The sequence below is a fragment of the Podarcis bocagei genome, assembly GCF_964188305.1.
Source record: "Podarcis bocagei genome assembly, chromosome: 13".
NCBI lineage: Eukaryota > Metazoa > Chordata > Lepidosauria > Squamata > Lacertidae > Podarcis > Podarcis bocagei.
Window position 1 is genome coordinate 51,272,673 of NC_138138.1, and position 281,700 is coordinate 51,554,372.

The 281,700-nt window shown below is 49.7% G+C and overlaps 7 protein-coding genes across 19 annotated transcripts; 3 read left to right on the forward strand and 4 right to left on the reverse strand.

Moving 5' to 3' along the window:
* Window positions 1-7,015: 7,015 nt before the first annotated feature.
* Window positions 7,016-20,503, forward strand: NGDN (neuroguidin). The gene is made up of 11 exons (XM_081168107.1): window positions 7,016-7,159; window positions 8,856-8,915; window positions 9,020-9,091; window positions 10,808-10,945; window positions 12,606-12,690; window positions 12,800-12,852; window positions 14,638-14,761; window positions 14,931-15,099; window positions 16,601-16,757; window positions 19,680-19,743; window positions 20,346-20,503. Exons 1-11 carry the CDS (start codon window positions 7,109-7,111, stop codon window positions 20,363-20,365), a joined length of 993 nt encoding a protein of 330 aa, XP_081024233.1. The 5' UTR covers window positions 7,016-7,108; the 3' UTR covers window positions 20,366-20,503.
* An 11,373-nt stretch (window positions 20,504-31,876) lies between these two features.
* On the forward strand, window positions 31,877-86,810 carry THTPA (thiamine triphosphatase). 2 transcript variants are annotated; one of them, XM_081168105.1, is made up of 5 exons: window positions 31,877-31,908; window positions 33,319-33,417; window positions 83,143-83,252; window positions 84,742-85,374; window positions 86,545-86,810. In XM_081168105.1, the coding sequence occupies exons 1-5, from the start codon at window positions 31,892-31,894 to the stop codon at window positions 86,679-86,681; spliced, it is 996 nt and encodes a 331-aa protein (XP_081024231.1). In that variant the 5' UTR covers window positions 31,877-31,891; the 3' UTR covers window positions 86,682-86,810. The 2 variants fall into 2 exon arrangements, with proteins under 2 accessions (XP_081024231.1, XP_081024232.1); XM_081168106.1 differs by lacking the exons at window positions 31,877-31,908; window positions 33,319-33,417 and adding an exon at window positions 82,923-82,998.
* On the reverse strand, window positions 44,932-77,439 carry ZFHX2 (zinc finger homeobox 2). 3 transcript variants are annotated; one of them, XM_081167653.1, is made up of 10 exons: window positions 77,376-77,439; window positions 60,951-63,442; window positions 59,518-60,017; window positions 58,902-59,202; window positions 57,275-57,340; window positions 56,444-56,490; window positions 55,065-55,265; window positions 53,596-53,728; window positions 48,673-52,140; window positions 44,932-47,394 (listed from the first exon to the last, which is right to left on the reverse strand). In XM_081167653.1, exons 2-10 carry the CDS (start codon window positions 63,385-63,387, stop codon window positions 46,556-46,558), a joined length of 7,992 nt encoding a protein of 2,663 aa, XP_081023779.1. In that variant the 5' UTR covers window positions 63,388-63,442; window positions 77,376-77,439; the 3' UTR covers window positions 44,932-46,555. The 3 variants fall into 3 exon arrangements, with proteins under 3 accessions (XP_081023779.1, XP_081023780.1, XP_081023781.1); XM_081167654.1 differs by lacking the exon at window positions 77,376-77,439 and having other exon boundaries at window positions 59,518-59,987; window positions 60,951-68,068; XM_081167655.1 differs by lacking the exon at window positions 77,376-77,439 and having other exon boundaries at window positions 58,971-59,202; window positions 60,951-68,068.
* A 162-nt stretch (window positions 86,811-86,972) lies between the features above and the next one.
* On the reverse strand, window positions 86,973-116,730 carry AP1G2 (adaptor related protein complex 1 subunit gamma 2). Of its 4 annotated transcripts, none has more exons than XM_081167838.1 (22): window positions 116,418-116,730; window positions 112,449-112,653; window positions 111,230-111,354; window positions 108,062-108,203; window positions 107,212-107,308; window positions 105,434-105,510; window positions 102,327-102,422; window positions 100,630-100,710; window positions 100,191-100,289; window positions 98,791-98,846; window positions 97,351-97,464; window positions 96,436-96,576; window positions 95,736-95,790; window positions 95,109-95,231; window positions 94,464-94,553; window positions 94,189-94,319; window positions 93,044-93,151; window positions 92,085-92,241; window positions 91,147-91,264; window positions 89,790-89,956; window positions 88,569-88,667; window positions 86,973-87,967 (listed from the first exon to the last, which is right to left on the reverse strand). In XM_081167838.1, exons 2-22 carry the CDS (start codon window positions 112,650-112,652, stop codon window positions 87,863-87,865), a joined length of 2,385 nt encoding a protein of 794 aa, XP_081023964.1. In that variant the 5' UTR covers window position 112,653; window positions 116,418-116,730; the 3' UTR covers window positions 86,973-87,862. The 4 variants fall into 4 exon arrangements, with proteins under 4 accessions (XP_081023964.1, XP_081023963.1, XP_081023965.1 ...); XM_081167837.1 differs by lacking the exon at window positions 116,418-116,730 and adding an exon at window positions 113,469-113,641; XM_081167839.1 differs by lacking the exon at window positions 116,418-116,730 and adding an exon at window positions 113,469-113,640 and having other exon boundaries at window positions 93,044-93,148.
* A 1,625-nt stretch (window positions 116,731-118,355) lies between these two features.
* Window positions 118,356-143,322, reverse strand: JPH4 (junctophilin 4). Of its 2 annotated transcripts, none has more exons than XM_081167885.1 (6): window positions 143,177-143,322; window positions 139,382-141,145; window positions 137,828-138,617; window positions 130,709-130,827; window positions 126,573-127,198; window positions 118,356-120,428 (listed from the first exon to the last, which is right to left on the reverse strand). In XM_081167885.1, the coding sequence occupies exons 2-6, from the start codon at window positions 139,758-139,760 to the stop codon at window positions 120,348-120,350; spliced, it is 1,995 nt and encodes a 664-aa protein (XP_081024011.1). In that variant the 5' UTR covers window positions 139,761-141,145; window positions 143,177-143,322; the 3' UTR covers window positions 118,356-120,347. The 2 variants fall into 2 exon arrangements, with proteins under 2 accessions (XP_081024011.1, XP_081024010.1); XM_081167884.1 differs by lacking the exon at window positions 143,177-143,322 and adding an exon at window positions 142,152-143,168.
* Window positions 143,323-143,356: 34 nt separating this feature from the next.
* On the reverse strand, window positions 143,357-166,331 carry LOC308572203 (dehydrogenase/reductase SDR family member 4-like). The gene is made up of 9 exons (XM_081168176.1): window positions 166,199-166,331; window positions 165,796-165,970; window positions 162,864-163,041; window positions 160,442-160,543; window positions 159,369-159,439; window positions 158,169-158,220; window positions 153,945-154,079; window positions 152,748-152,803; window positions 143,357-144,724 (listed from the first exon to the last, which is right to left on the reverse strand). Exons 2-9 carry the CDS (start codon window positions 165,927-165,929, stop codon window positions 144,610-144,612), a joined length of 843 nt encoding a protein of 280 aa, XP_081024302.1. The 5' UTR covers window positions 165,930-165,970; window positions 166,199-166,331; the 3' UTR covers window positions 143,357-144,609.
* Window positions 166,332-177,288: 10,957 nt separating this feature from the next.
* CARMIL3 (capping protein regulator and myosin 1 linker 3) lies at window positions 177,289-270,986 on the forward strand. 6 transcript variants are annotated; one of them, XM_081167673.1, is made up of 41 exons: window positions 177,293-177,582; window positions 197,077-197,171; window positions 201,571-201,621; window positions 204,116-204,175; window positions 205,094-205,215; window positions 209,224-209,321; window positions 213,874-213,944; window positions 214,623-214,696; window positions 216,121-216,196; window positions 217,774-217,862; window positions 220,298-220,392; window positions 220,498-220,584; window positions 223,351-223,460; window positions 224,205-224,282; window positions 225,318-225,394; window positions 225,913-226,017; window positions 228,609-228,678; window positions 228,900-228,981; window positions 229,750-229,846; window positions 231,409-231,463; window positions 233,466-233,638; window positions 234,830-234,898; window positions 235,332-235,425; window positions 236,227-236,325; window positions 236,515-236,643; window positions 238,193-238,306; window positions 241,149-241,324; window positions 242,851-242,938; window positions 243,880-244,008; window positions 244,094-244,157; window positions 245,348-245,562; window positions 247,922-248,034; window positions 250,535-250,862; window positions 250,980-251,114; window positions 251,986-252,052; window positions 253,997-254,086; window positions 256,041-256,174; window positions 265,342-265,543; window positions 268,204-268,314; window positions 270,033-270,149; window positions 270,272-270,986. In XM_081167673.1, the coding sequence occupies exons 1-41, from the start codon at window positions 177,543-177,545 to the stop codon at window positions 270,397-270,399; spliced, it is 4,407 nt and encodes a 1,468-aa protein (XP_081023799.1). In that variant the 5' UTR covers window positions 177,293-177,542; the 3' UTR covers window positions 270,400-270,986. The 6 variants fall into 6 exon arrangements, with proteins under 6 accessions (XP_081023803.1, XP_081023799.1, XP_081023801.1 ...); XM_081167675.1 differs by having other exon boundaries at window positions 177,294-177,582; window positions 270,288-270,986; XM_081167674.1 differs by having other exon boundaries at window positions 177,294-177,582; window positions 265,342-265,486.
* Window positions 270,987-281,700: the final 10,714 nt, after the last annotated feature.

The following is a 281,700-nucleotide window of genomic DNA, read 5'->3' on the forward strand; positions in this document are numbered from 1 at the left end:
GGAGGGATAAACGCCGGGCGCCTCTGAAGAACTGGCCCTGCTTCTTCCGTTTCTGGAAATTGTGTTTTTGCGCTGAGTTGCCTTTCCTCCTCTAACCACTACACCCGGCTACCCTCTCGCCCTGGCTCCTAACCGGGAAGAGGGCTCCATCTCCGTGCGCCCTGAACACCAGCGACGCATGAGCATCGCTCAGCTGACCATAAAGACGCAATTAGGAGTCATTTGGGGCCTAGCAATTCAGTTGCCACGACAGGCAGGAATACAGTGGTACCTCGGGTTAAGTACTTAATTTGTTCCGGAGGTCCGTTCTTAACCTGAAACTGTTCTTAACCTGAAGCACCACTTTAGCTAATGGGGCCTCCTGATGCCACCGTAGCACAATTTCTGTTCTCATCATGAAGCAAAGTTCTTAACCTGAAGCACTATTTCTGGGTTAGCGGAGTCTGTAACCTGAAGCTTATGTAACCTGAGGTACCACTGTATGTCATTGTCAATTGACGCACGGAGGGCAGGAGAGCTTGAGAGGCACAGCCCCGAACCACAAAATTTATCTCAGGAATTCGCATTGCCATCCCTAAAAAAGCAGACATCTCTGCAAGCTTGCTCTAACCACAAGGCCTGCTGCCCAACGCTTCGCCTCCTGAACCTGCTCTTCGGGCTTTGCTGTTTCCGTCAGAAAGGGGAGAGGAAAAGACCCAGGAGTCCTGGCTCCTGACCCCCGTCCTTTACCCTGAGGCACCCCAGTTTTCTTCCGACAGACCCCTGAAGTCCTAGCCTTCAGCGCTCCTCGCACACCCTGCTCAGACCACTAGGCCTCACGCGGCCCCCATTTTGAAATCTGAGCGCAGGACTCGGCGGTCTGTAACGCACGCTCACACTTCCGACAAGCCAATTTCCCCAGCTTCCCCCCAAATGAGCCATTTCTCTCCCCTGCCTGATGGGCACTGATGACTTTTTGGAGCCAGAATTCCAGCTGCGAGGATAATAGGAAAGGTCGTTCCAGGAGCCCAGCTGGGAATGTAATTGGCACGAAAACCATGCAAAAAAAAAAAAAAAAAAAAAAAAAAAAAAAAAAACCCACACCAAACAGAAGCAGCTTAAGGGAGTCCCCAGCTAACGAGAGGGATGGGGAAGAGGGGGGGCAGCCCTGGCAAGATGCCCCCCATTGCCTTCGAAAACAATAGGCAGGTGAAAGAAAGGCCAAACGTGGGCTGGAGAGACGACAATAGGAGGGGGCACACCCTAGCGCTATGCGCCTGGCTATTGTTCCTGCAGCCCTGGCAAGATGCCCCCCTCTGGCTTCAAAAACAATAGGCAGGTGAAACAAAGGCCAAACGTGGGCTGGAGAGACGACAATGGGATTCCTGGCGTGCCCTGGCACTATGCGCCTGGCTATTGTTCCCGAGCCAGGATAGAGCAGAGGCCTCGACAGGACAGGAAAAGATCGAGAGGTCAGCGCGAGGGAGCGTTGCACCACCGCACAACTGCGCCACCCGCGTGGCATGGTGGCCAAGGCAAGGCTAGAACTCGGGGCAGGTGTGGATGTCAACAGAGCCAGCACAGACCACCGCTAAAATGCACCTGGGTCACGTTCGCGGGCAAGAAGCAACTTAAGTACCCGCCAATGAATCCGCCTGCAAAGCGAAACAGGAAGGGGCTCGTAAAGTTTATGCACATCGTAGGAACATAAGAGGCGCTGGCTGGATCAAGCCAATGTCCCCTCTAGTTTCCTTTTTTTTTTTAAAGATATTTATTAAGATTTTCCAAATATTACAAAATAAAAATAGAAAAAAGAAAAGTACAAAATAAAAATAATTAAAAACAACTCAATCTTTCCATTACTTATTTTTCATTAGCTTGTTTCCCGGACCTCCTCACGCCTCCCTTTTTCGTATTCCAATTCAATTTGTTGGTTCAGCAAATCCTTCCCCTCTTTGTTTATCCTAATATTTAATCTTAAAATATTGTAACATTAAATCTTTACCTATTAGTAATCCATTTTTCATATTCCCTTATAGTATTGCAGCTAAAAACCACTTAGTTTCTATCCAACATCATTCTAACATTCATTAATTTTACAATATTTCTGTAGATAGTCTTTAAATTTCTTCCAATCTTCTTCCACCGACTCTTCTCCCTGGTCTCGGATTCTGCCAGTCATTTCTGCCAGTTCCATATAGTCAATCACCTTCATCTGCCATTCTTCCAGAGTGGGTAGATCTTATGTCTTCCAATACTTAGCAATGAGTATTCTTGCTGCTGTTGTGGCATACATAAAAAAAGTTCTATCCTTCTTTGGCACCAATTGGCCGACTATGCCCAGGCAGGTATGCCCAGCTTCCTGTTTCCACAGTGGGCAGGCAGTTGCTTTAGTGGAAAACCTGCAAGCAGGATTTGAACGCAAGAGTGCTTCCCCCTCTTGCAAACACCAGCAACTGTTGGTGCTTTCTGCTCAACGAAGTCCCAAAGTGATTTGCAACCAATGGTTTTTTTTTAACCATGAAATAAAGATAATGTAAAAGTTATTACATGCTGTGATAAGAATTTTAAAATCTTAGATATATAATAAATGTTCATAAATGTACCAACCAAACACATACAGGAAGACTGACCTGAAACCATTTTTGATTCCCAAACTGACCAAATGTTTTCTCTGCAAGGTCAAAGGAAAATGGAAAAGCCTCCCCATTGTCTTTTCCTTCACAAATACGGTCTTAAGGGTATGTCTGTCTGTGTTTGAGTAGGGCGAGCCTGTGACCTGGCTCAGGAACTAAGTATTTATTATTACAAAAGACTGGCCAGGCTTCCCAGGGTATCCAATCAAGTGAGCATTAACAGGTAACCTGTCAGACAAGATAAACAACGCACTCAGATTTCTGCTGTAGACCGCCTTTTCTGTGATGTATGTATGATGTATGGAGGGGTGGTCTGAAGCAATCTCTCTCTCTCTCTCTGGCCTTGCCTTATATACCCAGAGCAACCTCCTGAGATGGGTAATGGCTCTGGGGGAGAACAGCTGCTTTGCCTGCAGAAGGGCCCAGCAGAAAGGACCAGGAGGGTGCTTCCCAGGGTTCTTTTGGGGAGAAGCCAGATGACTGTCTAAACTGGTATAAGGCGTATACGACCGTCATTTTCCTCTTTTAGCCCCGGCATGCTTGTTTCGAAAATATCAAGCAGATAAAGCATGCCGGAGTTGCAAACAGCAGTAATGTCATCTTATGGTTGGCCAAAGGGATGTTATTTGCTGGGAGGGGGCCAAGTTATGGGGGAGTTCAGCGGGGAGGAAAGAATGGGGGGAAAGAAACGGCCAGAGGGAAGGAGGAATATTGGGGGTGGCGGACGTGGTCGAGAGAGAATGAAATATTGTGAGGACCCTAAATGGGGGTGGCTGTGATACCCTCTGCATTTTTGCCCTTACTGAGAAATACTTAAATACTTGCAGCTTCCACCCAGCTATCAGCGGTTTATTAAGGTTCTCAATCATTGACATTGCGTCGTCGTTGCATATTATAGGAGAGCTGAAACAGCGACAAGGCTAACCCTCTGTGAATGCTCTGATCCACCTCTCTCAAACTTTCCTTCCACTTTGGAAACCCCTCTCCCTCTTTTAATGCACGCTCACAATTATTATTTTTCACGTAGGAGGCTAAACCCATGAAAGCGGGAAACAGCCAAACGGAAGGTGGGGACATTTATTTATTTTTAAATCAAGCCTGCTGCTGTTTTATTGGATTTGGCCTCTAAGGTTAGTTTCCCCCACCCCGGATTTTAGGTTATGCTTAAAGCTCTTAACATTTTGCAAGGCGCTTGGAGACGTCGTATGCAGGTAGCAACTGAACAACTGACTTATTATTGATAATGATAAATCCATCAAAGAATGAGCCAAAACTTGGGGGGGGGGTGTTTCTAGGGCGAGGACTGCGCTCTGCACACACACCGTACATTTAAAGGACATGTTGTTGTTGTTTAGTCGTTTAGTCATGTCCGACTCTTCGTGACCCCCTGGACCAGAGCACGCCAGGCACTCCTGTCTTCCACTGCCTCCCGCAGTTTGGTCAAACTCATGCTGGTAGCTTCGAGAACACTGTCCCACCATCTCGTCCTCTGGCGTCCCCTTCTCCTTGTGCCCTCCATCTTTCCCAGGGAGTCTTCTCTCCTCATGAGGTGGCCAAAGTATTGGAGCCTCAGCTTCAGGATCTGTCCTTCCAGTGAGCACTCAGGGCTGATGTCCTTAAGAATTGTTATGTACTGAGCTGAATAGGATCCAAACTGCAGCAGTCTGATTGGTCCTAGAACAATAGGATCCAAAATGCAGCAGTCTGATTGGTCCTAGAACAATAGGATTCAGAATGCAGCAGTCTGATTGGTCCTAGAACAATGCAGCAGTACGATTGGTTGGCAGGAACCACCCAATCCTGCTCCAGATAGAAGTGAATCCACAACCTGATTGGCTTACAGTAGAATTCCGGAATTAGCCAATCATGTGCAGCCCATTGTGTAAATATATAAAGCAGATACTGTGAGGGGACTTTCATTCATTCCTCCTCACCACTATGAGCTGAATAAAGAGCATGAAATCACTTTGCAACTCTGAGTATATTTCAAGAATGGATGCGTTTGATCTTCTTGCTGTCCATGGGACTCTCAAGAGTCTCCTCCAGCACCAGAATTCAAAAGCATCAATTCTTCGGCGATCAGCCTTCTTTAAAGGACATACGTAGCTTTAAATCATGGGAAGTGCATTTTGGGAGTTGTAGTTCTGTGAGGGGGGAAACTACAGTTCCAGTTATTGTATTTTTGGGGTGTGTGCTTTAAATGTAGAGTGTGCAAGCAACCTCTGGAAAGGCGCAAGAAGGGGACATTATGAACAGCCAAGAAGAGAGAGAGGGGATTGGGGTTCTTGGCAGCAAATTTAGCATTTGGACAATAGCAATGCAGATTCCTGGAAGCAGGAGGTGAGGGGAAGGAATGCCTGGCATCCCATTGTCTCTCTCTCTGACTTTTTACTAGCTGCCATGACATCACTCGCTCGTTGCTTCAGAGGAGACTCTGCCAGAGATGGGGGTCTCCACACCCTCAGCCCTTGCCAGGCACATTCTCAGCTGGGCCTTCGGGTGGTACCTGCCCATTGTCCTCGCGGCTGCAGGCTTGGCACCGAGAACCACTTGCGCTGCCAGCTTGGCCCTAGATTTAAACATCGTGCTAAACATACAACAGACCAGGGTCAAGCTATGCTGTAATTATCCCAGACTTTCTAAACGCAAAAAATGGTTGTTCGCTTGCTCCAGTCAAGGGTTTCTTAATGGCGGCTGTACACGTGACAAGAGAGGTCTGTGGGTGGTACGTTTTTCCAGACCGAGATAAAACGAAGAACAGAATAGCTGTGTTTGTTCTTGTCGGGCCTACTGCGCAGGGTGGTTGTGAAGTCAAATGGGGCGCAGAAGGCACGCATCACAGATGCCATCTCCTTTGAAGGGCGGAATAAAAATGTCTCACCAGTAATAAATGGTGAGTGAAGACTTGCAAAATAACAGTAGTTGGCAATGGATTAAACCCTTCATGGTGTTCTTTGCTGTAAGGTTGCAGTTGGGTGAAATGAGCTCCGGTCCACGAAAGCTCGTGCCGCAATCAGTGTCACTCCTTAAAAAGTAATTTCAATGACCTTAAAGTGGAAGAAAAAGAAATTTCTAGTAATTTCTAAGGGACACAGGTGGCGCTGTGGGTTAAACTACAGAGCCTAGGACTTGCCGATCAGAAGGTCAGCGGTTCGAATCCCCGCAACGGGGTGAGCTCCCGTGGCTCGGTTCCTGCTCCTGCCAACCTAGCAGTTTGAAAGCAAGTAGATAAATAGGTATCGCTCCAGCGGGAAGGTAAACGGCGTTTCCGTGCGCTGCTCTGGTTTTCCAGAAGCGGCTTAGTCATGCTGGCCACATGACCTGGAAGCTGTACGCCGGCTCCCTCGGCCAATAAAGCGAGATGAGCGCCGCAACCCCAGACTCGGTCACAACTGGACCTAATGGTCAGGGGTCCCTTTACCTTTATGACCTTTGCTGTTAACGAATGATCGGCCACATCTTCACCTGACATATGCAACAAACTGTGTGACTGTACTGATCGCGGTTCTGTATCAACAAAGAGGGGCAGACGGGGCCCTTCCACCTGGGAAGGCAGCCCACCTAGGAGAAGGGAAGCTCTGGTGCTAAACCTCTGCTGCCTTCTTCGATTTACTTCAAGAAAGTTGCATGGTTGCATGGTTCCTGGTTGCATGGTTCCTGGTATACCTCGTTCCAGCATCTCCTGCAGCCAAGCTGGTGCCAAACGTATTCTTCTGATTTCTTTGGACCACATCAGCCAGGCCAAGGTATTAAACAGTATTAAAATACAGCATTAAAAAAAAATAATCCTTAGGCTAGAGTTTTGGCGGACCTCCAGAGGACTGCACGACCCTCGTGGAATTGTAGACTTGGAAGAGACCCCCAAAGCGCATCTAGCCCAACCCCCGGCAACGCACGTGAATTCCAACCACTCCGATTCTCAACGCAAAACTCTTTTATGAATTGGAGTTGTAAATCGTAGAAGGTCCCGCTGATTGGGCTACGTGTTTCCCGCGGGGCGGGTTTCAAGCTCCAATTGGCTGCTGCGGTCAGAATCCCCGCCTCCTACTCCTCCCCCGCCCCTCTTCAATTGAATCCTGCTCGCACCTCTTTTCTCTGTTTCGCTTCGCAACCGCCTCTCCGTGCCTCTGATTGGCCAGCGTTGCCAGAGCGGCCCAAACCTTGTCGCCTCATTGGCCAAACGTTCCCCGCAGGAGGCGGCCTTTCGGGCGCTATTGGTCATTTCTATAGCAACGGGGCGTTCCTCTTTGCAAAGAGGCGGAAGTCGACGAGGCCCCTTCGCACACGGACATTCGCGGCTCCGCCTTGGACCTCGTCCTCCGCGCGATTGGCTGGAAGGGGCTCCCGCGGGGCCGAAGCCTTCCGACCATTGGCCCGAACTCTCACGAAGGGGGGGGAGGCTACGTTTTGATTGGTCCGCGCCCTCAAAGAAGGCGGGGTGTTCCACCCCAGATGATTGGAGGCTCCTTCCTTTCCACGTGGGAGTAGGAGCGATGGCCATGGCGGAGAGTCAGCCTGGGCCGCCTGCCTCTCTGGACCTGGGGGTAAGAAGGGGAAGGCGCGAGGGAGGGGCGGGGATCGAGGCAAGGGTGCCCCTGAGCATGTGCAGAGGGCCTTGCTTTGATCTCTCAGTTCTTGCAGGCACGTTCCTGAATTTACACCAGCCCAGTTGCTTCATGATGCCAGTATGTAACTCCCCACCCTTCTTGTCCAGCCCCATAAGATTATTGAACTCTGTTGTTTATTGTATGCGCATTTGTTTGTTTGTTTATTAAGTTTGTATACCGGATGTCTCGGGTTGGCTAACAGCATAAAAATGCAAAAATACGCAGTAAGAACAAGAACAGAACAAACCATTTACCGACACACACCCCTCCCACAAAAAAAAACCCATTTAAAATGTTATTTCCTTTTTTTACAACGCTCTTCTTGTCGGTCTTCAGGTCGTAGCTCTTGATTTTACGGTGGTTTTATTTTTCAGTGTTGTACCTTGGTAACTCCTCTTAGAGATTTTTAATATTAAAAGAATGATGCTTTTGATGAAAGAGTGCCATGCGGGGTTTAAGCCATTCCCAACTGCTGATCCCAACAAATGGGGTTCTGGCTGGCTTCAGGATGGAGGATATTAGGATATCCTGTAGGCTAGAATGAGTCCAGTTTTGTCTTCTTTATTTCTTCTGTCCTGCCTTTTGAAAACCCTTTTCATTTGGGTTCTCATTTGATTTATCTCTCCGTTATCTCTACTTAAGTAGAAATGGTGTTCCTTATTTTATATAGGTGTGATAATAATCTCTCATACCTAGAAGAACCTGCTTAAAGCTAATTTTGTTGGTTAGTAACTAAATAGCAAAGGTAATTTTAAAAAACCAAAAAATTCTGTACCTCACACTTTAGAAATGAGCAGTGCAACTCTGTGCATGTTTTACTGGGGCTTGTAGAATTTCAGCTTCCCAAAATCAGGGGTGCCCTCGGAATTCAAAATATAGTTTGGTTGAATTGATATAATTAAGCTTTGCTCAGTAGGTAAATCGTGTGTAAAATTGATTAGCAATCATTTAAATGATTGCCAAGTGTTTACAGCTATATATTATTTTTAGACCCATTTCAGAATGTTTTCAGAACCATTTTTTAAGGCATGGAATGCGTTGCGCTAATCTAGGCCATGTTTGCACCAAACATTTAAAGCACAATGACGCCGCTTTAAGCAGCCGTTCACGGTTTTCCCTGAAATAACTCTGGGAATTGTAGCTCCAAGAGGGGAATTGGAAGTCCCCTAACCCCTCGCAGCACCCTTAACAAACTACAGTTAGCGATTTAAAAGCATTGTGTGGATGGGGCCCTTGTCTGGATGGGACCATGGCGTGGGTGACGGTGGCCGGATATGCTTTACCAAGGGATTTTGGGGTGAGGTTCTAACAGAGAGGCCTTTTATATGAGGAAATTGTGCATTTTGGTATTGGGAGCAGTGAGGCAGGTGAGAGGATGATGGGGGAGAGAAGCCCGACCTTCTGCTCTCCAGAGATTTTGGACCAAAACCTCCATCATTCCTGGCGGCTGACTGTTCCTGGTGGGGTTTTTCTTCCATATCTGGAGCGCTTTCTGGTTCGTTAAAAGCTGTGGCAGTGCGTTCTGGGGTTGTTCACCATATTATGGCCAGTTTGCTTTCCCCGCTTGCTTTGGGAGGGGAGAGGTGCATATTTTGAAAATTTCCCCTCCTTTCTGTTTTCCTCCTTGCTCTAGGAGAGAGTGGAAGCAGATCTGCCGGCAGCCCTCGGCCTCTTGAAATCCCTCCAGGACCAGGTGAGGGACACCTTCTTCCTTTTCCCTTTCCCGGCAGACGTCCCATCTCCCATCCCTCTTTAAGCTTCACAATCTTTCTTATTTTGCCTCTTGCTGGGGTACAGGTGGTTGCAGTGACCCATCATGTACAGACTCTGGCGCAGAAGGTTCGGGCAGGAGCCTACCCCACCGAGAAGGTGAGTTGTTCTTGGAGGAATTTGGGGTGGGGAGCCTAATTCGCACCTGGCCCTGGCTTCTCTGTGACTGCTCCATTTCTTGGTATGGTAATGTGAACCCCCCCCCAAAAAAGGCAGGTGCCTCTGAGCACGTGAAGAGTGCCCTTCCCGTTACTGTGCTCCAGCTTTGGGGCAGGCCTCAGTCCCCAGAGCATTCAGCTAAGGCAGCCCTCCCCCAAGTTTTATAATTCTGAAGTTTGAATGATTTTATGATGCACTGCTTTGATATATACTGTATTTTTCACTCCATAAGACGCAGCTAGTTTTTGGAGGAGGAAAACAAGAAAAAAAATATTCCGAATGCCAGAAGCCAGAACAGTGAGAGGGATCGCTGTTCTGGCTTCTGGGATAGCTGCGCAGCCTGCATTTGCTCCATAAGGCGCACACACATTTCCCCTTACTTTTTAGGAGGGAAAAGGTGTGTCTTGTGGAGCAAAAAATACAGTAAATAACAAGCTGCCTGTTTATATGGACAAACTTTTCTACTTAATTTTGTTTCAAAAACAATCATATACCACTTGATTTTTTATTTTTTATTTTTGCAAATACCTCAAAGCCTTTTTCAAAAAGAATAAAAATGAAAATTTCAGTTTAAATAAATGTTAAAGGTGATAAAACATTCAAGAAATAATCAGAATCAATTTTAAATGGAAAGGCAGATTAAAATACGCATCAACATTCTGCATGTCTCGATAGCCTTGCCTAAAAAATGTTTTTAGCAAGTGCTGAAAACAGTACAGGAAAGGCCCCTGCCTGGAATCAATAGGCAGGGAGTTCCAAAGGTTAGTACGAACTGAGTATTGTGGGACTCGCAACTCCCACCTGTCCCAGGCATCATGGTCTCTCATGAGGGATGATGGGAGTTGTAGTCCAAAACTAGGGGAGGGGCACCTGCATGGGAGAAGGCTATCGTAAAGAAAATACCATTGAATTCCCAAGGTACTGGCCACTGATCTCTGACTTCAAGTCTTTCTTTTTTAAAAAAAAAATATTTATTGAGATTTTACAGAAAAGAAAAACAGTATAATAAAAAATACAGAAAAAACAGACATTTAAACAAGTAGAAAAAGAAGAAAAAAGAAGAAGAAATAATCCATTTTTCAATATCTTTAGGCTCATTTGCTTATTTCCTTGACCTCCTCACACCTCCCCTTTTTGTATTCCCGTTTATTAAATCCTTTCAGCAAATCCTTACCCTCTTTCATTTATCTTTACTCTATATTCTTAACCTATTATAACTATAAATTTTCATCCATATAACTATCTATATTTACATATTCTTATTAGCCTTAATACCAAAACCACTTATTTTCAGTCCAACATCATTTTAACATTCATTAATTTTACAGTATTTCTGCAGATAGTCTTTAAATTTCTTCCAGTCTTCTTCCACCATTTCTTCTCCCTGATCTCGGATTCTGCCAGTCATTTCTGCCAACTTTCTTTCCAGTTAAAAATGTCCCATAATTTCTCTTGTTGGCGTATTGGGGGAGAGGGCTCTGCTCCCCCATTTATATATTTAACCAAGTCAAACCAGATTGAATAACATGTGTCTTTCCTTGATACCTCTGTGTGAATGAACTTTATGCATTAGCTTTTCTGTCATGGCCAGAATCCGTGCCACACCAGAGTTCCCATGCGCTTCCAAAACCACCCCTTACTCTTTCTCACTCCCAGGGCCTCAGTTTCTTGGAAGTGAAAGACCAGCTGCTGCTCCTCTATCTCCAAGACCTCTCTCACCTGATCCTGGAAAAAACTTCGGGGAACTCCCTGGCTGACAACCCTGCCTTGATGCGCTTGGTGGAAACCAGAACGGTAGGCGGGGGGAGGAGGCCTGGAATAGGGGAAACCTTTGCAGTGATGATTCCTTACTGAATTGGTTAGTTGCTTTGTTTTGCCCTGGGCGACCCAGAGCATCTTGAAGCCAACCAGCCAGACAGATAAGAAAAAAGCTCACATAGATAACACAGGAAAAAAGAAATACGTTAGAAACATCCCACACATTTCTAAAGGTCACAGATCGTTAAAGGCCTCCGGGAAGAGGAATGTAACGAAGGTGCCTGGGGAGAGTATTCCACAAATGGGGAGCCACCACAGTAAAGGCCCTTTCTCGTGTTGCCGCCCTCCAAACCTCTCATGGATGAGGCACATGACAAAGGGCCTCAGATGTTGATTGCAGGGCCTGGTTTGGTTCCTATGAGGAGAGGTGGTCCTTGAGGCAGGCATTGTGGTGCTGAGCCAACGAAGGCTTTATCGGTCAAAACCAGCACTTTGAATTGGGCTTGGAAACTAATTGGTAGCCAGGATTGGCTTTATATCCTCAAACCGTGAGCAACCTGGTTGCGGAATTCTGCACTGCTTGGAAGATTCCAGGCAGAGGGCCTTCTGGGTAGTAGCGCCCGCCCTGTGGAACACCCTCCCATCAGATGTCAAGGAAATAAACAACTATCCAACTTGTCGAAGATATCTGAAGGCAGCCCTGTTTAGGGAAGTTTTTAACGTTTGAAGTTTTATTCTGTTTTTAATGTTCTGTTGAAAGCCGCCCAGGGTGGCTAGGGAAATCATAAATTATTATTATTTCCGAGAGGGACACAGGTGGCGCTGTGGTCTAAACCACAGAGTTTAGGGCTTACCGATCAGAAGGTTGGCGGTTTGAATCCCTGTGACGGGGTGAGCTCCCGTTGCTCGGTCCCTGCTCCTGCCAACCTAGCAGTTCAAAAGCACCTCAAAGTGCAAGTAGATAAATAGGTATCGCTCTGGTGGGAAGGTAAACGGCGTTTCCATGCGCTGCTCTGGTTCGCCAGAAGCGGCTTAGTCATGCAGGCCACATGACCCGGAAGCTGTACGCTGGCTCCTTCGGCCAATAAAGCGAGATGACCGCCACAACCCCAGAGTCGTCCGCAACTGGACCTAAAGGTCAGGGGTCCCTTTACCTTTACCTATTATTTCTGAACCATATACAGAGGCAGCCCTATGTATAACACACTGCAGTAATCTAGCCTGGAGGTTACCAGAGCATAGACGGCAGAAGTTAGTCTATCCTTGCCCAAAGGACGGGCACAGCTGGGTCCCCAGCCAAAGCTGATGGAAGGCACTTTGACCACCTGAGTCTCAAGGGACAGCAGTGGACCCAGAAGTACCCATTCCTTCAGAGGGAGCAGAACCCCATCAAGAGCAGGCAATCACCCACCTTCCAGTCTAGTTTCCCTCTCGCTAATGGTGCCTCGATCTTACCTGCATGCGGGATACCTGTTGGTCTTTCCACCTGCATGGCCGAGTTGTAGGGTCTGCAGCGCAGTGTTAAGACCCTTGTTCTGCGTGGAACATCTCTGCTTCAGTCACCAGCACCTCCAGATTAAGGGTGACTCTTTGTATATTTGACACTCGCTGTTCCCGCTGCCGAGCTGGACGAATTGTGGGTCTGTCTCTGGTCAGGCTGCAGGCTGACCCCTCCCTGTCCTTGACATCTTGGCAGGTCTTGGAGAAGATGCGTCCCATTGACCAGAAGTTGAAGTACCAGGTGGACAAACTTGTGAAGGCGGCCGTCACAGGGGCGCTGGGTGAGACATGCGGACATTTGCAGCTTCAGAGTGGGGAGGAGGGAGGCAATCCGAGGGCTCTTCCGAGAGTGCAGCCTAATTTGCAATCCCGGGACACTTTTCTTTCCAGGCGAAAACGACCCACTGCGGTTCAAGCCGAATCCTGGCAACCTGATGAGCAAGGTATGACAAACAGGTGCTGGGGGCGGCTTTGGTTCAGGAGCAAGGCCTTCTGGGTTTGCCAGAAGTAGCGGTGGGCTGGCATTGGTCTGGAGTGGCATGTCCTTGCTCATTTTAGAGACACAAAATAGAAGGGCCTGTTCAGGGCCTATTGTTTGGCGGGGCCTTATCGGTGGTGGCACCAGTTCTCTGGAGTTTCCTTTTCGGGGAGCATGAGAGCTTATATTTTCTGATGTCAACCAAATGCAATACTTTTACCAGAAGCCTTTGTCTACCGTGGGACTTTACATCTGAGTAAGGTTCTGTAATTCAGCAGCTTTTTTTGTTCTTAGTTTAGAATTAAGAAATTTTTTAAAAATGCAATTCTTACATCATTACTGCTTTTGATGTGTGCGTTTCTGCATCACTTTTAAATGAGCCCTTATGAAAATGTGACAAACTTCAAGATTTCCAAGTGGTTAAGGTGTGCCTCGTCTCGATTCATAGAATCATAGCTGTAGAGTTGAGAGGGACCACGAAGTTCAACCTTCTGCAATGCAGGAATCTTTTGCCTATTGTGGGACTTGAACCCACCACCCTGCGATTAAGTCCCATGCTCTACCGACTGAGCTTCACTTTTAAGAAACTACTTAATAATAATAATAATTTATTATTTATACCCCGCCCATCTGGCTGGGCTTCCCCAGCCACTCTGGGCGGCTTCCAAAAGAATATTAAAATACTATAATACATCAAACATTAAAAGCTTCCCAAAACAGGGCTGCCTTCAGATCTCTTCTAAAAGCCTGGTAGTTGTTGTTCTCTTTGACATCTGGTGGGAGGGTGTTCCACAGGGTGGGCGCCACTACCGAGAAGGCCCTCTGCCTGGTTCCCTGTAACTTGGCTTCTCACAGTGAGGGAACCACCAGAAGGCCCTCGGTGCTGGACCTCAGTGTCCGGGTAGAACGATGGGGTTGGAGACGCTCCTTCAGGTATACTTAAAAGCTTCATTATTTGTTTGTTTCTTTGGTCTTTCCTGTTCCTACATTAATTCTTGTATTTGTTGGCACTCTTCCCCTTTCTTACTCTCCGGCCCGTGAAGAAGTTTCCCACTTCCTTCAAGCTCCATTTTGTGGGGGTTTGATGTATTTTACGATCCGCCCTCCCCACCTTGGGTTCTGTATGTTGTTGAACAGCAGCCTCCCATCACCCCTGGCCATTGGCCATGCTGGCTTAGAATGAAGAGGGTTGTATCATTTTCAGATTGTGAAACACTGGGCATTGAATGATTGTATTCTGCCCTCCTTGTTACACCTGTACAGTGCCTCCCCACCAGATGCTAGATTCGCACCATATAAATAAGGATTTTATAACGCCTCGGTGGAGCAGGCCAAGGCTTGTGTGTTCAAGAATCCCAGCAACCAAACGTTTATTTTAAAAAGGGAAGAATCATGGCAAACAAATGTTGATGTGGCTGGTTGGGGCCTTGCCTGTTCTTGAACCAATTGAGGTCCTGTCAGAAGGCATTTACAATGGTACCTCGGGTTAAGTACTTAATTCGTTCCGGAGGTCCGTACTTAACCTGAAACTGTTCTTAACCTGAAGCACCACTTTCGCTAATGGGGCCTCCTGCTGCCGCCGCGCCGCCAGAGCACGATTTCTGTTCTCATCCTGAAGCAAAGTTCTTAACCTGAAGCACTGTTTCTGGGTTAGCGGAGCTGTAACCTGAAGCGTATGTAACCTGAGGTACCAGTGTAATAACTAAAAAAAATGCTTGATCCCCGTGTCTTTTTCCTCTCTTAATTGCAGCTTGACGACTCGGAGGAGAGCGAACATGAAGAAGCCGCTGGTGGCGCAAAGAATTCTGGGAAGGGGGCGTCCAAAGGAGGGAGCAGGAAATACGTCCCGCCCCGCCTGGTTCCTGTACATTATGGTATGCAATTTGGGTGGCGGTAGAGGAAGGTTGGTGTGGCATTGCTAACCAGAGCTGGGACGCGGTGCTGGCAAATTTGCCCTTGCCCCACCCCAGAAGTGGCTGCAATCGAGCGGCTGGTAGTTGGCTGCGCCAGGCCGTGTCAGACTGTTGCATCTCTTTGCCTCAGATGAAACGGAAGCTGAGAGGGAGAAGAAGCTTCTGGAGCAGGCCAAAAAGCGAGCGCTCAGCAGCTCCATCATCCGGGAGCTGAAGGAGCAGTACTCGGATGCCCCGGAAGAGGTCCGCGAAGGGCGCTACGCTCACGCCAGCCGGCAGAGCCGAGAGGATGAGCACCGGTTAGTTTGGAGGGGTGGGGAGCCCTGGGGAAGAGAGGGGCAGAAGTCCAGTGTGTCTTGGCAAGTGGAAGGGCAGTGAGAAGCCAGGAAGAGCTCGGGGGCTGGATGAAGCCCAGGATGAAGCTGGATTAAGTCTCCTCCAGCAGCCTGTTCTCACTGTGGTCCAGCAAACGGGAAACCCCGCGAACGTGCTGTCCTCACTTGTGAATCCCAAGAACTATTCTTTTGAGGCACAGGTGTGGTAGGAAATACAGTGTTACCGTGGTTGTCACGCGCTTTGGTACTCAAACAACTTGGAAACCAAACACTGCAAACCCGGAAGTGTTCCGGTTTGTGAACTTTTTTCGGAAGCTGAACGTGCTCCGTTTTGAGTGCCACACTTCCATTTGGAGTGTTACGCTGAGGTCTGCCTGTTTTTGCTACTTATTTTGCGTTTTTGCTTCTGCGGCTCCTTTTTGTTTTGTTTTTGTGACTGTGTGGACTGACGGATTGATGGTGTGACTGCAGTACATTGTTTATTGCTTTCATTTTATGGTTCAATGGTCTCGTTAGATAGTAACATCCATGTTAAATTGCTGTTTTAGGGGTTGCTTTTAAAAGTCCAGAACGGATTAATCTATTCTGAGTTGCTTTCTATGGGAAAGTGTGCCTTGGTTTTGGAACGCTTTGGTTTTGTAATGGACTTCTGGAACGAATTAAGTTTGAGAACCAAGGTACCACTGTAGCCGGTTTGGACTCCGCTACATCTTGTGGTGAATTCCATAGTTTAGCCATCACCCATGGATTCTGGTATGAAAAGAGAGGGAAGAGAATCTTCCCTCCACACAATGCCTAATTTTCTGCGCTTCTTCTGGTCTGAGGGTTTTGGGTTTTCTCAGAGCGGAGCGTGGGTGTTGCAAGGGATTCTGGGGGCTGTTTTCAGGAAGAGGGTGGAGCATGCTGGGAGATCAAGCTTCCGGGCTCCACGCCAGAGCTGCAAAAGCCACAGGCCCTGTGGGAAGGTTGGAGAGACTGCCTTTCAAAGCGCAGTCCAGCCCCTGTTGAGTGCAGGGATTCTGGAGTTTGAGCCTCGGTAGCTGCTGGCTGCTTTAAGAAAAAACCCCACATTTTGAAGCAGTTTTCAGAAGACATCTGAACGTAGGCAAGGTTGATTCCTGCCAAACCCCCTAGTGGCAGGGAGTTCCACAGGGCACTAAAAGCGCAATCCCTAGTGAAGGCCAACCGGACCTCAGGGGTGCTGGGAACTTCCAGAAGTGCCCCCTCAGAGGGTCTCTGGATATCTCCACGGCAACTAGTCCCGCCTCTGAGCTGCTCTTCCTGCCAGGAAGATGATCTCCATGTTCAAATGAGCGGCAGGATGTGTGTGTCCAAGAGAGATCTTTCTATTGGTCCACAGCGGCTGGTGGAGCAGCCACATTCAGAGGCAGCGTACCTGCTAAAGCCGGTCGCCTTGAGTTTTGGTAACAATTCTCCCTGCCTTCCCCGTGGCTTCATTCTGCAGGACAAACTACGAGGAGAGCATGATGGTCCGTCTCAACGTGACCCGGAAGGAGAAGGCGCGCCGTCGACGAGTGGGGGACCTGGGCTCGCAGCTCAGCTCCCTCACCCACTTCGGGGACATCACCGCGTTGACCGGGGCAGCAGCCCCATTGGGAGAGGTGAGCCGTGGGTGGGTGGGCGGCTCTTGCCTGAATCACACAAAGTAGAAATTTGGAAGGTATTCATGCAAGTCCCGCTTTCTGAACTCAGTGCGTTCGCTGGAAATTGTTCGTGATGCGAGTGTTTGCATAGTGGATTGACGGTTTCCCACAGGGAAATTTCTAGTGCGTTTCCGACTGTGGGAACTCTGGGAATTATAGCTCAGAGGTGAATAGGGGCCTCCTAACAGTGTTCTCAAAGCTACCAGCATGAGTTTGACCAAACTGCGGGAGGCAGTGGAAGACAGGAGTGCCTGGCGTGCTCTGGTCCATGGGGTCACGAAGAGTAGGACACGACTAAACAGCAACAACAACTTAATAATAATAATAATTAGTAATAATATTTAAACCACAGCCACTCTGGGCGGCTTCCAGCAAAATATAAAAAATGCAATCAAACAGGGCTGCCTTCAGATGTCTTCTAAAAGTCAGATAGTTGCTTATTTCCTTGACATCTGATGGGAGGGCATTCCACAGGGCAGGCACCACCACCAAGAAGGCCCTCTGCCTGGTTCCCTGTAACTTGGGGGTGATGGGGGTGGAGAGGCTCGGGGCCAAGGCCGTTTAGGGCTTTAAAGCACCAACGCTTTGAATTGTGCTCGGAAACATACTGGGAGCCAATGTAGGTCTTTCAGGACCAGTGTTATGTGGTCTTGGCGGCCGCTCCCAGTCACCAGTCTAGCAGCCGCATTCTGGATTAGTTGTAAATAACAAAGCAGTGTCGTGCTGCTTTGCCTGCGTCCCGGAAATGGAACCAGTGTCCTGTCCCACTTGGTTGCTGGAGAGGTGGCGCCATAAAATGTTCCCGCCATTCACTTTTCGAATGACATTTGGCTAGGCCTGCTTTGTGTAGGTGAACCACAAAGCTAAGGGTCGCTTGACGGTCTGCTTAAGCAGCTAACAGTCAGTTCAAAAATCTCTGGCTGCGCGTCAAAAGATGCGATTTAAAATGCCGTTTGATGGCAGCCTGCAGTTCCGTGTAAGGTTTTCATTTTTTTTTTTTTTTAAAAATATTTTTATTGGGTTTTCACATTTTATATAAACACAAACAACACACCAAAACAAACATAAAAAACAACGAACAAAAATAGTTCCCGAAAATCTTATTTTCTAACCCTAGTCCTTGACTTCCCCCCACCCCCTCCCCTGCATCCCTATTCCCAAACTTATGTCAGCAAGTTGGCATTTCTTCCATCTTAATATTAATCCTTTTATAAAAAACAAAAAAAAAAATAAATTTTCCCTAAGTTGGACCCCAATTCTCTTCCCTCGATTTCTCATTTTTTCTTACATAATTTTCTTAATACTAAACCCCCTGGTCTTGAGTGTTGTTTAAATTTGATACTTCCCTCCCTCCCCTCCCCGCTTTGCGTCCTTTCCCGAGACATGTCCAAATTAACAGTTTTTAGCCTGGATTCCGGATATCCGAGGCTCTCAATTCTCTTTTAGTCCCTCTCCGCCGGTTTTGTTGGTAGTCCTTTTTGTCTATCATCGAGTCTCGAAAGATTTCCTTAACAATCAATCCAATCAGTCCATAGTCTCTTCCCATATTTAAAGGCAACTGCTGAGGAATTTCCACAAGGCCTAAGTCTTGCTGATAGTCAAAATCAAAGTCTATGTGGAGGCCCCAATTGTACTTCTTTATTTCGAGCTCCTGAATTCCATAAAGTCCCAGGGCCTCCACTTTCATCTTCTGTATCTTTCGTAGGCTTAGAGTGGATTTAATCCAATAGTCTCCTTGCTTGTGTTCTCCAGATGTCGGCTTCTGGTTAGTACTTTCCCAGATCACTTGTTCTCTTTCTTGTTTTGTCTTCTCCTCTTCTTTGTTTATTGTTTCAAATTCAGCTGTGGGTTCTTTCTCACTCAGGCCCTCATTACTTTCAGCAGAACTACTTGTTTCCAAATCCAAGGTCGTCAATTGTTTACTCATAGCTGTAGTCTGCTCCTGTAGGGTTCCCACCAGTGAGAACATTCTTTCGATTTCTCTCAGTATCTTTCCACCCACAGCCATTGTAATTCCACAGAATTCCCCCTAGAGGGAATCTGGTTACTGAGTAACCTTTTCTCCAACAATCCTCTGTCCTATTATTGTTTCTTTGTTTCTCAAAATTTTAGTTCAATTGTAACTCCTTTTAATCCGGAGAGGTCTTAAACAGCAATTTTTTTCACTATTAATAGTCCATTTGACAGCTTTTGACAGCTGTCAAATTCTGCTCCTCTATACAGGCTCCAAAGCAGGTCGCTCCCGGGCCCGGGAGGGAGGGTTGTTTACCACAAAACAAAGACTCTTCCAACACTCCACTCTCCTGCTCAAATTTGCCTTTCTAAATCTTGGAAGTTACTGTCTTTTTAAAACTCACCCTTTACAGGGTAGGCACTCCAGCTTAGTTCTTATTTCGTTGCTCTGGATCGTCTGCAAGGGGGGGGGGTGGGGACTTCCTTTTAGCACACCCCCCGGTCGTCTCAAATTCCAAAGGTAAAAGTTTTAAAGTTCAGTTCCAAATTACTCACGGGTTCTTTTTTCAGTCCGAATTTCAAGGAAGGAAGTCAGCGCTCTCCAGTTATGGCTCGCGGCTTCGCTCAGCGGCGGTAGCGGTCGACTCTCAGTGCCACGCCGTCCCCTGTATCCCCTCCGTAGCCTTTAAAAAGGCTCATTGCGAATCAGGGGGGGCGCTTAAGGCACCCGCCGAGTCTTCAGTCCGCAGGCTTCCGCGCCTGCGGTTTTTAAGGGTCCCCGTGTCGCCGGCACGGCAAAGACCCATCCACCGCTGAGCCGATTCCCTCCGGAGCTCGGAGGGAATCCGCCATTTCCCGATCGCGCCAACCCGGAAGTCCCCCGTGTAAGGTTTTCATGGTTTCTTTCCTCGCATTCCCGCCTTTCAGGATTCGGGCCCCCAGAGGAAGAAGAAGAAAAAGGTCGGCATGAAACGAGGAAAACAGAAAAGAGGCAAGTGCCATTGAAAGATTCTGGTTTTCTTGGCGAGGCGAAGCTCACCCTCGTCCGCACAGAGGCCCTGTCGAACCCTACACTTAAAGCTCTATGATACCACTCTTGGGAAGCCAGGAATTTCCTTGAAGGACTCCTGGGAAATGTTGTTTGTCAAGCGTGCTGAGAATTATTCCTTTCCCAGAACTACAATTCCCAGTGTGCTTTAACATTCAGTCCCTCTTTCCAGGGAACTCTGGGAATTGTAGCTCTTTGGGGCAACCCTCAGCGCCCTTAAACTACAGTTCCCAGGAGTCTCTGGGGGAAGCTGTAACTGTTTATAAAGTTCTGGGGGTACTGCTTTAAACGCATGCTGCTTGATGTGGCCAGTGAAAAGCAGGTTGGCAAAATTTGTACCTGGAGGGTAAGGGGAAAAAACTTTGCCGGAAGCTGTTCTGTAGCACCCGAGTCTTCCCCCTCACCCCATGTCCCCCTTCTTGATGCCAGTTCCTCACAGAGGTCTAGCTGCATGAGATAACCCATGTACACGTCCTGTCCTCTCCTCTATACTAACTCACTCTTTTTTTCTCTCTCTTTCTCTTTCTCGTTCTACCCCACCCCAGGTTTCCGCAAGAGGCGATAACCCCCTCACAGTACTTGGGACCGATCTCTGCAACCCCCAATATCTCAGGATTTTTCACATCCATTAGATTTGGTAACAATAAAGCTCAAGCGCTCATTTCTCTTTTCCCTGTCAAAAAAAAAAGAAAAAAGATTTGTTGTGTTTTTCTTTCTATCTTGTGAAGGGAGGGTGGGAGAGACCCACCTGCAGGAGATCTTCATGGGGCGGAAGCATCAGAAAGAAAGCTGGGAGCAGGCTGGTTTGTCTCGCACAAAACAGAAGAAGAAGCAGGGAGGCAGTATGGTGCATTGGTTAGCGTGTCACACTACTAGAGTCTTGGGAGAGCCAAGGTTCAGCCATGAAGCTTCGCTGGGTGGGCCTTGGGGCCAGTCACTGCCTCTCAGCCGAGCCCCACCTCACAGGGTTGTTGGGATTAAATGAGGGGGAGAAGAAAGATGTATACAGTGGTGCCTCGCAAGACGGAAAACTCGCTAGACGAAAGAGTTCCGTTTTGGAGGTGCTTCGCAAAACGAATTTCCTATGGGCTTGCTTCGCAAGACGACAATGTTTTGCGAGTTCCTGCTGTTTTTTTTTCCTTCCCCCCCTTTTTCTAAGCCGCTAATCCGCTAATCCGTCAATGGGCTTGCTTCGCAAGACGAAAAAACCGCTAGACGAAGAGAATCACAGAACGGATTCTTTTCGTCTTGCGAAGCACCACTGTACTCCTTGGAGAAAAATAGGTGGGGTATAGTAAAGGTAAAGGGACCCCTGACCCTTAGGTCCAGTCACGGACGACTCTGGGATTGTGGCGCTCATCTCGCTTTATTGGCCGAGGGAGCCGGCGTCCAGCTTCCGGGTCATGTGGCCAGCATGACTAAGCCGCTTCTGACGAACCAGAGCAGCGCACGAAAACGCCGTTTACCTTCCCGCCGGAGCGGTACCTATTTATCTACTTGCACTTTGACGTGCTTTCGAACTGCTAGGTGGGCAGGAGCAGGGACCGAGCAACGGGAGCTCACCCCATCACGGGGATTTGAACCGCTGGCCTTCTGATCTGCAAGTCCTAGGCTCTGTGGTTTAACCCACAGCGCCGCCTGCGTGCCTAGGTGGGGTATAGATGCAATAAATAAGAATAGTGTTTTCATTTCTCCTCATAGTCTAGAAACTTGGTCTGTTTTTTCCCTTTGAAAATGAAGACTGGGAACCTGGGGCGGGGAGGTCTCCCCAACCCCCAGATACCCATGGGGGACACCATTGATTTGGAATGGAAATCAACACAGTTAAATAATATATTTTTCAGTCGGGTCCGTAACCACTCGATCCCTCCTAAAACCTGCTCCCCATGTTGATCCCCATGCCCCCCCCCAAAATGTGTGCCTTGCTCCCCTCCCTCTCTGCTCGCTGTCAAAAGAGGCGTGTAAATTCGCAACTCCTTTCTTTTTTTTATCTCTTTTTCTTTTTTTCCCTCCCCTTGAGCAAGGAAACCCCTTTTTAATTCGGGAATCCCCACGTCTCTTTCTCTTTCTCTCTCTCTCTCTCTCCCCCCGCCCCCCTGCTTGTCTGGTTTAGAGCTACTGGCAGAATCAATGCCATCGACCTGGTTTTGGGGGGCCGGAGCGGGAAGGGGAATCCTCCGCTGCTTTAAACCCTGATCGGGCTAAGTGGAATCCGATAAACACAGGGAGGAAATCAATCGCCTGACACACTCGAGGAATTGGGGGGGGGCGCTGCTGGAGACAGAAGAAGGGAGGGCTGGCTTTCCGGCGAGCTTAGAGAGGGATTTCCACAGGATTGAGGAGCCAGGCCTGTTTGCAAGGGGTTGGGGGGTTGAATTGCAAGGGCATCTTAATTGTTCTGTCTCCCCTACATGCATAATTTCCCTCCTCAGCTCAGAGGCCATTTTCTCCTGCGCCCCCCCCCCAAAAACCCACAATATCTCGAATCCTACCCCACCCCCAGGCATGGGTTTCCTGAGTCAGCATCGGCCGCCACGACCTTTACCAGAGTGCAAAGGAGAAATAGATTAATTCATTAGCACGGTTTTTATCGGGAGGGGATTATGATGGGGGTAAGGGGCGAGGAGAGGCGTGAATGTGGGGGGGGGAGTGGGGTTTTAAGAGCAAGAGAGTGGGGGGGGCTCGCAGGCGTGACTACGACTGGATAAAGGGGGGCTTTTGTGGTTTGAATATCGGGGGTCGGGTGCGAAGGGGGAAATGAGCAGGTTTTTGGGGCGGAACAAACTTAAGAATGAAATATTTGGGATAAAGCAGGGAGAGGTTTTTTGGGGGGGTCAGGCTGCAGTCACAAGGGGAGCATTGGTAGATCTCAAGGGGAAATGCGGCCGTAAAAGCTTTGGAATAGGAACTTGGGAGATCAAGGTTCGAATCCCCACAGGGCCCGTGAAACTCCTTGGCCAGTTGCTAACCTCCCTCACAAGGCGGTCATTCGCATTAAATGGGCACTTTGAGCCCCTCAGAGGAATAAGGTGGGGCTGTGAATGCAATAAGATAAAATACTAAATATGTGAGGAGGCCCCGCTCTGTGGCCTGGTCCACCCGAGGCCTTTTTATACTCAAGAGAGCAAGAACCACCTTCGAATAAACTGCTTTTTTTCCTGGGAGATCGCTCCCTGCCCTCAACCCACTGCCACCATTTCTGTAATCCCAGTGCACTTACTGGTTTTTCCTCCAGGTGGTGCTGCAGGGACCTCTCCCCCCCCCCCAGTATCCCAACTCCTTTCCTCTTTGCCCCCCCCCAACCCGCCTCATTTTCATTCCATCCACGCATCCTCCGGCTCCCGTCCTCAAATTAATTTGGTGCCATGTATTGCTGCAGTTTCTTTCTCGCTGCATCCCCCTCCCCAGCCTCATCGCTCTCTGTCTTTCTTCCTTCTTCCTGCTGTCCGTCCGTTGTTATTTTTCCCCTCCCCTCCCCGGTTTTCCCTCTTCGCTCCCTCTCTTTTTCTTCATAAATTCTCTTGCCTTGCAGGTTTTTTTTTCCTGCCCCCTTCCCTTCTCCCCCACCCTGCCCCTCGCAAGCCCAATCCCGCGTCTGTACGTTAAATTCCCCAAGTGCAAAAGCATTGGGAAAGCGGGGGGGGGGGGCATGCAATGAAAAGCCCGCATGACAAAGTCATTTTATAATTTATCCACAGGGCCAGTGTGAGGCCATGCGTGATATCATTAAACACATAAGGGTTTTCCATTTGAAATAAAATACATCTGGGTCGCTGGGTTCCCCCCCCACCCACAATATCCAGGTTTTCACCCCTCCACCCTCTGATTGTTCCTTACTGCTTTTTGACATCTGTGGAATTGCTCTTCGTTTCTGAAGGGATGCTGCCTTTGTATTTAAGGCTGCAATCCCGTATTAATAATAATAAATTTCAGGAGGCATCCTAGGAAGCACCTCTTGCAATGCAAGGTCTATAAAGCAATTGCACTTGCTAAAAACACTTTTTGCGTTTTACCCGCCCTGGCAGTCATATTCAGCGGGCTTTACTTCCGAGTTGATGTGCGTCGCGTCGTGCTGTAAAGACGTTTTTATTCCGCCCTTCCTCCCCATGGGGCTCACGGCACGTCAAGCGCCGTTCTCCCCCATCCGCAAACCCCCGTTACCCTCACAACAACCCTGCGGTGTAGACTAGGCTGAGGAGATTGTGACTAGGCCGGGCTGAGCGTGACCGAGGCGAGATTTGAACTTGGCGTTTCTTTGTCTGGTCCATGCATGGGGGAGTCTCAGGATCGTGGACTCTTTGACTCAGAGCAGGGGCCAGCAAACCTTGTTTCAGCAGGGGGCCGGTCCACTGTCCCTCAGACCTTGTGGGGGCCCGGAATATATATTTTTGGGTGGGAAATGAACGAATTCCTATGCCCCACAAATAACCCAGAGATGCATTTTAAATAAAAGGACACATTCTACTCATGTAAAAACACGCTCATTCCCGTACCGTTTGCGGGCCGGATTTAGAAGGCGACGGGGCCGGATCTGGCCCCCGGGCCTTAGTTTGCCTACCCATGACTCAGAGAATAAGACTGTGTACAGCCTCCTCCTTTGGAGGCTTCGTGTCTCTTGCCTGCTGGTTTTTGGGAATCGCAAGTCTGGGAGATGGGGGTTCAACAGCAAGTTGGAAGGCCACAGGTTTCTCCCCCAGACCAGCACCCTAAACTCCACACTGCTATTCACCCACCAAAAACACCTTCCTTGGGACAACGGCTTCAGCCATCCCTTTAATGCCATAGTTTGCACACTACAAAAAAGAGAATCTTCGAGCTGGAAGGGCCCCAGGGTCATCTAGTCCAACCCCCGGCAATTCAGGGATCTTGGCTAAAGCGACCCTGGCAGATGGCCACCCAACCTCTACTTAAAAACCTCCAGTGAGGGAAAGTCCACCGACTCTTGTGAGGGTCTGTTCCCACGAGGAACAGTCGATATTTGGAGTGGCAAAACTTGAGGGTCTGAGTTTGTGAGAGAGAGACTTTCTGCTGCTTCCCCTCAGCCCCTCGCTGATACCAGCTGCTATATTGGTTATCTTAGGAAGCCCCATGCGATATTCTGCAATGGTGGAGGGTGTTCTAGGAAAACAAGATGGAGTCCAGGAGCAGCGAGGGGCCTGGGGAAGCGACTGCGTCCCTAAAATTCAGAGGGGGAAAACAGTTTTGCAGATGTCCTTTTTGCAGAAAGACAATCCTCTTGTGTTTACTTCTCTTCCCCCTGTTTAACTCAGTAAAGAATTATTGGTTTATTTTCTCTCTGGGCTTGGTCTGCTTTGTTCCTGTCGCTCGGCTGCCATGACATGCCCGCAGTGGTAAGTTAATAGCACCATAAGCCTGCCCCAAAGGCCATGGCTCTTAGCTCAGCAGCCACATTTAACTTGTCTCTGGGCAATTGGCCATGATGAGCCCTCCCGGCCTGTCCGCAGCCGTGTTGGGGGGAGATCAGATATATCACTCGGTGTGCTTGCACTGGGTCGTCCTCCGAGCTTGAACTTAAAAACGCAAAATTCTGAATGATGGGGAAGATACGGAAATTAGGTAAATTGGCCAGACGTTTTATTTTGCGGTTTGATTCTGCAATGGATGCTATTCTATAGGACAGAAATGGGGGGATATTTGGTGGGTGGGGCCAGAGGTGGAGCAGCAATTGCCATTCCCCTCCCCCCCCTTTGTATGGGAAGTGGTTTTTTTACACAAATTCAACGTGTGCCTCCATTCTCTATCTTGGCAAGAGGGGCACAGAGTTCATATTCCATCAGGGGAAGGCTAGTTAGTAGAGGGTTTGGCTTGGCATGGTTTGATAGAATTTTGTAGAGTTGTAAGAGGACCCTGAGGATCATCTAATCCCCTGAAATGCAGGAATCGCAACTAAAGCATCTATGAGCATCCAACCTCTGCTTAAAAACCTCCAAGGAAGGAGAGTCCACAATCTTCCAAGGGAGGCCGCTCCACTGCCAGAAAGTTCTTCCTGAAGTCAGAATTGCCTTTCTTGTAACTTGAAGGCGTTGGTTCAGGCCCTACCATCCAGAGCAGGAGAAAACAAGCTTGTTCCGTCCTCCATGTGATATCCCCTGAGTTATCTGAAGATGGCTATCATATCTCCTCTCAGTCTTCTTTTTACCAGGCTAAACCTACGCCATTCCCTCAACCATTCCTCATCAGGCTCGGTTTCCAGGCCTTTGATCATCTGGGTCGCCCTCCTCTGCACATTATTCCAGCTTGTCAACATCCTCCTTAAATTGTGCTGCCCAGAACTGGACACAGTACTCCCAGTCTGAACCAGACAGAATAAAATAAAAGGGTGCTATGACTTCCTTTCTATACTTCTGTTGATGCAGCCTAGAATAGCATTTGCTGTTTTGCCGCAGCATCACACGGTTGGCTCGTGTGAAGTTTGTGGTTCACTAAGACTCCTAGATCCTTTGCACATGCACTATTGGCCAGCCAGGTGTCCCCCATCTTATATTTATGCAGCGGATTCTCCCTGCCCAAGTGCAGAACCTTACATGTGTCCCTATTGAAATTCATTTCTGTTAGCTTGGGCCCAGTTCTCCAACCTGTTACGGTCATCTTGAATCCCGATTCTATCTTCTGCGGCATTAGCTACCCCTCCCCAGTTTGGTGCCTCTGCAAATTTGATGTGAGCATCCCCTCAATTCCTTTATCCAAGTCGCTTATAAAGACGTTGAATAACAACAGGCAACGTAGAGAACATGCCTGGAGGCTTTTATATTTCGTTTTCTATTTTGTTTCTATATTATATTACATTTCCGAGCACAATGCAAAGTGTTGGTGTTGATCTTTAAAGCCCTAAACGGCCTCGGTCCAGTATATTGTACCTGAAGGAGCATCTCCACCCTCATCGTTCAGCCCGGACCCTGAGGTCCAGTGCCGAGGGCCTTCTGGCAGTTCCCTCACTGCAAGAAATGAGGTTACAGGGAACCAGGCAGAGGGCCTTCTTGATGGTGGCGCCCGCCCTGTGGAACATCCTCCCGTCAGATGTCAAGGAAATAAGCAACTATCCTACATTTAAAAGACATCTGAAGGCAGCCCTGTTTAGGGAGGTTTTTAGTGTTTTATGCTGTATCATGTTTTTAATATTCAATTGGGAGCCACCCAGAGTGGCTGGGGAAACCCAGCCAGATGGGCAGGGTATTATTATTATTATTATTATTATTATTATTATTATTATTATTAATTTTATTTAAAACCATGGTATAATCATGGGCAGGGACGCGGGTGGTGCTGTGAGTTAAACCACAGAGCCTAGGACTTGCCGATCAGAAGGTCGGTGGTTTGAATCCCCGTGACAGGGTGAGCTCCCGTTGCTCAGTCCCTGCTCCTGCCAACCTAGCAGTTTGAAAGCAAATCAAAGTGCAAGTAGATAAATAGGTACCGCTCCGACGGGAAGGTAAACAGCGTTTCCGTGCGCTGCTCTGGTTCGCCAGAAGCGGCTTAGTCATGCTGGCCACATGACCCAGAAGCTGTACGCCGGCTCCCTCAGCCAATAAAGCGAGATGAGCGCCGCAACCCCAGAGTCGGTCACGACTGGACCTAATGGTCAGGGGTCCCTTTACCTTTACCTATAATCATGGGTTGCCATCGTGGCACCCTTGAAATCTTAGCCTGGTGCCAATGAAACCTCTGAGCCAAGCCCCTCACTGACTCCTTGGGCATGAATTTCTGGGAATGGTTACTTTCTCCCCGCCTTGACCTGAAGGAGGAAGTTGGAAAAGTGACACTCTTTCTCCACTTCCTATTACATCTCTCTGTGCTTTTTGAGGCTCTGGCTAACTCTTACCCAGATCCCTTGAGAAAGCGAAGTGCGTAATACAGTACAATCCGGAGAAGAAAAGAGACCCAACGGGGTCGGTGCCCGCAGCCCTTGCTCAAAAATCCCAGATGTGTCTACGGTGCGACCCCTGCTTTTTATATGGAAGCACGTATTGTCGCAATACTTAAAGTAGCATCAGTGTGAAAAATAAAACAACTCTGGCATCCATCTCCGCTGCGAGAGATTTATTACAATGCGACTCGGGGATAAATAGGGGAAGTCGGAATGGTGGTAGAAGAACAATTTTTCATACTGTGAGACTCTCCATATTGTGCCATCTTGCCTTGTTTAAGTAATAAAAATGGTGCTTTTTGTGCTGCTAGGATGCATAAATAGACTCCCCCCTTTTTTTGGCCTAACGTTGGTAATGGATCTAATGCCTCAGGTTGCTTGTGGCTCCTGGTGATTTTGTGGGATTTGGTGTTTAAGGAGGGGTAAACAGGACACAGGTGGCGCTGTGGGTTAAACCACAGAGCCTAGGGTCGGTGGTTTGAATCCCCGTGACGGGGTGAGCTCCCGTTGCTTGGTCCCAGCTCCTGCCAACCTAGCAGTTCGAAAGCATGTCAAAGTGCAAGTAGATAAATAGGTACCGCTCCGGCGGGAAGGTAAACGGAGTTTCCGTGCGCTGCTCTGGTTCGCCAGAAGCGGCTTAGTCATGCTGGTCACATGACCCGGAAGCTGGACGCCGGCTCTCTCGGCCAATAAAGCAAGATGAGCGCCGCAACCCCAGAGTCAGCCACGACTGGACCTAATGGTCAGGGGTCCCTTTACCTTTACCTTTAAACTGAACCCGTGTCCTGTAATGGTCCAGCATAGTGCATCCTGGCTGAATTTCCTTAGCTCTGGACCACACAGAAATGTTAAGTAGTATCCATGGAGAGGGCTGCTTAGGATAGAGGCGCCCTGTAAAATGTACTCTTAAGATGAACGCTATGATTCCTCCATCGCATGGGGGTGGGCTGGATGACCCCTGGAACCCTTTCCAACTGTACAATTCTATAATGCCACCGACTAGAGGAACTCCTACTTGGGTGCGGGGCTTTCTCGAATGGCAGAATCCCTGCTGCGTGATAAGCAGCTTTGCCAACCTAGCCCACTGTGGACATAACACTAAACCGTAGTTTAGTGCAATCTTCCCCAAGCTGGTGCCCTCCGGATGGTTGGGAGTAGGACTCCCATATGTCCCAACTACCGGGGCTGATGGGAATGGTACTCCAAAACATCTAGAGGTTGGAGGAAGGTGTTTTGACGTTCGGAGAAACCTCAGACTACCCCATGTCATCCGAACAATGGTTAATCTTAACTGTGGTTTGTTTGAATCGTGGCTTATAGAGAAGCTGCGTCTCCTCTACAAAGTAAACCATAGTGAATAATAATTGTTAAAAGCAAATTTGGACCCTACCTTTCCATCCAAAGACCCGACTGGCTGTATAAAATCCAAACACTTGTTATTTGAAGCGCTTTTAACTCTGTTCTGTGTCCCCAAAATGGCTCCCAGGTTGATTTATAAAGATCAGTAATACGACAGCCCCTGCCCTCAGGCTTGCGAACTTTAAAAGACATTGCATAAAAGGGGAAGGGAAGAAGAACAGGAAAAAAGCAAACCGAGACTAATTCTTAGTTACAAATTTCTTCTTACTGGAAATGTGGCAGCAGGGACCATTCGGTTTGTAACGTAAGGCTTCATTTTGTTATCAGCAAGTCAGCTGGCGAAGAGGGGGTGCGTAGCAAGCAGGCAGTGTGGCACGATCTCTAGTAAGTGGCACGTGCTCTGATTGGCTGTGTAGTTCTGAGGGAGCGCTACCTCTGTATGTTTAGCTGAATGTCTCTCTGCTGTGTACAAGGCCTGAAGTCAGAAAAACGAAAGTTCTTTTGTTTCTTCTCAAATTATGCAGTTTTCCTCCGGAAAGCATTATCAGGATTTCATTTCTCTCTGGATACCGCCTGCGTTATTTAAGTGGCTTGGCTCACACTTCTAACAACCAGCTGGAGAGGAGAACCCAACATCACTGATCTCAGAGGATAGAGCAGCTCTGCTTCCCATCTCGGAATGATGGAAAACAATCGCGGGTAACGTTACAGAAAGAAAAGAAACGGAAGAAATCTAAAAGCAAGACAGAACAGCAGATAAAACCCAGAACCCAGTGAATCAAATGTATTGAACAGCTGCTCCAACAACTAAGTCTTCAAAAGGCATTGGAGTACCAACAAGAAAGTTCTTTCTGGGCAGGCAAGTTCTCGCAGTGTTTCAACTGAAATCTGGGGCTGTTTCCAGCATTTGCGATCCTTTGGAATGAATGGGTATGACTCAGTTACCGTATTTTTCATTCTATAACACGCACCCGACCATAACATGCACGTAGTTTTTAGAGGAGGAAAACAAGAACAAAAAAATTCTAAACGAAACAGTGGATGTATGATTTTTGTGGTTCATGCTGCGGCCACAGACATGTGATCTGACAGTGAGTTTGGAGTAGCCGAATGCAAAAATCCTGAGGATCCATGTGGATCCGTGCTTTGTAACCACGTTTTAAGTGGGGAGGGAAGGGAAAGCACTCAAGGGACAAGGAGAAGGATGCTGCTAATAATGCAGAAGAGGGGTTTAAGGGGAGAAGAAGCATGCGTGGGGTGGGTGGAGAAGGATGCTGCTAATAATGAAGAAGAGGGGTATAAGGGGAGAAGGCTCCTCTCCTCTCCCGCTTTGCTCCTTTAAAGCAAGCAGGCTCTCTGTCCCTCTGTCCTCCCCACTCAGCAGCTCTTCTCCCGCTTTGCTGTTTCAAAGCGAGCCACGGAGGAGGGAAGGAAGGGGAACCATGGATCCTCTGCTCACGACTGCAGTAGATTCCCCCCCCCCCCCCGGCCACCCATAGGCATTCGCTCCATAACACGCACAGACTTTTCCCCTTACTTTCTAGGAGGAAAAAAGTGAGTGTTATGGTGCAAAAAATACGGTAATTACAGGGAGTCTACTCTTGAGTCCAGTTAAGTTGGATATAGCCCAAACATTCCCATCTCATAGAACTGGCCCACAAGAGTTTGATCAAATTTCTGGAGTCCAGTGGTTTTTTTTTTTAAAAGGGGAGGGTTCTATCCCTGATGAAGGAAAATTGACCTTCGAATCCCCATCGAAAGCAGTTGTGGCCCTGCGGCAGATAGAGAGCCACAGACTCAAGGTGAGGTTCAGTCTAAAGGAAGCCCATTAAGGTCCCATTGATATTAGTTGGCGATAATATGAAATGTGATGAACTCCACTGGCGAAATCAGCAGAGCAGGCAAGCGATTGACTTTAGCTTATGGGAAGTTTGCCCTCAGCTCCACCATTTAAAAACAAAGGGTACCAAACCAATTTTTGGGATGTAAATTTGGAGTTTTGGGATTTTTTTTTTTTTGCAATTGTGATTGGTTTCAGTGGGGAGCAAGTGTGTTTCAGCACTTTTGATTCTCTTTTAGTGTAACATTTCCCTCCTTGCCATTTCAGATATCTCTCGTTATTTAATTCGTAACGTTCATATTTTGCCAGTTGGCCAATAATCTTGCCCTTGCCTCACACCCCACACCCCCAAAAAAACACTTTCCCTAAGAGGAATATTGGTTACATTAAAATCTTTGGACACTAAACCCCAAGTTGTTGTTTTTTTTAATGTTTGCATCACAATTTATAATTACTTCTGATTATTGGCTTCCCTCCTTCTCAAGGTCCTATCCTTGCTCCCTCCTAACACTCTACTTTCCTCCCAGGTTTTTTTTGGGGGGGAAGGCAAAACACTTCCTGCCCCCCATTAAATGGCACCCCCAAATCCTTGACTTTCCTTGCCCACTTTTCTCCCTGCCTCGATGCCCGCCGGAGATCCCTCTTCCGAACCCCTCCTCTTCCTCCCCCACCATTGCACCGTCGGAATGTTAATTAGCATCCAGGATTTAATTAATTCAGCTGCCAATTAGTGCGGTGGCGGGGGGGAGGGGTGCTGCAGACGGGGGGCACAGATGGTTGTTCCTGGGTTGGCACCGTGCCACTTTCAACGGCGGATAGGGTGGGCGCGACGAAAGCCCAAGGAGTCGGGTGTTTTGTGTGTGTGTGTGTGTTTCGTCTCTTCTCCGGAAGGGACGCCAGGCTTGGTCATGCAAACACACACATACACACAAACCCTTGTATCGCTCTCTCTCCCCCACGTGGTTGGCATAACGGGCTGGCACCTGCACCACAGGACATAACTGGAAATGGGTGCTGGAACAAGGTTGGCACCGCATGAAGGAGAGAGAGAGAGAGAGAGAAAGAAAAAAAGAGGGGAGGAAGAGAAAGGGTGATAGGAAAAGAGGGGGGAAAGGATGAGAGTGTGGAGGACGAGGGTTTCGAAGGAGAGCGAGCGACGAGGGGAAGGGGGCAGAGAAGCAAGGGATGGATAGAACGAAAAAGCGAACGATAAGCGCAGGGATGGAGGGGGGAGGCAGAAGGATGGAGGTTGTGGGGGGGTGTGGAGAGGAAGGAGAGGAGGTGGTATATGCCAGCCCGATACCCGAAGTGATTCTGCACGGGGGAGGGGCGATGACAGCTGGCACAGAGCAGCCGCCCGCCCTGCCACCCTCCCTTCCCTCTGCGGCATTCGCTCCGCTCGCCAGCTTTAATGCCAACCGGGCAGGGGTGCTGGTGTGTAGGGCGGGTGGGGGGGGGGAGGCTGAGTATGAGATGCCAGGTTGGTGCATGATGACAGCGAAAGGGAGTGGGGGGGGGAAGGAGCAGGCAAGGCAGCAAGCAGCAGCTGGCAAGGCTGTGCCCGCAGGGAGATGGGAGGCAAGAGAGAGGGCCAGAGCGAACGGATTGGCACCAGGGTGGAGGCTGGCGCGCCGCGTGCAAATCTCTCTCTTTCTCTCTGAGATGTGTGCGAGGGTGTGCGGCGCTTTTCGCGTGCTTGGCACCGTGCCCCCCGGCTCCGCTCTCTCCGTTTGGCAGCAGCTGGCAGGTGGCGAGGTGTTGGGAGGCATGGAAGAGGCAGGAGGAAGGCGAAGGAAGGGAGAGGAGATGGAGCCGGGTGGGTGCTTTGGTGACGGGCATCTGAGGTTGCACCCGGGCGGAGCTGCGGGCATTTGGGATGAGAGACCGGGATTGACACTAGAATAGGATCAGAGAGAGAGAAAAAGAGAGGCAGACGTGGAAATAAAAGCCTGGGCAAGTGTGGGGGCGGGTGCAACTTGAGGGGTGCCATTTGGGGGAGAGGAAGGGCATCTGCCAGATCGTGCCGCGGGCATTATTGGCACCCAGATCAGTTCTGTATTAAACGTCTCTTCCTCCTTCTCTCTCTCTGTCTCTCCCTACCCAGCCCCACTCCCTCTTTTCACACTGGCACACCTGTGCCCATCTGAAGTTGGCACTGAGTCAAAGCCAGTTGGGGCTGGCATCACCCGCACTGGCACGTGAACAGAGTCGCTGATCTTGGCACTGCGGCAAACGGCAGAGAAGCAGAGGAGAATGATAAGTCGCTGCCATCCCTGCTGCCTGGGCACAGCCTCGTCGCGGCAGGCGGAGACCCTTGCGGGCACGAGAGGACATGGCGCACGGGGAACGGGGCAGACCGAGCGGCGTTCGGTCGGGTAGACATCTTCCTTTCTCCTGCTCCTTTCCATCTATCTGTCTGTTTTCTCTTTCTCAGCCGTATCGATCTGCCACCATTGAACGGATGTCTGCAGGTCAAGACCAGGAGCTCGGAAGATCTTCAGTCTTCATCCAACCTCCTTCGTGGACCAACAAGGTATAGACTTGAAATTTCTTTTCCTGCACCTCCAGGAATAGGAGTTGTGGGTTCTCTGGCAGCAGTTTTGGGAGAGGAGGGTTGCTGACGTGATAAATGTTTGCATTTTATGTTGGGTGGGGCATATCGTAGGATGGGTATGGTGGTTATTCAACTACCCATAGCGAGAAGCCGAGCGAACGGTTTGTTCAGATTGGTGGAATGGGAGGCCGATGGAAGCCACCTTGGCTGTTCAACATAGTTTTGATGTTTTTGGTTATTGGGTTGTCGTTTCGCTACAAATGGTTCCATAGAAACGGTCAGCCCTTATCGGCGGAAGGAATGAAGTGTTAAAAAAACCGGAATTATGAACCTTAATTTTTGAAGAAATTTGTTGAGGCTTTCAGGGTTTGCCTTCTTAAAGATCCGTATAAAAACATTTTTGTTTTCCGGATGCTCCTGTTTCAATTTTTGCCCCCCCCCCTTCTAGTGGGGCTCAGGGGGGAAACGGTTTACTTTTACCCCTCTGTAACGCTAGCACAAATTAAAATGTATATTAGGGGCGAGGGGAGAAAGAGAGAACTTCCAAGACCTTTGTGGCTCAAAAAGAAAAAAAATCTCTTAAAAGGTTCCTCCTCATTTTAAATATTTTTAATTAACATTTTTTAAAAAGTGAGCTGACAACCCATAATTTTCCAGGTGGTTTAGAGGGAGGGGAACATCCAAACCAATTAAGAACTTTTTTGATGAAGATAATGGCCTTGCACTAATCATTAATATGATCAGTGCACAGTCAAATGTGTCCCATTAAAATCAACTAGAAACCAGCATCCCAAGAACTGGGTGGTTAATTCATATCAATTTGTGAAATTCAGCCCTTCTCCCTGTTTCTTGTTAGCTCCTTCTTTGTTCCCTATTTTCTCTTCCGTTTTGCTGAAGCTTCTTTCTCTTCCCCCAACTTCTCGCTGTGTTTCTGTTCTGTTTTGTTTGGTTTTGGTTTTTGGTTTTTTACCTGTTTCTTCATCCACCTTACCTCTGGGCTTCTGGGCTTCTTTACTTTCCATAATATCTTCCTTATCCTCAGACCAAAGGTCGTTGTGAGGCTTAAATTCCAGCCAAACTCCTAGTTTTCCCTTTCCTCACAGAAACCGGACCTACAAACATTCCAATAGCTTTGTCCCCATAGAACCTGGAGCACCTGAAAGCATTCCGTGTCATCACAGAAGCTCAGCCAATCACTGCTGGAGGCTTCAGCAGCACACCTACTGTGCAATATAGATACAAGCCAATTTATCGGTGGATCCTTATTGGTTCGGAGTTTATCTAAGATGTGTTGCTTGAGTCGAGGGGTAGTCATAGATGACTTACAAACCAAAGATGCCTGCCCAGACAGCTCTGATTAAAATCTGATTAAAACCCCACGTTTTAATCTGTGATTAATAAATTACTTGATTAATCATGTCTATCAAGTCTTCAGCCCTAATAAACTCTAAGAGACAATTTTCATCAAGGAGAATTATTTTCAATTTCCAAAAGCTTTAAAGCGAAACACATTATAATTGTCCAGACAAAGAGAGTGCGTGGAGAGGACCCCTTTTCCGGTCTGATCCTGTGCCCTTTTAGAATTTCAGTTTTCCCCCTGCCCCTTTCCTGCTTCCTAATCACTCACTTCATCAGAGTGCCAGGTGGAAAATGCTACCCCACGCCAATTCCGGGGGTTTCGTGTGTGTAAAAAGAATTATTTTAACTCAGTTTAAATTACAAAATAAAATCCCTCAAGCCCCAATATTCATTTTGACGTATGAAGTCTTTAATCATTAGGATCCTACGTACCCCAAAGACTGCCTCCTCTGTTTTGCCCCAATGCCAGATTCAGCCATCTTGGACGCAGAGCAGGGTGGGGAATGTGAACTCCAACTCCCATCAGCCCCAGCAAGCATGGCCAATGGGCAAGGCTGATGGGTGTTGTAGTCCGACCACATCTGGCGGGCCAATGGTTGATTATCCCAAATACAGACAGAGGTGTTTTGGGCAGGTGAGTTGCCTTGAAGGGCAATCATTTTTACCCAGAAGTAAGTCCCATTGACCTCAGCAGGGCTCATTTCTGTAATAAATTTGCTTAGGGTCTCCGCCTTACAGATCCATTAAAGTCTGACCCGGAATGTCTTCCAGGAATATCATCCAGAAGAAATAATGCCTATTTATTTTATCTGAAGCATTTTTAGCCTTCTCGTTGGCTGGAAAAGGATTCCAGAGCAGTTTACAAAGATCAGTGAATTTCATATTTTTTTATATATATATATCTGGCTTTTCACTTGAATGTTTCCCAAGGCGTCTTGCAGCGTACAAATGAGACGTTAACGCCAAATGTAATAACAAGAATAAAAATAAAGTCTAAAATGCTTGTATGTATTAGGACAGGTCCACTCCATTGACAAATAATTATAAAGAGAAGCCACCGACATACCCAGGAACCCTTCAAATTAAGGACCAAAGATCTGGTTTTGCCTGGCACCTAAAAGCAAGCCATGATTTTTTTTAGTTACAAAATTCTTATAATGACCTGATGGACTGGAAACAGCCGAACTCTGGCTTGTTTTCTGTAACTATGGTTAAGTGTCATGTCTGAATGCCCAGCTAGACCATCGCTTAAAAGGATTGTGAAACTGTGGTTTGCAGTGGGCTTCCAAAGTATGGTTTGCATGGTTGAGCATTCCAGCAAACCACAGTACATACGGCGATAAGCCGGTCTCTTGCTGATATCTCCATATGCCCGTCATCGAGGGCTGGTGCTTAGTTTAGTAGCCTGTGCTGTAGTTTTGCTGTGCAATTGAGATAGCAGCGAGCGTTTAAGGCCACAAACCATAGTTAGCACGAACCGTAATCGTCGTGCCTGCCTTGGTTCCTTGTTTGGTAGCTAGAGTTAAGAACTGTGCATGTTTTTAAGCTTTTTGTATGATGGGCGTGAGGCTGGCTGGTTCACAAATCTGCCTGGCTCGAACGCCTCAACACATTGGGCTTTTTCTTTGCGGTTGTGATTCAGTGATGGCTGTTTTCGTGGCATTTTGGTTTCCTTTTGGGTAGAATTAACCTTCCCCGAGTCCTTTGGAAAGGCTGGACTGGAAAGGCAACTTGCCAGCCAACTGAACAAATAGTGCCAAATTAGTACAGAAAGAGATCTTGTCATGCTTTGAGCCTATGTAAATGGGACTGAGGAAGTTCCCCTCTTAATCTGGGCTGGAGTTCTTTTTTCCTTTCTTTCCTGAGCATCGGAACTGTATGGTAGTAGGTTTTCGACAGCCGAAGTAAATTCTTTGCGAATCTCAGGACCGGCACAGAGCTGCTTTGCATGTGCTGCTAAACTGAACTGTAGCTTAGCATTAAGGAGGATATTGACAAGCTGGAACATGTGCCAGAAGACAGAGACCAAGATTATAAAGGTCTTTAGGAGGAACGGTTGAGGTAGTTGGGTGCCTGTAGAAGAGAAGACAGAGCCGCTATGAGAGCCATCTTCAAATATCTGAGAGAGCCAGTGTGGTGTAGTGGTTAAGAGCGGTGGACTCGTAATCTGGTGAACCGGGTTCGCGTCTCCGCTCCTCCACCTGCAGCTGCTGGGTGACCTTGGACCAGTCACATTTCTCTGAAGTCTCTCAGCCTCACTCACCTCACAGAGTGTTTGTTGTGGGGGAGGAAGGGGAAGGAGAATGTTGGCCGCTTTGAGACTCCTTAAAGGGAGTGAAAGGCGGGATATCAAATCCAAACTCTTCTTCTTCTTGAGGGGCTGCCCCATGGAAGATGGGGGCAAGCTTGTCTCCTGCTGCTGCAGAGGGTAGGAGTTCAGCCAGTTTGATTCAAATCACAAGAAAGGAGATTCCCACCAAATTTAGGAAGAACTTTTTGACCAGAAGAGCAATTCATGGTGGAACATGCGACCTCGGAAGGTGGCAGAGGTTGGATGGTCAGGGATTGTTTAGTTGTGGTTCCTGCTTTGTGGGGGTTCAAAATAAACCACGAGCCTGGGTTCAGGTGGCACGTTGAGCCAAACCATGGTTTAGCTCTCAGCAGCAGCACAGCGGCTGCAATTTCCACTTTTAACATTTATAGCTTAAACAGAATTTCATGTTGGGAATGGGGGAGCTCCTTTTGAGAGAAGGTGGCAAGTAGAAGTCTGGTTATGGTGCTTTCTCTTAAGAGACATTTTGCTTTCTTCATATTTATATACCTACTTAATTTATGCAGTCATACCTCGTGTTGCATTTGCTTCAGGTTGAGCGTTTTCAGGTTGCGTCCTGCGGCGACCTGCAAGTACCGGACAGGGTTACTTCCGGGTTTCACCGCTCGCGCATGCGCAGACGCTCAAAATGACGTTAGGCACATGTGCAGAAGCGGCAAATCGCAACCCGCGCATGCACAGACGCGGGTTGCATTCTGCTCATGTTGCGAACGGGGCTCCAGAGTGGATCCCTTTTGCAACCAGAGGTACCACTGTATAGTGTTCCCATAGCAGAAGTACTCTAGGAAGCCAGTGTGGTGTAGTGGTTAGAGTGTCTGACCAGGACCTGGGAGATCAGGGTTCAAATCCCCACTCAGTCATGACGTTCACTGGGTGACCTTGGGCCACTCCCAGTCCCTTAACCTACCTCACAGGGTCGTTGTAGGGATTAACTGAGGATGGGGGTGAACCATGTACCGCTTGGAGGAAAACATGGGATATAAACACAATAAATAAGCTTTTCTGCTTTCCTGCTTAAGAAAGTTGGACGTGCCAGCCAGGTGGAGAGGTCGGTTGCCAACCTGCCCGCCATAGATCACCATGTGGTCGCAATTCGACCTGGACCAGTCGCAAAACATGCTTGGCGCCTGGGGGATTTCTGATTGGTTAATGTTTGCAGATGTTAGACCAGTTTCAGACCTAATAGCTGTGCCGAGCAACTAAAAGTTGATGGACATAGGCTAGGGAAGAATTTTCAGCCTCCCCAGAAGACTACAGTTCCCACAATTCTTTGGTGGTGGAGAAACACTCAAGAGTTGAGCAGGCTTCAAAATGTTGCAGGTCTATAGCACGGGTGTAGTTTTTGGGGTTACCAGTATGATATTTCAATGCAGAGCATGTCATACATTTGGGGCAGAGAGCCGATGGGTGTCACTCGCCTTGTTCTCATCCATGGTGTTTGTGTGTATACAGATCTAGGTAGGTGTACAGTGGTGCCTTGCAAGACGAAAATAATCCGTTCCGCGAGTCTCTTCGTCTAGCGGTTTTTTCGTCTTGCGAAGCAACCCTATTAGCGGCTTAGCGCTATTAGCGGTTTAGCGGCTATTAAAGGCTTAGCGGCTTAGCGGCTAAAAGGCTATTAGTGGCTTAGCGGCTTAGAAAAAGGGGGGAGCGAAAAAAATCGCAAGACTCGCAAGACGTTTTCGTCTTGCGAAGCAAGCCCATAGGGAAATTCGCCTTGCGAAGCGCATCGAAAAACGGAAAACCCTTTCGTCTAGCGGGCTTTTCGTCTTGCGAGGCATTCGTCTTGCGGGGCACCACTGTATATATTTTGCAGCAAAAGAGCACTGATGAGTCTGTTGATTTGGTGATGCTGAATTTAATCAGCCCACGGTAAGTAGCAAAATATTTTTGCTCATCAATGCAGATAATGGTCTTTGAATATCCTCGTAAGGTGAGATGATTCAAGAGAGGAGCCATTGTTCAGGAACCTGAGAGAAATTAGCGGAATATTTTTGCTAATCAATGCAGATGATGGTTTTCAAATATTGTCATGATGCAAGATGCTTCAGGAGAGGAGAGGCTCGATATGAGCCAGAGTTTAGCCCCAGAACCTGTTTATTGTGTCAGAGATTGAGCACACTGAAACAAACAGCAGTGTCAATGTCACCAAGCCCATTGCAGAAATATCCGTGGTGGACTGTACCACTCGGACTACAGATGGGGGAATCATCTGTTTGAATGCTTTCCCCATTGTGGGGGGAAATATTGCAAGCAAAAGAGAGGGTTAGATTAGAATGCTTCCCCCGGATGTGCTCATTTTTTAAGAACAGGGAGGTGTGAGGGGGTGTTCTTGGGACTTTCCAAGCTTGCAGTCTGAAATGGTGCAGTCCAGAAAGGACTGTACTCTGTGTTGTATCAGCTTGGAGTCGTGTTTTCGTTGACAGAGAAGCAGAGAGCCACATTCCTCTTCTCATTTGCCTTTCCCGATCCTTAGGGAAGACGTCAGAAGAAAAGTACCGTGAGTCCAGCGAGGTCTTAGAGTCAGCTCTCGCTCCTCTGCCCAGACCGCAAACAGATGCATTCTTATCATTTGTTTCTTTAGCTTTTTGATTCCAGCAGAAAGAAACCCGTTTCTAAGCTTCACACCCCCAACGCCCCACTACAGTCATGAGGGCTAGAAACGTCTTTTAAAAATCAAGCATTGATTGATCCTCTGAAACCAAAACATTTATGTTAGAGGCCAATCTTTGCCACAAACCCCAAACAGTATTTTTGCGGGGGTCAGTTCTGCTTTATTAATATGTCTCTGTGTGTGTATTTTCATTTATTATGTGCGGGTCTGTTTTCAGCCCTGTTTGAACTCAATAAATACCGCATTTTTCGCTCTATAAGACGCACCAGAGCACAAGACGCACCTAGTTTCTGGAGGAGGAAAACAAGAAAAAAAATATTCTGAATCTCAGAAGCCAGAACAGCAAGGGGGATCGCTGCGCAGCGAAAGCAGCAATCCCTCTTGCTGTTCTGGCTTCTGGGATAGCTTCGCAGCCTGCATTCGCTCCATAAGACGCACACACATTTCCCCTTACTATTTAGGAGGGAAAAAGTGAGTCTTATAGAGCAAAAAAAACGGTAATTGGCGTGTGATAGTGAAAGGCAGGCATTGGATCAGGCCTAGCAGACATAGGGAGATTGTGGAGAGATCTTGAAGCTGAGATTCTAGCGCTGGTTGGGACTGTGCACAGGATCACTTGGCAGAGTCTGATTCTATTTCCCACTATCAGAAGTAATTATTATTATTATTATTATTATTATTATTATTATTATTATTATTTTCACCCTCCACCCTAAGGTCCCAGGGTGAGTTACAATTAAAAAGCAATATGAAAAACAGTTTGAAACAACCCACCATTACAGAAATAAGGTGGGTCAAGAATTACGCACTTTTGAGTGCCGAAAGCCAGGATAAAGGGGGTGCATCTTCAGCATTTGCCAAAAGCCATACAATGAGGGTGCCAGGTACACCTCTCTGAGGGAGTCCCACAACTTAGGGGCTGCCACAGAGAAGGCCCTGTCCTGGGCTCCCACCCCCCAGAGCTTCTGAGGGCACTGGAACAAGAAAGAGGGCTGCCCCTCTTTGCCGATCTAAACACCTGAGAGAATCTGTAGCGAAGGAGACAGTCTTTCAGGTATTCAGGGCCCGTGTGTCGTTTACGGCTTTAAACACCAACGTGAGCACGGTGAATTGGGCCCAGGGGCTTTTGAGATCTACAGGGAAGCCCAGCCGCTAATGCGGCCGCTGCAGTTTGCACCAGTTGAAGTTGCCATGTTGTCTTCCAAGGGCAGCCCCACATAAGGAACAGTGGGGCTGGTGGCAGCGCAAGAGCCTCTTGCACAAAGCCAATGGGGAGCTGTGTGGGGCAGGCAGGCAATGAGTTTTGAGTTTTGTAGGCTGGTCCAAGAGATGGGGAGGGCATAGGGGGTGAGTTTTACCAGCTAGGCAGGAGCAAAGTAGGAGCTGGCCGGGGCTGAATTGATCGGTTAAATCTGAGCTCTTATTACACCAAGGGTGATGTTGACCCAACAATATAGCATTATCCCAAGACCCCTGAAGGTAGAAATTAATCTTAACGTGTCTTCTGTTGAGGGCTGTCTGCTTTCTATCTTTTGTACTCACAACCACCCTGTGAGGTAGGTGCGGCTGAGGAAGTGTGAATTGCCCAACATCGCCCAGTGAACTTCATGTTTGAAAAGGGATTCGAACCCAAATCTCCCTGAGCTGGCCTTTTGTGGGCCTAGATGGGGTATGGCGTATGTGGGTCTGCCCTATGGAATTTGGGGTGGTGAGTCAGGTTCTGTATAGCTTGAATAGGAGATACAGTGGGGATGGGGAATTTTTTTTTCCAGCCAGAGGGCCACATTCTGATCTGAGCAATCTTTTGGGGGCCGCATGCCAGTGACTTGGCAGGGCCAGAGGGAAAAGTGAGGGGGGCAATAATTTTTAATTTTACGGTAGGCTGGTTTCTACATACTTTGCCCCCCCCCCCGCCATTGGGAAAATTCCCATGGTCTTTGCCCCCTTCCCTGAGCCCACTCCAGGGCCCTTTGCTCTTGCCCTTATGTCAAAAGACTGCAAATAGTCTTCTATCAATGTCTTCAAGATGGCGCCCGTTGCCGTGGCAACAGAAACAGGGAACCAGGCCCCGGTTCCCCCGGCTTGAGAAACACAGGCCAAAGATGGCAGGCTACCTTCTCCCCGCACCCCACCTCTCAGACGTTTTAGGGTTTGGCAGAGAAGAGGGCGGGGTGGAGACGGAGCGGGAAATGCGTGCGAATTCTGCCGCCATTACAAAACAACAGATGGGGAGTTGATTGATCAAGGACACGGCCCCAAAAAGATGTCAGAGAAGTCGTGCGCTTGCACCTCATATCCCCAGCCTTTAAAAATGGGTCAGCCAACATTGTATGCTGGTATTTATGCTCTGTTGCACATAAAATATTCCCTTTGCCCTTGACAAAGACTTTCCAACATGCAGCCTGTTAGCAGGTGATAACGCTCCTCTCCCATGCTGTGAAAATCTTTCCCCTCCCTGATTCCCAGATACCAAACACCAACATGGTGGAGCATCTTCGCCACGTGCCGAAGGTCCCGGGTTCAATTTCTGTCACTTCCAGGCAGGGCTGGGAGAGACCCATGGGCTTCCTCCATGGGGTGGCACCCAGCTTCCTGAAATCGTTGTCTTATTATCTCATTTTATTTTCTAACCATCCTGGGCACCGTTCACTCTATGAGAGAAAACAGAACGGATCCCCCTTGAGGAATGTTTTTTTTTGGGGGGGGCACCTAAATCTGCTCCTAGTTGATCTCAACCACTGAGAATCTCCTCTGCTATCTTGCACAGCCTCTTCCTGACTTCCGTTCCTTGGTCACACTCTAGTGTGACCGAATTTTGGAAAAACCATGGTGTTTAGGAGGACAGCATAGCTAGGAGAGGGCAGCCGTCTTGCCTGATGCCAGAGACCTTGTTTAATTTTCGAAAGTCTGCCCTGCTTTTCTCCCAGGAGAAAACTCTCAAGAGCACCTGACGGTATGGAAATGAAAAAAGAATCAGAATAATACCTTACTGGTGAACTTAGTTTAAACCAGTAGCTGGTTTGGATTTCTTTGTAGGGTTTCCCCCTCCAAATCAACCTTACAAATTTCAGAATATTTGGATCGCCTGCTAAGAAACTGGCGCCGGTTGAAAAACAATATTGTTTTTCTTTCCACGCACATTTCTTGCTAAGCAAAATTGTTTTAGAACATTTTTGCATTAAATCACAGGGTTTGAGATTTTATTGGGGTTTGCACCCATTATTAGCAGCGTTATGGAGAGGCAGGTAACAGTCAGTGCTAAAGTCTCTAGCCCATCTAGAAAGTTATGAAGCAAATCTGCAATTGTTCTTATAAGCATTTTCTATTAGATGAGCCAGCCTGGCTGCTCCCGCCTTTTGGTTTTTAGCCAATGAGTGAAGTCATAGCTGTGATTGACAAGGGAGCTGTTTGGACACCCGGCCAGAGAAATCCCCAGAGTCTCAAAGAGCTGCCGATTCCCTTCTTCTGTCTCAATTTTCTCATCCTTGGGATCTCCATAATTTCCCCTTTCCCTGCAGTCTTTCCTCTGGTGGGTTTCTATGAGCTGTTTCCTGCAAATACTCTATACACAGTGAGTCCAGGCGGATGTTAAAGGAATTCCCCCCACCTTCAGATGGCAATGCAATAATAATAATAATAATAATAATAATAATAATAATAATAATAATAATAATAATAATAATCTGCAAAGAAAGAGGCTTCGGCATAAACAACAAGCAATAAGAATTCACTGTATAGGCAATTTGCAGTATAGTGGTATACGTAAGAAGGGATTACCTATGTGCTTAATAGGTCTTACTCCCAGGTAACTGGGTACAGGACTAGGTTTGGGCTTAGGGTTGGCATTGAAAGCCAGCCTTCAACATCTGTGTGGCAGGCAGAAATTAAGCAGGTTCAGCTCTTTCTAGTTTGGAAATACAATTTGGGGGCGGAAGAGTGGTGCGTTCGAATTCTGCCGGTCGGGAATGACACAAAGCAGACGCAAACGTCATGCAAATCCGTGCCCTCTTTTTCAAGTGTGTTGGAGGACCCAGGGGAAAAAACAGAAAACCCTTTTGTGGCCCTCCTGTACCACAGGATTTCAAATCTTTAATGCGCCCGTTTTGTGGCACTGCTTTCTCAAGGTATATGGATGATCAATTACCGACTAAAACAGAAGCAAGCTAAGTCCCCCTTGTTAATAAGGGAGGGAGGGTGATACTGCTTTGGTTTTAATTATCTACTTGTGTTTTTATCTTGTATTTTATTCGGTGAACCTGCCCTGAGACCTTGTGACGAAGGTCGCTATATAGATTTAATAAATAATAAGAACAACAACCCACATTCATTGGCACTGTGCAAATAAACCCCTAGATCAAAGAATTCACATTTTTAAAAAAAGTCGTTTTGGGTGCACATGAAAGATACTTTCCCTGCTTCACAGGAAAAAGCGAGACCTTAGATCAGTATCCAATATTTGTCTATTCTTCGGTGCTTTTACTCTCTTCCCTCTCCCTGCACAAATATATTCACCCAACCACCACCCTGCCAAAAGCATGTTCCCCCCGCAGACCATCTCTTTAATATAATTTTTATTTCTTTTTAATTTTTTTATTGTACCCCATCCCCCCCTTTAAATACACAACAGAAAGACATTTCCCCTCGCCCCATTCTGGGGTGCAGAGTTGTGGGGAGAAGGGGGGCAGTCTGAGGAAAACAGGGTGGTCTCGGAGGGTGAGCAGCTTTAGGAGCCCACCCCCTTTGGACGCCCCGAATGTAGTTCGTTTGGTTATTTTTGTGGGGGATTCTTTCTTTTTTTTGTAATCCCCCCTTCTCTACCCCACAGGTTTCCACTTCCATCAACTTCTTAAAATTCTTGTCCATCTTTGTTTTAAGTGGGTGAGGGCCTAAAAAACACTTGGCAGGTCGGAAGGGGGGGGGGACAGGGCTGGGGAAAGAAAAGAAACTCCAAAAGAACGGACACAAAGGAGGAAGAAAAACGTGAGGGCGTAACTTTTCTTCTTCTTCTTCGTCATCGTCGTCATATGTCTTTTTCTTTTAAAAAAAGATTATTTCCAGTTTGCTTTTTATTATTCCTTTTTGTTGGTGGGTAGTCTCTCTCTCAAACTGTTGGTTTTCTTTTTGGTTATTGTATAGAAGTTTTTTTTTTTTTTAAAGAGCTTTGGATTCATAAAGAGGGGTTTTTGTGTTCTTTTTTTTCCCTTTTTTTCTTTTTTGCAAGGACGTCGGCACACCAGCACGTGGCAGGTAACTGTGTGTGTGTAGACGGAAGGATCCTTCTGGTTTTATTTTATTATTATTATTTTCTTCTTTCTTTTTTTAAAGCCATCGGAGTAGGGTTTTTTTTTTGTGTGTCGTTTCCCGCGCGGAGACGGAAGTCACGTCTATCAGGAGGAAAAAGACAGCGAGGTTGTTAGTTTTATTTGGTTCCTCAGTGCGGGCAGAGACCCAACTGGGGACGAGGAGGAGGAGGAGGAGGAGGAGGAGGAGAGAGAGAGAGAGAGAGGAGGGAAAAAATGGTGGGAAAGAAGAGGCCTTTCTTCCCCAGTTTGGTTGCTGTTCAAGTCGTTCAAAATCCATCAACAAGTTCGGGAGTCTGTCCATCCGTCCAGGACGGGAATTATTATACACAATGGGCAGCACATGCTCTAGGAGGGAGTGGGGGGTGTGGGGTTAGGGACTCAGTTTCTCATCTTTGCCCCCCTCCCCCCCTTAAGTTTTGTTTCCTTGGGTTAATAACTTTTCTTTCTTTCCGTCCATTATTTTTGTTTGCTTTTTTTTTTGGCCTTTCTCAAGTCGGTAATAACACAGTAAAAGGGTGGAAGGTGAGAGAGAGTGAGAGAAGGATCTCTAAGCAGGTGTGTGTGAGAGAGCGAGAGAGGGAGGGAGAGAGAGGAGACCAGGTTCGCACGAGGGCGTGCGGCAGCGGTCACAAGCGTGTGTGGAGATGGGCGGGATGGGCAGGAGTGTGGTTCTCGCACACATGAGGGGTAGGACTTTGGGCAAAGGATTCTGGGAAGCTCCCGTTGACACGAGGAGACGGTGCGGCGGCCTTTGTGGGCGAGGGAAGACCCCCTCTCCACTGAGGTCGGCATCCCAAGGAACACCTGTTGAGATGCCTGGGGACCCTTGAGGGAAAACATGGAGGACACCGAGACCTGAACCATAGACAGTGAGAGCCTCTCGTGCCTCTCTCATGTGAGGTACATGTGTATGCCACAGGAGGTGGAAGACTCTGGAATACACAGGCATGTGTGAAGGGACTGCGGGAAGGCGATGGGTTGGGCACCCATGTCGGATCCAGGATCCAGGATCCCTTTCAGGGAGGAGAGACCCTGGGAACTGGCGTCGGCCGGTGCACGGGGCCGTGAGGGCGAGGGGCACGGTGGGTGGCAGAGGAGAACAGCTTCTGCACTCCATGCAGAGTGCAAGGCATTTCTGAGGTGGGCACTGTTGGGGGGCTCCTCAGGCGGCAGGCGGCATTTCTGTTCCGCACCAGGTCAACTGGTCTTCCCTCAAGATGGCGGTGGGGTTGGGGGAGTGGGGTGGGACGGCTGAACATCTGGGTCCAGCTTTGCCCACATGGCTACCCAAGGGTCTGGGAAGAGCGTGGCCTTCGGGCAACTGGGTGTCGCCTTGGGCGGGGGCCGTTTCTTGAGTTTACTGGTGGCGGGGGCTGCGTGATGGGCGTTTGGTATGGGCAGAGGGCACAGGGCACGCCAGGCGGGCGCCCTTCCCTCCGCCGGCTGGTTGGCTAGTTGGTTGGTTGCTTAGTCCTTCTCTCTCGCTCGGTGGCAGTGTAGCATCCGTCTCTATAAAGCTAGTAGTGTCGTAGAGGTAGCGTTACTTTTTGGGCTGGAGTCCGAGTGAGGTAATTTGGATTCCTCTTTGGCAAACACCGATGCGGTTGCTGCGTTGGATCCGGCCTTGCGCCGGTGAGCGCTGGAGCGAAGGTGGGCCCCCAGGGCCTCGCGCCCGCTCACAAGCACCTCGCAGGCCAGGCAGTGGTAGGTGCACACGGGCACCCGCAGGGGGGGCGGGGCCGCGGGGGGCTGGCGCCCAAAGTAGCAGAAAGTGGCCTGGTGGGCGGCGGCGGCCCCCTCGCTCTCAAAGGCCGCCTTGCACTGGCGGCAGAGGTACTGGTGAGTCACGTCAACCGTGGAGATGCCGGGGGCCTCGGGCACCTCGACGGGCGGCTCGGGCATGGGCGTCGGGAGCAGGGGGCTGGGCAGCAGCCCCATAAGCGTCTGAGGTATGACGGGGTTCATGGGGAACAGCCCCTTCTTCATGCCGTAGAGCTGCTGGAAGTAGGCCCCGGGCAGCTGCGCCCCAAAGAGCGAGGGGGCAGCTGCCGTGGCTGCCGCCGGCAACGGGAAGGGCAGGAACTGGCCTCCCAGCAAGGCCGGCACGGCGGCCTTCAACGTCTTGAGGTTCTTCACCGCGGCAGTGGAGGGCACGGAGGGTTCCTGGGCTGAGCTGGAGGCGGGGTCTGCCTGGCCGTCGCCCGGGGAAGTCTCTGGAGCAGGTGCCGGCGGCTCTGTGGAGGGGCCAAGCTGGGCCGGTTCCGGAGTGAGGTGCTGAGGTAAGGGGGGCCCCGGCTGCGTGGAGGCCAAAGGGGTGCTCAGGGCCCCGGAGGAGGAAGAGGAAGGGCCTGTTGGGAGAGAAAAGAGAGGTGAGTTGTGTGCTGCCTCCACCTGTTTCCTCAATGTTGCCTTTCTCCACTGGCTCCCTGCTTCAAAGCCTTAGGGACAGAGTCTTTGCAGGACGACCGGAGAGCCCAGCCCTCCTGGGATAGCTAAGGCTGAAGAGCATGAAACTCTTAATCTCTTGAAAGACTTACATTGGCTCTCAGTACATTTCCAAGGACAATTCAAAGTGTTGGTGCTGACCTTTAAAGCTCTAAATGGCCTCGGCCCAGTATACCTGAATGAGCGTCTCCACCATAGCTGTCAACTTTTCCCTTTTTTAAAGGGAAATCCTATTAGGAATAGGGGAATTTCCCTTAATAAAAGGGAAACGTTGACAGCTGTGGTCTCCACCCCCATTGTTCAGTCCAGACACTGAGGTCCAGCTCTGAGGGCCTTCTGGTGGTTCCCCTCCCTGCGAGAAGTGAGGTTGCAGGGAACCAGGCAGAGGGCCTTCTCAGTAGTGGAACGCCCTCCCATCAGATGTCAAGGAAATTAACAACTATCTGACTTTTAGAAGACATCTGAAGGCAGCCCTGTTTTAGGGAAGTTTTTAATGACTGATGTTTTAATGTATTTTAAATATTTTGTTGGAAGCCACCCAGAGTGGCTGGGGAAACCCAGCCAGATGGGCAGGGTATAAATAATAAATTTTTTATTATTATTATTTATTAGGGGTTTGAGTCCCACGTTGGGTCTTGCAGGGGGTTGGACTAGATGATCCTCTACAATTCTACAATTCCACAACCCAACATCTGCTTCCTCTGGTTGCTGAGATGGACGCCCTCTCATTCTGGTAACAAGACACCAACTACCACTCTCAATGAACCACCACAGATGCAAGGGGAAGAGGAGGAGATTCCAGTGCCATTTTCACCCCAACCTACTCCCGACGCGCACAATGGAAGCCTCGGGGACGGGACAGGGGGAAGGAAAGGCTACGCTAGTGGGAAGAAGAAAAAGTTGGGAGAAGAGAAAGATTGTGTGGAGAACCAGAATGCCACACAGAGCGACTGCTTGGGATGAAAATGACGCCTGGGAACTTCCACGCAAAATGGCAGAAGTGGGGATTAGGGTCAGAGCAGCATGTGGAGCCCTAGCAATACTTTTGGAGAGAAGCGAAGCAGATATGGGTTTGGAAAGATCCCATAGTGAGTGGCGAACCTGTAACATGGCTTAATGATAAGGCCCTATCCCCAACCTCCTTGAATGTAACTTACCTCTCCTTCCCACCTCTCACTCACCTGGCACAAAGGGAGCCATGCTTCCAAGAGAAGATGGCACTGTGGCGGGAGGCATGGAGGCACCCAGCCTGGTCGGGGATGGCGTCCCTTTGTCCGGCACGAGCTCATAGCACTTGCTCTCGCTCTTGAGCTGGGCCTTGATGGCCTCCTTGAGTCGGGCGAGGTGCCCGCGGGAGAAGAGGTGCCCACGGCAGGACACGTAGAAATCGTACTTGACTTCACAGTAGGGGCACTCGGCCTGTGATGGAGTGCTGGGATGCCCCTCCTCGCCACCGCTGGCAGCCTTGGCCTTCTTCTCCTTGGCCCTGGCGTTCTGGAACCACACTTGGATCACCCGCTTGGGCAGCCCTATCTCCTCGCCCAGCACCTCGCACTCTTGCATGGTGGGCGTCCGGTAGGCCTCGTAGCAAACCTTCATGATCTTCAGCTGCAGGCTGGACATCTGCGTGCGATACCGGCGCTGGCCCAAAGCGTCGTGCATGCCTCCAAAGCCGCCGTCCGCCCCTCGGCTCCGCCGGCTGCCGGAGAAATCCAGATCGGCCAGCGACGAGGAGGAGGAGGAAGACGAGTCGCTCATCTCCCCTCCCGACAGGCTCCGGTCTTCGTTCTCTTTTGGCAATTCTTCTTCGGCTGCTTCTTCCTGCGCTTGTGGCTCCGCAGGAATCTCTGGCTTTGCTGGAGGTAGCTGTAAACTCACCGCAGAGAGGCTGGGCGCGAAGGCCGCTCCATAGTGGATGGTCGGGTCTCGCGGCAGAGGACTGAACTTTGGGAAGGCGGAGGGGAGCACCGGTGAGGGCTTGCCGGTTGCGTTGGCCGTGCTGGCGTTGCACCGAAACTGACCCTTCCTCTCGCGGGCTCTCGTGTTCTGGAACCACACTTGAACCACCCTCTTCTTGAGCCCAACCTCTTCGGAGATGCAGTCGAGCATCTTGCGGGTCGGATTGGAGTCCTGCATGTACCAGCGGTACAGGATCTCCAGCTGCTCCGGCAAAATGGTGGTGCGCAGGCGCTTGTCCCGGGGGGGCTCGCTGTCCCCTCCCGCCACGCTGGCGCACTCGCTGCCGGTGGGCGACAAGCTCCCATCCTCGTGCTTCCGCTTCTGTGCCCGGGAGGGATCTGGGTGGGCGGCGCGGTCGCCAAACACCAGCGGGGCCAAATCCAGGGGAGGCTGGGGGGCAACCGGGGCTGGCGGAGGGCCGGTTGCTGGCATGTGAGAAACACGGTGGATATTGAGGAGGTCGGCGCTTGAGAATTTGGCTGTGCAATGGTCACAGGGATGGGTGCTTGCACTTTCAGGAGGGGCTGTGGGTTGCTCCTCCTCCTGAGGTTTGTCTCCAGTGCCGTCAACCTTAGCTTCTCCGTCAGCCCCTGAAGGCTCCGGCGGCTGCTGTTGCTGCGGCTGCTGCTGCTCTTCTTCTTCCTCCTCCTCCTGCTCCTCTTCCTCGGGGCCCTCGTTCTCCTCCTCGGCCCCCTCTCCCTCCGCATCCACCGGCTGGTCGTTGTAGCACTTTTTAAGGTGTCGCATGAGCTCAAAGATACAGCGGAAGGACGCCCGGCATTTCTTGCAGGAGGGCTGCACCGCAGCACCTCCACCCCCCACGCTGGCCTCGCTCCCACCACATTTCCGTGCTTTCTGACGGGCGTTTTGGAACCAAACCACGATGACTCTGTTGGGCAAACCCAGCATTGCAGACAGCCGCTCCACCTCGCCGTCTTTGGGGTAGGCGCTGCACTCAAAGAAAGACTGTAGGGCTTGAGACTGGAACTCTGTGAACTTGGTGCGGGAGAAGCGCCGGGTGGATGGGAAGCCCCCGCGAAGAGGCTCGGGAACCCCGGGCCCACCGCCGCCTTCCTCTTCCTCCCCCCGGAACCACAAGGATTTCAAGCGCTCGGGAGGCACGTGGGGGGTCTCGCTCTCTAGCGGCGGCACCACCACTGGCATGGGCTGCATTAAAAACGGAGGGCAGAGCGGGGGGATCTCCAGGGGCAGGGCGGCTGGCACAGTCACTGTGGTGGTGTCTGTGGCAGCGGCAGTGGTTGGAGCAGTCGTCGTGGCAGTGGCCGTCTCGATGGGCAGTGCCGGCGGCGGAGGGGGATACATGCTGTCATAGCTCTTCCGGAACTGGGCGGCGTAGCGGTTGAGTGCCTCAAAGGGCAGGAACCGCCGGTGCACATGCTCCTCGTGCGTCTTCAGGATGAGCATGTTGGAGAACTGCTTCCCACATGCGCCGCACAAGAGCTTGCCCGCCGGTGGGCGCGGAGGTGCGGCCGGGGCAGGGGCGGCAGGCTGCTTCCCCTCGTTGTACTGGATCACCAGCTCAAACCCAAAGTTCTCCAGGAGGGCTTTGGCAGCCGTGCGGGATGCCTCGCTCCCTTGCTGGCCCCCCTCGGCCTCCTCAGCTTCGGCCTCTTCTGGTGCCTCCGGTTTGGAGCCGGCAGCGGCTGCTGGCGCCTGCTCTTCCTTGGCTGGCAGAGGTGGCAGCAGCACGGGTGGCGTGGCCGGGAGGGTCAGTGCCGGGGTGGCCAAAGCCAGCTTGGGAGCTACCTTGAGGTCGTGCAGGTAGAAGGGGAGCAGCAGCTGCTGTTGCTGCTGCTGGAGTTTCAGGAGCGACTCTGGGACTAGTGGGAAGGGCGGCAGCAGCGGCGGAGTGAACAATGGTGCAGGGAAGCGCTGCAGCTCTGCTGTGGACGGCGCCAGGAACGGGAGCGTGGGCACCTGCACGCAGCCCGCCTCCAGGAGCTTGGGGGCTTCCGCTTCCAGCGGCGCTTCACACGGGGGATCCGGCTCGGCGGCCGGCAGCTCCGCTTTGCCGGCGGCTTCCATCTTGGCGACGCGGGAGCGGGTCTGGTGCAGGACAGAGCGCATGTGGATCTCCAGCGTGGAGCTCTGGTTGTAGGAGACCCGGCAGGTGGTGCACTTGTAGGGCTTGTCCGAGGAGGGCTGGAGAACGCCGGCGGCGCCGGGCTCGCCCCGGGACGGCGCGGAGGGGTCGGCTGAGGCCTTCTTCATCTTGTGCAGGTGGGAGACGGAGTTGTAGTGCACCAAGAGGATGTTTTTCTGCGTGAAGGACTCCTTGCACACCGTGCACTTGTAGGGCCGGGCCGGGTCGAGGAACTTATCCAAGGCGAAATTGGTTGCCTTGCGGTAGGACAGCGGGTGCCGGGGGTCTTGGCTGGGCAGGGCGAGCGGAGAGGCCTCTGGAGCCTCGGCTGAAGCCGGTGGCAGCGGCGGCGGCGGCTCCTCCAATGGGGCGTTCAGATGAGGAGCATCTTCGTCTTCAAACTCCAGAGGAGCAACTGAAGGAGGAGGTGGTGGTGGCGGCGGCGGTGGCAGTGGAGGAGGAGGTGGAGAAGAGGTTGGGGGTGGCTTTTCTGGGGGGTCAGCAGGTGGAGCAGGGGAGGCTGGAGGAGGAGGAGTTTCAGGGCCAAGCACAGGAGCCGGAGAGGATTTCTCCCCTGTGAGCGGTGCTGATGTAGGAGAGAGAAAGAAAAAGGAGAGAGAGAAGCTACCATCAGTTTTCTCTGCAGCCTGTTTTGTCGCTCCTTAGCCAGGATGTAACAGGGACACGGGTGGCGTTGTGGGTTAAACCACAGAGCCTAGGACTTGCCGATCAGAAGGTCAGCAGTTCGAATCCCTGCGACAGGGTGAGCTCCCATTGCTCAGTCCCTGCTCCTGCCAACCTAGCAGTTTGAAAGCATATCAAAGTGCAAGTAGATAAATAGGTACCGCTCTGGCGGGAAGGTAAACGGCGTTTCCATGCGCTGCTCTGGTTCACCAGAAGTGGCTTAGTCATGCTGGCCACATGACCCGGAAGCTGTACGCCAGCTCCCTCGGCCAATAAAGCGAGATGAGCGCTGCAACCCCAGAGTCGGTCACAACTGGACCTAATGGTCAGGGGTCCCTTTACCTTTACTAGCCAGGATGTATTTGTGTGTGTGCATGGAGGTTCTGGGTGCAGAAGCATAGCTTGCCACAGTTGATCGCAAATAGTACAGCAACTAGCACGAGACTCTTAATTTCAGGGTCTTGGGTTCGAGCCCCATGTTGGGCAAAAGACTCCTGCATTGCAGAGTTGGACTAGGTAATCGTTGTGGTCCCTTTCCTCGTCCTCCCCCCGGAACCACAGGCATCTCCAGGGGCAGGGAGGCTGGCATCACAGTCACTGTGGCCCTGTCTGTTGAAGAGACCCAACTCTACAGTCCCTCGATTCTATGGTGCTTGGTCTGTCTTTCCCAACCCCACAATTCTAGGTGTTTGCTAGAGGGTTTGTCCAAAAACGGCTGGGAATCCCCAGGGGCACCTGCTAAGAGCAGGTGTGTTTCCTGGCAAAATGCAGGCCTCACTGCCTGGGGGGGAATTCTTTTTATCCATGACGCTTTCCATACCTTGACGCTTCCTGCCTCATCTGTAAATGTAGATCTGTGTACATTAGCTGCTTGAATTTTTGTAGGGGGTGTGTGCGTTCAAATGGAGCAGGACAAGTTCTGCCTTGACCTCATTCCCAATTTCTGATATCTAGGAGGGCTAAATATTTGGGGAGTTTACAGCCCCTGCCCTGCAAGAGGGACTTGTGTTACTTAATATGCTTTGCTTCTGTCAGTGCACCATTGGATTGCGTTTGTACTGCTTCTCAAACCAGTACAATCGTTTGTGGCATCCTAAGAAGCCTTATGAGTTTCCCAGGAAGCAGGTTTCTAGTCCTCATGCCCTCCAGAGAGAGAAGCTTGAGAATAGGCACGGCAAAGCCGTTGATTAGTCCTGCCAGTAGCTGCTTCTTCCTGCTTTTTTTTTTTTTTGGCAAGGGTTGCCGGGAAGGGGAGGTTAGGGTCAAGCAGGCTGCCACGAAATCCCTGGCATCTTGATGCTACCCTTAGCGGGTGAAAGGTGAAAGCTCCTCTCTTTGCAGCCCACACACTACTTACCAGCAAGAGGGCTTTCAGGTTCGTTCCCAGCCCCCTGCTCTGAGCTGGGCGTCCCGCCGGGCTTTAGTGGGTCAGGAGGGAGGTTGAGGCCGGGGATAACTTTGGTGGCAAAGGTCATTTCCACAGTAGTGGCCTGGAGAGAAGGGCAAGAAGAAGAAAAGGCAGAATTATATGAGCCAAAGGCGGGCTGGGGAAGGGAGGACCCAGTTATTAGTGATTTCCATAGGAAATTCGTTTTGCGAAGCACCTCCAAAACGGAAAACTCTTTCGTCTAGCGAGTTTTCCGTCTTGCGAGGCATTCGTCTTGTGGGGCACCACTGTATTTACAAAATGCTGCTGCGGCCATTTCACGAATGGTGGAAACAGGCTAAAGCTCACCAGTCAGTGGAGCCACAAACATCTCCCTCCTAATGACGCCCCCACTTGGCTCTCTGGATGTTGATGATGATGATTTATATACCACCCTATACCCGGAGGTCTCAGGTTGGCTCACAGAACAAAATCAAAATATAAAACCTCAAGATACATACAGTGGCACCTTGATTCTCAAACGCATTGATACTCAAATGCCGAAAACCCGGAAGTGTTCCGCTTTTCAAATGTTTTTCGGAAGCCAAACGTCCAATGCGGCTGTCAGCTGTTGTTGCTGGGGCGCCTGCACTAATCAGAAGCCGCGCCTTGGTTTTTGAACATTTCGGAAGTCAAACGGACTTCAAGAACGGATTAAGTTTGGCGCTTTTGTTTTTGCTATTTATTTTGTGGTTTTTGTTTCTGAGGCTTTTTCGGTTAATTTGTTTTTGTGACAGTTCAGCTACTGATGGATTGATTGTGTGCCTGCGGAAATGGATAAAAGCCCCCCCCATCCAAACAATGACTATCATCAGTGGAGGTAAGAAAAAAAAGTATTTTTTATCATCTACAATACTGTCTTATTTATTTTATAGTTCAGTACATTGATTATTGCTTTCATTTTATGGCTCAGTGGTCTCGTTAGATAGTAAAATTCATGTTAAATGGCTGTTTCAGGGGTTGTTTTTAAAAGTCTGGAACGGAATAATCCGTTTTCCATTACTTTCTATGAGAAAGTACGCCTTGGTTTGGAAAGCTTTGGTTTTGGAACAGGCTTCCGGAACGGATAAAGTTTGAGAACCAAGGTACCACTGTAATCGAAATAAAAAGAAGAACCCAGTAACCCCCTGTTGTCCTCACCACTGGGTCCCCACATCTTCCCAAGCCCCTTTTGTCAAGCAGTCCCCATCTCTTTGACAGCAGCGTGACGGGCACAGACCCAACAGGTCAAGCTTTCCAGAGAAGGGAAAGCTTCACCTGCTGAATTACCTGCAAAGGGTTAGTGGCACATGAAAAAGCATTTTCTGCGATTGTATCCCCTCCACCCTTAATATGCTTCCAACATTAAGCGGGGCAGGGGAGAGGGGCAGGGAGAGCTGCCCACTGAGCTAGCAACTCACCACCAGAAGCAGCTTCTCCACGCATTCAGGCACCACGTTGTGAATGTGGCTGAGGTGGAAGTGGAGGTTGGTGCGCCCGACCAGCTGCTCCTGGCAGAGCGGGCATCGGAATTTGGGCTGCACGGCATGCTGGGAGACGGTGTGAGCCCGGACGGCTTCGGCTGATTGGTCGGTGTAATTGCAGTAGGGGCAGCAGAACACCTGCTTGGCCGGAAGAAGGTGAAGGGGGGGGGAGAGATGGAGGTCCGAGAAAAGAAAACGTTAGCTCCAGGAAGCAGGAGTCTGTCTCTTCCTGGCACCTGGGGGGAAAGGGGGATTTGCATATATATCTTATTGAGGATTTGAGGGAGGAGGCGTGTCGGTGTAGGCAGAACGAAAGAAAACAAAAAGTTTTTAATAGGGAAATCACAAAGGGCGATTAGTAATCATTAAAAAGATGGAGCTGACACATGCTTGCTCCCACCTGCTCATCTTGGTTCTGTGCCATCTTCGGAATAAAATAAATAAACTCTCTCCCCTCCCCACCCCCCAAAATACTGCCTTTTCTTACACGCAAACAAGCTAGCGCTCTAAGCTGCAGACCGGGGAATGTGTGTGGCTTAAAGGCCTTAGGCTGAATGATCAAAGAGAGACATGAAAGTGTCTGTGTCAGGATTTCACCTAAGGGCTGATTGGTATCTGCAGAAAGGACAAGGCGGGTCAAGGGTTGAGCTGAGCGAAAATGAGAGGTTCTTTTCCTTTCCTGGACCGCCAGGTCCGCGCCCGTGTGCTCAGTGGGGGGCAGCTGTAAAACGGGCATAATAAACCCAACGCTAGTTAACATCGAAGGGCTTGTTGCAAGGACCGATCTGATCACGTCTGCACAGCCTTGGCAGCGTTTTCATCTTGAGAATCACGGGCCTTTCTGGGCTGGGCAAGGGTGGCGTCGGAACAGACAGAGAAGTGGGTTTTCCAAACCCCTGGATGCATGGCAATGCAATGTTAACAGGATGGGACCAGTATAAGCAGACAATCCCATTCAAGAAACGGGCTTTGAAGATGCAGTGGTACGGTTAACATTGTGTATTTCACAGCTGGTCATGCCCAATTTGGTTCATCAGGGTGGATCTCATTCCCCTCTCCACCCCCCACCCCGCTAGGCAGAGATGCTGAATTTCTGTTTTTAATTCAACCATTTGGCCCCCCCACCAGGAACAAGCAAGCAAGCAAGAAAAAAAATCTAATCTGCCAAGTGAAGTTTCGCTGGGATGTTTGAGGCTGCCGCCGTTGAATCGTGTAGAGAGAGGGTTAAAATGGAGGAGACGGGGGCTTCAGAGACACTGTGTGATTCCCCCACCTCTGCCCACCCCCCGCAAAGCCCCCCAATAAGCGCCACTCACTGTAGTGTCTCCCACACCTCCAGCTTTCGTTTCAGTCTCGTCAGAACCTGCAGGAAGGAAAGAAAGCAGGGGGAAACGTTATGGTGTTTTCCTGCAGCCACTTTCAAAATGGCGGTTAAAAGCTCCAAGGGGCTTTGAGGCCTGATGGAGGGATGTGATGAGGGAGGGGTTCTTGAGGGTGGTACCAGGCAAGGACACCCCCCTCCCACTGCAGTAGGGACAGCTGAATTGGGGGGGGCATTGAATCAGGCACCCTTAAAAGGATGCCTTGGCGGCCCCCCGCTCAATGTAACCATCCCTATTCCTTGCAAGCGCAAGATATTTGAAATGCTGATTTTTTTGAAAATCGCCATAACCCGCCCTGGGACCAGCTGGAGAAGGGCAGGTAATAAATTTAATAAGGATAATAAAAACAGCCAGCCTCACGGAAGCGAGGAGCGAGACTTGCTGGGACTCGCCCACAAATACCCCTGGTATTATTCCTTTTGCAGAAGCCGCGGTGGCAAAATGGGTCTCTGCACTTAGACAACACTCAAAACCGAGGGAAGACATTGCAGGGTCTTTTCCTCATATTCCTGGTACTACAACCCCCCTGGTTGGGGATCGCTGTACCTTTCAACAGGACACCGCCTCCTTAAGCGAGGGTGGCGCTGGGGGAATCAAGAGGGGCACAAACATTTGGGGTGTTTGGCACCCCTGAATGGGAGGAGCCTTTCGCATGGGCTGCCGCCACGAGGGAGGGGTTAGGGGCGTGGCCAGCAATGTAGGCTTCAAGGAGCAGCAACCTCGCCAGTGGGCGTGGCTTTGCACAAGAGGGGAGGAGTCACTCACCAGCCGCCTGGGGTTTACTCTGCGTTTCCTTTTCGGGGGGCAAGGTCTCCAGCACTGTTTCTTTCCCTAGAGATGGGGAGAGAACCACACGTGGGTGCGGGGAGAAGTCAAATGGGGGGTGGGCTTTCCAGACGCTGTTGGACTCCACCAGCCCACAGCCAGCATGGCCTACAGTCAGGAATGATGGGAGCTGTGGCCCAACTTCCAGAGACCTCCACCACCCAGATAGCCTGGCCGATATTCCTGCTCCTCCTCTTTCACCTGGGAGTTTGGAAGGTGGGGAATCTGGGGGTGGGGTGGGGGGAGAGGGAGACGAGAGAGGAGGGAATTCCGCCTCCGACGCTGCGAGAGCCGGCGTGACGCACGATCCAGGACTTTATCCTCGTCAGAGACTAATTAAACTCTCAACCCAAGTGGGATCGTTAATATCGAACGGACTTGCCTTCCCGCCCGGCAGTAGCAACCTCACTGCCATTGGCAACTCAATTAACACTATTCAATACACCCGCCAAGATGTTAAGACCTCCATTTCTCACAACGCAGGGTGTTCTCATCCGGCAAACCCACCCCCCCTTTCCCGGTGCACACTTTTCCTATTGCCTTGTCCTAACTGCTTCAGATATCCCCATATGCCTTCCCCACATAAGCAGCCAGCCACCCCGGAAACCCGCATCCTATGCTCTCGCTTCCACTAAGGTCTCTGCTCAAAAAAATTAAAAATGATCCCTTATCCAGGACTGCTTTACCCACCCAGCCAAAGCCACCCATTCCCATCTTTTGGCTTGGAATCTGCCCTCAGGACTGGACCCCTCACTAGCCTCCCCACGACCCACACAGCTCCCCTTCCCACATTTTAAATGCATTTTATGCAGCTGATCCTTGTTGACACTTCTGCACACTCTCAGGTGTGCGTTAGGGGGAGGCGGAACATTTGCAGGGTCAACAATGTTTTGAAAGATAAATTTGAAGCTGGGAACGAGGCCAACTCGCATCACGTGGGGGGGGGTGCCCGCCCTGGGCACCTGACGGGAGGTGGATGAGGGCAGCTACCAGCTAGGAGAAGGGGAGGAAGGAAGGAAAGGCGATCTCTATCCTTCCTCCCTATTTCTTTCTCTCTTCCCTTTTTCCTCTCTTCCTCTCCCTCCCCCCGCCCGGCTGCGGTCCCTACATCTCTCTTTCTCATTTCTCCTCTCCTTCATTCTTCCTGCGGGTTGCTAGGCAACCACCCCAGTATCTGTCATAATCCATTATGAAGCTGGGGGGGGAGGGGGAGGGAGAGAAGGAGAGGGAGGTTGGCGGCGGTGGAAGAAGAGGAGGATGGAGCGTTCAGCAGCTTCTCGCTTGAATATCTGCGGACACAGGCATGCATTAAACGCAGACCAAAAGGGGAAGACGTGGCGAAGCAAAGGGGGTGTGAAAGAGAGGGGGGGGGAGAAGGCGGGCAGACAATGGAGGAATGAAAGAGTATTCGGTATCCGACCTTCAGTTCTCCCCCCCCCCCAAAAAAAAACACTCCCATAGCCTTGCCACTTTGAACATTTGCAAGAATTGCTGTTTCTTTTCTCTCCCAACTGTCAACCCTCAACATTTCAGCCCCTTCATTCAGTGCAAATCTGCAGCCTGGCACCTTCTGCGGGTTTGCCACCCTCTCCGGCAGCACGGGTTGCCCGCCATGGCCAACCTGTAGGGCCGTTACCAGCGGGGTTGGCGGGAGCAAAGCAGATGTATCTCTCGAGGCCCGGGGTGCCTTCTCCGTTCTGGAGGAGCTGCAGGCGCCACTGGCCATGGGAGTCACGGTGCTGGGGAGACCGGAGGTGCTGGATCATGGCCAGGCGGTTCGGCGCGTCCGTGTTGCAAAGGAGGCAGCGGAACGGGGCAGATTCGGGGCCTGGCGGCGCTGCCGATGTGACCTCCATTTCCAGGAGGAACTAGCGGGAGAGAAGGAAAGAATTGCAGATAGCAAGGACATAGGATCCGTTCAATGTTCCAGGTGGCTCCCTCTGAGAAATGGATCCCACCTGCCCCTTCTCGCTCCTACCCTTTTCCTTATGGCATGCCTCCATTCCTCTAAAGCCCCTCCCATTCCAGTGGCTCCACCCCCTTTCTGCTTGGCTCCACCCACTTCCTGTTAGAAACACCCTGAAAGGGACAGCTTAGCTCCTCCCCCATTTTGGCGGGAGTTGGAGGAAGGCCACTCCCTATGTCACCCACAAGCCCCGCCCACTCCCCTCAGACCCCGGCACCTTGTAGCCTTGCAGCGCCTCCTGGTGGCCAGCCCCCGCCACGTGCAGCCTCATCTTCTCCTTGCTGTTGGTCTCGTACTCGCAGAGATTGCAGTGCAGGTGGAGGGGCGGGCCGAGTGGAAGCTCCGCCCCCATGTGGGCCCCGAGGCTGCCCCCTTCGCGCAGGTGGGCCGCCAGCTGGTACTTGAGGGCGTGCTTGTCGGTCTTGAGGTGCAGCTGGAAGTTGGCCTTCAGCTGGGTGCCGTAGGCGCAGAGCCGGCAGCGGTGCAAGTCGCCCGACACCTCCTTCCACTCGGCTTCGGGCAGCGAGCGGGGGGCCGACGCATGCCTCAGGAGCGCTTCCAGGCTGTCCGTGTTGAAGGCTTGGCACACCAGGCACCCAAACAGCCTCTGGGGAGCCCCCAGGTCTGGTGCAGAGTGGGGCGGCAGCGGGGAAGGTGGGGCGGGCTCTGGAGAGAGCGATGCAGGAGCTGTGGGGAGAAGGGCGGCAGAATGACTGCCTATGGACGGAGAGGGGACACACTTCAAAACATTATTATTATTATTAGTAGTAGTAGTAGTAGTAGTTTTTACACAAAGGTAAAGGGACCCTTGACCATTAGGTCCAGTCGTGACCGACTCTGGGGTTGTGGCGCTCATCTCGCTTTATTGGCCGAGGGAGCTGGCGTACAGCTTCCGGGTCATGTGGCCAGCATGACTAAGCTGCTTCTGGCAAACCAGAGCAGCGCACGGAAACACCGTTTACCTTCCCGCCGGAGCGGTACCTATTTATCTACTTGCACTTTGACGTGCTTTCAAACTGCTAGGTGGGCAGGAGTTGCGACCGAGCAACGGGAGCTCACCCCGTCACAGGGATTTGAACTGCCGACCTTCTGATCAGCAAGCCCTAGGCCCTCTGGTTTAACCTACAGTGCCACCTGCATCTCTTATTATTAATTATTATTATTATTGATTAGATTCGCATGCCGCCCTCCATCCGTAGATCTCAAGGCAGTTCGCAACACCAAAATGCAATATGAAAAACACAAACTACATAATGGCAATATGCACAAAGCTGGGGAGGCAGCGAGTGAGAGGAGCAAAACAGAAAGGAGCGGAAAGAAAAACTGCACAGACCACAAAACAACAAAATGGGTGTAGAGACTGTGGTCACATTCACACAGCACATTTAAAGCTCTTTGATACCCCTTCAAACAGTCACAGCTGCCCCAACGTGCCCTTGGAAGTGTAGCTCTGCGGAAGGAATAAGGGGTCTCTTAACAGCTCTCAGAACCCTTAACAAACTACAGCTCCCAGGATTCTTTGTGGGAAGCCGTTCGAACGGCACAAGAGGCCTGTTCATTATTAATTGAGGCTCCCACCCAGCCTTTAGATCCCATGTGGACAGAAGCAGCAGTGGCCATGATTGGGGAGGGGAGGCGACCATCGCTTACCTGAGCCCAAGGCAGCCATCTTCCTGCCGGCGGCAGCGTTGAGATGTGGGAAGCCTCCGTTGAGCAAGATCGGGCTTTGCTCCATGGGCTTGTCCCCCCGCAGGGCTGAGCTGCCCGCGGCGTGAGCATGGTGGGGGTGTGCATGGTGCGAGTGGCCCAGGGCCTGGGCGCCATAGAACTGGAAGAGCTCCGGCTGCCCCTTGCCCCCTGGCGCGGCTTGGGCCTGCCCCAGGAGCCCGGGCAGTGCCAGGGGCAGCCCCTGGTGGAGAAGGAGCATGTTCTGCATGTGCTTCTCGGAGGTCATGTGGATGCGCAAGTTGCGGGAGATGTTGGTTTCGTAGCTGCACACTTTGCACTGCCAGGAGGATTTGCCTTTCGACTCCTTCTCCTCGGGCGACGACGGGGTGGGCGCCACCGGGGCCGCCACCGAGGGGGCCCCGCCGCCTCCCCCCGTGGCCTGGTAGCCCTGCAGGTTGGCCAGGTGTTTGTCGGACTGCATGTGGATGCTGAGGTTACCCTTGGTGGTGGTGGAGTAGTTGCAGGCCTCGCAGCGGTAGGGCTTGTAGCCGCAGTTGTAGCTCTCGCCCCGGGCCAGGCGAGGGTGCGGCCCGCCGGTGCTGCAGTAAGCGCAGTGGCTGTTGTTCTCGGGGTGCTTCTCCTTCATGTGGACGTCTAAAGTCTGCTGGTACTTGTAATGCCAGTTGCACTTGGGGCATTTGAGGGTCTTGCAGGAGTTGCGTGAGTGGAGCAAGGACATGTGGCCGGACAAAGTCAACCCCGAGTAGGCCATGGCGGTGAAGTCTTCCCCAAAGGAAAGCGAGTGCCCTCCGTTGTGGCTGCTGCTACCGCTCAGCCCGTTGTTGACCTCAAACGTGGCGCTCACCATCTCGCTGGCCATCCCAACACTGACGGTTCCATGCGTCAAGTCGGCTGCGCCAGCATCGTGGGTCAACCCAACCCGACCGGTGTCCGGGTTGGCGTTGGCTGGGCTGTTGTTGTTCACTTTGGTGCCCAGCCCGGAGCTGTTCGTCCCACCGGCTGACTCGGCGCGAGCGGTGTCTCTGGCCAGTTCTGCACTGGAGGCTTCGTTGGCCAACTCTGCATTGGCATCTTCCTTGGGCAACCCTACGTCAGCTGCAGCGTCGTTGCTGTTGGCCTTCAGCGGTGTCTCTGAGAGGGGGGTGCTGGCACCCGTGGGTGGGCTTTGGCCATGTGAGCTTTGGTCTGGGAGAAGCCTCCCTTCCTCTTTCTGATTTTCGGCCGCCACTGCTGCTGCCTCCTCCTCTTCCTCCTCCTTTTCTTCTTCTGGTTTCTCCTCTGCGCCTCTCTTTGCCCAGGGCTCGCCGCCGACCCTTGACTCTTTGGCATCTGGTGGCTTGCATGGTTTTCCTGGGCTCCCCTTCTTCTTTTTCTTCTTCTCTTCCTCCTCCTCCTCCTCCTCCGTTACATTCACCCATCTGCTACACATTCGGACATTGAGGTCTGCCTTGGTGGTGGGCTTATTTGGTTCAAGGAAGCCAAGCGCGGTGCCTTGGAACACGGCAGAAGCCCCTCCAGACAGGGCCTGGCATTCGTCGGGGCTCAGCTGCGCCCCGTGGGCTACGCGGGCATGAGCCGCCAAGGGGCGCCCCCGGCAGAAGGAGAGGCGGCAGATCAGGCAAAGCCAGATGGGTGGGGACGGCAGCTCCCCTTCTCGGCCAAGGTCGGCTTCCCCTTTGAGGTTCTCCTCATCCTCCACCAGGGCGGCGGCAGGGGCATCTTTGGGTTTGGTGGGAGCGTTTTTGGCAGACATGGTTCGAGGGGGGGCCCTGGCCAGTCGGAAACTGTAGAAGGCGCCGTGAGGGGTCCACTCGCCTGGCGCTGAGGTATTCTGGGACATTTGGTCAGTAGACGTAAAGCCTTGGTTTGAGCCTCCACCGCGCTGGACGTGGAGGACGGACACCTGGGGAGATGTGGTGCTTAGGGAGCCCTTTGGTAAGAGAACGTGGCCGCCGCTGAGGAGATAGGCCGAGCCCTCGGCGGAGAAGAAGAGCGGGGCCTTGCGCCCGCCGTCCTCTTCCCCCTCTCCGCCGCCTTCTGCTTCTTGCTTCTTCCCATCTTCTCCGGGTGGCGCTGCTTGCGGGGAAGGCGGTGGGTCTGGCGTCACGAGGCCGCAGTCGGCTTGGAGGAGAGGCCCGGGCAAGATGGCAGCCGGGAGCTTCGTAGAGCTGAGCGCCACTTGGGAACCGGAGCAGGGCCTCATGGTGTCGTTGGGAGAGGGGGCATCAGAGGAGGAAGAGGAGGAAGGGTCCGAGAGGGGGGGTTCTTTGGTGGCTGGAGAGGCAGGAGAGTCCTGAGCGGGCCGAGGCGCGGCCCTGTCATCCTGCCCGTCGGCCGGGGGGGCAGCAGCGGAGCAGGAGGAGGAGGAGGAGGAGGCAGAGTTAGAGGGGGCGTCCATGGCGGTGCGGGCGCGAGGGGTGCGGAGGGGTCATCTCAGCACGGGAGCCGAGACCCTGAAGGGGAAACAGAAAAAAAGGCAGCCAGGTGTGAAATCTTGTTTCTCGTTCTGAATTCCCCGTGTTGGACTGTTTGGTGTGCAAAGCAGCTGGAGGCCACATTTATGCCACACGTTTAAACGCAGTATGATAACCACACACAGCTTCTCTCAAAGAACCCTGGGAGCTGTAGTTTAAGGGTGCCCCAAGAGCTACAGTTCCCAGAGTTCCTTGTGAAGAAGGATTGACAGTTGAACCGCTCTGAAAATTGTAGCTCTGGGAGGAGAATCGGAGTCTCCAAACAACTATCTGCACCCTTAACGGACTACAGCTCCCAGAATTCTTTGGGGGAAGCCATGGCTGCCTAAATGATACTGCTTTAAATATATGGTGTGGAAGGTTGCTTCATCTAAAGTGACTTTAGCATAATTGAGTAGGAACATACGAAGCTTCCTTATACAGTCGTACCTTAGAAGTTGAACGGAATCCGTTCCAGAAGTCCGTTCGACTTCCAAAACAATTGAAAACCAAAGTGTGGCTTTGGATTGGCTGCAGGAAGGTCCTGCAGCAATTCGGAAGCTGCGGAACACCCAGATGTTTGGCTTCCAAAAGAACGTTCGAAAACCGGAACACTTACTTCCGGGTTTCAATTGTTTGGGAGCCGATTTATTCAGTAGCCAAGGCGTTCAAGATCCAAGGTACAACTGTACAGAGTCAGACCAGTGATCTGTTTAGCTCTGTGTTGTCTGCACTGGCCGGCAGTTGCTCTCCAGGATTTCAGGCAGGGTTCTCTCCTAGCTCTACGTGGATCTTTCTCCATGCCATCCAGATACTCTACCATGGAGATACATCCCTTTCCTAGACAGGCCTTGCTTACACCCGCCACCAACCTCTTCCTCATCTCCATCCTATCCCGCTTCTGGATGGGCAAAGTGATTGTGCAAACACCTGAAACAGCTTCCACCACTCTTGCCCCCAAATTATACTCTGGAGGAGCATTCTCATATCCTGCTCTCTCACTGATGACTGTAATATCCTGGGATGTCTTGGGGTCCCTGCCAATCAAACTCTACGGGAGGGGACCTCAGCTCGGCGGTGGAGCGCATGCTATGCTTGCAGAAGGTCCAGGATCAATTCCAGGGCCCCTCAAGTTTGGAAGTACCAGCAGAGGACAAGAAATACTCCTTTTGTGGAGAGTCGTGCAGGCCAGGGATAGGCTTATTGAGATATAAGGTAGTTCTTATACTCCTAGCTCAGGGATATAGTGCCTTCTTTTATGTGCAAAAGGTCCCAGCTTCGAGAATGGGAACTTATTCAAGCTGCATGTTGTCTAGCTATGCCAGTTCTCGTGTTAAATCAGCTCCCAATATGGGGAGAGGAGATCTGGTTATGGCAGGGTGGAGGTGGGTGGGTCAGGGACTCCTGGAAGGGCAATTGCAAAAACATGAGGACTCTGGGCAAACAGCCCGGCTACTGGAAAGGGGGGAAAGGCAAAAGGCACCTCTTCTCGATCTGGGCTGGGGAAGGATTTGCAATGCAAATTAATAGCTTAGCATGCCAGCAGCTGATAAAGGTGGGGGAGGAGGCAAGGAAAAACAGGAATCCTTCCATTCTGCAGCGTACAAGTACTAGGCAAATGCACCCATCCCCACATTCTCTGCTCAACCCGTCAGAGGCAGGAATAGGTTCTCCTGGCAACTGCCCAGCCCCACTTGCAGTTTCCATTTCCTCCCACATTCAGACGGCCACCTCATCCTCCCACCTTCCTGACACTCAATTCACCCCTTACGTAGACATCGCTTGAAACTCCCGTTGTTCTAGGCGCATTTTGCGACGGGGAATCTCATTAGCTTCTGAGCTCTGGGCGCAGCGCTGCGCCTAAGATTTCAGATTAAAACTGCAGAGTGGAAGGACAGGAGGAGCTTTTTCTGCCTCCCCACTTCCAGCCACTCTCGGAAGACTGCAGAAGCGACCCTCTTAAGAATATTAGGGGGGTCAGTTTCGCCGTCCGCCCGCCACCCAGGAGAATATTAGGGGGGTAGGCAGGAGAAGGACGAGATGACACATATTTTAGTTGCAGTTCATTCATTTTCAGCGTTGTATTCTTGTTGTAAAAAAGCACGCCTAGACATCCCGTTGTTGCGCCCATAACCTAGTTTTAAGGTGCCATTTAGCTCCTCCCGTCCGTATCTCAGTTTCTAACACTGTATATGCAGAGCACTGCGTCTGAGCATCTGCAAGATGCCCGGTTCCTCACTGCTGAGAAGCCAAAGCTAATTCCCCAGACATCCAGGATTAGAGGACGGGCTTTTAAGAAAAGCTTTAAGTTTGAAATTAAGGCCACACGTACGCACACCTATCTACAGATCTCCCCAGGCCACACGGCGGCACGCGAAGGTGTGGGCCCACAGCCTGTTAGGAAGGGCAAACCGCAGCACTCCAACTCCACCCTCACCCCAAGTCCATCCGCAGGTCTACTCACTTAACACAAGTGTGTTTGCTGTACATTTTAAGCACCTTCCTCCATCACACAGCGCCAATATCCTCATTATCCTCATTTCAGTTTCTCCCCCAAAAAGCAATTTGACGTGACATTCTAATAGATCCCGGGCAGCAGTCAAAACCAGAGGCATAAAAACTTCTTCAGCAAAAAAGCCGAAACGAACAAACAAATACTGTTTTCTGAATGCAGGGTCTTGGGAGAGAGATCCAGAAAGCTTCGGAGCCACCACCAAAAAGGCCCTATAAAACTCCTCATTTTTGTTTCCGTTTCCTTCAGTCACAACACATCAAGGCTACATATCACCCACTTGTCTACTTGTCAATCCACTTATCTCTTTCTCTCCACCCACTCCCCACCTTATAGAATAAAGCAAGCTGGTCTTCCTTAAAAATTGTTAATAAACCGAAACGCAGATTACACAGAACGCTCTGATTTGTACTGTTATTTCATCAAATATCCCTGCCCAGGAAGGTTGTACTAGCTCAAATGTCCGCCACCCTTCCAAACTGTGAGTCTACAGCTCAGAGGGACGAGGGCAGAGGCTCTTCCAGGAGTTAGGACTAGCAGGTGTCAAAAGCCGACCCGTCCTTCACAGATCTGCCATTCGTTTGGCGGAGGCAGAGAACAGCAGCGGCAACCGCGATATCCTGCGGCATGGCGTTCCACAGATCGGCGGTGCTTTCTGCGTGAAAGCCATTTCCGTTTGCCGTGAACCTCAACCCTGCCAACTCCTGTGAACTTGACATACCTGTCCTGCCAACCCTTTGCCCCCCAAAACCACATGACTCATCCATTTATCCAGCTCCAAATCCTCTCTTAAGCTAACGTTCTGCCACACTGCTAACGCAACCGTGACAAGGCAAGAGTGTTTCCACGCAAGAGTTTCTCAGCTCCCCTGCCAATAGTGAATCCAAGCGAACCAAGATCAGAGGTGGGGGGACATGTGCGCCTCTGAGTTATGTTGCACACCCAACTTTAGCACGCCCCGGCCAGCATGACCAATGGTTAGGGATGATTTGAGTTCTGGCTGAAACTCTGAAGGGCCAGTGATGCTCTATCCCAGAACTAGACTACTGGACGATCCCAACATTTGCCATGGTGTTTTGGTTGTTGTTGCTTTTAATTTTTTTTATGTTTGCTATATACCCCCCTGAATTTTGCTGAGAGGCTGGTATATGAATGCTTTTATAAATAATTGTCGGTCGCTGTAAATTTGTGAGGAGGGGGGGGGTGTGCCCCTCAGGGAAACTTGGGGTATTCCTTCTTGAAAATCCCTAAACCCCCCCCCCTTGTTTGACTTTTCACGGGGCGGCAGCCCCCGCCAAATTAAGTGTGGGCTGGCATGACCTTCCATCCCCCCCCCCCCCCGAGGATGCTGGGAGTTGAAGATAATTGGGGGGGGCAAGGAGAGGAGATATTCCTTCGCCCCCGCCCGCCACAAATAACACCCTCTGTATCAGTAGTGGGAGCCATGGCAACCAAACAGGCTTCAAGCCGGTTTCAACGGGGAGTGGAGACGGAGTTGGGGTGGCAAAGATACCAGCCGCACAACCCAACACACGCGCACCCCCAAAATCCCTTCGCGTGGGAACACTCCTAGTCCAGCAAGCTCAATATTGTCCACTCTGGCTGGCAACAGCTTGGCAAGGTTTTGGGCCAGAGCCATGTTTTGCCCTACCTGAACCCGAGGCCTTCTCATGTGCCCACATCTGCCCCCCCCCCCCCCGGTTTCCACACAACCAGCTTCTCCTCCCTCCTGTATGTCCTCCACACACAACCCCCCCCCCTCGGTCGTCCGCCCACCTCAGCCCTTTAACATTATTATCTTTGCGTCCCAGGAGGAAAGACACCCTGTTAACTTTTTAATATTTTCTGTTCATTCCTCTGCTTGTAATGGAGGAAGGAAGAATTGGTGGCGAGGGAGGTGGGGTTAGAAAGAGAGGAAATGTGCTTTCTTGCATCCTTCCTCTCCCCCCCCCCATGCCTTTTCTCTTCCCCTCCCCCTTCAGAGGGTGGTTAGTCAATGCAAATTGTCTCATTAAGGAGAAAAGGAGGCGGGAGACATAATTAGGCGGCTGCTGCATATTTATTATGAGGGAGCCAGAGACACAAAGGCGTTTGGTGGGGAGGGGGGGTGAGTTGGTTGGGGATTGCATGGGGGGGGAGAACAGAGAGAGAGAAAAGGAGGGATGAAAGAGAGAGAGAGAGAGAGAGAGAGAGAGAGAGAGAGAGAGAACGAACGGGAAGAAAGGAAGAAAAAAAAGGAGGAAGAAAAATGAGATATGAGATTGCAGGAGGCGTGATGTAGAGAATGGAATAGGAATGAGAAAGGGAGAGAGAGAATGGGAGTGAAAGGGGGGGGGTGAATTGGAGGAGGCAGAAAGGAGAAGGAAAAGACATATAGCATAAAGAGATGCAGGCCCCAATCCTAAGAAGGAATGTATTTCCTTGGGTCAGTGGGTCTTACTTCCAGGTAACAGAGGCCACGGCCAAAGTGGAATTGGGGGGTGGGGGGAGGCAGATAGTGGAAGGATGTTGTGGGGGGGGGAAGAAGAAATAGGGGGGGCAACCCCAGCATGATGAAGTGGAGGGAATGCAAAGGACAAAGCGTGACAGATGAGGGAGGGAGAGGAGAGAAGAAGGCAGCAGAGAGAGAAATGGAGGAGATGAAAAGGGCGAGGGAGGGGATGGGGAAGGATTTGGCTTGGGGGGGTGGGATAGAGAGAGAGAAAGTGCAGAGATGGAGAGGGAAAGAGGGGTGAAAACCCAATGAGGAATAAATTCATGGAGGAGAAAGGGGGTATTGGGGGGGTGATGATGTTTGCATCCTCTTTGGATATATATTAAGAGAAGGCAAAGGCAGGCCATGGAAGAAAAGAAAGGGGGAAGAAGAGGAGGCGGAGGAGAGGTTGTTGGGGGGGGGGTCCTCTCTCTCTCCCCATAGAGGAGGCGGGGGGGGGGTCCTGCAGGCGCAGAGGGGGAGGGGCTCCGCGCAGGGCGATTAACGGGGAGATTAATGTCTAGGGGTGACAGGGGAGGCAGCCAGAGTCAATAAAACGAGAAGCACAGTGACAGGCAGCGCTTTAAATTACCCTGCGCAGCGGGGAGGGGAGGCGCTGGCGGATCTCCTCTCCTCTCCCTCCCTCTCCCCCCCCAACCCATCCACCCACCCAAGCTTGGGCTAATGCCCTTCAAGCCCCAATCTGTAAACCGTCCCCCCCCCAATAATTTTTCCCCTCAGCGCCTTCCTCTTATCAAATCTGCCTCGCCCCCCCTTTCCTCTTCTCTTCTCCAGCTCCCCATCATCAAATATTTGCTAAACTGGTTGATGAGAGTCCTGTTAACATCCAGGAGACGAAAGGAAGAAAAGGAGGGGGGGCGGGTGAAGAGAAGGTTAAGGTTGGTTTTGACAACAGATTTCCAGCGTGGTCTGGAGGGGAGCTGCTTTTGTAAAAAAAAAAGGTGTGGGGGGGAGGCCTGATCCCCCCCCCGACTCTCTTTCCTCTAAAGGGCAAAAGGGGAGACAAGGGGGGTGAATATACAGACTAATGCGCCTCCTCTCCCTGCTTTTGTTTAATCCTGCAACGCACTTAGGGCTTCATTTGTATGTGATTTGCATACAATATTTAGCAAGAGGCACCCTGGGTTGTTTTGTGTGTGTGTTTTCTTTTTTGGCACTCTCCAATCTGTGAAAGGGGGGGGACGGGGGAGGAGGAGGGGGCAGCTGAAAGGCGCTCGCACACACACACACCCCTTCTAAATTGGTGTATGCAAATATATGCTTTTCTGCAAGGACTGGTGCATAAATTAATCCGAGAGTCAGGATGACAGAATTAGGTTAGCTGTCCCGTCAAAACCCCAACCTGCACGAATGTGCATTAGACCTGGGGGCCAAATGGTGTGTCTCAAAAAGTTTCACAATGTGGGTTTCTTTCCATCCCAAAACCCAAATGAGATTCTTTCTGATTAGGGATCCGGTTGGGCGGAGGGAAGGTGGCGGGCAGAGAGAAAAGTCAAAAGTGTAAATACGATCAAGATGAGCACGGCTGCCTCAAGAATTCATCAATAAGATGTAAAGGTTTAGGGGTTGGCTTTTAGAGGTTGTAGGTTTGTTTGTTTGTTTGTTTGTTTTCAAATAAAAGTATTAAAGTTGAACTTCTGCCCCTTGAAAAATGTTCCGAGTTGTTGTTTTTTAATTGGGTGCATTTGAACTGTGAGCTTTTGCTGAGTTTTTACATGTTTGTGAAATCTCATTTGAGTGCGAGAGGTGGGAAAATGCGCTTGTGAGCACATTCACGTAGTGTTGCAAAATATGAGGTAAGTGTCCTCTCTCTCCAAGGGCATCCGGGTCTTAAAAGACAATTGCACAACATCACAAGGAAATTATGGCGGTGGGGAGGCAGCGTGGGGCTGGGATCCCAGCATCTGCAGAAAAAGGGGAGAAAGAGAGACGTGGGGGGGGCCTAATCTAGCTTCATGCTCTACCTATCCTGAAGCACTTCCTGGAGGAGAAGTTTTTAAAAATGCACATCTTCATGCTTTGTAAGCTCCTCCCGGGCAGGGACCCATCCCTTCCCTCTGCTTCTCTTCCCCTGCAAACATGAACATCAGACCTGGGAAACTGTTTTTCGCCTGAGGGCCAAATTCCCTTCTGGGGACTACCTTCTCTGGGGGCCAAATGCCAGCGGTGGGCGGGGCCAGGGCAAAAGTAGGTGGAGCAACAAATGGAATACATTCTTTTCAGTTTGGAGGGCCACATTCGGGACCCAGGGCCAGAGGTTTCGCACCCCTCATGTGTCTCAGTGGCACCATGCAAGAAATAAATAGCACTCGGAATAAAAGAGTTGCCTGCAAGCTTTTACGTGTCTGCTTTGGGAGGACTGAGCTATCCCAGCATCCCCCGGGGCAGTGGCCAGGTGTGGGCAGACTTCCCTTTCTGCTCCCTCCCCCAGAACACATCCTCAAAACCGCATTATGCAGAAACCCCTTTAAAATAGCAGTGTAATCGGAGAGAGCTTTCCCCCTACACATTGCAGAGGCCTGCCCTGGGGCTGTGCAGGTGTGGACAGGCTAGAACCAGCGCACAGGTAAGACGAGGCAGGCCGCTAGGGCGGCATGATGTCAAGGGACTTCTTGCACCAAGAGTCACGAGTGCGAGTCCACGTTCCCCGCAGCTTCCAGCATGGATGGCCGGATCCCTGCAGAAGCAAGAGTCCCAGAGTGCTTCGCTGCATCCCAGAGGATTGTGGGACATGCAGGGACACCGCTTCCTCACATCGTGAGCACCTGCCTGGAAATCAACACCTGACCTTCAGCCCAGTGACAGCAGGTACCCGAGGCTAGATCTGTACAGGGTAGGCAAAATATCAGACTTCCACCACTGTTTAAAGCAAACCTTAATGTGGCGCTAAAAAGGAACCTTTTCTGAGCTCCACATAAGTCCACACACATGTGCATATATTTGCATAGCTTATTCCTGCCAGCAAAGCAAAGGGCCCAAGGGTGACGCTGGACACCCCACACTAGAAAGCCATTTCAGGCAGGCCTCCCCTTCTAACTTCTGAAAAAAATCTTTAAAGAAGCTGGGTTTTCGATCAATAAGGGCTAGCAACTTGGCTTGCGATTTTTGAAAGAGAGTCACACATTGCGCTACAACTTATATATATGATGAACTAGCCGCAAGACTGTCTTGGTACAACGTTTGCCTCAACGCAGGGCTGGGGGAATCAAGGTTGTGTTAAGCTGGGCGCTGGAGAAGCTGTCTGGGACCTTGAGGCTTGTGGTTCGAGTCGAGATGTCCTACTAAGAATTGAGTGGCCCTGACAAGATTGTACAGCTGAGGGGAAAAGTGTGCATTACCGGAATCGTATCCTAAGGGTGAGGGAAACTGTTCTGAAGGATGAGTGACTTGACTTAGGCCACAGAGCCATGGTAATTCAAGTCTCTATGACCAGGGGACTACACTTGACTTCTCCCACCTACAGCTCATCTATGCTACTGCAACCATGGGTGGAGTTGCAAATGTTTTTTTCACGGTGAAACAATCTCACAAGACAAACTCTGAGCATGTACATGGTGCACCGATGCGGCTCCCATGTGCACTAATGCAGCATACATGATCCAAGGCATGGCATACCCAACATTTGTTTTAAGCAGGCCAGATGTTTTGGGACTACAACTCCCATCATCCCTGACCACTGGTCCTGTTAGCTGGGGATTATGGGAGTTGTAGTCCCAAAACATCTGGAGGACCGAGTTTGCCTATGCCTGGTTTAAAGCACACGACTTCTTGCAAAGAATCCTGGGAACTGTAGTTTTCCTCTCCCAGAACTACAATTCCCAGCACCCTGAACAAAGCACAGTTCCCAGGATTCTCTGAGGGAGAGAGAGATTGCAGAGATTACCGAAATCTAGATGCATGCCCACGATGCGTCCTTGATTAACTCCTACTTTTGGTCACCTCTTCCACATCCTCCTCACAGGTGTCTAAAGGCGCCAAAGGCATCTTTACAAAGAATAACATGTATTGTGTGCTTTTGAACTATCTGATCCTGTTGGCTCTTGAGGGCTAGTGACATGACCCCACTTTCTCCAGCTCCAGATTTCACCCAGCAGGCAACGGCCTGGGCAATTAGCTCTACCACCAGATCTTTAATGGCAGAACCGAGCTCTGCCTGTTCCATTTAGCCGGAGGCTCGATGCGCTGCCATTTTGTGGGGTGAGGCGCATGCTGGCTGCGCACAAACCTGGCGCAGCTATTTGGTTCTACTTTCCGTGTGCCCCTGTACTGGTGCTCGAGGTGTCATTCCCTGGAACCAAACAGCCATGTAACCTGAGTGGCCAGGTAACGGGATTCCCAGGCATGACAGCACCAACCTTCTCGCGTTGTTTGACCCCAGATTCTGGTAATTCCTAGGTAAAGGGTAAAGGGACCCCTGACCGTTAGGTCCAGTCATGGACAACTCTGGGGTTGCGGTGCTCATCTCGCTTTATTGGCCGAGGGATCTGGCGTACAGCTTCCGGGTCATGTGGCCAGCATGACTAAGCCGCTTCTGGCGAACCAGAGCAGCGCACGGAAACGCCGTTTACCTTCCCACCGGAGTGGTACCTATTTATCTACTTGCACTTTGATGTGCTTTTGAACTGCTAGATCGGCAGAAGCTGGGACCGAGCAACGGGAGCTCACCCCGTCACGGGGATTCGAACCACTAACCTTCTGATCAGCAAGCCCTAGGCTCTGTGGTTTAACCCACAGCGCCACCCGCATCCCAATTCCTAGGTAGGCTGCCTCTATATATGGAGGTTCAATTCAGCTGGGACGGCAAGAAGAAACCGCACACCCTCTCCCCTGCGAATTAGTCTAATCCCCTTTTCAAGGAATCGGAGCCTGCGACCATGCGCTGCACCGCAAGCAACGAGCTTCCGTAAGTTAATTATGCACTGTGTGACAGAGTCGGCCTCGCTGGTAGTTTGTGAGATGTCTGCATGGGATTGATTTATTGACTAGTGTGGGATTTTAACCGTTCCTGGGGCTTCATCCGAGTCAGCCTCGGAACAAATCCTTCAATGGAGCATGTAATGATTCATTTATTTTTTACAAGAGAGAGAGAGAGCGCCTCTGGCCACATGCAGAGTGCCTCGTTTTGTTTATTAGCTTGCCGAAATGTAGGCCAAACCCTCTGGGAAATCTTCCGGGGCGAGAGATCAGGGAAGACCAGGGTGTGGAGAACCAACATTCTGCCTTCAACCTTGAGCCAGCCCACAAGCTTTTTAGGAACTGAGATGGGGCTTTGAGAAGCTTTGGAGAGCCAAGGTAGTGGAGGGTCTGAGGGGGAAGCGAGAGGCCAGGAGACCTCCAGAAAGTCTGTGCTTCTCAAATGAAAAGCAAGAATGTGAGGGGCCCGCCTTGCAGGCTTGTTGTTTTTTCCCCAAGTCCATTGTAAACGCAAAACAGAAGTCCGCTATCAATTACAAATGAGCAACACACTTTGAACTCTGACACATCTAGCGTTAGAAGCAAACCGTTTCTGACACAGGCCAGCTTTTGCACAACCCGTTCACTGTTTTCTTGGGGGGGGGGGGAGACTCACATGTTTGGTGCTGTTTCACACACTTTGCCAGACCGAAGTGTCTCTTGGCTGCGTTTTCAATTTTTTTGCGGGCTGGGAGGAAGGGAATGGTTTTTTCCTTGGGTTGTGGCTTTGAAAGGGCTTGGCAGCGCGAGCCGGACAGCTTTATTTTGTTTTATCTTTTTTTAATTTTGCGGTGTGCGTCGCCTGCCATTCCCCGGCAGTCGTGGTCACCTCTAACCTCGCCCTGGCATGGCACTGTGGAACGTATGCAAACTGTGCTCTTGCAAATGAAAGGAAGAAATAAAACTCAGAACGGCTTTTTCAGCCTGCGTGGGCAGGTGATGATCCTGAAGGAGTCATGTTTCAAACACAAAACCTGAGACTCGAAAGTGGGAGGAGGGATCTACAGGGCATGAAGATGCCAGGACCCCTGCCCCGTGGGGCTTGGTGTGTATTAATATAATATACACACACAAACACACACACCTCAACACGGATTTCTTTCCCAAAGCACAACCCCACTGAGTCCTGTCTATCTGTCCAACATGCCAGTATCACAGCTGAAATCCCTGGAATGACTTTCAGAAATCAGGGAGCATTCAAAAAACATAGCCCGAGGTGGTGGTGGGGAGGCATGAATCGAGAGCGGAAATGAAATTTCACACCGTTTAGAAAACTTGGCAAACGTTTCAAAACCCTTTTTGGATTCCAAACATGTGCAAATGTCACTTACAAAATTCAACTCTGGAAAATACTTGTCAATAAAAGCGGCAAGATCCACCTAATCTCAACAAAACCAATACACACAAACACACGCATATATATTTACACATCTTGCTCCCGTCCCGAGACTTAACTAGAATTTAAAATTTGCCTGGGGCATTCAAATCAAGAGACTTGGTTTTAAAATCACACTGGAACACAAAAGGCGCACCGCAAATTAATTTCTGGTGAACTTGGACCTTGGGGAACATAAGAAGCAGTCTCTCGGCTCATGTTACTCTGAGCAAGTCACCCCCTCTCTCAAGCCTCAGTCTCCCCATCTACAAAATGGGAATAGCAGCGACCCATCACACAGGGATGTCATAAGGGCAAACAGGACTGACGAACCATAAAGCGCTTTTGTGCATTTTTTAAAAAGCGCTCAACAAAACAGCCACGAAAACATAGGATACACACCCACGAGGACAACCCTGACATATGTCTTGCAAAGTAAGTCCTACTGAACTGAAGGGTGCTTATTCCCAGGTAAGTGGGGGCTAGGACTGCAACCAAACGCCAGGACCAGCATATATGCTGAAAGCAAAGACCAGGGTGCCTCTGAACATGGGCAAAGTGCATTTTGCTCGCCACTGAGTGCCCCCCTATTTATGGGATGGAGAGGGGGAGGGAACCAGATTAGAGGGCACAGCATTAAGTCTTGAACTCAAATGCACATATACAGAACAGAAACACACCAAATATATGTTGGAAGTGGTAGGTGGGGCGGACGGGTGCAGGGAAATGTTTTGGTTCCTTCCAGACATTTTAATCCAGGAGAACCCCTTTAGAGAAATCACCCATTCTTGCTCTTTGTCAATCCCGCTCCCCCACTTCTGGAGAACCCAGGAGTTCTGGTCCAGCAATTGGCAGCCCAACCCTGCTATTAACTTTCTGTTCCAGTTTCAAATGCCCATCGCATAAAAGACCAAATTCAGTGACAGTTGCGGGAGAGAGAGAGATACGGGCAAGCGAGGTAATAGCACTAAGCGCCACAGAGCGAGCGAAGGCAGAAGGCGAGGGAGGCAGGGAAGGAAGAAAGATTGTAAAATCAATTAAATGAGTTGCTAACGGAGCGTCGTGTCGACAATCTGTCGCTGACTGGAAAATATGAGCTGCCCAAATACACTCCCGGCTTGCACACCTCTGCCAGGCGGCCTTGGCGGGTCCTTCCATCACTCCTGTCAGAGGTCTGAGCCAGTGACACGGGGAGAAGGGTCGGATCCGAAGCGAGGGGTCAGAAGGCCAAGCCAGGGGGAGAAGGAGGAGAGAGGGGGGATTACGGGGTGGGTGGGGGTCGCTGCGCACCCAAGGGTGTTTTATGGCGCTGGATGGGACAGGTGGAAGGAGCCGGGAGATGGCAGAGAAAGGAGGGTGGGAGAAGGGAAGGGGATGGAGGGAGGCTGGCGAAGGAGGGAAGGAGGGAGAGGAAGACAATAATTGGAGAAAGGGATGTGTGATGAATGAAAGGCTCAGGGGAGGGAGGGGAGATGCAATTGCCTCCTCTGAGAGGGAGAGGAAAGGGTAGGAGGGGAAGAAAGAGTGTGGCAAGGAAGAAGGGAAGAGAGAGACAGAGAGAGAGAGAGAGAGAGAGAGGGAAAGGTGGTCTGGAGGAAAAGGAAGGTGGATGGGGGAATGGAAAGAAGTGCTGGCCGGGGGGGGGGTGTCCCAAAAGAGGACTCTTAACAACTCCCCCGCCCTGAGATGGTGGCGATTTGGGGACGCTGGTGGGAGACCCAACACACACACCTGCTTTTTTTTGGCGGCGGGGGGGGGGGAGAAAATACACCGTCCCTTTCTTCCCACCCCCACTCCAAAAAACCACTTCTTCCTCACTGCCCCCCTCCAAAACCGCTTCAGTTTTGGGGAGGGAGCCCTCCTCGCTCCATCCTTTCTTGGGGAGGAGGCAGGATTAAGACTCCGAACAAGAAGGGGACGCGGGAGCGCGCCCAGCCTCCTCCTCTCTCTCTCTCTCTCTCTCTCCCCCCCCCCGCCTCTTCTGCTGTCACATTCAGAAGCGGCCCCCCTCGCCTCTCCGCTTTGCCCGGCTTGTCATTCCTCCATGAGGCTCCCTCTCCATCCCGGGAACCCCCGGCGCCCAACTCTCCTCCCCAGCCCGGCTCCCCTTCCTGCTTGGCCCGCCCGGCTCTCCCTTCCGCCGCCGCCGCCCGCACATTGTTCCGCCGTCCGTCCGTCCCTGCTCGCCATCCATCCTCCCTCCTGCCCGCCTCGCCCTGCGCCTCCTCCGCCGCCGCCTTCCGCGCTCCCCTGCCCGGCCCTGCGCCCTTCCTTCCTTCCTTCCTCCCTTCCCTCCTTCCTCCGGCCGGCCAGCCCGGCGCGCTCCAGCCCGGCAGCCCCTCTCCATCCCCGCCTCCAGGCGGCTGCCTCTGCCTCTGCTGCTGCCCCCTTTGGCGCTCCGGCGCGCCGCGCTGCTTGCTCCTTTCCTTCTCCTCCCTCTTCCTCCTCCTGCCGCCGCTGCTCCTCTTCTCCTCCTCCTCCTCCTCCTCCTTCTCCTTCTCCCCTTCCCCGATCCTCCTCCCGCCTTCTCGGCTCGCCTCTCTCCCCGCTTACGCGCTCGCTGGCTCGGAGCGAGGGATAGGAAATCGATGCCACTTACACCTCCGCGGGAAGAGAGAGGGGGACCAGCAGGCGCCGCTGACGCTCTCGGCCGCCGGGCGGGGTGGGGTGGCGGGCGGGCAGGCGGGGAGGGGGCGGCCCGGCTGGATCGGGGAAGGGGCGCGCAGGCGAGGCAGGGCTCTCCCTCGGCGCAGTTGTCAGCGCGGCTCCGTCTGGCTGCTGCCTGGCCGGCCGGCTTGGCTGCTGGCTGGCTGGCTCTCTCCTCCTCGGCGCCTCTCTCCTCCTCGCTCCGGCTCAGGCAGGCAAAAATCGATGGGGTTCGCCGCGCCGGGGCTTCCCCATTGATTTACACTCGTCCGCCTCCCCGCCTGCCTCGTTCCCTCGCTCCGCGGACCTGGCGGCTGCCTTCCAACACAATGGAATAATCAATTCAGCCCCGCGCTCGCCCCCCGCCTCCCCGCAGCCACACACACACACACACAGAGCTACACGCAGGCACACACACACACACATACACACAGCCACGCACCGGAGGGAGGAGCCAGCCGGCAGGTGCAGCCGAGCATCATGGGAAATGTAGTCCCTCCCCCGCCTCCGGAGCCGGCAAGGTCAAGGCTTCAGCAGCCGCCGCCGGCGTCAGCATCGTCCTCTCACTGGCTGCTCGGATTTGCCTTTGTGCCTTTCCAATGCAAGGCTACTTCTTCGCGGCTTTGTTGCGCTCCGCACAACAACCCTGCGAGGTAGGTCAGGCAGGCAGGTGTAGGGCAGAGTGAGAAGGGAAGAGGTCAGATCAGGCCGCAAGGACCCAGCCTAGTGCAGCAGCCTGGTCTCCAGTGGCCGGCTTGGCGAACACCAGCAAGTGGGATCTGGACACAAGGGCCCGTTCCCCTTCGGAGGTTTCCAAGGACTGGTATTGCTGCCAGAGCACAGCCTTTGTGGCTAGTAGCCATCGACTGCCCTCTCCTCCTCCACGAATTTGTCCAAGCCTCTTTTAAAGCCATTCAAGTCAGTGGCCTCCTGTGGCAGGGAGTTCCACCGGCTAACCATCTGCTGTGTGAAGAAGGAGTTTGTTTTACCTGTCCCGAATCTTCAGCTTCCTGGCATGACCACGACATCTAGTGAGAAAGGGAGAGAAACCTTTCTCCATGCAAAGCATAATTTTATAAACTTCTATCACCCCTGACATGCCTTTTTCTGCAAACTCCAAAGTCGCAGGCAGGGGAGTCGCGCCAACCCCCTTGATCAGAGCGCTGTGGCGCTCGGTTTCCTGCTTCCAGGCTTCATCGGGTTGGCCTCTGCAAGAAGAGGAAACCTTATCAGGAAGAGCCTTTGCTGTGGTCCAGAGTCTTCTGCTGTCCTGATGTCTTATACCAGGCACAATGAGTCATCCACTTCGCCTAGTGTCTCTGGGACCGAGAAGAGCTTTCAGCATCACCCGATCCTTTTGGCTGGTAATGCAGGAACAGAATCTCGGACGTCACATCGTGAATAATAAGTGGTTCATCACTGAGCTACGGCCCACCCCATCATCATTACTATAGATGAGATACACCCCAATAAATAATTGCATTTATTTCTCAGCAAGGCGATTGCTTTACAGCATCTCTGCAAGTCCGGTCAATAATCTTCTCATTCTGCAAAGGGCAATGATTTTGCATGGCCTGCCATCCCCAGGGTGGTCTCTTCCCTTGGGGGTCTTCTGTCCACCCATAGCACTGAGCAGGGGTTCCCGCCCTCTTCAGGGGTCTCCAGGGCAAAAGAGGAGAGGGATTTCTCCACTTTAAACTGTGCGTAGAAGAATGCCAAGAGCCATAGTGTCATCTACCCAAACTCACACACACACACACACACAAGGATTTGAGAGCCCAGACCTCTTTTGCGTCCAGCCAGGTCCTGTGATCCAGTGACAGACATTGCTGGTAGGGCAGAAGGCAGGGAGGCCAACATTAGGTGGCGCCAGAGAGCCGACAAATTAGTTTTGCGGTGTACGAGGACAAAGGTGATAGCCAGAGCCACCTGCAAGACTGCTTGTAGGAAGGCAGGAAGATGGAGGCTGCCTTCAGTGAGGGGGGGGACAATGACTGCCCCCCCATTCATCTTACTGGACTGGCTTTGCTGCTGAGCTCCGTTTAACCCCGGGGTGGCTGCGTCCCTGACCATTGGTCATGCTGGCTGGGACTGATGGGTTCTGGAGTCTGAGAACATCTGAAAGGCCAAAGTGCCCCCCCCCCCGCAATTTCTATCTAGAGCTGTCAGGGTTCTGGGTTTAGAAATTCTTAGCTTTCCTAGCAAGTTTATGGCATGGGAAATTCGGATCAGGGAATGTCTAGGCTCTTAGACAAGGGTCAGCAAACCTTTTCAGCAGGGGGCCGGTCCACTGTCCCTCAGACCTTCTGGGGGGCCGGACTATATTTTGGAGGGGGGGGGGAGAACCAATTTCTATGCCCCATAAATAACCCAGAGATGTATTTTAAATAAAAGCACACATTCTACTTTTGTAAAAACACCAGGCAAGCCCCACAAAGAACCCAGAGATGCATTCTAAATAAAAGGGCACATTCTACTCATGTAAAAACAAACTGATTCCAGGACCGTCCGTGGGCCGGATTTAGAAGGCGATTGGGCCGGATCCGGCCCCCAGGCCTTAGTCTGCCTACCCATGCTCTTAGGACATTCCCCACTCAGAGCACTCTTGTGTGATCTTCCCAACTCCTCAAGAAAGCATTAGAAGTTGGTGTCGTATAAGCTCAGGGCTTTGTTCCTGCCATCCATCATTATTTAAGGCTGCAACCCAATTAGAGGCATTCTTAATTGCTTAATCATATGAGCTGGAGCCGATTAATCAAATAAGTTGTCGATTAAATTAGCATACATTTGCATCTGGGCGTTTCTGAAAACCCTGAACTTGATTTCCTTTGTTTTCATCATCTTTACAACAAGAGGGGTCATCCCAGCTGAAGAGAAAACACAGAATGCCTCCTTTAAGGTAATCTCCAAAGGAATAGCTGGTTAAAGTCACACCCACCTCATATCTTTAGTGTACATTCCCACCCCAAAGAATTCTGGGAACTGTAGTTCACCCCTCCCAGAGCTATGGTTCCCAGCACCCTTAACAAACCACAATTCCTAGGATTCTTCGGTTGGGGGAGGCAGCAGCCATGTGCCTTCACTGGATTGCTGTGTTCAAGAAAGAGTCTCCTCACAGCTTAGAAGCTAAGAAATTCATTTTTAAATAAATTATTAATATTCTGAACTAGACTTGTTGGTCGCTTATAACACATTGTTGACTTACAACCCTTTTAAAAACATTATGCCATTTTTTTTTAAAAAAAGAATTATACAAATCTTGCAAATTTCATAAAGATTGCAACATGCAAAAATTGGCTGGCTCTGGTTTGTTCCCAGGTGATCAGGCTAATAGCAAAAGCCCTTTAATAAATGAGATATTATAGTGACCGCTAGCTGGACCAATCTTACAGGAAAAATAAAAAATAAAAAAATTCCTTCCAGTAGCACCTTAAAGACCAACTAAGTTAGTTCTTGGTATGAGCTTTCGTGTGCATGCACACTTCTTCAGATACACTGAAACAGAAGTTGCCAGACCCTTCTATATAGTGAGAAGGTGGGGAGGGGTATTACTCAGAGGGGTGGTGGGAATGGGAGATTGGCAGATAGCTGAGATGACTTAGCCATTTTTCACCTTCTCACCCCTTGCCTTTCCCTGTAAGACCTATTGCAGTCGTTATCAACAGGCTTATCTCAGCTATCTGCCAATCTCCCATTCCCACCACCCCTCTGGCAACTTCTGTTTCAGTGTATCTGAAGAAGGGTGCATGCACATGAAAGCTCATACCAAGAACTAACTTAGTTGGTCTTTAAGGTGCTACTGGAAGGAATTTTTTTATTTTGACTATGACAGACCAACACGGCTACCTATCTGTAACAGGAAAAAGAAAGGTAGCTTGATGTCACAGGTGCTGGTTTCAATACTTTTCACAGCCAGGGAGCCACCCCTGACTCTTAATTACGCGTAAAAGTCTTAAAACAATTAATTGCCTCTACTTACAAAGGAACATACCTTAGGACATTCTCGAATTAATTCAGAAACAGGTCTGGCCATCTAGTCTGGAAAGGCAGTCTTGGGAGACACTTTTATTTACAAAAGGAATGTTTGAACAGCATTTGAATTTCCTTGTATTTTGAAAGGGTGGGAAATACAGGCTTTCCTGGGCCTGTTCGGTTCCATCTCCTGTCAATTTCACATAATCCTTCCTGTTCGTTATGGGATGTCAGCGCTTGATATGATTTCAACATAATCCACCTTGCTAGTCTACTTTTGCCAAAGAAGCCATTGAACTGCACATGAGTTTCCTGGAAAACCTAAAGGAGAGCAAAATCTGGTTTTTATTATTTAGTTTTTTGAAAATTGTATTGTGTTATTAAAAACCTTAACAAAATTGGGGAGGGGGGATAAATAAAACCTAAAGGCCAGAGCTATGGGATGACCTTGGGCCGTTCTTCTGAATGATGTTATGATCTTTTCCTGCCATTGTGAAATTTTAGCACCCCATTCTATCTCTGCTGTTTCCCCAACAGAAGTTGGGGTCCCTGGCAGATCTCCCAGACAGCTTAGCTTCTGCAAAGCTATTCTGTCTCTTTGACTAGTTTCAATGAAGTGAAGAGGAAATAAAACCATCCATATTGTGTAGTGATTCTTGGACTACCTTCGGTCTGTGTGGCACACCTGCCTGCCTGGGATTCCTTGGGATATTTGGGGAAAATGGGGTTTGGGTGAGGAAGCCTTTTTACAACGCACAGACATGTCCTTTATAGGAAAGGTGTACAAATGCTGGGAAATATTTCAGTGCAGGTAGATTTGCTTCTCAGTTTCCGGTCCAAGGTGTCAGGATTCATCTCCTGAAGTTTACCTCCTAATCAGCACTACCTGCTTCCATGTCAACTCCTCCTTGCCAGGAGAAAATACAAATATTTTTTTATTAAAAGCCCATCACCCCAATGAGACACGAATCTTTTCAAATCTGCAGTTGGCAACACCTTTTTTTCCTAGCCGAGCAAATATTGTTCAATCCATTCATCTAACGGAGCAATTAAAAAAAAAAAACAACCCACCGAAACTTGCTTTTTTGAATTAATTATTATTAGTCACTTTGAAGAGTTCCGTTTCAGAGTGGGCAGGACGCAATATATAGTAGAAATTAAAGGGAGAGAAACGAAGAAGAAGAAAAGGAATTTCTTCCAGGGCTGCAGACAGAACCCAACGTTGCCTCTCTTCCCCATCATCCTTCCTGGGGAACCCAGGCGTCCCGGGCCCTGCCTGGAAGGGGTTAAGCGCGCGCCCCCTTCCTCTTTGGCAATGCACTCCCCCCCCCCCGCTGTTCTTAATTGCAGCTTTCCTGTTGCCGTGGCAACCGTGGTCGAGGGAGCGAGACAGGCGCAGGGGGAGAGGAATAAAAAAACAGAGCGCGGAGAGAGAGAGAGAGAGAAAGGGAAAAAGCGACGGAAGGAGGGAGCAGCCGAGCGGCGAAAGCACCTGCTCGCCGGCCTGGAGGAAGGGGCGGGGAAACTACAACTCCCAGGCGCCTTTGCGCCACCCACCAGCAGCCGGCTTCGGCATCCTTGCCACTCTTCCTCTTCCTCCATTTGTGATTTACTTTTATTTTATTATTATTATTATTTTGCATGCTTTAAACTAAAAATTTAAATTAAAAAAAGATGCATCGCTCGGTCTCCCTTTAAGCCCCGGTTTGCAAAGTGCATTGATTCGTTTCTTTGCGTTATTTTTGCAGCGCATTCTTCTCGCTTTCTGTGCTATCCTCTCTGCCCGGCGTCGACATGGCGTCGGGCTCCGATGGCGGCGACGAGGCGGCGGAGTCTCCGGACTCCCCGGCCGATAAAGGTCAGTCGGAGGCGCCGAGGGGAAACCCCCGACGCCAGGGGGCGCTGCTGCGTGGCGTGCAGGCGGCTGGCAGTGGAGGGCGTCGGTAGGGGGCGGTGTGGGGCAAAGGCAGAGGCCATTGGGGAGGGAGAATGCGGGGTGCAAGGTGGGTATTGTTTTTCGGGGGGGATAATCTGACAGCCACCCCAAGCGGGGCCAGATTAAGGCATGCTGCAGGACCAGTGCCATAGAAGCTAAACAAACTACAGTGGTACCTCGGATTAAGTACTTAATTCATTCGGGAGGTTCGTACTTAACCTGAAACTGTTCTTAACCTGAAGCACCACTTTAGCTAATGGGGCCTCCCGCTGCCGTCACACGATTTCTGTTCTCATCCTTAAGCAAAGTTCTTAACCTGAGGTACTATTTATGGGTTAGCGGAGTCTGTAACCTGAAGCGTATGTAACCCGAGGTACCACTGTATATATTAGGGCCCCACTCTCTTGGGGAACCTTGAAAAATTTAAAGGAAAAAACAACTGGATGTACATTTCCAAAATATAAGTTAAAAAACAAATAAAACAAAACCTACATACAGCAACAGTGTTTTGTGGCTTTAGATACCTATGAGGTCCATAAATTACCATATAGCATATATTCAACACAAAAAACAGTGACAATTTGTTGCTGACAAAGGACAGCTGGACATACAAAGGGCCCCATTACCTTCAGTGGCTGAGGGCCTCATCAAACCTAAATTCAGCCCTGTGCAGGACCCTAACCTAACCTATGTCACATTCATTAGGACCCCATAGTTATGGCTCTGTGCAATTGTTGAGAAATATAAACGAGAGCCCCAGAGCATTGCCAGGAAAAAGTGCATAGAATGTAAAGAGTCCTACTTGAGGCTACTTGGGGAGGAGGAGTAGCATAGGGATTACCTTGTTGTAACCCGCCCTAGGAACTTCAGGTGAAAGGCAGACAATAAATTGAACAAAATATAGCATTAAAAGATGCTTAAAACTAATTATGGTACTGGCACAAGAATGGGGAGGAGGAGATCCTAAAATTTCTGTTCTGTGTCAAAGGCCAGGGTAAAGAGCAGTCGGCTAATTTCTACTCAATGGGGTTATAAATGTAATAATGCAGTTTTTGACCAGCCCACCGTTGTTTAGAAAATTAATGAATTAAAAATCAGGGCTTAGGGTGGCCATTAAGTGGATGGCTGTCCAAGTGCCTTTGCTTGGCAAGCGATGACTTCCCCCTCTTCCCCAAAACCTCCGGGGTGGAAAAAAAATTTCAAGTCAAGGGAGTAGGTAAGACTTGAGCCTGGAGTTTATTTTCTGTCTCCTACTTTAGAAAAGCATTTCAAAAATTAAGCGTTCCGATCAGGATGGGGCCGATGCAGAATTGTGTCAGGGAATGTGTGGGGTGGGGAAATCGGATTTTTATATTTATGTACATATATATAGGCTGCATCAGAATTAATTCGCTCCTGCTCCCTTGTACAGATTCCGCCTCGGGCTCCATTGAGGTGGAGCAGAAGTTCCTTTTCGGGCCTGATGCCGTGCAGAAGCTGGAGGCGCTGGGGGCGCTGCCGGAAGCCAGTGTCTCCTTCCGCGACCGGTACTACGACGTTCCTGATTGGCGCCTCACGCTGGCAGATCATTGGCTCCGGCAGCGCGAAGGGGCTGGCTGGGAGCTGAAATCCCCCCTGCGGCCACTAGAGGGCGCCACCACTAGCCGGGGGCAGCAGAACCTTCCGGAACCGCGAGCCGGGAGCCACAAGCCGCAGAACCCTCCTCAGCCACTAGGGGGAGCTGGCAGGACGCACCTGGCTACGCAATACCAGGAAGTGACCTGCCCCCGAGACATCGTGGCCCGCGTCTGTGGCCTGCTGGGCGTGGACCCGGCCGCGGGTTGGCAGAGCGACGTGGCCAGAGCCGTGGAGGAGCTGGGCCTGCAGGAGTTTGCCAGCTTCGTCACCCGGCGGTGCAAATATCGCCTGGCCAGCCTCCGCCTGACGGTGGATCTTGACGAGATGGACTTTGGCTATGCCGTGGGAGAGGTAGAGGCAATGGTTTTGCAGGAGCAGGAAGTTCCAGAGGCTCTGGAGAGGATACAGGAGCTGGGAAGTCGGCTGGGTGAGGAGTTTGGCTATTTTGACCCAGGAAGTGCCCTCTTAAGCCCAGGAAGTACCCTCTAGCCCAGCTTCCTGTTCTCAGTGGCCCATCAAATGCCACCCATTGGTGCCCGCAGATAAGCCAACATCAGTGCCCTCCCCACTCACAACTCCCAGCAGAGCCATTGTGGCTCCACGAATTTGTCCGATCCTCTTCCAAAAGCACCTAAGGGTCTTGCAAATACCGTATTTTTTGCTCTATAAGACTCACTTTTTCCCTCCTAAAAAGTAAGGGGAAATGTGTGTGCGTCTTATGGAGCGAATGCAGGCTGCGCAGCTATCCCAGAAGCCAGAACAGCAAGAGGGATTGCTGCTTTCACTGCACAGCGATCCCTCTTGTTGTTCTGGCTTCTGAGATTGAGAATATTTATTTTCTTGTTTTCCTCCTCCAAAAACTAGGTGCGTCTTGTGGTCTGGTGCGTCTTATAGAGTGAAAAATACGGTAGTTTAGTGACAGATTCAGAAATGCAGGGTCCCCTCTGTGAAAGTCACAGCTTCTAAGATCATACCATAATCTTGTAATTATAATCGGGGGGTGCATCGCAACAGTGGGTGCAGATCTCCGCATGTTGCCTTCTAAGCTAGATCTACTGTTTTCTGGGCCCGGGTGGACCATTTGGAGTGCTCCAGAACTTTCTTCCAGGGTGGCTCGAGTGGCGTTTTTCATGAGGTTCCCTTGTACGTAACAGAATCAGCCTGGATAGCTCAGTCTGTTGGAGCGTGGTGTTCAGAACGCCAAGGTTTCAGGTTCAATCCCCGTATGGGACAGCTGCAAATTCGGGTTGGACTAGATGATCCTTAGGGTCTCTTCCAAGTCTGTGATTCTATAAACTTGCACACAGGATACAGAACAGCTCCTTGTGCGCCTTCTGCAGAGTGACCCCAGGAGCCTATCCTCGGGGGCTAAAAAACTCTGTTTTCATGCTTCTTGCGTGGCTGCAGGACACTGGAGATGGGGCTCCTCACTTTGGGGGGGGGGGCTGATTAACGAGTCTTTTCTCCCTCTTCTTAAGCACCCCTCAAAATATTTTTTTAAAGTACAAAATACAAACGAGAACTGCTTGACGCTTAGTTCCGGGTCTCTCCCTGTTGCCAAACTAACGTTCTCCTCTCTTTCTGGTCTCCCCGGCAGGCCTGGATATGAAATCACCGATTCCTGGCAAGATGTCTGTCTACCTGCATAAATTCAGACCATCGCACTACGAGGCCCTCATGAGAGCTGGGTCGCTGAGGAAAGTGAGAGCTGCAGCGGATGAGGAGGGGAACTGACTGGGGCTGGAAAAACGGGGCTGGGGGCTACGCTTCGGGCAAGAGAGAAAGTCCGCTACCTGAACCGAGAGGACAATTCGGACCACGTTCCTCCCACCCACCCCTCCTTTCTTCCCCCTCTGCCAAACCATCCAACTCCACCCAACATCTGGAATGGCTTTCGACACCCCACGGCAGTCGGGAGCCTTACGTGACATCACAGCAGGTCAGCCAATAGCAGCCGGACCTGGGCAGAGGGGCTCCCTGCTGCGAAACAGCCAGGCGTTTGCCCTGTTACACAAGAACATAGAATGCATTGAGAATATATTTATTCACGCTGAAAGCTCAAAGGCCGTTCGATGGAGAGCGGCAGGGGGCAGGTTTGAGAGATGGGGGTGCTGGGAGAGAGAAAGGAAGTGTGAGGGGTACGCAGTGTGGCCTCGCCCAAGCTAGAACACACCCACAACCCAGGGGCTTGGGGCTGCCAATTCCAGCAGCCCCATCTGGAGGGTGCCGCATATTGTGGATCTGCGGAACTCACCGCCCTTGCATAGTGTAACAGCGCCCGACAGAATGCTAAGACAGGGCTTCCCCGGAGTGGTTCTTGCACTACTCTCAGTGTGCATCAACCGCAGCGTCGCTATCGCTGGGGCCAGCCAGCGTCTGGAAGGGAGGTTGGTTGGACCTACCAGCAGCATGGCCAGAGGTGAAAAAACCAAATCCGGCAATGAAGAGGGATAGCTGGTGTTTGTGTTTGTTAAAGAGGGCTTTCCCCCTCCACCCCCCAACCCACTCTTTATCTCCATCGATTTCCATTTAGTCTCGCTCAGTTGTTGTGGAGTTTCCCCCATCTGGCTGATCAATTGAATTGATCTGCCAGCAGCTGGGAGTGAGGAGGGAGAAAGGGGGCTGGCTGAGACGGGGATTCCCCTTCTCCCTCCCGCCTCCCTCTTTCGGAAATCCCTCTTTGGATCCGGCGAGAGAGGCGCCCTCTGCCCTTCCGCCTGTGCAAAAGGGGAGCACCCATGGGTGTTGGGGCACCCACCTGGAGCAAAGGCGCCACCTGGTGGTGAGATGGTGTCATTGCAAGGGTTTTACCATTGCAAGGGTTTTTCTCCACCCCACCCCATCCCTTCCCTCGGAGTGGAGTGCATTTTAGGGGGACCGTCAAGGAGGGAGGGGTACAGTGGGCCACTCGCTCTTCATTTCCAGGCAGCCTCGGGGAATGAGTTGATTTCCTTGATCTGTTGCACCAGCGCTCCAGAGGGCAGAGTGTAGGCAAGTCGTAACCTCATGCGGAGCGGGAGCTGGAATCAGAAAGGGGTAAGACTTACTTGACGCTGGGTGTATAATCTCTGCTTGCAAACATTAAAAGCTGCGTTTTGCAAAACAGAAAGCTCTGGATTCGATGCTGCGGAAACCGCAGCGTTCATTCCTTTTTTACGAGAGCTAAGCCGCTAGTCCTTAGTGTTGCTGGAAGAGTGAGGGCGACGTGTGTTGTGTTAAATGGGGAAAGAGAGTGAATTCGGGCGGCTGAGACTGCTGGAGAGTACCCTCCTTGGAGGAACAGGAAGTGACATCACCCTGGTGCCTGTTACGCTAACCAAGGTGAAGCCAACCGGCGACGGCAGAGGAGGAAGTGACATCACTGCTGTCTTTGTGATGTGGGAGTGTGACGGTGCCACTTCCTGTTTTCAGCGGGAAACATCCTTTGGATGCTGCCAACAGAAGTGTCCCGCAGGAAGCTTAAGCAATAGAGTCTCTGCACGCCGCTTCACATGAGTAGAGGAAGTGATGTCACCACCTTGCTTTAAGCGATGGCCAGGCAGGAAATGACATCGCTGCTCAGATCACAGGTTAATTCCCACTCCCTGGCCGCACGTATATCTCTCCTCTCACTCTTCTTACCTTTTGGGGGTTCAATACTCGGATGAGCTGGGTGATGGGGGCCCCACCCTGGCCTGGGACTGTAGAGCCACTCGGGGCCAGCAGCTCCACTTGGAAGGACTGCCAGAAGAGGAGCAGGCGAAAGTCCAAACAATGCGTATCATTGAAAAAAGAAAAGAAATAAGTTGTTGACCCCTGCAAAGCCCAGGGCTGTTTCCCTTCCTGCTTTCTCCCCTCCCTGCCCTGCAAAAGGATTTCATTTGCAATTTAAAACATTATGGTTGACAGCATTATCCCTTTGTATGATCCTCTTTTAAACCCTCCTTCAAGATGGCCATTACTTCCTCCTGTGGCAGTAAGTTCCATAGTTCGTGTAAAGAATTACCGTACTTTTTGCTCTATAAGACTCACTTTTTCCCTCCTAAAAAGTAAGGGGAAATGTGTGTGCGTCTTATGGAGCGAATGCAGGCTGCGCAGCTATCCCAGAAGCCAGAACAGTAAGAGGGGTTGCTGCTTTCGCTGCGCAGCAATCCCTCTTGTTGTTCTGGCTTCTGAGATTCAGAATATTTTTGTCCTTGTTTTCCTCCTCCAAAAACTAGGTGCTTCTTATGGTCTGGTGCGTCTTATGGAGCGAAAAATACGGCGCTTCCTTTTGCCTGCCCAGAAACCCTTAGCTGGGTGACCCCGTTGGCCTCTGGCACTAGGAGGAGCATAAAGGAGGCTGCCCCACTTCTTAAGAACATCAGTAGATTTTCTTGGCTGCTGGGTGAGGCCAAAGGGGGTCCCCATCTATCCCAGCATCCTCTTCTCCCGGGGGCCCAGCGGATGCCCCACTGAGGAAGCCCACAAGCAAGACCCCACGGCCGCAGCGGTCCTCCTCAGTTGTGATTCTCAGCAACTCATATTCAGAAGCATCGCGGCCGCTGTGGCTTGTGGCCTCCTCTGCGACCTCACCCAAGAAGAAGAAGAAGAGTTTGGATTTGATATCCCGCTTTATCACTACCCTAGGGAGTCTCAAAGCAGCTAACATTCTCCTTTCCCTTCCTCCCCCACAACACACACTCTGTGAGGTGAGTGGGGCTGAGAGACTTCAAAGAAGTGTGACTGGCCCAAGATCACCCAGCAGCTGCATGTGGAGGAGTGGGGACGCGAACCCAGTTCCCCAGATTATGATACTACCGCTCTTAACCACTACACCACACTGGCTCTCCAACACTCTTCTAAAGCCACCCGGGGCCTCACCTTGGGGACGGCCACTTGCAGACAAAACCCGACCACGTCGTGGGGGGTCCTGTTGGAGACGGTGGCCGTGATGAGCAGCAACGTGGGCTCCAGCGGCAGCCGCTCCATGGAAAATTCGACCAGCAGGCCGTCTTGTTCGTATGCAACCATGCGGGCGATGGCGGAGGCTGCGGGGAGGGAAGGATGGCCAGCTAAGTCTAGCTCCCCTCCAGCCAACCACTCCATGCGGTACAGAAAGTCCCCAGAGCCATGCCAAGCCAAGGCACACCTGAGCATGTGCAAAGGGCCTTGCCCTCGCCTGAGTAACCCCAGGCAGCGTACACAGGACTGGCACTGTGACCTTCCAGCTCAGAGGCTGTGGCTTTTGGGTCCCCCTGGAGGAAGAGGCCTCTTTTGACCATTCACAATAATATGTGGCCCACATGGCTAAGCAGGGAGCAGCCTGGTCTCTTCTGTATTTTTCTCTGGAAATGCTGTGAGTGCCATTCATAGACGGGGTTTCATTGGACCCTGTAGCTTTCCCTTTGTTGCATTACTCAAAACAGAGCAGCTTTCAATAATAATAATAATAATAATAATAATAATAATAATAATAATAATAATAAGTGCTATTTTTCTAGGAAAAAAGGAGGCGAACTCACCACAAACACCTCCCTCCTTCTCTTAGAATAGCAATGATGCCCACCTGGAAATGCCGGAACTTGAGTTCCAGCTGAAAAAAGCCCTAATAATATTCATTATTATTATTTCTTATTCCCTGCCCACCTGACTGGGTTACCTCAGCCACTCTGGGCGGCTCCCAACTGAATATTAAAACAGGATAAAACATCAAACATTTAAAGCTTCCATAAACAGGGCTGCCTTCAGATGTCTTCTAAAAGTCAGGTAGCTGCTTATTTCCTTGACATCTGATGGGAGGGCATTCCACAGGGCGGGCGCCACCGCCGAGAAGGCCCTCTGCCTGGTTCCCTGCAAGCCCACTTCTCGCAGGGAGGGGACCGCCAGAAGGCCCTCGGAGCTGGACCTCAGTGTCCGGGCTGAACGATGGGGGTGGAGACGCTCCTTCAGGTATACAGGCATATTTTAGTGCTCATTGTTAAAACACAACAAGAGTGCTATAGCTGTTGTTAAAGGGGGGGCAGTGCTTTTGCTCAGAAACACCCATGTGAGATGGAGCTCTCCTCACTTTATTTCTTCTGTCCTGAAGACCCCCAGGGGGCAGTGATAAAATGAAAGAATATTGGGGTGGGGGGGAGTTGTCCTTTGCAGACTCGCCTGAAAGGGTCTTGTCAAGAATCGAGCCGCAAAAAGCAAGCAGCTCCCTCCCCACCAGCAAAGAGCTCTTAGGTCAACATACCTGGGGCTTTCAGATCGCCAAGGAAATCGAGGAAGGATTCCACTGCCGGGGTGCCAGTGCTGGGCTGGGCTGGAGGTGGATCTGCAGGGCCTCCGAGGAGATCCAAAAGATCAGAGACCTACAGGGAAAGCAAGGGAGTGTTGAAGAGGAGATGGCGAGGGTGGGGGGGATTCCCATTGCAGGGCACCAGTGCAGAGAGCTCTGGCAAAGGCATGCAGTGATAATCTCGGAAAGGAGAGGCAGCAGAAACAGCACAGCCACTGCCGGGGGGGGGGGCACGTTAAAATAGGGCTGTGGGTGTTCAGACCACTTTAAAATTGTTGAAAATCTTGGTGGGTCACTTAGTGGTTTTTCCGCCAGTGGTTTAGCCATTTTTATGTTCTGTGCTAGATGTGGAAGCAAGCCAGTCAGCTGGGAGGCATATAAACAATAAAACCATTTTTAAAAATTGATTAATTAAATATTTCTGCCACGGACTGCATGGATAAAGCTCACGAGCCACAGGTGGTTCACAAGCTGCACTTTCGAAACGCCTCCTTTAAAAATCAAGGCTTGAGTTCAGGTTTCACCCCCACCAACCCGGTTCGGTTCCAGTTCAGTTCAGCCTTTCTGTGGCGCAGCAACAAGCTGTCCGCCCAACTGATTCGTGTAAGGAAAGAGTCAAGATGATACAGGATTCCGGTTTTATAAAAGGAGGTGGGCCAAATTAACAGCTGGGCTCTTCAAAATACAGCATTATGTTTGGGTTCTGCTGTGGTGCTGCCAGTCTAGGGGAAGCACAGATTGGCCATCTCTGAAAACCAAATCCTTATTTGGAATTGGTAATCCTGGATTATGGCTGCTCCCCGCTCCAAAATGTCACCTTGCCGTCAAGTTTGGGGTTTGCCCTGCTCCCAAGTGCCCCCTGGTGCCAACCGCTTGGCAAAGTAATTCCCCACCTGGCCAGAGTCTTGTTGCTGGACGTCGCTGGGCGCTGGCGCCACCTCCAGGATTTGAGGAGCAACAGCGCCCTCTCTTCCATTCTGCTCTTTTTCGCTTCCTTCCTCGGCGTAGCCAGTTTTGTCGACTAAGGGCATCTTCTCCAGGACGGATGCTCTGGCAGGAAGAAAGGAAGAAAATGGAGAGATACGGGCCTTTTGTGGGGATTTATTTGGCAAGAGATGGGACGCGGGTGGCGCTATGGGTTAAACCACAGAGCCTAAGACTTGCCGATCAGAAGGTCGGCAGTTCGAATCCCCACGACGGGGTGAGCTCCTGTTGCTCAGTCCCTGCTCCTGCCAACCTAGCAGTTCGAAAGCACCTCAAAGTGCAAGTAGATAAATAGGTACCACTCCGGTGGGAAGGTAAACAGTGTTTCTGTGCGCTGCTCTGGTTCGCCAGAAGCGGCTTAGTCATGCTGGCCACATGACCCGGAAGCTGTACACTGGCTTCCTCAGCCAATAAAATGAGATGAGCACTGCAACCCCAGAGTCGGCCACGACTGGACCTAATGGTCAGGGGTCCCTTTACCTTTACTTGGCAAGAGAGTGGGGAAGCAGGGTAGGAGAGAGATTTTATCTGCCAGTGACTTGGCTCCACTGTTCCCGCCGTCAACCCTCCTCACCCATCCTATGACCTGCGTGTCAGGAATAAAGGTTTCCAAACCAGATTTTGGTACTGGTCTTCCTCTGTGGAGGTTTAGCCGCTGAAGGCTTCCTGTGAGCACCCACAAAGACTGTCAAGGCGGAAGGCCATTCGGAGCAAAGTTTTCAGCGCTCGAAGTTGGACGGGGTGAAATGGGGAAGCTAGCTAAAAAAATGGGTGTTGTGTGAATGGAAGCGCCCACACAGAAGGTCAGAATATGCAGAGCACCCGAGAACGAGAGCAGTTTCAGGCTCCCATCTTTTGCCCGGAGTACCTGAGATGGTCGTACTTCCGGAAGAGGGCATTGTACTCGACCGCCCGCTGCTGGAGCTCCACGTCATGGCAGCTGCAGTAAATGGAAACCAGGCTCCGGATCCGACTTCTCAGGGTTGGCAGGGCAGGAAAAAAGAATTGAGTGGAAGAGGTTATGAGCAGCCTCTGCTTCGGGCAGAGAAGCAGGACACAGAATGAGGCGGGAAATATTACAGAGGCAAATCAATTCAAAAGGCCTCACAGGGTGGTCCAACGCTTGCCACTGCTACAGCCTGCCAGTCGTAGAGTCGTAGGATTGTAGAGTTGGAAGGGAAGCCAGGGGTCATCTAGCCCAACCCGCCTGCAGTGCAGGAATCGCGGAATCCCTGACAGATGGCCCATCCAACCTCCGTTTCCAAAACCTGCAATGAAGGAGAGCCCACCGCCTTCTGGGCGAGTCCTTTCCCCTGTCAAACAGCTCTTGCCACCAGAACACTCATCCTTATGTATTAAGTCAGAATCTCCTTGGTATTTGAATTCCGTGGGCTCCCAAGGATCACCAGTGGTTTTAATGTTTAATAGACTACAGTGATACCTTGGGTTAAATACGCTTCAGGTTACATACACTTCAGACTCCGCTAACCCAGAAATAGTACCTCGGGTTAAGAACTTTGCTTCAGGATGAGAACAGAAATCGTGCTCCAGCAGCGTGGCGGCAGCAGGAGACCCCATTAGCTAAAGTGGTGCTTCAGGTTAAGAACACTTTCAGGTTAAGAACGGACCTCCGGAACGAATTAAGTACTTAACCCGAGGTACCACTGTATTGTATTTTAATATTTTGTTGGAAGCTGCCCGGAGTGACTGGGGAAACCCAGCCAGATGGGCGGGGTATAAATATTATATTAGTATTATTATTGTTGTTGTTGTTGTTATTACGTCCACCCCTGCCCCTGAGGCCTGGCTTAGGAAGAGGGGAAGCTGAGGCTGCGAGCCTAAACCAAGCACACAATTCCCCACCCCTCCCAAAGAATCCTGGGAACCTTTGTTTGCTAAGGGTGCTGGGAGCTGTAGCTCAAACTACAACTCCCAGGGTTGCAGGTTATGGTGTGTCCGCAGCCTTAACCCGTGGCAGACCTGCAAGGGTGGGAATGTCGGTGGTGAGCTCACTTGATGTCGCTGCCCTGCAGACGGGTCCCGAGCTTCATGAGGGCGGTGAGGGCGTAGGCCCTGGTGCCCGGCAGCGAGAGGTGCGACTGCAGCACTCGCTCCAACATGGAGACCATTTCCTCTGGGTCCACCTGCCGCAGTGGGAGAGAAGGGGGAGAAAGGAGGAGGAGGGAAACCATAATGAAATCGGGTGTTTTATCCCCAGGGGGCGTGAGCAAACTTCCCCCACTCAATGTTCCCCGCAAAATGCCCACCCTCAATTTCTCACTCCTCACCTGAGTGGGCTCCACCTCTTCACAGCTGCCGTCCAATAAGAGGTTGCCGTATTCACCGATGCACCAGGTAGCCACCTGGACCAAGGGTTGCTGGGAGGGGAAAAAGAGAGAGGGAGAGCTCCAGCTGAAAAGGCTTTTCGGTTAAGCAAGCCTACAAACCTGTACGTTTGACGTGCATTTTAATATGCAATTCTGAAGGGTGGGTTTCTTTTAGGGGGACTTTTTAATATATAATTTTATGGGTAATTTGAATGTCTTCTGCTGGGATCTGCTGCCTCTGCTCGCCAACCTTTCACATCCTCTTAAAAAAAAAACCTCCCACGTTATTTTATTATTATTTATTACATTTATATTTTCTCCCAAGGAGCTCAAGGTAGTGCAGGTGGTTCTCCTCCCCCACAACAATCCTGTGAAGTAGGCTAGCTAAGAGACAACAACTGGCCCAATGCTGATAAGTGCAGCGTGACGACAGCCTTACATTTCTATTTGTATAGGAAGAACAGCTTAGAGGTTTTGGTGCAAAGCATTATAGAAATTCTGTTCAGTTAATAAAAAACTCACTTGCAAGTAAGTGGGCACAGGATACATAGCCTCACTCTTCCTCTATGCCCCGCTCCCCCATCACCCCCCTCCCCAATCTCATACCTGAGAGATATCTTGGATCAGGGCCTTGTATAGCTGTTGAACCGCATAGCCGTGAAGCTCCTTTGCACCTCCGATGAGGTGGATGAGGTTGGGCACCGCGTCGTCACGTACGTAGGAGCCAGCCTGCAGAGATTAAGGAGAGGAACCGTGGGTGTGAGCTACGCTCATTCTCCGAGATATGTCTCTGCTTGGCCCTTCCTTCCCTTAAAAAGAGTTCAACAGATTCCTCCTCCTCCACACAAGCCCACACTACCAAGGACTTGGCTCTGAAGGCACTCTGAGGAATCTGGGCTGCTATTGGTGGGCTCTATGTGAAGGGGGGGAGGGCCTTGAAACTCACTTTTTCAACACACCTAGAATGGCAGTTTCAATGGGTGCTGGAAACAGGGAGAGGAAAATAAATATTAAAGCCTGAAAAATGTTCATAGTAGGGGGTGTTTTGGGTGCCTGAGAATGTCAGCTTTCTGTTTCTTGCCTCTCCCAAAAGAAAAGAAGAAAGTTTCTAGTCCAGATGGTGGAGAAGCTTCTTCAAACACAACCCCTTGCGAGAGGAAGGCCTTTCCTTGAGCCACACAGCTTTCCGCGGCTCCCCAAGGATCCTAGCCCCCACCCCAGCCTCCATCTTACCATGGTCAGAACCTGGAGGATGGTGTCGATGTGCCAACGCTTGCTGGGCGCAAACCTGAAGTAGGTGGGGGAAGAAAACGAGAAGAGCAGGAATGTCTTTAGACCTATTGCTCTGCCTGAAAGTGCCCCTCACGCTGTCAGAGCATGTCAATTTAAGGGGTGGAACTTAATTTTTGCTAATTTCTTCAGGAAGGGAGGGCCTTAAAAATACGTTTTTGGGTGTGAGGAATTCAAATCTGCTATTATTTTTGTGGTGGGACAACATTCAGCTTGGCGAATCTACGTTTGATTAGAAAGCACATAAACTGCTTTCTCAGAAAACCAAAGACTTTAATTTCGCCTTCTGAAAATGTCAGGTGATGCTGAATAATAATAAAAATGAACAATAATTTTTTTAATGTGCTGTATAATATAACTGCAAGCGCTCGTTTTTAATTATTTCTGTGCAATTTTACATGCGTTTCACTTACCAAGGAGAACCAAATCTTATTAATTTAACCAAGACATCTTTTGAATTCCCAAGTCTTAGGTCACAAAATTGGAGAGTGGCAGGAATCTTTTGCCCAACGACCCTAAGATTAAGAGTCTCTTGCTCTGGCATGAGCGCAAAAGTTGCAAAATTCAACCCCCTCCCCCCAAACAAACCTGCCCTGGATTGCTCTACAATGCCCCCTACGGGCAACGGCCGGACCCGACTCACTTCTCAGCGGCCAGGAATATTCCGGAAGCGCAGTCCGACTTCAGCTCCGGAGCGCAGGTGTCCAGGAAAACCAGCAACTCTTTTGTGGTCGTCCTCACGTTGCTGCCGCTCACCAGGGCGAGGCTCAGCTGCAGGGCTCGCCTGAGGAAGGAGGGAGAAGCGAGCAATTCTCCCGACTCAGAGACATCGTCTCCCGGAGCCTCGGCCCTGTCTTTCCCCCTTGTCTTGTTGTAAACAAAAATTGCCCTTTTCCCTTATGGGGTATCCAAGAGCCCATATAGAGTCCTTACATAGGTTCCCTATTGGTAGGAGAGAATAACAGAGGCCAACCAGAGAATATTGAGAAGCAAAGCAGCTAGTAAGCCTGATCTTTATTGATCTGTTGCAACAGGGTGCTCCCCTCACCTGCAGGAGAGAGGAGGGACCCAGAAAAATTGCGTGCAAGGCCTTATAAAGACTTTTGAAATTGACACCCTGTAGATCAAGACCACCCCCAGAAACATCATACATACGTCACAGAAGGGGTGTAACCTAAGACCACCCCTCAGATACATCGCACCTACATCACAGAAAAGGCGGTCTAAAACAGAAATTTGAATGTTGTTTTTCTCCTGTCTGGCAGGTTACTTGATTGGATCGCCAGGGGAGCCTGGCCAGTCTTTTGTAATGATAAATACTTATTTCCTGGGCCAGGTCACAAGCTCACACCCTATTCAAACACAGACATACCCTTAAGACAGGATTTGTGAAGGAAAAGACAATGGGAGGTTTCCCACTTTGACCTTGCAGAGAAAACATTTGCTCAGTTTAGGAATCAAAATGACTTCAGGTCGGTCTTCCTGTGCTGATCTATGTACGTGCGGTTATGAACATTACCAGATATCGAAGACTTTGAAATTCCTATCGCAGTCTCACCTCTTCACCGTGGGATCCGGGTCGGCCAGGCATTCAAGGACTGTGGCCCGGTGCCTCTGAACGGCACTGTTCTCTTCTTGCAGCAATTTCTGTAGAGATGTTAGAGCCACGTATCTAAAGGGAAGATTCCCCCCGACAAGAGAAAAATAAATAAATCACATCTTGAGAGGGAGAGGAGGAGAGCTTAATCCATCACATTTACATCCCGTGTTTCCTTCCAGGCGCTCGGGGCTATCCTTCGCCCTCGCTGTTTTATCCGCACAACAGCCCTGCGAGGTGGGATAGGCTGAGAGAAGGGTGACTGGGGCCCAAGGCCACCTAGAATGCTTCATGGCCGAGCGGGAATTCGAACCCTGGTCTCCCAGGCCCTTTAACCAGGGAAGCGGCACAAAGAAGACCGTCCGCAGCCAATGAAGTCGGAAGCATTTCTCCTTGATTCGCTTCAAGATGGAAAGGGGACGCTGCCGGGTGGGAGGCAAGGGGGGTAACAGGCGGCTGTGGCATGGGCAGCCAAAATGGCGGCCGGCGAGGCCCTAAAACAACCTCTGTCAGGGCGGCCGGGACATCCGAGCAAATCTGAATTAAGCGTGTGGCAAATTAATTTCACGCACTGTTTCACCGGGGAAGAAAAGAAGCGTCGCGCCCCTGAGGATGCATTTTAATAGGCCGAGTTATCACGCGGCTGCTTCTCATGCGCTGTGGAAAAGGGGTGGCTGCCTTGTCTTGGGGGTGAGGGAGATATTTGAGAAATAGCCTCCGTCCCTCATTTTCCCTCAGCCGTGAGGCCATTGGCGGCGGCTCATGAGGGAACCTGAGGGTCTCTGGGCACGCTCCCTCTCCCAGACCGGTGTCTACAGAACGGGCCTCAAAGAATTAGGAGAAGGGGGCAGATCATGAAGGGGAAATAAGGGATCTGCAATGCCGGTGAGGAAGGCGAGTCGAGGGTTGAGACAACACAGCCTGTGTGCTGTGCGCTGTGTGCCCATGTGGGTCAAGGGCCAGAGAACTGGACCAGGAACCGGGAGACTAGGGTTCAAAAATTCGCTCGAGGCCCCGATTGCAGACGCCATCTTCCAACATCCCACCCTCTTCTTGAATTTCAGTGGTCCCAAGTTGGAGAAGAAGATGTCAGGCCGCAGAATCAAAGAATCATAAAGGGCTCCAAGGGTCATCTAGTCCAATCCCCCAGAATCGTGCAGGAATCGTGACTAGATCCTGCACGGCAGATGTCCTTCCAATCTCTGCTTAAAAACCTCTGCAGGAACCAAGCGCCGCGTTTTAAAAGGAGCCAGGGCGAAATGTGTTATAAGGAGACTCGGCCCCAAAATATATTTTCAAAATTCCGACAGGAAAATTTCAGGTGATTGTTGGGACGGCGTTTCCTCACAGCTCTATCTGGGTCATTCCAGTGCTTTGTTTGTTTCGTGGGGGTTTTTGTACCTGATATTCCGGTCCTTGTTAAGGAGAAATCGCCCGAGGATATTTATAGCGAGAACCTAGGTGTGGAAAAGAGAGGTGTCCTTAATTCCCAAAATGTACCATTTGTATGAGCTGAGGGGGCAGAGGAAGAACGGGAAAGCTTCAGAACAAGCAGATTCTAGCTTGGGATAGCTGGATGTGGAAGACTTTGGGGCTTGGGGGCCGCACTCCCTCAAAAGCAACCTTTCAGGGGCCGCAGACCAGAGGCAGCAAGTGGGCGAAAGTGGCTAGAACAACAGATACAGGTCTTATCCTTGTACAGGTTGCACCCGAGCCACACAAATCTCAAAGGTTTATGGAAACAGACGCACAGATCCCAAAGACCTCTCCATCCTCTTTCCAGGAAAGCGAGATTTATCATTGCAGTTCTCCAGCAAGGCAGAACTACCGTATTTTTCGCCCTATAGGACGCACTTTTTCCCCTCCAAAAATGAAGGGGAAATCTGGGTGCGTCCTATGGGGCGAATGCAGGCTTTTGCTGAAGCTTGGAGAGCGAGAGGGGTCGGTGCGCACCGACCCCTCTCGCTCTCCAGGCTTCGGGAACACATCCGCAGCCTAGGCAGCCCTGCGGGAGGTCCCGCAAGGATGTCTAGGCTGCGGATAGCAGCCTGCCGCCCAGCACGAGGGGCGCCCTGAAGCAGAGCGCCCCCCGCGCCGGGCAGACATCCGCAGCGTGGGGAGCCTTGTAGGAGTTCCCCGCAAGGCTCCCCATGCCGCGGATAGCAGCCTGCCGCCCAGCGTGAGGGGTGCCCTGAAGCAGAGCGTCCCCCGCGCCGGGCAGACATCCGCAGCGTGGGGAGCCTTGCAGGAGTTCCCCGCAAGGCTCCCCACGGTGCGGATAGCAGCCTGCCGCCTGGCGGGCGGGGCGCCCTGATGCAGAGCGCCCCTCGCGCCGGGCAGACATCGGCCAGCCCCACAAGCTCGGGTGACAGCAGGGAGGCGCAGCGCCGCCATCCCGCTGTTCCTCGACCTGGTTCGGTTTCCCCGACCTGCTTTTGGAGGGGAAATAAAGGGGGAAAAAATTCCCTTTATTTCCCTCCAAAAAAACTAGGTGCGTCCTATGGGACGGAGCGTCCTATGGGACGAAAAATACGGTACCTGAGGATGGTGTGGCTTTGGGAGAGGACTTCTGGGGCCAAACAGAGAGGTCTGGAGGGCCGTTTTGATATCAGGGGCCTGAAGTTCCACACGATCAGTTTTGATCGTATGTGGGGTCTAGAAATGGGAAGAGCCATCATCGCCCCAGGAGGCGCCCAGAATATTCCATTTGCACCCAAACAACCCAACATCCTCCCAAAAGATCTGAACGCAAGAGGTGCAGGATCAGCCCAGTCCACCTGGCCCGTACGAATCCCCCATACCCGTAGGCCGCTGGTCGAGCGGATGCCCATGATGGTCAGCACCGTCTCGTACAAGATGGCGTTGCCCACGTTCCGCGTTGTCTCCGTGTTGGTGGCCACCTGGGAAGAAGCGGAGGGGTTGGCAGCCTTGCTGGCTTTTGGTGTGGGACGTTCCCCCGCCCCGCTCTCCCCCCGCAGGCCTTCACCTTGGTCTCTTCCTCCCTCTTCACTGACGGCAGCCACCACCCCCCAAATGGTACAGCCCTTGCTAACGAAGGGTTCTAGGTCATACAATCTAGACCAGGCCTAGCAAAGTTTTAATCGAAACGTGGAGGCTAAATGGACCCCCCGTTTTGTTCATGGTGAAGTGAACGCTGTTCTCCAGAGTCCTCTAAATGTCTCTCTTCCCTCCCTCACCCAGGGCACCCTTTCCAGCACCAGCAACAACCATTGGGCTCACCTGAGCCAAGGAATCGTTCATGGCGTCGCTGGCGTCTTCGTTGTCCTTTCCCAGAATCCTTAGCAGCCGCAGGATCTGTACCTGGGTGGAGAGATGTTATCAGGGAGGTGAGGATGGAGTAAAGCTCTGTTTAGGGAAGCTTTTAATGTTTAATAGACTATTATATTTTAATATTCTGTTGGAAGCCGCCCGGAGTGGCTGGGGAAACCCAGCCAGATGGGCGGGGTATAAATAATAAATTATTATTATTATTATTATTATTATTATTATTATTATTATTATTATGAAAAGGAGGTGACTTTAAAAGGAGGCAAAGAGAGGGAAAGCTCCACTCTCTCCCTCAGCTCAGTCACTGAGCAGTCAAACTCGCCACCCTTCTGGTCACGGAGGCATGCTAAGCCCAGCCACGTTTTATTGTCTCACCCTATTTGTATCCCACAAGCTCGATGCCCCCTTCCCTCCCTCCCCATTTTATCCTCACAACCACCCTGTGAGGTAGGCTAGGCTGAGGCGCTGTGATGGGTCAAGGCCACCTGGTGAGTCACGGTTTGAACTCTGGTCTCCCAGCATCTGAACCACTAATCCACACTGACTCAGGGCTACAGCGCCTGGTATTCCCAGGTGGTCTCCCATCCAGGTATTCACCAGGCCTGACCCTGCTTAGCTTCCAAGATCAGTCGAGATAGGGGTGTCCGGGCTAATACAGACGTCTCCCCACTTACGGGAGAGGGGTTCATAGCTGTCAACCGTCCCTTATTTGGCGGGAAATCCCAGCGCTGTGTCCCGCTGCCGTCCCTTATTGATGATGTCCCTTAAATTTCCCGGGTTTCAAAGGAAGCAGCTCCTCTCCCTCCCTCCCTGCCGGCCAGGGAGGAGGGAGGCTCCAACTGTGTTGCTTGGCTGCGTTGCTCACCCAATAAGGAGTCTAAGAACGACTGGGGGGTGGAGCTTGCATGCCTTGTGCCAATCAAATCGGCTGTGTTGCCTGGGGAATCACCTTTGCTCAGCGCTTCCCAGCGGAGAGGTGACGGTGGTTTCCCTTGCTGCATCCCCTTTGCTGGGTTGCTGCGCTGTGGGAACCACCGCTTGAGGCTTTGTTTGGCTGCTGGCTGGGCTTTCTGCCTTTGGCTTGGAGGGGCTCAGAAGTTGAACCTACCTGTGCTCTGAAAATCCCTTATTTTGGCTGCTGATCCCTTATTTTCAAGGCTGCTGGCCCCTTATTTTCAAATCTGTAAGTTGACAGCTATGGGGGGGGTACATTCCTGCGTACCACGTGAAACGGCATCTAAAAAGCCTGTAAACCTCTGCCATAAACCCACCACAATTGCTCCCTCCAAACCTCCTTTCTCAAACCCCAACAGACCTCCGAGGTCAGTGCAAAGGCTGACGGGATTGCAGTTGCAAAGGCTTCTGGGATTGCTAGCTGTTTCCCTGCTCCTTTGCCGAAGACCTTCCTTTTCCAACCAACTTTTAAGTGGAGTTAAAAAGATAAAAAAGGGTCCCAGCCTGTACCTGTAAATTGGATTTGAAATTGTTTTTATACCTGTTGTTTTTTAATCGCTCAGTGTTTGTGCCCTTGAAACTCTCTGCGGGAAGCAATTCTTAAATGCACTCCAGGTTCTCTTGAATTGCGGAAAGAAAGGTGAGGCAGAAGTTCAGGGGAAGAGGGGAGGTTGCAGGGGACGAGATCCTTTTACCTGCAGGAAAGGGTTGCTGATTCCTGAGATGCTGTGTTCCGGAGAGTAGCCGGCAACCACCAGGTTACGGAGCAGCCCCACTAACTGAGGAACAAACTGGAGGGAAACAAGAGAACAGACAAGCAGGGTTAGCAGAAGATCCGTCACAAAGCATCCGTCCTCCAGAGCCCTGCCTCTTGTTCCTCGCAATGCCCTCTCGCAGGAATCCCAATGCCCCTTCCTGTGGCGCTGGGTACCGTATTTTTCGCCCTATAGGACGCACCTTTTCCCCTCCAGAAATGAAGGGGAAATGTGTGTGCGTCCTATGGGGCGAATGCAGGCTTTCGCTGAAGCCTGGAGAGCGAGAGGGGTCGGTATGCACCGACCCCTCTCGCTCTCCAGGCTTCAGGAAGCTATCCGCAAGCCTTGGGAGCCCGCAGGAGTTCCCGCCGAGCTCCCAAGGCTTGCGGATAGCAGCCTGTTCTGAGGGCTGGGGTCGGGGGAAGCTCGGGCTACCCCCGCCCCAGCACCGCGCCTGGGGGGGGAAATATATTTTTTTTCTTTATTCCCCCCCCCAAAAAACTAGGTGCGCCCCATGGGCTGGTGCGCCCTATAGGGCGAAAAATACGGTAATTTCTCCTCCAATCCATAAAGCACTTTTGATCTCAAAATGGGGCAGTTCCAAAACCAAGGCAACTTCTGTCTTTTTGTTCCTCCTGACAGCACCGCCCTATTATACATGTAAGATCTGTGGACTTCAATGGGCCTTCCTCCCATGTAAGGTTGTTTAGGAGGGCATCCTCTGTTTTTTGGGGGGAGGTTGTGGAACATTATTCCCGCCCAATTTATTTATTTGATTTTACATATTAAAATTTACAGTCACACCTTCTGAAAATACAGTGGTACCCCGCAAGACGAACGCCTCGCGAGACGAAAAACTCGCAAAACGAAAGGTTTTTTCGTTTTCGAGTTCCCTCGCAAGACGAATTTCTCTATGGGCTTGCTTCGCAAAACGAAGCTTGCCCTGGGGACAGCGGGTCTTCTCTTTTGAAGCAAGGGGCGGCGGGGAGAAGCGATCTTCTCCCCGCAGCCCCAGGTCCGGGGACAGCGGGAAGCGCTTCCCGCTGCCCCCGGACCTCTTTTGAAGCAAGGGGCTGCGGGGAGATCGCTTCTCCCCACCGCCCCTTGCTTCAAAAGAGGTCCGGGGACAGTGGGAAGCGCCCGGACCTCTTTTGAAGCAAGGGGCTGCGGGGAGATCGCTTCTCCCGGTGCTCCGAAGCCGGGCGGGGGGGAGGGAACACCTGCCCCCACCGCCCGGCTTCGGAACGCTGCTCCGAAGCGGGGCGGGAACACCTGCCCCAGCCGCCCCGCTTCGGAACGCTGCTCCGAAGCGGGGCAGGGGGGAGGGAACACCTGCCCCCACCGCCCGGCTTCGGAACGCTGCTCCGAAGTGGGGCAGAGGGGCGGGAACACCTTCTGAAGGCGGGCGGGGGGCGAAAGTCTTTGTCCCCCCTGCCTGCCTTCCCAGGGGCTTTTAAATCGCCCCGGACAGCGGAGAAGTCCTCCGCTGTCCTGGGGCGATTTTAAAATGCCGCCCGCCAGCATTTTAAGATCGCCCGGACAGCGGAGAAGTCCTCCGCTGTCCCGGGGTTTTTTAATATGCTGGGGGTGGGAAGAAAAGCCCTTGTTCCCCCCCCCCAGCCTTCAGAAGAGGTCCGGGGACAGACTGTCCCCGGACCTGGTCTGAAGGCGGTTTCCCTAGGAACGCATTAATTGATTTTCAATGCATTCCTATGGGAAACCGTGCATCGCAAGACGAAAAACTCGCAAGACGAAGAGACTTGCGGAACGAATTAATTTCGTCTTGCGAGGCACCACTGTACAATATTCCCATGAATCTTTGGACTTCTCTCATTCCCCTCCCTGGGTTCCGTTGTTAAGCCTTTTCTACTGCATCTTTTATAATGATCCAAATTATTTCCCCACCCCCTCCATGTATCCATAGTTCTCGTTACATTACAACTGTTATTGCAATCCCACTAACGATTTTAACTGTTTAAAGTGGTCTCCAAGGTAAATTTCCCTCATTCCTTATTAAAATTTTGGTCTTCCTGATTTCTGATCTTTCAGGTCATTTTTGCCATTTCGGCAGAGTCCGTCAACTTAATCTGCCATTCTTCCCTGGTAGGGACTATGGTCTTCTTTCTGGGCTGGTAACATCCGCACAGCTGTCGCCACATACATGAACAGTTTTTTCTGTGTCCTTGGAGAATATTTTTTACTCTAAGGGCCACATTCCCTCATGGTCAACTGTTATGTACTGAGTTGAATAGGATCCAAAATGCAGCAGTCTGATTGGTCCTAGAACAATAGGATTCAGAATGCAGCAGTTTGATTGGTCCTAGAACAATGCAGCAGTATGATTGGTCCGCAGGAGCCACCCAATCATGCTCCAGATATAAGTGAATCCACAACCTGATTGGCCTACAGGAGAATCCCGGAATTAGCCAATGACGTGGGGCCCATTGTGCAAATAATGTATATAAAGCAGATATTTTGGGGGAACAATTATTCCTCCTCACCACTATGGGCTGAATAAAGAGCATGAAATCCACTCTCGACTCCGAGTATATTTCAGGCCGCATGCCACTGATGGGGGGAGCCAAAAGCAACACATGCAATTTTTACATTTCTGCAGTAGGCCAGCTTCCACACACCCCTTTCCCTCTCTCCCGTCCAGGCAAGTGAGAGTCATCCTCAAAATTTCAAGGATGTGCTCCAGCCAGAAACACGGGAGAAGGGGGCCGAGCAAGGCTGGGAAGGGGCGTGTCCTGAGGGTGAAGGGGTGTGGCTTGGGAGGGTGTGTGGCCCGGGGAGAATCTCAAAGGCCAGATCCTTCTTGGGTTTGTTGCATGTTCTGGCCTGCCACAGCCCATCCCCATTTCCTGGTGGGCGCCAAACCAATCCTGCTATGCGAGTCTTGAACCCGGGACTCAATGCATGCAAGGCACAGGCTCCTTTAGCAGCAGCTTGCCCTCCCCCACCCTCCCCTGCTCAAAAGGCACGTAGTCCTTGCGCGTTAACTGCAACGGATGCGGGGAGAGTTGCCAAGCTCACAGCTGCCCCACCTTGCAGAAGCGGTCCAGGGCTTGCGGGCTCCGTTCACACATCTCTGAGATCAGCATGACAGCCCCGTGGAGGATGCCTGGGGAGAGAGAGAGACAGGTAGGCCGGGTGCGGATCCTGCCCTGACTTCCTAAGTCCCGTCCCCTACCTTCCCAAGTCCCAGGCCCACCAAGGCTCCCCAGATCCCGGTTTCTCTGCACCGCCTCAATGTGACGGGAGAGTGGCGTTTTCTTGAGCAGTGTTTCCCAACCTTTTTTGGGCAAAGGCACACTTGTTTGATGAAAAAAATCTCGAGGCACACCACCATTACAGCCCCGTGACGTCAGCGCGCAGCGTCGCGCCGGGAGGGACGCACGAAAGTGTAAGTTTCAATTTTTTCCCTCCCCCTTGCCGGGGAAACTCCAAGCTTTGGGGGTGGGGGGGGAGGCAGCAAAGCGAGGCAGGAAGGAGAGCGCGGCTTGGCTGGGTGAGCTTTGGCAGGGGCAGGGAATGAGAGCCGTGAGGCGGGCGCTGCGGACGGAGGCGCTGCCCGCCGAGCTCGCAGGCAGCCAGGCAGGCAGACGGCGAGAGCCCCGCGCTGGGCGGCCTCTCCTCGACGCTGCCGCCCCGCCTCTCGCCGCCCGACTCGCCCGCCTCCCTCCAGGCAACATCTCGCGGCACACCAGGCAACATCTCGCGGCACACTAGTGTGCCGCGGAACAGTGGTTGGGAAACACTGTTCTTGAGATCTCCTTCAAATCGCTCCTTGAGATCCGCTTTTCTGGGGGGAAAACTCCCTCCTGGGTCCCTCCAGGCCTCGTCTGCCCTTCCTAATCATGCAAAGAGTAAAGGTAAAGGTAAAGGGACCCTTGACCATTAGGTCCAGTCGTGGCCGACTCTGGGGTTGCAGTGCTCATCTTGCTTTATTGGCCGAGGGAGCCGGTGTACAGTTTCCGGGTCACGTGGCCAGCATGACTAAGCCGCTTCTGGCGAACCAGAGCAGCGCACGGAAATGCCGTTTAGCTTCCTGCTGGAGTGGTACCTATTTATCTATTTGCACTTCATGCTTTTGAACTGCTAGGTTGGCAGGAGCAGGGACCGAGCAACGGGAGCTCACCCCGTCCTGGGGATTCGAACCGCCGACCTTCTGATTGGCAAGTCCTAGGCTCTGTAGTTTAACCCACAGCGCCACCCACGTCCCTCATGCAAAGAGTAGCCCTACTGAAATCCACAGACCTGACTTATATCGATCAATTTCTGCGGGTTCACCGTGATCAAAACTGAGTCGAATACCCCTCTGAACTCTCCTCTCAACCTTCATCATCAAACACCCCTAGGAGAATCTCCCCCCGCCATCCCACTTCGCATCAATCCTTCTCTTCTGCAACGGAGCGGTCGGCTCAAGCGTTCTGAGCAACCGAAGAATATCCAAGCACGCACGAGCGGGGACTGATTTATTTATTTGTAGCTTTCTCCCCCAGCCCTAAACTCTTCATCAGCAAAGAAAGAAAGAAAAAGGCCCTCCGGAATGGCTTACACAGTGTCCAGTAATAAAACGCTCCCTGCCCTCTGACTTATAATTTAAGAGGCACGACACAAAAGGAAAAGAGGTTGGGAGGGAGAAGGAGAAAGGCAAACTCAGGCACTAGCTGCAAAGTTCTTACCAGAGCCCTTTCTGAAAGGCTCCCAGCAGCTTCTTTTCCGGCCAATGGGGAGGGCCAAGATGGTCTCCTCCCTTGCCATGACGGGGAGGGCGAAGAGGCGTCCCCATGGCCCCAGCCAAAGGGACAAAGGCACTTACCGGTATTTTGTTCAGTCAACAGGTGTTCACCGAGTCGAGTGAATACGTCTATAAGATCGGGCACCTTCCGGACAACGTGTACAGCACAGACCACGGCCTAGAAGCGGAGGCAGAGAGCAAAGGATTATGGGGGGGGGTCCCACTGTGCCCCACGGAACTGCCTTGCAGGCTGAGACCCTCCCTGCCCGCGGACTGTCTCGCCAGAGTGGTGCATGCTCTAGTTATCTCTCGCTTGGACTGCTGCAATGCGCTCTACGTGGGGCTACCTTTGAAGGTGACCCGGAAACTACAACTAATCCAGAATGCGGCAGCTAGACTGGTGACTGGGAGCGGCCGCCGAGACCACATAACACCGGTCTTGAAAGACCTACATTGGCTCCCAGTACGTTTCCGAGCTCAATTCCAAGTGTTGGTGCTGACCTTGAAAGCCCTAAACAGCCTCGGTCCAGTGTACCTGAAGGAGCGTCTCCACCCTCATTGAGGTCCAACTCCGAGGGCCTTCTGGCAGTTCCCTCACTGCATGAAGCGAAGTTACAGGGAACCAGGCAGAGGGCCTTCTCAGTGGTGGCGCCCGCCCTGTGGAACGCCCTCCCACCAGATGTCAAAGAGAACAACAACTACCAGACTTTTAGAAGACATCTGAAGGCAGCCCTGGTTAGGGAAGCTTTTAATGTTATTAGACTATTGTATTTTAATATTCTTTTGGAAGCTGCCCAGAGTGGCTGGAGAAACCCAGCCAGATGGGCGGGGTATAAATAATTTATTATTATTATTATTATTATTATTATTATTATTATTATTATTGGAATCTCCGCTTTTTAAAGAAAAAATCTCAGCTGCGGGGTCTCACCTTCCTTCGCACGGAGGGCTGGCCAACCCTGGCAAGCTGCTCCACTTCGCCAGCCAAATCCCGGAACATGGCCACCGAGCCCAGGGAGCCCAGGGTGCTCAGAGCTAAGCCTTGCACCCAGGCAGTGGGGTGCAGAAGGTCGCTACGGGGAGCAAAAGAAAGTGAGGTGAATGGAAGATGCAACAGTTTATCAAATATTCACATCCCCTGTCCAAACAGCTTCCCTCAGGCACACAAATCCCACCTCCCGTATATTCCTTCCTACTTGAAATATACTCAGAGTCGCAAAGTGATTTCATGCTCTTTATTCAGCTCATAGTGGTGAGGAGGAATGAATGAAGGTCCCCTCACAGTATCTGCTTTATATACATTATTTACACAATGGGCTGCATATGATTGGCTAATTCTGGAATTCTACTGTAAGCCAATTAGGTTGTGGATTCACTTATATCTGGAGCATGATTGGGTGGTTCCTGCCAACCAATCATACTGCTGCATTTTGGATCCTTTTGTTCTAGGACCAATCAGACTGCTGCAGTTTGGATCCTATTCAACTCAGTACATAACACTACTCATTCCCCACGTTCAACCCTCAAGACCTACCGATGGCCGCCATCTTTAACCAGCAGGAAAGGCTGGTGTTTTGAAAGACTTTTAAGCTGCCGTATTCTGGCTGGTATCCCAACATTGCATTTCAAGGAACCCCCAGCGACCCAGCTCCCTTGACATGTCTTTTCCCAAGCCTCAAGAGTTGTTTTGAGTGGAACAGACAGAAGGTGGCAGACTCTCCTTCCTGGGAGGTTTTTCAGCGGAGTTTGGGTGGCCATCTGTCAGGGATTCCTTAGCTGTGATTCCTTCATTGCAGGGGGTTGGACTAGATGGCCCTTGTGGGTCCCTTCCAGCTCCACAGTTCTGTGATTCTGAATCTCAGCCTCCATTCCTTCAGAGCCCATAGCACAGGTCCCTTCCCCTCCTTATAAATCTTCCAACTAGATTCCCAGGATTTTCACTGGAAGCACACCTGAATTTCCCACACTCCCAAATACCAGGTTGATACCTGTACATTTAAGGTGCTAGGACAGCCCTTCAAACAACAACAACAATTTATTATTTATACCCCGCCCATCTGGCTGGGTTTCCCCAGCCACTCTGGGCGGCTTCCAACAAAATATTAAAATACAGTAATGCATCAAACATTAAAAGCTTCCCTAAACAGGGCTGCCTCCAGATGTCTTCTAAAAGTCTGGTAGTTGTTTTTCTCATTGACATCTGGTGGGAGGGCGTTCCATAGGGCGGGTGCCACCACCGAGAAGGCCCTCTGCCTGGTTCCCTGTAACTTGGCTTCTCGAAGCCAGGGAACCGCCCTCAGCACTGGACCACAGTGTCCGGGCTGAATGATGGGGGTGGAGACACTCCTTCAGGTATACTGGGCCGAGGCCGTTTAGGGCTTTCAAGGTCAGCACCAACACTTGGAATTGTGCTCCGAAACGTACTGGGAGCCAGTGTAGGTCTTTCAAGACCGGTGTTATGTGGTCTCAGCGGCTGCTCCCAGTCACCAGTCTAGTAACAAAGCTTTCCCCTGGATTTATGGGAACTGTAGTTTGCTAAGGTTGCTGAGCATTGTTAGAAAACCCCTACCCCCCCCAGAGCTAAAATTCCCAGGGTAGACAGACTAGGGTTGCCATTTGTCTGGAATTTCCCAGACATGTCCGGGATTCTAATGATGAAATTAGAGTCCTGGGGGAATTCTGAAAAATTGGCAAAAGATCAACAACTTTGGGGTTCATTTTCCCCAAAAAGCTCCACAACGGTTTGGGAAATCCCCCCCCCAAAAAAGTTCAACAACTTTGTGTCCAGATTTTTTACTTCTTGAAAAATGGCAACCTTAAGACAGACCGAATGTTAAACCACTCTGAGAACCTTAGCTCTGGAAGGGGAACAGGAGTCTCCTAAACAGCTCTTGCCCCCCCCAACAAAACTACAGTTCCCAGGATCCTTTGGGGAAAGCCGTGACAGTTTGAAATGGTATCATAGCACTTTAAATGCATGGTGTGAATGTAGCCTTGGTTTCTCCCCCCCCCCCCCAGTATAACCCTAAATCATAAGGGACGAGGGTGGTGCTGTGGGTTAAACCACTGAGCCTAGGACTTGCTGATCAGAAGGTCAGCGGTTCAAATCCCCGTGACGGGGTGAGCTCCCGTTGCTCGGTCCCTGCTCCTGCCAACCTAGCAGTTCGAAAGCATGTCAAAGTGCAAGTAGATAAATAGGTACCACTCCGGCGGGAAGGTAAACGGCGTTTCCGTGCGCTGCTCTGGTTTGCCAGAAGTGGCTTAGTCATGCTGGCCACATGACCCGGAAGCTGTACGCCGGCTCCCTCGGCCAATAAAGCGAGATGAGCGCCGCAACCCCAAGAGCCTTGGATTGTGGTCAGGGGTGCCGCGGGGAACACTGGCCTCTGTCCCTCTTTCCTTCCCTCCCCCCTATGATGTCCTCTCACATCTCTGACTCTCAAAGGCTTGCACAGCTGTTTGTTGCAACCCTAATACAAGCGAAAGCTGCCTCCAGGGCTGGCCATTGGGTGCTGGTTGCCAGGAAGTGAGGCAGCCTTGAAGTAAGCAAGCACGCGGGCAAGGAGCCAAGCCGGCCAGACTGCCAGCCCATTGCTGTTGGGAATGGACAGAGAAGTGGGAAGGTGGGCAGTCAGGCACCATGCTAGCTTTTATTGTGCTTGCTGTATGCAATGCCTGCCTGGAAGCTGAGTGCCCAGTCCTGAAGGGGAGTCTTTCCACCACGGAGGCCTGGCAGTGCCCGCTGCTGCCACTACTGCCTTCCAAGCTGAGTAAGATGCTGGCCTCACCTTCACCTTTGGCCAGGCTCCAAAGGCTGGGGGCATCCTCTTCCCAGGCCCCCTGTGGGGCAGAGAGAGGAGGCAGCTGTCTTTGGGGCAGGGGCGGCGGCAGCGGCTGCCCAGAGGACCCCCAAAGAGAGTGGAGAGGAGAGGACCAGAAAGAACGTAGTTGGTCAAGGAGGCCGTGGATTCCAAAAGGCTGAAAACTTCTGCCCTAAATAATAGCTTTCCGTTCCCAAATTTGTACTAGTCCAGTGTGGGGGCACCCACTCTCTCTTTCTGCCCCCCCCCCACAAACACTCTTTGGTTTCATCCCTCACTTCTTGATACTATTGGTCAGCAGAAGGTGAGTGTCCTGCTTCTCATCCAATAGGAGGGCAGCGCCAAGGTAGCCGATCCGCTTTTCGTGGAAACGGTGGGAGGCCATTAGCTTCAAGCTCTCCATCTGGGTTCAAGACAGAATAAGGAAAGAAACACACCATTATTGATTACACCAGAACTACAACCTTCGATTGATTAAACCCCCAGGCTAAATCCCAGAACATTCTAGTTGGGGGTGTATCCCACCGGGACCTTTAAGGGTTACTGTTCGGTGGTGATCGGCATTTGGGAATATCAGCAGAGGGGTTTTTGAGGGGTAGTTGCATATAAAGTCACTATAAGTGCATTAGCTAAGGAAGCTAAATGGAACCTGGGTTCGAATCCTCACTCGGCCATTAAGCTCACTGACTGACCATCTCGGTAGTGGCCTTCTTGGTAGTGGCACCCGCCCTGTGGAACGCCCTCCCACCAGATGTCAAAGAGAAAAACAAGACTTCTAGAAGACATCTGAAGGCAGCCTTGTTTAGGGAAGCTTTTAATGTTTAACAGGTTTTGTATATTAATATTCTGTTGGGAGCCACCCAGAGTGGCTGGGGAAACCCAGGCAGATGGGCGGGGTATAAATAAATTAATTATTATTATTATTATTATTATTATTATTATTATTATTATTATCATCTGTTATCCTAAAACTACCTCACACGGTTGTTGCGAGGACATGTGAGGAAGGTAAGTTTGGGGGCAGGGGGGTGGAACTTTGTACATCAAGTGCTGTATAAAAAGGTAAAGGGACCCCTGACCATTAGGTCCAGTCGTGACCAACTCCGGGGTTGCGGCGCTCATCTCGCTTTATTGGCCGAGGGAGCCGGTGTACAGCTTCCGGGTCATGTGGCCAGCATGACTAAGCCGCTTCTGGCGAACCAGAGCAGCGCACGGAAACGCCGTTTACCTTCCCGCCAGAGCCGTACCTATTTATCTACTTGCATTTTTACGTGTTTTTGAACTGCTAGGTTGGCAGGAGCTGGGACCGAGCAACGGGAGCTCACCCCATCGCTGTATAAATAAATAAAACACGCTTACAACACTTTTGGAGCACTTTTAACAGCCAAGGTCCCCCCCCACAAAGAATCATGGGAACTGTAGTCTACCCCTCACAGAGCTACAATCCCCAGCTCCCTTAACAAACTACAGTTCCCCATGTGCAGTGTGGGTGTATACCTGTCCAAAATGAGCAGGATAGCCCAGAATGTGGATGTAGAGCAACTTGGCTAAGTTGGAGGCGCGGGTGTCGGGCTCGTCTCCCCGAAAGGCCCCCCGAATCTTGGCGCTTTCTCGTTGGACCAGCTCCCGCTCCTCCACCTGGGTCCGTGCGCTCCGTATGGTCCGGATCAGGACCGGCAACGTGAGAGGTGCTTCCGGCATCCTGGAAGTGAAGAGCGGAATAATTTTTGGGGGGGCGGCCTTTGGCACGTGGCACCTGCAGGAACCTCAACTCTTACTCCTCAGCTCAAGCCCGAAAGACAGGAAGTAATAACAGGTTGCTTCTGAGAATGTGCAGAGTGCCTGTATTCCTTGGGTTTGGACTCAAGGCTTCCTCTTAGGGATGGATGCCAGCAACCTGCCGCTAGGTCTAAATCGCTTAACGCAAATTAGTTCACACCCTTTGACGAATAGTAAAAATGAAGGTTTCCCTCCCTCCAATACTTTCTTTCCACGTTTATGGGGAAGTAGAGGATTAATCCGCATTTGCAGTGGAAAGAACAGAATTGAATTGGTTCCGTAAAGTGGCCCTTATTGCAGACGATTTCCGGATTGGAAATCAAAAGCCCTTTGTGGAGGCTTTAAGCTCAGTCGATATTTTTCTGCCCACCTCAAGTCTCGAATTTCACTCCTGTACCATAAAAAGCAGCCTCTCCCTGCCCTCAAACTGTCTCTTCAGTGTAGCCCTCACAACTGTGAATTTAAATTCAGATATTTCGGTAAAACTCTCTCCCCTTCCTCTTTTCCCTTAACCCCTCCTTCCACTCTGATGGACAGTTTAAAATGTGCATACTTTGAATGAATCTGCATATGCATATGAGCTGCAGGCAAAATTTAGTGGGCCACCAGACACCCCCACAGAACCCAAAGTCCCTCTCTTGCATGTTAGCACCCTCTTTGGGGATTATCACCCCCTTATCTTAACTCCCACCAGCACTTAATTTTTCATTCATTCCTTTTCTCTGGTCCTCTCCTCACCTGTCCAGAGATTCACTGCACACGGTTTCTTCTTCGTTTCACGATATTTTGGGGACACACAGAGGGGCAGCTGGTGCCCCCTCTATCCTCCCCTTCTGCTTAGTCAACTTATTGCATTTCCGGACAACAGTCTGTTAACCAGCCAGGTAAACTCACCTGAACTTCTGCGGCTACCTGGACCCAGGGGCGCCCTCTGCTGGCCAGACCCAGAAAGGGACTTTTTCATTCGGATCCTTTTTTTTTTTAAGGGCAGTTAAGTAAAGGTAAAGGTACCCCTGCCCGAACGGGCCAGTCTTGACAGACTCTGGGGTTTGTGCGCCCATCTCACATCTATTGGCCGGGGGCAGTTAGCCAAAGTTTAAAGCTATTTCGGAAGAGTGGGATCTGTTGACAGACAGATACGCCTTGAGCCAAAGAAGGGAACTTTCAGACAACCTGTTTATTGAGCACTCATCCTGATTTGTTTGTGCAGAGGTTATACAAAATTGTGCCACGTGAACCTTATCCATTGCTTCCCAGTTCATTTTGCCATAGCTTTCCGAACTGCAAGGTTTGTTTTTGTTTCTTGTTTAAAAAAGCAGTTTGCTGTGCAAGAGCACCAAACCCACTTTAACTGTGCAACATGACTTTGCCAGTATATGATCGAATTCCATATGCAAAACAGTACCAGTCTGGGAACAGACCATACCTAATGTTCATATTTAATGAATTTTTTAAATTTATTTTTTAAAAAGTTTGTAGTTTGTTGGGGACTTATAAATATTATATACATATCATTAAAAAGGCACAGGTGGACTAGAGAATATGATCCAAATCCTGCATAGCTGGCCATGCATAAGAAACAGATGTGAACTAGCTGGGTGTACATTCACAAATACTTAGAGGATAAAGCTGTCAGTTAGCATGACAGCTAGATGCAGACTTTCCCTCCAGAGGAAGGATATTTTTGAATATCAGACACTGGGGGAAAACTGAGGCCTTTAGTCTGATCCAGCAAGTTTATTCTTACATTCTTTGGATGGGCACAAAACCTTATGTTTCAAATGCCCTAGGCAAGTCTCTGATTTGCTAACAACAGGCAGCTCCACAACACTTTAAAAACACACCCAGTGCACATTTAAACCACGTGGCTTCCTCCAGTAAATCCTGGGAAATGTAGTTTACCCCTCACTGAGATACAATTCCCAGCACAGTCAGCATACTACAGTTCCCAGGATTCTTTGTGAGGGCAGAAAATTGTGTGCTTTAAATGTGCATCAAATGTGCTTTAGGTGTGTGGAATGCTCCCGGGCTACCTGCTCTCTCAGCATAAGCGGCCTTCCACTTCTGCGCAACAGGCGGAAAGGCAGATGCCTGAATTTCCTCATTCCCTCTTCCCTGTTGAAAGCTTGCCTGCTACGTAACTGTTAAAAAGGTCACAATAACCTTGCGAGGCAAAACACCACCACAGCAGCAGCAGCCCTTTGGCCGCCAAGAGGATCTGAAGGGTGAAACTATTGCTCCCCTGCCTCGCTGTGGCCCTTCAGTGGGTTGCAGACCTCCTGGCTTCTGCCCTCCAGGGCTCACAGAATCATAGAATTGTAGTCCAACCCCCTGCAATGCAGGAATCTATGCAAAAGCATCCATGACAGGTGACCACCCAACCTCTGCTTAAAAACCTCCAACAGACCCTCCAAGTGTCCCTATTTTCCAGGGACATTGTCCCGGTTTCTGATTTGGTCCCGCTTTTCCTTAGGACATCACTATTTTCATTGGAGAAATCTTGGAGGGCATGGAGATCTGACCCCCGAGCCATTTGAAGGCAATCTTGTATAGGGAAGTTTTTTTAATGTTTACAATACGATAATCTTTATTGCCATTGTCCCATACAGAACAACGAAATTGAAAAAATCTACATCAGACATTCAAAAACCAACAAGCCTGCTATCCCAGCTATCCAAGCCTGCTTAGCCCCCTAAAAACTCTAATACCCCATAATTAAATACAATATACTCCCATAGAGACTACCTTACACTGCGTTTAAAACCAAAATCGCATTTGGATAGAAACTGTTTCTTAGGCGGCTTGTACCTTCTTCCAGAAAACAGAAGCTGAACGAGATCTCTGCAGCTTTCTTATGTTTTATGGGGTTTTTTTTTAATATATTGGAAGCTGTCCAGAGTGGCTGGGGCAACCCAAAAAGATGAGTGGAGTATAAATAGTAAATTAACCATTAAGGAATGGAACGTCCCTATTTTCATCGGAGAAATGTTGGAGGGTATGTTCCAAGGAAGGACAGCCCACCACTTCTTGTGCGAGTCTGTTCCACTGTCGAACAGCTCCTTCGGCTGGCCAGAGAGAGAGAGAAAGAGAAGCCAGCAGGACTCTAAAATTTCTCTCTGTAATGTTATATAATATATGAGCAGCCCAGGGGCTTCTCCATAAAGCTTTATGAGCGCAGCCATAGAGACGCGGCCAGAGCGCCGCAGTAGGGGAGAGGACTAGACCACGCCCCCCACTTTCTCGGCAACGCTCCCACCAACCACGGACATGGAGCAAACCTCTAGACAGGAACTCCTCCACTGGGCTTCCGGTTTCGCTGACCCTTGGCGGAAGCGGCTACTGCCCTCCCATGGAGAAACCTGGGATTTGTGCATCGGACTTTCCCATTCCCACCCGCCCCCGAAACCTTCTTGGCGGAAATAAATAGTTCCGGCCCTTCGGGGTCCCCCCCTCCTGCACGTCTGAAGGCGGCTCCCTGCCTGGGTCGGCGCGGGGTTTTGTGCGTGCAACTGAGCTCTGGGTCAGACCGGGGGGCGCGGGGAGGAAACGGCCAAGCCGAGCTGCCTTTGCTGCTGCAACAACCTGGAGTGGGATTTTATTCGGGAAGGGGCCGCAAAGCCTCCCCGCCCGGGCTAAGGACTTGCAATGCTGGCGGCGGGCTACACTGCAGGGCTGTTGTGCGCTTACCTCTTGGCAGGGCCGGGGTCCGCAAGGCCCAGGCCCGGGGCTCCCGTTCAGCCGAATGAGCGGAGGGCGCCCAGCTGGCTGCCTTGGCACATCTTGAAGCGAGCGGAGCAATAGGTGGCAGGAAGCAGCCTGGGGTAAAAGTAGGCAGGTTGGCCCATAGGAAGGATTGCCTCAAAATCCGCGTTAGGGCAATACCTTCATTAGGCCGACCAAAATGTTCTGGTTTTTTGTTCTTATTCTGTGGTCTCTACAGCCACAGCAGGTTGTGTTGCAACCTTCCGAGTTTGACCTCTTCCCCAAACTTGCCACATTTATTTTTTTTAATACCATCTTCAGGTGAAAGGGAATGCCCTCCCCAGGGAGCCTCGCCTGGTACCTTTGTTACATATCTTTAGGCGCCAGGCAAAAGCGTTCCTCTCCTCCCAGCCTTTGGAAAATAATAAGTCTGCTCTTCTAAACTGTTTCTTGGTGTTGCATGTATTGTTTTGGTCTGTCACTACAGGGTGTGTTTTTGTGTTTTCAAATTGCAAACCGCCCTGTGATCCTCAGATGAAAGGCGGTACAGAAATAATAATTATTAATAATAATATGTACCTTTTAAATAACAATAGTGTTGTAACGAAGAGTACCAACGTTCAAGTTCTCCAAACAACCAGAAGAGCAATCAAAATGATCCAAGGAGATAGCGCGACTCGCCTATGAGGAAAGACTGCCACTTTTGCGGGGGGGTGGGGTGGGGTGGTGTCATTGAGGGAAAAGGCGAGTAAGTAGTGGATGCGATAGAAGTTTATAGAACTGTGTATGTTATGTAGAAAGTGGGTAGCTAAAAGTCCGTCTCCCCCATAACACTAGGACTCACGGACATCCATTGAACCTGAATGTTGGGCATTTTGGGAAAGAATCGAGGAAATCCTTCATCCAGCACATAGTTAATCTATGGAACTCACTCCTACCTGAAGCGGTGTTGGCTCCAACCTGGCTGGCTTTATAAGAGGATTCCACAAATTCACAGAGCGGGGAGCTACTGGTGGCTACCAGTCATGCTGGCTATGCTCTGCCTCTGTGGAAACTGCAGGAGAGAATTCTTGTGCATGGGACCTGCTTGTGGGTTTCACTGATTTGATGGATGGATGGTTGGAATTTATATGCTGCTTTCCATTCATATGAATCCCAAAGCAGCTTACTAACAATAAATAACAGTGATGTAATAGAACATCAGGGATGTGGGTGGCACTGTGGGTTAAACCACAGAGCCTAGGACTTGCCAATCAAAAGGTCGGCGGTTCGAATCCCCGTGACGGGGTGAGCTCCCGTTGCTTGGTCCCTGCTCCTGCCAACCTAGCAGTTCGAAAGCACGTCAACATGCAAGTAGATAAATAGGTACCGCTCCGGCGGGAAAGTAAACTGTGTTTCCGTGCGCTGCTCTGGTTTGCCAAAAGGGGCTTAGTCATGCTGGCCACATGACCCGGAAGCTGTACGCCGGCTCCCTCAGCGAGATGAGCGCCGCAACCCTAGAGTCGGTCACGACTGGACCTAATGGTCAGGGGTCCCTTTACCTAATAGAACATCGCAAGCACAGCATAAATCATGTATGACGTTACGGATCTGTGGGGACCCTCTTGGGGTGTAATGCTGGAAGCCCCTGCATCCTCGGGTTCAGGTTAGAGATAAGTGTAAATAAAACCATGTATCATAAAGACACCAGAGTCTCTGCTGTGTCTCAAAAGTTCAAAAGGAAACACGGACTCTGATAAGCATGCCTGGTGCTCCGGGAATCTCACGCCACTCACGAGATTGGGGTGGTGTGTAATTAAAACATATGCCTGTTATCACTACACATGGCATAGCTCCCCCAAATGAAACACCCTTCTGTTTCCAAGCTTTTTATTAATATATTTTTATTAAATTATTTTTTTTCCTGCAAGACTTATTTAATGGTTGTTTTTTTGTCAATCCCAAAGACACGAAATAAGAAATATCCAGTCAAAAAGGCAAACCAGGAAGAAGAGGGAGAAGAGGGCAGGGTAGGGAAGGGAAGTCTTCGGATCAAGGCCGGAGCAAAGCACTGGAGGAGACGGGGTGGGGGCAGGCGGTAGAAAACTCTAGGGAAGGGATTTTTTTTCCTGTTTTTTTTTTTTTTTTTTTGTCGGCTATACAGACATTCTCAGTATACACAGCACGCAGCAAAGGATCAGTCGCTTCCTCATGCAGAATCCAGGGAGGGGCTGAGCGGGAGATTCCTTGTGGAGGACACCCCCAAAAATACACTAGAGGACCTCCGTCGTCATCCTGTATCTACCGATTCTCCTCTCTGGTTCCCAGTCACCCAGAACATGAAGGGATGCAGCAGGGGGGGCCCACCGAGCCTCCCCACCTGACTCCCTTTAAAGCCCTCTTTTTTATTTTTTATTTTTTTCTTTTGCCCTTAAATTGCCTCTCCTTGCCATCAGTAAGGCAGGACTTCCTGTATTGCACTCCTGAGCGCCCTGAAAAAGGCGGGACTTCCTCTTTTCCGCCCCTTTATTGCAGGGTCTCTCCTATTGCACTTCTTTCCAAAGGCACACAACTTTTGCCCCCATAGGGGTCAACTCTTATACCCTCTAGAAGGCAAGATCTCCCCTTTCCTCACGGTCAGGCCCTTCATTCTCCAAACCTCCTTCGGGGTGGGACACCCTCCTTTTGCTCCTTTTGTCCCAGCGCTGGCCTCGTGCCACCCTTGCCCCGTGCAGTGGTGGCAGAGGGGCACCCCAAGGTGCTACACTCCCACCTGTCATATACACAGCAGGGCACCCTACCTTTTGCCTATCACAATTCTGCTGCAAGGGGAAAAAAGGGCAATTCCTAGTATGGCCTAGCAAATGCCCACTTTTCCATATTGGGACTTCCTGTATATGGGAATCGAACAGTACCCCCTTCTCCGAAGCTAACAGGAATCTCCCTTTCACCCTCTCGTTAATTTATAGTGTTTTTATTTTTAATTATTCAAACGCTGCGAGAAAAAGGTTTATAAAAGCGTAAATAAAAAGTTCTCCTTTTTTTTTTGTTTCTTCTTTTGTCTGTTTTTGTTTGAAAAGAAGGTTCCGGTTCCCTCAGGGAAAGGATGTGGCAGAGAGAGAGAGAGAGATAGAAAGTAAGAATATGAATGTGGAAAAAAGGGGGAGAAAGGATTTTGCAAACTCTGTTTAAAAGGAGCCCCATTCTTGGGATGGGTGTCCATTTTCTCTCGGCGCCATCTGCTGGTAGGAAAAAAAATGTGAGGAGGGAACAAATACGAATTGGATACCCTTTTCTTTAAGCAAACAGATCGCCCCCCTTCCTTATACTTGTGTGGAGCATCTCTTGCGGGGGATGTTCATGTGTACTGGAATGGTTGGGGGGCAGGGCTTTGTTAAGTATCAACCCCCCCAAATCTTCCTTAGATGGTGGGGGGAGAGTTCTGAATCGACTCCTTAGGAGACAACGGGGATGCAATTTCATGGCAGGCAGACAAGACTGGGGGTCCCCTACAGTCCGTGGTCCCCAAAAATGTTTTAAAACCCCACAAGGCTCAAAACTCGCCCCCTTGGTCTCAACTCCCCCCATTAAGATAATTGTGAAAAGACCCCCCCACCCAGCCCGAGTTTCAAAGTGTGGGTTAAGAAAGATGGATTATGGAGCTGGGGTGAAAAGACCAGGAAAAAGGAGCAAGAAAAAACAGTGAAATCTCCAGTAGAAAGAGAGCCCTTCGTATGTAAACAATCTAGAAAGGTTGAGGAGGAGGAAGGAGGCAGCAAAGGGGTGGGGGTGTAAAGACGAGTGAAAAAAGAGAAAGGGGGGGGGTTCCAGGAAGAAAGGCAGAGGATGGAGGAGATCGGAGTCTGTTACCAAACCGTCGTCGTGGGGCGTTGGGGGGGAACGGGGTCAAAGGCACCCCCTCTGCCCCCACCCATCTCAAGTGAGGAGGAGGGAGAACAGGTAGGCCAGACTCACATCAATCAACAGGACAGCAGCAACGACCAATGGGTGGGCTCCCTGGAAGAGAGAGAGGGGGAAAGGGGAGGAGTCAGGCAGAAAGGCCAGCCCACATCCGCCGCAAACGTAAAACGAAATTTCGCACAGATTCGAACATTCACGCTCAATTCTCTCCCCCCTCTTTAAAAAAAAAACATTTACTTGCATATTTCTGAGTACAGTGGTACCTCGGGTTAAGTACTTAATTCGTTCCAAAGGTCCGTACTTAACCTGAAACTGTTCTTAACCTAAAGCACCACTTTAGCTAATGGGGCCTCCTGCTGCCGCTGCGCCACCAGAGCACGATTTCTGTTCTCATCCTGAAGCAAAGTTCTTAACATAAGGTACTATTTCTGGGTTAGTGGAGTCTGTAACCTGAAGCGTATGTAACCCGAGGTACCACTGTACAGGTATCACTGGTGCTGATACAAACATTTAGGGGTGCCAAAACGTCTTCAGACTGTGAACATGAAGCCTTCAGATTAATCACTGGGACAAGCTATTTGTTTCTGAGTCCTATTCAAGGCACTTAACATCGACATTGCAAATGACTAAATGATTTGGGGATCCCAAAACCTGAAGGCCTGTTTCCTCTTGATATCCTCCTGGTGTGGTTTGCAACGAAGAGCAGTGGGGGGAAATGTAATATAAATAAACCCAACTGAGGATCGCTAAAAAAGGGTCAGGGCTTGCTAGCCAAATAAATTCATAGCACTGTGGCAAAAATTCCTAGGATTCTTGGGTAGGGAAGGTGCAAAGCATATAGTTTTCAAATTGAGGGGGGGTACAGCTCTGAGCTGGGTTGCTGCAGAACAGCGATGGGGAGCCAGCCTCCCTCCAGCCATTCCTCCCCTGGCCATGTTGACGGGGGCTGATGAGAGCTACGAGTCCACCTGGAGATTAGGTTCCCCCATCCCTCCCTGGTCCTGAATGGGGTAACTGTGCCCCTGAAGGACCAGGTGCGCAGCCTGGGAGTCATTTTGGACTCACCGCTGTCCATGGAGGCACAGGTCAATTCTGTGTCCAGGGCAGCTGTCTACCAACTCCACCTGGTGCACAGGCTGAGACCCTACCTGCCTGCGGACTGTCTGGCCAGAGTGGTGCATGCTCTGGTTATCTCCTGCTTGGACTACTTTAATACGCTCTACGTGGGGCTACCTTTGAAGGTGACCCAGAAACTGCAATTAATCCAGAATGCGGCAGCTAAACTGGTGACTGGGAGTGGCTGCTGGGACCACATAACACCGGTCCTGAGAGATCTGCATTGGCTCCCAGTACGTTTCCAAGCACAATTCATAGTGTTGGTGCTGACCTTTAAAGCCCTAAATGGCCTTGGTCCTGTATACCTGAAGGAGCATCTCCACCCCCATCGTTCAGCCCAGACACTGAGATCCAGCGCTGAGGGCCTTCTGGCGGTTCCCTCATTACGAGAAGGGAGGTTACAGGGAACCAGACAGAGGGCCTTCTCGGTAGTGGCGCCTGCCCTGTGGAATGCCCTCCCTTCAGATGTGAAGGAAATAAGCAGCTACCTTCTCTTTAAAAGACATCTGAAGGCAGCCCTGTTTAGGGAAGTTTTTAATATTTAATGCTGCATTGTTTTTAACACTCGATTGGAAGCCGCCCAGAGTGCCTGGGGAAACTCAGCCAGATGGGCAGGGTATAAATAAATTATTACTATTATTATTATTATTACAGTGGTGCCTCGCAAGACGAAATTAATTCGTTCCGCAAGTTTTGCCGTCTAGCGAATTTTTCGTCTTGCGAAGCACGGTTTAAACGGTTTAACAAAGTCGCAAGACGTTTTCGTCTTGCGAAGCAAGCCCATAGGGAAATTCGTCTTGCGAGGCAAATCGCGGACGAAAAAACCTTTCGCCTAGCGAGTTTTTTGTCTTGCGAGGCATTCGTCTTGCGAGGTACCACTGTATTATTATTATTATTATTATTATTATTATTATTATTATTATTATTATTATTATTATTATCATCATCATCATCATCCCAGGTGGAAAGGATGCAGACATCGCCCAACATGTCTCCCTGGGGAAGGCTCAGCAGCACAGCTGGCAAATGGAAGCTTTGGCACTGCTTCCTGCCCGTTTTCAGTTCTCCTGAAGCCACGCCTCGTAAGAGCGCTCTGTAAGCAATATCAAAATGGAACCTCCCTGTCCAGGAGTGATATATCTGAGCACCAGATTCCGGGTGGCAGCAGGTTGAGGAAGGGCCCTGCTGAGGAATTTGAATCGGAATATTGAGTCGTGATGAGCCTTGGCCAAAACTCTTCTTCAGCTCAAGTGCTCTGGTTTTAGGACGGACTGTGTAGCGAGCCCTCCTCTCGCGTTCCCCTTCTTGCTGCAGTGAGAGAGGCCGGGGGGGGGGGTTCATTCGGGAAGGCGATGGGTGGGAGCTGATCAGGCACCCCCAGCCTCCTTGCTGGGAAGAGGAGGGGCTAGCTATTTCTCCTCCTTTCGGCAGGGTGCCATCCTTTCGTGTGCAATTCCGCTCATAAATGAACAGTCGGGCCAATTACTCGGGAGTCAGCATTCCAGCCAGCCACGTGGGGCTGCCTTAAATGGGGGGGGGAGGCACAATACACGGGACGGGTGTGGGGTGTCCACACGGCTCTTGACAACCACAAAGGGTGGGCAAATGTCCAAACGGATCCTTCGCCCTGATACCTGGTATCGTTTACTCTTCCCGAGCTCTTTGGGAAAGGGAGAGCGGCCCCTGGGGGGCGGCTGGACGCAGCTCTGCCCCCTTTGCTGTTCCCGACCAGGACCTCTGGATTATTTATGACCCGCAGTCCTGCTTGCCAGCAAAGTCCCAGTGCCCCCCACTGCGGCTCTCCAGCGATGGGCAGGGCCAAGCGTTGCTGCAGTAGGGAAGGAGGGACCAGAGAGAGATGCTGCTGAGTGCGGGATGCTGGTTGCTATGAGACGGGAGGAAGAATGCCGGCCAATCCCCATTGGAGGCCTGGCAACTAGGCTCCCCCCACTGCTCCAGCCCCTCCCATTTCTTCCTGCCAGTATCATCACTCCTAGGTCCAGGGGAAGGGGGGGAAAGGAACTCAGAATAAAACGTGGAGCTCAAGAAATAGAGAAAATGGAGGGAGGCAGGAAGAGAAAACAACGGAAGGAGACAGCGGTGGAAGCCAGACACTCTGTTCTCGAGGGCAGTGGGGCTTAGGAAGCCAAGGAATATGACAGTTTCAGGAAATGGGTTGAGAGGATGGAGGGCGAAAGGTTCTGATGAGGACCCACAGGAAGGGGACTAGCTAGGATCTAATTGCTTCCAGTCTTTTGCAGCAAAAAATGGTGTCTTGTGGCACCTTAAAGACCTAACAATTGAACTGTTGCTTCCTCGGAGGAAGTAGGTCGGACCTATGGGGTCAGAATGGGGCAAGGACTCCCGGGTCTTATTCCTAGCTCTGTGCAAGAGGGGCACAGTTACAGAGTCTGAATGTGGGGTGGGGTGCTGGGAAAAGAGGTTTGGGGGTGCTTCGATCCCCTGCTTTATAAAAGGGGAATATTTGGGGGTGGGAGCATCTGTGTATGTGGAAAAAAGTGCTTTTTTCTTTCTGCAGATTGCGGCTCGACGCTGCGATTCCCACCATACTCTCGTGTTCAAAACACCAAGGCAAATCTCCAAGCCTCTGCAGGGCTTCTGTAGCCCCTCTGGGGAGACCCTACCTTAAAGAGATACTGAGAGACAGCACAGCGAAGCTCTAGTGCCCCAGTTTTCAGTTTCGCTGCTACTCAGCCCAGGGGTTTTAAGCTGCATGACACCTGAGAATCCCAGGTGGCTGCAGGTGCAAACTGGGTTATGGGAGCTGGGTGCCGAGTCGTCCTCTGGGTTCCTAGTGCCCCAGACCAGAGGGGGCAGCAGAAGGTGGGGCTGAGCGAGGCAGAGGTGGAGGAGAAATGTGATGTGAAGCAGGACATTCACCCCACCTATCCCCAAATTTCATAACTTCATTAGAAGCAGTGAATAGACAGGAACCAAGTGCAAATACAGGGTTAACCGGCTCACTCTGTAGGGCCAAAGGGGAGGAGAAGCCAGTGGTGGGCGGGGCCCAGAGGCAAAAGTGGGCGGAGCTACGAATGCAAACGTGAGCCTTGCACAGGTCCCTAGTTTCCACACTCCCACCTTGGGCTATCAACATATCATCCAAAACCAGTCCATATTGTGATATCAGTTTCATAATTTTTGACCTGGCAACATATTGCAAATCATGGTGTGTGTGCTATGCAAAAACCACAATGCAGGAAAAACTGTGAAACCAGCCAATGTCTCTACAGAGCTCCTTTCTTATATCAGATGTTGTGATATATCAGTGTACCACAATATTTAGCTGGTGATATATCGTGATGTTGAGAACCAGGTATCACCCAGCCCGTGGCCTCCAGCCAAGAGGTATTGCCACAGACCAAAACACTTAAAAGAGTTTGCTAAGTAGGCCTGGTGAGAGGGGCGGCTTGGGAGACTCTCAAGGGCCATGTTGGAAAGCTTCGAGGGCCACATAAGGGCCACAGGCCTCAGGTTCCTCACCCTCGTTCTAGGGATTCAGAAAATCTTCCATGGCCATTACTCTATTCAAATCTGAGAAATAGTGACCCATATATATAAGCATTTTCCACATCACTGGTGAGAAAATGAAGGGCTGAAATGGACAGTTAACACACAGCTTATTTTGTGCCACAAAAACATAGTCCTGGCCCCTTTTAACAGAGGTTTTGTGCCTTTTAAGATCTGCGTGAGATGTAGACGTTCCACTGGCTCAGTTTTCCCTCAGCATTCGAGGGACAGCTTCACGTGCTCATGGCCTGCCTACTAATCATCTGCCAAAACACACGCAATGGTGGAAACCCTTTTTTGGAAATCGCAACAATGCCTGTGTGTTTGCAGTTATGACAGCACAGAAGCAACATGTTCTGCGACATCCAAACATGCCTCTCCAGGGGGCTCACTAGGCCTCACTCTCCCGAGGGCAAAAGTCCCAGCTTCCCTCCGTCAGGTTCTCCTATAAACACAAATGTGGATCCTTTCCCTGCTGTGGAAGCGGCCTCACACCATCCAACACAATTTTGCTGTCTCTGGCAGCAAATCTCCAGGGCAGAAAAAAGCTATTTCCTACCTCCTCCTCCTTTAGAACAGAGGTGGGTGAGCAGGGAACCTGAGGCCTGGAGAAGAAATGTGGCCCCTGGGCCCCTCTTTCTGGCCCTTAGGATTCTCCCAAGCCACACCCCCTCACTGGCCCTATTTCACACCATCTTTTGAGTCTTTCTGTCCGTGGCAATGCCTCTTGGCATTCATAGCCCTGCCCCACTTTTGTCCCTGGCCCCGCCCACCAACAGTTTCTCCGCCCCCTTGGCCACAACACTTAATCGGCCCCATCACCCTCCCTGAGGGTTTTTGCCTGCCTGGAATGTGCCCTTGAGCTCTGATAGTGCCTCGGGATGGATACAGAGGTTTGTATGTGTAAAAACGGGACGCGGGTGGCGCTGTGGGTTAAACCACAGAGCCTAGGACTTGCCGATCAGAAGGTCAGCGGTTCGAATCCCCGCGACGGGGTGAGCTCCTGTTGCTCAGTCCCTGCTCCTGCCAACCTAGCAGTCCGAAAGCATGAAGTGCAAGTAGATAAATAGGTACCGCTCCGGCGGGAAGGTAAATGGCGTTTCTGTGCACTGCTCTGGTTCGCCAGAAGCGGCTTAGTCATGCTGGCCACATGACCCGGAAGCTGTACGCTGGCTCCCTCGGCCAATAAAGCGAGATGAGCGCCGCAACCCCAGAGTCGGCCACGACTGGACCTAATGGTCAGGGGTCCCTTTACCTTTACCTATGTGTAAAAACACAGCTGTTGCCCCGCCCACTTTTGCCCCAGTCCCCGCTCACCACTGGCATGTGGCCCCTGCAAGATTCCCCTCCCTGGCTGTGTGGCCCTGGGAGTGAAAAAGTCTCCCCACCCAAGTTTTAACCCGGGACATTTCTGTCAGCAGAGGGAACGCTCTGCTGATAAGCAGCCGCCTCTTCTGCGACTGGGGAGCTGGGCGTCTCGTGGCCCCCGAGGATAGAGGGGGCCACAATCCAAGGCACCTCCGTCCTGTTTCACACCTTATGCAGCCTAGTGGGGTTACGGCAGCAGGAAAGTCATACGACCTGTGCTCTTACCTGCCTCTCCCTTCTCCTCACGGCTCCAGGGGGCTCCTCTCTCTCTGCCACGAAGGACCCCGTACCCCCAAGCAGTTCCTCGCTGCTCTCCTGCTCTGGGGCCCCCGGACCTCCTGCCGGCATTGGCTCCAACTGGGTCTCCGCAGGATAAGGCCTGGAAGCCGCTGCTCCTTCCTCCTCCTCCTCTTCCTCCTCCTCCTCTTCCTCCCGGAGACTGCCGGAACTGCCGCTGGCGGGGCTGCCCAACTGGGGGCGCCGTGGGGGCGCCCCTTCGTAATCTTCCTCCTCCGCCTCATAGCTGCTGAGCTGCTCCTGTTCCCCCTCCCACAGCCCCTCGGGGACGAACCCCGGTGTCCGGGAAGGGAAGCTCCCCCGGCAGCCCCACTCGTCCTCAGGGTCGGAGGCCTCCGGGGGGAGGTGCTGGCGGGGGCCTCCGTTCTCCAGGGGGGGCCAAGTCCGCCGAGGGTCCCCCCGCCAGGGCTGCAGCGGCGTCGGAGGGTAGCTGGGCGGCAAGCTCGGGTCCGGGGTGACGTCGGAGGGGGTGATGCCGTTCTCATAGACCCGGGGGCTGTCGTACTCCTGGAAGTCCGTGTCGGTGCCTTCCGAATCTAGCCGGCCGCGGGGCTCTGGGGAAGGAGAGGAGCCTAGTGGTTAGAGCAGGAGGAGCCAGGGGGTCAGAGGCCTTGGTTCAAAGGCACAGGAAGTGGGGCACTGCGAGGTACGGTAACCAGGGTGGCCGGGAGCTGGGGCAGGTGGTGGAAGGGCTCACTCAGGATTCTGTCTCCAGGTGGAAGAGACCAAGAAGGGCAGAGCTGGCCGGTGGTATTTGATTCCTACTAAGTTAGCTAAAAGGAACGCGGGTGGCACTGTGGGTTAAAGCACAGAGCCTAGGACTTGCCAATCAGAAGGTTGGCGGTTCGAATCCCCACAATGGGATGAGCTCCCGTTGCTCGGTCCCTGCTCCTGCCAACCTAGCAGTTCGAAAGCACGTCAAAGTTCAAGTAGATAAATAGGTACCACTCCGGCGGAAAGGTAAATGGTATTTCCATGCGCTGCTCTGGTTCGCCAGAAGTGGCTTAGTCATGTTGGCCACATGACCCGGAAGCTGTACGCCAGCTTCCTCGGCCAATAAAGCGAGATGAGCACCGCAACCCCAGTCGGCCACGACTGGACCTAATGGTGAGGGGTCCCTTTACCTTTACCTTTAAGTTAGCTAAAATGTATACAACAAGTTCAAATAGCTGCTGGAAGTGTAAAGAGAAAGAGGGTACCTTTTATCATATGTGGTGGCCGTGTAAGATAACAAAATCATTTTGGGAAATGATATATAACAAATTGAAGAAAATGCTTAAAATAACATCTTGTTTTAAAAAAACCAGCAGCCTTTTTATTAGGAATTATAGGTACCAAGATCCCAAAAGAACAGAAAAGATTATTTATGTATATAACAGCTGCACGACTATTATTAGTCCAAAGATGGAAAGTAGTAACAATTCCGACTAAGGAAGAATTGCAAGGTGGACTATGCAGAGATGGCAAAATTAACTGGGAGACTCAGGAATCAAGAAGATAAGGACTTTAAAAAGGAATCGGGAAAACTAATAATTTACCTGAGAACACTGTAAGCAAATTAGTTAGCTGGACTTTAAGAATCACTTGTAAAGTAACGAGGTTTATGTATAACATAGTTATGAGAAGTATGGAGAATATATTGATATGTAGACTGGTAAAAAAATTGTTATAATGGACCCATGTAAGGGGAGGGCAGTCACGAGATTCAGAGAATCTCATGGATTGATTGTATAAAGAATTTTGTTATTATTTTGCAATTAAAAAAGATTTCAAAAAGAAGAAGAAGGGCAGAGCTGGCAACACAAGAAGTGGCCTTTTCCTGAGCCAGGCGACTGGGTTCATCTGCATCTCTCCAGTCTTTCATGCCGGAGTTCTTCCCAACCCTATTCGAGGATTAAACCTGCACCTTTTGCATGCACTCCTGAGCTGCAGAGCTCCCCTTCCCCTGAACTCAGATCCAGGCATCTCGACTTCCAATGGGGTAAGTGGCTATGGTTAGAAATTTTATCTGTCACCTTTATTTCCTCCATGTCATTGACTGGCTGGATGCAGAGGAGGGGGGGGGCATAAGCTGGGGAGCCCCCAAGGAAAGAAGGCTCAGAAGCATGGGGTTGGCAGTGGAGCACACAGAAGCTGAAAAGGAAACAGGGCTTCGTGAGTGGGGAGAGGCTGGGGCAGACAGCAGTCCAGACTCAGAGGCAGGAGAGGAGGGGGGCAGGAGACAGAGATGAGTCAGGCTGCTGAAGAAACCAGGGAGTCTCCCCCTCCTGCTGCAAACAGCTTCCCTCTCCCTGGTCTCCCAGAACACACAGAGAAGTGAAAAGAGCAGAGGAAAGACTGGTTGCGCTCAGACACAGTCTCCGATTGCTTGGGAAAACCACCCCAGAGAGGAGTGGACTTTGGGAGCTGTGGGAAGTGGGAACGCAGGGGGACTTTCAGTCCTCACCTCCCTGGGGCAAGACCTACAGGGAAGAGTTGATGGGATCGCTAGGCCTGTGCTGTTTTGGTTTCTTTGAATAAAGACACTGGTGTTTTTTAAAAAATTGTTGACCTTCACCTCCATCCGGCTCCTGCCATTCCAAGGAGCTCAAGGCAGGACACATGGGAGACACACAAAGAGAAAGAGATAGCACGCCATCAACACACTTGGGACTTTGCAGAGTCCCTCAGGCAAAATAGAAAGATCTCTGCCTTCAAAGAGCTTACAGTAGCATTAGGGATAGAAACCAGGATTACTGAGCGGGCTGTGCGTCTCTCAGGAGGGAGCAAGGGAGGAGTCTAGGAAAAAAAGGCCGATTTATGGTAGAAACCACACACAAAATCCTAACGTTGCATCAAAATCCCAACCTCTCTGCTGTGTCAGACCAAGATCAGTCCATGGACTCCAGAAAATAAGATAAGAAATACCCTATGTAATGCAGGGGTCCCACAGGTACACCCCAATTCCTCTTGAAATGGAAAAATAAAAAGCACTTCTTACAGAAAAAATGGACGTGGGTGGCGCTGTGGGTTAAACCACAGAGCCTAGGACTTGCCGATCAGAAGTTCGGCGGTTTGAATCCCTGCAACGGGGTGAGCTCCCGTTGCTCGGTCCCTGCTCCTGCCAACCAAGCAGTTCGAAAGCACGTCAAAGTGCAAGTAGATAAATAGGTACCGCTCCGGCGGGAAGGTAAACGGCGTTTCCGTGCGCTGCTCTGGTTTCGCCAGAAGCGGCTTAGTCATGCTGGCCACATGACCCGGAAGCTGTATGCCGGCTCCCTCGGCCAATAAAGCGAGATGAGCGCTGCAACCCCAGAGTCAGCCACGACTGGACCTAATGGTCAGGGGTCACTTTACCTTTACAGAAAAAAATGTTCCCAAGGAAACAAATGGAAGTAAGGATGGATGAATCTGCCAATTTTTGTTTCTCTTGGTTTCTCATTTTCCCAATATTAAGAACTGAAGAAGAGCACGCTGGATGAGGCCAGCATTCTGTTCTCACAGCTTCCGACCAGATGCTTGCAGGAAGCCTGCAAGCCTGACATGGTTGCAGCCACATTCTCCCCCCTTGCGATTTTCAGTAGCTGATATTCAGAGATGTAACGCCTATGACCGCAAAGCTAGAGCATAGCCCTTGATAGCCTTTGTCCTCCACGAAGTCATCTCATGTCCAGTTCTCCATTTTTCCACAGCAGCCGGCAAATCCATTCTTTGTGAAAATTCCTCAGCGTTTCAACGCAGATCCCAATTTTGTACACAAACATGCAAAGCAATTTCCCCCCAATAATCTAATCTGATCTAATCTGATCTCATGCATCTCCATCCACACTTTGGGTGGATTTTCTGCCCACATTTCTTGGCAAAATTCAGAGATGTGCAGATTTCAAAAGAGAAGCCGTGTTAGGTACATTTTGCTTTTTACATGCAAACGTAGTCAAATTTCACCACCCCATATCCACCTGGAAGAGAGACAGTCAGACATAGTGTAACCCCCAAAGCGTTCCTCCCGTAAAATTTGCCAGAGAGGCATTTATTTCCAGGGTAAACCCCCACTCTCCCCCCAAACCACCCCAAATATCTCTCACCTGGCTCGGCTAAGATGGGTTGCAGTTCTTGAGCCAAAATTTTGGCCAGGCGGGCGGCTTCCAGGGCCTTCTCGGCTGCACCCAGAGCGGCGGCAGCCTTCAGACGAGCGTCAGCGGCTCTGCAAAGAAAAGAGGGCTTCAGAGAACTGCATGGTTGAGGTGGAGATGTGAGCATTTTTCTCACGACACCCTCAAGGCCAGCCCAAAACATATATTGGCTGCCTCAAGCAGAGCAGCAACTGCTGATTTGCCCCCTTCCAAAACAATAAATAAATAAAATTCAAGGTGTATTGTACACAGGGCCAACCAAGTTACTTTGTCACCTGGGACAGAAAACCATACGCTTCCCCTTTCCTGGTGGTCAGGAAACAAAATACAACTTTAAAAAATATCGAAATATATAAAAAATATATAAAAGAAATAGTGTGCATGCACACGAAAGCTTATACCAAGAACAAACTTACAGTGGTGCCCCGCAAGACGAATGCCTCGCAAGACGGAAAACTCGCTAGACGAAAGAGTTTTCCGTTTTGGAGGTGCTTCGCAAAACGAATTTCCTATGGGCTTGCTTCGCAAGATGACAATGTCTTGCGAGTTCCTGCTGGTTTTTTTTCCTCCCCCCCCCCTTTTCTAAGCCGCTAAGCCGCTTATCAGCTGATCCGATAAGCCAATAAGCCGCTAATAGCACTAATCCGCTAATCCGTCAATGGGCTTGCTTCGCAAGACGAAAAAACCGCTAGACGAAGAGAATCACAGAACGGATTCTTTTCGTCTTGCGAGGCACCACTGTAGTTGGTCTCTAATGACTGCGTCAGACCAACACGGCTATCTATTTGAATCTAGAACTTTTAAAAAATGACAGCCAAATCAGCTGCCTGAGGATTTCTGCCTTACACAGTCTAAGGCAAGAACTTGTGACCCTCTAGATCAGGGGTCAGCAAACTTTTTCAGCAAGGGGCCGGTCCACTATCTCTCAGACCTTGTGGGGGGCCGGACTATATTTTGGAGGAAAAAAATGAACAAATTCCTATGCCCCACAAATAACCCAGAGATGCGTTTTAAATAAAAGGACACATTCTACTCATGTAAAAACACGCTGATTCCCGGACCGTCCGTGGGCCGGATTTAGAAAGCGATCGGGCCGGATCTGGCCCCCGGGCCTTAGTTTGCTTACCCACGCTCAAGATGCTTTGTGGAACTCCTATCATCCCCAGCCATTACCCACACTAACTGGGGCTGATGGGAATTGTAGTCCAGCAAAAATGTCTGGAGTGCCAAAGGATCCCCGCATCCCCAACCAGTCAAATGTTATGTCCAGCAATGGCGGACTTGGGCCTTTCAAATTTCAGTGGCACCCTGTGCAAGCCCAAAATCTGGCACACACACCCTGGTCTCGCCTTCTGCTCTGCACAACTCACTATGTCATAGTTGTGGCATCCTAGGCTCAGTGCCCAGTTCAGCGGCAACGACCGATCTCACTCCCTTTCCCAAATTGCTAAATACTACAACCTGTTTTCCACTGGCCAAACATGACCAGCCATACAGACCTGGCCTGCTATAGTTTCTCCTATGCACAGAAAATTTTGTTTTACAGTGGTACCTCAGGTTAAGTACTTAATTCGTTCCGGAGGTCCGTTCTTAAGCTGAAACTGTTCTTAACCTGGAGACCACTTTAGCTAATGGGGCCTCCTGCTGCCGCCGGAGCACGATTTCTGTTCTCATCCTGAAACAAAGTTCTTAACCCGAGGTAATATTTCTGGGTTAGCGGAGTCTGTAACCTGAAGCGTATGTAACCTGAGGTACCACTGTACTTACTTGCTTTGGTGTCCAGAAAAAGGGGGTGCGGCATTGTGATAATAAATAAATAAAAATGGACAACTAAATAGCAAAGCTTTTCAAGAAGGCCTCTCCCTAATCTAACTCGGACCTCTTCCCGTTCTCTTGTAGGGCCAGAGGTTGATGGGAGTTGTAGTCCCAAAAAAAAACCTGGAGGGCATCGCCACTTTAGAGGACCTTCAGATGAGTACATGGGGACAGGAAACCGAGACAGCAGGCTCAATCCCCAACCCACCAACTCATGAATTCATGTATGTGAAAATGCCTTTACGGTAGCAGCAAAACAGTCTGAGAAGCAACTTCTCCTACCTGAAACCTTCCAGAGGGCAGGAGGCTGGCAAAGGCATTGTCATTTATGCTGCCTGCCTTGGGGTTTTCTTTTAAAAGGTACTGCAGAATTTGTAAATAGTATTTTATTTGTTATATATGCCATCTATCTGCCAAGGCTTTGAGACTCTTCTCCACATAGTCATCATCAGAGGTTTAATGGGGAGGTGTGAGGATGGCCTTTTAGCACCAAAATTTTGGGACGCAGTCTCTGGCAAGAGCCACCATGCTGCCTGTTTAGGCAGGCTCTGAAATATTATTTGTTTAGACCAGCTATTAAGGTTCAATAACATGTTACTGATAGAGAACGTGTCAATTTCAACCTACAGTTTTAGTTCTGGTGCCTTCCATGGTGTCTGCCTTGTTTGTTTGTTTGTATTGATATTATAAGCAGCTTTGGACATAGGACTCCATGGGAAAGGGGGATATAAAGTGAATTAATAATAACTGCATGTGTCTAATAGCTATTAGAAACCACTGACCTAGTTTGCACAAAATGCTAAGTGGTGGTTTGTTAAACTATGGTTAACCAAATAATGGTTTATTTGCCTGAACAACGCTTTGGTTACTGCCAACAAACCACAGTGCGAAGCCATAGATTGTTGTTGGCTTGCGAAGCTTGCTTTATTTTAACTGGGCCCTGGTATCATGTGTAAATCCTGCCATAACTATGGTTTGTTTCACCATCCCAGAAGCTCACTGAGCTATAAATGCCTGAGACAAGAGAGGCTGGAAAAGAAAAGAAACTTCGGAGAAATAAGTCATGGTTTGCTTGTTTGTTCACCTGTGGGACAACTCGTGGTTAGTTCATGGTTACTTAAATGAACTGTGGCTTAAACAAACCATGGTTTTGTGTCATGTGTAAACCAGGTCACTGTAGCGCCCGGCAAACTAATTCTGAAAATCTTTTGAACACCTCAAGCTATTTTATTGACTTTTAGAGAATGCATAACTGTTAGGAAACCTGCTGCTTCTTAAAATATTTCCCAGAAAACAGAGAACTTATCTTGGGACTCCTTCAAACACGATGAATGTTCTGCCATTCCTGTTTGGGGAAAGGATACACACCAACGCTGGCACTTTATTTCGGCATCTACTGCCCCAAAGAGACACAGCTGCCTCCTCCTTCCAAAGGATGATGGGGACCATCCTTTTCCAGTGGGATTTCTTTTTCTTTTTGACACAATACTGTGGTTTCTATTTTGTTCCTCTCCCCTGGTCTTTGTTCTGTCTGCCAGCTGCCTAACTTTATCGCTGACATCGTCGCTCTCTTTTCTAATCTGCTGGTTTTCCTACAGATTTTTAATTTTTCTTGTATGCCGCTATGGGAGACCTTGGATGGAAAGCAGCAAAACAAACTCCTCTGGGAATCGGATCCTAGCAAAATGTGTCAAGCGTGAAACGGCCTCAACTCCTAGAAAATCGAGTCCCAGTTTCTTTTGTGACACAGCTCCTCTTTCACAGGAAGTCCGGGAGCTAAAGCATCGCTTTGCTTCATTTTTTTAAAATAGTAAGTCCTATAAAGGAAGCCCCCCTCCTTTTTTGCCCCCATGCTGTCTGTCTTTGAGAGAGGGGCATTGTACCACCATTTCAAATTTCCAGAAGTTGATAAGGATGAGAAACATCTAGGAGGGGGCAGGTACCCCTCAATCCCTTGCCGTACCCCAAAAGAAACACACACACACACCACGTTCAACACATCTAAGCAGCAGAGGTAAATTCTGTCGGCGTCAGCGAGACTTGGCTCCTCATGAGCGTGTTTAGAGTCAGCATTTAAGCATGGTGTTTTAATAGCTGCACGTCCCCAGTACGTTTCAAAAACCATTTTCACAAAGCTAACCAAAAAATATATATGAGTGAATTTTGCCAAGACTGCTTCGTTCGACAGCCAGTGCCTCTCCCACCCTCAGCCTGCTCTGCTCCTTGCAGAACGCACCAGTCTGCATGCCCACCCTTACAACACCTTGTTTCTGATCACCCACGCAGCAACCTGCGAGCCACCTACATTTACAGTCTGCTTCTGCACAACGTAACAACCCAACACCCCCACCCTCACCCTCCTCCACGTACCCTGTATCTCGTCCTACGGCTTTTACGCCTCCAAGCCAACTTCCCCCACCCTTTCCCCTCTGGGAACGTACCCTATGGTCTCCCCCTACCACCACGGGCAAGTGGAGATCACACCTGCCCAACTCATTCCCACCCCTCCTCCCACCCCTCTCCATCCCAGCCCAGCCTTGGTCCATGCCCAGCAGATGCTGCTGCTTGCTGTTGCCATAGCAGCCACTAGCCAATCACCTTGCCATTGCCCAGTTGCCTAGGAGACCAGGCAGCCTACACCAGGCTGCTAGGCCTTGGCGGAGCCTCTACCTCCCTGTTCTCCGCCCTGAGAAGGCACACACTTTTTCCTCCCTTCTCTCTCTCTCTCTCAGGAATCTGCCTCACACCACGTCAGATCACTGGTCCGTCTAGCTCAGAATTGTCCACAATGACTGACAGCAATGGATCCCCAGGGTTTTCAGACCTGGAGTCTTCTCACAACCTTACCAGGGTTTTGAAAGTGGGGACCATCTGTTTGCAAGAGAGATGCTCTGCCACCGAGCTATATGGCCCTTCTTTCTCTCCATAGTTGTCAAATTTTCCCTTTTCTTTCTGTTCGGAATACAGTGGTACCTCGGGTTATATACGCTTCAGGTTACAGATTCCGCTAACCCAGAAATAGTGCTTCAGGATGAGAACAGAAATCAGTTTCAGGTTAAGAACGGACCTCCGGAATGAATTAAGTACTTAACCCGAGGTACCACTGTAAGGGAATTTCCCTTAAAAAAGGGAAACGTTGACAGCTACGTTTCTCTCCCCACCCATACACACCACACACACTTTTCTGAAGCTTTGTGTGCGTGTGAAAAGCAGGAAATCAACTGATTTGCAAGTTAAAGGAGGGAGAGGAAGGAAGAATAGATGTTAAAGTGGAGGAACTGAGCCATGAGGAAAGCGTGTCAGATGAGCAGGGCAGCCTAAGAACATCTAAAAGACACATGGAGTCAAATGGGGGGAAATATATATATATTGTGAAAGGGTGGGGAGAAATAAAAAAGAGGAGGAAATAAAAGTGAGCGGCGGCAGCCCTGGGCAAGCATCAAGAGCCATCAAAATGTCTTTGCTTTAAAGGCCAGAGATGGTCCTGACGCTCAGTCCATAGCCCCTCAAGAGTTGATATTCCTTTCACCTTCCAAGTGCCAGCTTAAGAAAAGCAAACTACTACTACACACAGGCTTTACGGTCTTCTCCCACCTATGGTTAATTACTTTTATAGCTTATTTTCCGCCCGGGAGGCATGCTTGGAGGAGTTTATAAAGGTATCCGTCCACGTCTGGGACAGGGATCCGGTTAAGGGAAGCTCTGCCAGTCCTGCTTTTAAAATGGCTGCCTCTGTGGTGAGGGAGGGGGAAAGATGGTTATCTTGAACACCAGGAGTCAAGCACAGCCAGCTAGCAGCACTCCCAACTTCAGCTGGGCGACAGGGTTATAATCCTGCACTCCCAAACTGGAGGGAAGGGTGCAAAGTTAGGCAGGCAGGCAGGCAGGCGGCCTCAGGCTATTTACGTAAGTCCAGATCTACAGGACAGAAAAAAGGCTTAGGCCCACACTTCTGAAGAAGAGCCCAGGAATCATCAGATGGACACACTTTCCGGGGGTTGGGGGGGAGGAAAACAGCCGTCCCCAGGTGGTGAATTTTAGAATCCAAAATAAATTTGTTTTCTTTCGAAGGCGGAGATTTAATTTGCCCCCTAACCCCAAGCAAATATTAAATTTAGTGTGGGTCCCTCAGACCTATCTCAAAAATGTCAATGCGCCAGCGCGGTCGTAAACAAGCACCCTGTTTTCCCAATAATGCCCTACAGACCAATTCACCTTTCTCCAAAGTTACTGTTGCCACAATTTCAGTTTCAGTGCTAGCCAACAAAAGCATTTGCATGCATCTCCATAATGGGCTCAAATAAGCCCTTTTCTAACTTCGTGGAAAACTCGTTCCACCCTCTTATCTTTCCCAACTTTTTTTTATAATCCTCCCCCCGCCCCACAAAGACCCCTCAAGTGATCCATCTCCCATTGTAAAAACATACAAACATAAGAAGAGCTCTGCTGAATTAGGCCAATAGCCAATCTAGCCCGGCACCCTGTCCTCAGAGTGACTGACACCTGTGGAAAATCCACAGGCAGAATTCGTACTCAAGACCACTCTCTACACCTGCAGTTGACAACAACTAGTATTCAGAAGTAATCCAAAAATCTACTGCTTATTGTTGATATCATTTTGCATATTATTATAACATTAATTTTTCTTTTAAAATTTACCTTATTTCTTCACTGTAGAGGCAGAGAATAGCTACAGTGGTGCCCCGCAAGACGAATGCCTCGCAAGACGGAAAACTCGCTAGACGAAAGAGTTTTCCGTTTTGGAGCTGCTTCGCAAAACGAATTTCCTATGGGCTTGCTTCGCAAGACGACTTGCGAGTTCCTGCGGGTTTTTTCCCCTCCCCCCCTTTTTCTAAGCCGCTAAGCCGCTTATCAGCTGATCCGATAAGCCGATAAAAACCGATAAAAGCCGCTAATAGCGCTAATCCACTAATCCGTCAATGGGCTTGCTTCGCAAGACGAAAAAACCGCTAGACGAAGAGAATCACAGAACGGATTCTTTTCGTCTTGCGAGGCACCACTGTATTGCGACTAGGAGCCACCTGAATTTGTCTCATCCTCTTTTAGAGCCAATCTAGGCTGTCAGCTATCACTGCTTCCTGCAGCAGCGAGTTCCACAGTTCTCTCTCAAGACCAACACGGTTTGAAAGAGTTCGCTGGCGTGACCTTGGTTACCTCAGCGCCACATCCCCATAAAACTACACAGGATGAGCCTCCCGGCACCTGCGCACCCATAAGCAACTTTTTTGCCCTCACCTGGCGATGGCCACTTCCTGCTTCTGCCGGGCCATACTGACCGCCCTCCTGGCCACTTCCACAGCCCGGTCCACCTTCTCCTTGACCTTGCTGCGGCGAAGCGGGATGAGGTTCTTCACCTTCCCGCTCACCAGGCGGTTGAGCTTGTACTTGCCCTCTTCCTTGGAGCCGTCGGGATAGGTCGTGCGGCCGTAGCCGTGCCTGCGGTTGCCCAGCCACTCGCCCTCGTACCGCAGCCCGTTGGAGCGGCGGCTGACCCCGTAGCCGCTGCGGCGGTCCACGCGCCACTCTCCGGCGTAGACCTCGGTGGAAGAGCCCTCGATGGTCAGCGTCGATGGCAGCTCCGGGGGCTCCGTCTCAGCGTAGCTGAGCGTGGTGGCCTCGCTCCCGGCCGAGCTGACCCCGGCCTCGCTCTTGAGGGACCCTCGCTTGCTCCCCAAGGAGGCCTTCGACTCGGCCCTGCGCACCCGCAGCCCACTCAGGAGCAGGGAACGCCGGAAGAAGCCCCCCGATTTCTTCTTGGCGCCCTTGGGGAAGTCCGGATCGCCGGGGAAGGCCAAGACAAAGCCGCCCCTGGACCCCGAGGCCGGACTGTCCCCGGGGAGCGGCGGAGGGGGCAGAGGAGGGGGCGGCAGGGGTGGAGCAGGGGCATTGGGGTCGGTCTCGCTGTGGAGCGACTCCAGAGAGGTGCGGCGCGGCGAGCGCACCAGGGCGGCTTGGCGGTAAGGGACGCTCTGGCGAACGCCGTAGCCGTGCCGCTTGCCAGACTGCCACTGGCCCTGGTAGGTCCCTGTGGAGAAAGAGAGAGGTTAGCCAGGTGAACAGGTTGGGGAATGCAGGAGACGCATGAAGCAAGGGGTGAGGGAAAGGAAGAGAAAGTTGACCCAGTGGAAAGGAGGGGAATGATCCCCCAAACCTGCCAGTTACAAGAGGACCACCCAGTGTCTCTTAGGAGTACAGGACATGGGTCAGAGGTCCACACTATTCTTGTGGCAGGTGGAGAAGGGATAAGGAATAAGGATGCAAAATAATGGTGGGCCTTATAGGAAACGTCCACCTAGAAAGGACTGAGAAAACAAAGAAACAAGATGGAGAAGTGGGAGCGAGTTGATTTCGGTTTTGGGGGAGCCCATCCATTTAGCATATTTCATCCTCAGGGGTGAAATGGTGGGTTTGGTTGAAGCGAGGAGTGGCATTTCCCAGACTACTCATGAAACTGCATGGCCAAGCAGGGATTTGAACCCTTGACTCCTGGGTTCACAGTCTATCCCCAACACCTCTGTGATGGATGGACAGAGGGAGAAACCAAGAGAACAGCTGCGAGATGAAGAACTATTGGTGTCCGTGTGGCAAGAGCGACAGAGCGATTTAGGGAACCGGAGAAGGAAGAGTTGGTCAAGCAATGAAGGAAGAGGAGAAATGGCGAAAAACAGTGTTTTGGTGGGTGGGGGAAGTGGGGAATGGGCCTACTGCCAACTTGACACTAGGACAAATGATGAGGGGCGGCGTGGAAAGGACTCCACCCTGCCTCAGACTTTTTATCGGCCTTCTCACCTCCGTCAGCGTACGTCTCCATGCCATAGCCATCCTGCAGGCCCTCGCGCCACATTCCTTCATAGATGACTCCCGAGTGGCTCTCCCAGACGCCGGAGCGCCCCTTTAGCCCATGACTCCACTCCCCTTTGTAGCTCCACTTGCTCTTGCGCTCCACGCCCAGCCCGCTCCGCTTCCCTTGGCTCCAGTGGCCTTGGTAGGTGTTCCCGCTGGGCCAGGTGTAGACGCCCAGGGATTCGAAGCCGCGGCTCCAGCGCCCGCTGTACTCCCCCTGGGCCCCGGGGCCAGTGCATACGCCATAGCCGTGCGCCCGGCCCTCCTCCCAGTCTCCCACATAGCAGCCGCCATCGTCAAACTCGAACCTGCCTCCGTTGGACATTCATGTAACGTATCTCCCCGGCCTGTCGGGCTCCAGTTACCCACGAGTCCCTGCGCGCATCTCCTCCGCTCCCCCTCCGGGGCGCCTCTACATGGCGCTGCCCCACACAGAGAGACCTCAGCCCTTCACGCCTCCTTCCTCACAGTCAGGCATTGGGGAAGCCCTTCCTGCTTCTCTTCTGAGCTACGCCTTCAGGGCTACAGCCAGAGCGTGGGCAAGGCCTGGCTTTTTTTGGTTGCAGACATGTAAAGGAGCCACCGGCAGGCGGAGGCTTCCTGACCAGAGATTCACGAGGCTTCTCCGTTAGCTGGGACAGAGGAGAGCGGCTGGCTGCAGGAAAAGGCCAAGGTTTAGTGGTTATGAGGCATGCAGTAGAGCAACACCTGTATTAAAAGTTAGCACTCCTCGTGCTACAGGCGTCCCCAAAGCCTTTGGTTTACCTGCAGGCGAACCCGGGGGTCGTCTTTAATTACAGAAGCGTGGAGGTCTTGCTGTTTCTGCCGGTAGAGATGCAAGAAAACTACAGCCGTTCCACAGCTTTCTGACTACAAGCACACCAGCACTTCAAGAGATCTCCAGCTGTAGGCATACAAAAAGTCACACCTACCAAAACCCAGCGTTCTTCGGCTAGTGGTCCGTTGTGCTTTGGGAGCGAAAGACCCGAGCTGGTGTTGACTGTACAGAGCTATGGGGTCTTCAAGTTGTTCTTGGACTGCAGTCATAGAAGGAGGGCTCTGAAACCAAGAGGATTTCTTTGGCTAGCACCAAACATTCCAGTGTTCCTAGAGGTCCCTTGTCATCGGAGACAGTTTTCCTAGAGGTCTTCGGCAACAGGAGATAAGCACTCAAATCGACTGTTTCCTGGCCTTCCACAGCTGGTGTCACAGTTTGGACAAGAGAGCTTAAAAGGGCCCTCTTGCCATTACAGGCATGGGAGAGCCGCGAGGCCTTCGGTTTACAGGCATATACGGTGGTTAGGAATTGCGGAGTTATCGCAGTCGATGGAACTCCTTGGAATCTTATAATAGAGAGTAGACAGTCTGGGAGCTGACAGGCGGCTTTGACATTGTGTTCCCCAGGACCTGGTGGACGAGAAGAGGCAGTGGTACTGGAGTCGGTCAGCGAGCCTTCTGGAGGGCTCGGCTGGTTCTTGGCGGTGGTTATCAGGCCACGTGTGAATGGAGAAGCTGGGGTTCTCGGGCGACAGGCATCGGCTGCAACAGGCGACGCTGCAGGCCTCCCTACTTAGTGCCCAGCTGGGCGCATTGGGGGCTGTTCAGAGAAAACCGAGGCGCTCACAGGAACCGGGGAGCCTCTTCCCAGGGCGGAGGAGAGGCAGCGGGGCTGCCGAAGGAGACCACATGGTACAGCGGATAGGGAACAACCTGCACCAAGAGACACATGGTTTTAGGCAAACATAACTGAAGTTGTCAGGGAGGGAGAGGCAGGCAGGCAGGCAGCCTTAGAGAGATGCCTTTTAGCACGTAAAGGTTTGTACAATGAATTAACTTTGGTGCTCTGTATTGGGATCAATCTCATAAGCATCACACACACACACACACACACACACACACACGTACGTTCCTTTGCACCGCCGTGTGCATGCACACCCCGGCCACATACCGTAGGGTCATTTTTGTAAACAAGAACCAGAAAGCCCGTTCCGTTAGGAGCAGAACGTATTCGCGGCAGAAGCCAAGTTGACATCACTCTAGCAGAAAAGCGGAAAATCGCAGACACAGAAGGTACACACAGGTGATCAAATAGATCTCAGGGAAAAAAGCAGGGCACTCAAAACCTATAAAGCAGGAGAGGCAGAAGGGACCACTACTGCACGCTAAGTCAGCGTTATGTGCGCATGCACACACCTCACATATACAGAAATGTGGACACGCAAAACATTGTTTTAGCACGGGGGGGGGGGTAGAAGAGGGGTTTTTGTTGTACACACACCCCAGCATTCCTTATTAGCTGGCTGCTCATAGACATGTGCATAATAATTTAGTAGCCTGCAGATATGGAGACACAGGAACACACACTGTCTACTCTTCTGATGGACACAAACAGCATACAAAAGAGACCCACAAAAAGATGCAGGGGGAAAAAGCAGATTCCCATCTATGCACAACATGCACAAACCAAGCCTTGGCTATGAAATGTCAAAGAAAACAGCCCTGCCAAACGGAAAGAAATCTCTAGGAGAAACGGCACATTTGGGAATACAACATCGAGCGCCCAGGAACGGAAAGAACAGGTCTCAAATTTATTTCACGACTACGGCATGCAGAAAAAGAAATTGGGAACAACAGCTTGCAGATGCACAGGCTAGATTACCTAGATATATACACAAGAGAGCGGGGAGAACATTGCAGGGCCACTTCCCAGACTTACCATGAGTTTATTCTGGAGCCAGCGGAGGAAAATAGGCACACGCTTCTAGAAAAGCGAGATAAGATAACAGACACACCCAAGCCTTGAGCGGGCGCATAGACAGGGAAGGAATCTCAGCTGGGAATACCGCCTGGCCGTGTCGGAGAGGTAATGCAGCCCAGCGTAGCAGGAAGGCAGAGAAGACGGTTTGTGTAGAAAAATAGCCACTGGAAACATGAGCCGCAGGGATAAAAGAGAGAAAAAGAAGCGGCGGTAGGAGCAGCAGTGCTGAAATGTGTCAGCATAAAGGCTGGTGGAAGGAGTTGGAGGGGGGGGGGAGAAATGAAAAGCCCAGCCAGAGGCAAAAAAAAAAAAGAGGTAGACTCCAAATGGAGAGATCAGGTGGGAATAGTATGAAATATAGAGGATGGGGGGTGGGAAGGAGGGAGAGGAAGGCAGGCGAGCGGAGAGCAAGTGGAAATCCAGGAAAGGAGAGGCTGAAAATGTCAGCTGGAACGGAACATGAGAAGGAAGGAAGAAGGAACCAGGATAATGGAGATGGCAGAAGGCAGAGAGGACCTCAGGTGCCAGAGAAATGTCAGAGGATGAACAAATGCAAGGCAAGGGAGCTGGCGGCGGGTGAACCCTCACCCAGACATTGGGGGGGGGAAGGGCAGCCTGTGGACCATATAACCCCCCTCCCCCAAAATGGAGGAATAGTAGTAGTATATATATTTATATATCTGGTGGGGTGAGGGAGGGGGAAGCCACAGAAGGCAATGTTAAAAGGAGCACATGTGAAATTCTCCCCCCCCCCCGCCAAGAAGGGAGATGAACTGTCAGATGGGAAATGATCAGCGGGGGTGGTAAGAGGAAGAAATGGCGAGAGGGGTGGGTAGGGAAAGGATCCAGATGGTGAGGGGGAAGTCTCCCAAGAAAACGTGGGCGTAAGTCTCCACCCTCCCCCCGAAAAAAGGGGATGGAGGGATGTGGGGGTGGTAGTGCATGGGGGTGTCCTGTGTTGTTAAAAGGGGGAGTCCTCGCACCAAGAAATCGTTTCCACTGCCTGCCCCCCACCTCAGGAGGGATCGACGTGAGGGGTGACTTCACAGCGTATAGTTTGGGGGCGAGAGAGGCTGTGCTTCAGTCAGGCTCCACCCTTGCTGAGAACCCCTTCCTTGGGGGGCTAGGGTTCCCCCACACAAACAGAGGCGCCCACAAAAGGATTTAGTCAGACACACACCTTTATTGTGAAAGTCGACAGAAAAATAAGGCACACTGGGAAACGAACAGGCGGAAAATCGCCACAGACCTGACCCTCCCCTCGCAAAAGACTTCCTGCGCCCCAATACTTTTCTGCAAAAGTGACCACTAAAATCCATAATACACGCACACAGACACCTCTCCCAGTTCTCGAGGTTTTTGTTCTTCCAGAAGGGCCCCCCAGTTACACAGGGAATCATTTGTAGGCTGTAAGGCCCGGTTTTGCCAACCTGGGCCCCTCCATATGCTTTTGGACTACACCTCCCATCAGCCCCGGCCAGCAGAGGCTGATGGGAGTTGTAGTCCAAAAACATCTGGAGAGCCCAGATTGGAAAAGACTTCTTTGGGTCATTCCCCATCCCAATGGGAACTGTGCTACCTGATGAACTTCATAGAGATTAGAGGATCTCCAGCTGTTTTTGGACTACAACTCCCATCATCCCTAGTTAGAAGGAACAATGGTCAGGGATGGTGGGAACTGTAGCCCCAAAGCACCTGGAGACCCAAGTTTGAGAAACACTGATCTAGCTGATACCAAAACTTCTCCCAACAAACCTGGACCAGGGATGGACTGTGTCCCTATAACTCCCTTTAATTTGTTTTAATTCATTTAAATCATTGTGACCCACCCTGGGACCTCAGGGTGAAGGGTAATAAACCAATCATAATTACCACCACCATACCGTATTTTTCGCTCTATAAGACGCACCAGACCACAAGACGCACCTTGTTTTTGGAGGAGGAAAACAAGAAAAAAAATATTCTGAATCTCAGAAGCCAGAACAAGCGGGATCGCTGCGCAGCGAAAGCAGCAATCCCTCTTGCTGTTCTGGCTTCTGGGTTAGCTGCGCAGCCTGCATTCGCTCCATAAGACGCACACACATTTCCCCTTACTTTTTAGGAGGGAAAAAGTGAGTCTTATAGAGAAAAAAATACGGTATTTTTAAAAAACACATACGATCTCAAATGAGACCCAGAGATCAATTTCCCCCTTGCCATCTTCCCATTTATTAGGAGGGACGTCTGTGTCTCACCCTGTCATCTCTCCTCTGGGGGAGCAACTGTGCCCCCCACTTCCAGTAGCCAAGCACCCCCTCCCCCCTCACTCAACATCCCCACATCTTTATTCCTGGGGTGCATAGTGGGCAATGCGAAACCATCCATCTGGTCGTTCACATAGTTGAGTAGGAAGGCAGGCTGGACCCCCCCCATCCCATTAGAGACGGGATGGGGCCCCCCCAGCCACCACCACGGTCTCCCCTGTGATGTAGTCGGCGTCCGGGGAACAGAGGAAGGAGACTATGCCAGAGCAGTCCGTCGGCTCTCCCATCCTAAGGAAGAGAGGGAGGAAAGGGAAACACTCCGGTTAGCGGGCATTCCTTGTGGAAGCAAGGCAAAGAAAGGATGTAGGGCCGTGAAACAAGCCCGCAGGATCAGGCCAATGGCCCATCGAGTCCTGCATTCTGTTCTCACAGCAGCCAACGTGATGCCTTTTAGGATGCCTGCATGCTGGACCTGAGCGCAACAGCACTCTGCTCACATGAGATTCCCCAGCGAGTGGTTTTCTGAGGCCTCTTGACAGTGGAGGCAGAATATAGCTGTTGCCCAAGGGCAGGGCCGGGGAAAAGGAGGGGGCAGAGCCATAGCTGTCAACTTACAGATTTGAAAATAAGGGGCCAGCAGCCTCGAAAATAAGGGATCAGCAGCCAAAATAAGGGATCAACAATTACTTTGATAGAATGCATATTTTGTTGCGTGCAAATGGCTTTAGATACCTATTAGGTCCATAAATTACCATATAGCATATATTCAACACAAAAAAACAGCAACAATTTGTTGTTGACAAAGGACAGCTGGACATAGAAAGGGCCCCATTACTTTCAGTAGCTTATTTAAGGGACATTATCAATAAGGGACAGCAGCAGGACGTGGCGCTGGGATAAAGGACTGTCCCGCCAAATAAGGGACACTTGACAGCTATGGGCAGAGCCTGGTGGGGAAAGGAGATGAGGCCGAGGAACTGGAGGCAGGAGGAAGAAAGGTGAATCTAGGTAAGAGGAAGAAGATGGTGCCAGCAAGGCCTGTGGATAACCAACCCCTAATCCAGGCCTGGATTTCATTGCTGTTCAACCCAGAACGACCGAGGCTGCAGCTGACAGATCACTCTAAAGTCTTGGGATGCTTGGATGTCCCTCGTTCCATTTCATTATCATTCTGTAAGTTTCTGCATCACCACCACTGCTCTGCTCTGCTCTGCCTTCCTGCGTAACCTGGAGAATTTCCAGAAGCAATTCCACAATTGCCACATGTGCAATTTTCTGCAGTTGTCAGTTTGCTTCTTTTCTCTCTCCCCTCTTTTTTTTTTCAATTAGGCAACTAAAACGCCTGAGAACCATGATGCAATAACGATGCTTGATTTTCGTGCACTGTTTAAACCAATGCGCAAATGTGCTGGGGCGCATTTGGGGGTGGGCAGGAAGCACGCATGTGCACATGCGCAGTGGGCCAAGCAGAACACAGAAATAAAATTTAAAAAATGAAAGCATAGTAAGATTGCTAAGTACTCCACGCACACAGTCAGGTTATTCTAAATCCTCAAGGCCTGAGGAGACGTTTCAGTTGTGAGTGGAATGAAGTTTGTAATCCCAGCCCATGGGGTTCCCAATTAATTTATTTATTACATTTGCACCCCACCCCGCAAGAAGCTCAAGGCAGAATACATGGTTCTTCTCCCCCTCCCCATTTTATCCTCACAACAACCCTGCGAGGTAGGTTAGGCTGAGAGGGAATAACTGGCCTAAGGCCACCCAGTGAGTTTAATTATTTGAACCAGCAGCCACGAAATTAAAAGATGCCTGCTTTTTGGGAGAAAAGCAATGACAAACCTAGACAGCATCTTAAAAAGTAGAGACAACACCTTGCGGACAAAGGTCCGTATAGTAAAAGCTATGGTTTTCCCAGTAGTGATGTATGGAAGTGAGAGCTGGACCATAAAGAAGGCTGATGGCCGAAGAATGGATCCTTTTGAATTCTGGTGCTGGAGGAGACTCTTGAGAGTCCCATGGACTGCAAGGAGATCAAACCTCTCCATTCTGAAGGAAATCAGCCCTGAGTGCTCACTGGAAGGACAGATCCTGAAGCTGAGGCTCCAAGACTTTGGCCACCTCATGAGAAGAGAAGACTCCCTGGAAAAGCCCCTGATGTTGGGAAAGATGGAGGGCACAAGGAGAAGGAGGACGAGATGGTTGGACAGTGTTCTCGAAGCTACCAGCATGAGTTTGACCAAACTGCGGGAGGCAGTGGAAGACAGAAGTGCCTGGCATGCTCTGCTCCATGGGGTCACGAAGAGCTGGCCACAACTAAACGACTAAGCAACAACAACTCCCAGGTGCTAGTCAGACACTAAGTAGGAGAGAGAACTTTGTTGGAAGAAAGAACTGTTCAGACCTGGTTACCTCTAAGCTGAGGGTGTTTTTAAGGGTGCTGTGATCTTTAATTCAAAATGTTATGTCTTTCGCACCTGCAGTGGCGTAGCGTGGGTTGTCAGCACCCGGGGCAAGGCAAGTAATTCGTGCGCCCTAACCCGTGGATTTGCACCCCCTAACCCTAACCCCCAGATGTTGCGCCCGGCGCGGCTGGCCCCCCCTGCACCCCCACGCTACGCCACTGCGCACCTGGACCTGCATGGGTTCAAGTCAAGGGGGGAAACTGAGGCCGCACTTGGGCCTTTTTAGTTTGTTTAAAGGTATGTCAGGGTGGTGGAGAGGAGAGATGACAGACGTGTATAAAAATTATGCACGGTTTGGAGACAGTGGAGAGAGAAATGTTTTTCTCCCTCACTCATAATACTAGAATTCGCGATCATCCAACGTAGCTGAATATCGCTAGCTTCACAGCCAGGCAAAAGGAATTACTTTTTCACACAATGAACAGTTAAACTTTGAAATTTTGCCCCCTGCCCGCAAGAGGTGGCGACGGCCACCCATTTGAATAGCTAATAAAGAGGATTAGACAAAATTCATTACCCGCGGCCCTGTGGGATATCTTCAGGAGAAGAAAAGGCTAAGGAGTAAACCCTACACAAATCTGGAATGAAGTTCCTAAGGGGGTTGGATGGCGCCTTGTAAGTCTCCTTCCGGCAACTCCTGCAACCAGGCTGCTGCCAAACATATTGCTCTGCTTTATTTTGGACCACTTCAGCCAGGCTGAGAGGGGGGTCTTGTTGTCTGGGCAGCCCAGGACCCCCAGACACACCACCCAGGCCTGCGCCCCAGAGGCCATTTTGGTTGCTGCTAACGCAGCAGAAAGCATGCTGGAGGCAGCAGTTACAAGCTGCGGGTCTCTGCAGCCGCAGCGGGTGTTGCGATTCTCCAGTGGTTCGACTATGCCCACGGAGGCACACTCCATTGTCTTTCGAGACAGATGGATGCCAACAATGAGACAAATTCACGGGGAGAATAAGGCGATCAACAGCTACCAACCAGAATGGCTATGCTCCACCACCCGTTTGGAGGCAAAAAGAGCCAGTGTGGTGACGTGGTTAAGAGTGGTAGACTCGTAATCTGGGGAACCGGGTTCGCGTCTCCGCTCCTCCACCTGCAGCTGCTGGGTGACCTTGGGCCAGTCACACTTCTCTGAAGTCTCTCAGCCTCACTCACCTCACAGAGTGTTGTGAGGGAGGAAGGGAAAGGAGAATGTTAGCCGCTTTGAGACTCCCTAGGGTAGTGATAAAGCGGGATAATAAATAATAATAATAATAATAATAATAATAATAATAATAATAATAATAATAATAATTTATTATTTGTACCCCGCCCATCTGGCTGGGTTTCCCCAGCCACTCTGGGCGGCTTCCAACAAAGATGAAAAATACACTAAAATGTCACATATTAAAAACTTCCCTGAACAGGGCTGCCTTCAGATGTCTTCTGAATGTCAGGTAGTTGTTTATCGCTTTGACATCTGATGGGAGGGCGTTCCACAGGGCGGGCGCCACTACCGAGAAGGCCCTCTGCCTGTTCCCTGTAACTTGGCCTCTCGCAGTGAGGGAACCGCCAGAAGGCCCTCGGTGCTGGACCTCAGTGTCCGGGCTGAACGATGGGGGTGGAGACGCTCCTTCAAATATACTGGACCGAGGCCGTTTAGGGCTTTAAAGGTCAGCACCAACATTTTGAATTGTGCTCGGAAACATACTGGGAGCCAATGTAGGTCTTTCAAGACCGGTGTTATGTGGTCTCGGCGGCCACTCCCATTCACCAGTCTAGCTGCCACATTCTGGATTAGTTGTAGTTTCCCGGTCACTTTCAAAGGTAGCCCCACGTAGAGCGCATTGCAATAGTCCAAGCGGGAGATAACCAGAGCATGCACCACTCTGGCGAGACAGTCTGCAGGCAGATAGGGTCTCAGCCTACGTACCAGATGGAGCTGGTAAACAGCTGCTCTGGATACAGATTTGACCTGTGCCTCCATGGACAGCAGTGAGTCCAAAATGACTCCCAGGCTGCGCACCTGGTCCTTCAGGGGGCACAGTCAGGACCAGGGAGTCCCCCACACCCGCCCGCCTCCTGTCCCCCCAAAACAGTACTTCTGTCTTGTCAGGATTCAACCTCAATCTGTTAGCCGCCATCCATCCTCCAACCGCCTCCAGGATATCAAATCCAAACTCTTCTACAATAACGCCCATCGCTGAAAATTGCAAGTGGGGAGACTGTCGCGGCACTCACGTCCTGCTTGCAAGTTTCCCCTAGGGGCATCAGGATGGCCACTGTGAAATCAGGGGCGAGGTGGGCCCTTGGCCTGATCCAGCTACAGAGATCTCCTCCTGCTCTTCTTCAACCAGCCTCAAATCTGTCTGCCCATTCTAGAGTCCACCAGGTGGCCGTCGGCTCCCAGATGAATTTGCCTGGGCAACAGACCACCTATAGGGTCAAACTCCTGGCTCTTGACCTGCAACCCCATTCCCTGGCCCTCGACTCCTGCCTCTCACACCACAGTTGCCAGCACCGAGAGCCCATACGAGGAAGGGGCACCTCTCCCCATATGACCCTGCAATTATCCTCCGAGGCCCTTCTTTGCGTGCCTCCTCTGTGAGAGCCCTGGAGGGCAGCAACATGCGAACGGGCTTTTTCCGCGGTGGCTCCCTGCTTGTCGTGTGCTCTCCCCAGAAAGGCCTGCCTGGCACCTTCCTTACATACCTTGACTTTTCTCCCAGATCTTTGTTTAAATAGCCAATCTATGGCCTTTCAAACCTTGCAGGGTTTGAAAAAACTGCTGCTTGTTATGTCATGTACTTTTTGTGTTTTTATATTGTAAACTGCTCTTTGATACTCAGATGACAGGTGGTATAGATATTTAATAAATAAATGGCCTGCAGGTTGTGCCAGGACTCAGGCCTAGCTAGAGCTGCTTAAGCCACCCGGTAAGACATCGTGGGGCCTTAATCCACATCCATCTTGCTCAGTGTTGTCTACTCTAGGCGGCAGCAGCTCTCCAAGGGTTGGGAGGAGGGGTTAGGCAAGAGGGCTAGACTGTGTGCTCCGGAACAGGGGCTCTCTTCAAGCATAATTGCAGTGTGTGCGTGTTGGGGTTCTTTTTGTGGGTGGATAGGGTGGAGTTCCGCAGGTGGCGCTGTGGGTTAAACCACAGAGCCTAGGATTTGCCGATCAGAAGGTCGGCAGTTCGAATTCCCGTAACGGGGTGAGCTCCCGTTGCTCGGTCCCTGCTCCTGCCAACCAAGCAGTTCGAAAGCACATCAAAAGTGCAAGTAGATAAATAGGTACCACTCCAGCGGGAAGGTAAACGGCGTTTCCGTGCGCTGCTCTGGTTCGCCAGAAGCGGCTTAGTCATGCTGGCCACATGACCCAGAAGCTGAGCTTACAGTAGCATTAGGGATAGAAACCAGGATTATTGAGCGGGCTGTGTGTCTCTCAGGAGAGAGGGAGGGAGGAGTTTAGGGCAAAAAGCCGATTTATGGTAGAATCCACACACAAAATCCTAACATTGCACCAAAATCCCAACCTCTCTGCTGTGTCAGACCAAGATCAGTCCATGGACTCCAGAAAATAAGATAAGAAATACCCTATGTAATGCAGGGGTCCCACAGGTACACCCCAATTCCTCTTGAAATGGAAAAATAAAAAGCACTTCTTACAGAAAAAATGGACGTGGGTGGCACTGTGGGTTAAACCACAGAGCCTAGGACTTGCCAATCAGAAGGTCGGCGGTTCGAATCCCTGCAGCGGGGTGAGCTCCTGTTGCTCGGTCCCTGCTCCTGCCAACCTAGCAGTTCGAAAGCACATCAAAGTGCAAGTAGATAAATAGGTACCGCTCCGGCGGGAAGGTAAATGGCGTTTCCGTGCGCTGCTCTGGTTCGCCAGAAGCGGCTTAGTCATGCTGGCCACATGACCCAGAAGCTGTACGCCGGCTCCCTCGGCCAATAAAGCGAGATGAGCGCCGCAACCCCAGAGTCAGCCACGGCTGGACCTAATGGTCAGGGGTCCCTTTACCTTTACCTAGGGTGGAGTTCATTGCTGCGGAGGAAAGGGTTAAACCTCCGCACCCCATGCACTGTGACACCCCCCCACACACACCAGTAACTGCCCGCCCCATTTCCACATTGCAATCAGGCTTGCAAAAAAATGGTTTTTGTAGGAGACTTTTCCAAAAAAACCTAATGGCTCCGTGTTTGCAGCAGGCGGGTTTCCGCGATACTTGCAGAGAGTGCAGCTGGGGAAAGGAGGGAAGGGCTAAACCTCCTCTGCCGAACTGTGGTCTCCGTGAAAATCATCCCCGCCACCCACTTCCATGCATTTATAGCCTTTTCCCCAGCCTTTACTGCTGTGGGTTTGGGGCGGCGGCAGGAAGCGAGTGAATCCGTGCGTCTGGGGAGGGGCTGTAGTTTGGCAGCAGAGCACGCCCCCCCCAGAACACAAATCAAGGTTTTTAGGCTTATCATAAGCTGGTTAAATAATAATAATAAAGATCCCACAATGTATTAACATTTTGTCACTCGCTTTCATACCGAACCTCCAGATAGGGCTGGGAATGAATGTTCCCGGACTGAAATCCAGGAGAGCGGCTGCCAGCCAGAGCTGACAATACTGAACTAGGTCTGACTCAGGATGAGGTGGTTTTGGATGTATAGCACATTCTGCATGCAGCGGTGTGCTATGTGCACCCAAGTGCGCCAGCTGGGGCTCTCCACAAAAGGCTCTTCACAAAAGAATGTGGCTCTCAATTTGAGAACGGTTCCCCAACTCTGCCCCTAACAAACGTCAAATGGCTCAGGACCGCAATACCTCAAAGGACCGCCTCTCCCCCTATAAACCAACCCAGACCCCGTGTTCATCTTCCGAGGCCCTTCTTCATGTGGCTCCTCCGTGAGAGGTCCAGAGGGCAGCAATACCAGAACAGGCCTTCTCTGCAGTGGCCCCCCGCTTGTGAGAAACTCTCCCCAGGGAGATTCGCCTGGTGCCTTCATTATACACCTTTAGGCGCCAGGCAAAAAAACCCCATTCCTCTTCAGCCATGCCTTTGGCTGTTTAACATTCTACAGGCTTTTAAATGAGTTTGTGGGAGGTGGGGTTTTGTTGCTTTTGATTATTTACTAGTGCTTTTATCTTGGGTTTGTTTTTTAAAATCATCTGAACCTCCCCAAGATCTTTTGATGAAAGGTGGTATATAAACCCAATAAATAAATAAACCTAGAGAGACACCAGAGACCAGAACTGAGACTTTTTGCATACAGATCAGACCCCCTCTGACACAGCCAAGCCCCATTCCTCAGATGTATTCCACTGGAAAAAAAGGTAAAGGGTAAAGGAAAAAGACCCCTGGATGGTTAAGTCCAGTCAAAGGCGACTATGGGGTTGCAGCACTGGTCTCGCTTTCAGGCCGAGGCAGCTGGCATTTGTCTAAAGACAGCTTTCCGGGTTGGGTGGCCAGCATGACTAAACCGCTTCTGCCGCAATGGGACACCGTGACAGAAACCAGAGCGCATGAAAACGTCATTTATTTTCCTGCCTATTTATCTACAGTGGTACCTCGCAAGACGAATGAGTTTTTCGTTTTTTGAGTTGCTTCGCAAGACGAATTTCCCTATGGGCTTGCTTCGCAAGACGAAAACGTCTTGCGAGTTTGTTTCCTTTTTCTTAAAACCGTTAAAACCGTGCTTCGCAAGACGAGTTGCTTGTGCCCAACATTAGTGGGTGGGCGAGGGGCTTCTTTTAAAGGGGCCTCAGGGCCCGGCAGCCAATTCAAGTGATGTGGTACAGTCCCCTCAGATTCCGTTTGTGGCCCATAGCTGGCCCACAGACCTGCTGACCAGTGGGTGTGTGTTTGTGTAGTGAACGTTACCTCCGTATCCTCATGGTTTCCATCAATTTGTCCCCCACGGTTTTGTCCTGCCAGAGCTGGAAAGAGAAGATGCCCAGTCAGTTTGCCTCTATGATAAAACCAATACCCTGAATTTGTGCCTGTAGGTGAAGACATAAAAAATAAAAAAAATAAAAATAAAAACCCAGCCCAATTATGACAGATTTCAACTTCTGTTGACTTTGGGTTGGATTCAGACAGACAGCACTGCTCTAAACATTTCTGTCTTCGTGGGAGTCCAAGTCCAGCCCGAATTCAACGAGGCTCGCTCCCAGTTTTAAGTGTGTATAAGATCAGAGCTGCAGTTAGTTACACCTCGCTCCCGTTGAAATCTATGCCGTCAGAGGGTAGGGTGCAAGTGAAACGCTTTAAAAAATAATACATTATAGAATAAAATAAATAAAAAACCAGAAAATTAAAACAGACAGACGGGGCAGATAAAGAATCTCATTAAAACCCCCAAGAAACAGGAATATCTTGTCAGGTGGAATGAAGTGGAACAGACCTCTTCACCTCGGTCTTTGACACTTGAAACGATCCGTTTTCAGAACCCACCCTATTCCTGCGATTGTGATCTGTTCTGACTGCTTTACATTTTTAACTGTTGCAACCCAGCCTGGGAACGGTTGATGAACAGCTGGTAATAAATGTGGTTATAAACATAATCTTTCCAGGCAGGGAGTTCCAAAAACTGGTCACTGACACACGAGATGGCTCTCTCTCTCTCCCCGCCCCCCCCCATGCCCCAGCCAGGGGTACCTCAGGTAAAGGTGGGACATGTGAAAGATTGCAAAGGGTGGGCAGGATCTCTCGCAAGAAGCACGCACGCACACTACAGCATGGGTTCTGTGATGGCGGAAGAAAGGCAAGGGATAAACGCCATAGTTTTCGCTCTATAAGACGCACCAGACCATAAGACGCACCTAGTTTTTGGAGGGGGGGGGGGAAATATTCTGAATCCCAGAAGCCAGAACAGCAAGAGGGATCGCTGCGCAGCGAAAGCAGCAATCCCTCTTGCTGTTCTGGTTTCTGGGGTAGCTGCGCAGCCTGCATTCGCTCCATAAGACGCACACACATTTCCCCTTACTTTTTAGGAGGGAAAAAGTGAGTCTTATAGAGCAAAAAATACGGTAAATAAACACAGGAGGCACATACGTCCACAGCTTCCCCGATACTCACAGCTGAGCTGAACTTGGTGCGGATCAGGCCGGGAGCCAGTGCGTTGATGCGGATGTTTCTGGGGCCGAGTTCGGAAGCGAGGGTGTGCGTGAGGCCCAGGAGTGCTGTCTTGCTGACATTGTAGGGGCCCAATCCCTAAGAGGAGGAAGAGATTTCAGGAGGCTGTCAAGACCGTTCCCCTAAGGCGGCATTCTTCAACCATGGGCACCCAGATGTTGTTGCACCGCAACTTCGGTCCTCTTCCTTGGGGAAGGGATGCAGGCCATCAATGTGGATGGCTTTCAAAATTCAGGGAGGAGAAGGCTATCAATGTTTACTAGCAATAGCTCCAACTTGGCAGAGCCGTTCCTGAGTTGGAACCAGTTGCTGGGAATCGCAAGAGTGGATGGCGTTGGTGAACTCATGTCCTGCTTGCATTTTTTAATATATAATTTTTATTAAATTTTCTGTCTTACAATTTAAAGTATTCATTTATACACCCTTAAGATACCAGTGACTTCCCTTCCTCTCTTTCCATGGTTCATTTTACATATCATAAATCCCTGCATATTTTACAGAAACTTCAGTTTTCCATTATAACAACCATCATAACTAACTTACACTGTTGAATTTATCTTAATGCTGCCGGTGTTTTCAGCTGTACAGTTATTTCCCGTACAGTGGTGCCTCACAAGACGAAATTAATCCGTTCCGCGAGTCTCTTCGTCTTGCGGTTTTTTCGTCTTGCGAAGCACGGCTATTAGCGGCTTAGCGGCTATTAACGGCTTAGCGGCTTTAAGAAAAAGGAAACAAACTCGCAAGACGTTTCGTCTTGCGAAGCAAGCCCATAGGGAAATTCGTCTTGCGGAACAACTCAAAAAACGCAAAACCCTTTCGTCTAGCGAGTTTTTCGTCTTGCGGGACATTCGTCTTGCGGGGCACCACTGTATATTCAATAAACGTTTTCCAATCTTCTCTAAACATATGTTCTTCTTGTTCTCTTATTCTATATGTTAAGTCTGCAAGCTGTGGATATTCTGTCAACTTAAGTTGCCATTCTTCTTTAGTTGGGACCTCGCTCGTTTTACATTTTTGGGCTAACAAAACACGGGCCACAGTAGTGGCATACATAAATAACCTTTTGTGACACCCGGGAATTTCAGTCTGAATTATCCCCAACAGAAAGGACTCTAGTCTGGTTTTTGGGAGGGAAAGCACTTATAAACATTGTTTTCAATTTGTTATGGATCATTTCCCGGTACTCTTTTACCCTTTTACAAGTCCACCACATATGAAAGAACATTTCCTCCACCTCTTTGCATCTCCAGCACTTATCTGATTCAGTCTTATACATCTTAGCAAGCCTACTCGGAGTTCAACACCATCTGTAAATAATTTTCAGGTAGTTCTCCTTCAAAGAACATGCTGTAAACTTCAAGTCACTTTTCCAGAGTTTTCCCCAGAGGTTAAAATCTATATTGTGACCTATTTACAAAGGTCACAACACCAGGCAGGTGTGGCAAGGTGTACAAGAATTAACAGGGTATAAATCCAAGGACTCCCTGGCAGACGAGGGAGGGGCATCCCTCGCAGAGGATTTGAATGCCTTTTTTGCCCGTTTTGAAGTAACATCTACAGCAACACCTGTTGAGGCTTTACCAACACCACCACCACTCCCTGTGAAGGCTTTGCCATCACCACCACCATTACCATCATCAGTACAAATGAATATAGTAGACTCTGTGGAAAAAGAAGAGATGAGGAAGGTGTTGAAGGGAATCAACCCAAGGAAGGCCACAGGGCCGGATGGGGTAGCTGGAAGGGTATTGAGAGACTGTGCAGATCAACTAGCAGGAGTTTTCACTGGGATTTTAAATCGATCCCTAGCCCAGGCTATTGTTCCATCCTGCCTGTAAAGTATTGCACTTGGGCAAAAAAAATGAGAGGCACAAATACAAGATGGGTAACACCTGGCTTGAGAGCAGTACATGTGAAAAGGATCTAGGAGTCTTGGTTGACCACAAACTTGACATGAGCCAACAGTGTGACGCGGCAGCTAAAAAAGCCAATGCAATTCTGGGCCTCATCAATCGGAGTATAGCATCTAGATCAAGGGAAGTAATAGTGCCACTGTATTCTGCTCTGGTCAGACCTCACCTGGAGTACTGTGTCCAGTTCTGGGCACCACAGTTCAAGAAGGACACTGACAAACTGGAACGTGTCCAGAGGAGGGCAACCAAAATGGTCAAAGGCCTAGAAACGATGCCTTATGAGGAACGGCTAAGGGAGCTGGGCATGTTTAGCCTGGAGAAGAGGAGGTTAAGGGGTGATATGATAGCCATGTTCAAATATATAAAAGGATGTCACCTAGAGGAGGGAGAAAGGTTGTTTTCTGCTGCTCCAGAGAAGCGGACACGGAGCAATGGAGCCAAACTACAAGAAAGAAGATTCCACCTAAACATTAGGAAGACCTTCCTGACAGTAAGAGCTGTTTGGCAGTGGAATTTGCTGCCAAGGAGTGTGGTGGAGTCTCCTTCTTTGGAGGTCTTTAAGCAGAGGCTTGACAACCATATGTCAGGAGTGCTCTGATGGTGTTTCCTGCTTGGCAGGGGGTTGGACTCGATGGCCCTTGTGGTCTCTTCCAACTCTATGATTCTATGATTCTATGATTCTATGCCTAAAGTCCTCTATTATCGTTCCAATAGCAAAAAAATATAACCCGGAAGATCTGAATGATTTTCGTCCAGTAGCACTCACACCTATAATCATGAAGTGCTTTGAAAAGCTGGTACGAAATTATGTCATTGCTTGCCTACCAAAGGGACTGGACACATTCCAATTTGCTTATAAAACGAAAAGATCGACAGAGCACGCTGTGGCGATTGCCCTCCATGCCGTCCTTGCACATTTGGAGCAGCGGGGGGGTTATGCCAGACTGCTTTTTTTAGATTTCAGCTCGGCATTTAATACCATTCTACCACAACGTCTGATGTCTAAACTGGAAGATCTGGGGCTTCCGTTATCACTTTGTGGGTGGATATTGGACTTTTTGTCAGACCGCCCCCAGAGGGTTCGGTTGGGCCCTTATACCTCTAATATGCTTAAGACTAACACAGGAACACCACAGGGATGCGTACTCAGTCCGCTCCTTTATATTCTCTACACGTACGATTGTGTCACTGCTCACCCTAGTAATAGGGTTGTCAAATTTGCAGATGACACAACCGTGATTGGGCTCATCCATGAAAGGGAGGGTGAAACGGATTATAGAGATGAGGTGGAGCGGCTGACAGAGTGGTGCAGAGCTAACAACTTGCTCATAAATACAAGGAAGACAAAGGAGCTTGTGGTGGACTTCAGGAGACAGAAGAGCAACGTCCAGCCACTTTTGATTGATGGGGTCTGTGTGGAGAGGGTAACAACGTTCAGATTTTTGGGCATTGAATTACAAGAGGATCTGTCCTGGAGTGTCAACACAAGGGGGCTTGTGAAGAAGGCGCAGCAGAGACTGTACTTTTTGAGAATACTAAGGAAAAACCATCTTCCGCAGAAACTGCTGCTTGCCTTCTATCACTGTGCCATTGAGAGCGTGCTCACTTATGGCTTATGTGTGTGGTACGGAAGCTGTACTACCCAGGACAGGATGGGGTTGTGCAGGGTTGTTAAGGCAGCAGAGAGCATTATTGGCTGCCCACTCTCCACCTTAGAGCAGATTTATGCCACAAGGTGCCATAGGAAGGCACTGGACATAGTAAAAGATCCATCGCATCCTGGTCACTGTCTCTTCGAGCTCTTGCCGTCGGGACGGAGATACAGGACGATGAAGACAAGAACGAGCCGTCTTAAGAACAGCTTCTTCTCCAGAGCGATCTCGGCCCTGAATGGGAAGCCCGGACTTTGAAAGTCATCTAATCTCCCTTGCTGTATTATACTGTATTGTTTAATTAGTGTTTTTATGGAGCAGTCAAGTAATTTCGTTGTCCCCGAAGGGGGCAATGACAATATAGATATTATATTATTATTATTATTATTATTATTATTATTATTATTATTATTATTATTATTATTTCCTATTGGGGCATCTGGTTAGTCACTGTGAGAATAGGACGCCGGATTAGATGTGCCGCTGGCCTGATCCAGCAGCTGGGATCTCCTAATGTTCTTACTACAGGAAGGGATGGGGAAGGTCTAGACACAGAAGGACAAGGGCAACACTGGCAGAGGAATGGAAAACAGCTGACTCACCGGAAACGGGGAATAAGCAGCGATGGAGGAGACGATAACGATGGAGCCGCCTCTGTAAGAAAAAAGCAGGTTAACAAGAGCGAATGAGGATGGAGGCTGAGAGGAGTCATGATGGGGACCATGTAAGGCGAGGCGGACATCTGAAAGGAAAATTCGGCTGCAGAAGTGAGCCCTGAGGAAGGGTGACGGTGTCAGGACCAGGGAGAGGGGTGGAGTTCACCTCAGAAAAGTTGCTTGTGGCTCAAGTGTTGGCCATGGATCAGTGAGTCTTGGGTTCAAATCTCCACTCCGCCATGTAACTCACTGAGTGCTTTGGGGTCCATTATCACCCGAGAAATCAAATCTATCCATTCTGAAGGAAATCAGCCCTGAGTGCTCACTGGAAGGACAGATCCTGAAGCTGAGGCTCCAAGACTTTGGCCACCTCATGAGAAGAGAAGACCCCCTGGAAAAGACCCTGATGTTGGGAAAGATGGAGGGCACAAGGAGAAGGGGACGACAGAGGACGAGATGGCTGGACAGTGTTCTCGAAGCTACCAACATGAGTTTGACCAAACTGCAGGAGGAAGTGGAATACAAGAGTGCCTGGCGTGCTCTGGTCCATGGGGCCACGAAGAGTCGGACACGACTAAATGACTAAACAACAACAACATCACCTGAGAAAATGGTTGGTGGTTACTGTTCCCTGAACCCCCAGAGGGACTGAAAAAGTCTCAAACAAGGGTGTTGGCCATGAGGTCTAGCAACATGGCCTCAACTCTGTACCAGATAAAGGGCTACCGAGTCCCTCCCAATAATTCCTCAGATGTGCTCCATAGTTCCCCCCAAATGTCAGTGGCCAAGCCACTGAATAGCTTCTGGCCCGCCTTTATGAAAGGTGACCTTCTCCGCAAGTCCCACAGGTCAACAGAACGGAGGCCTTTCCCCATCAACAGAAGGTGGGTGGACACAGGAAGGGCTACAGAAGTGGGAAGTTTCACAATGAGGACCAGAAACTTGAAGCAGACATGAAGTGTGACACGGAGCCTAGGCGAGGAGCCAGAAGCTCACCACAGAACAGGTGGACTTGCAAGGAGATCTTCATGGTTATCTGCTTGATTGGCGACCAGAATATAGACAAGAATTTTATCACTGCCGCAGAAGACCCCTTGCCCAACCGCCAAGTTGCCTCTTCCACAACACACAAGTACAAAAACTCACCCCCTTTTCTCCATGTGAGGTACGACCAGTTTGATCAGCAGGGCTGCGGCCTTCACGTTGATGTCGAAAATCTAATCGAAGATAAAAGAAAGGAGGAAAAGGCTTTTCAAAAACCGGTCGCTTGCAAATCTCTCCCACCCACTGCCTAATCACTTTCCCCCTTCATTGTTTTTGTATAATTTATATATCGCTTGACTGTAAAAAAACAAAACAAAAAAACCCTCAAAGCGGGTTTACAGGAAGCTAAAGGCAATAAAATCAAGAAAAAAACACCCACCCACCCTGCTCTCTGAAACAAGGAGCTGAGAGAGGCCTTCTCTCCCTGAGCAGGAGGGGTGAACCGGCCATCCAGTCCCCCGCAGGGCAAAGGTGTACCAGGATTTATTTATTATTTATTATTATTGGACGTGGGTGGCGCTGTGGGTTAAACCACAGAGCCTAGGACTTGCCGATCAGAAGGTTGGAGGTTCGAATCCCCGCGACGGGGTGAGCTCCCGTTGCTCGGTCCCTGCTCCTGCCCACCTAGCAGTTCGAAAGCATGTCAAAGTGTAAGTAGATAAATAGATACCGCTCCGGCGGGAAGGTAAACGGTGTTTCTGTGCGCTGCTCTGGTTCACCAGAAGCGGCTTAGTCATGCTGGCCACATGACCCGGAAGCTGTACGCCGGCTCCCTCGGCCAATAAAGCGAGATGAGCGCCGCAACCCCAGAGTCGGCCAGGACTGGACCTAATGGTCAGGGGTCCCTTTATTATTATTATTATTATTATTATTATTACACACAGCTTTCCCCTCCACAGAACTCAAGGCACATAGCTCTCCTCCCCATTTCACCCTCACAGCAGCTCTGCAAAATCAGCTTAAGCTGAGAGCGAGTGTGAATGGATGGGACCAGACATGAGGCAGCTTCCTGCATCCCAGCCTTGGTTCGAGCAACACTGTGTTTCCCAGAAGCCTCTGCTCTATGCCAACTGTGCCGCTTCACCCCACTGGCCGAGCTCATGCCCCTTTCCTGCCCCGAGGGGCTCATCCTCAGCACCTCAGTCCTTTCCCTCCGCCCGCCCCGAACCCCTTACCTTGTCCCAGACTTCTTCTGTGGCGTCCAGAGTGGAACCAAAAAAGGGATTCACTGCTGCGTTGGAGACCAGTATGTCGATTCCTCCGTGGCGCTCCAGGGCCTGCAGCACAAGGCACAGAATGAGCAAGGCGAACACACTACGAATACAATAAATAAATTATTATTATTATTAATAATAATAATAATAATAATAATAATAATAATAATAATAATAATTTATTATTTATACCCCGCCCATCTGGCTGGGTTTCTCCAGCCACTCTGGGCGGCTTCCAATGGAATATTAAAATACAAAAGCCTGTTAAACATTAAAAGCTTCCCCAAACAGGGAATCTCTGTTTAAAAACCAAGCCCTTCACAGAACATCAGGAGAGCCTGGCCGCCGGGCTCAGGCCTTCTAGTCACAGAACCATACAATTATAGAGTTGGGACCCCCAAAGGTCATCCAGCCTAACCCCCTGCCATGCACCCAGTCTTCACAGTGGCCAACCAGATGTTGTCTGAAAGAGACCTTGAAGTGGCAGTTTTTAGGATGTTTTAAGTGTTTTCATTTTTGTTTTTGAAAAGAATTGTTTTATTATGAATATGTTTCCTTCAGGAGGAAAGGTGGGCTATAAGCTGAATACATGTAAATAAACCAATGTTAATAATACACGCAACATCCCGCTTCGCAGCACCCCACCCCTCGACAAACATTTCAATCCTACGGGATGCAGATCTGACACAGAACTGCCTCTTTTGTAACACAATGAAATTTCTCCTTGCCTGGGAGCAAGCAGAAGCCGAAAAACAGGTCTAGCGACAGATATCTTTGGATAGGAGCTGTTGGAAAAGGCATGCGCACAAAAGCATGTGGCAAAAAAATATATCCTGGAAGCTGTAGTTTACCACCTCCAGACCGCTAGAATTCCCAGCGCCCTCAACAAACTACAGTTCCCAGTATTCTTTAGGAGAAGCCCCATGCTTCAAATGTGTTTTATTAAATGTACAATGCGTACGCTGCCATAGGGCACAGCTACCTCGCCCTGCTCCTCCCGATTCTGAAACCAAGGAGTCTTTTATTGGTGCCAGCCAAACCAGGGATACCCCATTCCTGGGAATCTATAGGTCTCCTGTTTCCCCATACAGTGGTACCTCGGGTTAAGTACTTAATTTGTTCTGGAGGTCCATTCTTAACCTGAAACTGTTCTTAACCTGAAACACCACTTTAGCTAATGTGGCCTCCCGCTGCCGCCGCACAGCTGCTGTGCAATTTCTGTTCTTATCCTGAAGCAAAGTTTTTAACCCGAGGCACTATTTCTAGGTTAGTGGAGTCTGTAACCTGAAACACATGTAACCTGAAGCATATGTAACCTGAGGTACCACTTTCCTTGGGAGACAAGAGTCAGCAAGTCCACTTTAAAGAGAGACTTGTATAGTCCAACTCCTCCTGAGAGTTGGATGGGATCGAAGCAGGCGCTCTACCCACTGCGGAGTGAAAGGCCAATTGCTCTCTTGAAATCAGAGCAGAAGAGAATTTGAGGATAGCATAAAATAAAATAAAATAATAATAATAACAACAACAACAACATCAACAATAATAATAATAATAATAATAATAATAATTTATTATTTATACCCCGCCCATCTGGCTGGGCTTCCCCAGCCACCCAGGACGGCTTCCAAAAAAATATTAAAATACCGTAATACATTAACTTAAAATAAACTTGACCCTCTTTGGTTGGGGAACGGGGGAGAAGAGGAACAGAAAAGGGAGTGTGTAGGGCAGGCTCAGCCCAAGAGATTTTGGTGCCCGAGGTCGGTGGGTGGGTGGGTAATGCCACACAGTTTTCGACTAATCAAGGTGCAATCTTCCAGAACGTTCTCCTGCGCAAGCCTCGGCTTCTCTGGGCCAACATGGTCAGGCTGCCTCTGTGCGAGACCTACAAAATGGCTGCCTGGAGGATTCTGGGAGTTTTCTAGGCTGCCTACTCTGCTTGCAGCCGTTAGCTTTGCCGTCACCCGTCTGGAGGGCACCCAAGAGTATTGGGGCAGCACGTTGCAGGAGAAGACGGGTGGTGGGCTAGCTCTCTTTCAAGGAAGGGCAGTTCAAAATCCACCATTCTCATTCTGAGGTGGGCTACCATAAACAAGAAAACAGGCCGCATCCATGCCATAATTTGAAATCACTCTTATACTAGAGTCATGGCTTCCCCCAGAGAATCCTGGGAACTGAAGTTTATGAAAGGTGCTGAGAATTGCTTAGAGACCCCAATTCCCCTCACAGAACTACAATTCCCAGGGAAACAATTGCTAAACCAGGGTAGCTCCTTGAGGGGAACAATGCTCAGCACTACGAACTACAGTTCCCAGGATTCCTTGGGGGGAAATCATACAGTGGTTTAAATATGCTCCCCCCTCAAGACAGCCTTGGCTCTCACCGCGTTGATAAGGCGCTGTCTGTCTTCGGCCTTCCCCACATGGCACACCAACCCCGAGACGCTCAGGTTCTCCGTCTGTAGCTCAGCGACGGCCCGGTCGACGTTGGCTTGCTTGCGGCTGCTCACAACCACGTGGGCGCCATCTTGGGCCAGGCGGCGGGCAATTGCTAAGCCAATTCTGTCAAGAATGCATAAGTTTATTGAGGAAATAAACGAGGCAGGGGGGGAACTGTCTCCCCAGAAAAGGAGCTGGGAACCTAAGCCTACCCTGGTTTTCAGCACAAAGCTGGATATATTTATTACTGCTGTTTATATAGTACAGTGATACCTTGGTTGGACAAACCTAGACAGCATCTTAAAAAGTAGAGACATCACCTTGCCAACAAAGGTCCATATAGTAAAAGCTCTGGTTTTCCCAGTAAGTGATGTATGGAAGTGAAAGCTGGAGTATAAAGAAGGCTGATCGCCGAAGAATTGATGCTTTTGAATTATGGTGCTGGAGGAGACTCTTGAGAGTCCCATGGACTGCAAGAAGATCAAACCTCTCCATTCAGAAGGAAATCAGCCCTGAGTGCTCACTGGAAGGACAGATCCTGAAGCTGAGTCTCAATGGCCTCCTCATGAGAAGAGAAGACTCCCTGGAAAAGACCCTGATGTTGGGAAAGATGGAGGGCACAAGGAGAAGGGGGCGACAGAGGACGAGATCGTTGGATAGTGTTCTCGAAGCTACCAGCATGAGTTTGATCAAACTGCGGGAGGCAGTGGAGGACAGGAGTGCCTGGCGTGCTCTGGTCCAGGGGGTCACAAAGAGTCGGACACGACTAAACAACACCACCACCTTGGTTTACAACCATAATCTGTTCCAGAGGTCCAGTTGTAAACCAAAACAGGTTGTAACCCAAGGCGCGCTTTAGGGCCTCCAAAAAAAATGGGTTGTAATGATAATAAAAAGGGTTGTAATTTAAAAAAAAGGGACACACACTTCAGGGTTTGATGTGGTTGTAATCCAAAATGGTTGCAAACCAAGGTACCACTGTACTATTGATGTGCACAAGACTCGGAGAATCGGCCTAGGTCCCTGCCCCGAGGAGATTACAATCTATAGTTCAACATGGTGTGTGTGCGTGTCTGCAATTCATAGGAAGGGAAGAGAAGCAATGCCAGTCCAAGATGGTGACTGAGGCAAAGGACAAGATATCCCGCCCTTCTGTTCCATGTATAGAAGCCAGCTAGATTGGCAGCTGAATCTTACAGACAGCTCAGTTGGCAGAGCATGAGACCCTTAGTTTCACGGTCGTGGGTTTGAACCCCACATTGGGCAAGATTCCTGCAATGCAGGGGGTTGGACTACACCATCGTCGGGGTCCCTTCCAACTATGATTCTATCTTAAGGCCTGTTCACACCATGCGCTGTGATACCATGTTAAACTTCCAATGAGTCTTGGGAGCTGTAGTTTGTTAAGGGTGGCAAGCGATGTTAAAGGTAAAGGGACCCCTGACCATTAGGTCCAGTCGTGGCTGACTCTGGGGTTGCGGCGCTCATCTCGCTTTATTGGCCGAGGGAGCCGGTGTACAGCTTCCGGGTCATGTGGCCAGCATGATTAAGCCGCTTCTGGCGAACCAGAGCAGCGCACGGAAACACCATTTACCTTCCTGCTGGAGTGGTACCTATTTATCTACTTGCACTTTGACGTGCTTTCGAACTGCTAGGTTGGCAGGAGCAGGGACCGAGCAACGGGCGCTCGCCCCGTTGCGGGGATTCGAACCACCGACCTTCTGATCAGCAAGTCCTAGGCTCTGTGGTTTATCCCACAGCGCCACCTGCATCCCTTGCCAATCGCTTAGGCGACCCCAACTCCCCACACAAAACTACAGTTTACGGAGTGGTTTAAAAATATTCCCTCTAATCACCGTAGTTAATCATTGAGAGCTGGTTGTAATTTAGTGGCCAACAGCCTAATCCTGTGAATGTTTACTCAGAAGGAAGTTCCATTATATTCAACAGGGTTTATCACTGGTTAATTGCTGAAGGCCTTGGGTCAAATCTCAGCTTGGTCTTTAACCTTCAACCCATGGGCTGTGTATGCACCATAGACCTGAACCCCCCCCCGCCCCCCAAATCCTGGGAACTGCAGTTTACCACTCACAGAGCTACAGTTCCCAGCATCCTTAAACCAGTTTCAGGGATCAGGGGTGGTGTGTCTCGACCAAAATTGATACAATTGTGCCCAAAATGAGCGCTGCTTCTCTGCCACCTGAGGCAGTGGTCTCAACCTGCCTAATGCCTGGGCCGGTTCTCAAAGGGATTCTTGGTGTGTGCATGCACACAAGCTAAAATGCATGATGCGTTTGCAGTCATGATCTTAAGAGACCCGATCCAGGCACTTTTCAGGGGAATAACCACTGCTCATCTTTTCAGGAAAGGACTCTTAATGGAAGGTGCAAAACTTTGTTCATTGAAAACACACGATTAAAACAAAAACGCTAAGCGTTCTGATCTTTAGAAGCAGAGCTGGATACGGCTCTTAGGCAACACTACCTTAAAGACTTTCAATCGGATGCTTTGAGGGTTTTAAAAATCTCCGTTAAAACTCGGGTGGGTTCCCGTTCAGCAACAATACACACACACACACACACACACACACACACACACACACACACACAGGCACGCACTTATCCCTTAAGCAGAGCGGCAAGAATGCTCTTTTTGTCTCCTCTTCAAAACCGATCCCGAGGGCTTAACGCGACTCGGAGATTAGCCGTGAAGACGTCCCCTCCCTCAATTCCACCGCCAGCGAAAGATGCGCCGGGGCAAGAGTGCCACTGAGAGCGCGCAGAGTGCTTCTGCCTCGCGGGCACCCAGATCCCCCCCTGCAAAAAAAAAAAAAAGCAACTCCTTCCAGAAAAGGAGCCGAGCCCCATCGGAGCTTACCCCTCGGTGGAGGCGGTCACCAAGGCCACCTTGTCGGCGAGGGTCCCCCGCGCCTTGGCCCCGGTGCTATTCATCCTCAGGAGGCGACCGAGCGCTTGCTTGGGCTGCGCGGAGCTGGCGAGGGCGCGCAACATCCTGGCCTCGCGTGGGTCCCGCCTCCCGTGGACTCTGGCTCCTGCAAAAAGTCCAAAGTGGCGAGGCTCCAAATCCAGCCTCCTCGCCTCTTCTCCTCCTCCCCTAACTTAGCACCGCCTGCATTGCAACAGACCCTTTGCGTTTGCATTGCATTGCAACCTTGGGCTCTTGCCCAAATCAGGGCTCAAATCTGCCCTTTGCTCGCTTTCCGGCTGTGCGTCGGCTCCTTTGCAACAAAGGATCGCCGCCCCGCCCCCCAACTCCTCACCTGAGATCCTCTACCCGCGTGGGGAGAAACAGGAAGGGGAGCGCCCAGTTAAGCAACCGAGGGCGGCTAAGAAGTGGGAGGGTTTTATCCCTATTTAAGCACTTTCGCTTTAAATGGGGAGCGCGCGCGAGCGCCCTCTGGCGGCCGACAGCCGCGGCCGGGCCCGAGGGAAGCGGCGAGGGAGGGGCGAACGAGAGGAGGCCTTCCTAGCACCGCGATAACTCAGCGGGTGAGGCTCCCCGAAGCGGGAGGAGGGTACCCGGCGCGTCTCTGAAAGAGTCTCTGCTCACGCCGGCTTCCCTGTAATTCGGGAAGGGAAGGGGAATTTTTTTTGCATCCTGCAATAACTACCAGACTTTTAGAAGACATCGGAAGCCAGCCCTGTTTAGGGAAGCTTTTAATGTTTGATGTATTACAGTATTTTAATATTTTTTTGGAAGCCACCCAGAGTGGCTGGGGAAGCCCAGCCAGATGGGCAGGGTATGAATGAATGAATGAATGAATGAATAAATAAATATTATTTTAATTGTATACCACCTTTCTATGTTATTATAAACAAGGTGGTTTTACAAGCTGAAGAAACAGCAACACAGACAGCAAAGTAATAGCAAAGCACACATAACAGCAATCTGATCCAATAAAAAAAAGTCACAGTAACTTTAAAATAAACAACTTACAGCAAATAAAGCAATGTTTAATAACCCATTAGAAAATAATAGTAAACAGAAAAATTACAGGTAAATATCAGCAAGTAATAATTAAACAGTTTACACTTATCATTTACAATATAGAATCGCTAAACTATACTCAATGAGAATAACAGCAGGTCACAATGCATAAAGTACCACGAAACATACAAAACCACCTCATTTATTTGCCCCCCCCCCCTGCTAAATAAATAATTGTGCTGTGCAAAACCAGCTGTGAAACACAGAGTGTCGGCAATCTTAAAATCTGGCTTCTAAAGTGAGCAGTTTAAAAAGTGTCAATAAGGCACTTAAGCAGTTACAGTAAGTAATAATAATTAAGAGCAGATCTAAGTAGATACTTATTTGAGGGTCTTGATGCTGAGACCTGAGATAAAACACACTTTTTCTTTCCTCTTAGGGGGAAGATGCCTTGTGCATCTCTGAATGAGTTGCTGTTCTGGTTCTTCTAGTCCAGTGGAACAACCCCATTATCAGCACACTGAGAAAAACAGGTGTGTCGGGTTCTATCTGAGAAGTCCTGTTCCTAATTCTTACTCTTTCTTACATAAAAATGGTAGAAGAACCCAAAGTCTATCTAATCCCACCAACCTGAGATGCTTATTGAAAAGCCACATATAGTAGGGTTGCCATATTTCCAAAAGTGAAAATCTGGACAAAATTGTTCAGCTTTTTTGGGCGGCGGGGGGTGGGGGTGGGGAACCATCTCCCAAATACAGTGGTACCTCGGGTTACATACGCTTCAGGTTACATACGCTTCAGGTTACAGACTCCGCTAACCCAGAAATAGTGCTTCAGGTTAAGAACTTTGCTTCAGGATGAGAACAGAAATCGTGCTCTGGTGGCGCAGCAGCAGCGGGAGTCCCCATTAGCTAAAGTGGTGCTTCAGGTTAAGAACAGTTTCAGGTTAAGTACGGACCTCCGGAACGAATTAAGTACTTAACCTGAGGTACCACTGTAAAAATAAGCTTTTTTCCTGGATTTTCAAAGCATTTTTCTTCTAAAAAATCGCCCTAGTTGCCATACGTCTACGTTTCTGAGCACAATTCAAATTGTTGGTGTTGACCTTTAAAGCCCTAAACGACCTCGGCCCAGAATACCTGAAGAAGTGTCTCCTCCCCCATCGTTCTGCCCGGACACTGAGGTCCAGCGCTGAGGGCCTTCTGGCGGTTCCCTCACTGCGAGAAGCAAAGCTACAGGGAACCAGGCAGAGGGCCTTCTTGGTTGTGGCGCCCGCCCTGTGGAACACCCTCCCATCAGATGTCAAAGAGATAAACAACTACCTGACATTTAGAAGACATCTGAAGGCAGCCCTGTTTAGGGAAGTTTTTAATGTGTGACATTTTGATGTATTTTTAGTCTTTGTTGGAAGCCGCCCAGAGTGGCTGGGGAAACCCAGCCAGATGGGCAGGGTACAAATAAATAAATTATTATTATTATTATTATTATCATCATCATCATCATCATCATCATCATCATCATCATTATTATTTCTTGTCTGTGTGGAACTGACTTCCCTTTCTAAATTCTAACGTCGAATGTATAGGATTTTCACCACAGAGATGCTAAAGGCTAGACTAGCATCCTTCCCTCGCACCCGGTACCCTCCAGACACCCAATTTCTTGAGCTTTCATCCTGATCTGCTTGTGCATAGCTTTAATTGCGCACCCAGCATTAATTCTGATCTGTTTGCAAGGTGTTTACGCAATAGCTATTACTACGTTATTACTAGTTATTACGCAATAACTATTACTGTAACTATATATCTGGGTTTTCCCAGCCATTTTGCTAATTTGGTGGAAATCCGCCCATTTTGACAGTCCGATTAAAACCCATATTTATGGCAGCCCTAACATACAGGGCTGGAGCAGCCCTCTCTTGCTGCTGCCCTTTGTCTGGCAAATGCCATTCAAAGGTATATTGCTCCTGGTGAGGGAGGCTCCACTTACATCTCTCCTTCACCCGCACCACTAATCCCCTTCTGAAGCCATCAAAACCTTAAGAAAAGCATTCTGTTTACTGACTAGTAAACTCAGAGGAAACTCAAACCAAAAATTAGCGGGAAAATGGGATGTTTATAAAAAAATATGTTCAAAAATACAACAATAGTTTTGACTCCGTGCTAGCGTTCGAGTGATAAAGGAACTAAAAGGAGGTGGACTACAATTAAGGATTTATTATGTTTTCAGAATGTATTAGAAAAATTATATAGAAAGGTTTATTGATTTGTGTACATTCAAATATAAGATAAAACATATGCAAAGGCACTTGACAGGAAGTCAAAGCTGAAGAAAAGATTTTGGAAGATAAAAGGGGGGAAATATTTACTTTCATTATTATCATTTTCTGTGGGTGTCTGCACATATGTGTGTTGTTGTATGCAATGTTTGGGAGGAAATAAGATGGTAAATAACAAATAACAAACTAAATATCGATGTATGTAATTTTTATTTCTTAATTCTATTTAGTGGTAGTATGGCAGACAGGTAGTATGGTAGTATTTTTTTTGTAACATAAAACCATTCAATAAAAATTATTTAGAAAGAAATAAAAGCCGTCTGAATCAGGCCAACGGCCCAATCTGGCCCAGCAACCTGTTCTCACAGTGGTCAACCTGTGGGAAACTCTCAAGCGGGCCCTGAGCACAGCAGGAACCCCTCCTCTCCTGTGGTTTCCACAAGCATCGCTGCCTCCAGCCGTGGAGACAGAGCGTAGCCGTCACGGCCAGCGGCCACCGCTCCCTGAATTTGTCCCACCCCCTGCAAGTTGGTGGCCATCACTGCTTCAAGTCATAGCTGTTGTTATGTACTGAGTTGAATAGGATCCAAACTGCAGCAGTCTGATTGGTTCTAGAACAATAGGATTCAGAATGCAGCAGTCTGATTGGTCCTAGAACAATAGGATCCAGAATGCAGCAGTCTGATTGGTCCTAGAAAAATAGGATCCAGAATGCAGCAGTCTGATTGGTCCTAGAACAATGCAGCAGTATGATTGGTTGGCAGGAACCACCCAATCCTGCTCCAGATAGAAGTGAATCCACAACCTGTTTGGCTTACAGTAGAATTCCGGAATTAGCCAATCATGTGCAGCCCATTGTGTAAATAATGTATATAAAGCAGATACTGTGAGGGGACATTCATTCCTCCTCACCACTATGAGCTGAATAAAGAGTATGAAATCACTTTGCGACTCTGAGTATATTTTAGCTGTCAACTTACAGATTTGAAAATAAGGGACCATCAGCCTCGAAAATAAGGGATCAGCAGCCAAAATAAGGGATTTTCTGGACACAGGTATGTTCAGCTTCTGAGCCCCTCCGAGCCAAAGGCAGAAAGCCCAGCCAGCAGCCAAACGAAGCCTCAAGCGGTGGTTCCCACAGCGCAGCAACCCGGCAAAGGGGATGCAGCAAGGGAAACCACCGTCCCCTCTCCGCTGGGAAGCGCTGAGCAAAGGCGAGTCCCCAGGCAAGGCGGCCGATTTGATCGGCACAAGGCATGCAAGCTCCACCCCCCAGTCGTTCTCAGACTCCTTATTGGGTGAGCAATGCAGCCAAGCCACACAGTTGGAGCCTCCCTCCTCCCTGGCCGGCAGGGAGGGAGGGAGAGGAGCTGCTTCCTTTGAAACCCGGGAAATTTAAGGGACATCATCAATAAGGGACGGCAGCGGGACACGGCGCTGGGATAAGGGACTTTCCCGCCAAATAAGGGACGGTTGACAGCTATGCTTCAAGTGGCAGTGAGTTCCACAGTTTTTAACTATGCACTTTGTGCAAGTGACTTTCTATCCTCTGCCCTGAATCTTCCAGAAGCCAGCTTCAGGTTGGGGATGGTTGTCGGAAACCACAGGAGGGGTGAGAGGGGTCTTTTGTGCTCCGGAATTTCTTAGAGGCCCCAGGGTGACCAATTTGGGAGCAGAATTCTGGACTGAAAGGGCCCCTGCCATACAGAAACGATGGGAATGCTTAAATGAATATTTATACAAGCAGGGCTCAAATACGAAAGTTTGGTTGTGCTTAGACTCACCTTGTGAAGAATACAGAGAACATAAAGATTTGAGGGATTATGAAAGAACCTAAGGAAGGAAAATGATGGAAGAACAGATGTAAAAGCGAGCAAGATAACTAAGAGACGTGCGGTGAATGCGGTGGAAGTCTTTTATAATATTTTAACTAGGATTTATATATTGTAATGTTTGAAGCATGAATTTGGTAATATTATTGGTTATGAAAGGTATTTTTTGTCTTTTTTTAATTTGCATTTTGGAAAACATGTATATAAATGTGTTTACAGTGTTATGTATTGTTCTTTGTTTCTCTTTCTTTTTCTTTTCTTGTAAAATTCAATAAAAATTAAAATAAAATAAAATAAAAGGCCCACTGGCCTGATCCAGGAGAACTCCAGACATCCTTTTCGCCGCTCATTAATGGCAATTTGTGCTCATGATGGTTAGAAGGGTGATTTCACCTCATCCTACTTCCAATACTTTTTGTGCTTGCAAAGGTTTTGGGGCAGACGTACTGCTTTGTTTCCAATTCGTGCATTCCCCCTAATTTCCTGCTGAAATCCTTTTCATACCACAAATATTCTGGGTTTTTTGTTTTTTGTTTTAATTGTCCCACTTTTGCTCCACTACAGTGCAGAAGTTGCCCCTCCAAATGGCAATAAAGACATAACCTTGGGAAAGTCTCGTTGGCCCTCTGCCCTTAACAGATTTAGAGCACTTCCCCCCTTTTTTTTATTGGGTCTGTTTCGGACTACAATTCCCATCACCCCGCCGCCAGCACACCCTGCTTCTGGATTGCAACTCCCCTCGGTTGCCGTGCAAAACATCTGCAAGGCACCGGGATGGCAGAGGGTGATTTAGAGTACTTTTTAGCAAATCCTCAAACAAGAGCAGGATTTTATTTATTTATTTTTAAAAAACTGTATTAGTTTTAATTAAAACAAACATCATATAAAAATAAACATTGAAAAGAAAATTTTAAAATAAAAAACAACTGTAACACTTTTCATGCTATTTATTCTACTAATATAATATCCAAATGTGGGATTTCTCAAATCCCTAGACTTCCCTCTCCCCTCTCCATGGTTCCGTTATTTCATTATTACCGGTAGTTCATGCATGTCCAAATTGTATTCTCCATCTATTTGTATCCAACTCTATCTTTCATTAGACTATTGCAAATGTTTTTAAGAATCCTGCTGATGTATCAACTTGTATACAACGCTTTGATAGATATGCAATAAATACCGGTACTTCCCATTCGTTGCAAGAGCAGGATTTTAAAAGAAACATCCACTAGGGGTCATCTGGACACACCATCTCCTTCTCTCTCTGCATCTTAAGTGTAGGGCAGCTGTTCTTAAGCATCCAGACCGGACCTTTCTGTATACCTTTTCGGGGGTCTCTCTTGCAGATGTATGGGACGCGGGTGGCGCTGTGGGTTAAACCACAGAGCCTAGGACTTGCCGATCAGAAGGTTGGCGGTTCGAATCCCCGTGACGGGGTGAGCTCCCGTTGCTCAGTCCCTGCTCCTGCCAATCTAGCAGTTCAAAAGCACGTCAAAGTGCAAGTAGATAAATAGGTACCACTCCAGCAGGAAGGTAAACAGCGTTTCTGTGCGCTGCTCTGGTTCGCCAGAAGCGGCTTAGTCATGCTGGCCACATGACCCGGAAACTGTACGCTGGCTCCCTCGGCCAATAAAGCGAGATGAGCGCTGCAACCCCAGGGTCGGCCACGACTGGACCTAATGGTCAGGGGTCCCTTTACCTTTACCTTATTTGCAGATGTGCTCCCCACACCTGAGGCTGACTTTCCTCCTATGCAACAGAAAACCACTAGGTGATCACATCAGCAAATTAACCTTTGAACAAGTTCACTTCTGTTTGTAATGTTAACATAGGGGTATATATGCAGCAAGGGGGGGTATGGAGTGTAGAGCAGGCATAGGCAAACTCTGTGCCCCGCAGATGTTTTGGGACTACAACTCCCATCATCCCTAGCTAACAGGACCAGTGGTCTGGGATGATGGGAATTGTAGTCCCCAAACATCTGGAGGGCTGAGTTTGCCTATGCCTGGTGTAGAGAATAGGGAAATGTGTGGCATTGCTTGAGAGTCATAGGCCTGATGATCTCTGAAGGGGTTCCCCCATCCCAGGCACAGATTAGTCATAGAATCATAGAATAGAATCATAGAGTTGGAAGAGACCACAAGGGCCATTGTGTCCAACCCCCTGCCAAGCAGGAAACCCCATCAGAGCACTCCTGACATATGGTTGTCAAGCCTCTGCTTAAAGACCTCCAAAGTAGGAGACTCCACCACACTCCTTGGCAGCAAATTCCACTGCCAAACAGCTCTTACTGTCAGGAAGGTCTTCCTAATGTTTAGGTGGAATCTTCTTTCTTGTAGTTTGGATCCATTGCTCCGTGTCCGCCAGTGGCGTAGCGTGGGGGGTGCAGGGGGGGCGGCCGCACCGGCCGCAACATCTGGGGGGGCGCGCTCGCACTCGCAGCTCTCTGCCCCTACCTGGCTCCACGGGTTAGGGGGCGCAAATTACTTGCCTTGCCCCGGGTGCTGACAACCCACGCTACGCCACTGGTGTCCGCTTCTCTGGAGCAGCAGAAAACAACCTTTCTCCCTCCTCTATGTGACATCCTTTTATATATTTGAACATGCCTATCATATCACCCCTTAACGTCCTCTTCTCCAGTTGAGGGAGGGAAGCCCGTCTCGAAAGTGTCTGCGCAATTGTGATGGGTTGTTGTCAGCTCAATGAAAGTGTGTCTGTACATAGAGGAGCCCCACCCTCTGTGAGCGATCCACGAACATGCTGAGCTCTGCAATTCATAGAATCGTAGAATCGGAAGGGAGATCCAGAGTCATCTAGTCTAACCCCCTGCAATGCAGGAATCACAGCTACAGAATCCCTGACAGGTAAAGGTAAAGGGACCCCTGACCCTTAGGTCCAGTCGCGGACGACTCTGGGGTTGCGGCGCTCATCTCGCTTTACTGGCCGAGGGAGCCAGCGTACAGCTTCTGGGTCATGTGGCCAGCATGACCAAGCCGCTTCTGGCGAACCAGAGCAGTGCACGGAAACGCCGTTTACCTTCCCACCGGAGTGGTACCTATTTATCTACTTGCACTTTGATGTGCTTTCGAACTGCTAGGTTGGCAGGAGCAGGGACCGAGCTCACCCTGTCGCAGGGATTCGAACCGCTGACCTTCTGATCGGCAAGCCCTAGGCTCTGTGGTTTAACCCACAGCGCCACCCGCGTCCCTATCCTATATATGTTTTATAAAAAACAACAACCCAGAAATAAAGGAGAGATTACCACCTTCCAAGGGAGTCCATTCCACTACCGAACCATTCAGAAAAGCTCTTCCTAATGTCTAGTCGAAATCTCCCTTCGGTTCAGGTCCTGCCCTCCGGAGCCGCAGAAAACAAGCTTTCTCCATCTTCCAGATGGCGGCCTTTTAGATATTTGAAGATGGCTATTGCATTGCCTCGCCTGCTTCTGGGGAGAAAAGCAATGACAAACCTAGACAGCATCTTAAAAAGCAGAGACATCACCTTGCCAACAAAGGTCCGTTTAGTTAAAGCTCTTGTTTTCCCAGTAGTGATGTATGGAAGTGAGAGCTGGACCATAAAGAAGGCTGATGGCCAAAGAATTGATGCTTTTGAATTCTGGTGCTGGAGGAGACTCTTGAGAGTCCCATGGACTGCAAGAAGATCAAACCGATCCATTCTGAAGGAAATCAGCCCTGAGTGCTCACTGGAAGGACAGATCCTGAAGCTGAGGCTCCAAGACTTTGGCCACCTCATGAGAAGAGAAGACTCCCTGGAAAAGACCCTGATGTTGGGAAAGATGGAGGGCACAAGGAGAAGGGGACGGCAGAGGACGAGATGGTGGGACAGTGTTCTCGAAGCTACCAGCATGAGTCTGACCAAACTGCGGGAGGCAGTGGAAGACAGAAGTGCCTGGCGTGCTCTGGTCCAGGGGGTCACGAAGAGTTGGACACGACTTAACGACTAAACAACAAAATGGCATCACCTCTGATTTTTTAAAAAGAAAATACATTGATCGGACAGACCCGCGTGTGTTTTTAACACGCTGGGTGCAAGTTCCTGAGTGAGAGATTTTCAGCGGTTCTGCCTGGCTGAGGAAGTGGAGAGCTGTGAACTGGCCCCAGCTTTATTTATTTATTACATATATATCCCACCTTTCCTCCAGGTTCCTCAAGGAATCCTACATAGTCCCCCTTCTTCCTGTCTTATCCTCACAACAACCCTGTGAGGTAGCTCAGGCTAAGAGATGGTGACTGGGCCAAATTTCACCCAGTGAGCTTCCTGGCTGAGTGGGGATTTGAATCCCTGAGTACAGGTTTGAAGCCTGGCTTCCCAGGTCCTAGCCCAATGCTCTAACCACTACACCACACAACCACCTCACCATTAGGCAGAATGAAGGCCCTCCCAACCACCCTTCTTTTAAACTCTACGTTGGTGATGATTCGCACTCAGGGTAGTTACACACAATCCTTTTATTACTGTTTGCACCTGCAACAGTTTTGGAGACGTTCACTCTGCGTTGCTTCTGATCGGTGCCTGTCCTGTAACTTCTTGCTGAAAATCCTGAAACCTTGGAGAGCTGCTGCCAATCAATGTAGACAAAATAATAATAATAATAATAATAATAATAATAATAATAATAATAATAATAAATTTTATTTATACACCGCCCTCCCGGCCAGAGCCAGGTTCAGGGCGGCTAACACCAATAAAATCACAGTAAAAACATAATGGGGGGGGGAACCAATTTAAAATACAGGTTAACATGCAATTTAAAATGCAGCCTCATTTTAAAAGTAGCCGATGGATCAAAACCATAAGGGGAGGGAAACATGAGGGTCAGACTGAGTCCAAACCAAAGGCCAGGCGGAACAGCTCTGTCTTGCAGGCCCTGAGGAAAGATGTCAAATCCCGCAGGGCCCTGGTCTCTTGTGACAGAGCGTTCCACCAAGTCGGGGCCAGTACTGAGAAGGCCCTGGCCCTAGTTGAGACCAATCTAACCACCTTGCGACCTGGGACCTCCAAAGTGTTGTCATTTGTGGACCTTAAGAGCTAGCTGGGCCTCAATGACATGGCATGGTTTATGGCAGCTCCTGCCGTTCCAATGCACCAGCTCAATACCTACAGGTGTAGACATGCAGCTATCTAATAGAGGTTTCACGGAATTATAGTGTCAGAAGGGACCCCAAGGGTCATCTAGTCCAGTGTTTCCCAACGTTTTTTGGGCAAAGGCACACTTGTTTGATGAAAAAAATCTCGAGGCACACCACCATTACAGCCCCGTGACGTCAGCGCGCAGCGTCACGCCGGGAGGGACGCACGAAAGTGTAAGTTTCAATTTTTTCCCCTCCCCCTTGCTGGGGAACCTCCAAGCTTTGGGGGTGGGGGGGGAGGAGGCAGCAAAGCGAGGCAGGAAGGAGAGCGCAGCTTGGCTGGGTGAGCTTTGGCAGGGGCAGGGAATGAGAGCCGCGAGGTGGGCGCTGCGGACGGAGGCGCTGCCCGCCGAGCTCACAGGCAGCCAGGCAGGCAGACGGCGAGAGCCCCGCGCTGGGCGGCCTCTCCCCGCCGCCCCGCCTCTCGCCGCCCGACTCGCCCGCCTCCCTCCAGGCAACATCTCGCGGCACACCAGGCAACATCTCGCGGCACACTAGTGTGCCGCGGAACAGTGGTTGGGAAACACTGATCTAGTCCAACCCCCTGTGGTGCAGAAATCCCAGTGAAACCATCCTTGGTTTGCTTACTTACTTGCTTGCTTGTTTCTAAAATTTGTATACTGCCCTCCACCCATAGAACTCATGGCGGTTCCCAACCTAAACACACACACACGATGCATAATTAAAAAGAAGAAGGCGAATAGAATTTTATTATTACGGTCACAGACCAGTTCCGGGTCACGTACAATATCAGGAAACTCATAAAACACAACAGGAATACATGGAATTGCAATTGGGTACAACAGAGACAATTCAGATATAGCAGCAGTGAAAAAAATTATTAAATCTTGATCACTAAAATATAACCTAAAATTATCATTTTGGCAGTACAGCTTGTTCCCTAAGTTTTATGGCAGTCGCACAGAATTTGGCCACCCTTAGCGTGGTCTCTAGATCCTTGTCCTCTACCAGGAGCTTTAGACATTGGAGTTCGGACCCATTTGGAGATTTTTGTATAACAGGAGTGAGAAATACCGAGCGTGTATCCCCATAGAAACGAAAATAAGAAGGTGGGATTGCGGGGGTCAGACTAGAAGACCTTTGGGGGGTCCCTCCTCAGCTTCTACAGATTTTCCCCCCTCCCCGGCTACCTGCTCAGGAAAACCCGCTTCTCGCTCCGGGTGGGGTGGGAAGAAGACGCTTGGCCAGGTACTGGGGTGGGGGTGGAAGGGACCCAGGCGTCCGAGGAGCAGGGCGGGGCGGGAGGGAGTCTGCCTCCAGCCCGCCCAGCTGGTCCCCCGAGGGAGAGAGAAGGAAGGGGGGGCGGGCGGAGAGGGAGATCGGGGAGGCTGCGCAGACGCGCTCGCTGCCACCGCCGCCCTAGCCGGGCATGTGCCGGCTTCTGCCGCAGCCGTGATGGCCCAGGCCGGAGGGGAGGTCGCCCGGGAGCTGCAAGGTAGGGACCTACAGTTTTGGGGGGTGGGTGGGATGGAGTGGAGAGATCCCCCCGCAGGGCTTCCCCTCTCCCCATCCATCCTCATCGCCGCAGCCCCCGGCACCATCCAGGGCACAATCTTTGGCGACCCCCCTCCTCCTCTCTCCATCCCTCCAGCAACACTCCTCACCCCCCAAATACCCCGGGGAGAAATGGTCTAAAGGGTTAAATCCACCCCCCATTAAAAACACCTGTGGGTCCCCCTCCCGCACGCTGCCTCCCCCCCCAATTCTAGCGCCCCATAAAAATTTAGGGCCACCCTCCTCAGTTCCCACCCTCCCCGGGGAAATCTCTCCCCTCCCCCCCCGGGTTTGGAAATATACCCCCCTTTACCTGCGTCTCTCTCATTCCCCCTCCTTCCAACAGGTAAATTGGCTCTTCCCAAGGCACCCCCCCCTAATTCTCAGGGCGAGCAAATGGTTGCTGCCCCAGAAACGCCCCCCCCTCCACATGGTACTCAACCCCATCACAGGGAACTATGTTGGCTCCTCTTATTATTATTATTCCTGCCCCCCATGGATGGAGGGGCACTGCTCCATTCTCTCTCCCCCCCCCCCAATAAGGACACTCCAAAGCTCCTAGCCGCTGCCCCACCCAGGTCAAGAGCCCCCCCTCCCTCAGTGCAAGGAAAAGGTCTCCCCTCCCTTTCTACACCTAGAGTCCCCCTTCAGTCGCCTCCCAACCCAGTTCCTAGGATGTGACTACTGTGATGCAGGCTCCCCCCACAGATATACGTACTCACCCCCCCCAGCTGAACCTCCAAGCTGTCTCTGTGCTTCTCTCAACACCCCCCCCAATAAATCCCACAGTCTTCCCAACCTACCTATCACCTTCCTGTCATTCCAGCTCCAGGGATAATCCAAAAGTCCATGGGGATCAGTGCGTAAATCCTGCCTGCCCCCCATCACCCCACTTCTCTCTTCCCACCCCCTTGAAAAATCGTCTCCCTCAACCCCAAACCTTCCCCCCCCTCCAATCTCCTGCAAGCTCTCATCCAAGGGGAATGCCCCCCCCCGTTTGCATTGCTTTTATGGCCATTGCAATTCATTTCTCTGCAAACGCCCCCCCCCCTGCACAATTCCCTGTTCAGGGGCCTGGATTTTCCCCTGCCCACCCCCTTCCCTGGTACTTAAGCCCCTTCCCATCTCTCTCTCACACACATAACATTCAATCTTGCAGGCTGTATCACTTAATGGCTCTTCAGGAGATAGCTGGGTCTCCCCTGGGGATGGGGGGGAGGGGGCGGAGGAAGGGCCAGAACTCCTGGGTTCTTTCCAGGGGTAGAGTAGAGTGGGGGTGGGAGGTAAGGGGCGGGGGGGGGCATTCCCCTTGGATGAGAGCTTGCAGGAGCTTCCAGGGTGTCAGGTGGGGCGGGGGGGGGAGAGATCTTTCTGCCCCCCCACATCATTACCTGGCATCTGAACCTTCGGAGGGGCCTGAAATGGGCCCCTCCCCTGATCCAGGACTCCTGGGTTTCCGCGCTGGAAAAGGGAGCTGTTTCTCTGTATCTGCTCACACCTTCTGCTTGCTATAATAGTGGATTTATTGCTGAAGGCTGCCTGTGGGTTAATGGGTTGTCTCTTGAGGCTGTATAGGCTCTGGTGTGCCTCTCTCTCTACACACACACACACACACACACTTCCTGCTGTTGTCACTCCTGGCATGTCCCTGCTTGGGTATCTGGGAACAGGGAGGAAGAGAAGGTGTCGAGACACAACTGGGATGGTGTGTTTGTTTGTGTGTGTGTGTTTTCAAACATCCCTTTTGTGTGCATGCATGCGCACGCACACACACACACCAAGGATCTCCCCAGGAGTCAGAGAGGAGCACGCAAAATCATGCACACAATTCTGCCCCCGCCACTTGAAACTGAAAAACACCATTGACACACCCAAAGTTCAAGTGAATTTTTCATCTGCCTATCTACTACTTTGATCTGTTTATCTGCCTACATGCTAGGCTGGTGGTGGGTCATAGGAGAAGCTGGCAGCTAGCAGCTCAGCCTGCTTGCCCCCCCTTCCAGCCCAGGATTGTAGACTCTGGCTGAAAGCTCTTTTCCAGGGTGTCAGGTGGGGCGGGGAGAGAGAGGTCTTTCTGCCCCCCCCATCATTACCTGGCATCTGAACCTTCGGAGGGGCCTGAAATGGGCCCCTCCCCAAATAGATCTGAGTCCCACAAATGCCATTCCAAACACCCACCCCGTGACCCATATATCCACATAACCTGGCCCTGACCAAGCGACCCACAGTTTACTCACAGGGGTCGGCTCCCTCCTTCCCAATCTCTGTTTCCGTTTGCCAGCCTGTCTTTTTAAGGCTGGGCTTCGATGTTAGTCCTACTCAGAGGAGACCCATTGAAATGAACAGGCCTCAGTTTGCCCCCAATCCCATCTGTTTCTTGAGTGTGCGAAAGGAAACAAATTGAAGGAAGCGTATCCTTTTTTTTCTTTTTTAAAATGCTTTCTCTGGTCAATTTCAGTTGCAAAAAAGAGAGAGCGAAAAAACCTGTGTGTGTGTGTTTATGTGATGCTTATGAATGTTCTAGATGATAGCAAGAGAAGCTGCGAGCGCCTTCGGCATCTTCACACTCACACACACACACAATATGCAACCGCTTTGCTTCACGACAACAACAACGAAAAAACACATCTTCGCTCCAAGAAGGAGAGCTTCCGGGGCTTATGCTTACGACTTCAGAAATCCAGTTTCCCATCTCGGCCACGTGGCGAGGCGGAAGGTGCTCTCTGCACGTGCTCAGAGGCATTCTCTCCCCTTGCAGTCACTGCACAGAGCCCGGCAGCAGGTGTTAAGTAAACACTGTGTTGCTGCTTTCGCCTTCTGCATTCATAAAAACCAGGCAGGGATGCTGTAGGGCATGACACAGTTGGAAGGTGCAAAGGCGATGTCACACCACTTCCTGGGATTTCTCTCTCACACACTTTCACACACACACACACACAGCCTGCCAGATAGTAAATAAAATGAATGGAGACTCCTGTATTTAAAGCGGCGGGCACACATGACTGCTGTGTCTAAATGGCTGCTTTCAACTCCCCTCAAAATGAGCGGGTGGAAATCAAGGCAGTGGCGGAGCAGACTGTATCACTTCACTTGGCAAAGAGGGGGTGCCGCAGTGCTATTCCCCCCCCAACACACAGGAAGGTGCCATTGGTCTACCTAGCTGAGTAGGTCTACACGACCGTTCTTCAACCTTGGGTCCAAAAACGCTGTTGGACTACAAAGCCCATCATCCACAGCCAGCTTAGGGAGTGGTCATGGATGATGGGAGTTGTAGTCTAACAACATCCGGGGACCCAGTAGGTTCCATGACACCCAAAAGGTGCTTCATGAAGCCGTGGCCTCACTCTGGCTCATTGGTGGGGAGGCTGTGCCCCCCCCCAGCATGTTTGACCACAACTCCCATCATCCCCGAGCTGTGGGGCACATAGCGGCAAAAATGTTATTTAAGGTAACTTACTATATTCCTGAATCAGACCTAGACCAGGAAGGGAGCCCTCCCCATCATTCCTTTAAAAGAAATTAACTGTTAATTTATCGCTTGCACATTTAACAAGGGACAGAGAAAACGAAGAAACGAGGTGAATTAAAAAAGAAAAGGGAAAGGGAACGCAATCTTAATAATATGCAAAAAAAGTACTAACTACAGCAGTAAAATGTTAGAGGCAGGAATGCTTCTGAATGCCAGAATGCCACAGGAGAGGAGAGGGATCTTGTGTTCAAATCCTGATTGCAGGTTCCCCACAGGCTTTCAGCAGGCCCTCCTTATTTTCTTAAATCGCCCTGCGGACACAGCAACCATCCAGACATGGATCTTAAATTGAACATCAGCCCTCCAGGCGCCATAGAGGGATCCAAACAAGTTTGATGCCTACATGAGACAAGTCGCCGAAGCGCTGAGGCCCTCAGACCATTGTGTGATAGTTGGCAGTGCTTATCCTTCCAACACATAACTCTCAGGGCCAAGTCCCCTTCTGTCGTCCCATCAGCCATGACGACTGAGGCTGATGGGGGTTCCTCAACCACCCCACATGCCTCCTCTGCCTAATGACAGGACCGGCTCTGGCCCAACCTAAAGAGAATGCCAACCTGGTGTACAGCAGCTCTGAAAAGACTGAAAGGTTCGTTTCTGGCCCTTTCCCTAATGCTTCCCTGTGTGAAGTCCATCTTTTTCAGAGCTGCCCCTCTCGGGGTTGGCATTTTCATTCAGCTATCCACCGTGACCCTGATTTCCCTTTCATGGGCAGTCGCCACCAGCCCAGGCCCCTGTCAGTGCATATTTGAGGGGGGGGTTTACATCCCTTTACATTTACATTGTATTTCCTTTCCCATTTTAACCCCCATTCCCCTGGTTTGGAAAAATCCTTTTCGAGCATCTTACCATCCTTTTGGGTAAAAGCCTCAGCGCCTAGGGCTTGCCGATCGAAAGGTCGGCGGTTCGAATCCCCGTGGCGGGTTGAGTTCCCGTTACTTGGTCCCAGCTCCTGCCCACCTAGCAGTTCGAAAGCACGTTAAAAGTGCAAGTAGATAAATAGGTACCGCTCTGACGGGAAGGTAAACGGTGTTTCCGTGCGCTGCTCTGGTTCACCAGAAGCAGCTTAGTGATGCTGGCCAGATGACCCGGAAGCTGTATGCGGGCTCCCTTGGCCAATAAAGCGAGATGAGCGCCGCAATCCCAGAGTCGGTCATGACTGGACCTAACGGTCAGGGGTCCCTTTACCTTTACCATCCTTTTAGGTACGCGGGTGGCGCTGTGGGTTAAACCACGGAGCCTAGGACTTGCCGATCAGAAGGTCGGCGTTCGAATCTCCAGCCACTCTAGGCAGCTTCCAACAAAATATTAAAATACAGTAATGCATCAATATAAACATATACAGAGCCTAGGACTTTGCCGATCAGAAGGTCGGCGGTTCGAATCCCCGCGACAGGGTGAGCTCCCGTTGCTCGGTTCCTGCTCCTGCCAACCTAGCAGTTCGAAAGCACATCAAAGTGCAAGTAGATAAATAGGTACCGCTCTGGCGGGAAGGTAAACGGCGTTTCCGTGCGCTGCTCTGGTTCACCAGAAGTGGCTTAGTCATGCTGGCCACATGACCCAGAAGCTGTACACCGGCTCCCTTGGCCAGTAAAGCGAGATGAGCGCCGCAACCCCAGAGTTGGTCACGACTGGACCTAACGGTCAGGGGTCCCTTTACCTTTACCATCCTTTTGGGGGGGTGTCACCTGCAAACGTGGGTCGCCTCACTGCTGACCCCTAAGCTGAGCAAGTTCAAAAGCACAAGTCCCCCTTTAGATCCTTAGAGGACACCTACTTCCTACTTCCCTCGGTTGTGAGAACTGTGAATTTGGTCCAGATCTGTGCTTCCTGTTCTTTAGCTAGTTCTCCATCCCTACTCATCCTCTCACTCGGTTGCTCCTAAGATTACGAAAAAACCTTTGGAACTTGTTGGAAACTCTTTTAAAGTCCAAGTGCACAATGTCTACCCAATCAACACTCTCCTCGTGCTTATTGATATCCTCAAATATCCCCAAAATGTTAGAGAGGCGGGACTTCCTGTTACGGAAGCCATGCTGCTTTTTCTTCAGCAAGGCTTGTTCTTCTTCGTGCCTGATCATCTGAGGCCTTCTGCCAGTTTACCTGGAACGCCGCATTGAGCTAACTCGTCTGTAATTTCCCGGATGCTCCCTAGATCTCCTTTAAAAAAATAAAATAAATCAGTGTTAGATTGGCTACTTTCCAGTCCTCTGATACGAAGACCGACCTAGGATCAAATTAACCTATTTTTGTTAGAGGATCAGCAGTTTTGCTTTCAAGTTCTTGGGTGGATGCTATGTATCTATACGGAATGATTTGTCAATTGTTCATTTTGCCAAACCTCTGCTTAAAGGGAAAGGGAAAGGGACCCCTGACCGTTAGGTCCAGTCGCGGACGACTCTGGGGTTGCGGCGCTCATCTCGCTTTATTGGCCGAGGGAGCCGGCGTACAGCTTCCAGGTCATGTGGCCAGCAGGACTAAGCCGCTTCTGGTGAACCAGAGCAGTGCACGGAAACGCCGTTTACCTTCCCGCCAGAGCGGTACCTATTTATCTACTTGCACTTTGACGTGCTTTTGAACTGCTAGGTGGGCAGGAGCAGGGACCGAGCAACGGGAGCTCACCCTGTCGCGGGGATTCGAACCGCCGACCTTCTGATCGGCAAGTCCTAGGCTCTGTGGTTTAACCCACAGCGCCACCCGCATCCCAACCTCTGCTTACCTTACACAAAATCAGTTTTTCAGATCCCACTCCACAGAAAAATGGGTTCAGGCATGGGCGTGTGTGTGTGTCCTACATCATCTTAAGTTAGACACAGATTCATCCTGCTTTTCTATAACTTCCATTTTCCTCTCCTTTCTCTCCCTTGCTGCCTAGTGGTCCAGCCACCCCCAGCCCCTGATGCGTTTAAATACACTGTTTTGGTTGGCCTTAATGCCTTTATCAATATGCCTCCCAGATTTCCTCTTCACTTCCTTGCTCGCCAACGTCACATTTGCTTCTCCAGGTTTTGTGCTTCTTCTTTTTCTGTTCTCCGCAGTTGGGCAAGCCTTCAGTTTTTTTGAAAGAAGCCTTTCTTCCCCTTTTCATAGCTTCCTCGACGCTGCTAGTTAACCACATTGGCATCCGCTTCAACTTGACGGCATTAAAAAAACACTAAAAATTAGCTTAAGCTTCTACTAGGGTGGTTTTAAATAAGCTCTGTGCAGTTTGGAGAGATTTTACCCGCTTTATCTCCCCTTTCAGCTTTCTTTCTATTGCCTGCCTCATTTTGGAGAAGTTTATTCTTTTGAAGTCAAATGCGGCTGTGCTTGGAATCATATCTGGCTGTTGTCTGCTTGCGTTTGTGTTGAATTGCATTGCCGGTTGCTGCTTCCAGTCGGTTCAACGATATGCCCATCTCATACCAGGTTCTAGGTGCTACTTCAATTATTATTATTAATTAAAATTTTATACCGCCCTTCATCCAAAGATCACAGGGCCATACGCAGCGTATTAATATAACACTTCCTTCTCTTGACGCATTCCTTTTTTGATAATAATTTTTATTAGTTTTCAATTACAACAATCCAATAATATCCTCATTATAACGATGCCAAATTATAATACAATTAGTAATGCCGATCATTGCCAAATTATACAATTTAGGTGGGCCCCCTTGTGCTAGAATTGATGATTTGATTATTCTCTTTGTTTCTGCATTCCTTATAAATTTCAATTACACTCCAGTCAAAATACCAATCCCTTATACCGCAACTGCAGTTTTAACTACTTCCATTCATCTTGATGGATTTCTGGTTTCCTTCTCCATCTCAAGATCACCCTTAGATTTCTGGTTGGGGGATTGTGGAATTGTGCCTCCCCAGGGCTCAAATTATTTCCGATTCAGTATTCCTACACACAGTAGGTGTAAGAGGTAATTTAGGTCATGCTTGCACCGTGAGCCAAAAACCCTGTCATAGCAGTCCTGGGGAATCCTGGGAAGTGTAGTTTGTTAACCTTGCTGGGAATTGTAGCTCTGTGAGGTCAGCAACCATCCACAAACTACAGTCCCCAGGAGTCTTTGCGGGACGTAGAGAAACTGTGACAAAGTGGTACAAGAGTGCTCTAAATGGATGTTGTGTCTGTGACGGACTGATGCTGGAGAGACAACTTACACACTGTCCGAAAACAGGATAAAAGAGGGTTCAGATCTGCGTAAAATCTGTATATTCTGATTCCTATGCAAATTTAGAAAGAATTGCTGTAATTTAGATAGAAGTGTGATACATCTTGTCATAGTGGGGGAAGCTATGTTTGTTGTTGAAGTGCTAACTGTTGATGGGCAATTTTGCTCTCCCTTCTTAGGGTTTTGTACTGGACAGCCTTTCAAATAGAGGAGCGCCTGTCTAAAGTAGGGCAGCCGGCCGCAGTTGCTTAATACTACTACTACTACTACTACTAAATTTATTATTTATACCCCGCCCATCTGGCTGGGCTTTTCCAGCCACTCTAGGCAGCTTCCAGCAAAATATTAAAATACAGTAATGCATCAAACATTAAAAGCTTCCCTAAACAGGGCTGCCTTCAGATGTCTTCTAAAAGTCTGGTAGTTGTTGTTCTCTTTGACATCTGACAGGAGGGCGTTCCACAGGGCGGGCGCCACCACTGAGAAGGCCCTCTGCCTGGTTCCCTGTAACTTGGCTTCTTGCAGTGAGGGAACCGCCAGAAGGCCCTCGGCGCTGGACCTCAGTGTCCAGGCAGAATGATGGGGGTGGAGACGCTCCTTCAGATATACTGGACCGAGGCCGTTTAGGGCTTTAAAGGTTAGCACCAACACTTTGAATTGTGCTCGATGTGTTCCTCACTCCTCCTCTGACATGCCAAATTCTCTTTCGCTTTGAGGATTTCCTAAAGCGAACCAGGAAACCGTGGTTTGCGAACCAACCGGGGTCTCAAGGCATCTAGGCCGGCTAGTCTCAGTGCAGATGCAACAGTACACTGCGGTTATAGCAAACTATGGAAGGGAGAAGGGGGAATTTGCATGTTAGGTGGGAAGAGGAAAGGGGAGCATGCAAGCTTCTGCCACATTCCTGCTTGTGAAACCATGGTTTGGCGTGCAGAGAGGATTGCCCCTGAAACCAGATCGCTATCACCGCCAGAAGAGTCGAGGCTCTTACAGCTTCACATCTGAAATCCCAAGACCTGCAAAATGTCTCAGCCCACGCTGCTCCTTGATGCGCCAGCACGCAGGAATAATTTATAAAGATGCCATCAGTAATCCAAAACACGGACCTCTCTGCTGGGACTGGCTCTTAAAGAGCGTTCAGGAAAATGCAGATGTGTGCGGCGCAGAGCAAATAGGAATCCATCTCAAATCATCCCCCCACCCCCGTCTCACATGCACAGCGCTAATGCTGCTTTTAACCAAAGCACACCAGCTCTAAGCGCCCATTTAAATCCCCTAATCCGGCTCAAAACAAAATTGCAAAGGTGACCCTACCAAATCACTAAAAGGACACGCCGCAGGTTGGTGTTGCTGTGTGTATATTTTTTTATTAAAAGGCTGCAGGCATCTGCCAGGGCTTTCGGTGTGAAGCAAAGGGGCGTTTGTTGCCTGCCTCAAGCCTTACGATATGCATTGGCAAAACTTCCTCCCGTCTTGAGGTTTTGTTGCCCAAGAGCCTCTCTGGGTGTTTTTGTGTGGGGGAGTCGGATGGCTTGCTTCCCCCCCCCACCCCTTTTCTTGAGACACAGCACAGTTCAGACAGGAAGAAGCCAAGACATGGAAATCTAAAAATGAACACCGTTTCCCCTTTTCCCGGAGCATAATTGCTCACGAGAGAAATTAGGTCACAGCACCCCAATCCTAGATGCTGCTTCTTCTTCCCAAAAAAGGACACTGTGAGGGTTGCTGCTGTTGCGATCTATTTGTCCCGCCTTCGCGCTGAGAAGCACTGGGGCCAGGATTTGGGGAGGGGGCTTGGCACCCTCTGATGGGGTATAGAATCATAGACTCATAGAACCATAGGCTTGGAAGGGACCCCAAGGGACATCTAGACCAACCCTCTGTAACGCAGGAATCTCAACTAAAGCATTCACGAGAGATGGCCTCCCAACCTCTGCTTAAAAACCTCCAAGGAAGGAGAGTTCGCCACCTCCCGAGGGAGGCCAGCTCCTTACTGCCGGAAAGTTCTTTTTGATGTTTCGTTGGAATCTCTTTTCTTGTAACTTGAGCCATGGGTTCGAGTCCTACCCTGCAGAGCAGGAGAAAACAAGCTTGCCCCACCTTCCACATGACAGCCCTTCAGATATTTGAGGATGGCTGTCGTATCTCCTCTCAGTCTCCTCTTTTCCAGGCTAAAGGTACCCAGCTCCTTCAACCGTTCCTCATCAGGCTTGGTTTCCAGACCCTTCATCATCTCGGCTGCCCTCCTCTGCACACACATTCCAGCTTCAATCCTGGCACCCAGAACTGGGCACAGTGTTCCAGCTGTGGTCTTGAGCAAGGCAGAATTTGGGTGGTGCTATTACAGTGGTGCCCCGCAAGACGAATGCCTCGCAAGACGGAAAACCCGCTAGACGAAAGAGTTTTCTGTTTTGGAGGTGCTTCGCAAAACGAATTTCCTATGGGCTTGCTTCGCAAGACGAAAATGTCTTGCGAGTTCCTGCTGTTTTTCCCCCCCTTTCCCCCCCTTTTTCTAAGCCGCTAAGCCGCTTATCAGCTGATCCGATCAGCAGATAAGCCGCTAAAAGCCGCTAATAGCGCTAATCCGCTAATCCTTCAATGGGCTTGCTTCGCAAGACGAAGAAACCGCTAGACGAAGAGAATCACAGAACGGATTCTTTTCGTCTTGCGAGGCACCACTGTACTTCTCTTTATCCGGACGCTATACTTCTGCTGATGCAGCCTGGAATAGCATTAGCTATTTTGGTGATGGATCACACTGTTGACTCATGTTTAGCTTGCGGTCCACCAAGACCCCTAGAATCCTTTTCACATGTACCGCTGGCAAGCCAGGTGTCCCCCATCTTATATTTGTGCACCTGGTTCTTCCTGCCTGAGTGCAGAACCACCTGACATTTGTCCCTACTGAAATTCGTTTTGTTCGTTTGGGCTCCAGTTCTCCAACCTATTAAGGCCACCTCGAATCCTGATTCTGTCTCCTGTGGTGTTGGCTACCCCACCCAGTTTGGTGCCATCTGCAAATTTGATGAGCATCCATCCCCTCAATTCCTATTTTGGGAGAGCTGGCACCTAGTAGGCCACGCGCTGATTCTCTGTGGAAAGTGGAAATTGTTGCACCCTTAGGGTGGCAGACCCTGGCAATAGTCTCACCATACCACTTTCTGGAGCTTGGCCCTGCCTCCAAGGAGCTATGGGGAAAGGGCATGGTGCCCCACGCCCAGGGACGCGGACTTATAAAAAATATTGGGGGTTATAAAATATTGCGGTTACTGCCGCCTCCTCGTGAGCGAGCGTGCTGCGCCTATTAATCAGCTCCGGAACAGCTGATATGCAGGAAACGTGGGGCTAGCCGGAGAAGAGAGGGCGAGCCCCCTCCGCTCCGGCCCTAAATAGGGCAAGCCACACCCCCCCCAGCCAGCCGATTGGTACCCGGTCGTTCTCGCGGGGGCTGGAACCGCCAGGAGGAAGGAAATTCCCCCCGGCAGTGCCTTGGCAGTGGCGGTGGTGCTGCGAAGCAGCGAGGCAGGAGCCCCCGCCCCCGGGGATTCCCTAATCTCGCGGGGGACGGCCGGGGCTCTCCGACTAGGGCGCGCGGCTGGCTGGCTGGCTGGCGAGGGAGCAGGTGGGGAGGAGGCGGGGGACGGCGGCGGCGCTCTGCTGGAAGGGCGCCCGAGATTATTGGGGGGGCTGAGCCCCCCCAAAAAATTTTTTGAGGGGGCTCGAGCCCCCTCAGGCCCCATGGAGTCGGCGCCTATGCCCACGCCTCAGGCTGGGCTGAGAGAATGAATGTGAGCAGCTCTGGGTATTGAAAGAGGCCGAGTCAGACCGATGAATCACACAGATTCAGCAGCCATCTTCCCCTGGGGACGGGTGTTTGGTGCCCGTAATACCCATTACACAGTTTGGGAAGTAGCTGGTGATTCGAGAGATTGATGGCAGAGATGGGCTATCGTTGGCTAACAGCTAAACCAGGTGATTCAAAACATCAGCGATCAGAAGCAAGATGCTTCTGAACAGCAGTTGATGCGGGAGACCTCTGCTGCCTTGTGGGAGAAGAAAAGTCTCAGGAGTAATAATAATAATAATAATAATAATAATAATAATAATAATAATAATAATAATAATAATAATAATTTATTTATACACTGCCTAACTGGCTGGGTTTATCCAGCCACTCTGGGCGGCTTCCAATGGAATATCAAAATACAATAACCTATTAAACCTTAAAAGTTTCCGTAAACACAGCTGCCTTGATTTTTAGAAGACATCTGGTCTTCTAAAAATCTGGTACTTGTTTTTCTCTTTGACATCTGGTGGGAGGGTGTTCCACAGGGTGGGTGCCACCACTGAGAAGGCCCTCTGCCTGGTTCCCTGTAACTTGGCTTCTCGCAGTGAGGGAACAGCCAGAAGGCCCTTGGCGCTGGACCTCAGTGTCCAGGCTCAACGATGGGGGTGGAGACGCTCCTTCAGTAAACCATACACAAATCCGGAGTCCTTAAGACAGTTGGATGGCGCCTTGTTGACCTCCTGCAGTTGAGTTGGTGCCCAACGCCTTGTTCTGCTTTCCTATGGACCACATCAGTGAGACTGGCAGGGGGTCTTGTCGTCTGGGCAGCCCAGGACCTCCAGACACCCTGGCCAGGCTTGTGCGCCAGGGAGGTCACTTTTGTGCTGCTAGTGCGGCTGTTTGTGACTTCACCCCTGGAGGTACACTTCATTGTCTCTGGAGACAGACAGATGCCAAGCACGCAAGCCAAAGATCACCCAGCGCATAGTTCAGCTATGGCAGTGTTTCCCAAACGTTTTTGGGCAACGGCACACCTGTGTACTAAAAAAAAATCTCGCGGCACACCACCATTAAAGCCCCGCCCCGTGACGTCAGCGCGCAGCGTCACGCCGGGAGGGACGCACAAAAGTGAACGTTTTTCCCCTCGGCAGCTCCTCTCAGCTGCGCTCAATCTGCCTCCGCGCAGGCTGAGGGAGGGAGGGAGGGGCGCGTGTGACCCGTCTCTGCTGGGAGACCAAACCCAGCGAGGCAGAGTCGCGCGGAGGCGCCCAGGCAGCGCTGCCGGCTGCGAGGAGGAGCGCCAGGCAGCAGCAGGAGGCGCGGCCTCTCCTCGCCGCCCCCGCCCCGCCTCTCGCCGCCCGACTCGCCCGCCTCCCTCCAGGCATCTCGCGGCACACCAGCCGGTGTCTCACGGCACACTCGTGTGCCGGGGAACACCGGTTGGGAAACACTGAGCTATGGAATTGGCTCCCACATGGTGTGGTGATGACATCAGCTTTGACCGGGCAAAAAGAGGATCAGAGAAATTTATTCTCACGTTCTTACACCTAGATCAGGGGTCGGCAACCCGCGGCTCCGGAGCCGCATGTGGCTCTTTTACACCTTTGCCGCGGCTGCGGGGCGGATACTAGCGAGGGGAGGAGGTGCATTGTGCGCCCCGACACTCCCCACTGTGGCGGGCACTGTACTGGCTGTGATGTCGCATGTGGGCGGTGCATGCGTTAGTCACACACCGTCCCGACGTCACCTTCCCGCCCGCCCGCTACATTGTAAGGGGCACGTACGCTGGTCACTGCATTTAAAGGGGGCATGTACGCTGGTCACTGTTTTGAAGGGGAGTGAAGAACACACACACACACACACACACACACACACAAAAAGGTAACTTGTTAATTTAACGTTTATTTCCATGAGGAGGAGTAATTCTGAGGGGTCAAACAAAGAAATAATAATAAAAGTGACAAAAAAGTTATTTTTATAATGACGAGTTTTGCGGCTCCCAGTTTTTTCCCCTTCGGAAACAGGTCCAAGTGGCTCTTTTTGTCTTAAAGGTTGCAGACCCCTGACCTAGATATACTGGAGGGGTTGTGCCTCAGGCCCTAGACACTTGTCGTGCGAAGCCCAGTGTCCTATTGCAGAGCTATGTCCCGTCCCCCTGTTGAGGGAAGGGCATGCTGTGTACACTCAGAGGCACTCTTTTTGCCGTCCGCTCGGTGTGTGTGCTCAGGAGACGAATCCTGGGTTGCTTGGCTACTTACGGCCGGATGGAATGAGGGATTCTTCAGATGAACAGTTGTGAGAATGGCGCTAGGTGCTTGTCTTGAGCTCTCAGTACAAAAATATGATCGGGGTCAGCAAACCTTTTTCAGCAGGGGGCCAGTCCACTGTCCCTCAGACCTTGTGGGGGGCCGGACTATATGTTGCCACGATTATGACCCACATTTTTGGCAAAAACACTTACTGGGACCAACCCCAACGTTGCCCAAATGTGATTTTTTTGGGGTGGGGGGTGTTCCCTCATACACCCACGCTGCTTCCTTTGCGTTTTATGCATTGACAGTTGTTATTATTTCTCTCGTAAGGCGGGGTGGGGGGCTGAGGTGAGTGTGCCATTCCCGTCAGCCCTGGAAAGTGTGGGTGCATGTGTGGGTGAAGGGAAAAGCCGTTGGCCACGCTAAGTCAGGCCGGCGCCGCTCAAGCAAAAACGTTCTTTTCCCCGCGTGAGAGAAGACGAGGCGGCGGCGGCTATTTACCTTTCCATGGCTCACACCGTGTAGCTAACAAGCGCCCCCCCCCAGCAGAGCGCATAAGTGCTTGAGAGTTCAGCTGCCCAGGCGCTCCCCGCTTCCTTTGGCGGGGAGCACCACCGCCACAGACACCAGCGGGCGTTGCTCCCGAGGCGCCTCCGAGCCCCTGTTGCCGCAGCTGCCCTTCCTGAGGTCAGTCGCCCACAGCTCCATGGTGGAAATCCGAACTGTGGCTCCTTTCCCCTCTTCCCCACCCTGGAAGAAAAGATTGCTGTGCGAGTGCGACGGACGGAGAAGGTGCCTGTCTCAAGCAGCCGTCCTCCTCACTTTTGACCCCCAAGCCTGGCTGAGTTGCAAAAACCATGGCGCGCACACGTTATGCCGGCTGCCTGGATTCCCGGACCGTCCGTGGGCTGGATCTAGAAGGCAATTGGGCCTGATCCGGCCCGCGGACCTTAGTTTGCCAACCCATGAGTATGATCTTGTGCTAAAGCAGCGGTTCTCAACCTGTGGGTCCCCAGATGTTGCTGGACTACAACTCCCATCATCCCTGAGCTCTGGCCTTGCTAGCTAGGGGTGATGGGAGTTGTAGTTCAACAACATATGGGGACCCACAGGTTGAGAAAGGGTGTACTAAAGGAAGGCACTGATCCGAATCTATGGGGATGCTCATAACTACAGAGCAGTGACTGCCCAGGCAAGAGGAAGGAGGTCGGGAATCCCAGGCAGACTAGAAGGCAAGCGAAGGCAGGGATCAGCACCTTGGAGAGCGATCTAGGTGTGAGTTTCAGGACCACGGCCAGCTATCCTGCAGCAGAGGTAGGACATACATGTTGTCTCAGCAGAGCAACTGGCAGAGGCCTTGAGCTATGCATTTATTGCCTGAGGCTCTGCCCCCTGAGAGTTGCGTCGGGCCAAGTAAAGAGCTGCTGCCTTCCTCTTTGACCAGCGGTTGGAGGGTGCAGAGAACCTCTTTCAGTCTGAGGACTGTGTTCCATGACGAGCAGCCCTCGGGTTGTGGGCAAGGCCAGAGGCAGAAAGTGGGCAGAATGACAGAGGCATCTATTTCTTTCGTGTAGTTGGTGACTGTGCAGCCATGAAAAGGCCAGCGGTTCCTACAACCCCTACGCTTATCTCTCCCATTCTTCATCCAGGCAAGCAAGAGGTGTTGTCATACACCCAGGGAGGCTCCCGAAGGCCTGATAGAGAGAGCTGGAGGGCCACATTCCCATCCTGCCCAAGATCTTGGGGCTTCATAGAATTGTTGAGTTGGAACAACTCATCTAGTCATCTAGTCCAACCCCCTGCAATACAGGAATCTTAGTTCTCAATTCAAGCTGTGCAGATGTCTCCTCCGGGTTCTTCTGCTCCTTCAAACAGTCTGTCATGCCCTCCACCAGCTCCAGTCAGCATCCCCAATGGTCAGGGAGAGTGGAAACTGTAGTTCAACAGCGTCCGGAGGGGACCCTGCTGGTTTCCTTGAAGCTGCGCACTCCTATGCTGGGGGCCTGGTCTATTGGTGGAAGCCACGACACTTAGGCCAGTTTGAAAAGCCGTGTGGAAAATGGCCTCCAAGTGGCATGGCAACTCCTAGTGCTGCTACTTGCCTTTTATATTCCTTGATCTTGCCAACACTCTCCCTAATGGTCTTCAGCCAAATTTGATTTCCCATCTAGGCCTCGCCAGCAGCAATATTGGTTTCCTTTCCCCTAAGATGGGGAAACCACCCAGGGGGGAAGCAGGTTTGATATTGCTGGAGCGTAAGAAGCCGTCTCGGGTAACATTAGTTTTTCCACCACACTGGCTTGGATCTTGTCCCAAAATAACAAGCTGAGGAATCAGACTGTAGTAATATCGCAGGCTAATTTCTTAGCAGAAGGTCTATTCTCCGATCTTAATGTCATCTCTAAAACAGATGGCAAACAGTCGTTGCTCTGCGGGGAAGGGGAGAACTCTGCATTTGCTCAGAGGCATATTATCATTGTCATTATTATTATTATTATTATTATTATTATTATTATTATTATTACTAACTCATTCATTCATTCCCTATGGGGGAGGGCTTTTAGCTCAGTGCATGGAACATCGGTTTTGCAATCAGAAGGTTTCAGGTTCAGTCCCTGATAGAACTGAGAGACCCATGCCTGAAACCTCCAATAGCGGCTGCCAGTCAGTGCAGACAGTACTAAACTAGAGCTAGCGTAAGGTAGCTTTCCATGATCTTATATTGTTCCATTGTCGGTCGTGGTATTTAGCTATCATTATTATTCTCAGTATTGAGCGGATTAATCAATCAAGCTTTAGTTTGAGTCGGAATCCGCTCATTCTCTTTTTGTCGTTTTCACCCTGGGGGAGGCGAACCCCACCCAGTGTGGAAATGTTGTAAGGGGAGAAGATTCACCAGTGGGATTTCTGCCTGGCGTGCAGCTGCTACGTAGAGGTAACATGAAGCAGACTGAGCCACTTGTTGGACTCTTGTCCGCCCAAGGCAGCATGACCATTGGAGTAAGGCATTATGGGAGTTGTAGTTCAGGGCAGGGCAATCTTAAATAAGGCCCATTAGTAAGCCCGACTGACTCACTAGCAGGGATGTGGGGCACAGATTTGTTTCGTTTCTCTCTTGTTTCTCCCCCCCCCCCGCCTATTATGTTTTATTGTAATTTTATTTATGTTAGCCGCCCTGAGCCCAGTTCTGGCCGGGGAGGGCGGGGTAAAATAAAATAAAATATTATTATTTATTAAATGCAACCCTACCTAATTTATTCTTTCCAAAACAAGAGGCCATCTGAAACACAGCCATGGACTTCATGGCAGGGTGTGGATTTGAACCCGGGTCTTTGCAAGCTCGGGAGGCAGGTGGCGCTGTGGGTTAAACCACAGAGCCTAGGGCTTGCCGACCAGAAGGTTGGCGGTTCGAATCCCCACGACGGGGTGAGCTCCCGTTGCTCGGTCCCTGCTCCTGCCCACCTAGCAGTTCGAAAGCACACCAAAGTGCAAGTAGATCAATAGGTACCGCTCCAGCGGGAAGGTAAACGGTGTTTCCGTGCGCTGCTCTGGTTCGCCAGAAGCGGCTTAGTCCTGCTGGCCACATGACCCAGAAGCTGTATGCCGGCTCCCTCGGCCAATAAAGCGAGATGAACCCAGAGTTGGCCATGACTGGACCTAACGGACAGGGGTCCCTTTACCTTTACCTTTGCAAGCTCTCGTCCAACACTAACCGCCATGCCATGCATCATGCAGCCTGGCTCGATGGCACGAGTCGCCTGTAGTTATTTGCTCCCTTCCACCATGTTTTCTTCCTTTTGGTTTGGGCCGATCAGGTAGGGGAGCTAATATGGCGTATGAATTGCAGACCTGCATTCGGACACGACTGAGGGGGCTTCAGCCGGCCCTGATCATCTCAGAAAGATATATCCGACCTGGGAGCTTTGTGGGCCTCACAACGCCTGTGTGTGAGAGGTGGTGGTGGTAGGGAAAACCTCAGGGAGGCCTCGAAGCCTCTTTCCCTTCTCCAGAGGAACTGGGTCCTCCCTTCCTCAGCTGTCAGGACCAATTTGTCTCGGCCGCCAGGCCTGTCGCCTCCAATGCTTCGCCCCAGTTCCCTGCACACCCAGCCGAGGACACCACACACACAAAACACACACACACACACAAACAAACGCACACTCATTCTTTTTCTCTCAGCTCACACCAGACAGAGGCGGCCGGTGGCCTCAGTTTACCCCGAGGCGTTGTGAGTCGGAAAGAAGCGGTAGTGGGGGACGGCTTCATCCTCCTGTACGCTTTTGCTTGGCTGAAGCGGAGAAGCTACCCGGAGCGAAGCCATTGATTGAATGGCGACTGCCCGCCTCTGGCGGGTCGATCCGAGCTCCTGAAAAGTCCTCCCTTCAGCTCCCAGGACAACGCGATGGAGCAATGCCATGAAGAGAATTCCTCCGGGCATGTGCAGAGCGCCTTGCTGTATTCCACGTCGCTCCTTAACACATTTGGGACCCCCGGATCGGGGAACGTAATTTGCAGGAGTCCTTGAGCCCCCCAGGACCTCTTCCTTTAGAAACTATGTGTAGGGTTTAATTTGATCAAGAGTGCAACATCTGAAGGCAGCCCTGTTTTTAATGTTTAATACTGTATTGTGGTTTTTAATATTCGGTTGGGAGCTGCCCAGAGTGGCTGGGGAAACCCAGCCAGATGGGCGGGGTATAAATAAATTATTATTATTATTATTAGGGTCTCTGTGCCGTAATAAAGAATATTTATTTATTTATTTATTTATTTATTTATTTATTATAATTAACCCTAGAATCTCTTACTTTTAAAGTTTTTGCTACAAAGGCAGGGGCCCAGAATGCTTGAAAGCCTGATAAGAAAGAGACCACTATTATTTTATTTACCGTACATTTTTATCCAGATTTTCTTATTCCCCCTCCTGTTTTATCTTCACAACAACCCTGTGTTGTGGGTTGGGCTTAAGAAAGTGGCTGGTTTAATGTCATCTAGTCAGTGTCATAGCTGTGTGGCTATTTGAATTTGGGTTAGGAAAGGGCTAAAAGGATGTAATTTTTTGGGGGGAGTTCATAATCTCTCCAGATTCTCAGTCACATTTCGTTTACCCCTGGTGTGTAGAGGCTGAAATCATGATTATAACTTTATATCCAGTGGGGCATTTGTATGTTCTGGAAATGTTGCAAAATCTGCAGAATCTAACGTGTGTGGGTTTTTTTTTTTTAAAGAAAGTGATTTTCATATTTTGCTTCAGGACTCAATCTTTGAAAAGCTTAAATGCTTTAAGCAGTTGCGTAAACATTTTCCGGGAATACCCCAGGATTCCTCACAGGCAACTCTGAAAACTCTAAACTAGGAGAACGGATCAGTCTCTTAGTTCTTTTTGCAGACATGAAAAAATACGTTTAGAGGCAGCAGTTACCTTGGTGGGGGAGGGAAAGGCACTCTGCACGAGCTCAGTGGCACCTTTCTCATTTATTCGTTCCCAAAATCCCAGACCCTTGCTTTTCTTTGGAAAGCTGACCTGAATTTCACTAAGGGAAGGGCAGACAGGGCAACTCAGCGACTGTCCTTCCTTCCTGACACTGGACAGCGGAGGCTTATAGGCTCTGGCTCCCCCTACTGGCTGCCTCCTTGCATTCTGCCCAACCAGCCCCATTGAGTCCCAGCCTCCAGATCCTAACCTGCTACGCTTCCTTTCCAGACAGCATCCGGAAGTTCCTGAACCGGCCTCCCATCCACCTGCTGGTGAGGGTGAAGCTAGAAACCAAGCCGAAGAAAAGCGAAGACAGGGTGCTGGTGAGAGACTCCCGGGGGGTTTGGGGACCAGGTGGTGGTGGTGGGGAAATACCGTATTTTTCCATGTATAAGACAACCTTTTTTTCCTGAATTTTTTTTGGGGTGATAAATTGAGGGTCGCCGTCATACACGGGTTAATATGCTAAGATCACTGCAGATGGTGACAGCAGCCACGAAATTAAAAGACGCCTGCTTCTTGGGAGAAAAGCAATGACAAACCTAGACAGCATCTTAAAAAGCAGAGACATCACTTTTCCAACAAAGGTCTGTATAGTCAAAGCCATGGTTTTCCCAGTAGTGATGTATGGAAGTGAGAGCTGGACCATCAAGAAGGCTGCTTTTGAATTCTGGTGCTGGAGGAGACTCTTGGGAGTCCCATGGACTGCAAGAAGATCAAACCTCTCCATTCTGAAGGAAATCAGCCCTGAGAGCTCACTGGAAGGACAGATCCTGAAGCTGAGGCTCCAAGACTTTGGCCCCCTCATGAGAAGAGAAGACTCCCTGGAAAAGACCCTGATGTTGGGAAAGATGGAGGGCACAAGGAGAAGGGGACGGCAGAGGACGAGATGGTGGGACAGTGTTCTCGAAGCTACTGGCATGAGTTTGACCAAACTGCGGGAGGCAGTGGAAGACAGGAGTGCCTGGCGTGCTCTGGTCCAGGGGGTCACGAAGAGTCGGACATGACTAAACAACAAAAGTGACGGCTGGTGCTGCGGTGGTAGCAGGGAAATGTTGGAGGGGAGGCTGCTTACCCACTCTTCCCGGTTTAGGAAAAGTTTTTCATGAGTGCCGGTATGCGGTGTATTACGGCACCAGTTCCGTCAGCCAGAGCGGGGTGGGGGGATCGTGGAGAAGCTGCTCAACAGCTCGGCGAACTTACTAAAGAAGCTCAACAACTGCTGAGGGCTCCCCCAAAATAGGGGTCCTCTTATACATGGGGTTGTGTTATACTTGGGAAAATACGGTAATCCCGGTGGTGGCTGGACTGCTTTGCAAGCTGTTGGTTTGCCCTGGGCCTCCCCCCCCACCCAACCCAGCTCAGTAGTCTTTGGACCCGCTTCCTCCTTTTCACCTTTGGAACTACCTGCCACTTGCTCTGGGCGAGGTGATGGGGGGGGCGGCTCAGGAGGAGAAGCTGCTGTTGTTATTATGTTATGTCATGTTTGTATTTTATAAGTTTTTATTTCATTTTACTTTTTATGTTTTTCTTTTATCTTACTTTAATGTTTTTATTCTATTGTTTTATTTTATTTTAATTCATTTTCTTTTCTTTTATTATAATTCCCAGTGCTTTTTTACAAAAAAAAAAAAAAAGTTTAGAGGTATTCTCATTTCGACTCAAGAAAAATCACCATTTTGTAGTTCATATCGGGAAAAATAAATACAGTAAATGGACAAAAGTAAAAAGATTCACAAAATGTTTAGGGGTATGCGTACCCCCGCGTATCCCCCAGAAAAAAATTACTGATAATTCCCATGGTGGGATAGCTCAGTTGGTAAAGCACGAGACGTGGTTTCGAGTCCCACACTGGGCAAAAATATTCCTGCATTGCAGAGGGTTGGACTACATGACCCTCGTGGTCCCTTCCAGTTCTACAGTTTTAAGATTCTCTGTTATACTTATTTATTTATCACACTGATATCTTTTGTTCTGAAGTGGGGGAAATAAATAAGGGAGGGACCCTGGGCCACAAATCGTAGGTCAACTCCACATCTCACTCACCTCACACCCCCCAGCCCAGAGATAATTCCCGCCTTCTCATATATACTCCCAAATACGTAGTTTATTTAATTTCATACGTGCATCTTCCTCCCCGTTTTATTTATCTTTACACCACTGATTGTAAATAATATCTATGTGGTGAACAAAGGAGTTTATAGAAACAAACAAAGAAAGAAAGAGCGGTATAAAATTATTACTATTATTAATTGAATTTATAGATCATCTTATATACCGGGAGTCTCAGGGCGGGTCATAGAAAAAAATCAAGATATAAAACAACAAAATACACAATAAAAATAAAAACAACAACCCAATAGACCCCCTGCAAAAAGGACATAGGATGTCAAACAGAAATCAAATTTCATCTGCATGACAACCCTGTCAGGTAGAGTGGGCTGGAAGAGTGACTGGTGTAAGGATTTGAACCCAGGCCTCTCCAAATTCCTGGTCTTGGGCTACATACACCCCAGGCATTTAAGTGTCTGGGGAACGGTGCAGGGAACTGTAGCTCTGTGAGGGGCAAACTACAGTTCCCCGGATGCTTTGGGGGAAGTCCTGCGCTTTAAATAATATGGTGACACCAGGCGCTATTTCAGCTCCCTCTGACCGCTGGTTCCTGGTCCCTTAAGCAAACCAGAGGAACAGAGACGGAAAGGGTAAAAGACCCTCTAAACAAAGTGGGAAGTTTCTGAAATCGTTCTGGGGGCCACTCACACTGGCCCCTGTCCTTCCTCCCAGTGGTATGGCCTCGGGGAGCGACTCACGGCCCTTCTTCCCTATTCCTCCCCCCAGCCCATCATTTCTTCTCTTCTCTCAAACTCTCCAGCTCTCGAATCCTGTCCTCGCAAATTAGGTCAGGGTTTGCAAATCTGCTGCCGGCAGCAAAAGTGGAGGTCGCAGGCAGGAGCAGACAGGGGAGGGGGCTGGCGGAAAGGAGGGGGGGGACTTTGCGTCGGCTGATGCAAAAAGAGCCTATAGTTTCCCGCCACCCCGTCCCCCCCCCAAGGATTCGGAAGAGGGGAGGTCTTGGCAAAAATGGGGTCTGGGCCAAACTCCCTGCAACGGTGTCTTGAGCCTGTGTGTGAATTTGCCAGGCCAGAGTCCGCCTCGCAAGGTTGTTGTGATTGAATGATACAGAATAAAGGCCAAAGGATCTCCCAGGGTGGGAGGGAGCTGGTTTGCGGGTGGCCAAGCGATGAAGAGGTTTGGTGGGGGTGGGGGAAGGCTGTGGGTTGAATTTAAGGGGGCATCAGGAGCAGTTAACCTCTAGGGCAAAAGGGGACAGGACACCCCCCTCAGCCAAGGGGCAACAGGGTGATCTTCCAATCACTGCATCAGAGGACTCCCCGCCAAAAAGCTACCACCTTCCCGCCCCCAGGTGGGTGCCAGGAACACCGGAAATCCATGCCTTTGAAAGGTTCGCTACAGGCCAGTATTCAACAGGTGAAGCCACGGGGTTGAAACGCTGCACCTGCTGAATTTCCACCTTCTGCCCCACATTGTGATTTAAGGCAAAATGTGGCGACTCCATTTACGGGTCTGGAGAGCGAGTGGAGCCAGTGTGAGTTTTCCCCCTAGTTAAGTTCTAGCACAGGGGTCAGCAAACTTTTTCAGCAGGGGGCCGGTCCACTGTCCCTCAGACCTTGTGGGGGGCTGGACTATATGGGGGGGGAAAATGAACAAATTCCTATGCCCCACAAATAACCCAGAGATGCATTTTAAATAAAAGGACACATTCTGCTCATGTTAAAAACACACATTCCTGGACCATCCGCAGGCCAGATTTAGAAGGCGATTGGGCCGCATCCGGCCCCCGGGCCTTAGTTTGCCTACCCATGTTCTGGCACATACGCATTCTGTTTTTTCCTATTGGCACAGTTACACATTTGTTTCCTTGCTGTGACCCCCTGATTTCTGGAGTGCCCTGAGTGCGGATCTTACCATCATGGCTTAGAGATGGAGGAGGAGAGCGAGAAAGACTTGGCAGGCTGGGAAATCAGCAATTCACTTCCCAACATTGCAAATGTGATTTCCAGCAACTAGCATTATTTTTAGCTTGCTAAAGGTTTCTCTAAGTTAGCAGCTCTTGCGCAACTTACTCGTGAAGCTGTCGAGAGCTCATGCGCTGTAATAAACAGGATAATAGAACTGTAGCATTGGAAGGAACCCTGTCGGTCATCTAGTCCAAAACCCTGCTATGCAGGAATCTCCAGGACAGACAGCCATCCAACCTCCATTTAAAAACATCTAATGAACGAGAGTCCACCACCTTCATTTCACCACCACTGCACATGGTAATATTTTAATTCTGAATTTTCAAAAATTTTCGCCACGCACCCTGGGACCCGCAGGTTGGAGGGCAGGTAATAATGACACTAATTGTTAAAAGGCCAAATGGCAGACTTGGGGAAATGGAACGCTTCCCTGCCAGAATGTTGCGTCAGAGGCAAAATGTCTTCCAAAATAAACAAGTTCAACGCTCATCAGTATTCTAGAAGATCCAGGTTGGGGAGAAATGTTTGGAGAGAGGTAGTGCCAATTCAGGTCTGGAGAGACACACATAGCAGAAGGCAGAAAAAGCAACGCAATATCCATATGAGGATTGTGTCTTAAAGGGAAACAGAAAAGGATTGTGCTGTCGTTCACGTCTTCTGTGCTTCGCTCTTTTTCCCACAGGTGCTCACCACTTGGCGAATCTATCTCTTTGGGCTAAAGGTACCAGCCAAGGTGAGTGGAAGAACAAATGAGAGATTTTGTGTGTGTGTGTGATTTAAAATACATTTATACCTCTTTACACACCGTACATTTAAAGCACAACAAAGTATAGTTTTTGTTTGGGAATTGTAACTCTGTGATGGATAAACTACAGTTCCCACAATTCTTTTTGGGAAATAAAGTGCTTTAAATGTATCATTGTGTACAATCCTATCTCTGAGCAGTGAGAGGCTCCTTGGGTCCCAGTGCTTACCAGAGATTTCGGTTTCCTTGGGACGAAGGTCCATAGAGACAATGGTGTTTTTAAGATAAACGGTTTTATTTCCATATATAACCTGGCTCACTCCCAGAGATCTTGCTTCCCCATTAGGTTATTAGGGAAGCCCCAAACAGATCACTTTGGGATCCAGCACAGAGCAAGAGAAGCCTTTGGGTCTCCGGCTTCCAGTGTCAGCCAAAAAAACGTACACCTTGGCCTATTGTTCTCTATCGGGTGAGGTGGGAGAAGGCCTGTCTCCATGGCAACAGGGCAACCGCTTTGGACATGTAAATGGCGGTACTTAACTTGCCAGCTAAAGCCGTTACCTTCACAAAGGAACTGGCTTGGGTTTCTTCTTATCCATTCTAACCTCACGGGTACAGGATCACAGGCTTAGAAGGGACCCCTTGAGGCGTTCCCAAAGTAAAGGAAAGATTGAACTCTGATTAATAAGAATACACACAGAGGCTTGAACCAGCAAGACTCTGGGAAGGGCGCGTATAATCATCTCTGTCTCCACCCTCCGGCCCAGGTCGTTTTATTCACAAAAGAACTTTTTACAGAGTCTTCGTAAGAGCCAATCAGATTTCTTCTGAGCATTTCAACAAACCCCATGTGGGGACAAAGTTAAACTACCAAAACTAATTACCGTATTTTTCGCCCTATAGGACTCACCGTCCCATAAGGCGCACCTAGTTTTTTGGGGGGGAAATAAAGGGGAAAAAATTATTTCCCCCCGAGGCGCGGGGCTGGGGCGGCCCGAGCTTCCCCCGACCCCAGCCCCCAAACAGGCGGCTCTCTGCAAGCCGTGGGAGCCCAGCGCTGGCTCCCGCTGCTTGCGGAGAGGTCCGCGAAGCCTGGATGTGCTGATCTCAGCGCACGCAGGCTTCGGCATGCAGGCAACTCTCCGCAAGCAGCGGGAGCACTCCCGCTGCTTGCGGATAGCTTGCTGAAGCCTGGAGAGCGAGAGGGGTCAGTGCGCACCGACCGCTCTCACTCTCCAGGCTTCAGCGAAAGCCTGCATTCGCCCCATAGGACGCACACACATTTCCCCTTCATTTTTGGAGGGGGAAAAGTGCGTCCTATAGGGCGAAAAATACGGTAAGCATACATATTTCTGGGGTAAACAAAACAGAACTACAGTGGTGCCCCGCAAGACGAATGCCTCGCAAGACGGAAAACTCGCTAGACGAAAGAGTTTTCCGTTTTGGAGGTGCTTCGCAAAACGAATTTCCTATGGGCTTGCTTTGCAAGACGACAATGCCTTGCGAGTTCCTGCGGGGGTCCCCCCCCTTTTTCTAAGCCGCTTATCAGCTGATCCGATCAGCAGATAAGACGCTAATAGCGCTAATAGCGCAAATCCGCTAATCCGTCAATGGGCTTGCTTCGCGAGACAAAAAAACCACTAGACGAAGAGAATCACCGAACGGATTCTTTTCGTCTTGCGAGGCACCACTGTACAAAGGAGTGCATTTGGCAACCCCTGAGGTCATAAACAAGCAATACACATGATAAGAAGGATGGCCAGGAAGACAGCGATCATTATCACCTTCAGGTGAGATCTATTTCCTGGCCCTAAGATTAACATCCTAAGATTAACATATCGGAAAAGCTACATCAACAAAACTTGCCCACTATCTTTATGGCCCAGGATGCCTTCCTGGCAAGCAACTGGAAGCAACTGGGCTGCATACGTGATTGGTCAAGAAAGAGAAGTGGGCAGGAGAGAAAATGGCCAGAGATACAGAGGGTTGTGGGATTTGATCAGAAATTATTGTCAATGAATTAAACCCAGTCAACACAATGCATTCATCGTGGACACAATGGCTTGATGCATATTTTATAATTCCTCATAGTAATCCCACCTGACCCCACACTCTGGATATTTGGATTCCTACAGACCTTCCCCAAACCTATAGCAGTATGATGCGTATGCAGCCTAACAGTCATAGCTTCCTCCAGAAAATCCCGGGAACTGTAGTTTATTTATTTGTTATTACATTTATATAGCCACCTTTATCTTCCAAGGATCTCTAGGCTTCTGGCTCTCCTCCTCCATATTTTGTCCTTACAGCAACCCTGAGAGGCGGTTGTTTATCCCTCAGAGAGCTACGATTCACAGCATTCTTAAAACTCCCGTTCCCAGGATTCTTTAGGGGAGGTTATGCGCTTTGAACGTGTGCCGTGGATGTGACATTCGCTTCTGTTGCGTCGCAACAAGTGACTCTTTTTTCCCCTCCCTCGCAGCTCGAATGCTCGTTCAATGTCCTGGAGATCCGAGCCTTAAACGCCCTACATCACAACCAGGTAGGAGCAGGGGGCATCTCCCGCAAAGGGGTGCTCTTACGATACGATAATCTTTGTTGTCATTGTCCCATACGGAACAACGAAATTGAAAAAATCTACACCAGACATTCAAAAACCAACAAGCCTGCTATCCCAGCTATCCCAGCCTGGTTAGCCCCCCAGAAACTCTGATAAGGTAAAGGGACCCCTGACCATTAGGTCCAGTTGTGACCGACTCTGGGGCTGCAGCGCTCATCTCGCTTTATTGGCCGAGGGAGCCGGCGTACAGCTTCCGGGTCATGTGGCCAGCATGACTAAGCCGCTTCTGGCGAACCAGAGTAGCGCATGGAAACGCCGTTTACCTTCCCGCCGGAGTTGTACCTATTGATCTCCTTGCACTTTGATGTGCTTTTGAACTGCTAGGTTGGCAGGAGCAGGGACAGAGCAACGGGAGCTCGCCCCGTCGTGGGGATTCAAACCGCTGACCTTCTGATCGGCAAGTCCTAGGCTCTGTGGTTTAACCCACAGCGCCACCCGCGTCCCTAAAAACTCTGATACCCAATAATTAAATACAATGTACTCCCACGGAGACTACCTTACACTGCATTTAAAACCAAAATCGCATTTGGGTAGAAACTGTTTCTCAGGCGGCTAGTCCTAGTCTTTATAACCTTGTACCTTCTTCCAGAAGGCAGAAGCTGAAAGAGATCATTTCCGGGGTGCGCACTATCCTGCGCCATCTCTGCAGCTTTCTTATGACACCTGGAAGCATAGATTTGATCCAAGGTGGGAAGAGTGCACCTAATTATTCTCTCCGCAGTCTTAACAACCCTGGACAGCATTGTCTTTTCCCTGACCGTGCAGCTCCCAAACCACACATGATGATGACACTGGTGTCTGTCGGGTGCTGACGACATTTTGCCTTCCTTCCACATTCAGATCCTGGTGGAGACGGAGAAGGCCAACTACAGCTTGAAATTCCCCACCCCGGAAAGCGCTGACCAGGTCACGAGGCACGTCAACACTTCCTTAGCCAAAATCTTCCCTAGCCCAGCCTCTGTGTGAGTATGAAGAAGCCGTAGGGCAGGGAGAACATTGGCTGCGGGTGGCGGGGTTGCCAAATTCTCAGCCGTTCGCTGTAACGGCGCCTTTCACGACAACCTTTGTGTGTGGGCGTGAGCAGAGGACCAAGGTGTGCTTCCGTGTTGCGGAAAACATGGAGGCGACGATGATGATGATGATGATAAACTACAGTGGTACCTCAGGTTACATACGCTTCAGGTTACAGACTCCGCTAACCCAGAAATAGTACCTCGGATTAAGAACTTTGCTTCAGGATGAGAACAGAAATCGTGCTCCGGCAGCGCGGCAGGAGCAGGAAGCCCCATTAGCTAAAGTGGTGCTTCAGGTTAAGAACAGTTTCAGGTTAAGAATGGACCTCCAGAACGAATTAAGTACTTAAGCCGAGGTACCACTGTATAGAAAAGGCCAGAATCGCACAGCACAATTCAAAGTGTTGGTGTGGACTTTTAAAGCCCTAAACGGCCTCAAAGGCCCAGTATACCCGAAGGAGCGTCTCCACCCCCATCGTTCTGCCCGGACGCTGAGGTCCAGCTCCGAGGGCCTTCTGGTGGTTCCCTCATTGCAAGAAGCAAAGCTAAAGAGAACCAGGCAGAGGGCCTTCTCGGTAGTGGCTCCCACCCTGTGGAACACCCTCCCATCAGATGCCAAAGAGATAAACAACTACCTGACATTTAGAAGACATCTGAAGGCAGACCCTGTTCAGGGAAGTTTTTAATGTGTGACATTTTAATGTATTTTTAATCTTTGTTGGAAGCCGCCCAGAGTGCCTGGGGAAACCCAGCCAGATGGGCGGGGTACAAATAATATATTATTATTATTATTATTATTATTATTATTATTATTATTATTATTATTAATTTCTTGTCTGTGTGGAACTGACTTCCCTTTCTACCGTATTTTACGCCCTATAGGACGCACCGTCCCATAAGGCGCACCTAGTTTTTTGGGGGGGAAATAAAGGGAAAAAGTTTATTTCCCCCCCAGGCGCGGGGCTGGGGCGGGGGAGGCCCAAGCTTCCCCCGACCCCAGCCCCCAAACAGGCAGCTCTCTGCAAGCCGTGGGAGGCCAGCGCTGGCTCCCGCTGCTTGCGGAGAGGTCCGCGAAGCCTGGAGACAGAGAGGGGTTGGTGCGCACCGACCCCTCTCGCTCTCCAGGCTTCAGCGAAAGCCTGCATTCGCCCCATAGGACGCACACACATTTCCCCTTCATTTTTGGAGGGGGAAAAGTGCGTCCTATAGGGCAAAAAATACGGTAAATTCTAATGTGGAATGTATAGGATTTTCACCACAGAGATGCTAAAGGCTAGACTAGCAGCCTTCCCTCGCACCCGGTACCCTTCAGACATCCAATTTCTTGAGCTTTCATCCTGATCTGCTTGTGCATAGCTTTCATTGTGCACCCAGCATTAATTCTGATTTGTTTGCAGAGTGTTTACGCAATAGCTCCATGGCTGGAGGCTGGGTGCTTCTGAAAACCAGTTGCTGGAAGCGGCAGGAGGGGGGAGTGCCGTGTTTCTGTTGCCCTCAGGTCTTGCTTGCGGGTTTTCCTTGCTTGGCCACTGCGAGAACAGGCTGCTGGACTAGATTGGCCCCTGGCCTGATCCTGCTGCCAGTCTCTTCTCATGCTTTTAGACGTCTCCCCATTAGCAATCCATAGCCCATCATTCTCCAAGCCACAAAAAGTCTTTCTCTTTTTTAAAGTGGATTTTTTAAAAAATGCTAGGGCGTGAGAGTGCTTCAGACCACTTTATATCTGCGAATCTCCAAACTCCCGAAATGCACTTGACTCCCTCTTGTGTGCCCCACAACTCCTGTTCGTTCCAGCCAGGCGCCAGGGGCTCTGGGAGTTGTAGTTCAACTTGATTTGGAGGTTAGAAGAGGTTGGCACAGAGAGAGACCACCCTGTGCCTGCTGAGAAATATAGCTTTTGACAGTGGGGTTTCTCCCCCACCCCCCAAATTGTTTTCACACTAATTGATTTCTATCTTCTGGGATTAACAACATCCTTGCAGTGGCGGAGATGGCTTGGCCCCCAAAGCCACCACCCCCCTCGTACCTATGGGACCGCCTCTCCTGGTATGTCCCACAGAGGAACTTACGGTCTTCAAACAAAAACACCTTGGAGGTCCCGGGCCACAGAGAGGTTAGGCTGGCCTCAACCAGAGCCAGGGCTTTTTCGGCCGTGGCCCCGATCTGGTGGAACGCTCTTTCACAAGAGACTAGGGCCCTGAAGGACTTGACATCTTTCCGCAGGGCCTGCAAGACAGAGATGTTCCACCAGGCCTTTGGCCAGGGCACAGTCTGACCCCCTGTCTCCTTCTGTAATCCTCATAGAACTCTAGCCCAATGGTTGCCATCAATTTGAGTTGAATTAATTTTATAAGGAAATGATTTTAGAATGTTGTACTATTTTATTGTTGTTAGCCGCCCTGAGCCCGGCTTCGGCTGGGGAGGGCGGGATATAAATAAAATTTATTATTATTTATTATTATTTATTATTATTATTATTTTGTCATGCCTCACCCTTAATCCCAGAAAGCCTGACTCTATGGTTGTTCTGGTGCCCTCCCCCCCCCCCCCATCGCTGGTGTCTCATAAGCAGAGCTCTGCTGGAACAGGTCAAAGGACCCTGTGGCGCAATGGGCAATGCATCTTGCTGTTGACCCGAAGGTTGGTTGTTCGAGCCCACCAGGGGCAGCTGTGGGCAGGATGCCTGCATTTTAGGGGGGTTGGACTAGATGACCCTTGGGGTCCCTTCCAACTTCTCAATTCTATTATTTCAAGAGTGGTGGTGGGGAAAACCTAGTCCAGTATCCTGTTATCACAGAGGCCGCAGCGCGAAGCCCAAAAACAGGACCAGCGTGAAACAGTGGCAAAGCTCTCTCCCTGCTTGCGATCCCCAGCAACTTGTAGGGCTCCATTTCCTGACCCAGACAGCTGAGTTCTCTCGCAGGGGGGTTAAAAAAACCCCTTTTTGAAAGAGTGGAAGGAGGAGGCAGGCAAACAGGTGACAAGCTGTTAGGTCGGGGCGGGCAGACGTTTGGCCCTCCGGACATTGCTGAACTACAGCTGCCGTCATCGCTGGCCATTGGCAGTGCTTGCCGGCACTCATGGGAGTTGTAGTTTGGCAACACCCGGAGGGACCAAAAAGGGTCCCCCACCGCTGCGTTAGGGAAGAGGCGACCCTCAAATTTTCAGGGGTGTGCGCATGTCCCTCGCACTTTCAGTGCAACAGTGTGGCAGAGTGGTTTATGGAGAGTAGGCCTAGGAGTTCAAATCTCTGCTCAGCTATGAATCTTTACTGGGTGACCCTGGGACAGTCACAGTTTCCCAGCCTAACTTATCTCACCGGGTTAGGATGTCCCTATTTTCATCGGAGGAATGTTGAAAGGTGTGGATATTTGTGAGGATTAAAGGGGGGAAACCATGGATACCACTTTAAGCTCCTTGGAGAATGCATGTGTGGATCAATCGATCAATAACTTGTCGTGCTCTTGTGATGCAGTATTTAGACAAGACTATCAGATCAGTTAAAGATTGGTGGCGGTGGGACTGTTACTATGATTATTTTATTGTTATGCTATCCATTGTTGTGCTTTTTTATTATAGTGGTACCTCGGTTTTTGAGCGTCTCGGAAGCCGAACGTTTTGGTTTTCGAACACCGAAAACCCGGAAGTAATTGCTTCCATTTTCGAACGTGCCTTGGAAATCGAACATGTTTTTCCACTGCATGTTTTTCAATTTTTCCAATTGAACTTGCAGCCAGCCCTTTGCGCCTCGGTTTTCAAACATTTTGGAAGTCGGACGGTCATCTGGAACGTATTACGTTCGAGAACCGAGGTACCACTGTACTATGCTCCGTAAAATGTGTGTTTAATGTCGTACACCGTTACACTGAGATCTTTTGATAAAGGGCAGTATATAAATCGAATAAACGATAACAAAATAACTCAGGCAATGCCTTCCTTCTCCTCCCCTTGTCGCAGCTGCCTCATACGCCATGGGACCGTGGAGACCCCAGAGACGCCGCGGGACATGTCCCCCAACTCTGAAAGCTCCAGCTCCACGACGCACAGCATTTGCGGTGAGGGGGGAAGATGGAGAGGCGAGGGGGGTGGGGTGGCGGCCATTGGGTGTGTGGAATGTTCCGGAACCTGCCAGGGTTTCCCTCCCGCTTCCCAGCGCCCAGAGAGGCAGGTGGTGCGATCTTCATTCACAGGAAATTATATGAAATTTTAATTACAGCCGCTGCATTATGCACTTAACCCACTGACCCGAATCCCGGAAGGGGTGTCCTGAAGAAAACACAAATTGCTTTCCTGGATCGGGCAGAAAAGTGCATTTAGCCCAGCCTTCTGTCTCCAGGGCTAGCAGCCAAATGGGCCTCGGAGGCCCACAACCCGGGCTCGGCGGTCAGAGGCATCTTCTCAAGCCTGCCTCTTAACAACGGGTAATCAAAGGTATATTGCATCAAGGCAGGCAGAGGTTTCCAGCCTTTCTGAGTCCACGGCTCCCTTGATCAACTGCATTCTTTCTGCGGCACCTCTGTGGGGCTCAGGAGCCCAGTTATGTTACCCCTTGCCTGCAGAGCTGGCAGCCTCTCACCCCTTTTCAAACGCCCTTCTCTCGGATTCCCCGCCTTGGGAGTCCTCTGGGCAGCTGCTCCTGGTCTCTGAGCTGCCTCCCATGACCCATAGATAGGTGCTTCTTCACACTGTCCCACAGGGGCCTGGGACTTGCCTGTCTACTCCCAATGTGGGTCGTATGCGACCTGGGACCCACATACCTACGGGACCGCCTCTCCTGGTATGCCCCGCGGAGGACCGTAAGGTCCACAAATGACAACACTTTGGAGGTCCCAGGTCGCAAGGTGGTTAGATTGGTCTCAACTAGGGCCAGGGCCTTTTCAGTACTGGCCCCGACTTGGTGGAACGCTCTGTCACAAGACAGAGCTGTTCCGCCTGGCCTTTGGTTTGGACTCAGTCTGACCCTTATGTCTTCCCTCCCCTTATGGTTTTGATTAATGATAATGATGATGATGATAATAATAATAATAATAATAATAATAATAATAATAATAATAATAATATTTATATCCCGCCCTCCCCAGCCAAGGCCGGGCTCAGGGCGGCTTACAAGCAATAATAAAAACAAGTTGAATGAATACAACTTAAAAACAAGATTAAAAGACAACATTAGGACATTGAAACATTAAAATGCAGCCTCATCACAGGAGGAGAAAGGGCTACTACTAAAATGAGGCTTAAATTGTATTTTAACTCATATTTTAACCCGTATTTTAATGAACTGTTTTTTCTCTTTTTCTATTGCGTTTTATTGTAATTTTATTGGGTGTTAGCCGCCCTGAGCCCGGCTCTGCCAGGGAGGGCAGGGTATAAATATTTTTTTTAAAAAAATTATTATTATTAACAGCAAGGGCTGAGGCCAGCACCTTACTCACTTTGGGAGGCAGCAGTGGGCCCTGCGAGGCCTGCATGGTGGAAAGGCGCCCCCTCAGCACTGGGCACTCAGCTCCCAGGCAGGCATTGCGCACAGCAAGCACATGAAAGGCCAGCACAGTGCCTGTCTGCCTGCCTGCCTGCCCAGCTTCCCACCTATCTGTCCATTCCCAACAGCAAGCGCTGGCAGACTGACTGGCCGGACTCCCTCACCCACTTGCCTGCTTACTCTGAGGCCGCCTCAGCACCATTTGCCTGCAGAGCTTGTAGCCAGGGCTGCAGTAGCAAACAGCTGTGCAAGCCTTTGGGGGGCAGAGACATGAGAGGGCGTCAGAGGATGGAAGGAAGGAAAGAAATTTAAAAATTAATCCAGAATGTGGCAGCCAGACTGGTGATGGGAAGTGGCCACCAAGACCATATAACACCTGAAAGACCTGCATTGGCTCCCAGGACGTTTCCGGGCACAATTCAAAGTGTTGGTGCTGACCTTGAAAGCCCTAAACGGCCTCAAAGGCCCATTATACCTGAAGGAGCGTCTCCACCCCCATCATCCAACACAGACACTGAGGTCCAGCACCGAGGGCCTTCTGGCAGTTCACTCACTGCGAGAAGTGATGTTACAGGGAACCAGGCAGAGGGCCTTCTCAGTGGTGGCGCCCGCCCTGTGGAACGCCCTCCCACCAGATGTCAAGGAAATAAACAACTATCTGACTTTTAAAAGACATCTGTTCCCTGTTTAGGGAAGTTTTTATGTTTGACGCTGTATTGTTTTTGATATTTGGTTGGAAGCTGCCCAGAGTGGCTGGGGAGACCCAGTCAGATGGGTGGGGTATAAATAATAAATTATTATAATTATTATTATAAGAGGGACAGAGGCTGGTATTGCCTGCGGCACCCTTGACTATCATTCAAGGCACCCCAGGGTGTCACAGCACACTGGTTGAGAACGATTGAAGACAGGGAAGCTCCATGTAAGTTTTTACATGAGTAGAATGTGTGCTTTTATTTAAAATGCATCTCTGGGTTATTTGTGGGGCATAGGAATTCATTCATTCCACCGCCCCGCCCCCCAATATAGTCCGGCCCCCCACAAGGTCTGAGGGACAGTGGACCGGCCTCCTGCTGAAAACGTTTGCTGACCTCTGGCCTAAGAGATTCCATTTTCTCGCTGCCTGTGACAAATAGGGGTTTGGGGGAGGTTTGGATTAAATTTGACAGTGACTCCCAAATCCCCCCCCCAACGGATGACTTCAAAAATTCTAAGGGTCTTGACGGACCACTTAAATTGTTTTTCTACCTGTGGTAGCATTTGTAATGTACTGTGCTAGGGAATTAATGCTTCTTAATCTTGTTTTTATCACTCCTTTTATTTCTCACACCCTTCATTTTATTGTATTGCGATTTCAATCCCACAGATTCCAAATTGCAATACAATAAAACCAAATGTGAGTGATAAAGATCCAATTGCAAATCAATAGGAGCCTTGAATGCGACGGGTGTGCCGCTCCCGTCTCCAAACACCAAATCCACAAACCACCTGAATGAAGTTTGTGGATTGCTGGTGGTCCACAGACCACAGCTTGGGAGGCTCTAGTCTGATAGATTTTCAAAGCTCTTCCGAGCCAGCCTTTGCCGCTGCGTCTTGTGGCTTTGAGTTCCACATTCTGTTTTACATGGGGCAAGGCTTCCTTTTGCATCTCCTGCGCAAACCAGCATGCTTGCAGCCGACCAAGATAAAGATAGCACACCAGCTATTTAACAGCAGTCGATATTGGGTGGGTGGGTAGGGGGATATATGATCCTGTGACCCACACGTGTGGGGTGAATAACCAAAGAATCGGTGGGTGTCTAGATTCAAAATGCTGGGCTTTACACACTCTTTAGCAGAAGAGGAGCCCCAGCAGCAGAATTTAAACTCACAACATTAAGCAGCAGTATCGTGGAGAACGCAGCCTCTTTAACCCCTTTCATATCCCGTTTAGTTGCATACAGCGCTCCCCATTTTCTACCCCTCCAAGCATTGATCAGACTATACCAGTTTAGTAAACTTAAAATGCTTTACTTACTAAATGTTCCAAAAGTCAGATTTGTGCATTTATCCAAGCAGTAGCAAGGAGAACACAGGCAGAATATTCTTGGGCTGAAAATACAGAAAGATATCTTCAAACACATGCTCCGACCTTGGAGAAAACGTCCTCCCTGGTGGGTGACATGGCACAGAAAGGAAGGAACAGGAAGAGAAGGCTTCACTTCCCCTCACTGGAGAAAAGGGGGTGTGACCTAGCTGAGTCTAGGAATCGGCCTCTGTGGTCTTAACCCCTTCACGCATTAACTAGCACTCGTGCCTAGTTATGGTTGACTGCAATTTCCCACACACCTTGGCTAAAGAAATGCATTTTGCAGGGAGGAAGAACCAAGAGAGGCATGAAGAGGGCGAAGGAGAAAGTAGTGTCCCGCAGGCACAGTCTCAGATTTCTTGGGGGAAACTTTGGAGAGAAGGGGACTTAGGCAGCTGTGGGAAGCTTCAGTCTCTGCAACAGCTTCATAGGACTTAACAGATGGACATAAAAACCAGTTAAGAGACTTATGCTGCAAGATTGGAAAGGCAATCCTGGTTGGATGAAAATCTGACCTGCTTACACTTGTCTGTTTCGCTTAGACATCTCTTTAGACTGCTGATATTAATGTACAAATTTAAAGCACGATGGATGAAATATTCCTATTACCCATCGGCTTTTATTGTAGTGGCTTTAATCATTATTATCATTTTACAACGACAATGATTTTCATATTTTTAAAAAAATAAAGGGAAAGGAAAACATTGGGTTGGATTCAAGTTTTCCTCACCAGGAGGGGAGAACCATGTACGCCACCTTTTTTTGCTCCTTGGAGAAAAAAGGTGAAATGGGAATGCAAGATACAAACAAGTTGGCCGTGTCGATTCATTTCTGTGGGTCTTCTCTGAGTAGGACTTACGCCAGACGTTCGGGTTGTATTCCACTGGCTTTTCCTCAGAGCACACCCACCAGAGTGAACAGCCGTGGTGAATTCAGGCCTGTGAATTCCAGTAGGTCTACTTGGAGTAACAGTTAGCTGAAAGATGAGAATGTTTACAAGAACGAGGCCTTCGTATGGAGGATCCTGAGCGATCATATGCGCCCTTTTGCTTTTCCTCAGGAGGCTTTTCGGAAACCTACGCGGCTCTCTGCGACTACAATGGACACTCTTGCCGCGAGGAGGTGCAGTGGGTAAGTCGGTGGACCCGATTCGGAGGTGCCCTCTCGGATAACCTTGAGCAGAGAGACCCCCTTCGCCAGAGCAAGGGGGTTAGCGATTGTATCCTGAAAAAGAAACCGCCAGGAAAGTAGCAATTGCTCAGGATGTGGCTGCTTTGCGGCTTTCTCACCTCCTTGCTCGCCACAAGGCCTTTTAGGTGGAGCAACTCGCAGGGGGTGGCGGTCCCCACCCCTTCCGCCTCGCCCAGGGGTTTGGTGCAAATTGAGGCACCTTCGCTCGGTTTCCGAAACCCTCGTTTCCTGCTCTTCTGCTCAGAAACAACAGTCAGTGATGATGGCAGCCTTGGGAAAATATGTGTGTGGGTTTTTTTGGGGGGGGGTTGTAGCGGGAAGTTTGGGCTGGAAATAGAGAACCTGGGGGGTGGAGAAGATCTGGCAGCAGAATGGTTTCATGTGTGTTTTGTGGGTGTATGAAGATGGATATATTATCTTGGTTTTTGTGGTGGGTTTACCTCTTCCTCCATTCAAAACTCTGAAACTCACTGAGCCTTACCTCACAGGATTGTTGTGGGGGGACAGGACAGGAGGAGAAAACCTTCTTATGTTGCCCCGAGCTCCTTAAGGGAAACTATATTAATCATCAACTGATTTCTTTTCTTTCTGGCTACCTTCTTATCCCTCGCGCTGTAGGACGTTGACACAATTTACCATTCCGAAGACAACCGGGAATTCAACCTCCTCGATTTCTGTCACCTGGAAAGCCGGTGAGGAGAAGCCACGTAAAACCATCTCTGTTAATAATAATAATAATAATAATAATAATAATAATAATAATAATATATTATTTCTACCCCGTCCATCTGGTTGGGTTTCCTCAGCCACTCTGGGCGGCTTTGAACATTAAAAACTCGCTTCCCCCTACCCTACCCTGGTCCACTCTCCATGTAACCCCACAGACCTCAAATCCATCCTCAAACTGCTATGCGCTCACTAGGTGACCTTAGGCAAGTGCCTCAGTCTCTCCCCCTTCTATCTGCAGTATGGGTCTAATAGTGCCGGCCTACCTTGGAAGGCTGTTGTGAAGATTTCCTTGTGAAGCACCCAGGTCACCCACACCATACATTTAAAGTACACGGCTTCCCCCAGAGAATTCTGGGAGCTCTGGTTTGTGGAGGGTGCTGGGAATTGTAGCTTGGGCCAGGGGCAAACTGCAGTTCCCAGGCTTCCCCTGAGGGGAAGCGATGTGCGTTAAGTGTACAGCCAGTGCCGGATTTATGTATAAGCTAAACAAACTATAGCTTAGGGGCCCCCCTCTCTTGAGGGCCCCCAAAAAATTAAAAGGAAAAAAACCCTGGATCTACATTTCCAAAATACAAGATAAAACACAAATACAGTGGTGCCCCGCAAGACGAATGCCTCGCAAGACGGAAAACTCGCTAGACGAAAGAGTTTTCCGTTTTGGAGGTGCTTCCCAAAACGAATCTCCTATGGGCTTGCTTCGCAAGACGAAAATGTTTTGCGAGTTCCTGCGGTTTTTTCCCCCTCCCCCCTTTTTCTAAGCCGCTAAGCTGATCTGATAAGCCGATAAGCCGCTAATAGCGCTAATCCATCAATGGGCTTGCTTCGCAAGACGAAAAAACCGCTAGACGAAGAGAATCACAGAACGGATTCTTTTCATCTTGCGAGGCACCACTGTAAAATGGCTTTAGATACCTATTAGGTCCATAAGTATAGCATATATTCAACACAAACAACAGCAACAATTTGTTGTCGACAAAGGACAACTGGACATATAAAGGGACCCATTACCTTCAGTAGCTGAGGGCCTCATCAAACCTAAATCCGGCCCTGTTGGGCCAACATAATTAACAGGGCACTGAAATATTACAGAGGTCGAAACAAAACATTGCTAAGGGAAGTCGGATATAAAACACGCATTTCAAACGGCACAATTAGCAAGAGAATAAAATCAGAAGAGAAGGTATCTGCTGCCGTCGCCGATGGTGGTTCATGGTGGGCAGAAACGGCTGCAGAAGCTCAGGCCCCGCGACTTGAGTCTGCACTGAGAGGCAGCCAAGATTGGCTCAGCAGCCTTAGCTTTTTGCAGCTGGAGTCAGTCCAGGCAAGGATTTGCCACTCCCTCCCCTAATCCCATTTCCCTCTCCCCCCTTTCTGCTTCTCCTCGCAGGGACTTGGCTCTGATCGTGGCTGCTTTGGCATACAACCAGTGGTTCACCAAACTCTACTGCAAGGACTTGCGGCTGGTAGGTCTCCCAAACTGCGGGCAGGCGGCTGGGTGCTGATTGGGTCTGGAGGCAAGGAGGCTACCATTAGGTGGCACCAGAGCCCACGACCGGCAGAGCCAAGTAATTCAAGTTTGGTCCTCCTCTCTGCCGAGTCCTGCAAAGGCCACTCTTGAGACGAAGGAGGAGGAATTCTGACAGCCAGTGACAACCCCTGGACTGGTTTTTAAGCAGGAAGGCAAGTCGGGGGCTGGCCGACAGCAGCGCAGTGTAGTGGTTAGCGTGCCAGACTAGGATCTGGGAGAGACCAGGGTTCAATTTCCCGCTCGGCCCATGAAGCTCACTACTGGGTCACTCTCACTGCCTCTCAGCCTAAGGTAAAGGTAAAGTGACCCCTGACCATTAGGTCCAATCGTGGCCAACTCTGAGGTTGTGGCGCTCATCTCGCTTTACTGGCTGAGGGAGCCGGCGTACAGCTTCTGGGTCATGTGGCCAGCATGACTAAGCCGCTTCTGGCGAACCAGAGCAGCACACGGAAATGCCGTTTACCTTCCCGCCGGAGCAGTACCTATTGATCTACTTGCACTTTGACGTGCTTTTGAACTGCTAGGTTGGCAGGAGCAGGGACAGAGCAATGGGAGCTCACCCGGTTGCGGGGATTCGAACTGCTGACCTTCTGATTGGCAAGCCCTAGGCTCTGTGGTTTAACCCACAGCGCCACCCGCGTCCCTGCCTCTCAGCCTAGCCTACCTTGAAAGGCTGTTGTGGGAATTTAAATGAGCAGGGAGAACTTGTGTACACCACTTTGAGCTCCTTGGAGGGAGAAAGGTGGGGTAAAATGCAGTAAAATAAAAATAAATTTTAAAAAGAATGATCCAAGTGGGTGCGCGGAACAAAGAATTTCCTTCAATCTTAGAATAACCCACACCTGGGATTTTTGCTCCTCCGCCAGTCTTAGAGGCACAGGTGCCGGTTCAGAGGAATGGCTGCCAGCTTTGGCAATAACAATAGTAATAATAATAATTTAATATGTGTACCTGCCCATCTAGCCGGGTTTCTGCCGCCACTCTGGGCGACTTCCAACAGAAGGCATCAGCGATGCTCGGTCTAGGTTTGCCCTTAGCGTCGCCTCCCACCGTTAACTCCCTTATAATAATAAGGAATAAGAATAATAGTAATAATAATAATAATTTGATACAGTGGTACCTTGGGTTAAGTATTTAATTCGTTCCGGAGGTCCGTTCTTAACCTGAAACTGTTCTTAACCTGAAGCACCACTTTAGCTAATGGGGCCTCCTGCTGCCGCCGCGCCACCGGAGCACGATTTCTGTTCTCATCCTGAAGCAAAGTTCTTAACCTGAAGCACTATTTCTGGGTTAGCGGAGTCTGTAACCTGAAGCGTATGTAACCCGAGGTACCACTGTATGTGTACCTGCCCATCTAGCTGAGTTTCTGCCACCACCCTGGGCGGCTTACAACAGAAGGCAGCAGCGATGCTCGGTCCAGGTTTGCCCTCCCGCCGTTTACTCCCTTCCCACCCCGTTCAAAGCACCCACCAAAACCTTCCCTGGCACCCACACCTCTTCTTTCCTCCCTAGGGCTCCGAGGTCGCTGAACAGGTTCTTCACACGGTGAGCAAATCCCACCACCTAGAGGAGCTGGTGCTGGACAATGCGGGGTTAAAAACGTGAGGCATTGCTAGATTCACCTTTGCGCCGCTGCATGCGGATTGGGGGCGGGGGAGAGAGAGTCTTCCGGTTTCCGTAGGTTCCTTTCGGCCGGGGCCAAGCCAAGTTCGGGTCCAATTTTTGCGGTGTGCACCTTCAGCACTGGACTTTCTGCACATTGCTGTACTTTCAGTCGCAGAGAGCCTATTGCTATTTATATTGTTATTTCATTGCTTGCAGTCTGCACCAGTGGGAGGGGCTTGGTGGAATGGGAGGGGCTTAGTGGAATGGGAGGGGCTTGGTGGAATGGGAGTGGCTTAGTGGAATGGGAGTGGCTTGGTGGAATGGGAGGGGCTTGGTGGAATGGGAGGGGCTTGTGGATGGTATCCCCTGACGTTTCCTGTTCTGGGCACGTAATGCAGGTCTTTCTGTACCTGCGCATGCACACCTTTTCAAAGAAATATTCATAAATCCCAGTAATGTCATTTTAAGGTTGCAGGTTTTTCTCCCAATATGGGGCAGCTGCGTATTCCCGCAGCACAGCGAGTTGGACTAAATGATCCTCAGGGTCCCTTCCAACTCTGCAATCCCACAATTCTTTGAATACTCTGGGGTTTCGCTGCATTGCCGCAATAAAAACATACCACCTTGCAAAGGTGTGTACACCCTAAAAGATGGGTTTAAGGGGAAAAAACAACCTGTAAAATGAATATCAGTTGAGTATACAAGCGCATATACTAGCAGCCTTGTTTACCATGGTTTGGAATGGGCAAAATTGAAGTTTATTCTGGTTTCCTTGCGAGGGGAGATAGTGATTTCTTTCTTTTTGAAAAAAAAGAAAACAGTACTGAGACCTTGTGGAAGGGTGATATTCACCTGACTTAAGACTTCCACTATCATCTGTCTATCTATCTATCTATCTATCTATCTATCTATCTATCTATCCATCCATCCATCCATCCATCCATCCATCCACACCAGGCATAGGCAAACTCCGGCCCTCCAGATGTTTGGGACTACAACTCCCATCATCCGTGACCACTGGTCCTGTTAGCTAGGGATGATGGGAGTTGTAGTCCCAAAACATTGAGAGGGCCAAGTTTGCCTATGCCTGATACACACACACACACACACACACACACACACACACACACACACACACCCAGCTGTACCTCAGGGTCATGGGTTTGAGCCTCACATGGGGCAAAAGATTTCTGCATTGCAGGGGGTTGGACTAGATGACCCCTTGGGTCCCTTCCAGCTCTGCAGTTCTATGGTTCTGATTCTATGTGTGACTCCCTTCTAAACATGCTGAGATTCAAGCGCATCTTCCACATGTGGCTGTGAGTGTCAGTTGATTCCCCCGGGCTGCTGTGAAATAATATGGCAAGAGAGCTTTTTTTTTTTTTTAAAGCCTGAAGGCAGCAATTCAAATTTTATTTATTATTTTCATTTTTATGCATTTCAATAATTTTGCAATCATTTTAACATTTTGAAACTTGACTTCCTTCCCTTTCTTTCTGCGGTTCCTTAAATTATTTTTTTTTAATATTTTCTGCATATTCCAAATTAACTTACCGTATTTTTCGCTCCATAAGACTCACCTGACCATAAGACGCACCTAGTTTTTAGAAGAGAAAAAAACATTCTACTTTAAATATATACACATATAAAATGGTATGTTATTGCAATAATCCTGCCAATGTTCTTATCTGTATACCATTTGTTTGTAAATATTCGATAAACCATTTCCATTCTTTTATAAAAAGTTTGTTATCTTGATTTCTGGTATTTTTCGCCAATTCTATACAGTTTGGGTAGTTTTGTCCCTATAATTCCCAAAAGGAAAGCTTCTTTTTTACAAATGTTATTTTAAGCATATTTTTCAATTCATTATATATCATTGAAGTATATTGTGGCGAGCGCATCATTCCTTCTTGCGGCTGCCAGCTTCCGACACCATAATGATCAACTGACATTTTGTGTTTGTTTTGAGTACAGTGGTACCTCTGGTTACATACTTAATTCGTTCCGGAGGGCCGTTCTTAACCTGAAACTGTTCTTAACCTGAAGCACCACTTTAGCTAATGGGGCCTCCTGCTGCTGCCGTGCCGCCGGAGCACGATTTCTGTTCTCATCCTCAAGCAAAGTTCTTAACCCGAGGTAATATTTCTGGGTTAGCAGAGTCTGTAACCTGAAGTGTATGTAACCTGAAGCGTATGTAACCCGAGGTACCACTGTACAGGATTATGAGTAAGATAGAAAACATGCTTTGTTTCAATTAATTTGCACAAGGGTGTGTATGAACAAATGCAACCATCTTAATTATGAAAGGAGATCTCACTCCTGTCCCATCTTGGCCCTGCGACCCTTGATTCATTCCAGCTTCCCCTGTGACTTCCCTACTGGGGAGCTTTCCTCTCACTTGTTTTCATCTCTCTGGGTGCATTTGCAGAGATTTCGCCCTGAAACTGGCCTGCGTCCTGGCGGAGAACCCAAACGCCGTCCTCCATGCCCTCACCCTCTCCCACAACCCCTTGGAGGACAAAGGTGAGGAGGGATCCTAAACCAACAAGGCCTTTGGGGGTAAAAAAAAAAGCTTCTCTGCTCGTTGCTCATCTTTGCCCCACTTTGCTTCTCGTCCCCCTTGAACAGGTCTCAGCGCCTTGAGCCAGCAACTTCTGTGTTTCCCCAAAGGCCTCAGCAAACTTTGCCTTTCCAAGACCAGCATCACTGCTAAAGGTACGCTTGGCAGGGGTGGGCAAGCTCATAGTTGTCAACCGTCCCTTATTTGGCGGGAAAGTCCCTTATCCCAGCGCTGTGTCCCGCTGCTGTCCCTTACTGATGATGTCCCTTAAATTTCCCGGGTTTCAAAGGAAGCAGCTCCTCTCCCTCCCTCCCTGCCGGCCAGGGAGGAGGGAGGCTCCAACTGTGTTGCTTGGCTGTGTTGCTCACCCAATAAGGAGTCTGAGAACGACTGGGGGGTGGAGCTCGCATGCCTTGTGCCGATCAAATCGGCTGCATTGCCTGGGGACTCGCCTTTGCTCAGCGCTTCCCAGCGGAGAGGTGACGGTGGTTTCCCTTGCTGCATCCCCTTTGCCGGGTTGCTGCGCTGTGGGAACCACCGCTTGAGGCTTTGTTTGGCTGCTGGCTGGGGTTTCCTCCTTTGGCTCGGAGGGCTCAGAAGTTGAACATACCTGTGCCCAGAAAATCCCTTATTTTGGCTGCTGATCCCTTTTTTTTAAGGCTGCTGGTCCCTTATTTTCAAATCTGTAAGTTGACAGCCATGGGCAAGCTAGAGAGTCCATACATCCAGAATTTCCCATACATATCTGTGGGAATGTTCAGGGTGGCAGGAGAGGATATATTGTTTATTAATATCCTTCCTAACGTGCGCTAGCATGTTCCTTTACTTAGCAGAGTTACATTCCCCCTTTTTACATGCACAGCAGATAGCTGGTTGCAGGCTCGTACAAGCCTCTCGCTATTATACAATTCAGTCCGTCTCAGATTGAGTTGTACGTTCCTGGCAAGTTGCCTTGAATCCCTCTTAAAAGAATAACGACGCCACAATCTTATGCAAAGTCAATAAAAGAAGTTTACTTACATGAGTTCACAGTTGGATTCCTGAAGGCAGACTTAGTTACAAATATGTACATGTGGATCTACCCCATATGGGGGAATAATCCCAGTGCTTCTGCTAGCAAAGCAGTCCTAGCTAAAAGCTGGTCAAATGAAGAAGGAAGTCAAAAAAGGCAAACGTTGCTGCGTGACTCGTCCTTTTGTTACCTGGACAGGTTAGGCCATGGCCACCTTCTATCACATGCAAAAGGAAGGATGTTCCAGCCAGGAGGAGCAGGAAGTTTCGACTGGCCGAACCAAACTTTCCCTCGCATGTCTCCTCTAGCATTACGTGTCCAGAGGAGGGCAACCAAAATGGTCAAAGGCCTGGAAACGATGCCTTATGAGGAACGGCTAAGGGAGCTGGGCATGTTTAGCCTGGAGAAGAGGAGGTTAAGGGGTGATATGATAGCCATGTTCAAATATATAAAAGGATGTCACATAGAGGAGGGAGAAAGGTTGTTTTCTGCTGCAACAGAGAAGCGGACACGGAGCAATGGATCCAAACTACAAGAAAGAAGATTCCACCTAAACATTAGGAAGAACTTCCTGACAGTAAGAGCTGTTTGACAGTGGAATTTGCTGCCAAGGAGTGTGGTGGAGTCTCCTACTTTGGAGGTCTTTAAGCAGAGGCTTGACAACCATATGTCAGGAGTGCTCTGATGGGGTTTCCTGCTTGGCAGGGGGTTGGACTCGATGGCCCTTGTGGTCTCTTCCAACTCTAGGATTCTATGATTCTATGATTCTATTCTATGATTCAAGGAATGTTGTACTTGACTGCCTCTCATGGATCGCATCCCACAATATCTGGGATTCATCTGTCAGAAATTGCAGAAATTACAAAATCGGTGAAGATGTCTGGGAAAACACGGACATATGGCAACCTTTGTTGGAAGAACTGGGTTTTTTGGGGGGAACTTCCTAAAAAATGGCTCAAAAGCTTGTGTGCCTGGATTTTCACTTTTTGAAATGTGGCAAGCTCAGTGGGCAGAGTGGGCACAGGAAAAAAGGAGCGTTCACAGCACTTTTGGTCCAGTTTGCATTTAAAGGCCGCCTCAGGCGGTTCCTATATTATTATTAGCTGCAGTATTTAGTAGATTGACGCATTAAGTCAAAATTAATTTGTTTGTGTATTTGTTCTATTATGTTTTTGACATTTACCAGCTGCCTCATGACCAAAAAAAAACCAAAGAAGATTTATCTGACCTGGGGAGAGGCTTCACCAGTTGGTTTTCTGCCTGTCATGCAGCTGGCAGGCAGAGGCAATGTGAGGCAAACTGAGCCAGGGACCTAGAGCACAGGCACCTCAGTCAACATGGCCCTTGGAATGAGGCATGATGGGAGTTGTAGTCCTGTAACATCTGGAGGCCCAGAGGCCTAGGGCTGTGCAGTCCCAGGAATGTTTACTCATAAGTAAGCTGCACTGAATTCCCCAATAAGACTGACTCACAATTAGGGGTGGGGGACAAATTAAACTCATTTCTTATTTAAGGATAAACCTAATTTGCACTTTGCGAAATAATATGCAAACCGAAATTTAGCCATCCTTCAAAAATTGGCTTATCTCTGAATTTTGCAGTGGAGCTCTTTGGCCGAATAATTTGTACCCAAAAAATATATGCATAGACATGAGGTAAAATGATCACAAAAATGCATATATTGTGAAGATAGCATTTATATGGGGTGTATTAGGCAAAATTGTGTACAAGGAACAGGTTTATAAGGAGAAATTCAGACTCAAATACTGAGGAATGTTGATAAGGTTTATTTTTTTTTAAGTAATAATCGCGAACCACTTCCCTCACGAGTTGTGAATGGGGGAAGTGTCCAAAGAGCTACATAAATTGAACGGCAGTGACAGTTTGTGGGCCTGTTTTCCTTTCCCAGGACTCGCCATTCTGTGCCAGACCTTTGGAGCCAACCCAGCCTTCACCAGCTCCCTCCGCCATCTTGACCTGAGCAAAAACCCAGGGTTACTGGGGACGGAGGAGGCGAATGTGAGTGACTCCGGCTTGCAACTTTTGCGGTGACGCAATTGTGGTGCATTTGTATTGGACGGCCACACATAGCTCTGCTTTCCCAGTTGTTTCCTCAGTGTTATCACCCTGGCTACATTTGCACGATACATTTAGTGCGCTATGATACTGCTTTAAGCAGTCCTAGGTGTCCCCCAAAGCATTCTGGGAGCTGTAGTCCAGTGAAGGGGCTGAGAGTTGTTTGGAGACATCTATTCCCCTCACAGTACTACGATTCCCAGAGTTCCCTGGGAAGAGAGCGACTGTTAAGACGCTCTGAGAATTGTAACTCTGCGAGGGGAATAGGCATTTCCTCACAACTCTTGGCCCCCTTAAACTACAGCTTCCGGGATGCTTTGGGGGAAGAAAGATTGATAGATAAAAATCTTTGTTTGCGTCAGCCGCAAGCCATAGCAAAGGAATCAAATACAGCAAAATACCGATATAGCTAGATGGCTGGCTATACAAAATACAGTGGTACCTTGGTTTACAACCATAATCTGTTCCAGAGGTCCAGTTGTAAACCAAAACAGGTTGTAACCCAAGGCGCGTTTTCGCCAATGGGGCCTCCAAAAAAAAGGGGGGGGGTTGTAATCCAAAAAAATGGATTGTAATCCAAAAAAAGGGACACACACTTCCGGGTTTGACATGGTTGTTCTGCCTGGTGTCACCACCGCTCCACGTGCTTCGTCCCCTCTCACCCCTTTCCTTTCCCCTCTTTTTTAGGGCTTCTATTCCTTCCTGGCCCAGCCCAACGCACTGGTTCACCTGGACCTCTCGTCCACAGACTGCGCCGTGGATGCCGTAAGGTTTTAAGAGAGCCGCAGACTCCGGGGGCGGGGGGGGGGCGGGGGCAAGGGTGACGTGGAAAGCCTGCCGGGTTACGAGGTGCCGATGCGGGAAAGAGGGATAGCCCCAGCCATTTGGCGACCGGGATAATTACTCACTCCTCCTCCTCTTGGGTGTCCTTAAAAAAAAAAATTAGTTTTTTTAACATATCATTTCCAACATTCATATAACATAATTTCTTATCTTATACAATATTTTTGACTTCCGTCAACTCCTCTGATGGTTTTCCGTTTTTATCACTTGTTCTGCATTTCTTAATTTCTCTATTACTCTTAAATATCATTAACTAATAATTCTCCTCATAGTCCTTCTTGCAATATTTCAAAGAATCCTCCTTACAAAACTTCTTGCAATCCTACTGGCGTAGTCTGTTCATTACCATTACTTTTCAAATAGTTTGTATATTTACTCCGGTCTTCTAAGAATCTCTGGTCCCGCAGGTTTCGAATCCTTCCTGTTAATTTATCTAACTCTGCATAGTCCATCAGTTTCATTCTCCATTCTTCTTTCGTCGGTAATTCTTCTTGTTTCCATTTTTGTGCCAATAATATTCTTGCTTCCGTCATTGCACATAAAAACAGCTTACAATCCTGTCTATTTATCATCTCCTACAATGCCGAGTAAAAATGCTTCCTCCTTTTGGGTGTCTGTCTATCTTGTCAGTGTCTGTCTTGTCAGTGTCTTGTCAGTCAGTGTCTGTTTGGGTGTCTGTCTATCTTGTCAGAGAGCCAACGTGGTGTAGTGGTTAAGAGCGGTGGACTCGTAATCTGGTGAACCGGGTTCGATTCCCCACTCCTCCACCTGCAGCTGCTGGGTGACCTTGGGCTAGTCACACTTCTCTGTAGTCTCTCAGCCCCACTCACAGAGTGTTTGTTGTGGGGGAGGAAGGGAAAGGAGAATATTAGCCGCTTTGAGACTCCTGCGGGTAGTGATAAAGCGGGATATCAAATCCAAACTCTTCTTCTTCTTGTTGTCTATCTGTCCCCATAGCTCTTTGGGGCGCTGTTGCACGGCTGCTGCCCACGGCTTAGCTACCTCAACCTGGCACGGAACACCTTCTCCCACAGGTAAGGAACTCCCTTCGTCTCTCTACCCTCTTTCCGGGAGACCCTCCGGTCGGATCAACTTCTGGATGCTCAGAGCGGCGGTGGCGGGGTGGGGGTAGGGTAAATGGCTTCTCTGATGGCCTTTGACTTGGAATTAATTTGATTCCCTCCCCCTCTTTCTTTCTTCCTTTCCCCTTCAGTGATAGAACTCCTATTTGGGGACTTCCCTGGCTTTTTTCTGTCCCACGTAGGACCAGTCTGGATAGTTAGCTTTGGTGAAGACTTGACATTTTCATCCCCCAAAAAGTTTTTGATTGGAGTTTCCACTGAAATGAGGCTGTGTTTTAATGTTTCAATGTTGTCTTTTAATCTTGTTTTTAAGTTGTATTTCAATCAATTGTTTTTATATCGGGTGTTAGCCGCCCTGAGCTCAGTCTTGGCTGGGGAGGGCGGGATATAAATAAAATTTATTATTATTATTATTATTATTATTATTATTATTATTATTATTATTATTATTCCTCTGTCTCCCTCTGCAGGAAAGGAAAGGGACTGCAGCCATCTCTCAAGCAGTTTTTCTGCAGTGCCTATTCCCTCACCTATGTGAACCTGTCAGGCATCAAAATGCCCGTGGAGGCATTAAGGTGAGCACCCGCCACTCGCCCCCCCTGCACCCTGTTGCTCCAAAAACACTGTGCATGTGCACATTAAGACACTATTACGCTGTTAGGTTTTCCAGCTGGCCACTTTGAGCGGGTTGCCGGGTCTCTGGAACACAGAAAGACCCCTTAAGGTTGACAATAGCAATAATTTTCTTTGTATCCTGCCCTCCCCGGCCAAAGCCGGGCTCAGAGCAGCTAACATAATAAAAATCAGACAATATGCATAAAATACAATATATAATATGCAAGTGAAATAACATTCAACATTCATTAAAATGATATAGAATATTAAATATGGCAAATCAAAATGGAGGATTTTGCAACACTGAACAAGATCTCTTTGATTTTATGAGTGAAGCAAGAAGGAAAACGTATTATAGGATTCAAACAAGAATGAGCTTCTTTTTTGAGTCGGACCTTTTGGTCTGTCTATCTCAGCATTTCATACACTGACTGGCAACAGGCGCCCAGGGTTTCAGACAGGGGATGTTCCCAGCTCCTGGAACTTGTCTGCGTGCAAAGCTCTATCCCTGAGGTGTCTTTGAGACTCATGAGATGGGGTGTAGTGACCTCAGGCCAAGGGGGACCTCATGATGTCATGGGGCAAAACCCTAATACATGGAATGTGGTCCAGTAGTAAGGACAATGACATCATCATCATCATAATCATCATCATCATCATCATTATTATTATTTCTGTACCCTGCTTAGCTGACTGGTTTGCCCAAGCCACTCTGGCCAGCGTCCAACAAAATATAAAAACACAGTAAGACATACACCTGACATTAAAAACATCCCTGTTTAGGGCTGCCTTCAGATGTCTTCTGAAAGTCAGGTAGTTGTTTATTTCCTTGATGGGAGGGCGTTCCATAGGGCGGGTGCCACTACCAAGAAGGCCCTCTGCCTGGTTCCCTGTAACTTCACTTCTTGCAGTGAGGGAACTGCCAGAAGGCCCTCGGAGCTGGACCTCAGTGTCCGGGCTGAACGAAGAAGAGACACAAAGACCTTGGAGGATGAGAGCATTTCTGTGCCTTGCCTGTTGCTCTGGGAAGGGAATAGCGGCTTCTTCATAACTCTCAGCACCTTTAACTACACTTCCCAGGATTCTCTTGGGGAAGCCATTTCTGTTTAAAGCGGTATGATACTGCTTTAAATGCATAGTGCGGATGGGACCTTCAACACGTGGACATCGCCAGAGTGAGGGTGGCTGGTGTAGGGTAACAGGCTAGCTAGCTCCCAGGACTTCAGAGAAACTACAGTTTCCCGCAACATTCTCACATGATTGCCATGACAAACCTAAGACTGGTTCAAGCTTCCAGTGCCACGTCCATGGGCTCTGCTGCCCTCTGCTGGAGGGAGGCCCCGGCTATTTGAGTGATAGCCAACACCTCGGAAAGCTGTAAACTTTGTACTGTTTTTTATGTTGTTAGATTTTTACTGTGTACAGTGGTACCTCGGGTTAAGTACTTAATTCGTTCCGGAGGTCTGTTCTTAACCTGAAACTGTTCTTAACCTGAAGCATCACTTTAGCTAATGGGGCCTCCTGCTGCTGCCGCGCTGCTGTTCTCATCCTGAAGCAAAGTTCTTAACCCGAGGTACTATTTCTGGGTTAGCGGAGTCTGTAACCTGAAGTGTATGTAACCTGAAGCGTATGTAACCCGAGGTACCACTGTATATATATTGCTGCACAATGCTTTATTATACTGTGTGTATAGAAACACAAATGAGGGTTAGACAAATTCACGCAGAACAAGGCTCTCAGCGGTCACTGGTGACAATGGTTGTCATCGCTTGCACAGAGCTCAGTGGCAGGAGAGGTCAGCCAAGCAGCCAAGTCTTGGGGGGGTGTACTTGGCTGGAGGCAGAGTCTATATACAAGGTCCAGTCCAGTCCTAAGGTCAGGAGTATCTCAGTTCACTTAGTCAGAAGATCCGGGGGTCAAGAAAGTTGCAAGAAGCAGCAAGGTCTGGCCTGGAATGACAAAAGTCATTTCCAGCAACTGACTCAGGATGGAAACCTTGTTTAAGAACCAGCTGGTTCACATCAGGAGCAAGAAGGCTGATCAGCGGCAGGTGGAGTCACTCTGCTTCCTGCCCCTTCAGGCTGCTGCTCAGCAGGTGAAGCAAATTCCTGGCCCGTGACAACAATGGCTGTTCTCTCCCTCTGCATCAAAGGAGCAGTCAGTAATCAGACAGTCCAAAGATGGCGTTAACTCTTCATCAGCAAAAATACAACCTCCACAGACTTGGTTGAATGTCAGGCCTCATGAGCATAGCTGCTCGTTCCCGGTTGTCTTCCTCTGTGAAAATCATTTGCTGAGATTGAAAGTCCTCTCCGCCTCCTCAGGGTTTTCCCCCAAGGAATCGGAGACTGCGCCTGCATGTAGCCAACCTCTCCTCCTCCCCTTTCATGCCTCTTCTGGTTCGCGGTAGGCCACAGAATACCAGCTTCTGAGAACCGCCAGCAGAAAGAGTTGATGTTGAACTTTCTGCATGCAGAGCAGGATTTCGCTCACTCAGATGTCCCTAGTTCACTTGTTCAAACCACAACATGTCCTTGCCTTCCTCGCTCAGGTCTCTTTTCCAAGGTCTGTCAGCCAACACCCACCTCAGCGAACTCCACCTGGACCTGAGTGGATGTGAGGTAAATCGGGGTGGGGCGAATGGGGTGGGCTTCTTGTGCAGACGTTTTCTCAGAGAGGAGGCGTTGGGGGCCGAGCTGCTTCCATGTGAGGCGATTGACCTCAGAGCTTCCCAGCATCCATTTGATACGATAGGCCTCTTGAGCTCCCTTTCCTCTCTGAGTCACTCATTAAACCTCTCTCTCTCTTTCTCTCTCTCCGTCTTCCTTTCCTTCCTACCTAGTTGCGCTCCCCAGGAGCTCACGTCCTTCAAGAGCAGCTGTCTGGAATCAGCGCCTTGAGTAGTCTAGATCTTTCTGACAATGGTGAGACCATGATGCTCCCCAGCTGCTGCTCCTGCCTTAATAATAATAATAATATTTTATTTATATCCCGCCTTCCCCAGCCGAAACTGGGCTCAGAGCGGCTAACAACAGTAAAATATTGTGTTTGCCCTTCCTTGTTGCAGATACTGATATTGTGCAGTCTGAAGTGACTAGAAGCATAAGAACTGACTCCTTCTGGAATAAATCATTGTCCAGACCCCTTTTTAAAAAATATTCAAACTTTTTCTCTTTAAAATAAAACAGAATAAAGCAAATCATGTGTCCAAAATATCCATACAATGCCTTGTGCTCTCCAGCACAGGCTCAGCATCTTGCAAAATATGAAATAATCCAAACAGACCTATAAGCAAAGGTTTCTCTCTCTCCACAGCTTGCATTCCAGCCTCCAGGCTATTTACTCTCCCTTCAGGAGAGCTTCATTTTACATCTTCACCCCGTTGAGTTTGGGAGAAAAGACTCACAAAGGCAGCTCCCTTCAAAATGGAGATTTGCAACCCAATACCTCTCACGATATGATCTAAGGTTACAACCCTTATGTGTTAGCTACCAGAGAAACAACAATCAGTTATTCATTAGCAAAAGCTCAGAGTGCTCTCCTTGGCTTTAATATAGCCCCATGGTGGGGGAAAACCCCATGTTGAATCTTCTGCAATATACCTCCAGCCATTTTTCATTTCTGTGTCAATTAAAGCATTGTACTTAACATTCCTGACCTATTCTGCCACTCCCTCCTTCTTCTCATGCCAGGCTTCGACGCCGACTTGCTGACTCTCGTCCCGGCGCTAGGCAGGAACAAGTCTCTGAAGCACCTCTGGCTGGGCAAGAACTTCAACGTTAAATCCCGGTGGGTTTATTTATTTACTGAATTTAAATACCACCCTATACCTGGAGGTCTCAGGGTGTTTCACAAAACCTGCGCTACATAGAGGTGGATTTAGGGGAGCACAAACGGTTGGCCCACACTGGGCGCTGAGCCAAGAGGGAGCCGCAGGGTATACTGCAATAATGACGAACAACAGAAGACGAGAATCATTTGGGCGCTGAATGCTGGCGTCACACAGGGCACCACTGAAATTTCAAAGCCCAAATTCCGCCCCTGGGCCATGTCGCCCCTGGGTTGGGCGATCTAGGACCATCCAGGGCGATGGTGTCATGCTGTAGTTTAGTCACTAGGGGGCGCTGCACTTAAGTTGCTTCTTCGTTTGGAAGGTTTGTGAACCGTTTGACCATAGAGATCTCTGATCGATGTACAAGATGTTGATAAAGTGCGGCTGAAATCCACAATTTTAAATAAGCGGTATTGGTAAAAAGAGTAATAAGAATCTGTAAATACGGATTGATAATGGTTGAAAATATATAATTATAATAGGTTAAGATATTGAGTAAAGATAAATGATAGAGGGTAAGGATTTGCTGAATTAACTATGTGAACTGGAATACAAAAAAGGGGTGTGTGAGGAGGTCAGGAAACAAGTAAATGAAATATAAGACATGAAAATATTGATTTCTTTTTAACTTTTTTATTTTTTATGTATTTTGTCTTTGTATTCTTGTATTTCTTTTTCTTTTATTATTGTTATTCTTTGTTATTTCTTGTTTTTAATTTTGTAATCTTTTATTGTCTGTAAAATTTCAATAAATATCATTTAAAAAAATAATGAAATCCACAATTTAAAAAAAAGAAATATTCACAAGTTGATGGTCATTAAAGCACAGCGGGAAACCCAGCGGATCTCTGAAAACAAACAGGAGGTTCCGTTTTCTGGAGAGATTTGTCAAAAGGCAAGCTTGGTTCCATCTTATTAAGTTTATTCATGAAGAATCAGAAGCCCGACAAGCCCCTGGTGATATATGCAAACATATGGAGCAGTTCTGCAGCGGAATCATTTCAAGAGATACTAAAAAAATCACGCATCCACTGTTTCGTGGGGCCGCAATGGTGCAAAAATGTGGTTACAAGGCACAGATCCACATGGATCCTCAGGACTTTTGCATTGGGTCACCCCAAATTCACATCAGATCACATAGCACGTCCATGGCTACAGCCTGCACCAAAAAAATCATGCACCCACTGTTTCGTAGGGCTGCAATGGCACATAAATGTGGTTACAAAGCACGGATCCACTTGGATTCTCAAGATTTTTGCATTGGGCTACCCCAAACTCACCGTCAAATCACATGTCTGTAGCCACAGCACGAACCACAAAAAACATACATCCACTGTTGCGTTCAGAATATTTTTTTTCTTGTTTTCCTCCTCTAAAAACTAGGTGCGTCTTATAGAGTGAAAAATACAGTGCCTTACAGGGAGCAATTCGTAAATGGAATCAAATAAACAAACTGCCCTGACATGCCCACGTTGCTCTTGTTCCTCAGTCTGACGTTCCCCCTGTTGTCTCTCTGTAGGACCTTGGAGGAGATCCTTCAGAAGATTGTGCAGATGATCCAGGAAGAGGAGTGTGTAAGTCAGGGGTCAGCAAACCTTTTCAGCAGGAGGCCGGTCCACTGTCCCTCAGACCTTGTGGGGAGCCGGACTGTATTTTGAAAAAAAAGAAAGAAAAAAGAACGAATTCCTGTGCCCCCAAAATAACCCAGAGATGCATTTTAAATAAAAGCACACATTCTACTCATGTAAAAACACGCTGATTCCCGGACCATCCGCGGGCTGGATTGAGAAGGTGATTGGGCCAGATCCGGTCCCCGGGCCTTAGTTTGCCTACCCATGGTGTAAGTCCTTTGCTGTGCGAAAGTGATGTGGTGGTTTGTAGACTGAAGAGTGGGGCAGGTGGAGGGTTGCAAACTGCAACCTGTGGGGAGAATCAGTGCGACAGTGTGGGTATCTCTGTGACTGGGTTGCGTACTTCCACTAGCGGAGTTTGCTTGGGTCCCCCCCCCCCCATTTGAACAGGGAAATGGAGATGAGGACAGAGTAGATTTTAACCACCGCCCTGCTTTTTCCTGATCTAAATGGACCCCCAACACAGACACACAAATCCACTGTTAGTCCCTTCGGCACCACGAATGCTGGGGCCTGTATTTTATAGGTTTTAAAGATAAACGAGGTTGGCTTCTAAAACAAACATACCTTTATTTATTGTCGTTGATTTATTAAATTTGTATACCCCCCTTTATCCACAGACCTCAGAGCGGTTCACAACATAAAATGACGATATAAAAAACACAGAATACATAACAAAAATGAGAACAACAACAAATCAGTGATCCGCCCCACCCTTCCGCAACACGTTTTAAAAGGGCATCGGATTTCAGTCAGCCAAAGGGCTGGTTAAAGAGGAACATTTTCGTCTGGCTCCTAAAAGTATACAGTGGTACCTCGGTTTACAAATTTAATCTGTTCCGGAAGTCCGTTCTTAAACTGAAACCGTTCTTAAACTGAGGCGCACTTTCCCTAATGAGGCCTCCCGCCACTGGTGCCCTTCCACCATTCAGCTTCCGTTCTTAGACCGAGGTAAAGTTTGCAAACCAGGATACTACTTCTGGTTTTGTGGAGTTCATAAACTGAATTGTTTGTAACAACAACAACAAATTTTTATTTATACCCCGCCCTTCCTGGTTCATAAAACCAGGCTCTGGGGGGCTAACAACAAATTTAAAACAATTAATGCAGCAAAAAACAGCATAAAATACAGTATAAAACGTGAATGACAATAAATACAGAATTCAAAAATCAATCAGTTTAGGGGGGAAATCTATCCAATAAACATTAGATGATCACCACGGCTAGCTGGCTAAATTAGTTCTATTTGGAGACCAGGGGAGAATTAGCTGTGGGATCCCAGAGGGGGTAATCTTCACAAAAGGGGGGGGGGAGGAAGGGGAATAAAAGATCAGGCTAAGTTCAAATTGAAAGCCAGGCGGAATAGCTCTGTCTTACAGGCCCTGCAGAAGGAAGTTAAATCCTGCAGGGCCCTGGTCTCATGGGACAGAGCATTCCACCAGGTCGGAGCCATCACTGAGAAGGCCCTGGCCCCGGTAGAGGATAATCTGAATTCCTTAGGGCCCGGGACCTCTAAACTATGATTATTCATGGACCTTAAGGTCCTCTGTGGGGCAGAACAGGAGAGGTGGTCTGTAAACAGGACTGTTCTTAAACTGAGGTCCCACTGTATAATGAAGGTGCCACGACATCTTCTTCACACTTTCTCTTACTGTCTGTGTATCTTAGGCTATCTATCAATATATATCGGTACCACAATGGCGCAGGCAATTCTTTCCCTTCCCCTTTTATTCTCACAACAACCCTGCGAGGTAGGATAATCTGAGAGGCGGTGACTGGCTCACGCTGACCCTGTGAGCATCGCAGCTGAGTGGCGATTTGAACCCCGGCCGCCCTCCACCCCCAGTCCTAATCTGGCACTCTTAAGCCCTGTGCCACGATGAGATGCTCGTTCACTCTGCCCTTCTTCTTATTATTCCCCTCCGTCCTGCCTGCTACCCCAAAGTCCCTGCAGTCTTTTTCCGTTGCCGACTCCCGGCTCAAAACCCGCACCAGCATCTTGATCAACGCCCTGGGCAGCAACACTTGCCTGACCAAAGTGGACCTGAGTGGGAACTGCATGGAGGACATCGGAGCCAAGATGCTGTCGAAAGCCCTGCAGATCAACAGCACGCTGAGGTGGGCGTGGGAAACTTGCCGGTCAGGCGGGGGGGGGGACTTCCCGGTTGGTTTTCCCAGCCTTTGGATCTCTGGGGTACACTTGCCCCCCCCCCCGAATTTTGCCACACGGACCCAAAAATGCCTGCCTGGGCTTTTTTGGGAGGGAAGGAAATTTACCTCAGCGCACTCTCTGACTCCCCCCCATCAACACAAGGATTGCTGCTCGCAGAATGGGATCCGTGCAAGGATTAACGCTGGGATCACTTCTCTTCCCCAGATCTGCACTAGCAAATCGAGGGGACCCCCTATAATAGATTTAGAGGGTGAATTTGCGGAGGAGGAGAAGGGGTGGGGAAGTCCAATGGCAATAGCCTTGCGGTGAGGGATGCTGAGTTAAGGTAGCGCTGTGTTGGCTGCAACCCTACCCCCCCCCCAAAAAATCCCCAATAGTATGGAGGTTTGTATAATCATAGAGTTGGAAGGGACCGCAAGGGTAATCTGGTACAACCCGCTGCAAAGCAGGAATCTTTTGCCCAATGTATGGCTCGATCCCACAACCTGGAGGTTATAAGTGGGGGATGAAATAGGAAACCAGGGAAGGGAACATGTAATGGAGTATTCTAAGAATGGGCTCCTGGTCAGGTGTACTGTGTCTTCCTATCTTCTTTGGCGATCACTCGTAGCCGAGTAAGATTGTCTTCCATAAACACAGTTTTATCAGTGAGTCCATAAGTGACTGTGGAGGCCAATTCTGGATCCACACGTCCTTCCACAGTGGGGACATTGGTTTCCCGGGTGGGAGTTGATCATGGTGAGGGTTTGCCAAGTGTGCCTTCCTCTTAACACATTTCTCCCTTGCGTCCTGAGTTCGAGTGTATTCAAAGCCCACAACACCTTTGGTAAAGGCTGTTCTCCAACTGGAGCGCTCACAGCCCAGTGTTTCCCAGTTGTCGGTGTATATACTACATTTTTTAAGATTTGCCTTGAGAGAGTCTTTAAACCTCTTTTGTTGACCATGAGCATTACGCTTCCCTTTTTTAAAGTTCGGAATAGAGTAGTTGCTAACGGAGGCTGCTTCACATAACTGCTGTTTGGCAGCCAAGGAGGGAAGGAACTCAATTGCTTGATGCGGGTCAGGAATTGATAAGTCAAAACAAGAGATGGGATCACAACCGCTACCTGTTCCCCCACCCCTTTCTTGCTTTCAAGGAGTATTTCCTGGGATAAGAACAATACAACTGCACAAGGCTTTCAGGACATCGCCAGGGCCTTGGAGAAGTGAGTAACTAGAGCGGTTTTGTACTCCTTTTCCTCGAGGGAATAGGCGGCGGGGGGAGTCAAAAGCCAGTGTGGTGTAGTGGTTAAGAGCGGTAGATTTGTAATCTGGTGAACCGGGTTCAATTCCCCGCTCCTCCACCTGCAGCTGCTGGGTGACCTTGGGCCAGTCACACTTCTGTGAAGTCTCTCAGCCCCACTCACCCCACAGAGTGTTTGTTGTGGGGGAGGAAGGGGAAGGAGAATGTTAGCCGCTTTGAGACTCCTTCGGGTAGTGATAAAGCGGGATATCAAATCCCCCCAAAAACAACAAAAAAATGGCTTCTCATGCTCACATTTTCACGAGAGAAAGAGAGTACGTGGCTTAAAGGTTTCTGAAACGTTAAATGGTTTATAAATGCTTTCGAATAAATAAATAAAACGGCCTCTTTTGCAGCAACTACACCCTCAAGTTCATGTCCTTCCCCATGAGCGACATCACGGCGGCCTACCGAAACGCCCCTGAGAGGACGGACGAGGTGTGGCAAAAGGTGAGCCCTGCCCCTTCCCTACGGGCCTCGGGATAAGGGGAATAATTTGGTCCCGTTTGCATTTTAGCGAGAAACTACTCAACTCGTTCCTCTCGAACGATTCTTAAGCACTTGCACTTCTGCGAATTTTACACTTGCCACTGCCCCCCAACCAAGTAATGTGTGTAAAAATGGACATATGGGGAGAAAGTCTGGCTACAAAAGTCTTTATATGTGGAAATAACACACAAGGGGCATTTTATGAGGGAGAATTGCTTGCGAAAATGCGTATAAAGTGGTTCCGTTCCGGAAGACCTTTCGACATACGAAACGTTCGAAAACCGAGGCGCAAAGGACGCTCTGCAAATTTACAGAGAAAATTGAGAAAAATACAGCATTGCCTCAGCGGAAGCCATTCGACTTCTGAGGTGCGTTCGAAAACGGGAGCATTTACTTCTGGGTTTGAGTTCTGAAACGTCCGCCAACGGAGACATTCGAGAACCGAGGTACCACCGTATCATAGCTATCAACATTTTCCTTTTTTAAAGGGTAATTCCCTTTTTCCGAATAGGATTCCTCGCAAGAAAAGGGAAAAGTTGACAGCTATGCTCTGTATTGGGTGGAGCGGCATACAGAAATTCAGGGCAAGAGGAAAATTGAGTTTTTGTGAAGATTTCTTTAGAAATCGTCGTCTGCGGCAGTTGTAGCGGAGAAACTTGAAACGAATAGATTTGGACCTCTGACGCGCAGGAGTGTCGCCAAATCCCAGCTTTGGCATGCTTCCTCCCCTGTCTCTTTCCCCCCTTCCTCTCTCCCCTTCAGATCCAGTGGTGTCTCCTTAGGAACAACCACTCACAGAAGTTCCCCCAGGACCAAGCCTTCCGTCTCCACCAGGGAATCGTCACCAATAGCGCCGAGCAAGTAAACGTTCCCATCTCCCTGTTCGGCACACACTTGCCACCCCTTCCCGCCAATTCCCGTGGGGAACGAGCGGGGCCTGTCCGCCCCATGCCCGGAGGGGCTGCTGTGATTGGCTGGCCAGCGGGTTCGGGACTTGGCGCCTTGGCGAGGGGCAGGAGCTAATGGCCCCCTGTCTTGCCCCCTCCCTAGATGATGAGCCGCCTCTGTGTCAGGGTCCAGGAAGAGGTGCAGTTGCTGCGGACCTGCTCCGCCGACACGATCCAGGAGGAAGTGCTCTACGCCCGGGAACTCATGAAGGAAGCCAAGAACTCACGGGCGGTGAGCTTCATCTGTTTATTTACAGTCCTGGCCCCACATTTCCTCCGAGGATCTGAAGGCGTTGCGCACGTGGTTCATTTCCCCCTCCTCATTTAATGCTCACGACAGCCCTGTGAGGTAGGTTAGACTGAGAGGCAGTGAGAGGACGAAAGTCACCCCGGGGAGCTCTGTGGCTGATATAACTTCATATTGAAATTGAATTGAATTGAAATACTTTATAGTCACTTGTACAACTTGTACACAGTGAGATTGCACGAGCGCTCCCCACTCAGCTCTCTTAGTCTTAATTCCCCACATTTACTGACGCACAAGGGACGCAGGTGGCGCTGTCGGTTAAACCACAGAGCCTAGGACTTGCCGATCAGAAGGTCGGTGGTTCGAATCCCCGCGACGGGGTGAGCTTCCATTGCTCAGTCCCTGCTCCTGCCAACCTAGCAGTTCAAAAGCACGTCAAAGTACAAGTAGATAAATAGGTACCGCTCCGGCGGGAAGGTAAACGGTGTTTCCGTGCGCTGCTCTGGTTCGCCAGAAGTGGCTTAGTCATGCTGGCCACATGACCCAGAAGATGTATGCCGGCTCCCTCGGCCAATAAAGCAAGACGAGCACCGCAACCCCAGAGTCAGTCACAACTGGACCTAATGGTCAGGGGTCCCTTTACCTTTACCTTTTACTGACGCACACCCACCAAACCCGAAAGTCAGTTGCCCTGTTGTTATCTTTTCATTCAGCAGCCTAACAGCCCATGGATAGAAGCTGTTCTTTACCCTGTTGGTGCGACTAATCACGCTTCTATATCTTCTGCCCGAGGGCAGGAGATCAAGAAAGTGCCGGCCAGGGTGTGAATCATCCCTGAGAATTTTCCTCACTCTCCTGAGGCAACATTCTTCCGCTATTTCATCCAGCGGATTCACGGGACAGCCCGTAATATCTTGTGCTGTATTCACCACCCTTTCTTCGCCTTGTCAGCTATTTATTTATTTAAAGGGACGCGGGTGGCACTGTGGGCTAAACCACAGAGCCTAGGACTTGCCGATCAGAAGGTCGGAGGTTCGAATCCCCGCGACAGGTTGAGCTCCCATTGCTCAGTCCCTGCTCCTGCCAACCTAGCAGCTCGAAAGCACACCAGAGCAAGTAGATAAATAGGTACTGCTCCAGTGGGAAGGTAAACGGCGTTTCTGTGCGCTGCTCTGGTTCGCCAGAAGCGGCTTAGTCCTGCTGGCCACATGACCCGGAAGCTGTACGCCGGCTCCCTCGGCCAATAAAGCGAGATGAGCACTGCAACCCCAGAGTCAGTCACGACTGGACCTAATGGTCAGGGGTCTCCTTTACCTTTACCTATGACCGTAATAGAGATTTGTAGTGTACTGAATTTCTCTCCCAAACGTTCTCTGTGAAAATCTGGATCCAAACCCAAACTGCAGAAGGGTCTATGTAGGTGTGTTCCTTGTGTGCTTTTTAATGATTATATTTTTATTGCAGTTTATTGAATAAAAAACAAACACAGAGAGAAGAGCACCCGCGAAGCATCCTTTCTCTTTTTCTCTCTTAGCTCTTCCCCAGCCTGTATGAGCTTGGGCACATTTTGGCCAGCGACGGTCCAGTCCGGCACAGGCTAGAATCAGTGGCTAACGAGGTCTCAAAAGCAGTCGACAAGGAACTGCAGGTATTGCGAGGGCACGGTCCTGTTTTCATTTTGCTTTTCTGTTCTTCATTTACTGCATTTAAAAACCCCACTTTTCTTCTAAAAGAGCTCAAGGGCGGCATACGTTGTTCTCCCCGCTCCTTGTTTTATCTCCACAACACCCCTGTGAGGTTGGTTGGGCTGAGCAGTTGTGCATGGCCCAAGGTCACCCAGCGAGCGCCCCATGATCTGAACCCAGGTCCTAATCTAGGCTTCCTCAAACTCGGCCCTCCAGTGGTCAGGGATGATGGGAATTGTAGTCTCAAAACATCGGGAGTTTGAGGAAGCCAGTCCTAATCCAACCCTCTGATCCAGGCTTCCAATAGAATATTTATTATTATTATTATTATTATTATTATTATTATTATTATTATTAATACTCCGCCCATCTGGCTGGGTTTCCCCAGCCACTCTGGGCGGCTTCCAACTGAATATTAAAAACAGTACAGCTTCAAACATTAAAAACTTCCCTAAAGAGGGCTGCCTTCAGAAATAATAAAAACACGATAAAACATCAAACATTAAAAACTTCTCTAAACAGTGCTGCCTTCAGGTGCCTTTGTTTGTTTCCTTGACATCTGAGGGGAGGGTGTTCTACAGGGCGGGCGCCACTACCAAGAAGGCCCTCTGCCTGGTTTCCTGTAACCTCACTTTTCGCAGGGAGGGAACTGCCAGAAAGCCCTCGGAGCTGGACCTCCCTGTCTGGGCTGAACGATAGGGGTGGAGACGCTCCTTCAGGTATCCTGGGCCGATGCCGTTTAGGGCTTTCAAGGTCAGCACCAACACTTTGAATTGTGCCCGGAAACATCCTGGGAGCCAATGTAGGTCTTTCAGGTGTTATATGGTCTTGGTGGCCGCTTTCACTCACCAGTCTGGCTGCCGCAATCTGGATTAATTGTAGTTTCCGAGTCACCTTCAAAGGTAGCCCCACGTAGAGTGCATTGCAGTAGTCTAAGCCGGGAGATAACCAGAACATATTGAAGCAAGGGAATATGAACATTTATGAGCTCATTGCTGCAACCGCTACCAATTAATTGTGGGGTTCTCTTGACTACCAAGATCAGGCATAGGCAAACTCGGCCCTCCCAATGTTTTTGGGACTACAACTCCCATCACCCCTAGATAACAGGACTAGTGGTCAGGGATGATGGGAATTGTAGCCCCAAAACATCTGGAGGGCCGGGTTTGCCTATGCCTGACCAAGATGGTGTTTGCAGAGCTTTTGGAACGGTTCACCATTGGTTCAACACACCAAGAGGCTTGAAGAAGCCAGTGGTTGCCATGGTGACCAAATAAATGGAGGAGAAGGCCCCTTGGGCCTTCGGGAACCGGTCAGCCCTCTGCAGGAACACCCGCCGCCTTGTGCGAAAGGGCGGGTTTGATTCTTGAGAAAGACACCCGCCGTGCGGTTGGCATCAGGGCATCCCAAATGCTCTTCTCTTGCCCAGCCGCTGCCCTACTGTGCTGGGCCCGGGGGTAACACGAGTGACGCAGTCCAGGTCCAGTCCCAAATCCAAGGGTTCCGCGAGAGGTCAGTCCGACAGGGCCACGGCAGGACACAAGGCAGAAAACCAGGCAAGGCCAAGATCTCAGGCAGGTTCTGGCAAACAGCAATGTTCCTCCCGCAACCTGGGGCGGGGTCCGACAGCCTTTTACCTTCGTCGGGTTAGCGGTCGGTCCTGATCCCCTGGCGACTCACCTCCCTGTTTCACCCGAAGGCGAGCACTCTCCTGCGAGTACTCAGGTCTCTCCTTCTCTCAGACCTTAGTCTCTGCAGCTCGGGAGACGTTGGTGGGTTACTAGACCCAGGGGCTGCCTAAGCCTCTCCTGACCCAACCGGTAGTGGAGCAGCTGTAAGTGATGGCCCAGCTGAAGGCAACGAGGTCATCCCCGCATCTGGAGCCAGGGCAGGCTCAGGCCCCTGACTCCACCCAGCTGATGCTTGTCTCAGGGGAACCTGTGCAGACTGGGACTCTTCAGAAAAAGCCCCAGACTTGGTTCAGATGCTGCCTGGGGCAAAGGATCCGGTGTGGACTGAGACTCCTCTGGTTCCGAGTCTGAGTGTGCTGGTCCCGGGGGGGGGGGAGGAGGTACTGATACCGTAGCCGAAGTTCAGTCCAGAGTCACTAGCAGGGTAGACGAACACTAGATGAGATGCGAGGTCCGAAACAGGGAGCCGGGCAGGGGAACAGGAACGCTGGTAGGGCAGCAGCAGGAAGCCAGGCGGGGAACAGGAACACGGGTAGGTCAGCAGCGGGCAGCCGGGCGAGGAACAGGAACACCGGAGAGTCAGGAGCAGGAAGCCGGGCGTGGAACAGGCACACCGGGAGTGCAGATCTAGGTCTGGGTAAAAGCAGGTACTCCACAACGACGTTGCTCCCGCAACCTGGGACCGGGCTGCCTGACCTTTATCTTCTTCTAAGGCCGGGGGCGGTCCCGGCCCCCAGGAGCCCCGCCTCTCCTGGCCTTAAGGCGAGCACTCCTCCTGGGAGAGACCAGTTCCCTTCGCCTCTCTGCCCTAAGCCTCTGCAGTTCAGGAGAGGCCGAAGGGTTACTGGGCCCCGGGGGAGGCTCACCTGTAGCCACTGAGTCCTCCAGCACCTCTGGGGCCAGAATGGTCTCACCTGGTGCCTGCCCCAGAGGATCTGGCACAGGTGCAGGCTCCTCAGCATCTAGGCCTTGCCCCAGTTCAGCCGGCCCTGGAGGCGGGGACTCCTGTGCCGGCTGGGATTCCTCCGGTTCACTCTCAGACTCAGAATCCCAGGCCATCACACTGAGCCCGACTCCCAGGCCATCCCACCTGCTTCTTCTCTCCCCTCTGCAGGTGATCCTGGAGTCCATGGTTTCCCTCACCCAGGAGCTGTGCCCACACGCCGTCCAGGTGGCGGAAGAGCACAACAAGATGCTGGCGGCCGTTTCGGAGCGCGTCACCGTGCCCCGAAACTTCATCCGGGGGGCTCTGCTGGAGCAAGCTGGCCAGGACATTCAGAACAAGCTCAAGTGAGGAGCAGGAGGGTGCAGAGGGAATGCCATGCGGGGACTGAGAATGGCGCTTTTCATAGACAAAGCGGGTTCTCTGCCACTGAGTTACCGCCCCACAAGCTTGGGGGGTGGGGGGAAGGCAGTCATGCTATCCGAAGTGGGGCCTGGCCAGGGCCGGATTTAGGTTTGATGAGGCCCTCAGCTACTGGAGGCAATGGGGCCCTTTATATGTCCAGCTGTCCTTTGTCAACCACAAATTGCCGCTGTTTTTTGTGCTGAATATATGGTAATTTATGGACCTAATAGGTACCCAAAGCCATTTGCACATAACAAAATATGTATTGTATCAAAGTAATTGTTGAATTAAAATACAATTAAGAAGAAGTATATTAATAGTGAAATACAGTAGAACCTCGACTTAACCACCCCCCCTACTCTCGAACAATCCGACTCGTGACTGCGGCAAACCTGGAAGTAAATACCGGGTGTGCCACGATTTGCGCACGTGTAGAACGGCACTTCTCCCAGCGACCCGGATCGACTCACGAACGGACCTCCGGCACAGATTCTGTACATGAGTAGAGGTTCCACTGTACAATTAAGGAGAAATATTAATAGTAGGGACGTGGGTGGCGCTGTGGGTTAAACCACAGAGCCTAGGGCTTGCCGATCAGAAGCTTGGCAGTTTGAATCCCCGCGATGGGGTGAGCTCCCGTTGCTCGGTCCCTGCTCCTGCCAACCTAGCAGTTTGAAAGCACGTCAAAGTGCAAGTAGATCAATAGGTACCACTCCGGCGGGAAGGACAACGGCGTTTCCGTGCGCTGCTGTGGTTCACCAGAAGCGGCTTAGTCCTGCTGGCCACATGACCCAGAAGCTGTACGCCGGCTCCTTCGGCCAATAAAGCAAGATGAGCGCCGCAACCCCAGAGTCGTCCGCGACTAGACCTAACGGTCAGGGGTCCCTTTACCTTTACGTATATTAATAGTGAAATATTTATTAAGCTCTAACTTAAAATGATATTTTATTCATAACAAACTTAATAATGCAAACACATTGGCATTTGGCAATAACAAAAGTTCCTTTAGAAACACAATTTACAAAGTCTCATCATCTAGTCTCTAGAAACTTGCTGCAACGTGAAATAATAATAGGTGCAAATATATGATGCAAACTAGTAATAATTATAATTAGCTTTATTAATATGAAATGAAGTGTGTTATAACTTGTACAATGCAATTGTAGTTAATACAATGCATTTTTTATATAATATCAATGTCACCATAGTAGTCAACTAATGGGCGGGGCCCATTACTTACATCGTAGGAGCCTACACAACACAAAACACTGTAGGTTTTGTTTTATTTGCTTTTTGTCTTATATTTTGGAAGTGTACATCCAGGTTTTTTTCCCTTTAATTTTTTTGGGGCCCCTAAGCTATAGCTTGTTTAGCTTATATGTAAATCTGTCACTGGGATTGGCACAGGGGTTTGGAAGGGGGGTATGCGAAGCTCTCTGACCCTCTCTATCTCTGATCCCACGCCCAGCGAGGTCAAGCTGTCGGTGGTGACGTACCTGACCAACACCATTGTGGAGGAGCTGCTGCAGGAGTTGTACTACGCTCACAAGAGTCTGGTGAGCCCCATTCCGCCCCTAATTACACCCCCCCGGGGTTCATTTAATCCAGGGCTCAATGCTAGAAACAGTGCTGAGGGGGCATTGGACCAGGCCTCAGCCCTGACCTCTGCAAATTGCTACCTAACCAACTCCCCCCAGGGCATGTGCAGAGTGCTTGGCCACTAGCGCTAAGCCAACGCCTCCCCCCGCCCCGGAATTAGCAGGGAGAATGCCCCTTTCACTATCTTATCAGGAGAGGGAACGAATTCAGGCAAGTGTACCGCAAAACCCGCTGTAATTGTGTCCTATATGTATGGGTTCAATCGATTCCACTTACAAGTCTCTTCCCCTAAAAGTATCTCAAGCGATTTCTCTGTAGAATCATAGACTTGGAAGGGAGGGTCACCTAGTCCCACCCCCTTCAAACACGGATATGCAGCAGGAATCGAACCCGCGACCTTGGCATTATCAAAAGCCATTCAGTGTGTGAAAAGAGCAGTTGAAAATAACTTCAGATGCCACCTATATATAATATAATAATAATTTATTATTTGTAGCCAGCCCATCTGGCTGGGTCTCGCCAGGCGACAAAGATTAAAAATACATTAAAATGTCACACATTAAAAACTTCCCTGAACAGGGCTGCCTTCAGATGTCTTCTAAATGTCAGGTAGTTGTTTATCTCTTTGAAATCTGATGGGAGGGCGTTCCACAGGGCGGGCGCCACCACCGAGAAGGCCCTCTGCCTGGTTGCCTGTAGCTTTGCTTCTCGCAATGAGGGAACCGCCAGAAGGCCCTCAGCGCTGGACCTCAGCGTCCGGGCAGAGCGATGGGAGTGGAGACGTGCCTTCAGGCATATGCTGACGCTCACCTGCAGGCCTTCCTCTCTCTTGCATCAGGGAGGCCTCCCTCTCCTCTCTCAGCCCGTAATGCCTCCCCAATCTCCTCCCCAACCTCAGGCCCAGCACATCAGCCACCTCCGCCGGCTTTCCGAGGGCCAAGACAACGGCGCCCTCCTGGAGCAGGTTGGGAAACCCCGTCTCCACGACCACGAGGAGACCACGGACGACGAGCTGGGCTCCAGCATTGTAAGTGGGTGAACTCTGGGGAGGCCCCAGGCTCCCATCTAGCCCTGGAAGGGGTTCGCCTGACCACTCTCTCGTCTCGCCCCAGGACACCATGGCCATCAAGAGGCGGAAGAACTGTCGCAGGATCCGGCCCGCTTCTGCCTTCATTAGTGAGTGCGAGAGCTGCCTGCCCCAAACGCCACCCTCCCAACCATACATTTCGCCTCTGGGGACGGGCCGTAGCTCAGTGGTTGAGTGTCTCTTTTGCATGCAGTCTCAGTTCCCAGTGATGCCAGCTGGGGCTGGAAAACCCTGGCCAATGTGGGCCAGGGGTAGCCAACACAGTGCCCTCTGGAAGATAGGGGGCTCCATCTTGCATCCTGACTGTTCGCCGTGCTGGTAGGGGCTGATGGAGATCTGGCTCCCAACATCTGGAGCATTGGCTACCCCTGGTGTACCCCCAGATTCCCAGTCACTGGACTACAACTCCCATCATCCATGTCCATTGGCTAAGCGGTCCGTGGACGATGGTCGTTGTAGTCCAAGCAACATCACGGAACCCAAGGTTGAACCCGCTCCAAATGTCTATATATTCCCCCCCCAACCAAGTCTGCATCTATAAGCAGTCCGCTCATGTGTTGTGAGTGTTGTCTTGTCATCAATCCATTGATTAAAGGGGATCATATCTTTTTATTCCTCCACCTCATCAATAACTCTCCATTGACCAAATATATATTCCCACTGTGGAATATAACAACACAATAAAATTCAGAACAAACATTTAATTGCACGTTCTTTTCCCCCCGAAATCCAATTGAAAATCTTTAACGAATTCACCAAAGCTAATGAACTTGATGTGGTCATTCCAGCTCTTTGATACCCGATAGTCAAATAATAATAATAATAATAATAATAATAATAATAATAATAATAATAATAAATAATTAATAATTTATTATTTATACCATCAGTTTGATTTGAGTTAATTTTATAATGAATGATTTTGGTATGTTGTACTATTTTATTGTTGTTAGCTGCCCTGAGCCCGGCTTCAGCTGGGGAGGGCGGGATATAAATAAAATTTATTATTATTATTATCATTATCATTATTATTATTATACCCCGCCCATCTGGCTGGGTTTCTCCAGCCACTCTGGGCAGCTTCCAACCTCCAGCATGCCCCCTAGGTAATTCCACTACCCCCCACTTTGAGAACTGCTGCTGCAGCCGAAGCCCATCACTGTTTCTTCCATTGCATCTGAAAATGCCCACCCTGTTGCAAGGCACGCTTCCCCCCCGTCCCTCCCCTCTAAGTGGTATAGTCTTTCCAACCAGACAGACCCCCATCCTCTTTTTGCAGGTGGTTCTGAGCAGGACGGCGACTTGGTTGTGCCCAGGATGGACTCCCCGCTGGGCTGGATCTCGCTGGCCAGCAGCAGCCAATATTTGCATTCCCGCAGCACGTCCTTCGAAGCACTCTCTGAGCTGCCGACGGAAGGGGCCCGGCTGGAACACCGCACGCGCAGCCGCCCCCGGCCGCCCCGTGCCACCCCGCAGGGCAGGTTCCGGCCCAATGTGAGTATCCTGCACACGAGCCCCTGCGGCTTTCGGCTCTCCTGTCCGCCTTTCCGTTCCGCCGCTAAGCTTCTCCCCCCATTGCTTTTCCATCCTTGCTGGGCGCAAATTTGGCCTCTTGGTGTGAGAGGTGGGGCTGCACAATTCCTTAAGGCCTTTTGCAACTTGGCTGATCTCGTGCCTAATGCTATCATGTGGTGGCGAACTTCAGTGTCTAAAATCCCTGGTAGAGGACAAGGATCCCGAGATCACGTTAAGGGTAGCCAAATTCTGTGCGATTGCCATAAAACTTAGGGAACAAGCTGTGCTATCATAACGATCAAGGTTTTTAAATGATAAGTTTAGGTTACCGTATTTTCCGCTCTATAAGACGCACCTAGTTTTGGGAGGAGGAAAACAAGAAAAAAAATATTCTGCATCTCAGAAGCCAGAACAACAAGAGGGATCGCTGCGCAGCGAAAGCAGCGATCCCTCTTGCTGTTCTGGCTTCTGGGATAGCTACACAGCCTGCATTCAATCCATAAAACACACACACACATTTCCCCTTACTTTTTAGGAGGGAAAAAGTGAGGCTTATAGAGCAAAAAATACGGTATATGTTAGTGACCAACTTTTAATTTATATATTTTTTAACTGTTGCTATATCTGTATTGGCCTTGTTATACCTAACTGCAAATTCAAATGTATCCCTATCGTGTTTTATGACTTTCTTGATATTTTATGTGGATGGAACTGGTCTGTGACCGAAATAATAAAATTCAATTCATGTGGTGGCTCAAATCCCAGCTCAGCCCCTCCTTCCCACCCTCTGAAGCCCGCATTTGGGGGCTTTCTGCTGGATTCGGCCGGCAGAAGGGTCCCCGCAGAGGGGCATCTCTGCCCCATCCACACACACCAGCCTGACGCAAAGGTCTCTCAATTTCTCTGTTTGTCACCTCCCTCGTTTCCTGTCCACAACCGGTTGAATTCACCCCACTTTCCACTCACTTAGTTCCCTCATTTCTTCCTTCCACTTAGCTTCCTCATTTCTTAAAAAAGTTTTTATTTATACTTTTTTCGAGTTTATACATTTTGTTAATTTTACATTCATTTTAACCTTTCCTTCCCCTCTTTCTGCGGCTCCTTAAATTTATTTTTTAATACCTTCCGCATATCCAAATTCATTTAATTTGCTCATTTAATGATCTAATTTAAATATATACTCTTCTGAAACTGCAGGTTATTACAATAATCCTGCCAGTGTTTTTTTATCTGTCAACTATTTATCTGTGAATATTCCATAAACCATTTCCATTCATTTGTTTAAAAAAGTTTGTTATCTTGATTTCTTATTCTTCCGGTAAGTTTCACCGTCTGCATATTCCATAAGTTTCTGTATCCCTTCTTCCTTTGCTGGGACATCTGCTTCTTTCCATTTTGGGGCAAGTAGCATTCGTGCCGCTGTAGTAGCATACATGAATAAATTTCTATACAATTTAGGTAGTTCTGTCCCAATAATTCCCAAAAGAAAAGCTTCTGGGTGTGGTTTTTTTTTTTTTTTGCTTGTTTTTACAAAGGTTATTTTGAACATCCTTTTCAATTATATATCATTTCCCAGTAAGCTTTAATCTTATTACAAGACTATCACACAAGACCACCACCTCATTTATTTCCTCTGCCTTATGGTGCTGGAGGAGACTCTTGAGAGTCCCATGGACTGCAAGAAGATCAAACCTCTCCATTCTGAAGGAAATCAGCCCTGAGTGCTCACTGGAAGGACAGATCCTGAAGCTGAGGCTCCAAGACTTGGGCCACCTCATGAGAAGAGAAGACTCCCTGGAAAAGACCCTGATGTTGGGAAAGACGGAGGGCACAAGGAGAAGGGGACGACAGAGGACGAGATGGTGGGACAGTGTTCTCAAAGCTATCAGCGTGAGTTTGACCAAGCTGTGGGAGGCAGTGAAGACAGAAGTGCCTGGCATGCTCTGGTCCAGGGGGTCACGAAGAGTCGGACACGACTAAACTACTAAACAACAACAACAAATTCCCATTTTATATTCATTTGCCCATTTGTAGGTTCCTCTCTTTTTACCTTTATTCTCCCATTCTATGTGTTCTTTTTAACAAATCCATACACTTCTTTCCTCTTCCTCATTCATTCCCATTTCCCAACTTTCGGTCCGTTCACCCTTTGAACCAAACCGAACTCTAGAACAATACAAATCGGATGTACCTTTTTCAAACCTTCCTAGACAGGAAGTCTCGTCCACCAAAGGTGGGACTTCCTCTTTTCCTTTAGACATATGAATAAGGAGGAGATGTTCCTTGTGAACTAGGCGGTGCAAGATAACAAGGCATTCATCGTCCTTCCCCATTTCAGAACCGAATCGTGGGCTCTATAGAGTCCCGAGAACAGGAGAACGGGTCGGTGCCCCGACTGGACGAGGGTCTCGATGAATTTTTTAACAGGAGGGTCCTTACCGACAACACTGGGTGAGCCTCATTATTATTAGTTTTTATTTATTTAATTAATTTAATTTATATACCGCCCTATATCTTGACTAGGGCCAGGGCCTTTTCAGTACTGGCCCCGACTTGGTGGAATGCTGTGTCACAAGAGACCAGGGCCCTGCGGGACTTGACATATTTCCGCAGGGCCTGCAAGACGGAGCTGTTCCGCCTGGCCTTTGGTTTGGACTCAGTCTGACGCTTATGTTTCCCTCCCCTTATGGTTTTGATTTATGGGCTCCTATTAAAATAAGGCTGCATTGGAAATTGTATTTTAACCTGTATTTTAAATTGGTTTTTTCTTCTTCTTTCCCCCCCGCTATTATGTTTTTATTGTAATTTTACTGGTGTTAGCCACCCTCAGCCTGGCTCTGGCCGGGGAGGGCGGGGTATAATTAAAATGTATTATTATTATTATTATTATTATTATTATTATTATTATTATTATCTGGAGGTCTCAGGTCGGTTCACAGAATAAAATCAAGATATAAAACTACAAAATACCGAATAAAAATAAAAACAACAACCTTATAGCCCCACCCTCAGAAAAACACATTTTAAAATGCGTAGGATGTCAATCACATCAACCAAAGTCCTGGTTAAAAAGGAATGTTTTTGCCTGGCGCCTAAAGGTGTATAATGAAGGCACCAGGTGAACTTCCCTGGGGAGAGCATTCCACGGATAGGGAGCCACTGCAGAGAAGGCCCCGTTCTCGTGTTGCCACCCTCCGGACCTCTCGAGAAGGAGGCACACGAAGGAGGGCCTCGGAAGATGATCTCAGGATCCAGGATGGTACATTAGGCGAGAGGTGGTCCTTGAGGTATTGCAGTCCTGAGCCGTTTAAGGCTTTATAGGTCAAAACCAGCACTTTGAATTGGGCCCAGAAACTCATCGGTAGCCAGTGCAGTCGGACCAGGATCAGTGCAATATCCTCAAACCATCTTGCCCCGGTGAGCAACCTGGCTGCTGAATTTTGCACCAGCTGAAGTTTCCGAACCGTCTTCAGAGGCAGCCCTGCGCACTGCAGTAATCTAACCTTGAGGTTACCAGAGCTGTCAGGGAACTGCCATCAGAGGGAAGAGGAGAGGTAAGACGCTCCAGTGATGCAGGGGAGGGAACTAGCAAGGAGAGAGAGAGAGCTTCCTCGGGGGAAGGAAATCCAGGGGACACCAGGGAGAAAGGGGAAGCTGAGAGTACGGCGGAGGGGAGGCTCCGAGACTCTTCCAGTGAAATCAGCGGAGAGAGCACAGGACCTCCGCTTGGCACGCCCACGCTGCGCAGAAGGCTTCCACGCAGAGAATCTAGGAGGAGACTTGGAGTCAAGCAACTTTTATATTGGAAGAAATTTAGGTCCTGCCCACTGACGGATTCTGCCAGTGACTAAGACAGTCGTGTTTCAAGGGCTGTCAACTGGGGAAAGTTTTAGCTATACGACTAGCTTGGAGCAGTTTGCAGTTTACGCACAAGCAACCCCAATTCCCATTACAAGAGCATAGACAACAGTAGTTAGGCATCGCCCCCTTCCCCACCCCCTGGAATCTATGCTTCCAGGTGTCACAAGAAAGCTGCAGAGATAGTGCGCACCCCGGAAATGATCTCTTTCAGCTTCTGCCTTCTGGAAGAAGGGACAGGGTTATAAAGACTAGGACTAGCCGCTTGAGAAACAGTTTCTATGCAAAGGCAACTTTGGTTTTATACGCAGTGTAAGGTAGTCTCTGGGGGGACGCCAGTGGCGCTGTGGGTTAAACCACAGAGCCTAGGGCTTGCCGATCAGAAGGTCGGCGGTTCGAATCCCCGCAACTGGGTGAGCTCTCGTTGCTCAGTCCCTGCTCCTGCCAACCTAGCAGCTCAAAAGCACGTCAAAGTGCAAGTAGATAAATAGGTACCGCTCCGACGGGAAGGTAAACGGTGTTTCCATGTGCCACTCTGGTTCGCCAGAAGCGGCTTAGTCTTGCTGGCCACATGAACCAGAAGCTGTATTGGATCCCTTGGCCAATAAAGTGAGATGAGCGCCACAACCCCAGAGTCGGCCACGACTGGACCTAATGGTCAGGGGTCCCTTTAACTTAAGGTAGTCTCTATGGGAATATATTGTATTTAATTACGAGGTATCAGAGTTTTTAGGGGGGTTAACCAGGCTGGGATAGCTGGGATAGCAGGCTTGTTGGTTTTTGAATGTCCGATGTAGATTTTTTCAATTTCTTCGTTCTGTATGGGACAATGACAATAAAGATTATCGTATCGTATCAGAATTTGCAGTCTAGACCCCCCAGATGTCCTTTTTATTGCGCCTCCACGATGGAGAATTTTGAAAAAGTGCTAGTCCAGGAGGCCCCGTGGCTCTCCCCTCCGCAGCCACTGCTGCGCTCAAGAATCACAGAACTGGATGGGACCCCAAGGGTCATCCAGACCAACCCCCCTGCAACGCTGGAATTGCAGCTGAGATTCCCCTCCCTCAGTTCCTCCGCCTTTTCCCTCTCACAGGTACCCTCGGACGCCCAAGGGCTGTGGGGTGCGGCCGGGACCCTCCGACCCCCTCCCGCCCCTCCAGAAGAAGAGGAGGAGGGGCCTTTTCCACTTCCGCAAGCATCGCAGCATCAAGGGGGAGCGAGACCCCGAGGAATTGCCCCCCAGCCCTCCCCCGCCCCCCACGGGTGGGGACGACCAGAAGCCCCCCCTGCGCCCCTCGGGCAGCCAAGAGGAGGAGAGGCGGCTGGGGCAGGATGGCCTGGGGGCGGCTGTGCCCCTTCCGGGAATGGGGGTCCTCGGCCCCAGAAATGGGGTGAAGGGTCTGCCCAGCAGGGCTAAGCAGGTAAAGGAAGTCTCTGTTCCCGGGAATGGCGGGAGGGTAGAAAGCAGGGGGCTGTCAAAGGAGGTCTTGCATTTCATTCGCTTTGCTCTCTTCTCTCCCCGCCCACGCCGCAAAAAGAGCTCCAATCCTGACACGGGGAGGGCGGAGCCAGACTCCAAAGGGGCGGAGCTCCTGCAGCCGTCGCGGGTCCAAGGCGTGGCCCTGCCCGGAATGGGACGTGCTAAGGGGTGGAGCCTGGATGCCAAGCTGGAGGTAATTGGTGGCTTACTGGGGAGGAGGCGGGGCTAGGCAAATTCGAGTTGTCAGTGGCTGCCGGACACTTTAGCAACCTGAGGCTGTTTGCCTCTGAATGCCCAGTCCCCAGGAGAGGGAGAGTGTCGCTGTTTCTATCAATATCATCAATTGAAACCCCTTTTGGGGAATTTTTTGTGTGAAAATGGGAGATCAGCATGTGATAGTTGCGTTTGATGACTGGGAAAATACCGGTCTATGGGAAGTGGAATAGTATTAGAGTCAAATGAGGTCGCGGGCAGGATTCGAGATGAAAGCAGCAGAAGGAAAATGATAAAATAACTATAACAGAGAAAGTTTTTGTAATGGATAAAGATATAAAGGTTTAGGAAGGAAAGGTTTGAGGAAAAACACTGTGGAGATGGGTACGGGAAGTCATCTTGCGGAACAATGTAATAATTTGATATTGTGAAAGCGTATGAAAAGATTAATAAAACGTTCTACAGAAAGTGGAGTAGTTGGATGTTGTCGTTGTTGTGGAGAAAATGTTTTGAATAATTCATTTTATGCAACAGACAGAATTGGAAGCCCTTTTTCTTTTCTTCTGTTTTCTTTCTTTCTTTCTTTCTTTCTTTCTTTCTCATCACTTCTCTTTTTTATCATTTCCCCCTTTTAAATGTGTCTGTCTCAAAAAGGCTTTAATAATAATAAGTAGTAGTATGCAAAAAGGGAGAGTTTCGCTGTTGCCCTGAAGTTCTGCTTGCGAACTGTTTGGCCGCTGTGAGAACAGGGTTGCTGGACTTAGATGACCCCTCCCCTTCCCCTTGGGCCTGATCCAGCAACCAGCCTCCTCCGACGTTCTTAACCTGCCTGCTTCCTCTTCCGGTTCTAGAGCGTGGACCTGGGGCGAGGAGGCAGCCTGAGGGAGCAGCAGAGAAGGCGCTCTTCGGACGACTCAGGTCAGCATCCCACAACCCAACAACCCTTCTCCATCGATCTTCGCTCCTTTCTCGCCCCCCTCCCACTGCCCCCCCCCAAGCAAAACTCTTAATAAGATGCCATGAACTGGACTGAGCAGAAGACGCTTCCTTCTGCATCAGTCGGGACGTTTCATGCATCTTGAAATTTGCCTTCTTTCAATATTAACCCCCCCCCCTCCAGTTCAGTTTTCTCGGGGCACTTTAAATCCCAGGGGCACGATCCTGCCAAAATTAATTCCTCTGGGGTCCTACCGAGCTCAGTGAGGGAGCTGAGCAGCCCATGGGGACTCAAAGGTGCGCAAACTAGGCTGAATTGTGCCCCAAGAATTTTAGTCTTGCTTGCAAAATAAATAAATGTCTGTACCCTTCCCCCCAAAAACGATCAAAACCACAGGTTTTAGAATGATCTGGTTTATTATTATTACAGTGGTGCCTCGCAAGGCGAAAAGAATCCGTTCTGTGATTCTCTTCGTCTAGCGGTTTTTTCGTCTTGCGAAGCAAGCCCATTGAGGGATTAGCGGATTAGCACTATTAGCGGCTTTTAGCGGCTTATCTGCTGATCGGATCAGCTGATAAGCGGCTTAGCGGCTTAGAAAAAGGGGGGGGGAACCAGCAAGAACTCGCAAGACATTGTCGTCTTGCGAAGCAAGCCCATAGGAAATTCGTTTTGTGAAGTACCTCCAAAACGGAAAACTCTTTCGTCTAGCGAGTTTTCCGTCTTGCGAGGCATTCGTCTTGCGGGGCACCACTGTATTTTGCACGGGGTGGTGGTTGTGGAATTCTTTGAACAACTTGAAGAACTGGGGAGGGGATGCACCGTATTTTTCGCTCCATAAGACGCAGCTGACCATAAGACGCACCTAGTTTTTAGAGGGGGAATGCAAGGGGGGGGGAAATATTTAAGGGGAGCGCTGAGCAGAGCCTGTATGCATCCCAGGCTCTGCTCAGCACTCCCTTTCACAGCCCGTCACTAATGGGTAGCCCTTCTCCCTCCTCGGGGAAAAGCCCCCAAGAGCCGCACACATGCTCTTGGGGGCTTTTCCGGGAGGTGGGGGAAGGGACAGAGCGTGGCTAAGCCAGAAGCTAGAGCAGCAAGAGGGAGCGGAGTGATCCCTCTCGCTGCTCTGGCTTCTGGGATAGCTGTGCAGCCATAAGATGCACACACATTTCCCCTTACTTATTAGGAGGGGAAAAGTGTGTCTTATAGAGCAAAAAATACGGTATTTGGATCTAGAATACCGTATTTTTCGCCCCATAGGACACACCGGCCCATAGGACGCATCAAGTTTTTTTGGGGGGAAATGAAGGAAATTTTTTTTATTCCCCCCCCCCCAGGCGCTTGTGGGGCCGGCAGCGGGGAAAAGCGCAGCCCGCCTTCAGATCAGGTCTGGGGACAGCGGGGAGACGCGCTGCGCCTCCCAGCTGTCCCCGGAGCTTGCGAGGCCGGCAGCGGGGAGAAGCGCTCTTCTCCCCGCCGCCCGCCTTCAGATCAGGTCCGGGGACAGCGGGAAGATGCGCTGCGCCTCCCCACTGTCCCCGGAGCTTGCGGGGCTGGCGGCGGGGTCTCCCCGCCGCCAGCCTCCAAACCACTTCGGGAGACAGCGGGATGGAGGCGTTCTGCCTCCCTCTGTCCCCCGACCTTGTGGGGCTGACGCTGGGGCTCTCCTGAAGCCTGGAGAGCGAGAGGGGTTGGTGCGCACCGACCCCTCTCGCTCTCCAGGCTTCAGCGAAAGCCTGCATTCGCCCCATAGGACGCACACACATTTCCCCTTCATTTTTGGAGGGGGAAAAGTGCGTCCTATAGGGCGAAAAATACGGTACCTACAACTGCGATTTTGGCCCCCTGCTTTAAGTGTGTGCGTGCAGGACTGCAGCTCTGGCTGAGATAGAAAGATGGACTTTTCTGCTTTCTGAACCCCACAGGGCAAGCGGGGAGGAGGCCTCACCCCCCACTGCAGAGCACCAAGCCAAGCTTTGCCACCATTCGCCGGGCAGAAGCCAGCTGGGACATAGGTGGGCATGTGAGGTTTTGTGAGTTTCCTGGGTAAGATCACTGCCGACGGCTCAGATGTGACGCTCTTCAATGTGATGCTTGGTTCTTGTTTTGGGGAGCCGCCATCACCCTGTCCCCTAAAACAAGCAGCTCCCTCGTCCAGAACCACCTTAGCCCAGGTCTCCTGTGTTGTGTTTTTATCTACAGGTGAAACTCGGAAAATTAGAATATCATGGAAAAGTTCATTTATTTCAGTAATTCAACTTAAAAGGTGAAACTAATATGTGAGATAGACTCATGACATGCAAAGCGAGATATGTCAAGCCTTTCAGGCCAATCAAGCACAGTAATCCCATCAATCTGACATCAAGAATCACAAAACAGAGAAACCAGTAGGAGAACACTTCAATCTCCCAGGACATTCTATACAAGATCTCAAAGTAGCTGTTTTACTACAAAGGAATTTCAGAAATAGACTGGAAAGAGAAGCTGCTGAATTGCAACTCATTACCAAACTCAAAACCATGGAGAGACCTGGTCTGAACAAAGACATTGGATTCTTATCTCATTATACATGACTAAGCCATTTCTCACCTTCTCACCCCTTGCCTTTTCCTGTAAGACCTATTACAGTCGTTAAGAGTCGTCAACAGGCTCATCTCCGCTATCTGCCAATCTCCCATTCCCACCACCCTTCTGAGTAATACCCCTCCCCACCTTCTCACTATATAGAAGGATCTGGCAACTTCTGTTTCAGTGTATCTGAAGAAGTGTGCATGCACACGAAAGCTCATACCAAGAACTAACTTAGTTGGTCTTTAAGGTGCTACTGGAAGGAATTTTTTTATTTTGAGTAATCCCATGGGCATTGAACCAGGTTTTGGTACTTTTGGCAGTGTGGGCAGCTGCCAAAGTCCTGCTGGAAAATGAAGTCAGCATCCTCATAAAGCTCATCTGCGGAAGGAAGCATGAATTCTCCAAAATCTCCTGGTGGATGGATGCGTTGACCCTGGACTTAATGAAGCACAGTGGACCAACACTAGCTGATGACATGGCTCCCCAAATCAGCACAGACTGTGGAAACTTCACACTGGACTTCAAGCATCGGGCATTGTGTGCCTCCCCATTCTTCCTCCAGACTCTGGGTCCTTGGTTTCCAAATGAGATGCAAAAGCTGCTCTCATTAGAAAAGAGATTTGGGGGGCCATGTCATCAGCTGCATGCTTCTACTTCTCAGCGGTCCAATATTGCTCTATTTGCAATCCTTGTTTTGCTCATTTCATTTAATATTCTAATTTTCCGAGATTGTTAGTTTGGGGTTTTCATCAGCTGTACCCCATAATCATCACAATTATAACAAATAAAGGCTTGACATATCTCGCTTTGCATGTCATGAGTCTATCTCATATATTAGTTTCACCTTTTAAGTTGAATTACTGAAATAAATGAACTTTCCCACGATATTCTAATTTTCCAAGTTTCACCTGTATATTTACAGCATTAATTCCCCGTTCTTTAGCTAAAAAGACTCTCAGAGCGGCTCTAAGGCAGCCCCTTCCCTCAGGTGCACAGTCTCTAAAAAAGACACAGCATGCGAGGAAAGGCGGGTGCAGAGGGAGGAGGAAAAAGCAAGCCGAAGCACAAATCCTTAAGTTTCAGCCAATTTAGTTAGCCAGTGCCAGCAGCTATCTTACCCCTTGATGAAAAGCAGTTCCTCCATTTCCTAGGAGCAAAACTGGCAGCCCTGAATCAGAATTCATGGAATCATAAGTTGTAGAGTTGGAAGGGACCTCTGAGGGTCATTTAGCTCAACTCTCTGCAAAGCAGGAATCAACAAGGCAGGGCAGCTCCTGCCACCAGATTCTCCCCCCCCCCCCCAGATATCCCTTTACGCTTCTACTAGGTAGAAGGAAATATTTTTTTTAAAAGGATTTGCCACATGATTCTCATTTTCCTACTCCTGGTCGCCAACAGCTGAAGAAAGCTCGCCGAGGGAGAGCAGAGGACAGGAACCCCTCAGAGACACCCCCCCAGAAGAAACGGACGAAAGGGCCGTTGCCGTGGCAACACCGACCTCCGAAAAGGACCGACCGACGCCGCCAGCCAAGGCAAGCAGCCCTGCTGAACAATATAACACAACACGATGGCCAATAACAATGGCGCTAAATGCTATTTATAGACTAATAGAAATGATCAGAAATACAGCCAAGGTCTCCATCTTCTTCACCAGTCTCCTGGTAGAATAATTCAAAAGTTTGATATATACATAATCTTGTTGGCTTTTTGCAGTATAGTGACGCTGCAGAGAGCTTGCTGGGGAGATCATGCATTAAAAAGAAAGGACTCAAAAAGTACTTAAAGGTTTTAATAAGAAAAACAAAAACTCCATTAACACTAAATACATCAACAAACCAGACCCAACCACCAACCCATCCCCCAGGGTAATGGGAGAGCTAGGTGCTGCTCCTTATATACTCTACCCAAATGCTGACACGCCTTAATCAAATACAACTCAGCAGCACCTGCTATGTTTCACAGCTGTAAAGCTGGGTCTCGTTATCTTGCTCTGGCCCTTGCTCTGGCCCCTTAAAGACATACACATGGAGTGGAACAATGATGAACCTTTACATTTAAAGAAACCATTCAACATTTCCCCTGCGGTTCATCATTGTGGAACAAAAACATAAAGCATACTTTGTACATGTTTTTCATGTGTAACCTTTGGAAGAGCTTTAGTAAAAATGTCCGCAATTTGATTGTCACCTGGAACATATTTAAATACAACCATTTCATCAGCAATTAGTTTCTTTACAAATTCTAAACGTAATCTTAAGACTCTAGTGCGCTGCGTATTGGTCTCTGAACACAGGATAGCAAGTCCACTCTGGGAATCAAGGTAAACTTTTACTGGTAGTGTTACTTGCATCTGTAGGTCTGCAAATACTTGCAGATACCATTCTACATCACGAGTGGCTTGAACGCATGCACATAATTCACTCTCTGTTGTAGAGAGACAAATAATGGTTTGTGTCTGGGACTTCCATTCAAATGGACAACCGTTATAACAAAACACCATACCAGACACACCCCTGCAATTATTTTGTTCCACTGCATGAGATGCATCGCAGAAAATTTCAAAACCTTTATCAATACTGGGTGTAAACTGCAACCTATAATGTTTGGTATGTTTAAGGTACATTACCACTCTCTTAAGAGCAGAGAAACATTGTGTAGTGGGCTTTTCCACAAATTTTGCCAGAAAGTGAAAGGCATAAGTTATATCTGGTCTTGAGATTCTTTGAATGAAGTTTAGCTTGCCTATAGCAGAACGATACAAAGTTTTGTTAGGAAATGGCTTATCTTCACCTGTAAAGGTGAAACCACACACCATAGGCGTTTCCTTCCCATTTGCATTTTCTAAACGTAGCATTTCAACTAGGTCATCAATTTTTGCAGTTTGATGAACCAGAAAAGATCCATTTTTGCCTTTCTCAATTTGCATGGATAAGTAATTTTTAGCTATGCCTAATTCCACCACATCAAATTTCTTCTGTAACTGTGAAACTACCTGTTCATATTCCTGTTTGGTTTTTGTAGAAATTAACACGTCATCTACATACACACATATTTTTGTTACAGAGTTTGCCCTTTCCTTTATAAACACACAATTGTCTGCCTTTCCTTGTGAAAAACCAATATCTAGCAATTCTTTTGCTAAAGTTTGGTGCCAATTCCTTCCACTTTGGTGCAGACCATAAAGGGATTTATTTAATTTGCATACCAAACCTTCAGCAGCGTCTATGCCTTCAGGGACACGCATAAAAATTTGTTCTTTTAAATCTGCAAACAAATATGCGGTTTTTATATCTAGGTGATAAACAGAATGTCCACGTTGTGATGCATCTTTTAACAAAAGCTTAACTGTTTCATATTTTACACTTGGTGAATAGCACAAATCATAATCTTCGCCTGGAATTTGTTGAAAACCTCTAGCAACTAGTCTTGCCTTGTACCTTACAACTTCATTTTTGTCATTCATTTTAACTCTATAAACCCATTTTGAATCAATAAGTCTCATATCTGGGGTTTGTGGTACAAGAGACCAAGTGTTATGCTCTTTTAAAGAAGCTATCTCGGAGTTCATAGCTTTATACCAATTTACAGCTTGGTGCTTAGGTAAATTCTGAACATCATTGTAGCTTTTTGGCTCAAAAACCACCTTATTGGCATACACAGTATTAAAATGTTCATCTGCAAAACGTTGTGGCTTCTGCCTCTTTCTATCTGAACGTCTCAGTCCGGAAGGAGAGTCAGACTCCTCAGACTTAATGGGACTAAGTGAACTACTAGTTTCAGGTTGTAAATCATCATTGTCAGACTGAAGAGGTGCCTGTAGGCTAAGCTCACGGTCAGAAAACTCAAGAGAATCTAACCTCCCCTCGGGTGCCTGTGACTTTAAGTCCTCAAACAAATTAGATTCAACAGGCTTTTTGTCTTTCCCCATTAATTCAGAAGCACCATTTTCTCCTGCTGCTGCTGCTTCTCCCTCTTCTTCCTCAGTATCATTTATACCATCAGTATCTTGGAAAACAGCAACTCCATTCCAATTTACAGTTTGTATCATGCTTCTGGTAATATGAAATTTGCCAGTTGCTGGTATGTAAATTCTGTACGCCCCCTGCTGGTAGCCCATTAATTTTCCCTGGACACTACGCTCACCCAATTTCTGCTTAGCAGGATAATGCATAATTACATCTGAACCCCAAATGCGTAGGTATTTCAGATTAGGGCGTTTTTTAAACAGCTTCTCATAGGGGGTGACATCTAAACCAGAATGATAACTGCGATTTCTAACATAACAAAAGGCATGGAGCGCTTCAGCCCAAAAGTCTTTGGGCAGATTAGCATCGTGCAGATAAGTTTTAACCCCTGCCTGCAGGTCACGCTGCACAACTTCAACAAGCCCATTTTGCCAGGGACTTCGGGGGCAAGACAACTCATGAGTAGTCCCCTGCGCTTCCAGGAATTTCTCAAAATCTTCAGAAACAAATTCCCCACCCCGGTCAGAAAACAGGTTCTTAATTGGTTTGTTAAAGTGTGTTTTTACCCAGTTGCAAAAAACCTTGTACTTCTCAAATGCTTGGGACTTCTCAGCTATTGCATAAGTCCAACAATATCTACTATACTGGTCTATCAGAGTAAGCCAGTACTTTGAACCTCCTAATGATGGTGGGAGTGGCCCAACTAAATCACAATGTACACGCTCAAATGGCTCAGTTACTTTCCTATCTGAGCACCTACCCTTGCGTGCAACCTTAATCTTATTCTTGCAACAGGATAGACACTGCATAAAGAATTTGCATGGTTTTAAGTTGAGGCCATTGACAATATTCTGTGTCTTAATTACATCAGCAAAATTCAGGTGTCCCAGAATTCTGTGCGCCATGTGGACACACCCAGAATGTGGCCTTACATTCCTCAACCCCTGGCTTAACTGTGCTGCTGTGCAGTTTATCGGCGATTGGGAGTAGGTGCGAAAATACAGTCTATATAAACCATCAGATTCCCGGGCATACAATAGACGTTTGTTCCCCTCGAAAAACTCACACATAGACTTTAAGAAACGCACAGTTATGCCTTGACGGGCAAAGCACCTTACTGACAATAAATTGTCCATTGACGGGCAGTAAATGCAGTTCGCTATTGTAATGTTTAAAGAGTCAAGTTTAACGGTACCCCTGCCAAACGACTGCAGGACTTGTGAATTGGCTAAATGTACATTACCAATTTCCTCTTCGAAAGAAATAAACAAGCTTCGATCATTGCAAACGTGCTGCGATGCTCCTGAGTCGATAACAAAAGACTTCCACTTGGCATCTTTAATTCTTTTACGATCTTTAGTCCGAGCGTGAAAAGCTCGCGGCTCGTTTTGACGAACAGAAACAGGCTTGGGAGTACTTTGCTTTCTTTTGGATCTGCAGTCCCTTGCAAAATGTCCTTGCTTATTGCAGAACCAACAACGCTTTGCAGCTTTAAATGCAGTTGTATCACCACAGGTTTGCATATGGCGTTCCTCATTCTTTCTGGAAACAGGAGTGCTTATGGCACAAGCCTCCCTTCTATCCAACTCGCCCATTAATCTTGCCGTTACCCCTTCCACAGTTAATTGTGCTGGTGGAACGGCAGATATCTGGCTAGCTATACCATCAAAGTCCTCATTAAGGGAACAAAGGATGATTAAAAACATACTGAATATCAGGTATCTCCATGTCCCTTCGAATTAATTCGCCGCGTATTGCCTCCAGACGTCTCAAGTGTGCTGCCAAATCACCACCAGGCTGCAACTTCGTCTGGTACAACTGCTTGAAAAACGTCAATGCAGACGCTGACTCTTTTCTAACATGCACTGCTGCAAGACTGTCCCACATTTCTTTGGCAGTTTTCTTATTTCTTATATAGACTACTTGCTGGTTGCTGACTGCCAAATTAATTATTGCCCTGGCTTTTGCATCTCCTTTTGACCAAGCATTAGTTACAGGGTCAGGAGGGTCATCAGTTATATAGGTCCATACTTCTCTAGAGGTCAAAAGCGCCTCCACCCGAAAAGACCATAAACTATAGTTCTCATCTGTTAGCTGTGGGAAGACCAGAGCCTTCTCAGCTTCAGGAACCCGGTCAACCATTCTGGATATCTTCCAGACCCACAAAAACTACGCTAACAGGAGAAGGAGTTTTCAAACCTTTCTCAGAGTCCAAAAATATGCAGTCATCCACTCAGCAGCTGGGCCCATAACCAAAGATGTTGGCTTTTTGCAGTATAGTGACGCTGCAGAGAGCTTGCTGGGGAGATCATGCATTAAAAAGAAAGGACTCAAAAAGTACTTAAAGGTTTTAATAAGAAAAACAAAAACTCCATTAACACTAAATACATCAACAAACCAGACCCAACCACCAACCCATCCCCCAGGGTAATGGGAGAGCTAGGTGCTGCTCCTTATATACTCTACCCAAATGCTGACACGCCTTAATCAAATACAACTCAGCAGCACCTGCTATGTTTCACAGCTGTAAAGCTGGGTCTCGTTATCTTGCTCTGGCCCTTGCTCTGGCCCCTTAAAGACATACACATGGAGTGGAACAATGATGAACCTTTACATTTAAAGAAACCATTCAACAAATCTGTCACCAAATATCGCCGAAACAGAGTTTCCGGATAACCAATCTGTTTCGTTCAATGCTTCAGCCAGTCTTGATCAATTCTTCGTCAGCCAGACTTGTAAGAATTAATATGAGAAGGTTGCAGTTCAATTTGGTTTGGACTCAGTCTGACCCTTATGTTTCCCTCCCCTTATGGTTTTGATCTATGGGCTACTTTTAAAATGAGGCTGCATTTTAAATTGCATTTTAACCTGTATTTTAAATTGGGTAGTCCCCCCCCCCATTATGTTTTTACTGTAATTATACTGGTGTTAGCCGCCCTGAGCCCTGCTCTGGCCGGGGAGGGCGGGGTATAAAATAATAATAATAATAATAATAATAATAATAATAATAATAATAATAATAATAATTTTTATTGTTATTATTGTTGTTGTTGTTGTTATTGTTGTTGTTGTTATTATTATTATTAACAACCTGAGATTGCAATTTACATGCGATGAAACCTGCGTCTGAATAAAATAAAATGCATAATACTATATGTACAACTAAAATACATACCTAATCTTACATGTAAGCAAATACAAACGCTGTGGAAAATATGCTGTGGATCAGTGCTCATATGACACTGTAGTCAGATGCTAGTAACAAATTGTAAAAAACATAATCTAGTTAGCCACAGGTGAAACTAATATCCTGTAAGGGAAATTAAAGACACAGCACAACATTAACAGCAAGAATGCCTGACAACCATATGAAAACAGTTGAAAACAGTCCCTCCAGGGAGAGTGAAAACTGCAGGCGAACAGGGCAGAAGGGGAGAGAGGAGCTGGGGTCGCCTTGGGAGGGGGCCTGTAGTACTAATTTTCTCTCCTTGCCCCCCCCATTCAGTTGGGTGTTTTGCCGTCATAGAACTCAGCAGCGGGAGGACAGGGACCAAGCGAGAATGAGTTGGCTGTGCCGCTAGTTTGGCGCCATCTACTGTTGGCTTCCCTCCTTTCCCCCTTGTTGTTGTTTAGTCATTTAGTCGTGTCCGCCTCTTTGTGACCCCCTGGACCAGAGCACGCCAGGCACTCCTGTCTTCCACTGCCTCCCGCAGTTTGGTCAAACTCATGCCGGTAGCTTCGAGAACACTGTCCAACCATCTCGTCCTCTGTCGTCCCCTTCTCCTTGTGCCCTCCAACTTTCCCAACATCAGGGTCTTTTCCAGGGAGTCTTCTCTTCTCATGAGGTGGCCAAAGTCTTGGAGCCTCAGCTTCAGGATCTGTCCTTCCAGTGAGCACTCAGGGCTGATTTCCTTCAGAATGGAGAGGTTTGTTCTTCTTGCAGTCCATGGGACTCTCAAGAGTCTCCTCCAGCACCAGAATTCAAAAGCATCAATTCTTTGGCGATCAGCCTTCTTTATGGTCCAGCTCTCACTTCCATACATCACTACTGGGAAAACCGTAGCTTTAACTATATGGACTTTTGTTGGCAAGGTGATGTCTCTGCTTTTTAATATGCTGTCTAGGTTTGTCATTGCTTTACTCCCAAGAAGCAGACATCTTTTAATTTCGTGGCTGCTGTCACCATCGGCAATGATCATGGAGCCCAAGAAAGTAAAATCTCTCACTGCCTCCATTTCATCCCCTTCTATTTGCCAGGAGGTGACGGGTCCAGTGGCTATGATCTTCGTTTTTTTGATGTTGAGCTTCAGACCATATTTTGCGCTCTCCTCTTTCACCCTCATTAAGAGGTTCTTTAATTCCTCTTTACCAATCTCAAATTTCTTTGTTCTCATCTCAAGCCACATTGCACTCTACATTTAAGCACACCTCCCTTGTGAGGGGGGTTACGGGCGAAAGTTGACTCTTCTGCCTGGTGCGGATGGTGTTTCCGCACCATCACTATTTTCTTTTATGCACTTTACCTCCCTGACTCTTTAGAGCCTATCAACTTCCTTCCCTCTCGCCTCATGGCTTTCAAAATTAACCTTTATGTCATTGCCTTTTTGTACGTTTCCCAATTCTGATTGCACTCATTGCTTAATACAGTGGTACCTCGGGTTAAGAACTTAATTCATTCTGGAGGTCCCTTCTAAACTGAAACTGTTCTTAACCTGAAGCACCACTTTAGCTAATGGGGCCTCCCGCTGCCACTGCGCAATTTCTGTTCTCATCCTGAAGCAAAGTTCTTAACCTGAGCTACTATTTCTGGGTTAGTGGAGTCTGTAACCTGAAGTGTCTGTAACCCGAGGTACCACTGTAACTCAAAATTTAAATAAATATAGAAAGGTAGAAAACTTCTCCTTACAAGTCTTCGGATAACCCTGCTAGTGATGTTAATTGCTTACAATAATCTTTCAGATATCGTATAAATTTACCCCAGTCCTTTTGGACTACTCGATCTTGCTGGTTTCGGATTTTTCCTGTCAGCTTCGCGAGTTCTGCAAAGTCCATCATCTTCATCTTCTACTCTTCTTTCGTTGGTCCTTCTTCTTGTTTCCATTTTGGGGCTAAAATAATTCTTGCCGCAGTTGTTGCATACGTAAACAGTCTTTTATCTTCCCTTGGTATCTCTTCACCCGCTATACCCAATAAAAAGGCTTCTGGTTTTTTTAACAAAAGTATTTTTAAATATTTTCTTTAGCTCGTTATACACCATTTCCCAGAAAGTCTTTACCTCTTTGCAAGTCCACTACATGTGGTAGAAGATACCTTCCCTTTCTTTACATTTCCGACACTCATTGCTTCTTGTCTTGTACATTTTAGCAAGTGTAGCTGGTGTTAAATACCATCTATACATCATTTTCATAACATTTTCTTTAAGTGCACTGCATGCAGTAAAATCAATGCCTTCCTTCCACAAAGACCATTGCTATTTTCGGGACGGATTCAGTCACATATCGGCTGACTCAGGTTGCATCATGAGGGTTGACTGGGAGCTGTTGCACAACGAACTCAAGAAATTGGGCTTCTTCTATTTTTGCTATGAGGAAAGTAACAGGGGAAGCGCAGGGCAAAAGCGTGGCACGCCAAAGCAAGTCCTTCTCACCTCCCCATGAAGGAATTACAACAAACGCCCTTTAAACAGCCCATCTAATTTCCCATCAGATCAATCAACATCCACACTCAGCAAACTGGTTCCCTAGAAGCATCCAAAAAAGTTATTAGCAAGACATATGTCAGCAAAATTCACCCAACCGAAGCTGGTCCCGGCCTGCCAGATGTTGGACTACAACTCCCATCATCCCCTGACCATTGGCCATGTGGGCTGCTGGGGCTAAAATAACAACTGCAGGGGCACAGATTTCACCAGCCCCGCTTAGGAGGCTGCCAGGAACACCTCACAAATTTAAGCAGGCCTTTGGCCGATGCCCTTTTAAATGTGTTGGCAAGATTATTGAGTTGTCTTTGTTTTCGTTACGTATTCTATGGGTTTTTTTATACGGTCATACCTCGTGTTGCGTTTGCTTCAGGTTGAGCGTTTTCTGCGTCCCGGGGCGGCCTGGAAGTACCGGAAAGGGTTACTTCCGAGTTTCGCCGCTTGCGCATGCGCAGATGCTCAAAATGACACCACGTGCATGCGCAGAAGCGGCGAATCGTGACCTGCACATGCACAGATGCCGGTTGTGTTCTGCTCATGTTGTGAACGGGGCTCCGGAACGGATCCTGTTCGCAACCATAGGTACCACTGTATTGTAATTTTTATGTTGTGAACTGCCCTGAGATATACAGGTAGAGGGCAGAATAATAATAATAACAAATAACAATAACAGTAATAATAATAATAACAATCAGTGCCTCCCCCCCGGTGGTACACAGGGGTACGCATACCGCTAAACATTTTGTGAACCTTTGTACTTTTGTCCATTTACTGTATTCATTTCCCCCCAATTTGAACTATAAAATGGTGATTTTCTTGAGTCAAAATGAGAGTACCCCTAAACATTTTTAAAGGAAAAAAAGCAATAATAATGATGATGATGATGATAATAATAATAATAATAGTTCCTTACATTGACCCTGCTGAGATTGGCAGAATTCCCTGCAGGCTTCTGCATTTCACAGAACTCTTCTGCAAAATACACTTCTGACAATAAGATCTGTTTGACTCTACGATTCTCCTCTTTTTTTGGCAGCAATTCAGGGATCCCCCTACCGCCCCTCGGCCTCCCAAGCCCGTCGCCCTCCCCCGGGGCCGGAAGCCCCCCAGCCAGCCCGAGAGGAGCCGCAGCAACGAGGAAGCAGGCGGCGCAGGAGGAGGGGCAGTCCCGGAGGAAACACGTACGTCCCCCCCAATTGCCCAACCCCGACGCAGAACCAAGGAGCGGGAGAACGAAGGTGATGTGAGACTGGGGCGGCAGGACCCGACTGGGCCTCCTTCTCTCCCCCTGGGAGTGTCTGGCGGAAGGAACTCCTTCTGGGGGCCACAGATTCTGCTTGGTCCGTGGCTGTTTCCCTCCCTGCCATAAAGTGGGCTCTTGCGAACATCTCTCCAGGGTTTTTCAGGCAGGCCGTCTCTCTCAGCCCTACCTGGAAGTGCCGTCAGGGACTGGGTCTGGGGGCTTCTTCCTGAAAAGCAGCCACCGAGCTGCAGCCCTTTCCCGAAAGCTTTTGGAGCAGCAGTGTGGGGCAGTGGTTAGAGCAGTGGTTCTCAAAGGGTGTGGCGCCGGAGAGGACGGCGAGTGTGGCAGAAAGATTCAAGGACAATCATGTAAACATTTCAGCATGCTGTAGGACGCGGGTGGCGCTGTGGGTTAAACCACAGAACCTAGGACTTGCCGATCAGGAGGTCCGTGGTTCGAATCCCCGTGACGGGGTGAGCTCCCGTTGCTCTGTCCCTGCTCCTGCCAACCTAGCAGTTCAAAAGCACGTCAAAGTGCAAGTAGATAAATAGGTACAGCTCCGGCGGGAAGGTACCGTATTTTTTGCATGATAGGACGCATCAGACAATAGGACGCACCTTGTTTTAGAGGGGGGAGAACAAGGGAAAAAAACTCTCCCCCTCTCTGCCCAGCGCCCCTTCAGCGAAGCGGCAGGAGGCGCTGCGCAGAGAGGGGGAAAATTTCCCCCCTCTTGTTTTCCCCCTCTAAAACAAGGTGGCTACCTCAGAAGCCTGGAGAGCGAGAGGGGTCAGTGCGCAGTTCCTTTTGACCTGCTCTTTGGGGCTGGCAGGCGGAAGCCCACCACCAGCCCCAAAGAGCAGGTGGGGAGCAGCGGAAAGGCGCACGGCGAAGAGGCTGCTGCCATAGCCGCGCGTCACCTCTCCAGCCGGGAGAGGGTCGCGGGGCTATGGCTTCTTCGCTCCATAGGATGCACACACATTTCCCCTTCATTTTTTAAGGGGAAAAAGTGTGTCCTATAGAGCGAAAAATACGGTAAACAGTGTTTCCATGCACTGCTCTGGTTTGCCAGAAGTGGCTCAGTCATGCTGGCCACATGACCCGGAAGCTGTACGCCGGCTCCCTTGGCCAATAAAGCAAGATGAGCGCCGCAACCCCAGAGTCGGCCACGACTGGACCTAATGGTCAGGGGCCCCTTTACCTTTAGCATCAAAATTTTTTTTTATTATTGTCTGCAGAATACGGATACTTTTTTCCAAATGAGAGCAGGAGAGTACCGAGTGATAACGGAGGACAATACCAGCTGCGTTGTATGTTGTTATTTTTTTGCTTTCCAGTATGTTGCTTATCAATTACAAAGTTCAATGTGGCGCAAGCAAAGTTTTATCCTGAAAGGCATGGCCCAGAGAAAAACCGGGTTAGAGTGTCAGGTTAGGACTTTGGAGAAGAAGAAGAAGAAGAAGAGTTTGGATTTGATATCCTGCCTTTCACTCCCTTTAAGGAGTCTCAAAGCGGCTAACATTCTCCTTTCCCTTCCTCCCCCACAACAAACACTCTGTGGGGTGAGTGGGGCTGAGAGACTTCAAAGAAGTGTGACTGGCCCAAGGTCACCCAGCAGCTGCAGGTGGAGGAGCGGAGACGCGAACCCGGTTCCCCAGATTACGAGACTACCGCTCTTAACCACTACACCACACTACACCAGGGCTCAAATCCCTTCTCCTTGCTCAGTCGGTGGAGCATGAGGCTCTGAACCTTTGGGTTGTGGGTTCGAGTCTCACGTTGGGTAAAAAGATTCCTGCGTTGCAGAGGGTTGGAATAGATGACCCTCGGGGTCCCTTCCAACTCTGCCTTTCTCTGATTCTCTCAGCCTTGAGGCTCGCTTAGCCAACCTTGGGGTGGTCTCTGCCTCTCTCGGCCTGAGCTGCCTCGCAGGTTGCTATTGGGATTAATAAGGGGAGAAGGAGAATGTCGCCCGCCACACTGAGCTCTTGGGCAGAAAAGGGAGGCTGCAAGTACAATGATAAATAAGTTGGAGTTCATGTTATTAAATATACCAAGAAATAAGCACACCAAGAACTCGGGCCCATGTCAGTTTCAGTAGTGGGAGTGGTCCCTACTCACAACACAATAATTCGTTACTGGCTTCTAATCCATAATTGGCTTCTGTTCTGTGATTGAAACGGAGTCTCCATCTGCAAGCTGATAAAATATAAGGATATTGTAGAGCGAAAAAGAGAAAACCTTTGTAATGGATTATTGTGTTATACATATCTTTATGAGTTAGAGTTTGTAATCTTTGTTAGAATTTGTAATTTCTATTTGTAGTTCTTGTCAGAATGCATACTTTTGAATGGATTAGTTTTTGTTATCATTGACTATTGACTTGTGAGTAGGGACCACGCCCACTCCTGAAACGTACGTTGGGCTGAGTTCTTGGTGTGCTTATTTCTTGCAAATGCGATGAGCCAATAAATTAAGGGTAACGTTCGCCATCAGTACATCTCCTAATTCTCCTCCGGGGGTCTGTCCCAGAGAGGGGGTCGGCCTTTAAATGCTGTAAGCTGGCCCAATTCCCACCTTGCGGTTCTGGAAAGAGCGGCAGAGATGGGAGACAGGAGACGCAAGGCTTGCTGAAACTCCCATTTTTTTCCCTTCCAGGGGACCCTGAGGTGGGAAGGAAGGCAGCCCCCCTCAAACCAAAGAGGACGCGCCGGGCGCAGTCGTGCGACAAGCTGGAGTCGGATCGGGGCCGAAACCCAGGCTCTGGAGGTGACGCCCTTCTTCCTACACACACGGTTCCTGCTTCCTGACATGGGACCTGGAAGGGGAGCGGGGGGCGGGGCGCTAAAGTGGGAGGGGGCTGCACATTCCCCCGCTGCCTGCTGCTTCTGCTGGGCTGCAAATGTACCAGGTGCTTAAAGGACATTTAGAGCATGACTCTTCGCCCCCCAATTATCCGGCAGAGGCCGTCGGAGATTGAGGCCCTTCCACCGAGAGAAGGAAAGCAAGAAGACTCTCGCCGGCTTGCTTTCCCAAAGCAGCCCTTGCCAGATACAATGCCTTGGAAGCTGGAGGCTCCATTTCGGTGCCAGGGTAGTTGCGGAGAGGCCTTTTTGTTTCCCTCTGTACTCTGCTCACAACGTACCCATTTGAAGCCCCGAGGCAGGAGCGGGAGAAGGGGTCGGATGCAGGCCAAAGCGGGGTCCAAACTTGCCCACTTCTCACGGGGGCCAAATGGGCACCCCCAATGGGAAGGCGACCAACAGGGCCCAAGCGCAACAGCAGGGCTGCCCCCCCCGCAAGCCCAGAGTGGCAGGAGTCAAATTGGGGGTGGGTGGGTACAGTGGGAGGGCACCCGGTATGTCCATGGGCTAGTCATTGGGGAGCAGGGCAGCGTGGTGCAGTGGTTAGAGTGCTGGACCGAGGCCTGGGAGAGAGCAGGGTTCAAATCGCTACTCTCAAACTAATCTCGCGGGGTTGTTGTGGCAATAAAATGGGAAGGAAGAGAACAATACAGGCTGCCACTCCTTGGATGAAAGGTGGGATATTAATAATAATGATGATTTTATTAATTAATGTGCTGCCCATCCAACTGGGTTTCCCCAGCCACTCTGGGCGGCTTCCAGCAAAATACTAAAACACCGTAAAACACCAAATATTAAAAACTTCCCTATACAGTCATACCTCATGTTACGTCAGCTTCATGTTACGTTCTTCAAGGTTACGTCCTGCGGTGACCCGGAAGTACCGGAAAGGGTTACTTCCGCGTTTCTCTGCTCGTGCATGCGCAGAAGCGCAAAATGACGTCACACGCATGCGCATAAGTGGCGAATCGCAACCCGTGCGTGCGCAGACGCGCCGCTGTGGGTTGCGTTCTTTTCATGTTGCGAACGGGCCTCCGGAACGGATCCCGTTCGCAACCAGAGGTACCACTGTATAGATCTATATCATTTATTATTATTATTATTATTATTATTATTATTATTATTATTATTATTATTCCTCCCTAGCTTGCATGAATCCTCACTTGAGGACACTTTAAATTATTTTTAAAGTGTCGCGGTATATCACGTGCCAGTGGTGGACTTTGGGCTCTCCCATATCGGTGGTGCCCTCTGCAACGCTAAATAATAATAATAATAATATCTTTATTGTCATTGCCCCCTCTCGGGGACAACGAAATTACTTGGCTGCTCCATCCACCCAGGTAGGGCACTCCACACAAAATCAAATCAACTATAAAAACACTAATTAAAACAATACAGTATAAAACAGCAAGGAAGTAAAACAATACAGTATAAAACACCCCACCTCTCGCACTCCATTCCACAGAATGGCCGTGGCACCCCCGCAGCACAGCCCATCTGACCACGCTACCCGAAAACCTCCTCTGCTCACGCGCAGAACGCTTGGTCCCCGTGGCTAACTTCCTCTCGTCTCTCCCTTTCTCCCCATCCTCCTTCACTACCTTCCTCCCCCACCACCAGGTGCCAGCGACACACCCCTGCCTGACCCCCCTCCCGCCCCCCCTGAATGCGGCCTGCACAGCTGGAACTCCCGCCCCGCTGTTTCCCACCCTCTCCTTCCTCCGGACCGGACCGCCGGTAAGATTCCAGCGTCTTCCTTTGCCCCGTAGCGTGGGGGCCGAGGAAAACGATTCACGCTCGGTTTTTTCTTTCCCCCGCCCCACTCCTCTTCCCCCCTTCTCCCCCCGGCAACTTTACAGCTCCCTCTTTCTTCAGGAACTCCCGAATCTGGGACAGAATGATGGACAGGAGATCCCTTGACGTCGCCGCCGCCGCCGGAAGCTGCGATGCCCTTTCATCTCCTGGTGGAACGAGTGAAGAAACATGAGAGAGGCGGGCAGAGGTTTGGGGAGTCCTCCTCCCGCTGCCCTCAGCTCTCCCCCTCCCTCAGAAGAGGGGCTGACCTCCCGCCCTAGAGAAACTGTCCGTCGGGACCTGTTGGGTCTCCAGTGCTGCTGATCCCCCGACCCCAACCACCCTTCCTCCTTCCCCGCCCTCCTCCGTTTGTGCCTGTATCCTTCCCTCGCTTCTGGGTCGGAGCCACCCCCCGACCCTCGTGCCCCAGAGGGACTAGGGACACCGCCGCCACCCCTTTTGAAAATCGGGGGGGGGGGTGTTAGAGAGAGAAAAGCCACAATGAGCCCCCCCACACCTCCTGCTCCCTTTCGCCCGTAATACTTGGGGTGTTGTCGAGACTCGGGTGAAATATGCACCATTCTCCCCTGCCCCCTGCCCAGCCGCCTTTGCTGCCCCCCCTCCAAAGTCCTCTCCATAATCTGCCGGCCCCTCGCATTTCGCGCCTCCTCCCCTCCTCCCCTACATTCTTACCGTTCTATTTTAAGCTTGTACAAAAGGGAAAGAGAAAGAGAATCATAATAAATTATATATGGAAATAAATAAAAGCGAGACGCTTGTCGGGTGTTGCTGGGGGGGGTCCTGCCTGCTTTTGGGAACGCACCGGGAAGGAAAAAGACCCTCCCTAGAATTGTAGCGCTGGAAAGGGACCATGAGGAATCGTTCACGCAACGTGGGGCCACGAGTCCGAGTTTAATATCCCTGCCCCCTTGTCACCTACAGAGGCATTCGGAAGTCCAGCGGGCAGGTTGATAATTTGAGTTTCCTTCCTTTTGAGCAGGGGTGGGTCACTATGCCAATTGCAGTTTCTCATGGAATTGTCGAGTTGGAAAGGGTCCCAGGGTCATCTAGTCCAACCCCCTAAAATGCAGGAGTCACAGCCGAGTCGTTCCTGGCCGGTGACTATCCAACCTCTCTCTAAAAACCTCCAGTCTACCGCCTTCACAGGTTCTCTCAGTTTCACATTTTTCAGCTCCCCACATTTTTGCACCTGTTTGCAATTTATACACTTTAAAAAATTCTCACGCCCTCAGCCTTTTTGTGTAAATTTCTCCTACTGTGCAAACTTGGCGTTTTTGCAAGGCGATTCGCCCTGATACGTTGCCTTTTTGTCTGTTGTTTCCATGAAGCTGCGTATTGACAGGCGCACTTTTTGCCCTTGTGCGCACACATTTTTGTACGCCTCGCTTGGCCAGAGACCGGCGTTGCAAAATTCGGACAGGTGCGAATTTCAAAGGTTCCCTGTGTGTCGTTTCGCACATTGCTCTGGTGTCCTCGAGATGCGAACTGAATCAAAGGCCTCTACTTTTGAGCAAGGTCTGTGGCTGACCGCTGATTAAATGGCTATTGAGCTAACTTGAGGGTGAGGAGCTGTTGTAAACAAAAATTGCCCTTTTCCCTTACGGGGTATCCAAGAGCCCATATAGAGTCCTTACATAGGTTCCCTATTGGTAGGAGAGAATAACAGAGGCCAACCAGAGAATATTGAGAAGCAAAGCAGCTAGTAAGCCTGATCTTTATTGATCTGTTGCAACAGGGTGCTCCCCTCACCCACAGGAAAGGAGGAGGGACCCAGAAAAATGGCATGCAAGGCCTTATAAAGACATTTGAAATTCCCATCCTGTAGATCAAGACCACCCCCAGAAACATCATACATACATCACAGAAGGGGTGTAACCTAAGACCACCCCCAGATACATCACAGAAAAGGCGGTCTAAACAGAAATTTGAATATTGTTTTTCTCCTGTTGTTTATCTCCTGTCTGGCAGGTTACTTGATTGGATTGCCTGGGGAGCCCAGCCATTCTTTTGTAGTGATAAATATTTATTTCTTGGGCCAGGTCACAGGCTCACACCCTATTCATATCTTAAATGTGTCCTTAAGACAGGATTTGTGAGGAAAGAGACAATGGGGAGGTTTCCCATTTTGACCTTGCAGAGAAAACATTTGGTCAGTTTAGGAATCAAAATGGTTCCAGGTTGGTCTTCCTGTGCTGATCTATGTACGTGTGGTTATGAACATTACCATATATCTAAGACCTCAAAATTCCTATCACAGGAGCCTGCACTGAAAATTTCTGCCTACCCCACTTTCCTTTTTCCAGCATAAGAAGAGCCCTGCTAGATCGGGGCCTGTGGCCCATCTAGTGGGAAACCTGCAATCAGGATTCGAACACAAGACCGCGCTCTCCTCCTCTGGTTTCCAGCCACTGGCATTCAGAAGCATCTCTGGCTCTGAGTGCGAGTCCTTGTGTTTACGAGAGGAGAAACGCTTTCTTTCGTCTGTGAATAATTTTATAAAGTTCTATCATGTCGCTGCTTGCTCGCCTATTCTCCAGACTAAAACGTGGAGGAAAACTCCAGCCGAAAGCAATTGGACACTGGTGAGGGCTTATCCCTAAGCCTCCTTAGTGGCAGCGAAGGCAGAAAATAAGGCATATTTTGCTGCCTCCATTGATTCCTTCTTGTGCCGTCCAGCACAGCTTTTCTGGATAGTGTGGGCCTCTTACAGTCCAGCCCAAAGGACTACGAGAAAATTGCTTTCTTGACTGTGCTATCATGGCAGCTGAATCCACCTCACACCCATCAAGTAAGACAAAAAAATATTTGCAAGTTCCTGGTTTCCCAGGCCAGGTTAATCACACCTCTTTGTCCTGACCAAGAACCTAATGCATTCCTGGATGGTTTGCTATTGTCCACAGGATTATATCTGTCTGGCACCCATTTGCCAGGATGCCAGTGATTATCTCTTATGCCAGGGGTCTGCAACCCGCGGCTCCGGAGCCGCATGTGGCTCTTTTACACCTTTGCCGCAGCTGCGGGGCGGATACTAGCGAGGGGAGGAGGCACATTGTGCGCCCCGACACTCCCCACTGTGGCGGGCGCTGTACTGGCTGTGACGTCGCATGGGGGCGGTGCGTGCATTAGTCACGCACTGTCCCGACGTCACCTTCCCGCCCGCTGTCAGATCGCGGCTCTGGAGATATATTTGTTTTAAATGTCGCAATGGTTTTGCGGCTCCCAGTTTGTTTTTTCTTCGGAAATGGGTCCAAGTGGCTCTTTTTGTCTTAAAGGTTGCAGACCCCTGTCTTATGCAAGAGGCTGCTGTGTACATGATTCTAGGTTTCAGGGATTATGGCTTTTTCCAGTTCCCCAAGTCCCCCCTTCGGTAGCCATCTTTTCTCTGAGTCGAACAACTGCTGGAGATTGTGTGGTGTCATGTGTTATGTGGTGCTTTGAGGAGACATCGTGTGTGAACAAAGGGGTTGGGGTACACACTGCGTGCTGGAGGGGCAACCCCCCCCCCATCATTATAAAAATTCCTGTAACAATGTGACCAGAGGAAATAGCTTTGAAAACGAAAAGGGTGGTAATACAAAGGGAGGAAAGTGGTTTTTCCCTCTAGGCCGATGGTCCCGCTAGCTAGGGATGATGGGAATTGTAGTCCAACAACAGTTTGAGACCAAAGGCTGGGAAACCGTGGTCTAGGCTCTACATCTGGAAGAGATTGATGCACTGGGAGGGACTCACATCCAGAGGCCCCCTTCTGCTCCCTGGACTCCTAGCACTCCCCCCCCCCAGTAATGCCACTGTCCCCTGGGATAGGTTGGAGGTCATGCTGCCTACTTTCGGAAGTTGTAAACTGCCCCTAACTCTGTAGGTCTAGGGTTGCCATGTGTCCTCTTTTTCCAGGACAGGTCTTCTTTTCCAGGCTAAATTTCTTTCTGGGTGGGTTATATCTATCATCTATCTATCTATCTATCTATCTATCTATCTATCTATCTATATACAGTGGTGCCCCGCAAGACGAATGCCTCGCAAGACGAAAAACTCGCTAGACGAAAGAGTTTTCCGTTTTTTGAGTCATTGCGCAAGACGAATTTCCCTATGGGCTTGCTTCGCAAGACGAAACATCTTGCGAGTTTGTTTCCTTTTTCTTAAAGCCCCTAAGCCGTTAAAAGCTGCTAAGCCGCTAATAGCCGCTAAGCCGCTAATAGCCGCTAAGCCGCTAATAGCCGTGCTTCGCAAGACGAAAAACCGCAAGACGAAGAGACTCGCTGAACGGATTAATTTCGTCTTGCGAGGCACCACTGTGTGTGTTTGTGTTTGTGTGTGTGTGTGTGTGTTTGTATATGTGTGTGTGTGTGTGTGTGTGTGTGTGTGTGTGTGTGTGTGTGTGTGTATATATTTGCCAAAATGTTTTTGGCTATACTTTCTGGATGAGACCTAGACATAACTGGTGGTTGAAGACTTGCTTTCCTCTCCTCTTCTCCTCCCCCCCTCAGAAATATATCACAGCTTCTATCGCCTACATATTGTAAAGGTAAAGGGACCCCTGACCGTTAGGTCCAGTCGTGAGCGACTCTGGGGTTGCAGCGCTCATCTCGCATTATTGGCCGAGGGAGCCGGCGTACAGCTTCCGGGTCATGTGGCCAGCAGGACTAAGCCGCTTCTGGCGAACCAGAGCAGCGCACGGAAACACCGTTTACTTTCCCGCCGGAGCGGTACCTATTTATCTACTTGCACTTTGACGTGCTTTTGAACTGCTAGGTTGGCAGGAGCAGGGACCGAGCAACGGGAGCTCACCCCATCGCGGGGATTCGAACCACCGACCTTCTGATCGGCAAGCCCTAGGCTCTTAAGCACCACCCACGTCACTTAATTCATACCTAATTTAGCAGGAACCCAGAGACCAACCCCTCCCCCCAAATTTGGCATTTGATTAAACATCACGGTGCCCATTGCTGAGTGCATGGGTCAGTGCAGCTAACAGGCCCCAAAGAAGAGCACCCTTCCCCAATCTGGTGCCCTTGAGATTACTGTGGTTGCAGCTCCTTCCAGCGCCAAACATCTGGAAGACCCTGCGCTTGGGAAGGCTGGTTGAGAGATAAACAACATGGCTGCAGTGCCACCAAATGGCCAGCAGGTGGCAGGAGCGGTATTGTTAAAAGGAAGGCATAGAATTTGTTCTGCATTCTTCCTTTCAGTTTTTTTCTCTCCCTCTCTCTCTTTGAAATCTCCTCTTTCCCTCTTTTTTCTTTCTCTCTCTCCTTCTGCTCCACTTACTCTTAAACATGTTCTCTCATGGGACCCTCAGGCCATCACGGAGCAGAGAAAACGGCCTCAGGCGATCTCGATACAGGCCCGTATTGCATACTCTGGCCGGCAGTCACTCTCTCCAAATCTACCTGCAAACTGATTCTTTGAACAGGAGGTGTCCAGAGGGACAGTTTCCGTTCTCTCCGTGTCTCTTGGTTCCAGCATTAAGCCCATTTCTCCACATTATTGCGGCAATTTACAAATTCTCTTCTAAAAACTCCTCACAAAAATTCTTCAGCCTTTATGTGCAGATTTCTTCTGGTAACCTTTTTTTTCGTATGCAGCTTTGACTAAGGTACACAATGTACAGGCAATTTCTCCTAACGGGGTGCATATTTTTCTATGTCATTTTCTTCAGTGCGTTCATTATTTTATGCTTTCATTCCCTCTAATACATTCATTTTTGTAAACCCTTGTTGGCTGGAGAACGGCACAGCAATTTTTGGATAAGTGCGAATTTCAAAGGAAGGCTGAGTTTTGGTTCTTATGTTGTTTTGGAGAGCACAAATTGGGTCAATTTGGCTTTAAAGGCAAACTTCCTGTGGAGGAGACACACAAAGAAGGGCCTCAGAAGATAATCGCAGAGTCCCGGTTGGTTCATATGGAAAGACCCTTGAGGTATTGTGGTCCTGAGCCATTTAAGGCTTTATAGGTCAAAACCAGCACTTTGAATTGGCCCTGGAAACTAACTGGCAGCCAGTGTGGTCTGACCAGGATTGGTGTAAAATGCTCAAACTGTCTTGCTCCGGTGAGTTGCAAAATTTCGCACCAGCTGAAGTTTCCAAACCTCCTTCGGAGGCAGCACTTTGTATAACACATTTCAGTCATCTAACCTAGAGGTTACCAGAACCTAGGTGACAGACATTAGACTATCCTTTGTTATAACGTAATTTTTTATTGAATTTTCAAAAAATTAACATATATAGTTTAATACATAATAAATTTGCGAGTTCCTACCCCATTTTCCAGTGTTTTAATTCCCCACTCTGCTACACAATGCCTTATTTTCCTTATCCCGACACATCAATACTGTATTTTCTAATTCCTTCCGTTGCTCATATTTCAAATCCTGCTCTCAAGTCCATCACGCTATAGCAGGGGTCAGCGAACGTTTTCAGCAGGGGGCCGGTCCACTGTCCCTCAGACCTTGTGGGGCGCCGGACTATATTTTGAAGGGAAAAAATGAACGAATTTCTATGCCCCACAAATAACCCAGAGATGCATTTTAAATAAAAGGACACATTCTACTCATGTAAAAACATGCTGATTTCCAGACCATCCGTGGGCCGGATTGGGAAGGCAATTGGACCAGATCCGGCCCCCGGGCCTTAGTTTGCCTACCCATGATCTATAGCATTTCCTTAAATAGTCCAAAAAGGTCTGCCATTCCTCCACAAAGCAATCATTGTTCGATTCTCTTATTTTAGCTGTTAACTTCAGCCATTTTGCAGAGTCCAGCACCTGACTTTTCTGTTCTTCTTTCTTGGGCACCTATTCTTCCTTCGATTTTTTGTGCATTGAGAATCCTAGAAGCTGTTGTTGCATGCACAAAGAAGTTAGGCTATCCTGATTGAAATGGGACACTCTTGCAACAATCCCTTCCCAATCACCAACCTCAACTATCTAGGTACTTTTCCCCCCAGATAGGCAGATATTTTGCCGCTGGAGCAGAGTGACCCCCCTCCCTCTCCAGCACAAATTCAAGTTGCATAATATCTAAGGCAGGCCAAGTTATTTTGGCACTGGGACGCCAGTCATTCCCCCAAGTGCCTGTCTCACTCCCAGGTGGGGGGAAAATACAAATACAGCAATAATTAGCAATTTGCTGCCTTTTGCTTTCAGAGGCCCCAAACCATCTGCCTGGGGTGGCTGCCTCACTCATAGAGACGGCCCTAAAAAATCAACATATATATCATTCCTGCCAGATTTCCTAGGCTCAGGGGCAAAATCTGAGCCCCCAAAACTCTCCATTTGGGTCTTTGGACTCTCCCCACCCTGTAGCCTCTCTCCTCAGGCCCTGCCCCCTCACCAATCCAGCTTCACAACGTCCCTGACCATTTTTTCACGTGGCCAAAGTGTTCTCGAAGCTACGAACATGAGTTTGACCAAATTGCGGGATGCAGTGGAAGACAGGAGTGCCTGGCATGCTCTGGTCCAGGAGGTCACGAAGAGTCAGACACGACTAAACAACTCAACAACAACATGCTGAAACTGTAAGCCAGCTGCAAGTTTGCCCATGGCCCCTTTAAGAGCAGCTTAATTTGGGACACCCTATGGCACAGGAAAAGGGATGCGTGTGGCGCTGTGGGTTAAACCACAGAGCCTAGGACTTGCCGATCAGAAGGTGGGCGGTTCGAATCCCCGCGACGGGGTGAGCTCCCGTTGCTCAGTCCCTGCTCCTGCCAACCTAGCAGTTTGAAAGCACATCAAAGTGCAGGTAGATAAATAGGTACCACTCTGGCGGGAAGGTAAACGGCGTTACCGTGTGCTGCTCTGGTTTGCCAGAAGCGGCTTAGTCCTGCTGGCCACATGACCAGGAAGCTGTACGCCGGCTCCCTTGGCCAGTAAAGCGAGATGAGCGCCGCAACCCTAGAGTCGGCTACGACTGGACCTAATGGTCAGGGGTCTCCTTAACCTTTACCTTATGGCACAGGAAGTAGCTTTGGCGGCTTAAGGGCTTTTTGTGGTGGTCCTGGCAAATTTGGGACGATTGAGGGCTTGGTCACTGCTGTATAACAGTCCCTACGAACAAATCGGAACAAATGTACAGCTATAATGCAGCCTCTGTGATATAATTCAGCAAGCAGATCAGGGCGAACGCTCAATAAATAGGTCATTTGTTTGGGCCAGGCCACAGCCGCGAGCGAGCTTTTGAATTTTTCAAGACGCTTCTGAAACTGGAGGTGGAACAACACGAGAGCGTACGATGAGCGTGCTGGATCAGGCCAACGACCCATCTAGTCCACCATCCTGTTCTTGCGGTAGGCAGCTGGATATTCCAGCGGGAAAGTCGCCAGCAGGATCCGACCACAGGAACCAGTGCCGGATTTACATATAAGCCAACCAAGCTATAGCTTAGGGCCCCACTCTCTTGGGGGCCCCCAAAAAAAATTAAAGGAAAAAATCTGGATGTACATTTCCAAAATATAAGATTAAAAAAACAAACAAAATAAAACCTACCTACAGCAACAGTGTTTTGTGTTGTGCAGGCTCCTGTGATGTAAGTCATGGGCCCCGCCTGCTAGCCTGCTCCCTAAAATATCACTGGTTTGCTCATTTCTATACACAGTGTTAACTTGCTTCTCAAACTTAATCCGTTTTGGAAGTCTGTTCCAAAACCAAAGCGTTCCAAAACCAAGGTGTGCTTTCCCCTAGAAAGTTACAGTGGTACCTCGGGTTACATACGCTTCAGGTTACAGATTCCGCTAACCCAGAAATAGTGCTTCAGGTTAAGAACTTTGCTTCAGGATGAGAACAGAAATCGTGCTCTGGCGGCGCGGCGGCAGCAGGAGGCCCCATTAACTAAAGTGGTGCTTCAGGTTAAGAACAGTTTCAGATTAAGAACAGACCTCCGGAACGAATTAAGTACTTAACCTGAGGTACCACTGTATTGCCAAATGCCAATGCTTTTGCATTATTAAGTTTGTTATGAATAAAAAATCATTTTAAGTTAGAGCTTAATAATTATTTCACTATTAATATACTTCCTCTTAATTGTTTTTCACTATTAATATACTTCTTCTTCATTGTATTTCAGTTCGACAATTACTTTGATAAAATACATATTTTGTTATGTGCAAATGGGTTTAGATACGTGTTAGGTCCATAAATGACCATATAGCATATAATCAACACAAAAAAACAGTGGCAATTTGTTGTTGACAAAGGACAGCTGGACATATAAAGGGCCCCATTACCTTCAGTAGTTTAGGGCCTCATCAAACCCAAATCTGGCCCTGACAGGAACCATGTCCCCTCCTGAGGTTTTCAGCAGCTGTGATTCAGAAGCATCTGAATTTGATTTTGTAGAGGTGCAAAGGAAGACTCTGAACACAATGCTCTCGTTTCCCTTCTGCTTGCCCTGTCTCCTGCCAGCTTCAAAACCAAGAGCAGGGTGTTATGAGAGATGAAGCCTTATTTACCTAGGGATCCATTAGCCACGCCATCCCCTGGACCTCGGAGGGAACAAAAGTACCAGGAAAGCAAAATCTTCTTTGGAGAAAAAGAGTTTATTGAGATCTGAGCACAGAGTCAAGGTCTGTACTCAGAGACAGCCTGCTGGATAATTCCTAAAATATACTGGCTGTAAAGCAAGACATTTCAGCAGAATTTCTTATACCCGCAGACTTGCTTGCTAAACACATTTTTATTGCTTGCTAGACATTCCTGTCTTTCTGCTAAGTCAAGCACTCCCTCCCACCTCCTTGTACACGTGTCTTCTTTTGCTAGCTAAGCTTTCCCTTCGTATCTCTTCTTAAAAGCAGAAGTAAAGCAGGAAACATCTTGCTAGTGGTTTTTCGGTTAACAGCAGTTTCTGGCTGGGCATTACTAAGCAGAAGTAAAGCAGGAAACATCTTGCTAGTGGTTTTTCGGTTAACAGCAGTTTCTGGCTAGGCAGGAAGCGACCTTCTGACCTGTAGCTAGCATCAGCAGTTTCAAGTAGCTGGTTTAGGCTTTTGCAAGCAACTGCAATTTTGGGCTGTTTTTGACCCTCCTAGCAGAGTGCAGGAATTTGCTATGTGTAGATAATATATGAGAGCAACACAATAAAATATTGAGAGAAACTTTTCCCATCTCCCAATAATAATAATAATAATAATAATAATAATAATTAATAATATATTTTTATTTATACCCCGCCCTCCACAGCCAAGACCGGGCTCAGGGCGGCTAACAACCAATAATAAAAACAAGTTGATTAAAATACAATTTAAAAGATTAAGATACAACATTAAAATGGATGCAGCCTCTTCATAGGAGGAGAATGGAAAAAGAAAGAGGGGGAGGGAATCAAACTGATTCCAAGCCAAAGGCCAGGTGGAACAACTCTGTCTTACAGGCCCTGCGGAAAGACATCAGATCCTGCAAGGCACTGGTCTCATGAGACAGAGCTGGAGCCAGTGTTGAAAAGGCCCTGGCTCTGGTTGAGGCTAATCTGACTTCCTTAGGGCCCGGGACCTCTAGGGTGTTGCTATTTATGGACCTTGAGGCTCTCCATGGGGCATACCGGGAGAGGCGGTCCCGTAGGTACGAGGGTCCTAGGCCGTGAAGGGCTTTAAAGGTCAAAACCAGCCCCTTAAATCTGACCCTGTACTCCACCGGGAGCCAGTGCAGCTGGAAAAGCACTGGGTGAAGATGCTCCCATAGCAGATATGCTCAGGAAACCATATGTTGTCCTGCAAGAGGTTCTCAACCGTTCACAATCTGCCTTGGCAGCTGCAGGGTGGGAGAGAAGGAGCTGCACACCTCATGGTGCCTTAAGGAATCATGTGCGTGCATGGATGCCAGAGACCTTGTCTCACAGCACTTGAACCCGGGTCACCGAATGAAGCTGAGCGTCAGAAGGTTTGGGACAAATAAAAGAAAGCACTTTTTCACATGCAGTGACTGGTGTAGGACGGGAGACTCTTCATCTCAGGGTCCTGGGTTCGAGTCCTCCCTTCTCCCCTTCCCCACCAATGTGATGTCACAGCATTAAAAACTTCCCTAAACAGGGCTGCCTTCAGATGTCTTCTAAAAGTCAGCTAGTTGTTTATTTCCTTGACATCTGATGGGAGAGTGTTCCACAGGGCGGGCGCCACCACCAAGAAGGCCCTCTGCCTGGTTCCCTGTAAGTTCACTTCTCGCAGGGAGGAAACCACCAGAAGGCCCTCGGAGCTGGACCTCAGAACAATGGGGGTGGGGACGCTCAATGAGGCTTTGAGACCCATCGGCTGCCCTCACCTGGCTTAGCTGGCCGGTTGAAGCTGTTTCCCAGGGTGTGGCCACTGTCACATGCTGGCAGCTTTTAGAAACCACAGGTGAGAGCTGAGTGGGGACCAAAGGCAGGCACCCCCCCCCCAGAACAAGCATGACATGTCCCCCACTACAGGGACTAGGTCAGGGGTCTGCAACCTTTAAGACAAAAAAAGCCACTTGGACCCGTTTCCGAAAAAACAACAACAACTGGGAGCCA

Coding starts and splice junctions, on each gene's coding strand:
- CARMIL3 (XM_081167673.1), top strand. CDS start 177,543: ATGGCCCAGGCCGGAGGGGAGGTCGCCCGGGAGCTGCAAG. Junction 228,982..229,749: donor TCTAGATCTTTCTGACAATG/GTGAGACCATGA, acceptor TTCTCATGCCAG/GCTTCGACGCCGACTTGCTG. Junction 244,158..245,347: donor GCCCGCTTCTGCCTTCATTA/GTGAGTGCGAGA, acceptor CTCTTTTTGCAG/GTGGTTCTGAGCAGGACGGC.
- LOC308572203 (XM_081168176.1), bottom strand. CDS start 165,929: ATGTTGCGCGCCCTCGCCAGCTCCGCGCAGCCCAAGCAAGCGCTCGGT. Junction 163,042..165,795: donor GTGACCGCCTCCACCGAGGG/GTAAGCTCCGAT, acceptor CATTCTTGACAG/AATTGGCTTAGCAATTGCCC. Junction 159,440..160,441: donor CAGAAGAAGTCTGGGACAAG/GTAAGGGGTTCG, acceptor ATCTTCGATTAG/ATTTTCGACATCAACGTGAA.
- AP1G2 (XM_081167838.1), bottom strand. CDS start 112,652: ATGCCGGAAGCACCTCTCACGTTGCCGGTCCTGATCCGGACCATACGG. Junction 105,511..107,211: donor GTTGACTGAACAAAATACCG/GTAAGTGCCTTT, acceptor CTCTCTCCCCAG/GCATCCTCCACGGGGCTGTC. Junction 95,232..95,735: donor TCCTCCAGGTTCTGACCATG/GTAAGATGGAGG, acceptor TAATCTCTGCAG/GCTGGCTCCTACGTACGTGA.
- ZFHX2 (XM_081167653.1), bottom strand. CDS start 63,387: ATGGACGCCCCCTCTAACTCTGCCTCCTCCTCCTCCTCCTCCTGCTCC. Junction 59,203..59,517: donor AGGCGCTGCAAGGCTACAAG/GTGCCGGGGTCT, acceptor CTCTCCCGCTAG/TTCCTCCTGGAAATGGAGGT. Junction 56,491..57,274: donor GAGTAAACCCCAGGCGGCTG/GTGAGTGACTCC, acceptor TCCTTCCTGCAG/GTTCTGACGAGACTGAAACG.
- THTPA (XM_081168105.1), top strand. Junction 83,253..84,741: donor GGACTCCCCGGCCGATAAAG/GTCAGTCGGAGG, acceptor TCCCTTGTACAG/ATTCCGCCTCGGGCTCCATT. Junction 85,375..86,544: donor GGAGCTGGGAAGTCGGCTGG/GTGAGGAGTTTG, acceptor TCTCCCCGGCAG/GCCTGGATATGAAATCACCG.
- JPH4 (XM_081167885.1), bottom strand. CDS start 139,760: ATGTCCAACGGAGGCAGGTTCGAGTTTGACGATGGCGGCTGCTATGTG. Junction 130,828..137,827: donor CAGGAAGTGGCCATCGCCAG/GTGAGGGCAAAA, acceptor TTTTCTTTGCAG/AGCCGCTGACGCTCGTCTGA. Junction 127,199..130,708: donor ACCCATCTTAGCCGAGCCAG/GTGAGAGATATT, acceptor CTCCTTCCCCAG/AGCCCCGCGGCCGGCTAGAT.
- NGDN (XM_081168107.1), top strand. CDS start 7,109: ATGGCCATGGCGGAGAGTCAGCCTGGGCCGCCTGCCTCTCTGGACCTG. Junction 16,758..19,679: donor CAGCAGCCCCATTGGGAGAG/GTGAGCCGTGGG, acceptor CCCGCCTTTCAG/GATTCGGGCCCCCAGAGGAA. Junction 19,744..20,345: donor ACGAGGAAAACAGAAAAGAG/GCAAGTGCCATT, acceptor ACCCCACCCCAG/GTTTCCGCAAGAGGCGATAA.